Source organism: Haliotis cracherodii, unplaced genomic scaffold (genome assembly GCF_022045235.1).
Source record: "Haliotis cracherodii isolate W230 unplaced genomic scaffold, xgHalCrac1.p SCAF_16, whole genome shotgun sequence".
Classification (NCBI taxonomy): Eukaryota; Metazoa; Mollusca; class Gastropoda; order Lepetellida; family Haliotidae; genus Haliotis; species Haliotis cracherodii.
Window position 1 is genome coordinate 13,577,128 of NW_027266271.1, and position 288,358 is coordinate 13,865,485.

The following is a 288,358-nucleotide window of genomic DNA, read 5'->3' on the forward strand; positions in this document are numbered from 1 at the left end:
GTCATGTTGTCACAGCCATGCGGGGATCCTAGGTTAGAAATGTTACAGAGGTGTTTGTTGCGAGAATCGACCACAGAATGATCACATTGTGTGACTTGGCATATTGTGTGACGTCGCACTCCACGTCGATGCTTGTTGATCGTGCTATCAACCACTAGTTTACCTGGCCTAGATTCGACTTTTGTCATAGACGTTAAGACAGACTGCCGACAGCGACGAAAATCACTAAATCGTTTACTTCTGTAGGTGACGTGTCAGAAATATATGTAAAATGTAAGACAAACGTGTTTTATATGAATATCATCATCATCGTCGTCGTCGTCATCATCATCATTTTATTTCAGTACGTGTAGGCACAAGGACTTTGTGTACCGTCTCTACCTTGTACTGCACGCCTCAATCTATACACTGTATGTCTCTACCTGTCCTTAACGGCTCTGCCTTGTACTGCACGCCTCGATCTATACACTGTATGTCTCTACCTGTCCTCAACGTCTCTGCCTTGTACTGCACGTCTCGATCTTCAATGTTTCTACCTGTCCCCAACGTCTCTACCTTGTATTGCACGTCTCGATCTTCAATGTCTCTACCTGTCCTCAACGTCTCTACCATGTACTGCACGTCTCGATCTTCAATGTCTCTACATGTCCTCAACGTCTCTACCTTGTTGTACTGCACGCCTCAATCTATATACAGTATGTCTGTACCTTTCTTCAAGGTCTCTACCGTGTACTGCACGTCTCGACCTTCAATGTCTCTACCTGTCCTCAACATCTCTACCTTGTACTGCACGCCTCGATCTATATACTGTATGTATCTAGCTGTCCTCAACATCTCTACCTTGTACTGCACGCCTCAATCTATATACAGTATGTCTGTACCTTTCTTCAAGGTCTCTACCGTGTACTGCACGTCTCGATCTTCAATGTCTCTACCTGTCCTCAACGTCTCTACCTTGTACTGCACACCTCGATCTATACACTGTCTTCAACACGCCTCGTCTCTACCTGTCCTCAACATCTCTACCTTGTACACCACGCATCGATCTTTATAATGTTTGTCTCTACTGTGCACTGCACGCCTCGGTCTTCAATGTCTCTACCTGTCCTCAACGTCTCTACTTTGTACTGCACGCCTCGATCTATACACTGTCTTCAACACGCCTCGTCTCTACCTGTCCCCAACGTCTCTACCTTGTACACCACGCATCGATCTTTATAATGTTTGTCTCTACTGTGCACTGCACGCCTCGGTCTTCAATGTCTCTACCTGTCCTAAACGTCTCTACCTTGTACTGCACGCCTCGATCTATACACTGTATGTCTCTACTGTGAACTGAACGCCTCGGTTTTCAATGTCTCTACCTGTCCTTAACGTCTCTACTTTGTACAGCACGTCTCGATCTATACACTGTCCTCAACATTTCTACTGTATACACCACGCCTCAATTTATATACTGTATGTCTCTACTGTGTACTCCACGCTTCGATCTATACAGTGTATGTCTCTACCTGTCCTAAACGTCTCTACCTTGTGTTGCACGCCTCGATCTATATAGTGTGTATCTCTACCTGCCCTAAACGTCTCTACCTTGTGTTGCACGCCTCGATCTATATGATGCATGTCTCTACCTGCCCTAAACGTCTGTACCTTGTACTGCACGCCTCAATCTATATACAGTATGTCTCTACCTGCCCTAAACATCTCTACCTTGTACTGCACGCCTCGATCTATATACTGTATGTCCCTACCTGTCCTAAACGTCTCTAGCTTGTACTGCACGCCTCGATTTATATACAGTATGTCTCTACCTGTCCTAAACGTCTCTACCATGTACTGCATGCCTCGATCTATATACTGTATGTATCTACCTGTCCTAAACATCTCTACCTTGTACTGCACGCCTCAATCTATATACAGTATGTCTCTACCTGCCCTAAACATATCTACCTTGTACTGCACGCCTCGATCTATACACTGTATGTCCCTACCTGTCCTAAACGTATCTATCTTGTACTGCACGCCTCGATTTATATACAGTATGCCTCTACCTGTCCTCAACATCTCTACCTTGTACACCACGCCTCGATCTATATAATGTATGTCTCTACTGTGAACTGAACGCCTCGGTTTTCAATGTCTCTACCTGTCCTCAATATTTCTACCTTGTGTTGCACGCCTCGATCTATCCACTGTATGTCTCTACCTGTCCTAAACATCTCTACCTTGTGTTGCACGCCTCAATCTATATAATGTATGTCTCTACCTGCCCTAAACGTCTCTACCTTGTACTGCACGCCGCAATCTATATACAGTATGTCTGTACCTTTCTTCAAGGTCTCTACCGTGTACTGCACGTCTCGATCTTCAATGTCTCTGCCTGTCCTCAACATCTCTACCTTGTACTGCACGCCTCAATCTATATACTGTATGTATCTACCTGTCCTCAACATCTCTACCTTGTACTGCACGCCTCAATCTATATACTGTATGTCTCTGCCTGTCCTCAACATCTCTACCTTGTGTTGCACGCCTCGATCTATATAATGTATGTCTCTACCTGTCCTCAACGTCTGTACCTTGTACTGCACGCCTCGATCTATGTACTGTGTGTCTCTACCTCTCATCAACATCTCTACCTTATACCCCACGCCTCGATCTAATGTACTGTGTGTCTCTACCTCTCATCAACGTCTCTACCTTGTACTGCTCTATCTGTATTCCTCCTCTACCTTTTTGGTTTGTGGTTTTACCGCCCATCTTTCCGCACGCCCAAGCCAGTAGAACACCGTCAACCCTGTATCACTGGCGGTGTGGACCCTTCACTGAGTCATATGTTGTGTCTACGTTAATACAATTTATGTCGTCCTTTGTTTATTGAATCGGACGATGATACCACCCTACCAAGGCAATGCCATATATGAACGCACACTCAACACCTCTCCTCCTTCTCGTTAACCCTTAATACATGTCAAAGAAACGTGTGATTGTCTAGCGAGGTGGAGACACACGCTGTATTTCCTTCGGGATTACAATCATAACTATGTACATCTATATATAGTTCATAAGTTATAATTGGTAATGATCCATCACATGTTGCAATTTCAGATTGTAAATAATTAATTTCTTAATACATACTGTAATTTGCTCATAGGGAAAAGAATATCGGCACTATTGGAGATGAAGAATATCACATGACTGTAAGAAATACTCTCCGATCTGTCTTTAGATGACGTGTCTTTTTGCGGACACCTGGTGTCATCACTTATTTTCAGTAGTCGATTCATATACTTTTCTCAGGTATTTTTCCCTTTACGCCAAATGGAATCTGTTTCGATGGATAATCTAGACTGTCTATTCTCTTGCACTGACAATTGATAACATTTAAGATATTCTTTTCTTATCTGCCAGTAGAACACGTGACATTTATATACTAGTATACATTCTGATGTGGCAATAGATCATATGACATTTAAAATGACTTTCTGACCGTCAGTAACACTAAAATAGTGTTAATCTACGAGACTGACACTCATGTTATAATCTCAGTTAAACAACTCGCAACTTGGAATTACGGACTATTTGTCTTTGGTGAAGTCATGACAAAAATGGCCGGCACTGCATGGAACTCATAATATTCCACGTAGAATAGTCGGGCAAATGGATTCAAAATCTTAGCAGTTATTTCATTTCACGAGGAGGAATAATTTTGGTCTTGTATTAACGGCTTTGTTAACCTCACTGCATCAGATGTGGCATTGTAGGTCTGGGCCACGTTCTCTGCACGAACATTCTGCCATCTCCCCACCTGCTCTCCTTGAATTCTAAACGTTGGAAATAAATTAATGGTCTTGTGTGCACACGAGCCAAAGGGGAGACAATCGTGCAGTTGACCGTCACACCTGTACCGTCGGATGTTTACTTTGGTCACGTGACACGTCAATTCCCGTGATGAGGACACAGTACGTCATGAATAGTTGATGTAGTTGCGGTCTGCGGTGTAGGTGTGTCGTGCTGTGCCAGGCTCCGCCAATTACACTTATCCGGACAGGCGCGCTGTAATATGAGACGATATACATTAATTATTTCAAGTTTTTCATTTTCAATGTGACCCTTTGTCGACACAACTTTTATGTCTGGCCCGTGACATGGGGCATGTTTAGGTCGTCGAGGACTGATTGTATCAACACATACCCGTATCCATATCTAAAGCTCTTCAGGTGACAGTTGACATAGACCTTCAGTTCTGTGGATATATATTACGTGCCATTTGAAAAGTTTTTCTGAGTTCATAGCGCATTAGGAAACAGTAATATATCAGATTATCGTTAGAAAGACTTTCTGGTTCATCAATATATCAGGTGACAGTTTGTCAGAATTTATGACTTATCAATATATCAGGTCATCACTTTCTCATTCCTCAATATACCAGATGACAGTCTGATAGACTTTAAGAATCGTCAATATATCAGGTGACAGTCTGAGACACTGATTCGTAAAAAGAAATCAGGATACAGTTAGCCTTTCTCATTCCTCAATATATCAAGTGACAATTAGACTTTCTTGTGGTACTTTTTGATTTATCAATATTATCAGGTGAGAGTCAGATAGACTTTCTGATTAATTAATATTGCAGGTGACAGTTAGATAGACTTTCTGATTCGTCAATATACCAGGTAGCAGTCAGATAGATACTTTATATCAGGTGACAGACAGACTTTCTGATTCGTCTATATATCAGATGAGAGTCAGATAGACAGACTTTCTGATTCGTTAATGTACCAGGTAACAGTCAGATAGATACTTTATCTCAGATGACAGACAGACTTTCTGATTCGTCCATATATCGGGTATAGATCGGACAGACTTTCCGATTCATCAATGTATTAAGCAACAGTTAGATAGAATTTCTGGTGGCAGTCAGATGGACGTCATGATCTATAATTAAATTTAGACACTATAATCAAAACCTGACCAGAATGTGCCAAAAAGAGTCGTTATACCTGATCAATCTTATACTATGAATAATGAAGGTGATAACAATAAAACTTCGGGGACCTGGAACCCTGATTGACATTGATGCTTGTATGTACCTGTACATATATTGAAAACGCTATAATTCTTTTTAAACGATTTGGTTTTTTCTCCAAAAGAGTTATCTCAGCGGTTTTATTGGGAACTGACCAAAGAATAGTTTCATGAAATAATAGAGTGAGTGAGTATTGTTTTACACCGCTTTTCGGGAATCGAACCCAGGTCTTCGGCGTGACGAGCGAACGCTTTAGCCACTGGGCTACCCGACCGCCCCAGAAATAAGAGAACGAAACCATCATTGCAAACTACAAAGACGTATTTTACTGTTAAATATTTGCATCAATTATGAAAATGACATTAATATTAATATATAGCAAAAATGGAATAGCCCAATTATTAGTGCCTTACTATAAATTAAGGGATGAAAGGTGTGGAGTACGGGTGCAGGACGAAGGGCAGATAACCCATGGGCAGTGGTGAAAGTCGTTAGAGAGTATCATAACTTGGGTCCATCTGTATTCTCGGCAGTCCATTCTGTTTACAACTGATGATGTAAATATATACTGTCCCACCAGGGCATGGTGACATGTAATCAGACAGGCCATACGTTGTTAAATCAATGGCCATTGTATTTTTATTTATTTTTATTTCTTTAACGCCGCACTCAGCAATATTCCAACAATGTGACGGCGGTCTGTAAATAATCGAGTCTGGACCAGAAAATCTAGTAACTGACATCATGAACATCGATACACCCAATTGGGATCGATGACATGCATCAACCCAGTCAGAGAGAATGACCACCGATCCCGTTAGTCGCCTCTTACGACAAGCATGGTCGCCTTTTAGGGCAAGCATGGGTTGCTGAAGACCTATTCTAGCCCGGATCTTCAAGGGTGCCCATTTTAGTCTTATGACAAGCTAGAGTCCCTGGTATATGATGGTGAAAGTTGGATTCCCGTTAAACTTAAATAAAAGGACAAAAAACATTTCCATAAACACAAGTCCATTGTACGATCCCGACCAAATCATAAGCATGTGTTTATGGATCCCTTTCAAATAGAGATGACCCCAGGTGTTTGAGAAGAGGTCAGCGCATCCTGCTCTACACTGTTTTTATATAGTTAGCATGGTTTGACATGGCGTACGTCAATTGTATTTCTAAAACAAATTAAAACGTTTCCTTACTAACACTAATAAGGTTAGCGCAATACGATATTATTAAGGTAATGCTAAAGCTATGAATAAGTCATTACAAATCATTTTCACCTGGATTAATGGGGACTATCTTTACACGAAGTGAATTAAAGAGAATGGTTGCCTAATGACATATTTTGTTCAACTCCTTGCTCATGAAGGATCATTATTATTTTAAATTGAGAAACATGCATCTGTGATTTCTCAAGAATGAAGACCGATAAACAATCAGGACAATGCATTTATTTAATAATGATCACTACAAATGTTCAAATACCTTAATTACACATATTTTTTCTCTCGTTTTCGTTCAAAGCTAATTAGCGTGTAAAGCTTTGCAGAACTATTTCTTAGATAGCGTTAAGGAGCGGGCGGCTTAGTAATTATGTGGCGGTGAAGTGTGTAAATTATGGAATGTAATCCCGATAACCAATGTTTAATCGCAAATCTCAGGTGGGCTTCCGGCAAGGAGAGTTGGTTGCCAGGAAAATTGACTGTTATAAGAGCGTGGAATAGGATTTTGAAATCATACTTGAAAAGACAGGCTAAAAAATCGAACTTATTAGAACACAGAATGGGATTTGGGGATTGTTGTTGAGTTGTTTCCTCTCAGCGAGTGTCTCCTTGGTGCTGGTGGGGAAGGGCGCCACCTGGCGAGAGATGAAGGTGACAGGTGGGGAGACTATCGCTACTATTGTCCGACCAGGGCGGATTAGTCTTTGATGCGAGACGGAGGCATTGTTTTTGGTCATCTTTTCTCAAACAGGAATTGTTTTTGAGGATTTGTACTTCTTTTACCCTTAGTTGGGCTAATTTATATAAAAATGATTATTGTGATATTTTCAAGGGGTTCAGTGCCCGCGTCCAGACATCTGTGCCAGCATATCCGAGTACTTATAAAGGCGTGAACTTTCCTACAGAAAGGGAGTCATTATAATACAACTAAGTAACTGTTTTTGTCCAGGGCGATGATACTCACGTGATGAAGTAGGGGATAACACTTTGTTGCACTCATTTTAGTTTAGAATTGTTTAGAAAACGCAAAATTATCGTGAATTATCATGAAGAGCATCGTTTGCAAAAATATAATTTTTGGGGGTGGCGGGGTAACCTGGTGGTTAAATCGTTCACTCTTTACAAGGGTACACGGGTACAATGTGTGAAGCCTGTTTCGGCTGTTCCCTAGCCGTGGTACTGTTAGAATAAAATAAAAAATATCAATATAAACTGAGGGAGAAAAACTTAGTACACCGAGTTTGTACTTGAACATTTAAAGAACTGTTGTTAAATTTGATTATGTCTGTATAACCATCACTCATTCCTGCAACAATTTGTTAAAGGTAATTTGTGGCTGGGTAATTTTGCGTGATAAATTGGTTCGATGAAGACTGGTGTTGGAAGTGAATTTGCAACCTTCCATGTTGTAAATTTGTGCCGAAAAAAAAGCAAATTTATTTATTTTCAAATATAAGATGTGTCTAAGAAAACCCATTTTGTGGGGTTTTTTTAATTGGTTTTTTTTTAATCAAGTCATTTCTCAAGTACAGTTCATCTTTTTAAAATGATATCATTAATTTAAGATATTTTCAGTTGAAACATATCAAAATCAACTGAGAGGAGTTGATTTTTTGTTCCTCAGTTTAATTTTGTTTTGATACATCCGCGGCACAAACGACTGAATCAATAGTAAATCAAATACTTTATAACTGTTAAAACTAACAAAATTGATTGAATATACACTTTGCTGGTCGTAACACAAAGCTTGATACACAACTTCAGTTTCGAAATTGCCGCTCACTATTCTTAATCTTATTCGACAGCCATTGTAAAATGTGTGAAACATGATCAGTCACTTGACTAGTTTTGTTTACTGTTGTGTTTCGGGTGACTTTGAGATTCCGGGTTAGAATGCGAAATGGATCGAATGGTCAGATTCGGCGACTTGGTTGATTGCATGTCATCGTGCACCGATGGCGTGGATCACTGCTCATAACATCAATCATGGGATTGTCTGGCTCAGACTCGATTGTATATAGGCAACCGTCATACAGCTGGATTATTACTGGGTGTGGCGTTGAACAAAAAAGAAACAAAACATAGCTTCTCCAACAGCCATTGTACAATTTATGAAAAAGATTTAGTTATGTCAAATGTTCTGCTTCCTATTGTTTTTTGACAGTTGAGCCGAATACAAATCTATATGACCTTAAATTGTCATACAGAATATACACTATGACAAATCTCAATAGTGAGTGAGTATGGTTTTACGCCGCTTTTATCCATATTACAGCCATATCACGGCGGGGGACACCAGAAATGGGTTCCACACATTGTACCTATGTGGGGAATTGAACCCAGACCTTCGGCGTGACGAGCGAACGCTTTACCCACGAGGCTACCCAGCCCAAAACACAATAGAAAGAAAAAAAGTAATGAATAACGATGTAATTAGCGCGTTCCGCAAGCTGACGTTTCACTTCAAAAATGGAAGACTGGAAAGAAGAAAACAGCAAGAAGGAAATTATGTCTCAGCAGGCGGTGTCTAATTTCATGAGCAAAGTCCTCAACACAAATAATCCAAACATTATAGGACATTATCATGCTTCAAACAACCAATGAAAATTACAAATTAAGATTATTACATTTTGCGTGACACGATTATGGGAGACCTTGGCAACATTATTGTTCAAACAACTCTCCTGTTTTTTCATTGATAAACAAATAGAAAAGTTCACATTTAAGTTCCCCCTGACAGAGGTCTTTTGAGAAGGAACGTATTAGGTTTTACCGATAACCCCAAGGTAAAATTAACTTGAAGATTGAATTTCTTAAAAGAAAACTTTCCTTCTTTTACGTCGCACTTCTACGCTTGTAAGAGGAGCGACTCTCACATCCGCTTTCGGTCGTCTGCTCGTGTCCTTCCACGTGACCATGCACGTGCGGAGAACGATTCCTATTGGTCAGGTGCGCTGCCGGAAATTAAGTGAGTTGCCTTGTGACGTCATTGTTTAGACACCATGATTAGTTTTTCAAGATTTGCTAGAAGACATGTTTTATTGAAATTTGAGTCCAAACCCCTTTAGATATATAGGATGTATGCCATACAAATCATGAATACAAGAAGTTTAGAGAGTCCGGACGGTGCTTCGTTTGTGTTTTCACAGCTTGTTACTAAATCCACACTTGAGTAGACAGGGAACCCGTGTATTGTCTTGGGATACCCCACTAAATAAGAACTCCACGCAGTGTGACGTGAAATGGAGCACAGGAGGACATTGTACCGACGTACAACAAACGCCGTAGGCTTCGCTCAGACGGTTAAAGTGTAACTTGAGGTGCTAATGGGCAGCACATCCACGCCTGCTTAAGGCGTGGTTCTATCTTCTTCTCCCCAAACATCACAGAGGCATGATTCAGACGCCTCGCCGCGTTCATAACTGTATACATGTTTGTTACTGTTAGATAACAGGTTTTTATGAATGCTTTACTGTAGGTTACCGGATTATTTTGAACATATTTCTTCAAGGTGAGTGTCAAGTCACATCGGCAGTATTTCAGCCATATCGTGCCATGCACAAGTTCTACACTAACAATATAAACAATAACAACAACATTAACAACCGCCGACGATGGACAAAATGATAACTTGATTATCACCGATTGTATTTTAAACTAGTATTTGAGCATTAAAAGGTTCTGACTATTATTTGACAGTACCATCATATAGAAACCGGGCTGTGCATATCAGCAACCCAAGCAGGATCAGCCTAGTAAGTGTCACGGGGACTTGCGGTACCTCTGCTACATGCATTGTACCCATGTAGGATTTGCACCATACGCCTAGCTGCTGTCAATTGCAAGCAAATAATATAATGTTTTAAACAAATATTCTACGATTCTAAGATTATGAATGGAGTGGTCCTACAAACCCGTTTCTTCAAGGCCCTAGGAAGGCTTTCAAATGGTAGACACGTGAAGAGCATTTCCAAATAGTCACCAAAGTTTACGCCCGATACAATTCTTTTTTTTGACAAGTACCATATGTTCACGTGTTCCTTTTCAGGTGAACACATGACTTGCCTTTGCATGCGGTTATGTGTTTGGACGACCATTACTTTGTGCATGCTTACCTCTTTCTTTGGTTTCTTTGTCGTTTAACGCTGCATTCAGCAATATTCCAGCTATATGATGGCAGTCTGTAAATAATCGAGTCTGGACCAGACAATCCAGTGATGAATATCATGAGCATCGATACACGCAATTTTGTGCACCTTTCTTATTGTTGAATAATAAAGTGTTTTTTAATGTTTTTAACCATCATATATTATCTATTCTGTTTTTATGAACAAGCAATATTTCTCACTAAAATAAAATGCAATGATATAAAGAACAGGAAATATATATACAGTTACAGAATAAATATATTTTAATGCACTTTCAATTTCGAAAATATCTATCTATCTATATATCTATCTCTCTCTATATATATATATATGTATGTATGTATGTATGTATGTATAAAACGTCAATATCACAGCCTCAGCTAGTCCGTCATATAGGTTGTTCTGTTACAACTGACAAACTCAGTGAACTGTTTAAACAAAGTGTACTGATTTGTCATGCACGTGGACAAGTTTTGGCGTGGACAAGTTTTGGGAAATATCTTTCTTGCATGAGTTTTTCTGGCAGGGTTTTTAATCTACAAATCTTATCATCAAATGGCCGCCATGTATCTAAACTGCCGGGCTAAACAAAGTATAATCTAGAAAATCAGATTTGACCCAAACGTTTCCAGGCCGAAAATAGTCGCCAAAACACTGCAAAATTCAGGTTCAAAACACAACTGTGATACCGGTATCAAATACATCACCATCCAATAACCATTCCTTGTTTGTTTCATTTTTAACCACAATCAAGCATGGGTGTATACTTTCTTTTGCCCAGTAGTGTACTTGGATCGTTAATTACAACCTTGTAAGTTAAGTTTCTATAAAAGCTGGAACACATTGTATAGCCAAACATACCAAAACAAAGTGCGTTTTCCAGTGTGCGTTTATGCATTTATACAGGGAGTTTCCTAACATTAGGGGTGGTTGGGTAGCCTAGTAGTTAAAGCTTTCTCTCGTCTCCCAAAGATCCGGCTTTCGATTCCCCCTGTGTCATTGCTGGAATATTGCTGAAAGCGCCTGAAACCCCAACTCACTCACTCATTCTGTAATGTTCCTGTACATTTTGATTGTTTGTTTGTTTGTTGTTTAACGCCGCGCTCAGCAATATTCCAGCTATATGACGGCGGTCTGTAAATAATCGAGTCTGGACCAGACAATCCAGCGATTGCCTTCATGAGCATCGATCAACGCAGTTGGGATACGATGACTGCATCAACCAAGTCAGTGGGCTCGACCACCCGATCCCGTTAGTCGCCTCTTACGACAAGCATGGGTTGCTGACGACCTATTCTACCCCGGATCATCACGGGTCTGTACCAACGTTGTTTGGAAATATATTATTCTATTCATCTAGTGTACTAATTAATTACTCCCGACCTTCAGCAACCCATGCTTGTCGCAAGAGGAGACTTACGGGGTTTGGTGGTCAGGCTCGCCGACTTGGTTGATGCAGATCGATGTTCATGATGTCAACCAGTGGATTGTCTGGTCCAGACTCGATTATTTACAGACCGCCGTCACACAACTGGATTGTGAGTGAAGCGTTAAACAACAAACAAACAACTAAATAATGAAAGTACAGTAAACTACGTTTATAACGAACACGCTTATAAGGAACTGACAGATATAAGGAACTGTTTTTGGTCGCGTCTATTTGATGTATTTATGCTGTATATAAGCTGTATATAGGCTTAGTGGTCCCTTTGAAACCGTTACAACCGTAGTTTTCTGCCTATGTTTATTTATTTTACGTGACTATTCTCGCCGTGTACATTAGCAACTCTAGACATTCTACTCTATGTAATTTATCCAACCATTGACAAATGCATTATATTTACATGCAACTTCTTATTGATAAACTGTCTACCCACGGTATTTAAGTACAGTAAACTACGGTTATAACGAACTCAAAGGGACCACTAATTTTAGTTCGTTATAACCGTAGTTCGTTATAAGCACAGCATAAATACAGCAAATAGTCGGGACCAAAAAGTAAGTTCGTTATATCCGTCAGTTCGTTATAAGCGTGTTCGTTATAACCGTAGTTTACTGTACATGAATACTAATTAATAGCGAAGATTAATTCGTATGCTACTTATAAATAAATATAACTAATCAATATATACACACACTGTTAATTTCGGCATGGATCATTGTATGATGAATATATGTATTGAGTACACGAGCATTTTAATTAAAACACAGTGTTTATGTATTTTCAGCGATGAATTATCGTAACTGTTCAGAACTTAGGTTGTAATTTCATATTTACATGTATATTAAGTGTCCAAATAATAAAGATAATTTAGGTATAGTGTTATTATCATGCACAGTACCAGTATATTAATGTTTGTTTGTATGGGTGAGTGAATATGGTTTTACGCCGCTTTTAGCAATATTCCAGCAATATCACGACGGGGGATACCAGAAATGGGCTTCACACCTTGTACCCATGTCCGGAATCGAACCCGGGTCTTCGGCGTGACGAGCGAACGCAATAACCACTAGGCTACCCGACCGCCCCGTTTGTTTCTATGCCTGAGGGTTGACGTTGAACGTCATACACGATCATACCACATAACAGTAAATGATTTACGCGTTTAAGGAGGATTAACATGAACATGTTGTAATCTTTACATCGTCATATCATCACAATATCTATAGCAATCATTAAAGAGACATTGCTTTCAGCGATATATTGGTCGAGTTATTACTCACAATGGCGCGTGCGCATTAGAAAAGGGTGATTAACGCCATGCTATGATTTATATCCGAGTCATTACATGCAATCCGAGACCTCCCACCCGTCTCTATAGCCACGACTCTGAACGCTTTTCTGAACTACCTGTAGACTTTTTCAAAGAATTCAGATCCAACTGATGAGCATAGAGTCACACTACAATTAACGGTACATTATGGAAGTGGTTCTTTGCAGACTTCATCGCCGAAGAACAAGTTAATCTAACCATTACATTAACTCAACCAAGCATGCTTCGACTGACATTTCACACGCTAGTGGTCCACGCGTAGAGCGTGACGATTGCGCGCAACGATACGGCGATGCAACAATGGCGGCTTCTGTTCGGGCGCTTCCAGAGGGCTCAAGATAGCATCGCCTCCACGGGAGGGGCAATTTTCTGTTGGTGCTCTATATGGGAGATAGCTGTGATACGTGTTCCCTGATGGGTAGAGCGACAATACTGCCATCTGGCCAAACACGCGCTCTTGTATTATAAAGTCTGATTTCTAAACACAAACCTGGTTGTCACACGCGCACCAAATGATCGCGGTTTTACAACAACCTTAATTCAACAACGCCAACATCCACTTGCATTTTACTGCATTGGATCGGCGAGAGCATTTCTAAATTGGATCTTACATCCAAAGTAGTTTAACTTCGATTGCTTCCTGGATAGCTATCAATTGGTATTAAAATCCTGTCGTAACACATGTTACATCATATGGGCAAAGATTGGCGCTTTTATTCTGGGATAATTCGTAATACGCTACATCGGTTCATCAGTAGTAGAATTAAAATAGACTTTGGCAGTAAAACAGATGTATAGCAAGATTGTATTCATGATCAAATGATCAAGTCTAACACCAACATCCATAGTTCAGTACAGGTGAGGTGAGGTGAAATGGGGTTTAACGTCGCGTCCAAGATTATTGCACTTGCACGTGTGTGTGTGTGTCTGTGTGGCTGCTTGTACTAGTCAGGACTGATGCCGATTTATAGTGCTAGCTCACTGAGATACCATGCCGCAGTTTAACATGAATACCCCACTCAGACACAGTATACTGACTCCGAGCCGACCAGTCCTTGTTTTAGCCCCTTAATGCCGAGCGCCAGACAGGGTAACAACAAGTACCATCTTTTAACGTCTTTTGGTATGACGCGGCTGGGAATCGAACCTTCCGCTCTCCGGGCGGACGCTCTACCACAAGACCACGGAGGCGGTCTAGTTCAGTCCACATCCAGCAACTGTCTTTGTTTAACTCGCCCTTGGCAGAAATTTCTCATTGTTATAGAAAGGATTTTGCTGCTTTTCATCTACACAAACAGTCACGACATAGCTCTGGATATCCCAAATTCAACCATATTGAACGTTACTCTGATTACAGAAGGTCGATGTACGTACAATGCACGAGTTAGTGAGTGAGTATGGCTTTATGTCGCTTTTAGCAATATTCAGAAATATCACGGCGGGAACACCAGGAACGGGCTTCACATACTGTATCCATGTACCAATGTTTGGAAATGAACCCAGGTCTTCGGCGTGACGAGCGACCGCTTTAACCACTAGGCTACCCCACCGCTCCTTACAATGTAAGATGTGATATATATTGTCAATGTTGGTACATGTTGCAAATCACTCAGAGCTACGGCTGAGTTAGATTTTGCGGGACTAAGCACATATATTCCAGGCAGACGGTAAATATTGGATTAATCGAACACGAAAATAAGATAGAGAAACTAGTGGTGTTAAGCTGTGAAAGGAGTCGATTCCGTAAAGGTTCCGTGAAAGCAAAACTCTCTCAACTCTTTATATCTTTTGTGTATTGACATTGCGTAGGAAGGTGTAGCCTAGTAGTGTTCGCTCGTAACGCTGTAGGCCTGGGTTCGATTCCCCTCATGGGTGCAAAATAAGAAGCCGATTCTTATATCCTTTGTCATGAGGGGATACGGGTGGCCTAGTCGTCTAAGGCGCTGCAATTCGCTGTGCAGAGTTGCGTCCCTTGGGAACGCCGGAAACCTATGATTATGGGTTCGAATCCCGGTTCGCCCCGATTATGTTTCTAGGTTTGTCAGCACCATACCCGTGCTCGTGGGTTTCACCGAAGTGGTAAACGTTTGAGACCCGCATCACTTCGGGATTAAGCTGACACGCCGCGAGATAACTGGAATACTGTCAAAAGCGGTGTTGAGCCCAACTCACTCACTCCGCTTGTCGTGATATTGCTGTAACATTGTTTACTCGACTCAATGCATTGTTGAATATAATTGTAGCATATGCATAGAACTGACACCAGACATAAGGGTCAGCAGTACAGGCTATCATACACACCCTGTAACAAATATATCCAAAACACCCCATGCAAGTCTATAATAGTGGGCAAGTCTAGATCACTTCAGTATCTGAAAATGAGGAGAGTCTCTGGGCTCCTTTTTATAAAGATAATTTAACAACTGGTTTTATTTCTGTAAGATATGTTAATTTCAGAGGCTAGATGTTTGTCTGGGGTCGGCAGATATAGTTGTCCACCACTGCATGTGAACATGTGTTTGTCTGACACATCTACTAACCAATCGGACAATATCAAAAGTACAAATACGCAGGCAAGAAAGTTAATAAAAAATATTTGGCGATTTTTTCAGTTATTTTAGGTGATTACGAAAGCTGACTATTGGAGAGTCATCTAGTAGAAATGTCATTAGTTTCCTAAAGTTTCAGAACTCCTATCGATACCCTGGTTCAGACTATCTAAATGTTTTGGTAAGTTGCTCGGTTAAATTTGCACTATGAGAAAATCTCCCTAGGTCGCAATAGATGATGACATTAGACTATAAGCCTGGATACCAGAGGTGAGGTTCATGAATTCAAGTTAGCAGTTTCTATAATTTTTGCTTTGTCACAAATTCCCAGTTCTTAGAGGAATAAAAGTAATATCGTAACATCAAAGTTGAGTTGGGGGCTTGGATTTTGTGTCGAAATTGGATAATTATTCAGCTACATCTACCAGATATATTTTTATTTAAGACTATGAGCCAGAATTTTTAAAAAGAAAAACAAATAGTAATTCTTGTAGCAGGCAAATTTATTTTCAACAGTGTGAAGCATAAATCGTCTTCTTCTTTTTCTTTTTTCTTTTCTTTTCTTTTCTTTATTTATTATTATTATTATTTTATGGGGGGGGGGGGGGGGGATTTATTTTTTTCCATGAAATCCCAGCCCTCCTCCCCGACACGCCTATTGACTCCAATACAGATTGAACTATCAATCAAGTCAAATATATTTCTACAAAACATTTTTCCATCATTTCAGCTACTAAATATGACAATAAACTTGTATGTATTAGTGTCTAATGTGTTAACACGAATCTTCCATCATGTCCATAGAATATGTATAAAATGTTTAATAGCTTCGCAGCATCTTCAGAAGACATACAGAGTCAATGAGTGAGATGGGATTATTTCAGTTATGTAATGGTGTGTCGGCTTAACGAGAGTGATATTAGCGCAAAGCGATTTGGGCGAATCTCGGATGCAGGAAACAGAAGAAATATGAAGTAGTGTTACGAGGCTGTTATCAATCATTTTGCAACCATTCCTTAAAAAAGAAAGTGTATGAAGAAGGTGTAGGGATATCTCCTTGACGTACTCAGCGTCATAAGGGTGTTAGGAGAACTCCTTGACGTACTCCACCGTAATATGGGTGTGAAGATATCTTCTTGGCGTATATATCGTATTGGGACTTTAGACTGCAGTGTTTCGGCGTTAAATGTTTAATAACGTTTGTAAATGTTTGGTAAAATTCAAATTTCAAGTGTATGCTTTCTTTTGCCCTGCAGTTTATATGTTAACTACCAATTGTCCTCATGATAACTCAGTAAGTGACCACGATGAATAAGACTATATATCCCTTGTTCTCGAAATTTAAAACAAATATTTTATTGATTTGGTTAAAGGATATCCAAATTACTTTGTTGCCCATTGATCGGACGCAATGGCCATTTAATCCTATGAAACAAGAGATCCGTGTAAGAGTATTTCAGAAAGTCAAGCTCAATTAGTTCGTTGGGATAAAAATATTTTATCTATCAGGTATTTTAAGGTTAGTGATGTACTTAAAGGAATATCAAATCTGTATCCCGTTCTGTTCGAATCCCAGCTTCTCGGACCTCAAGAAACTAAATGACGTCAACGCCAGAGAATAATCAGTCTCGATTATCTGCCGAATGAAATTGGGATGAAAAGACAGAATAGAGGTGAAAAAAGTATATGAATGTATCACTGAAAATATGTGATGACACCAGGTTTTCGCAAACGGATAGACATGACCTGCTCTACCGGTAGCACCCGCCACTCAAACAATTTGCATAAAACAGCAAGTGTTTGTATAGTTGTCTGACGCCGCAGTGCAGTCCTCCTGTCATACTGCGGCAGCCTGTGCACAATAAAGTCTTGACCAGACAATCCAGCGACAGTGGACCAGTCGATAGTGGTCACAGCATAAGGACATCTAAACACTAATTATAAATGTTGTCAACCGTCGGCGATAAAAAGAGGTACTGTCTTCAATAATATAATGTATATCAATCCTGCCGTACGGCCAGTCAAAAGGTGGCCAACCTTAACGTTTCATGTTATTTAAACTGCCGCGTAAACTGAAGAATTCACTTGAAAATTATATTTGATCAAAACATCACAAACGTGTATAATCAACAAAACGTTACTAGGATGAAAGCAGTCGCCGAAACTCTGAAAACACTAGGTCCAAAACACAACTATGATACCCGTATCAAACACGTCACCATCGAATATACATTTCTTGTTAGTTTCATTTTCGCCACCATCAAACGTGTATACTTTTTTAGCCGGCAGTTTAAGCGGACTAAGTAGCGTTATACAGTACGGATGTGCGAGTGTAGTGTGTCTGTCTTTTAATGTTACACCTGAGTTAAATTTACAATTTACACCCCTGATTTAAATTTACAATTTACAAAGATAACACCATCTCCTTTACCTCCCGATGGCGCGGCATTAAACAATCCATAATTTGAATTTTTAGTTAAATAATCTCTTCTGTTTCAGTTTGCACAATGTATGGCGAAACTGTGAATTTATTAATGCAATGTTTTTCCACGTGTTGACTAAATTCGCTTGTTGAGCTCTAAGTGAAATTACCTCTAACGTTTCCCCCGTCTAGGCGGACGGCAAGCAACCCGATCAAAGTAAACAGGGAGGCAAGCTAGTACGTTTTCAGCTTTTCAAATTTATCTTCATTAAGTGAGACAGACAATGAGCGGGAGAGAAAGTTGATAATGGAAATATTTTCTGCTGTAATTAACATAATATTCCCAGATGATGCCTAACATTGAGCCTTTCTTTTAAATATTCTCATCAAAATTAGGAATAATTGATATGAGAGTCTAAAGCAATATGTTTTTGAAAGCCAAACACAAAATCCGTCGTTAGCATTGTTCTGGTTCGCGGTGCGTTTTAAAGCATGAAATCTCCTCGTTTTTCGAATATTACATTGGAAAATATTGCGCTGGGCAACAATGGGAGAATTAGTGACGATGTTAATTCCGCCGAAACTACTCCTTCTTTCTCTCTGCGCTTTAACATCCGTTCATTAGTCAGATATTGCCTTTAAATAATAGTTTGTTTTCGATATGTAACTGAAAATTAATCATGGATGAAATTAGTCGGTGTAAGAATGGCCTAGAACGAGGCCTTTTATGAGCCTGGCTGGGCAAACAGCAGACACCACGGAGATGCAAGCTTCAAATCCTGCCTTTGTTTTCTTTAGAAAATCTGTCAATTTATGAAATATAGCAGGCTTATGATGTTGAGGAACTTGTTACTATCAATCAGGGGGCATTATTCGGGAACTAAACTGGCTCGCGACTGCACAATCAACATTGGGAGCATCACTCGATAGAGCGAGCTCCTACTTTGTGTCAACGACCCGAGACAATTGCTCAGTCGCAAATCGGGCATTGATTTTCACTCCAGTGCCATTTGCACGCTTTTACAGTCTCTTTTTATAAGAAAAAATCTTCAATATCTAATCGCTTTAGTCACTCCTCTTCGGAAGCGCCCATTGTGATATTAGTTAAATTAACGGCGAAGTCTCCAGCAGGAACAATCGTCGTCTTGGCCAGGTGTCCGCTCTCGGGGTTGATGTGGTCATGTGACGCACCACGTGATCCAAATACCGCTAAGATGTCTTGGAGGGGTCAAGAAGGCGCATGACGTCATCACCATTGGTACCGGAGCTCGAATTGATGTATGGCCATATATTCTAGCGTATTTATACACCGGAAACTCTTTGTACCGTCTTCAGAATGTTTCTAATGATTAGCTTTTACCGTTATAGATATTTGTGTGATATGCGTGCAGTTGGAAACCACAACTATGACGTATATTTAAACTCACGAAAGGATGAAAGGTCATACAATTATATAATATGGTAATATTAATTATTTTTATAAACGCGAAAGCCTGAATTCGTTTGCTTCCTTGACTTATTTGAAATGACATGTAAACATTAAGAATCGTTATTGTTCGCGAATAAAATCTGTTACCCGGTAGGTTTGTGTAATAATCAGATAGGTGAAAGTATGAAAATATTAATTAATTAATATACTGATATACATAAAAAAATATTATTATTAACAAACGGACAAAACAATTACCGTTACTTAGATATTTTATAGCTTTATACAACTGTCAGTTACCGTTATACAGTAACATGGGAAAAAAGCAGCCAACATTTCTTGAGGCCAGATTTTGGGAAAATATATTATGTTAACACATTTTCTTAGTTTGTAGGATGTTATATTAGTTGTTTGTTAAAGAATATGTTCTTGGAGATAAAACATGATACATTCGTCAGGCTGAAATAAGAAGTTATTTTTAGGTAAAATAATAAAATGGGAATAATTGAACATTATTATATTAAGTGTTTGATCTAAAACAAATCAACATTGGAAATGGAACTGATAATAGAAATGCAAGTAGTTATTCGAGGCCATTATTTCTCTATGTTCATTTGAACGTTTTGGACTTGACGTGACCCAGCTGTAATAGAAACGGACATTTGATAAACTGCGCGAGTAAATCGGCTTACGATACGTCGACACCTGGGTTAAAAACCTTGCAATGAGGATTCCGAGGCCTGCTGTGAAGCTTTCCGATCGAGGTAATCATTTCACCTGAGTCAAACACATTAAACGGTCGAGCGCGTCGCGTGGCGGCGTCACACACCGTGGGTAATGTACAATAACACGCAGACTAGCGGTGTAGTGGGATCAGAGGGCGGCTATGGTCGCCTACAGCACCAGATGAGTAATGAAATGAGGGGACTGTCATTCTATGATGGACACATCACAACATTCTCAGTACAGCGTCAAGGGTGTGACGTTGCCATCTGGACGTTGTAACGGTTGTAGGACAAGACTAGAGACCTCGCTTCTGGATTTAAACAGATGGGGAGTTAATTCACAAATATTGCTGCGGCTACCATTGACAATAAAGACAGTTGTAGAGAGACATAAAACAAAGAATACGGCCCAATATAGAAATCGTTTGTGTGTAGTCGTAGACAGTTTGGTTGTTTAGTCACACTACGTAACCCTCTGATTGATGTAATTTTTCCATCTCTGAGAGCTTCATTGAAATTGAAGAGCCGCTAAATGTAACTACATTGTATGCATTGATCTAGGATTAATGTATGGCGCTGGAGTAGGGCAGTGGTTAAAGCCTTCGCTCGACGCTCGCTTCTCATGTTTGGGTTGGTGTAGTTGGATGCTTATAGTGTATCTTTGTAAGGGTTTGATAACGACGTAAGTTTGAATTATACTAAAAGTGACAAACCCTTTCCATTATCACAAGAAATCTCCACGTGTCCATTGTACCATTCCGACTATATCACAAGCATAATGTTAACGAATCACTTTCAAATAATGATGATGTCAGTTTTTTAGCGTATCCTGCCCCACCAGTAGCACCAGTCACGAATACATGCAGTAGTATAGAGAATGGAGGTTCTGGCTCACTGCCACCTAGACCAGATTCATACCCCAACAATGCTACTACAGAGGTCATTTTGCATGGAAATTATGCGATGCGATCCAATGATCGTCATGAATGAAGATGCATATCAAGTGAACAATTTATTCTTAAACTCCTACCAGTTCTTTGTTTTGGCACGGAATACTTGGCGCGCTTGTTGTCTCCCCTGTTCTATGAACTTTTTTTCTCGTCTACCCTAATACCCCTTGTCTTGGCCTCGAGAATTTGATCGAATCTCCTGCTTCATTGTGGTTGTACTTGGTGAGTTCTGACAACACTAAACGAAAGTCCTCCTCGAATATCTTGCAATCAGCCAGTGCAGTTGAAATCTTTACCTCAGACAATACGCTAATACTATGACGTTTTAATGGTTTCTTTTGCATCTTACGAGAAATACATTTAAGAGCTATTACTGCCAGTCCAGAGACTCCGGCTGCTTCGTCCATGCCAAGTACGATGGGCGTGGCGATTATAGTTGATAATAAACCAACACCGGCTACATTAAGTCCCATGCTAGCTGCTACAAGTGCAGTGTCAACTCCGTCTAGGGCATTCACATATCTGTGATACTTTTTTATATAATCCAAGCCTAGAATCACACTCCTTCTCTATTTGATGTTTTATTTCACTTATTTGATGTAATCGAAATCCAACAACAGTATCCATCTTTTCAGATCTTCGCTGGATATAAACCCATAATGAGAGTTTTTAAAAGAGTGTTTAATTGGTCAGTCGACAATGTCTTGAGAATATACATCAGCCTTATTAAGTGTATATCATATGGTATAAATATCCTAAGAAGCGAAAGGTGCGTCATATTAACCTTAACCCCCACAATGTAAATTGTTACCGGAAATGATAAATTGGCACCTGAGAGGGGCACATCTTTCTAAAATGACATAGATTTTAAAAAAAACAAATATCGAAATAGACTTACAGTCAATGATAAAACAAAATGAATCATATTGTTCCAAGAGTCGCTATATTGCTGATATGATGCCGATGCGACTACCTAACTATAATTCCAAGTGAAATTCTAGCTACCGTAGACGACACTAAAGCTACATGATGTTACATACCTAGTTACTCTAGATGACACTGGCGCTATATGATGCCACACCCCTAGTTACTGTAGATGACACTGGAGCTATATGATGCCACACCCCTAGTTACTGTAGATGACACTGGCGCTATATGATGCCACACCCCTAGTTACTGTAGATGACACTGGAGCTATATGATGCCACACCCCTAGTTACTGTAGATGACACTGGAGCTATATGATGCCACATCCCTAGTTACTGTAGATGACCCTGGAGCTATATGATGCCACATCCCTAGTTACTGTAGATGACACTGGAGCTATATGATGCCACATCCCTAGTCACTGTAGATGACACTGGAGCTATATGATGCCACATCCCTAGTTACTCTAGATGACACTGGAGCTATATGATGCCACACCCCTAGTTACTGTAGATGACACTGGAGCTATATGATGCCACACCCCTAGTTACTGTAGATGACACTGGAGCTATATGATGCCACATCCCTAGTTACTGTAGATGACCCTGGAGCTATATGATGCCACATCCCTAGTTACTGTAGATGACACTGGAGCTATATGATGCCACATCCCTAGTCACTGTAGATGACCCTGGAGCTATATGATGCCACATCCCTAATTACTGTAGATGACACTGGAGCTATATGATGTCACATCCCTAGTTACTGTAGATGACACTGGAGCTATATGATGCCACATCCCTAGTTACTGTAGATGACACTGGAGCTACATGATGTCACAACCCTAGTTACTGCAGAAGACACTAGAGCTACATGATGTCACATCCCTAGTTACTGTAGATGACACTGGAGCTACATGATGTCACAACCCTAGTTACTGCAGAAGACACTAGAGCTACATGATGTCACATCCCTAGTTACTGCAGAAGACACTAGAGCTACATGATGTCACATCCCTAGTTACTGTAGGTGACACTAGAGCTACATGATGTCACATCCCAAGTTACTGTAGGTGACACTAGAGCTACATGATGTCACATCCCTAGTTACTGTAGGTGACACTAGAGCTACATGATGTCACATCCCTAGTTACTGTAGGTGACACTAGAGCTACATGATGTCACATCCCTGGTTACTGTAGGTGACACTTGAGTTACATGATGTCACATCCCTTGTTACTGTAGGTGACACTGGAGTTACATGATGTCACATCCCTGGTTACTGTAGGTGACACTGGAGTTACATGATGTCACATCCCTAGTCACTGTGGATGACACTGGAGTTACATGATGTCACATCCCTAGTCACTGTGGATGACACTGGAGTTACATGATGTCACATCCCTAGTCACTGTGGATGACACTGGAGCTACATGATGTCACATCTCTAGTTACTGTAGGTGACACTTGAGCTACATGATGTCACATCCCTAGTTACTGTAGGTGACACTAGAGCTACATGATGTCACATCCCTAGTTACTGTAGGTGACACTTGAGCTACATGATGCCACACCCCTAGTCACTGTAGATGACCCTGGAGCTATATGATGCCACATCCCTAGTCACTGTAGATGACACTGGAGCTATATGATGTCACATCCCTAGTTACTGTAGATGACACTGGAGCTATATGATGCCACATCCCTAGTTACTGTAGATGACACTTGAGCTACATGATGTCACATCCCTAGTTACTGTAGGTGGCACTTGAGCTACATGATGTCACATCCCTAGTTACTGTAGATGACACTGGAGCTATATGATGTGACATCCCTATTTACTGTAGATGACTCTGGAGTTACATGATGTCACATCTCTAGTTACTGTAGATGACACTTGAGCTACATGATGTCACATCCCTAGTTACTGTAGGTGACACTGGAGCTACATGATGTCACATCCCTAGTTACTGTAGATGACACTGGAGCAACATGATGTCACATCTCTAGTTACTGTAGATGACACTTGAGCTACATGATGTCACATCCCTAGTTACTGTAGGTGACACTGGAGCTATATGATGTCACTTCCCTATTTACTGTAGATGACTCTGGAGTTACATGATCTCACATCTCTAGTTACTGTAGATGACACTTGAGCTACATGATGTCACATCCCAAGTTACTGTAGGTGACACTTGAGCAACGTGATGTCACATCCCTAGTTACTGTAGATGACACTGGAGTTACATGATCTCACATCTCTAGTTATTGTAGGTGACACAGGAGCTATATGATCCCACATCCCTGGTTACTGCAGGTGACACAGGAGCTTTATGGTGTCACATCCCTAGTTACTGTAGATGACACTGGAGCAACATGATGTCACATCCCTAGTTACTGTAGATGACACTTGAGCTACATGATGTCACCTCCCAAGTTACTGTAGGTGACACTGGAGCTACATGATGTCACATCCCTGGTTACTGTAGGTGACACTTGAGCTACATGATGTCACATCCCTGGTTACTGTAGGTGACACTTGAGCTACATGATGTCACATCCCTAGTTACTGTAGGTGACACTGGAGTTACATGATGTCACATCTCTAGTTACTGTAGGTGACACTTGAGCTACATGATGTCACATCCCTAGTTACTGTAGGTGACACTAGAGTTACATGATGTCACATCCCTAGTTACTGTAGATGACACTTGAGCTACATGATGTCACATCCCTGGTTACTGTAGGTGACACTTGAGCTACATGATGTCACATCCCTGGTTACTGTAGGTGACACTTGAGCTACATGATGTCACATCTCTAGTTACTGTAGATGACACTGGAGCTACATGATGTCACATCTCTAGTTACTGTAGATGACACTAGAGCTACATGATGTCACATCCCAAGTTACTGTAGGTGACACTTGAGCTACATGATGTCACATCCCTGGTTACTGTAGGTGACACTGGAGCTACATGATGTCACATCCCTAGTTACTGTAGGTGACACTGGAGCGACATGATGTCACATCCCTATTTACTGTAGATGTCTCTGGAGTTACATGATTTCACATCTCTAGTTACTGTAGGTGACACAGGAGCTATATGATCCCACATCTCTAGTTACTGTAGGTGACACAGGAGCTTTATGGTGTCACATCCCTAGTTACTGTAGGTGACACTGGAGCGACATGATGTCACATCCCTAGTTACTGTAGGTGACACTGGAGCGACATGATGTCACATCCATAGTTACTGTAGGTGACAATGGAGCTATACGAGCTTTAGTTGTGTGAAATTACAAATAGTTCCCTCTTACGATCAGCAATTGGGTACTGCGGACATATTTTAACCCGGGTCAACACGAGGCCTGTGCTACTAAAGCGATGTACATTTTAACATAGTGTCTATATTGGTATATAGACTGATAGAAGGCAGAGTCCATGGAGATCAAGGGCACACAAGCGTGCAGCACAGATGGTCGGAGTTGCTGTAGTTTGTCTCATAAGGGCCTCGGGACAACCACTTATGAGTATATTGAAACTGTGCTTAATGTAATTCAGAACTCTCAAGAGGTTAAATAGAAAGCAATAACAATCGGAAATCTAATAAAAATCTGCCACAGTATAATTTTTCGGATCCTGAATTGAAGTTGATTAAAAAGGACAGTATGGCAGATTTTTTCTCAAACAATTTGGTTTAAAATTGTGAACTTTACAATAATCAAGTCACGAACTCTGGTCACGTGTCTAAAGAACGCTGGTCAAGAGCACATGCACCTGGCCTTCACCTTGAATCATAGCAAGGCCCTCATTAAGACGCCCTCTCTGACACCTTTTTGTGTTATTTCATCTCTCTTTAATCAAAGTCAACTGACCAGGTTCCGATTGTAGGGGAATTTCGTGCTCACGAGAAATGTCGCGAGATGTTCGCGTGTCACCCGAGAAGAGTCAGTGACCTTGAGGTTAACTGTCACGTGGCTGTATTCATACTCGCTCCTTCGCGACTGTTTTCATTTGTTTTGAAATGACCGGGTAGATCTTGAAACCGACAAAATACAAATACGATCAGTCAGTTATAACCCTCCCCCTTCACGTCCGCCATGTCCACGCGTCTGCTGATGCGATACAGTTGCCTGCTGAAACCCCGGACTGAACTCTTCACCCTCTTCAGGATGGGCGTTCAGGAAATAAGAGCAAGTCAAACTCGGCATCGTAATGCTTTATGTTTATTCGAATGTCCTAATTAACATTTATTAGGATCGACCACTCTTCTTGGAATCATTTTTTCTTTCAATATAAACTGCCGGGGTAAAGACCGTACACACTTGAAAATTGGATTTGACCAAAAAAATTCAAACGTTATAAAAGCGTTACCAGGTTGAAACCAGTCCCCAAAGATTGCAAACTTAAGGTCCAAAATACAACTATCGAAGATACCCGTATCAAATACATCATCATCGAATACCCATTTAGTATTTAGCCACCATCAAACACTAGTGTACTTTCTTTGACCCGACATTTATTTCTGTTACCCTCTCTAAACATGCAGTTCATTGATACAACTTATAAATGAGTGGTGAGGGTCAACTTGAAACCATTTTCCCCAATGCTTTAAACTTAGTTAAAAAAAATTTCAGTAATTCATAAGATATTTCCGATCCATATTTAAAATATTTTATCTCGAAGTGGACGTTTTTGTAACAGTGTAGCGTACGCTAATCTGTGTACATCTTCGGACCAGAGGCCCTGGGTGTGTCATCACTTTGGTTAGAAGACCCAAGAGCATTGTTTCGCAAGGGAAGTGGTCATTAGCGTTAATCTCGTTGCATTTAGGAGATAACGAAATTTATTTCATGAACTTTAGCACTAGTCACAGACCCTGAAACAAAACTATCCGAAAACCATTCCAATCTAAAATACATCGGCAAGTCTGGATTTTTTCAGTTTCAAGGAAAATGAAGAGATTGTCCAGGCGCCTTAATATGTATAAAAAGACAATTTAAACAAAAGACTCTTTCAAAATATATTTTCATTTTAAGATATTTAATGTAAGTCTACTTAAGCACGCAAGGTTCCCTTATTCTATAGTACAAAAAAATGTTGACGACCACCCAATTCTTTCATATTACTATAGTTAATCTGTCATACTATACAACTCAAAACAATTAAGGACCACCTGTTCTTACATTTTACTGTGTTCAATCTGTCATACTATACAACTCAAAACAGTTAAGGACCACGCGATTCTTTCATCTTACCATTGGCACATTAACATTAGCAATATGAAAGAATCGGCGGGTCCTTAACTTTGTTTGAGTAGTATACCTTTAAGACATTGTGTGATATGAATGTGTGATGAGTGGTGTATTTACTACTGACGTCGCTTCCTCTGGACAATGCGGATGAAGTGATCGTGTCTGAAGCACGTGTCACGTTAGTGATGCTTTCAAGAACTGCGTCCTATACATTCCTACCGCAATACATTACCCAGTATGAAAACAAGTGATTTATTATACAGTATCCACACAACACGCTAGTATAATCAACACTCCACACAACAAATTGTCATTGTTACAAAACAAACTGGCTATATGTGTTTGTCCGGGAAGAGTACCCGGTAGCGGCACCCCACCCGCTACGGACCCACCCACACTGTCCACCGCCATCTGCCCCATCACGCTTCTCGACGTCAGCCGAAGCTATCACGTATCAACCTTCACACCTTCTCGCCAGATTTACAAGTCACGAGAAATAGCATTTGCGTGTAATATCGAAAAAAGGTATTACAAATATTTGTGAAGCCTAATGGATGAGCTAGATTGAATATCTGCTGCCTTTCCCACCTCCTTGTCTGTCTGTAGTGTACGTTAAGTGTGGACTGAGTACCTGATCGCACTCTTCACATTGTCATATCAGTTTGACAAACATCAAACACTTGAGATCCGTAATCTACAACCTACTTCTCTACCGTAATAGCAGAGTAAGGTAGCCGCACCCGCTTGCGACAAACCAGGGCTTCTTAAGCTGGTCGGGTGGCCTAATATATAGTTAGCATCTCGCGATAAGCAACATGAACTCGGTAATGGATATTTGTCGTTGAGTATGGCAATGTCGGTGAATGAAAGCCCTCATCCTTACTCCCGAGTGAGATGGTCACTTAGCCACCAAGTCATCTTGATTCTACCGGGTGTCACACTAAATGGATACAATCTACACAATATCTCATAAGAGCCATGATTGATACTAATGTGCCATTATCGCCTGTAGTTTTCATATCGGCTGGTCCCCTGTGGTAGCACCGCGGGCTCTTTAACACCTGGCCAGGTAAAATCGTCTGTAACGGGCAGGTAGGAGAATCAATACCCACCGTGTATCACCGCACAGTCGTCACATGCTCTATTACACACTTACGACCGCGTACAATTGCCGTTAAATACCTTATAAACTTCCTCGGTTTTTTCAGATTTTTTCTCTTTATGGCTTTCAAATACTTTACGGCGTGTCATCTTTGGCTGAAACTCAAATAAATATTATATGTGTATATGCAGCTATATTAATAGAATTCAGCAAATCATTTGATTCTTTACCATTAGAAATTGCGAGTGTAACGGTTGCTTTTTTTGTTGTTGCAATAAATTTGGAATGAAAGGCGGGCATGGTCTGGTCGTGGACAATGGCTAACACCTTTATCAACGTGACTGAATACGTATCAATAGAAATCAGATACGTCCTAACAGATGGTAATATTAAGAATTCAAGTACTATTTTACGCAGCGGAGGTGTAAAGTGTTTCGTCCGTATTATGCCTGATATCTGTTCAAGAAACACCACCCTTTATGAGATCTTTTTGACATCAGCAAATGTAGAGTCTGTCGATATTTTGCTGTTTGAAAGATTCGATGAACTGTCTGCTTTGTGAACATTCACGCTTATAATATTTTATGTTCATGTCAATCCTATTAATGCGAAACAGATTTACATTACTGCGACAAAGCGAAGATCTTGAATAAATGAATGAAAAATTAGGATCTTGACAAAGATTCAATATTTGTAATAAAAAACATATGACACATTTGTGTGTATTACATCTTTGGAAAATTGAATAGTGTGATCGTTCTTCCGTCGTCTAATACAGATGTTCAACGTCCTAGAAAGTGGTATGCGCCATAATAGAGAAAAGACAACGCTGACAGAGAAAGACACGGGCCGAGCACAGAGCCCTGGCACAGCCAAACTGAAGACGTCTACCAGAGTCATTGACATCGCCTCGCTACCATCATATTCCCCGTCAGATACATGAAGCCCAACATTATTTATATATCTCCCCTCCTCAACTCTCTTAGGAGTTTTGAATCCTATATCAAAGTTTTAAAATGGTGCAAACGTTCCTTATTGGAGATACTATTCAGTGGAAAATATATCGTATTATCTAACGTTGTAAAATAGCAACATGAAACGATTTGCTGAAACGGAAATATTGAAATTAGACACATAGTGACTTAAAGGTACCTTTAAAAAAAATAACGTTTTTGGTAAGTAACGGCAACACAAAGAAATGATAATATGTTTCATCAAGCCTTTATTATAGAAATGTCTAAGGATTCGGTGACATTATACGCGAGCATGCTGCTTCTAAGAGTTCCAGTTCCATGTCGTCTGGCGCTCGCTCTTGTAATCCAGCAGGCTCTTTAACCACACCGGTATCGCTGTCAGGTGCGTCGTGCTGCCAGGTAGCGGGCAGGTGAGATCGATACTCAGCAATCAGAGTTAACTCCGCGATACTTCGATCTGCTCTTCAGGTAATTACACCATTCCGGCGCACAATAGCCACATTACCTGTGTGCGAGCGGGAACGGTTAAAGATCATAAAGTGTCGAGTGGCGCCTCATCTTGCATTAGAGTATTTGATCTGCATGTAATTGTGTGAATAATAAAAGGACAATTTGTTGATATTTCTGTCAATTTTGTTATTTGCTGTTTGAGTCGTGTATTTGAGTATTGAGTGTTATCCTACAACTAATCATTATATGATGTTTGTATTGTGTTGTCCAGAAAGGCATGCTTGTCACGTGTGTCCCGGAAGTTAATATTCATCAACGAACATAGTTTTTATTATGTGTTTCCCCGTATAATGTACTGTGTGTGCTTGTAGTAATAGAGGGCGTAATGTATCGGATAGATAGCTAGCAGCGCTCCAGGAAAGATGTAGAATATGCAATGGTGAGGTCAGTCAACTGTTTCTGGAAGAGGTCTTCACTGTCTTCCTATTTGAGTATGTATGGTAACTGCAAGTTCTTCTGAGGCTAATATAACGACCTCGGTGAATACGAATTATCCCCTTATGCTAAAAATTTAAAAGAACGACCTTTTTGGTTTGGAAAAAAAGATATCCACATAACTTTGCTGCCACCAACAGATCGGACGCAATGGTCATCAAGTCCATTGAACCAAGAGGTCTCTGTATTATTGATACTCTTGTTCAAACGGTTCGTATGGATACAGAAAGATTGTACCTGTCAAGTAAAGGATTGAAAGAATAGTGATATACTCAAAGGGATACCAAATATGTGTCCCATTCTATTCTGCTCAGTTTAACACATATTGCTATTGCTGCTGGTGTGCTGGTACCATCAGTTTGTAACCTCAGTATAACTGTATTTGCCATTAGTTTGTATTTGGTAACCAACCTCAGTATAACTGTATTTGCCATAAGTTTGTATTGGTAACCAACCTCAGTATAACTGTATTTGACATACGTTTGTATTGGTAACCAACCTCAGTATAACTGTATTTGCCATTAGTTTGTATTGGTAACCAACCTCAGTATAACTGTATTTGCCCTACGTTTGTATTGGTAACCAACCTCAGTATGACTGTATTTGGCATACGTTTGTATTGGTAACAAACCTCAGTATAACTGTATTTGGCATCAGTTTGTATTGGTAACCAACCTCCGATAACTGTGTTTGCCATTAGTTTGTATTGGTAACCAACCTCAGTATAACTGTATTTGCCATTAGTTTGAAATGGTAACCAACCTCAGTATGACTGTATTTGCCATAAGTTTGTAATGGTAACCAACTTCAGTATAACTGTATTTGCCATAAGTTTGTATTGGTAACCAACCTCAGTATAACTGTATTTGCCATAAGTTTGTATTGGTAACCAACCTCAGTATAACTGTATTTGCCATAAGTTTGTATTGGTAACCAACCTCAGTATAACTGTATTTGCCATAAGTTTGTATTGGTAACCAACCTCAGTAGAACTGTATTTGCCATAAGTTTGTATTGGTAACCAACCTCAGTATAACTGTATCTGCCATACGTTTGTATTGGTAACCAACCTCAGTGTAACTGTATTTGCCATAAGTTTGTATTGGTAACCAACTTCAGTATAACTGTATTTGCCATAAGTTTATGTTTAAATGAAAAAGAATAAACTCCTCGCTTAGAGCAACGAAAATTTGCTGATGTACGACTTTTAAAGTCTTCAGTGTGACGAACAATGGCCTGGCTGTCAAATAAGACTGGATTCATATTGGCAACTGGGATAAAAGGATACAGCACTAGACATCAACAAGACACATAATTTCGGTGGAAAGACCGGATATGAACGAGGTGATTGAGTGAGGGAATGGAATGTAGTTTTACGCCGGTGTCAGCAACCACTCCGAGTTGACATCGTAGGCAGGTGAGAAGCAACGAAGTATCTCAAGAATATGTGAGAATATGTCAATGCACTGCAGTTGCCAGAGTGGACCTTGTGTACAACAAGGTTTATCAACAGTTATACATACAAATGAATAATGAAAGTCACAACACATCCAAACACCAGTGGAGAGCAAGAACATTTCTTGGTATTCCGTTATCAACTTGACGTCGACCCTCAGAACGATTAATAAAGACACGAAGTTATTAATGCAATGCTTTCAAGGACGTGCAATTATTAGTGCTGCATACATTTGCAATTAAATGTACCATGTTTAATGTTTAAATTTAAACAGATTTGCGAAGCCGTATCTTAGGTTACAAACCAAGAACATAATGCCATCGAAAGAAAATTAATTGCGTTATATTTGTAGTGGGCAATGATTTGATTTTTATCCACTAAAGAGAATCTAATGGCTTTTATGACCCACTCTTGGGGCCGCCCAGAGAAACGTATAAGACCTGAAGGCTCGTCATCATGATAAGGGGCGGTCGGGTAGCCTAGTGGTTAAAGCGTTCGCTCGTCACGCTGAAGACCCGGGTTCGATTCCCGACATGGGTACAATGTGTGAAGCCCTTTTCTGGTGTCCCCCGCCGTGATGTTGCTGGAATATTGCTAAAAGCGGCGTAAAACCATACTCACTCACTCACTCACTCATCTGAATAAGTCTCCAGAAGTCACACATCCCGACAGTTTATTTATACAACTACATTACACCATACATATTCATTGATTCACGGCAGTGATCAGATGTTCCTGTCCATGCACGTTTTATTTGTCAATACATTTAGTCCATTGCAGGCAGCCATGAAGCGGAGATGTGAGTGAGTGAGTGAGTGAGTGAGTGAGTGAGTGAGTGAGTATGGTATAACGCAGCTTTTAAAACTATCCCAGACCAGTATTGACCAATATGGCGAATAGAACCCTGGTCTTCGGCGTGGCGAGTAAAGCCCTATGTCAAGGTAGGTTGATATCTTTGGCCCAAGATAGAGGTCAATATTTTGCTGATTCTTCCATGTTAGCTTAGAGTGGTTTCAATGTGGATTGTTGATCATGTTGTCAACCGCTGGTCTGCATGGCGCAGATTCAATATATAGCGCATAATCGTGATGAAACTTGAATGTCGCTGTATGCTGCCGTGAAAAAAACATTCACCTACCACAAGGCATATACCGCATCTCAATACTGTTTGTATATGAATGAGTTCAAATGTAACGTCGTTATTGGTGAACAAGAAACTAAGCGACAGTTGAAATGTAAAAACTAATGATATAAATATTGTCTACCAGATAAAAACCTTCTTTTCTTGTTATCTCACCAACAAGTAAATAGTTCTACCAGTCGTACGGGGGGGCATGGGTGGCCCAGTCGTCAAAGGCGCCGCGATTCGCTGTGCAGAGTTGCGTCCCTTGGGCATGCCAGAACCCTATGATTGAGTGTTCGAATCCCGGTTCGCCCCGATTATGTTTCTAGGTCAGCACCATACCAGTGCTCGAGGGTTTCACCGAAGTGGTAAACGTCCGAGACGTGAATCACTTCGGGCTTTCCTCCCACATTAACTTGACACGCCGTGATATAACAGGAATACTGTTCAAGGCGGCGTAAAACACAACTCACTCACTCTACCTGTCGTACGATGTATCACGTGGTAAGGCATGAAACACGTGGGATATTGTGCACATGTATATTTCTACAATCATATATCGATATCATGCAACACATGTCAGTGCTCACAAATTGCACATGATCACTGATTCCAGTGACATCAGTCATAGGGGGTGGTGGTGGTGGTGGTTAGGGTATCGACGCTGCCACCACACCTGGAGCAGGTACGATGAATGCTTCACGTGCGCCAAGCAATATAAACCTAACGAAGAATAACCTGTCATTATGATTTTGTGATTATAACACATGGCACCTGTGGATTATCCCTGTGAAGTTACATGTAACTATTGTAAATCATAATGACCGATCTGGTGCTGGACCTCAGAGCAATGAAGTCATGAAACAGATGTATGCATCTGTCAAAAATCAATACTATGTCTGATTAAATATAATCTGTTTGAACTTAAAGTTCAGGCATTGAGATGAAAGAAAAATAACTTAAAAGGTCTCTGTGAAATTACTTTTGACTCAAGGTCATGTCTTTAAGACATTGTGGCGCCCAAGTGGCTGTGCCGAGTTCGTATGCCTGTGTCGTATGTCCAAGTTCCAGTGCCTTGTTCGTGTGCCCGTGTCGTGTATCCAGGTTCATGTGCTTTGTTCGTGTGCCCGTGTCGCATGTCCAAGTTCCAGTGCTTTGTTCGTGTGCCCGTGTCGTATGTCCAAGTTCCAGTGCCTTGTTCGTGTGCCCGTGTCGTGTATCCAGGTTCATGTGCCTGTGTCGTATATCCAATTCCCGTGCCTTGTTCGTTTGCCTGTGTCGTGTTTCCAAGTTCCTGTGCCTTGTTCGTTTGCCTCTGTCGTGTATCCAAGTTCCTGTGCCTTGTTCGTGTGCCTGTGTCGTGTATCCAAGTTCCCGTGTCGTGTGTTCAAGTTCCTGTGCCTTGTTCATGTGCCTGTGTCGTATATCCAATTCTCGTGCCTTGTTCGTTTGCCTGTGTCGTGTTTCCAAGTTCCTGTGCCTTGTTCGTGTGCCTGTGTCGTGTGTTCAAGTTCCTGTGCCTTGTTCGTGTGTCTGTGTCATGTGTTCAAGTTCCTGTGCCTTGTTCGTTTGTCTGTGTCATGTGTTCAAGTTCCTGTGCCTTGTTCGTGTGCCCGTGTCGTGTATCCAAGTTCCTATGCCTTGTTCGTGTGTCTGTGTCATGTGTTCAAGTTCCTGTGCCTTGTTCGTTTGTCTGTGTCATGTGTTCAAGTTCCTGTGCCTTGTTCGTGTGCCTGTGTCGTCTATCCAAGTTCCTGTGCCTTGTTCGTGTGCCTGTATCGTGTATCCGGGTTCCTGTGTCTTGTTCGTGTGCCTGTGTCGTGTATCCAGGTCCCTGTGTCTTGTTCGTGTGCCTGTGGCGTGTATCCAAGTTCCTGTGCCTTGTTCGTGTGCCTGTGTAGTGTGTCGTGTGTTCAGGTTCCTGTGCCATGCTCGTGTGCCTGTGGCGTGTATCCAAGTTTCTGTGCCTTGTTCGTGTGCCTGTGTCGTGTATCCAAGTTCCTGTGCCTTGTTCGTGTGCCTGTGTAGTGTGTCGTGTGTTCAAGTTCCTGTGCCTTGTTCGTGTGCCTGTATCGTGTATCCAAGTTCCTGTGCATTGTTTGTGTGCCTGCGTCATGTATCTGTGCATTGCTGTTCGTGTGTCAATCATGTTTCCATGTGCATATGCCCCCTGAAAGTCTGGTACGTCTTTTCCTGTACAGTGGCCATATCTCTGCGCCTTGTCCGGGTGCCTGTGCTGCGTCGGCGTCCATACGTCTGTGCCTTGTCCATATGCCTGTTCAGTGACCATGTGTCTATGCCTTGCCCATGTGCCTGTTCAGTGACCATATGTCTGTGCCTTGTCCATATGCCTGATCAGTGACCATATGTCTATGCCTTGCCCATGTGCCTGTCACTTACACTCGAGTTTACGTAACTGTATCATGTACATGAACACACCATCATCACAATATGCGATGATAAGCGTTTTCAGCTTGATACCTTATGCATATAGTTCCTTATAACTTTGACCGATGTGAGTGTGCAAAAAGGATGTCTCTCCAAAATGGCTTGTCACTTTTGGGAACCATCCCAAACTCCACGGATATCCCCAAGGCTATCCCACTGTCAAGTATTACATGCCAACCATACAGATATCAGTAACGTATTAACAGTGAAATAATTGCTTCAGTGCTCAAACTGCATCCGCACCCCACCCCAACTCCTTATAGTTACCAATACCTGACATCTGAATGTTCCGTCTGCACCAGCGCAGCGCCGCAAACAAGGAACATGGCGAATGCTATTTACCTGTTACAAACAACGCATGTATCGTTAAAATATTGAAAACAATAATGACAGAATTATTTGTGTACAATGTCGCACGCCGTCTGCGAGTAAGAATATGGATTTCAGGGTGTTATATTTCTGTAGTTATTACCGTAAGTAATTTGGTCTGCAGGTGCTACCTGTACAAGTATCAAGGTGTTGCCGTATTTACGTGATAGGTCTTTCACATGACTTCTACAGAGAATAACGTTTTCAATGACGCTTTGAAAATAAGTGTTAAGATCAATAGAAATCGACTGAAATCCCATCGTCTTAAAGATTTGCGCCCATATGGTACCTGTGAATTACCTGTGTGATATTGACATGGCACCAGGTGTCGACAGGTATCTCAGGTGAGAGAGAGCAGGCTGTACAGTCATCAAGCAGGTATGTTGTACACAACGCCTGATCTATTCAACTGACTGAATAGACCTCCTTGCGTTCGTCCCTCCACGCAGAATCAGTGCATTGGAAACTAAATGTCTATATGCTAGGTCTGAAATTGAGATAGACAGACAGATAGACAGGTAGATAGATAGAGTCCCACAGAGAGGGGGGGGGGGGGTGAGAGAGGGGAACGGTGCTCTTCCTGTTATATACAGACCAATGTCCTTCCTCTCAAATGAAACCAGTGTCCCACCCTACCAGGAGGTAGAGACCAATGTCTTTCCCTGCCGAGTAGTTGTCGATATAAGTATGGCTTAATTAATATATAACTCACGCACTCACTGTCAAGTGGAGACCGATGTTCTACCATGTCAAGTAGATCGTCGCTCTCTGGTTGAAATATTGTGGATGAGACATTACATTTAAACTCACTCACTCACTCACTCACTCACTCACTGTCAAGTAGAGACGAATGCCCTAAATGGCCAAGTGGATCGTCGGTCTATGGCTGATATATTGTCGATCAGACATTACATACAAACTCACTCACTGTCAAGTGAAGACCAATGTCCTACCAGGCCAAGTAGATCTTCGTATTCTGGCTGAAATATTGTCGAAGACACATGACATTTTAACACTCACGCACTGTCAAGTAGAGACCAATGTCCTACCATGCCAAAGAGACCGTCGCTCTATGGCTGAAATAGTGTCGAAGACACATGACATTTTAACACTCACGCACTGTCAAGTAGAGACCAATGTCCTACCAGGCCAAGTAGAAGTAATCGGTGACGGTGGTACCCTACACATTGGCTTAATCGTAAATCTTTACTCTGCTCATTGTAGATAAGAATGCAAAGTTTGATTAAAGATGGCGGTCCAGAAATGACACGCGTTGTACATAGGGGTTGGGGGAACTGACTGCGAGAAGAAAAGACAAGTCCTCCGTCCTATTAAGGGGGAGCAATGCTGAAAATTATCCCATGTATCGGCGGAAGACGGGGTAGAACACACCTGACGTATAAGTAGTAATTTCAACGTCAACTTTCAATGGACAGAAACTGTAGGGATTCTTGGCGCGTGAGATTCACGTGACACCCACATGCAAAAGTCAGAAGTATCAAATAAAATGAAACAAAGTTCACTCATTCATCAAATTAATTTCTTTCCCGTCCATAAACCCCGTTCATGTATTTATGGCAACGAGTAAATTGATGGAGACGTTTTGTGTTTTATTTCACTTTGATGTCTAACCACCGTTACCCGGGCAAGACAACGCCGAGCTGTCTCCATGGAGATTCATATTACACGCACGTCAGTTAAAGTATTGGTCTGAACCTGCAAACTAAAACTTGCTTCGCGTTTATTACAACTGTAAGGTAACATACCCGTCTATATATCAATAAAACTTACAACTGTGGTCAAGCTCAATAGATATGTAAATAGCGGTGTTAAATACAACATTTTAAATAATCGTGCTACTCGCAGGCAATAAAATTAGGTAATATTTAACTTTAACATCATTATAGACTAACATTTAGTCTCTGAAAATCTTATATTACACAATATCCTTCTTGACTCTAAAAATCTAAAAAAATCCCTATGCTGATTTCAGCTAGCTTTAGCTGGCTAGACTTGCTTTTGTATGAATTTCTAGATTTTGTTTTTTCATAAAATAAATATATTCCACGGTCATGGTGCAGGACTAACATCATTAATATTATTTTAAATATTAAAGCCACATTTTACTCATGCCCTAAATCGTTCAATCAAATATAAAAATATATACATAAATATAAGCCTTAATATTTATTTGACCCCTTATGGAAATTATCAGAAAACCTCATAAATAACGTCTTATTCTTGATATGCGATAGTGACTTGATATTTCAGGGTTTGCAGTGTCGGGGCAGGCGTTCAAAGACATATGAGTCAGTTGGAAAAAGGTCTAAAAATGATAAGGGGTGGTGACGGAATAGCTGACATTCCCATTCAACTGAATCTGTAACAATGAAACCCCTCAGGTAAGAGGGCGGGGACCTGCGCGTGCGCTCGGTCACGTGACTAGGTGAGAACAGGGGTTATTAAAACACATCTCGAGGACATGCGCACGCATCGCGTCACTGAGCTGACGGTGGCATGAGGGTTGGGAAACTGTCAACAATGGGCGAAAAATCTCAACTAAACTTCGCAGTGTTTTCATCATATCTGGGGGTAATTTCGCTGTTCAAAATAGTCCGAGTATTGTGATTCAAATCTATAGGCACGTTGATGTTTTGTTTGTGTTTGCGTTTCACGTGAATGCCTACAGAATTCTCACGGCAGTTGGACAAAGTTTGAAGGCAGGCATTTTTTTATATTTTCTGGGGATCATATTAAGACAAAACACAAAACTGTTTATATACGTAATTTCCCGATTTATAGAATAATTACCATCCATTTACCATCAATGATAAACGGTTTACAACTATAAAATTTTTGATATTATTAAATAGGCATCGAGCATTGATATATTTCAACACAATTTATTCCATTGAGATCAATTATGTGCACAATTCGTCAACTGATCGAACCCGTTCTGATTCATTAAGATATGTACTGGTATATGTTGTGAATCGTAATGCTTATATTGGAGGAAAGACCTCCACCGATCGTTTCGACCTTGATGTGTTTAAAGGCCTACAACGAAATCTTATAGGTTGTGTAAAATATATTGTTAAATAGATTCCTATAGCATTATGTTTGGCGATATAATAGCCTACAATAAAAGATATATTTTAAAAATAATTCATTGTCATTTAATGAAGTGTTGGGATAGAATATCCTAACGACGTCTCTGTAAACAAATGCATTTACCATGCTCGACAAATCAGATAATATATCATAATAATGAACATTTAATTATAGGGATGATTTGTTAACATTTATTCCTCGAATACTTTTTAAATCATATATTTGTTTTCTACCATTTCTAATGTATTTCAACACTATACTGTGTGTCGCACAGATGACCAGTGATCGAGGAAAGGCGACATGCGTGTCTTAGGTTGTCTAGGAGACGGGTCACTGTCCGGACCAGGTACTCACTATTTCCCGGGGATTCCCTAGAGATGCTGTCGAGGGTAATTATTTCTCTGCGATCTAACCAAGGAAATCATCCCGTCCCCTCCTCCCCTCCCCCACGGATTAGTCATATAGTATCAGGTCCACACACCTTGCTGAAAGTAGCGCGGACATGACGTCATAATGTATTCTCAGAGCTGGACCTCATCAAATGTATCCCTCCGCCATAGGTGCTCAACGAGGCCACATAGCGGTACACGCATTGCCTCCCTTGCTCCGTTGGCAGAAGAATGGTTCCTTTGTTGATTTTCGACACGTCTTGGAGATGCGTGCGTGATTCATCCAAGAACGCTCTCCTCCCACCGTCCCTCACTCCCTCCCTCCCTCCCTCCTCTCCGCTCTGCTGCACCTTGGTTAAACGATTACGGTGCCAGCGATTCCTGCAACAAAAGATTGGTATTGATTGTTTCTGACCCCGGCCACAGGCCATTGTTATAAATCGTGGTGGTCCTTGGGCAAAAGCAAGACGTCTTAGGACCTGATCTGATTCCTCGCTTGTCATAATAGTTATCTATTACTCACAATCTCTGTAATATTCAAAAGTGATATTGAGTTCAAGATTAAGTTTTGTTCAATTCAACCATGGATTGCATTGACAAAAAAGAGCATATTGTCAGCTGTACTTTTATTTCATAGCCAGATATATCAGTTTAATTTGGTAATTGGCTGCATAGCGTGATATCAATTTACAGTTATTTATTTCCCTGAAGTGTTCTGAATGATTTCTGTAACAGGGCTTCATGCTGTATATCTTCAATATTGGCTGCGCGGTATCTTAAATCTTATTTATCCAACTGTTTAAAAATGTTGAAAAATCTACACGAATATGACAAAAAAAATGTTACAAACGTAATTCTAAAATATTTTTGTTCCACGTTGTTCAAACTGTGAGCCTGTATCTGTTGATGTTAGATTGTCTAAAGAAGACTGTTCGGTAAAACTTATTGTTTTATGGGCTGTCTGGGGGTAGATACGTGGAGATGTAGATATAGTGTATGTGTGTTTGTTTCCACTGAGCCACGTCTTTGTTCGGTGACCCGACGGACAGAGGGCAGACGGCTCCAACGCTATCGACAACAACGACGTGGATGATTTATTGTGTATCAACGACTTGGGAGTAAAGGCCAGATGAGCGTATATCACAAAGTATACATAATGTGGAGCAGAAGAAGTGTAGTAGTAGTAGTCCAGCATTAGTATTATTAGTAGTAGTAATAGTCCAGCATCAGTAGTAGTAATAGTAGTTGCAGTAGCAGAAGTAACAACAGTAATTGTAGAAGTAGTAGTAGTAGTAGTAGTAGTAGTAGGATGAGGAGGAGTAGTAGTAGTAGTAGTAGCCGCAGCAGCAGTAGTAGTAGCAGCATCAGTAGCTGTAATAGTAGCAGCAGCAGCAGTAGTAGCAGCAGCAGCAGCGGCAGTAGTAGTAGTAGTAGAAGTAGTAGTAGAAGTAGTAACAGCAGTAGTAGCAGCAGCAGTAGTACTAGAATTGGTATAGTAGTAGTAGTAGTAGTAGTAGTAGCAGCTGTAGTAGCAGTAGCAGCAGCAGCAGTAGTAGTAGTAGTAGTAGCAGCAACAGCAGTAGTGGTAGTAGTAGTAGTAGTAGTAGTCGTAGTAATAGCAGTAGTTGTAATAATAATAGTAGTAGTAGAAGTTGCAGACGTAGTGTAGTGGTTGTAGTAGTAGTAATAGAAGCAGTTGTATAGTAGTAGTAATAGCAACAAATATAGTAGTAGTAGTAGTTATCGTCGTAGAAGTAATAATAGTAGTTGCAGTAGTAGTAGTAGTAGTAGTAGCAGCAGTAGCAGCAGCAGCAGTAGTAGTAGTAGTAGTAGCAGCAGCAGTAGTACTAGAAGGGGCAGTAGTAGTAGCAGCAGCAGTAGTGGTAGTAGTAGTAGTAGTAGTAGTAGTAGTAGTAGCAGCATTAGTAGCAGTAGCAGCAGCAGTAGTCGTAGTAGTAGTAGTCGTAGTAGTAGTTGTAATAATAATAGTAGTAGTAGAAGTTGCAGAAGTAGTGTAGTGGTTGTAGTAGTAGTAATAGAAGCAGTATATAGTAGTAGTAATAGCAACAAATATACTAGTAGTAGCTATCGTCATAGTAGTAATAATAGTAGTTGCACTAGTAACAGCAGTAATTGTAGAAGTAGTAGTAGTACTGCAGTAGAAGTAGTAGTAGTAGTAATAATAATAACAATTATAGTAGCAGTTGCAGTAGTAACTGTAGTAGTAGCTGCAGTAGCAGCAGTAGTAGTAGCAGCAGCAGTAGTAGTTGTAGTAGCAGTAGTAGTAGTTTTTGTAATAATAGTAGTAACAGCAGCAGTAGTAACAGCAGTAATTGTAGTAGTCCTGCAGTAGTAGTAATAGTAATAATAATGATTATAATAATAATCATAATAATAGTAGCAGCTGCAGTAGTCACAGTAGTGGTTGCTGCAGTAGCAGTAGCAGCAGCAACAGTAGTAGGAGCAGCAGTAGTAGGAGGAGGAGGGGGAGGAGGAGTAGCAGCAACAGCAGCAGCAGTAGTAGTAGTAGTAGTAGTAGTAGTAGTAGCAGTAGAGTAGCAGCAACAGCAGTAGTAGCAGCAACAGTAGTAGTAGCAGTAGTAGTAGCAGCAGCAACATTAATAGCATCAGCAGTAGTAGTAATAGTAGTAGCAGCAGCAGTAGTAATTGTAGTAGTAGTAGTAGTTGTTGTAATAATAGTAGTAGCAGTTGCAGTAGTGGTAATAGTAGTAGTTGCGGTAGTAATAGTAGTAGCAGCATTAATAGCAGCAGCAGTAGTAGTAGCAGCAGCAGTAGCAGTGAAGCAGTAGCAGTAGTAGTAGTAGTAGTAGTAGTAGTAGTAGTAGTAGTAGTAGCATTCTTATGAAATAGTTTCAATGTTTTGCTCATGGTATCTTCTTGTATCAACGACTTTATTTCAAAAACTATTTTGCGGCATTTATTGATTTTAATACGAGCATATATCAAACGTGACGCAATCGTTCATGATCGTTAGATACCAAAGGAGAGACACATATGTACATGAATCAAAAACACATGTAGGTAACATTTGTATACATTTGAACTGTCCGCTGTTTCATTCCGTAATCGTCTACACATGTTTAATCAGAATTGCATTGTTAAGCTTAACATTGCGTCACAATCGGTTTGACACCGACTGACTCTTTTTATCCGCCCAATCTCGTATCCCCCTCCCTAACCCGATGCCTTGTGTTTAAGGTAAGCCGGAAGCGGAAGTCAGCCAGCTGGAATGAGAGTTAAGGTGTTCAGAGGTCAGCCAATTGTTGTGTTATCTGATCATAACATCCCACCTAAGTCCCGACAACCCCCGTTGTCTCACCAAATTGTCGCTGGTGCTGTTAAACAATGGGTTCTACTTCATGTCACTGTGAAAAATGTCAGCAATATTTTGCTTTGTGTTCGCAATTTGTAATATTTTCTATGATTAAACGTCCTTAAATTGGATTATTTTGGAGTCAGACACAACACAAGTCTAATTTCTTTTGATTGTACAAAGAGGCCAATACATTCTCCGGGTTTATAAGGTCAAAAGGGGTTTATGTAACCGGCGTAAGGCTATTTGCTAAAAATATTTTATTTAAAACTATCAATAACGAAATTTAACTTTCAGGCAGATACTAGACTAACATTTAGTCTCTGAAATCTTATAATACACAATATCCTTCTTGACTCTAAAAAAAAATTCCCTATGCTGATTTCAGAGCTAGCTTGAGCTGGCTAGACTTGCTTTTGTATGCATTTCTAGATTATTATTTTTTCATAAAATAAATATATTCCACAGTCATGGTGCAGGACTAGGCAGATACGTGTATTGTAGTTTATGAGGTGTGGTGCACGTTTTTATCTGCGCGTCGTTTTGTTTTGATATCAGATATTATTTCGTACCGTGTCATAATATAATTTGTATATATAATTTTCATATTTTTTGCAAGATTAAAACCGAGAAGTATACCAAGATGATGACTTTTAAATGTTGGACTAATTTTCTCCCAAAACAACCTAGATTGGTCGGTCGATGGTTGTTTCTAATGAAAGCTTACATTGCTAATATAGTTACACTGACAATCGTGTTATTTGACACACACCAAAAATGATAGGAAGCAAAAGAAAATGGGATTAATTCTTCGAATTGTGTTCGTCAAATATTGTTTCAAATTGGGGAAAAAGACAATCATATTATATGTGTCTTACACTTAGATCTAACTCTTATTTCTTATCTTCGATACCATCCTGGCGCCTTCAAAGATTTGGCTACAGATAATTCTTCCATAACGTTGCTTTTTTATGGTCATCCCTGCCAAAACACCCCAAAAGTCCTCAAAGATTTTCCATTTTCAAATCAGACCTACAGACACACCTATTTCGAAAACACTACCACAAGGTATGACTTTCATTCTAAAACGCACCATGAGCATGCCGGTAGTCAAGGAATTTGGCGCTTTGAAAATACGTTATTAATATTAATATTAGTAGTATGGTTGTTGTTGTTGTTGTTGTTGTTGTTGTTGTTGTTGTTGTTGTTGTTGATGATCAGATGGTACGCGGTCAGGGCCCCGCCATGTTGAAGTTGTCATCCGGGCACCTAGCCGACGTCAAGCACTGCGTGACATTGTGGAGATGTCATGACACTGCTTCACTAAGACGACCAGGAAATAACCGTCATGTCAGGATTACTGAGATAATCCTCATCAGAGGGAAGATGGGGGATATCGTGGAAGCGCTTCACTTGATACAGGCCACGGTCGAGATGAGATTATCAGCTCTATCTTCAATGATTACAGCTTGTGTCGGGACGCGTGGACTAATCCGTGACCTTTGATGAATGGGTGGGTGTTGACAAACAGACAGACAGAGAGGCAGGCGGGCGGACGGACGGACAGAGAGGCGGGCGGACAGACAGACAGACAGACAGAGCTAAAACATTTCATACCACAATAAAAGATGTTTAACATCCAGCCTTATCTTGGCTTACGATACACTACTTATTTATTTCATTATGTCCGGTAAGAAACTATTCACAAAGAAACAATCGTTATAATATGATGTAGACCAATAAACAATGCATATATCTTATGAATAATTGTCGTCTAAAAACATATGTTATTTGTGGAAGAAGAATTGCATTTGATACGCTTAGGATTATTTTCAGATAACAATTTAATGAACAGATCTTTAGGATCACTAGAATTTTAAAAAGAAATAATATCGACCTAGGTCGGGAGGATTTCAGTAATTATTCTATCTCTAATCATCTTGAGTTATATTATATATTTATTACATTTGCTCTTGAACCACCAATGGTGAGAAATAAAAAAAAAGAATTTTATACTATTGTTTTACGCACATGCTTGGCGTGTGTTTTGCTCATCAAATCTTATAAGCCTCATAATTTTAAATTAATCTATTCTATCATTTAAATATTTAATAATAAACATGATATACTGGCTGCCACCTAATGCTAATACAACACTGTCAACATAGGACGCTCTTGTGGAAGGTGTGAGGCTGGGAGATGTGGCACTTTGCAGTAATTAAGATATTTCCATTTCCGATCGTAAATCTTCAACATAATCCTGTTTTTTTCTCGCGACGATGACAATATACCCTGATTTTCCTTTATGCTTCTGCCATATCCGTGGCCTACAAACAACAGTAAATAACCTTACCGCATTCTACCGCTATGCAAGCCTGCAGAGGTGTCTGCGTGGGGGCGGTCACCCATGAATAATTCTCATTCTGGCGTACACCCCTATGCAAATATCATGTTCATTACTATAGCCACCCGGATTTGGTGGTCATGTCGCTTCCCGGATGGTTGGTCAAGCGTGATAGATTCATCACGCGCCGGCGCGTGGCCCCTGACCACCAGGTAATAAAGTCCTACCTGTATAACACTCAGCGCGTGCCACGGGATTGCTGTCACGTGCGACTTTCTGCTCGAATACCCGTCACTCAAGAAAGTTTGTTGACGGTTTCCTCCAACCTTGATGATCTTTCAATAAAGCTGTTTACAATTTCCTCTCCTGTCAATGATAATCAAATAAGTTTGTTTACGGATTTGTCGAGTATCCATGATAAACAAACACCAGGTGGAGAGCACAGTTGCTGCAGTCGGAATTACTCGACAAGTTACGTTGCTGCAGCCTCCCTGGTCAATGTCATTCCATAACCAACGCGTGACATCGCAACCAGAACGTTGGGTATTGATGACAGGCAAATATACGCTGAATAGAACATTAATGAACAAGAAACGTGAATGCTACATGCTGTTTATGTCTATATTGACCCTCTTGAAGACACTTGTGTTAAGATAATTCGACCTTAAAATGTTGTGAATTACTTAATTTGCCAATCAGTTTCTCAAATATATAAGACAAAACAGAATGAAATAACATATTTTGATGATATTTATATTTAATATTTATTTCCTGTACAACAGGTCCATAGGGGACAATGTATGTAATTAACCGGAATTTATAATTAAAGGATTTTTTTAGTTATGAGTCATCAGAAGATGATACATAAATTCAATGAAAGTTTGCAGGTGTCGGTTTTGTCTGGTCATTTAAACTCTCTTCATGACAATGGAAACAGAAAGTATACACCCATGTGTTTGATACGGGTATCATAGTTGTGTATTCATAGTTGTGTTTTGGATCTTACGTTTGCAGTGTTTTGGTGACTGTCTTCAGCCTAGTAACGTTTTGACGTTTGTCATTTTTGGGCCAAATCCAATCTTTAAGTGTATACTTTCTTTTTGTCTCGGGAATCGGGAAGGGTGTATGATGAGTGACATGATAACGACGTTTCGTCGTGTTCCGTGAAATTATATTTTTGCTTTCATTTTTTTAAATCAATAGTAAAGATTTTAGAGTTCATTTCAAAGTTACCGAAAAAAGGATAAGTAAGGAAGAACACAAATCAACTTCTATAATATGGAGACAATATTTTTTCCACTGAACTATCATTTTTAAGCTACTTGTCAAATGTATTGGAAATGTCACAATGATGGTAAAGACTTTCAAAAATCCAACTTTCAGGTCATCAATACTGCTAAGCCATGATTTCCTGTAAATAGTCGAATGTTGACAACCCAGTGGTTGATAGACTGACATTGAGCCGCACGTCGGGTTCCCATGGACAACCATTAGCAAATCACTAAATGTTCTCACCCGGTCCTCCTGTCAAGTTGACTCTTGATAATGTGTATGTGTGTGTAAAAGTAAAGATCTGTAGAATGCTTCTAGAAATCGGCGTCATGTTTTTGTACCATACAATGTGCTGAAATAATTTGTTTTAGCATGTTTCTTGTAATTGACATCTTGCGATCTATACAGAATAAACATTTGTACTTTAATGTGTCTCGTTAGCCTTGTAAGCCTGAATGTACAAACCTTTCATGTATGATGCGGTAGTAACTCTCATATCTCATAACATAGATTTTCGGCGGGCGAAGATCTACGGTCGCTTTGAGGAACGGGTTCCCGAATATGTCCATGATAACACTGTTTAAACTTATCACAAAATCCTGCTGCTGGTATGATGATGATGATGATGATGATGATGATGATGATGATGAAGTGTATTTGTAACGCGCTAAATTCCATACATCAAATGTATGCCCCAAGCGCTACCTTACAGGGATGTCACTTACGTCATTTACAATATGTACATAGTAATATGAGGAATTATGTAAGCATTCAAACGTCGTCGGAAAAGGTGTGTTTTAATCCATTTCTTGAAATAGTCCAAGGATGGTGCCAGTTTAATTTCTAGGGGGAGTTCATTCCTGAGAATTCCTGCGCTAAAACTGAAAGATCTTTTGCCAAAAGAGTCCCGTTTCCTCCTGGGGAGAGTGAGTAGATGTTTGTCAGCAGATCGTAAGGCTCTTGCTGGAGGTGATTTCTTGTGAGTTCCGTGAGATAATCTGAACACATTTGGTGGTAACACTGATACTCAAGTTAAGATCTTCTGGACGCTGTATTCTGGACTTTTTGCAATTTGTTGAACAGTTGTTCTGTTATGCCATTATTTGTGCCATTGCAGTAACCTATTCTTGTTAACACTACCTTCCTTATCAAGTAACTTCTAAAATATTTTTTTTTCACAATACAGCATATTATGTAAGTATATACGAGTATATAATTTCACTTTAGATTGGGATATATTGATGGGAGAGTGTTCAGTTGGGGGAAGAATGTGACAGACAGCTTGGAGATGTTGTCATGCGAATATGATCTGATATGATTTAAACAATATTTATTTCCAAAAATGAATGGGATCGATGAACAGGCAAAGTCTATTTGAACACTTCTCCCTACAAGGTCGTTTAACAGTTAATAAGAGCCAGATGTACATAAAATAATAAATGTGGATAACTCTACTTACTGTTACAAATATCATGAATATACACTACACAAGACACATACATATACCGGCATATAACCAATCTGTCGCATCCATGCACATACATTCCGTTAGCCGCCTCTTGCGACAAGCACAGTCGCCTTTACGGCATGCATGGGTTGCTGAAGACCTACTCTGAGTGAAGACCTATTCAAATGTAGTTCTAGTATCCTATGTCTGGGTTCGACTCCCAGATTCGCCCTGAGTATATTGCTTTGTTTTTCTGCACCACGCCTAAACTTGAGGCTTTCCCCAAATGGTAAACGTCTACACCACTTCTGTCTTTTCTTTAAGGACAGATGATTGGTTCGTTAACTTTTGATTATCTAACCATGTAGTGTTAGTGTCTCTCAAAGACCCCGATACTGTGTAGACTAAAGTTCCTGAAATGCAAATATCTTAAGATTACATTGTTTAAATTGCATTTTAGTATATTGTAGGAAGGTCAGAATGTAGTCTGCCTAACAACAAATGCGAAACATTTGAAACTTTAAGTAGAAACATCCCCAATAAGTGCTATGCATGTCAAGCTGTTCGAAGTATGTAGTACTAATTATAGGTTGACAATGTGAAATATGTGCTATGTTAATCTGGACGAGTGGGTCAATGTATGCCATGAGCCATATATTTAAGCACTAGAATATCTCAAGACTCGAGTATTTCCGGTGCTTCCTACATATTGCATAATTATATGTCAACGTAACCGTTTGATATCAGGTCGTTCAAACGTCTCACCAGTATAAGACAACGCTGCCTTCGCTCACAGCTCAAAAGGTAGCATGTTCCATTTGTATCTTCTGATTGAAGAATTATTGTTCTGAGTGAAGAGTTTCTAATCAAAGGATATCCAATCATAAATTCATTAATTTAAGGCGGCACTCGCGACTGGAATCAGCCACTGGACGCTCTCCGATGCGAACTCCCAAACAGCCAACAGCTGCCACGGACGCTGAGTTTAAGTCTTAAAGCGCGTTAAATTCATCGCGCGATTCCTTGGCTCTTTGATCAGAGGTGTGAATGATAAACAATCGATTAACAAAGACCTTTTTCATAGTTAATTACAGGTAAGCGGTTACCTTCGCGCTGCAATTACCAGCCAGGTGAGAAACGCTATTAATTTCCAATCAGAGCTTTGAAGGGGCGGAGGTTACCGCCCCGCGACAAATAGGCCGCGTAGGAATACAAAAGAACAATGCGTGAAGCGATCTCGAGCAGGCATTGAACACTTTTGGCCTAGTTTGGTTTAAGGATAAAGGTGTATATTTATGACAGACGGGCAAATTGGACATTGTGTATGAATATCGTATTAATTTTCAAAACTAGGCACAACAAAGCAGAACGGGAATGGAATAGCCGTTCTGGAACCGAGAGTAGAATTACAGATCCTGGTTCATAATATACTCCATCTGGGGATATTGGGGACAATACCCTTCCATGTCGCGCTACACAATGAACAATACCTCGTACTCCAGCAATATTTGAACAGTCTTTCTTTCATCTTACCTGTGTATATAGAATTGATATGTTATTCAAAATAATGTTACATGTGTCTTTCCCCAGATTTAGAAATGAACAGAAAAGATTTTGGTTTTGTACTTTGATGTCCATTTGGTAGGACGACCATTGTTGTCACGAATATATACGATTAAAAAGAAGTTTAAGAACGCCTGATTCTTCATATTACTATAGTAAATCTGTCATTAGATTATTAAAAATAGTAATATGAAAGAATCAGAATGATTAACCATAGTAACATGAGAGAATCGGGTGTTCTTTTGTTTAGTATATAATCAGAAATCGATGATGGTGCTTAAACTGCGGGTGCATGAAATATATTATGATATTCATTATTTATTGCGAAAGATTATTAAAATATTATTAATCATGTCGCGCCAGGAACCCCCCAAAAGCAGCTTCATCTTCAAATTTGGTGTTATAAGTTCAAAACAGGCAAGTGTTGAAAGAGTACATCTCATTCTAATTAATCTTATGATTTTATTGACCGTCTCTAAATCTTTTGACCAAAAAGTGTTCTTATCATACCACGTGCTTTGTGTATGTGAATATCCTGAAACGAAATCAAATATAGTCCGTGAAAATTACAAATGATACTTTTGTTTGCGAGTTACAAATGTTTGGGTAGGTAGGAGCATCTCCAGGATTTCAGATGTTTGGAGTGAGTGAGTGACTTGGGTTTAACGCCGCTTTTAACAGTATTCCAGTTATATCGCGGCGTACGTGTCAGCTTAATGTGGGAGGAAAGCCCGAAGTGATGCAGGTCTCAGACGTTTACCACTTCGGTGAAACCCACGAGCACGGGTATGGTGCTGACAAACCTAGAAACATAATCGGGGCGAACCGGTATTCGAACCAACATTCATAGATTTCTGGCGTGCCCAAGGGACGCAACTCTGCACAGCGAATCGCGGCGCCTTAGACGACTGGGCCACCCGTGCCCCATCAGATGTTTGTAGCTGTTCCCAAACACTACCATGGTATATTGAACAAGCGCTATAGGTAAAGTGACGCTTGTTGGAAGAATAGATAACATCATAGACGCTGATGACACTATGCAGGGTACTTGTCAGTTGTCTTGTCTACCTTCTCCATAATGTGGGTTTGGTTAAACGCCGCTTTAAACAGTACCGTTATATACCTGTGTCACAGTACTTCGTAAGTAGATCCATGTCTATGTGCGTAATAATTTGTTATTATCAGAAATACGAACTTGAATCCTCTGCAAAACCTAGGGCGTTTTCATATATATTTCGTGTATGGGATTCACTTTACCTATTGAAATGCTTAGTTTAATGGCACGCTGTCAATACATTTTTATGTTTTATGTTGTCATTAGCAGTGTGAGAATGTCGACTCGGCTGTTTTACCTGACGGAGGATAATCTGAACAGTATTTGACGAATCGGACGCTTTACCCAACAGAGGATGATCCCAATAGCTGTGTGACGAATCAGTCGTTATACCCGACAGGGGATGATCTGGACAGCTCTGAGACGTATCAGTTGTTATACCAGACCGAGGATGATCTGGACAGCTCTGTGACGAATCAGTCGTTATACCAGACAGAGGATGATCTGAACAGCCCTGTGACGAATCAGTCGTCATACCCGACCGAGCATGATCTGGACAGCTCAGTGACGAATCAGTCGTTACATCCGACCGAGGATGATCTGAACAGCCATGTGACGAATCAGTCGTTATACCCGACCGAGGATGATCTGGACAGCCCTGGGACGAATCAGTCTTTATACGCAACAGAGGATGATCTGAACAGCCCTGTGACGAATCAGTCGTTATATCCGACCGAGGATGATATGGACAGCTCTTTGACGAATCAGTCGTTATACCCAACCGAGGATGATCTGAAAAGTAAAAAAATAACGGTGAAAATTATATGAGTGGATTGCTGAAAATGGGTGATGACACCAGTTCGAGAAAAGGATAGGTATATCCTGCCATAAGACTTGCATCACGCAGAAATATAACTGCATAAGGCACCCAGTTTTGTGCATTACTCCATAACATGTATATATACAGTCTAGGTGCTGAAGGAAATTCATATAGACTGTATGACCTTATATAGATATATGAATGTATATAATGTTATAATACAGGATCTCTCTCTCCCTCTCGCACTAAATATATACTATAACCTCCCCCCCCCCCCCCCCCCCGTATCTCTGTCTGTCTGTCTCTCTCTCTCTCTCTCTCTCTCTCTCTCTCTCTCTCTCTATATATATATATATATATATATATATATGTATAAAAAAGCACAGTAAAGTTCTAACTCTCAGGCACAATATAGTAATAATTAAATAAGTGGAGTAAGATTGAACACAGTTTTAATAGGCTAGCTATATATATATGTATGTGTGTGTGTGGGTGTGTGTGTGTGTGTGTTTTCACAATACGACATGAATTCTAGCTACATTGTCACACTTTACCTATGAACCATTGTTTCAACACAGTAGGAAGGAAGCTATCACTTCCAGAACAATAACTATTGAAGCGTTTGTTCTTTTGTGCACATAATCAGAATATCCTGGTCATAACCTGCCTGTCTCATGTGGGGTGGGGACGCAAGTCCAGGTGCAGTCTAGCCCTCACGGGGGGACATGTCATGGACTGTCCTGCCAATAGCATAAAAGTGTATAATTTTCCAAATGAGAAATTAGAAGGACTACCGCAACGAAACCCACCTTTCCTCTCTTATAAACTCATTTATGGATACAACCCCTGCGATGAAACACACGTTCGGTTATTATTTAGGAAATTATCATTGGATGATGTCAATTTCATAAATAACCGTGGTCGTCATTCATAGTGCGTGCGTGGCGGAGAGTTGAACGACGTGATCGTGAAGGTAGAGATTCGAATGGCTTGAAAAATAGTCCACTATAACCCTAATCAAATGCATTCATCCTAAAGGTAATTTATGTCGCAGAATTAATTCCATAAAACTGTTTCATCTCTGTTTGAAACAAAATTTGCACAATTCCAGGATAAACGAAAGTGTACATTAATTGCAAGAGTCTGTCTGGATTATCTGACTATACTGTCGTGGAAAAAAATGTATTGTTTCATCAGGGACCAGTATGTTAAGAGCGTGTACAAATATATGTTTAGATATAATTGTCAAATGTCCTGTGTGCGTACATATCAGGTCATTAGATGAACCATGGTCAATATTTTATATTTCACGTATGGACAGCTATACCACAGCCTTGGTGGAATTATGTTCATGTTAATATAAAGGGACATACAAAACTATTCCATTTTTACAATCAAACGACATATCGGTAAACATGCTTTCAGATCAATGTTAAGACACACACACAAAGTCCATTCATATAAATGTAAGGAAACATAAAATGTAAATGAAAATCAAAGGATATTTCTATAATGTTAACACCGATACTGCGTGCATGTACATACTGCGAGTTGTCTACCTTGGCATCTCTTACCCATACTCAAACAGTTTCAATATTCATTTAGCGTTTCAACGATTTCATAATTCATTACAAATATTTTAATATATTTGTTTCGTTTTTTCGAGATCTTGATTTTTTAATATGTTTTAGCGAGGACATTCACCTGAGCTAGAATTTGAAACAAATTCCACACCGACAGACCTTAATTCTCTTTGACTGCTCCGTCTTTCACGACTACACCCACTGTTCGGGCTTCTCCGTGAATAAACAGACACTTAACACTGGCATCAGTCATGGCAACAACAAATTCTTCTGAATAAAAAGTCCATTATCCCCAGCATTAATTTCAGTGTTATGTTCGTGCAATAGAGCACTGCATTTCAAATAGATTAATTCGCCAAACTTCTCCAAAAACTCCCTTCAAGAATCGCAACATGATCACATTCAGTTTTTACACGATTCTTTTGTGCGAGTCCCGTCTCCCGTCCTGGGTAGCCTTCGCCACCCCCGAGACAGAGAAAGGGGGGTGACAGAGCGGCAGATGGCCACACAGGCTCAGCTCCGCACACGGTTCGGGTATTTACCGGGGGTGAGCGGTCGGGGCAGGTTTGAAACTACGACTGTGCACGGTGCACGAACAAACCACACAAATAGCTGGAGCAATTACTTTGATCATGTTTAAAGGGAAGAAAATGGTTGAAACTCAAGCCCCACCTTGCAACACTTCAGGTGAATTTGCCGCCAGATGGGGTGGACAAACTCGCTATTGTATAGAGTCATTGGAGGCTAATAGTCGTATCGGGGTGCTCCGGCGCTGTCAAGATCATCTAGCTCGCCATCTCAGTCATGCCTCGTAATTACATTAGAATTGCAAATGTCCTCAATTCACTTCACATACTGCTACGATATGTTGTTTTTCTTCAATGAAATGTCATATATTTCTATACTTACAAAAACCGCACCAAATGTTAACCATTTTAGTTAAGTTAATTAAGTTACTGGGTTTTTATGCCATGTGGCCATTCTAAATCTCTGATACCTTTATAGAATTTTATTTAATATCCAGGTAACCAAATGAAGATAATTTAATTCAGACCCTCTTTTCATATCTTTTGAACAGTTGCTGTAATTTTTCACCAATTTTCAATCATGTAATTTATAATTTTCGCATGGCTAAGCATGACGGTACAATATAGAAACGATTTTCCCTTGGCGAGTGCAAAGTGTAAAAGTTAATTTCATAAAACCGCAACCGCCCCTACCGTTACAAAGCAAACACAATATTACGGTACTGTCAGACGCAGTAATTACATTTCTTAATAATTCCGTTATTATCCATAATGCACGTATGCGCACATGCAAAAATGTCTAATTCATATCCATGGTGCATCCGAGTGTGACCAAAAACTCAATGTTCCAGTCTGCGCAGGCATGGCTCGTGGTTTTGGCGGGTTTGACAGTCGTGCGCCGCTCGGAGGTACATGTATGCAGGCCAGTTTCACTATGTACAGTGCCGCAAACTCGCGAAGCTCCGATAACAAGTGCAGATTTCTCCGGCCATCTCATATGGACGGATATATAGACTGTAGCTGCCACAATAATCACTCAACGCATTTTGGCACAGGCGATCAAATTACACATCGCCTCGGTGTTTGCTGTGCCTAGCCTCCCTTCCCGACCTGACTCGTTGGCAAATCAGGCCACCTTATCACCAAAGGAGTCATAACGACCTCTCTATCCGCGGTTTTCGAAATAAAAATACAAAATGAAAAGCATTCTTGCTAATTTATGCAACCATGTACCATTCCCGACATAAATTTACCATCTTTGAACCAATGGTCAGAATTACACGACTCCAGGTGGAATTTCTTAGATCAAAGGTAGACCTGTCTTTTGCCATCAAAGATAGTCCCAAAGCGACCCAATGATATATGCGTCAAATTATGATGTCATTGCATTTTGATTTCAAAACGTTTGTAAAATGAATGATTTTTGGTTCGGTATGGTAAAGGTATCACAACAAGGTGTTTAACAAGGACCGAGCGATGGCGGATGCTGACACAAGCGGGAGTGAACAGCCCGGGCACCTGGCCATTCCGTGTGTGTCACTCGAGAAGCGCATCGCCACGCCAAATCGAAAACAAAACCTCTCGAGACCGACTCGGAAACCGACCATGGACTTTTTGTATGATGACACGGTCTGTTATAGTTAATCAGATTAAAGTTTCAGGAAACACGCGGTAAGAAGGAAATTTATATACGTGAAAGTGTCTACTCTGGCGACCGGAAGCTGTCGTTACGAATAACGGTACATGCGCATTTATCAAGGTCCTCCCAGCTCAGTTCGCTTTAAATGAAAACATGGCAGAGGTAGTCACCAGGTGGGGGAGAAGAAAACAGAAGAACCCAAGGCGAAAAAACGGTAGGTGAACATTTTGATAATATGATGGTGCTTGTATAAATATGTGGCAGTGTCTGCGTTAATTTATATCGCGGTTTCAGGGCGGTCTTTGGATAATTTCTTTAACGACTAACACCTTCCCGGCACCTGCGGTCCGTCATTGATCGAAGTGCCAGCCTCTCTTAGAACCAGATCTTCTTAAATTATGAAGAAAATGTAATTAAACAGAGTTTAGTGGGATATTCTTTCGAATTATGACAGATTTTAACACAAAGGACACTGATTATGAATCTAGGTAAGAAAAGGTGTGACGTTCTACATATGGCTTCGTTGGGCGTGTAGACTGTCTCTGATGGCGAATATGGGACCGACATCGGTCGTGGAAGATATGGCGGAGAAACATGGTCATGGTCGTAAGACCCACTAGTTATCATTTAGTATTTATTATATGCAGGTGTAAGGATTTCCAAACTAGCCCTCCAAGACAAATATATTTATGTCCGGGGGCGAGTGACGGATGGTGTGGTGTGGCGGTCGGGCGCTGAGCCATTTTCCTGTTGGCGACCTATATCCACATACATTCCGATACCTACGGTGGAGTTTATATTCATAATGAGGACATATTGTATGGTCTGTTTCCTAGGATGCCAGGCAAAAGAGATGCGTTTGATCTTTGTCTTGTCACTGCCTTGTATTTTTTCAATTTATCCATTCATGTCATTGGACTTGAAGAAAACCATATGCTGGCAAGTGGTTTCAAGTTACCGTCGCCCTGAATTTCTTTGTACCGGTGTAGTTGTTTGTTTACGTGCAAATATTTAAAATTATTTGACAAGTCACCTTTACTGTTTAAATGATTGTTTATAGTTTATTGTTTACTGTTTATTATGCTACACTGTGCTATAGTATATCTTCACTGGAATGAAAACATGAGACAGTATGGTGGCAAATTGAATTTTGTCTTAGGACGTGGCAGGTGCTCACAGTTTGAACTTGGTGCAACATTGTTGCTCTATTGACATTTTATTTCCAAACATTATTTTGTTAAATGTTTTCTTCCATTTTTCTTGAAATCAAAAATGAATTTTGAATGAAAGCAATTTATTAGCATGTCATTTGATTTACATCTGACATTTTAACATTTTCATTCATACCCAATGTTTCCTTTGAAGTCATCCCAACTTCTCTTTTAAAGTAAACTTTGATGGATGATTTGATATCATGATAATTCATCTCAGTATCTCAATTATCATTAATTACCTACTGTAGCAAGCACAGCATATTAAGTCAATTATCTACCTCAATATATTCCACTCCCACCAACAAGGATACAGTTCCCAGTTAACCTAGGCGCGTCACTTATGTCAAGCGGGGGAACACTTCTCTCTGTTAGGTCACCTCAATCTCAGGAGTATGCAAGCGTCCTGTGCTCTCATTGGTTATATTACAAACGTCCTGATCTCTGATTGGACACTTCTTGTTCTGTGAGACAGAGGAGTCACCAAATAGCTGATTTCTGTCAATTTTGCACTGTCTTGGAACTGCACAAAGCTTCTGGACCAGTAGCAATGAAATGGGGCCTAGTGTTTTAGATAAGGGAGTAGAATTGACGGAGATACACAAAGTGGGATAATGAGACTCATTGATCATTCTGGGAGATTACTGGGTTGGAGTTGGGAATGCCTCAGTGTAACAAATATTTGTTGTTCTGTAAGGAATTAGTCATAGGCCTTCACAAAGGTAATCATGCCAAAGGCTTTTGTGTCCCACTGTCCAAAAGAAGAGACAACCCTGTACACAATATTCACATCTTAAAACGAGGACACTCTAAATAACAACATTTACAAAGATTTAAAATATCATATCATATTTGACAAAAAATTAAGAAATTTCTATCCATTCTTTTCATTTACAATAAAATATTCTCAACTAAAGTTAATTCTGACAATCAATTAATATGTTAACATGTAGATTTTTTAACTCAATTCAAAGAGTTATTTCGTGTCACATAAGTGTCAAAAACATTAAATCACCGGAAACCTATTCAATGCAAGTATTCAGTTAATAAGAATTAAGATGTTACTTAAAGCTTTGTACTTTAATAACAGATACATTATAAGCCTTGTAAAATCTATTATACAATACTTGCTTCATATGGCTAACAGATATTAGACAGGAAGTGTCACTAGAAAAAGTGTTTGTAATCTTCTTAGTGTAAACACAGTTGATCTTCTTAATTAAGACATGATTATTGTCCAAACATCCCATCACTTTGCTGGACGGGTGTATTGTCCCCTTAACCTGTCAATTTCACACCTTGTAAACACCTTAATAGGCTTACAGTCAAGCACTGCACACACCTGTATGCGTAAGCTGATTGGCTCAGCTCACCTGGATTACCTGATTTGATTGGCTGTCTGGGGATGGTACTTTCTCCTGATTGGATCTCATGCTTCAGTGGTTGTATTGTTATATATTACCTATCTGCTGTCAACATAATGAGTATTGCAGTATTTAATTGTAAAGGGTTCTGATTGCTATCTTTGTTTTATTGTCACTCATTCTCAGGCAAGGAAAGACACCATGGGCAATGAATCAGGTATGTGATTGATGAATTTAGTGGTGTTTTTTGTATAACTGTTATTAATACTAATAGATGGCATATTAAGGTGAGATTGATTATACAGAATGGTGTCTACATAGACCTCATTTTAAGGCCATGGTCACATGAAATTAATTTCCTTTCCTTGTCAGAACATTTTGGTTAGACGTATGAAACCACTAATTCATAATTCGTTCCTGGAAAAAATAATTTTCAGAGCATCTGTCTAATTTTTGATAATTCTTTCAAATGAATTTTTAACTGTAGCTAATACTCTAATATAAGATGCAATGAAATTTACAGTGTTATCCCCAAGTTATTTTGAAGAAAAAGGTTCAGCAGATATTTTTTAGGAAAATCAAAGACGAGATCTTTGTTTGGTGTTTCTTCCTGGTGAAGAAAAACCGACAATAACAATGTTGGTCCACTGAGCAATGCCATCTCAATATTCAATTACATTTAGTCAAAATATTGGTGGTTGTATCTCAGAGATGCCCTGATACCAGTCATGATGCTTGGCCTTATTGATTCCCTGGCAAAAACACTTGCCTGACATTGTGCTTTGTTGTAATTTAAAATAACATGGGAAACACTTCAGATATTTGGACACTTGCCAACATGCATATTTATTCACTCTGATAGTGCATAATAATGGCGCTGTAGGTAGGAGATGGAATGGATTATTCCAAGTTGGTATGGCTGACATTAACATGAAATAGTTGCCAGTGATCAGGCTATTCCTTGCTTGGTATTTATTGATTGAGAGTAAACATGTCACATTGGAAGTAGCTGTGTGGATGCTTGTATCTAAATACCTTCGGAATACACTCTTCATTGGGTGCATAGATGACGCCATTGACAAAGTGTTACTGGAGCATGCTTAATGAAATCAAGCTTTTTCTTTTTATTATTATTTTTTATCGATACTTTACAGGGTATTAAATGGGTGGCCCATAGCCTTACTGATGAAAACCTGATGGACTAGTTGTTATTTCCCTAATGCTAGTTACATTGCATTAACTGGTACTGAAAACAAGCTTTTTTATTTATTATTATTTATAGGTATTTTACAGGGTGGCCACTAGTCTGAGCCTTGTGAAAATGATGAAGGACTAGTCTCCAAAAAGCTAGTTATGTTACATTAATGTTACAAAAGCTAGTTATGTTACATTAATGTTACAAAAGCTAGTTATGTTAAATTAATGTTACAAAAGCTAGTTATATTACATTATCCTGTCCAGCTTTGGATTGCTTGGATGTGCAACAATGGTGATGATAATTCCTGTTTTGGGTTTAGTTTTTGTGGAACTGTTTCCAACATTGTTTTATCACAAATGTCTCTAAAGAGAGAAAGAATGTCATGTAGGAGTATGTCAACTTGAAGATTAACTATAGACTATCAAGGAGAAATGACACAAACAAAGCTTCACTATTAAGAGCATGTGTTTCAGAACACTTAATTTCCTTGTGTTTGTTTAATCATAGATAAATGTGAAGGGACTTTTGTTAAATACTCATAAATATTAAAGCCAAAATTTAGTCACAATAATTTGCAGGGATTAGTCTCGATGCTCATTTGTGGAGTTTGATGGTGGAAATTATTAATTCATAAAGGTGGGACAGACCCGGCTGCTCGTCAATGGCGGTAATCACACCTTCGTGGTAAAACCATGGAAGCAAATATTAATTATTGAATTCAGAAAGAATTTACATCACTCCTCCCTCTTCCATCCCGAGCACACATTTGAAACAATTACCTTGGAATCAAAATAACTGGCTTTGGTATGAGGGATATGGGTGGTGAGCTGACAGTATTGCTATGATTGTTGGCGGAATTGCAGTGTTATAATTATAACTATTGAGACCCTTATCGCAGGTGGCATTAGACTCTCTACCAGACATGCCCTGAACAAAGCATGAAAAGCTTCATTGGTCGTCTTTGATCGGTCAGAATGCGAGGATTATTTCATCCTGAATGTGCTTTTCCTTCTCTGGTAATTCCAAAGTTAAATACTTTGTTCCCAGATTCAGAAGTTAAAGATTACAATACATGTATTGTTAATTCGGCCATTGTACTGAGGAAGACAGCGAGGCTCTTGTTGGAGCCGACTCTTCTTTGTTGGATCTCATCTAGGCTATGAAAAGATGAACTCCTGGTTGGAGATGAATACCCAGTTTTAATATGCTATCCCATACACTGATTTCGACTGTTGTACTGTTAGCTTGACCCTTGACCCTGCCCGTATAACCAACACTTAACAGTTAAAGCTAAAGCAGTAATCACAGGTCTGGTTGCTGCTGCTGCCTTCAACAGGGATGTAGATTGTTTGTTGCTCTGTTCTTGTCAGCTCTTGTTGACGCTCAACAAGGATGTTATGTGTTGTGAGGATATTTATTTTTGTTGTCATCTGATCGTACTGAACAAAATTGTGTTATATTTATTCATTTAATCATACATAATATTTTTTAACCTGTATGTCTTCATATTGTCCATTATTATTTAGTTTTTATACACTTGATCATGAAATATGATGCTGAGGTATGGTGTATATTTAGAACAGGTTTTATTTGTAAAATGTTGAAATTGTCTTGGAACACAATATTTATAAAATCTTAAAGGGGCATATGAGATGATAGGCCTGATTATGAATTGTGAAGCAAAATAAGGAATTATGCTAGACATAAATAATCTTTGGACATTTCCAGGATTTCATTTGATAGGATAATCTTTTTTATTAAAAAAACACAATATTTTACAATTTGGAAGACAATTTGTCAATGTCGTTACTTAATGTGGACAAATTTGTAACCCCATGTTAATTTTTTTTCTTTTTCTACAAAGAAAAGAGAAATTAATGATATTTTTTTACATATCAAGTCAATTAAGTTATGTTCTCCAAAAAATGTGGATGACTCGTTTGATATTGCAAACATTAACCCATCAAGGCTTGCGGTACATGATATCAATCCAGTGTCATAGAGTATCATATTTACTGTCTGGTAAAAGTCGTGATGATCAACTTGAGGCGATACCTTTCTTTCGCCATCCAATAATACTATCAATAACAAGAAATTGAAACAGCAATAATTACGTTGTCTTTCCTCGACTAGCCCGCATCTCCACATTGCCCCAGCCTTACTCAGATGATCCTGCTAGGTAATGAAAAACGAGGAATTGTCACCTTAAATGACGGACCACACGCCGGTGACAAAAGCCTCGTGGGTGAAGGAACAAAGAGGTGTTCTTTCTTGCTCAGCTCATCCTCCTGCCTCTGACAGCCCTTTGTGGAGCGATGAACACTTATGCAATAAATCTGGATGTTGATTAGCTTGGGCCTGTAGCTCTGTTACTTGAAGGGGGTGAGGGGCGGGCCCAATCAAGCGAGGTGCTCGCGACATCAATGCAATGTCCTCTTCTTTACAATAGACGGCAAACAGTATTCAGCAACTCTAACGGCAATACTAGAATGGGAAACCCAAGACACGCGCCCGGCACACGTTTGAGATGAATCTGAAGGTGCACCGACTCTAGCCTTACCTGACGGCCCACTATTACCCCAATTTTGTTGATGTCGTCCAAATTCGTGGGCCTCCATGGGGTGTCGGTAGGGGACGAGGCTATCATTTCTATTGCCGAACACGCTTGCTGGGTCCTTTCATTTTCTTCCCCTAACAGTTCAAACTGTCATTACAAAGTATTACTGTGTTAAACTGCTTTACCTGTGTCGCGAGCATGTTTGACACAGCTAACAATGACCTATGGGATCCTGTTTCACAGAGAAAACACTGGCTTCTGTTCATTCATGGTACATCTGCCAGGCCTCCTTCAATACGGTCGTTGGCCTAAACTTGGTGGAGGCTGAAGTTCAGGTGAGGAGACAACAAAAACACCTCGAGGTGTGAAATCACTGTCGCTGTTTTGCACTTTTTGAAACATAATCTGAAAGCCCCTCTAGGTTGATCATGGCAGTAGGGGGGCAATCCATTCTTGTACAGCTGTTGAAGGGATGCTGTCAAGGCATGAAGTCTTTATTTGTTGTAAGTGCTCAGCTTTAGGCAAATACTGTTAAATATTTGTGTGCATTTAGAGGTATTGTTCCCTTAGTCTGCAGGAAAGGGAAAGTTAAGTGATCAAACAGTTTGATAAAATAACTGCTCTTGGGTACCACTTTGAAAGGAAACTGCCGTATATTATATTTAAGGTGACACAATGTGTTCTGTGTTGTAGTGCTAATGGGATGATTGTGGATTTAGTTGGTCCTTAGATTTAAATTAAATAGCCAAAAATCCCAAAGGCCCCTGACCCATTAAATTCTTATAATGTATATGCATATAGGTAATCAGTCAGGTGTATCATGGAATAAAAGGCATTTCCAATCATGTTGAGTATCAAAGTCTAGGGCCCCGTTCCACAAAGCGATCGCAGCTCTAAGGTAACACAGACTTACGACTGTCGTAGCGTTACGATTGCTTTGTAGAACGTGTCCAGGACACATACCATGATAAGTAGATAAAACCAGTGAAACATTTAAATGATACTTTCTATCCAAATTTTGAAATTGAGTTTTGAGTAAATTATGATAATTATGGGAAGTGTATCATGAGGTGTGATCTCTTGTAATTTTATGATCTGATAATGACCGAGTACGTGGCTTGTTGGAGACACCTTAGAATTTAATTCCTGGTTGTCATGTGTGATGTGTACAGCCTGACTGTAAATATGAAGCACAAATGTCGAGGGGAGGATTTAGGTAGAATATTGGGAGATTTTAATAAGACCATAGCTTTAAGCATCAGGACTGGGCCAACTGATGGGCGAGATCATTAGAGAGAGAGATAGCTAGCGGCCCTCCACTGTCCCTTTGTGAGGGCGTGTGTGTTGGGAAAAGGATCACCTGAACGTACCTTAGGGCAAAAGCTGGTTTCTCCTCAGTTTGGAAGGAAAAGATTTGTCACCTACAAAACAATGGCAGAGGATCATGGCTTTGCTTGTCGTGTTGATTGAAAATTGATCTCCAGTTACTGTTGAGGTGCTTTGGTTTAGAGGCTTCTGATCATCTCTGAGAGTCGATGTGGGAGGGTGCCAACACCATGCAGATGGCGCTGATGGCCTTGGAAGGGTACCTATTATTCAGAGTCAATATCAAAATTTGCTTTCCACTTGTTATTAAGTGCCAGGATTATTGGAACCTGGTCCAGAGATGTACCCCTACTGAGGTGTGTGTGAACTCACGTTTATCAATTTAATCAATGGCTGCTCTTTAGACCTTAAAGATCAATCCAGTTCAATCAAACTCCCTCCTTCCCCAGGTTAACATCAGAAAGATTTGGAACACGAACATCTCCATAAATGTTTTGGATTATCCTTGGTGACACAACAGTTCGTCATTGGTCATTTGGCTGAAAGTGATCGATTATGATTTTTGAAGTGATTCCCAACACTGTCGTCAATCATGGGAAAATGATAATTTTTCTGAAAATGTCTCAATCCCATAGGCTGTATGTTGAACACTGACGAATGGTATAGTTGTTTAAATCAGACACAACTAGATACATGGTGGTTGGTACTCTCTACAGAGGAAATGTTGTATGTACCTTGTGAAAATGTGACCAGCAGAGCTCCAGACATCTGGCAGCGCCCGTTTTATCACACCAGGGTCTGATTATGCTGTTTGCCCTAATGATTTGGAATTATGAGGTGCTCGTCTAAGGTGAATGTAATCTCCAAGTTTTGTCTCATGTTGACAGAAATATTGGGTAGTCTCATCTGCTGAAATACGATCTTTGTCCTTCTGTCCATATTTACTTGTTTTAATGAACATGTTTCGGATGTGCAAAGAAAGAACTGCTGTTATTGTTTTCAGACAATATTTCAATTAATCTCAGCGCTTACTGGGGGCTGGGAATCTGTATTGAGTGGTCAGTCAGTCTCACAATTAAATTGGGGATATGGTCGTCCCCATTCTGTTGATGGGGCAAGCAGCGGAGGATAGAAGAAAGAAAGTTCAATTGATCAAGAAAAAATGCCTAGAACCATTAGTCAATTTATTACTATGACAGTTACGACTGTCAATGATGGCTCTATAGAGGTATTCCTGCTTTGTTCTTCTCCATCATAGTATTTTACTTTAAATATCAATAAAAATATGCTTATAAGGGTGACATTTAATAAAGAAAATGAAAAAAATGTAAGGAAATTATACTTTACTAGTATTTGTAGAGATATGGTTAAGAATTATGATAAGGCTTATGAACATACTTTGCAATATTTATGTTGCAGTGACTGGTATTTTTCATATATTATTTGTATTTTAAAATAATTTCTATTTTAACTTTTATTATTTTTTCAAAACATATATTTGAATCGTTTTATCAATAATGAAATTCATAATTAATACCACCTGTAAAGTTTCAATGAGAGTAGATTCCATGTCACTATGTTAATAATTATTTCATGAGATCAGTTTCAGTTTATTTTAGGGGAATTTTTAGTTCGCACAAAGTAAAACCTTAAATGAAAAAAATACTGCTTATTGACCCACATTTATGAAACCGTAACTGCGGCATATATTTTCGTAGTCTTGTGCTGGACGTTCAGCATTTGGATACAGATATCTTTTGGCGAAGTACACATCTTTCCTTTCTATATGTTTATTTGAGAATGAGGACAGACTGGGTGGGGGCCTAAAGCCAGACCGGAAAGTTGTATCCAGAATCTTGATTCTATTTCCCTTGGCATCAAGAAATATTAATCATTCTTTGCTTACATTCATGTTTGTGAATGAAATATGATTTGGTTGGGCATTCATATCCTGGCCATTAAGCAATGTTGTATTTATGCTGGTGCAATGATGACATACAATTTCATAGGCGGGATGTTGGCTGCCTTTCACGGAGATAAATGATCATAATGATGCGAGACAAGATTTAATCTGTGGCCGACTATACGAAAATCAATATGACATCAAATTGCTTATGTGAGGTCTCCCGCGTTCCTGATTGAGTAAACATGTTTGAGGAATATTGTACTTTCCTTAAGGATGGTTTTTACTTTGGAAAAAAATGTATAATTCATATAGTTGTTTACGTGACTTAAAGGGCATGCGTTAAATAGCTGTTAGTAAGGTGACTTTGTTGGGGGTCTGTATTGCACAGCTGTAGGAAATAAATATGCAAATGATGTTGAAAGTTCTCGGTCTGTTATTGTTCATTTCCTGAGTGAACAAACCACACCTTGTGTGTTGGGTAGGACTTGTAGGGATTTTTCTCACGTTATTTGTGTTTAAGTCTTATGTTTGCTTTTTTGTCTATCTCTTATAAGATTTGTCTATCTAGAATCTAGAGCTGTAGATAACATCAGTTACTGGATTGTGGAGATACTGTTGAATATGCTGCAGTTCTATTCATTGAATCATTAGCATAATTTATTTGATTTTTATTTGGTTTGATTATCGATAAACAAGATTAACTAAAAAATGTATTCACATTAAGTACAAAGCACACAGGTACATTCCACATACAAATAACTGAGGTACATTCAAACAATTTAATTTTAAAACAAATGTAATTTGGTAAGAATATAAAACTTGAGCAAATGGTAGAAGACTTTGGAAGATATGTCTTGAATTGAATCATAACATTTTTGCTTACATTTTGAAAAGACATTATCGGTTGTTACTTTTTCTTTCTGGTGTTGTTGTTTTTTATCTCACATTATAATATTATTCTTACTTTCATCATTTATTTGTATTATTTATTTTGTCTTATGGTTGATGTGAAACATTAAAAACAATTGAAAAACATTTTTCATCCCTGAAAACAAATCATTCACAGCCTTCACCTCAAAGAAATGACGATTATCATTTTGAATATGAAATATCAGTGAAAACTAAATGTGTTTCTATTTGACTAAACCTCCACCCAGATATAGATATTGTCAGACAAAGATGTATTGTCCCAAGTTGCTTCCTCCTTGGTGTTCTACATCTTTCACATGTGTGAGTACACAAGCATCTTATAACATGTCAGCCTCCAGACCATAAAAGTTATTTGTGTAGTTTAAATGGACAAGACAGCACTGACCACAGTTCATGCCAAATGTGAAGACAGAGGTCACTTCTGGACAAGGCCATTTAGAGATTGGTATCAAAGTAGGCTCAATTCTGTATCCAATTTATACATCAATATTGTGATGAGAACACACATCATAGGCAGTTGGTGTCATCTCCAGCACCACCCATCTTCCAGTGCTATCTACCCTCCTGATTCATTGGGCAGTGGCTCCCTGGCCGGTACCGACAATCTTCAACACACATCTGGAATGTCAGGGAATTCATAAATAATGACTCAAACTGAGGGTCTGGTGCTGATAGGGTTGTTCTGATGCTTTGGAGATGGTCGACCTTTGTTCAACTGAGGGTCAATTGCTCAGAGATTTGTTTTGGGAGAAACTTTTTAGACACCTGAAAATGTTCCCTCGGAGCTTGGTGGTTGTGGTGGGAGAGTCGCTTTAAAACACCTGTACTTATTCTCTTGGGGCTTGGTGTTTGTGTTGTGAGAATCTCTTTAAAACACCTGTTCAGATGCTCTGGGGGTCTGGTGGTTGAGTTGGGAGAATCTCTTTAATACACCTGTACTGATGCTCTGGGAGTGTGGTGGTTGTGGTGGGAGAATCTCTTTAAAACATCTGTACAGTTGCTCCGGAAGCTTGGTGGTTGTGTTGGGAGAATCTCCTTAAAACACCTGTACTGATGCTCCGGAAGCTTGGTGGATGTGTTGTGAGAATCTCTTTAAAACACCTGTACTGATGCTCTGGGAGTCTGGTGGTTGTGATGGGAGAATCTCTTTAAAACACGTGTACTGATGCTCTGGGAGCTTGGTGGTTTTGTTGGGAGAATCTCTTTAAAACACCTGAAGTAAGACTATGGGGGTCTGGTGGTTGTGTTGGGAGAATCTTTTTAAAACACCTGTACTGATGCTCTGGGAGCATGGTGGTTTTGTTGGGAGAATCTCTTTAAAACACCTGAAGTAATACTATGGGGGTCTGGTGGTTGTGTTGGGAGAATCTCTTTAATACACCTGTACTGATGCTCTGGGAGTGTGGTGGTTGTGGTGGGAGAATCTCTTTTAAACATCTGTACAGTTGCTCCGGAAGCTTGGTGGTTGTGTTGGGAGAATCTCCTTAAAACACCTGTACTGATGCTCCGGAAGCTTGGTGGATGTGTTGTGAGAATCTCTTTAAAACACCTGTACTGATGCTCTGGGAGTCTGGTGGTTGTGGTGGGAGAATCTCTTTAAAACACGTGTACTGATGCTCTGGGAGATTGGTGGTTGTGGTGGGAGAATATATTTACAACATATGTACTTATGTTCCTGGAGTTGAATGCTCCTTGAAAACAGTTTATCTTTTCATGTAAGGCACAGTAATTTGATCCCTGAGTGTGCTTCAGATTGATGGGGGTCCTAGGTGCCATATACTGACTGCTATAGCATATATATATATGACCCTCCGTTTGGAGTGAAATCGATCCTTGACCTCTATTCCTGAAAAAGAGCCATTGATTTCACAGGGAATGGGTCACCGCCAATACATACTCAAATCAGTCCATGCCTCTCCTTGGTTTTGAGCTTGTGCAAAGGCAAACTATTTATGAGTTATAATAATACATTCATCTAAACCTTCAAAATTATATTTTATGATGGTTTCTATGTATCATGGTCTTTCTGTATCTTCATGGGATATACCATATTCGACGTAATAAGCGCCCTGCTCTAATAAGCGCCCACAGCGATATTTGCTAATATATTGCCTGGTAAACAATCCCAATTAACACCCTTCCAATTGATCAATATACACAAGACATATCTTTTTGTGTATAATACACAATCATGTGTTATGTGCACCCTTAATAACAGGCAAATAAATTCTGGAAAAATATATCTGTCGTGTATAATACGCACAGACTTTTCTTTTGTATCATTTCAGGCTGTCAGCATAAATCACAAAATTTACGATCTTTCAACTCTTTCACCAAAATTATATTGTAATAAGAGCCCCTTATTTGTAATTTTGAGAGTGCCCCGGGCGCTTATTACGTCGAATACAGTAAGGACATTTTAGGAAGATGTGCACCAAATCATCTTCCAACTAGGTATATCAAAGTCCATGTTGAAGTATGGGATTGGCATTGCTAACAATAATTTGTTAAACTTATCTCAGCATAATATTGAAATTGAAGTAAGTGAAAGACTATTTATTACAAAATATACAAAATGACATGCCCTTTAAAATTATATTTGTTGTTTTGTTTATATCTGTCAGTATATTTACCAAACAGACTTTCAGGAGAGGGTGATAATTAGTCTGGTAGCAGGATGATTGGAAAAGGACACTGAACTACTCTTTGCAAGTATCCTGAACCGCTGCCATGATAAAGCAAAATATGTTTCACATATTATCTCTGACATGTTTATTAAAAGAACCTCTCGTGTAGACAACATCAAGATATGACCTTAAATCTTTACTTCAACTATTGTGTCTTATTATACAGTATCTACATTATTAAAGTGTACGCTGCCAGCCACCTCATGCTATATTTTAATGATTATACACTATGAGTGAAAATAATGTAATATCTCTATATATAATGTACATCTACCTCTCATGTCTATATTTATATTTATTCCCAAATGTAGATAGTTTGTACCCTGCCCTACGAGGGTGTTCTGTACAATGAACATTCTTGATTCTTCTTGATTCTTGACTACTCCGAATACTGGCAGCAGTGCCACTAGGATAGACATGATCACAAAGAGCAAAACAACAGATTTATTTTTCGAATGTAACTGTCCTATTAATAATTCCTTGCATCTTTAATCAATAACAAGAGCAAGCCTAGCAGAAATGTATATGATTTTGTCACAGGAGATTAGTAACAAATATCTCCTTGGTATTGAGGCTTGTATCATTAAGATTTCAAGGCGTATTTATCATGTCAATTAACACTGATAAGAGCACTTTCTGGAGGTCAGCACACAGGTCATTAGACGACCTGACACCTTGTGGCAGAGAGAGGAAGTGTGAGACTACGCTGGCGAGGCAAGGTTCAAGTACAGGAAGGATTTAGAACAAGGTCTTTGGTGTCACCCAGTTATATAATACATAGACAAGTACCTGATACACATTGTATATTTGATACATGAAACCAAGATACTTCTGTCATGTGCAATGGTTATCCTGACAGAAGATTGAGACAGTTAAAATTTAACGCCATCGTGTATCGGCAATATTTCTGCCATAAGGCAATAACAGCAAATTATTCTTTCATTAAAAACTGGCAACGAGGGACAGGTATATATATCATGTTCTATATAAAACAAACCATACACATCAAAAGTAAAACATATTTCTAGAACTATGTGTACTCCCCAAAGGCTTTATTATTTATACACAGTATTACACACATACACAATGTACATTGTGTGTGGGAAGCCTATTCCTTTGAAATAACTTAAACTATAAATGCCTATTGCAATGCTAAAACATCCATGGTTTGATAATCAGGAGTCATGATTGGGTGCAAAGTCCACAGTGAAACAAAATATTATAAGAAATATTTATGAAAAAGTCTTTTTGGCTTTTGGCGTTTGGTATTGCGGAATCAATTTCATTTCAACAGGGATGTCTGTACCTTGCCGTTACAGAACTGTCATGGTGTCAGCTACTGTTTTCTTTTGTTTCGATGGCTCAAGCATCAATAGAGGACACCTCGAGAACCGTCCCTGTCCTTGTCATGTTTCACCGCGTTTGCTGAGTTTTTACTGTTTTGATTACTTCTTTGTTGGCAGTACGTGAGGAAATCTATTGATCATTGTCATACACCCATCTGTACTGGATGCTTCAGGCCTACTGGCAACTGTACAGATTTAAATTTGATTGTTGTTGTTTGTTGTTTAACGCCACGCTCAGCGATATTCCAGCTATACGACGGCGGTCTGTAAATAATCGAGTTTGGACCAGACAATCCAGGGATTGACATCATGAACATCGATTCACGCAATGGGGGTCGATGACATGCATAAGCCAAGTCAGCGTGGGTTGCTGAGACCAATTCTACCCCATTTTAAATTTGAAGTTATACATGTGAATATAAAGCGACAGTGCAAGAGAATAACCAGTCCTGATTATCGCCCACATCAGATTCCAATTAGCGCAAAAGGCAGAATTGCAGTACGACATATATGGATGGATCACTGAAAAGTAGTGATGCAAGGGTACGCATGTCCTGCCCACCGGTAGCACCCGCCACTCTCGCAATTTGCATAAAAGTTAGTACTACGTGTGAACATACAACCAAAAATGTTACTTTTTCAAGTGACATTGCCCAGAAAATATGACTTTGGAATTTAAGTGTAATGGGTTTAGGGCAATGTGCTTTTTTACTATATATACATGTTCCCAACCAATTGTGGAACAAGGTTTTTCAGAATAGTGTGGTTTCACTGTGTTTTTTCCACATCAATTACCCCCACCCCTCCAGTGGGGATTCTGGGTTATAACTGATCCCCAGCAATATATTCTGGTCTTAAAAGGTGACCAAATGGTGGCATTACGTCTTGTGTCGATACAGAAAAAAATAAATCATGTATGGTATTGTTGCATGAAAACTCACAATGCACTGGTGCACTGATGTATCGTTTCATCCCTAGTTGATAGGGTACTAGAGGTGTACAAGTGCAGATTGTTGCAATACCGAGCATTAAACTCAACACTTGTCATGTTCCGTCATCAAAGGGACAAGGGAGAAGCAACTAAAACGTGTTTAGTACAGTTGCATTAATAAAACTAACATTTGGAAAGACACATTTTATGTCTGAGGAAATGTCTGTAAATACAGAACAAAGTGTCCCCTGTATGATGTTTCTGCTGAGCTGGTGGGGTGCACTGGAGAATTGTCATAGCGCTGTTGGTGCAGAAGATGGTGGGTTTGTTACGATCGGATGTTATTGGCGTAGAAGAGGGTGATGTCAGAGTTGGTTGTGTAGTTATGCTTTGACATTGTTGGTGTGGAAGTGGAAGATCGTTTGCTTGTTTGTTGTTTAACGTTGTACTCATTAATATTCCAGCTATATGATGGCAGTCTGTAAATAATCGAGTCTGGACCAGACAATTCAGTGATTGGCATCATGATCATTGATCCATGCAACATGATGACATACATAAATCAAGTCACCAAGCTTGATCTCTTGATCCTGGTAGTCGCCTCTTACGATAAGCATGGGTTGCTGGAGATCAATTCTAACATGGGTCTTCTCAGGTCTTGTGATGATATAGGTTGGGTGGGGAGGTACGGTCTGACATTGGTGTCGAAGATGGTGATGTTAGAGGGTGGGAAGGTACGGTCTGACATTGGTGTAGAAGATGGTGATGTTAGAGGGTGGGGAGGTACGATCTGACATTGGTGTAGGAGATGGTGATGTTAGAGGGTGGGGAGGTACGGTCTGACATTGGTGTAGAAGATGGTGATGTTAGAGGGTGGGGAGGTACGATCTGACATTGGTGTAGGAGATGGTGATGTTAGAGGGTGGGAAGGTACGGTGTGACATTGGTGTAGGAGATGGTGATGTTAGAGGGTGGGGAGGTACGGTCTGACATTGGTGTAGAAGATGGTGATGTTAGAGGGTGGGAAGGTACGGTCTGACATTGGTGTAGGAGATGGTGATGTTAGAGGGTGGGGAGGTACGGTCTGACATTGGTGTAGAAGATGGTGATGTTAGAGGGTGGGAAGGTACGGTCTGACATTGGTGTAGAAGATGGTGATGTTAGAGGGTGGGGAGGTACGGTCTGACATTGGTGTAGAAGATGGTGATGTTAGAGGGTGGGGAGGTACGGTCTGACATTGGTGTCGAAGATGGTGATGTTAGAGGGTGGGAAGGTACGATCTGACATTGGTGTAGAAGATGGTGATGTTAGAGGGTGGGGAGGTACGGTCTGACATTGGTGTCGAAGATGGTGATGTTAGAGGGTGGGAAGGTACGGTCTGACATTGGTGTAGGAGATAGTGATGTTAGAGGGTGGGGAGGTACGGTCTGGCATTGGTGTCGAAGATGGTGATGTTAGAGGGTGGGAAGGTACGGTCTGACATTGGTGTAGGAGATCGTGATGTTAGAGGGTGGGGAGGTACGGTCTGACATTGGTGTAGGAGATGGTGATGTTAGAGGGTGGGGAGGTACGGTCTGACATTGGTGTAGGAGATAGTGATGTTAGAGGGTGGGGAGGTACGGTCTGACATTGGTGTAGAAGATGGTGATGTTAGAGGGTGGGAAGGTACGGTCTGACATTGGTGTAGGAGATGGTGATGTTAGAGGGTGGGGAGGTACGGTCTGACATTGGTGTAGGAGATGGTGATGTTAGAGGGTGGGGAGGTACGGTCTGACATTGGTGAAGAAGATGGTGATGTCAGATTTTGGCATGGAAGGTGTTGGGGCCTTACAGTCAAATGTCGTCTGTGTAGCAGTAGGTGATATCAGAGGGTGGGGTTATTGCAGTCAGACGCCAGCATTGGTGTTGAGGATGGTGATGTTATAGGGTGGGGTCATTGCAGTCTGACGTCAGTGTCGGTGTTGGTGTAGAGAATGATGATGTCACATGGTGGGGTCTTTGCGGTCTGACGTCGGTATTGGTATTGAGGATGGTGATGTCAGAGTGTGGGGTCGTTGCGGTCTGATGTCGGTGTTGGTGTTGAGGATGGTGATGACACAGGGTGGGGTCATTGCGGTTTGAGGTCGGTGTTGGTGTTGGTGTGGGTGTTGAGCATGTTGATATCACAGAGTGGGGTCGTTGCGGTCTGAATTCAGTGTGGGTGTTAAGGATGTTGATATCACAGGGTGGGGTTGTTGCGGTCTTCCTCATTGGTACAGAAGGTGTTAAAGTAAGAGGGTGGTATGTCAGATACACACTGATAGTAAGATTTCACAGAACTGCATTTCCTTTTGCAGTTGTTTTGAAGTATGAAAATTGTGTCATATAGGCGGTTGTGGACACAGGTCAAGTATTATCTGGGTATTTCATCAAGATCCTGGTGTTTGTTGCATCTTATCTTTCTACAGGAAGCATGTTGATGGCAATTTATATTCCTTGCAAGCATTGTATTGTCTTAAAAGTCACATGCCAGACGCATTACTTTACATGCAGCTTGAAAATGCTGTGCAGAAGTTGCCTCTTTAAGTGATTTTATGGAGAGCATATAATTGATCTCAGCAACACAACATGACTGTGACTTCCTTGGCAAACTTGGAAATGTGGGCATGGTTTAATGATCAGTGAAATGTTGAATAAACACAGATAGCCTTGATGAATGAGATATTCTTCATGTGATTAAATAGCAAACACCATTTCAATTGATCCGAGAATCTCAATATTAGGCTTCATAGAAAATAGGTTGAAAAAATGCTGAGAAGCCTTGAGAATTCGGGATATATCAGGAAACTCCATTATGTTCTGGAACCATGGATGATGATAAACTTTTTAAAAACAGGTTTCGTTCTCACACAGCAAGTTGAGCCACTCCTTGTCGTGTGGTGTACATTGTACTTATGAAATGACTAGAAAAATATATTATTTAACCATCCCTTTAGTGTGCTGTACATTGTAGTGATCCCCAAATCAGAATTATCATCAATGGGAAGAAATATTAATGATTGTTAAAATGACAATAGTGTCATCGATAGTATAGTACATAAATTATTGTGATGAAATAAAGTTTAAATTTACCAAAACAGACTTATTATTGTCAATAATGTTACTTGCGGAAGATGGAATGTTACTGTTTTTGTTATATCCCAAATGTCCACAAAGTAATCCCTGCATAAATGTTCCACCACTCATAAGTGGAGTTGATTTCTTTTGGATTGTTTTGGCCTATTTGATCAAAGTTACTTCTCCGATATTTATCAATAATTAATTGATGTTAAGTTTACGATTATCAAGCTCTATGATCTGTATTGATAGCCAGCCTTTCTTTGAAGTGAATTGTCAACTAGTTGGATTTACCCTTTGTGTCTGCCCTAGTGTGTGTGTGTGTGTGTGTGTGTGTGTGGTGTCTGTTTGTGTCTGTGTGTGTGTGTGTCTGTGTGTGTCTGTGTGAGTCATCCCAAACAGTCACTAGAGTACTCTGTCTGCCCAACAGGATGTAGTGTTCATTTCTTTTTGCCAACCAGGCAAGTCGAGCTACCCCAAGGGCTGTAATGTGTATGTAGGTGTGGACACAATCATAGTAAAACAATAGGGCCATTATGGAAGTGGTGTGATGGAGGATGGAGAAGTTGAGTATGGGAACTCTGGTGGAGGTATATATGTGGTATTGATGTCCTCACGACCACACAATACCTTCAAAAATATGTTGTTTTCATCTTGTCCCTATTTGTCTGCGACTTTAGCCAATAGACTAGTACAATTCTGTTGCATCATGAGATCAGCTATTAAAATACAATCTGATAACATTAAAATGTACAAAAAATTTATGCTAAGAGACAAGACATTTTTTTTTAAAACATGTTTAATGTATTACATTTATGAAACATTTTTGCAGTCATCCTATTTTCAGGATTATTTCAAACACCCAGAATATATGATAAGTGGTTTTACGAAAACTCTTGTCAAGAGCCCCCCACCCTTGAAGTAGTATAATTATGTAACTGATGTGTGATATGCTATTTGTATGTTTGAGGAAATATTTATGATTTAATTGATATGATAGATTGTCATGTTTGTGGTTTGGTTTCAATATAGTTAAACAGTCCGGATGGATTTATATAATTACATGAATATCCTGAAAGCTTCCACTTTCAAACAGTAACCGAAACGGTTGGGACAAAAATATGCGACTGAACAGTGAGATTATTGATAAGTGCAGGCCTGGTGTCTAGACGTGGTTCCCCTTGTACGATTGATGTGTCAGTGATCAAACACGGCTTGTCACTAAACTGATGCAAATCCAACTGGTTCAGTAGCCACTGTGCTGATGGTGAAGGTATTCAAAATGGTGTAACACACAACTGCTGTATCATGGTTGGTGGTCGTGGCAGTAGCAGGTACAGCCATGACCTGGATGAAGAAACAGAAGTGTTGCTAAAAACCAAGTTATATATTCTCAAGAGCAAATGATGGAAGTTCTATTTGTTCAGATGAAATATGTCTCCTGACATAATTTGTCATTTCAAATTACTATTCTTCATTTTTAAAATTTTAATATTATGTTACTTTTATGATGAAGTATTCCAAAGTTTTAATGTAGTTAAAAAAGCTCCTGAAATATGGTATCTTTGTGATCAAAAATTATATATCATTTTCCAGTTTTTGATAAAATCCTGTCTATGGAGCACCAGTAAAAATCAACTTAACTGACAGTTTTTAGTGGCATTGTAATAAACTGGTGAAATTGATGTATTTTGTAACACGTTATGATGTAAAATGATGGTGACAGTTTTGTCTTGTTGAAGGGGAAGGTTAAACCATCCACTTAGCCATGGTGAAGAAGGAGGGGAATTGTGGCTGGTGGTGTTGAGAGTGAATCACGCTCCGTAACACTACCCATATTATATGAACACACGATAAACACAGGGAAATTTTAACAGCCTCACAGATCACATTGCAGCAAACAAAGAAGCAGAGATGTTTCCAGTAGCTGAAAGGCCAGTGAATGTCCCTCATTATACAATCAGAGCTGGGAGTGGTATAACACTTGTAACTCCCCATGTCTATATTATACCACATGGAGGGTGGGGCTATGTCTTGTATATCACCTCGAGTGGAAAAAGGCCATTTGTGTTTTAAGAAATGATAAATAAATATGAAATTGTTCGAAATTAAGCAGGAGACTCAAGAGGCCCTTGTCATTGCCTTAAGAAAGGATAAAGAAATATGAAATTGTTTGAAATTAAGCATGAGACTAAAGATATCCTTGTCATTGTCCAAATGCAAAAAGTTAAGGATGTACAACCTCAGGACTAGACTTGCACAAGTCTCAATGTACTGTCCACATATCTAGACTTGCCTATTAGGAAGATAGAATTACTCCACATCCACCGACTTTTCTTTCAGTACAGACTTTGAGCAAGGCTACCTCAGGACCTCCCTTAATTTTTCAAACATTAAATATCAAGGTTATATTATACTTTGTTTAAAATACTTGTAATTGAGGGGGAGACTGATTACTCCATCGATATCTACCTGTTTACAAGCAGCCATGAGTTATGCCAGGGGCAAATAGGACTGGGATATCTCTCTGTGTGTGCTATCATCTTAGTTGCAGATATTTTTAACACTGATAATTACACACAAATATGAGGTATGATAATATCATCTTGTTGGAATTTCGTTTTAGCTGGTTTTTGGTTTTAGCCTATGTAATCAAGGATAAGGTTCAAGTTATAAGAAACATGTCTCCTTTATGTGAGTTTGATTGGGCATTCCCGATGCCGAGTCCTGATTTCCCTTGGAAGAGAACATTTGCAATCTTCATAGACACCCAATAATGAATTCCTGATGCAGAACTAGAACTGTATGAATGATGAATGTTGAATGGAACATCAACAAAAACAATTATGTAGTTACTCTCGTGTTTGACGCAGAGGTAGTGATAAATATTATTTCACAGCATTCAAGTCTGAGTGTATTGGAAAAGCTTCCTTGTTGAGATGGGAATGATACATGAACAATACTAAGATGGAGAAACAAGGATTTTTGACCATGTTGATCAGATATAAGCATGTGCCTGCTAGTTCGTGATGTAGGGTGATTGAGGGAGATAAAATTTAATGTCGGATATGCATTCTATAAGCTATAAAGCGTTCTAATGCAGATGCAGCGTTAATTTAACTCACTCACTGTAGGGGAAACAGGTGATCCAGTTGTCTAAAATCAGTGATGGAGTGAGTGAGTGAGTGAGTGAGTGAGTATGGTTTTGTGCCGCTATTAGCAATATTCAAGCAATATCACGGCGGGGGACACCAGAAATGGCCTTCACATATTGTACCCATGTGCACTTAGCAATATTTAAGCTATATGACAGTGGTCTGTAAATAATTGAGTCCAGACCAGATAATCCAGTGATTGACGCCATGAGCATCAAACTACTCAATTGGGATACGATGACATGCATCAACCAAGTCAGTGAGCCTGACCACCTGATCCCGTTAGTCGCTTCTTGTAAACAAGCATTGTCGCCTTTTACGGCAAACATGGGTTGCTGAAGACCTATATAACTGGTGTTATCCTGTAACCATACAATGGTTAGTCAGAAGAGTCAACATTGGTTTGCAGAGGATAATTGTGAAATGATAACAACTTGAAACAAGTCGTTATCAATAATATGGAATATTTATGTGGATTGTTCAACCATTTATGAAATCTGTAAAAGCTGAATGAAAGACCATTAACATTAATAGGCAATGCATCAGCCATGTACCTTTATTGAAGATTGTGTTTTGATTAGATCAGGCACTCTGACAATGTAAATGTCTGAAGACTACACATAGTAACTAATTGTAATAGATGATTGATCAGCTGGGACAACTCATAATAAACAATGATTGATCATGACTTAATCGGATCACCAGATACCACTTTTTAGCTGGTGATGTTAATGCCTCATTGTGTATTTAGTGTTAAGGAGACTTTGTTGAGCAGAGAAGCAGTTGTGTAATTGTGGCCTCAGTTTCTGTCTATTGCTGTAGGACATTACTTAGAAATAGGTTCTTCTTGTACCAGGTAATCTAAAGTTATTATCGCGCATGCTCGTGAACATTTCTTGTTTGTTTGTTGTCAACGCTGCTCTCAGCAATATTCAAGCTATATGATGGCAATCTGTAAATAATCGAGTCTGCACCTTAAAATCAAGTGAGTGACATCATGAGCATTATTCCACATGAATAGTATACAGTGACATGCATTACACAAGTCAGCGATCCTGACCATCCGATCTCGTAAATCACCTCTTGCGACAAGTAATGTTACCTTTAATGGCAAGTATGGGTTGCTGAAGACCTATTCGAACCTGGATCTTCAGGGGTTCTATGCTAGCTGTCAAGTCTCTGCTGCTTTTTGTAATATTCCAGCAATATTCCAGCTCCATATTTATGTCAAAAGAGAAGACGAAAATGGATCAGGTGATTACAGTGTTTTTGACCTGGCTGATCGTGGTCATTGTCCCCTGACTTTTGGATGTTTGTATCAACAACTGATGCAGTATTGGTGGACTTTGCTTTCTTTCATGGCGGGGTGTAAATAATCAAGTCTGGACCAGACAATCCATGAGCATCAATCTACTCAATTGGGATACAATGACATGCATCAACCAAGTCAGCAAGTCTGACCACCCGATCCCGTTAGTAGCCTCTTACGACAAGAATGGTCACCTGTTACGCAAGTGTGTAAGACATTCTAACCTGGATCTTCACGGGTCTTACGCTTGCAGTCTCTTCTCTGCATAACTTCGGGCTGCTCAAAAGAAGCATATATTTCAAAAGACCTCTCTGCTTACCTATCTACCTACCTAGTACCTGTGTAACTGAATGTACAGAGATTCTGTGTGGTAGATAGGTCAGACAGGAAGTGGGTGACACTCACAGGAGGTGTCTGGTCCAACCTCTCCCGTATGTATCTACCTATCTACCTACCTAGTACCTGTGTAACTGAATGTACAGAGATTCTGTGTGGTAGATGAGTCAGACAGGAAGTGGGTGACACTCACAGGAGGTGTCTGGTCCAAACTCTCCCGTGTGTATCTACCTATCTACCTACCTAGTACCTGTGTAACTGAATGTACAGAGATTCTGTGTGGTAGATGAGTCAGACAGGAAGTGGGTGACACTCACAGGAGGTGTCTGGTCCAAACTCTCCCCTAAGTATCTACCTATCTACCTACCTAGTACCTGTGTAACTGAATGTACAGAGATTCTGTGTGGTAGATGAGTCAGACAGGAAGTGGGTGACACTCACCAGAGGCATCTGCCTCAACCTCTTCCCTATAAATCAGGCTCCTGTGTATACATCTCTGATAAGACTGATGAAATTCATAATTAAATATAAGGGTTAAAGTGAGACTATGTTGATGCATGTAGAAGTTGTATTCTTCCTGTAGACATTGTGTATGTGGTGAGATAGTGCCCTTACACCTTCAGCTACTTACCATTCTAACCCAGATTTACTTTTGAATTTGTTTTTCGGGATGCAGCTTGTCCGAATAAATTCCTTTTGCGGGTGCCAAGAGAACTTGTCTATTTTTTCAACTTTCTCCGATTTTGAGTCTTAAAATATTAATACTTCAAATGTTGTTTCCAAGTTACTAAGAGATATTGGCTATTAGATATATATAACACATATGGACAAAATCGACACATTTGTGTTTGAACCAATGGAAATGAAGTTTTGAATATTTAATCATTACTATTGAAAAAGGTGATCCGATATGCAATTTAATAAAATAGTGATTCATCCAAATTTTTAATGGTTCTTGAAATTGAGAAACTATATGTATGGTATCAGACAACTGCAAAAAAAAAGAGTTTGAATATAGATTAAAAAGAATCTAAAGCTTTGTTTTAAGTAGAATGTTGTAAATGTCAGCTAGACTTGATGTGTCCCAGCGAGGGGGAAGGCCGGTCTGTTTCACTGGGAGGCCTGAAGGTCATCTCACAGGGAATGTAAATTGCAGCAACACTACCTGCTATTAGTAATAATTGCAGAGTAATAACAGTTGCAGTGTTTATTTTGAGATAACAGCAATCATATACTGGTATTTAGTCGTTAATTCTCATTGTTCACTGACAGGTGAATTGAGCAGCAGTGTTTAAACAAGGAATTACCGTTTTGAAGCTATTTAAAGGCACTTGTGAAATTTATTATTTATGCCTGTCAAAATTTGTACATAAATACAATACTTCTAACTAATAAGAAGCCATCTTAACCGTGATGTTTCGAAATTGGAATTTTCCAAATTATTTTTGTCATTATTTGTAAGAAATTGTTATTCAATCATTTGGAAATTAAGAAATAAGGAAGGTAAATGAGGGGAAATGAATAATTTATGTCATAATTTCCTTCAGCAGATTTGAATGGTTTTTCTTATGAATGTAGTGGTTTATTTTATACCTAGAAATAACACAGTTGCGATGACACGGTCAGGGCTCCTGTTGTTACAATAAGCTCATTGCCAGCCAAACTAGTTCATTCATCACTGGTAACTACACTTTACCCAGCAATTGTTTTGGGGGTTGTGCCATTAAAATTCATTGGTTTCGGTACATGTTTTGAGTGTTTTGATGCCAAGCACGATCCCATTGGCGTACTCCGTTTGCAATATTTGTTTTGAGACAGAGGCATCCACTTCCAAGAACAGGAATGGTAGGAGAGGCTACATAGACAACATGGCCGCCATATCATCTGCCATCAATATTGATTCTCATCACTGGATATTAATTTGATTTTAAGCATAAGCATTCACAAGGTCAGGTTTCCTGGGTTCTATAGATCTTCTGTTATTTGTCAGTGTCCGAGTAGGCAAACACAGCCCTCCCTGCCAAGGGTTCCATCCATTCACATATTTGCTCTCCTCAGCCTGATGAGTCTGATCAGAGCGGACATTACCAGGTGAGCTAAAGGAATGCTCAGGAGGCATTATGGTAAAAAAAATTCAGAATAATTTTAGGATTCAATCACAATACTTAAAACATTGATAACTGATTTACGATCTATTCATTGCTTGCTAATGTTGATTATTTTACGGCATAATTGTAGAAACATTGATCCGGCCTGTATCCCTGTACAAACACATTTCTTTCATTTTGTCATTTTTGATATAATAATTCTTCGAAATAAGGGATGAATATATGGTATTATTATCAGCCCCACTTGTTTCAAAATAATTTGAACATTTATTGAATTCATTTTGAGATATTAACAATCAGATCAACATCAAACGAAGGACATTCATATTGACAATTCCTACTTGGATTTCATGGTGAAACTTTTGATGTTTTCATACAGATAGAAATGTTTTGAATAAATCTCAAATTTTGATAGCAGCAAGCGAGACAAAAGTGATGCTTCTGCACATTTCCAGTTTGTCCAAATTAGCATTAATCAAATACAATTAATAGTGAAACCTTGCATGAGTTGGCCTGGGTGAAAGACGCATCACCAGTCTGATGGTTGGCCAAGATTGATACGTCTTTTATGTTCTTCATGTTGACAGAATCTCGTAGCTGCTGATGCGTTTCTCCGATTTGAGTTTGGACAGGGGAAAGTTGGGACAATATTGACCTGGCACTCGCTGGTCATATCTCTCTGTGAATTGATATGACCTGGAGGAAATTAGTAGCACCTTGCATTAAACACACCAAATTACAACTGGCTGATTCGATGCAATTGTTCACCGTGTGTGACTCAGCGACCATATTTTGGCCGAAATTCTATCAGAGGCCTGCCGAAAAGGGGAAACATCTTATGTTTAACACAATAGAACACAACGCGATATTCCTCCATCACAAGCACTGGTGAGGAAAGGTGTACTCTGGCCCTCGAATAAGCGAAGAATTTGTCGATATCCATCCATCGTACGTGTATTGATTGGTGGTAGCAACTCCACTGAGGCTTGGAGGGCCCTGTTTGCAGGATATAGAGCACTCCTTAATGTATTTTGGCTATGATGCCGATTGCCCAAACTGTTATTCCTAATGGAATTGAATTTATGTTGCATCGTTTAATCTTTGGTGTGTCGCTGGCGCTGTTGTCGCTCGGACAGCTACTTCTCAATAAGAAGGGACAAACAATAGATGCAAAATGAGGCATCTTTGGAAGAGCTCTTAAGGCACCTTCTGCAGCTTCTATCAATCACAGATTTCTTATGCAGGTTTTTCCACTTTATCTGGGTAGAAATTTTTACAAGCTGCCAATAGTGTTATTCGGCTGTGCTGAATAAATCTCTTGTTAACATAAGACGTAAATCAAATAAAGGATATAGAAGCTAATTTAATCATTTGATATAAAGTTGATGCAGGTCTGCCACTATCTGGTGCGTGTGATTTCTTGAAGTGAACTGTGGAGGTAAGGTAAATATATCTCTAGAGAATACCACTTCAAAGAATAGTGTCTTTGAAAATATATTGATAAAAAAACAAATATGAGAAAGTAGAAATCTTACGCAGAGTGCAGACATGAATTGATAGCAGACAGCTCCAAAGATAACATTGTTCCATGATATTTGCCAGCAGTAGCAACCGAAAAAGCGTTTCAATAACTTTTTTTCTATGGTTAACATTTTCTTGAGTATCTTACGGTTTTGAGTATCTGATAAACACTTTGGCTTCAGTACACTTACACATTCTGCAACTTTAACCACAAGCCTGAAGTGTGTTTGGGGTATTAATTATATTGTTTGGCACTGCCCTTCTTTTGAAGCTGAAAATATAAAATATGATAAATGGTGAGTCGTTTATTAATGACCACTGATCCCTAGTCGAGCTGTCTATATGACTTTGTTTCACAGTTTGTTGCCCATTTTCAGTTTAGGCCCTAGTCTTGTCTCACAGTCCCTGAACCAGACAGTTTCACTGTGTAAATAGGTAATCAGCTCCTGACAGATTGACAAAATTTGAGCAACTAAAAGCAAACTAGGTGGGGCTGCCAATTTGCCTAAGCCTATTCCGCCTTTAATTTTGGTCCATGTGTTTATGGCAAGAGATAACGTGAATGACAAGCGCAGCATGCCCATGTTCCAAGAGTCACCTGCTTCGTACAGCAAGACCTTAAGTTTATCTAAATTTCACAAATCCCAAATCAGTTTTTATCTAACCCGAAACAACCGATCCTTTCATACTGTTTGATAAGGTTCTTTGCCTGCATGTGTCAGCAAGAGGAACAGGATTCACTAGCTGTACAACATTTGATCCTGTTTTTGCCAGGTCTGACATGTGATCAGAAGTGTGTGCTTGTTTGACGCATCATATGCACCGATATCTTGCAGCAGGTCTCGGGGCTTTCTGGGATGAAACATCAGATGGAAACAGTGTAAGCAAGGACTTCAGTTACAGGGACGGTGGGGCCTGGCATGGTCTTTGTGTTCAAGTCATCTGGCTCTCTCTATGACATTCCATGATATGTGAGGACACATTGCCTTTGGTGCGAGGAGTGAAATTTGAGATGCGTGTCCCAGAAAATCCAGATAATCATGGATAAGAAAATGAGTGTTTCAGCTTCCAGTGTTTGCCTTGGTTGGCCTACCTGCTGAGCAGTGGTGCTGAGGTTGGGGTGAGGCTCTTGAGGTGGGAATAGTGGTGCTGGGGTTGGTGTGAGGCTCTTGAGGTGGGAATAGTGGTTCTGAGGTTGGTGTGAGGCTCTTGAGGCGGGAATAGTGGTGCTGAGGTTGGTGTGAGGCTCTTGAGGTGGGAATAGTGGTGCTGGGGTTGGTGTGAGGCTCTTGAGGTGAGAAAAGTGGTGCTGAGGTTGGTGTGAGGCTCTTGAGGTGAGAATATTGGTGCTGGGGTTGGTGTGAGGCTCTTGAGGTGGGAATAGTGGTGCTGGGGTTGGTGTGAGGCTCTTGAGGCGGGAATAGTGGTGCTGAGGTTGGTGTGAGGCTCTTGAGGTGGGAATAGTGGTGCTGGGGTTGGTGTGAGGCTCTTGAGGTGGGAATAGTGGTGCTGAGGTTGGTGTGAGGCTCTTGAGGTGGGAATAGTGGTGCTGGGGTTGGGGTGAGGCTCTTGAGGTGGGAATAGTGGTGCTGGGGTTGGTGTGAGGCTCTTGAGGTGGGAATAGTGGTGCTGGGGTTGGTGTGAGGCTCTTGAGGCGGGAATAGTGGTGCTGGGGTTGGTGTGAGGCTCTTGAGGTGGGAATAGTGGTGCTGGGGTTGGTGTGAGGCTCTTGAGGCGGGAATAGTGGTGCTGGGGTTGGTGTGAGGCTCTTGAGGTGGGAATAGTGGTGCTGGGGTTGGTGTGAGGCTCTTGAGATGGGAATAGTGGTGCTGAGGTTGTGTGAGGCTCTTGAGGTGGGAATAGTGGTGGTGGGGTTGGTGTGAGGCTCTTGAGGTGAGAAAAGTGGTGCTGAGGTTGGTGTGAGGCTCTTGAGGTGAGAATAGTGGTGCTGGGGTTGGTGTGAGGCTCTTGAGGTGGGAATAGTGGTGCTGGGGTTGGTGTGATGCTCTTGAGGCGGGAATAGTGGTGCTGAGGTTGGTGTGAGGCTCTCGAGGTGGGAATAGTGGTGTTGAGGCTGGTGTGAGGCTCTTGAGGTGGGAATAGTGGTGCTGGGGTTGGTGTGAGGCTCTTGAGGTGAGGCTCTTGAGGTGGGAATAGTGGTGCTGAGGTTGGTTTGAGGCTCTTGAGGTGGGAATAGTAGTGTTGAGGTTGGTTTGAGGCTCTCAAGGTGAGGCTCTTGAGATGGGAATAGTAGTGCTGAGGTTGGTTTGAGGCTCTCAAGGTGAGGCTCTTGATGTGGGAATAGTGGTTTTGAGGTTGGTGTGAGGTTCTTGAGGTAGGAATAGTGGTGCTGAGGCTGGTGTGAGGCTCTCAAGGTGAGGCTCTTGAGGTGGGAATAGTGGTGCTGAGGTAGGTGATGAGGCTCTTGTTCAATTAGGGAATGGTGGTAGACAGGTTATGATGTGGGGATGGCTCTTGAGATGGGATGTGGTATTGATGTTATTGTGAAGTTCTTGAAGTGGGATGTAGTATTTAGGTCAATACAAGGTTCTTGAAGTGTGACGTGCCAGATGTAGTATTGAAGTTGACATGAGGCTCGGAAGCGAGATGGCAGCATTGACTAAATAGGTGGGTAACGAAAGGTTCTTTGTGTTGATAAGCTGTTGATGTGTGGATGTAGATAAGGGTTGGTGACAAATATTGTTGATGTTGGAGCAATGCTGCTGTCACAACTACTGAAAATACAAAGAAAAGGCGAAAAAAGTTCCTCGTTTCATGTTGTAGTCTCTCAGACTGTGCTGTAGGTGTGCCTGTCACTCTATCAATTCTCTGCAGTGTTTTTCAGAAGACTGACAACGGGAACAAACCATATAAAAGTCATTAATATTTCAGGAGGCCCTTGTGAGTGGAGACCGAGGGTAGCTGTCACACTAATGAATAGTGTCAATCGTTTCTAGCACCAGGGGTGGGGTGAAGACATTTGGGTAGGTGGATGGGTTATGACTGAAACAACTGAAGTTGAGAATTGATCTATAATGAGTGAGTTAGTGAGTGGTCTAACGCTGTTTGTATTCCAGTTATGTTGCAGTGTAACAGGTTTATGTTGGGCTTTCTTTGACCATTTACCCATTTGAGTGAAACCCATGAGCATGGGTATGGTGCTGACAAACCTAGAAACATTAACCAATGATCATAGGGTTCTGGCATGCCAAAGGGACACGACTCTGCACAGTGAATTGCAGTGCCTTAGTCAATTGAGCCACCTATGCACACTCTTATCAATGGAAAGAGAATGTTGAGCAGCAGATTCCTTATTGGTGCATAGAATATCAGTTTTGATGGCTCAATATTTAGTCTAAAAGGATGTAGGGTGTGGTGGTGGGTTGGAGGATGGAGCGTGGGTCTGTGTTTTGTGGGGCAGGGGGCGTTCAAGAATGTTGATGAAGTTAACGTGTAGAGGCAGAAAAGTTAAATTGTTCAAAACCTCAGATTGTTTATTGGTAGATGGAATTATTCCTTAAACTTTCTGTTGCAACAGTTTGTCCAATATGTCTTACAAAATATAATCAACTACCTCATTTAGTTCAAATGGCAGTTTAATGTTCAGTTGTGGTGCTATTTAACCTGAATGTGTATGCATGTGTGACATAATGTGAAATAGACAATGTAATGTTCTTTGTGTGCCAGCAGACCTCTGGGAGAGTCATCCTGATTGACTGATGGACTCAGCAGCTGTACCGGCTGTCTGTCCTATAGATCCCTGAAGGGGAGGGGAGGGGACGGGAGGGGGTAGGGTGTTTTGGTTGAGGGGGTTGGGATAGGGGGTGGGCTGGCGACTGGGGAGCTGATTGCAGGATTTGAAGGATTGACAGGAGAGTTGAGGGGTGGCATTTGTGGATGGTGATGATGTCTGATAATCTTGGGTTATGACAGATAATATTCTGTATTGGTATTTTGTCTTGACTTCGTATGTATATGTTTATGATGTTACTGTATATTTTCACTGATTCTGCACAGAATGTTTGCACAATAAATATTCGCTTGTTTCGGTAATTCAGAAGAATTTGTTGCAGCGGTAGAAACTAACATTTTAGTCCCATTAGTCCTTATAATGATAACATATTGCAAAAAATGGCAAATTTCTACTAGTCCTTATGATACCTGAACTATTGGACAGTTTGGCAAGGACAACGTGACAAGTTTCCAACACTGTTAGGTCACAGCTATTACCAGAGGAGGACAAGGGAAGTTGAATCAACAGTTTAATATGGTTTGAGTTACAATGAACAACTTCTTAGATTGATTAAAATTATAAATTAAATTACAAATTGATGTTGAGACCAGAAACGTGAGATCACAGAATCATACTGTGCGATGACAAGGATGGCACTTGTGTTGTTGAATAGTTTAGTATGTGTTTGAACTTAATTGCAAACATAAAGTTTACATCGTGATTCCAATTGACTTGGGCTGCAAGGATACTCCCATAGCTTGTAATTCCAAACCCACATGCATCTACATTTCTAACGTTTTCGCTGAAGTGGGTTATGTTCCTGAAAAAGTGTGCAGTATGTATTTATGCTGTGGAAGGCCCATGGGACACAAGATGGCTGACGTGATGACAGGAACAGCTGTTGGTAGACAGACACCCCCCAGGAATGTCCAGGACCCCTTGTTCCAGACTGTATCAGCACCCCGCCAGCCAGCCTCACTACACTCACAAGGAATGTGATACACCCTGATAAACACACATGTACATGCTCACAAGCACCTGTTCACAGAATTAATTTGTTCAGGCCGCTTTGTTGAAATTACTATTATTTTGACACATACAAATCTCCCAGCATTCCCTTTGGCCAATCTGATAAGATTAAGCCTGAGATGTTTGCGAGATGGGACTTTTGACATGATGAATATGGGACATGGAGTTGCATTCCTGAATTTGCTCCTCTGACATGCCATAGACCCGTGAAGATTCCGGGGTAGAATAGTCTTCAGCAACCCATGCTTGCCGTAAAAGGTGACTATGCTTGTCGTAAAAGGCGACTAACGGGATCGGGTGGTCAGGCACACTGACTTGTTTGATGCATGCCATCGATCCAATTGTGTGGATCGATGCTCATGATATCAATCACTGGATTGTCTGGTCCAGACTCGATTATTTACAGACCGCCGCCATATAGCTGGAATGTTGCTGAGTGCGGCCTTTAACAACCAACTGACATGGAACTGGACATGAGGCATTATATTTGCCTGATAACCAAGGTTACAAACACATATTGAAACATGCACAGGTGTACTGCTGCACCTTGTCTGTGACAGTACATGTTCTAGCAGTAAACAGACAGGAGAGTGGCGCACTAGTCAGCAGTGCACCGATGTTCAGCTGACAGTTAATAAAAACAATAGGGGTGAAGTGACAAGTCAGCCTGACCGGCGGCGCTGCTGGCACGGGGAAGGAGCAGCATTCAGGTATTGCCACCTGTACTCTACAGTGCTGCTGCCGTGATGGAATGTGTTAACCGCTCAAATAGTGCCTGGCACCAGTCTCCAGCGCCAACAGAGTACCTTCCCTTTCTCTGCACTATCTACCTACCTCCACCATCTTCAGACATCTCATAATTGTGTCAGAAGTTACTTTTGTGTGAGTTTATATTATATCAGCATCTTCTATACACCAATTTATTCAAAAAAATTTTTTTTATTAAACTTTACATTTATTTACTGCAAGTATCCAGGTAGTTGTATCTGCTCAAATGCGATTTTACAGAATTGTTTTTATATTTTTTAACTCTTCCATTTTTCATTATAAATATTCATGAGCAGTATAAACGTGTGGAATGCAATCAAGAACCTTCCACTTGGTCCCATGAGATACTTGTGTACTGATGAGTGTCTTGCACTGGATGTTTTGAGACATGGTTCTCTATATGGAGCTTCCTGCTTCTACCTGGGGCTTATCTCCCGCGACTTCCTGTACACCTATCTCTCGCCCTGCCACCCCGCAGGATGTGATAACACACTGGAGCGGGAGACGAGCGGATTCCGTCTTAACCTCAGTACAACTGTCAAGTCGTGATACCAGCATCCATTTAATGATGCCCCCTGTAATATATTGTCAATGCTGTAAGGTAAACTTTGACATCCATCAACCAATGTCTGTTAGTGCCAGAGAAGGGAATACTGGCCAGGAATGTTCCGTCTCTCAGACTCAGTAATTTGTCATTGCACGTTGGGGAAGAATTATATATCTTTAGTTCTTCTCAAATATGTATGTGTAATTCCTGCAATTTTCTTTACACATGTTGACATGAAGGTCCAAAATGGGCGGCAGTATATGAGGATACATTTGGGCAGGCTATCAAAGACAATAGTGAACTTAAAGACACCTTTGCTATGGTAATCAACATTCATCAATATCATGCCAGCAGCTACAATTCTAGTTTGGCTCCGCGCCTGTAGTGTCTTAGCTTTCATCCCAGCGATGATGGCTTAATTTGTTCTGCGACAAGGCCATGTTGGGATCCTCATCAACTTACCTACCTTCATTGCTGGGAGAAAGGTGAATGCCGGTCCCAATGGGACATGGGCACCTTGAAGCTCTACAACCCAATTTAGTAACCATTTATCGACTAAATATAGGCAGGTCTCCATTGGGACTGACCATACCAGCATAAACCTTAAACCATTGCCATGGAAACGGGAGGGGAGGGCTCATTCCCAATAAACATGATAAATGCTTCAAAGCTAACAGGTGAAACTGGGCGACCTAGAGTGTGACCCGTTGTCTTTGTGTCTATGTACAAGGTTTTCTATTATGGGACTGTAGTGTTTAAAACTGGTTATTGATTGATTGGAGCCAACTGACGAATAATAAGGAATTTAACAAATACAGACAAACTGATACAGCTGCTGTTTGTTATGAGTGTAGCGAAAAAGTGAGCACTGGAAACTTATTGATTTGTGAAAACTGTTTTTATGTCACATGTAAATTTTAGACCAAGTAAATAGGAATATTCTGGAAATATCACCAGCTAAATAAGGATATTTTAAAATTATTTTATCTTTAAGCATATTGATAGAAAATACATCTATAAATACATCGAATACAAATGAACTTGTGAACATGAGATGTTGTTCAGATGATAGTATCTTGTTAAATATGAGATGGTGTATGGATGATAGTATCTAGGCAGCAATTATGTTGAAAGGTGGGCCTGAAGCATGGCCGGCAGTTAAAGCACCTGACAGCAAGTAATTGTTTCTTTACAGTGAACGGCAAATTGATGTAGAGGTCCCAAGTCGAACCCTGACTAAATCGCCTGTAATAGAATCTCCCAGTGGGGAATTCAGCTTTGATGTCGGCTGAACACGACACAATTTTTATTTCTGGCAGGGCATGAATATGCATATACATGACAAATTTATTCATGAACTTCTGGCTAATTTCTAGGTTGGGGCAATTTTGCCTGACAGCATATCATCTGTCTTGTGAAGCATTATGGCATCAAGTGAAGATCATACACCACTGTCAGAACCGTTATTCCCTCACATGAAAAAAACCTGATAGCTATAGATAAGGTAATGTCGACCAGGAGTCAGGGGCTGGCTATTGTACATATTCATAGATGGATGAAGCAAGGTGGAACTGTGTCAACGTCACCAGGAGGCACCGACTCCTTGTGGCTGTTACTCTGTTTAAGGAGTATTTGGTGTCTGTATTTTGTAGAAGCATTGGTATTAAAAAAAAAACGCTTTCGACATTTTATATAAATTATTTCCCTGTTTGACTGCCTTTCCTGTGGGATGTGAATGTTTGTAATGAGAGTTTGATGAATTCGGATGAGGTCCTTCAGTTCAATTGTGTAAGGTAATGTTGATCTGGAAACATAAAAACCCTGTTTTGTATGTTGTACATTAAAAATTTCTAAAGCATGGTGTTTGCTCACAGCTGATTGAAAGTCTTTCCGTTTTGAAAGGAAAGTATTTCCACTTTGAATAAGGTTAACGAATCAAGCTGCATCGGAATTGAATCAATATTTTGTCAAGACACGTTCTGTGATATTGTTTGGAACTTGTAATATAGAATTCATGTGTAATAATAAGGCAGTGGGTCCAAGATTGATATAGATTGAAGGAATGATATCCATACTCTGTTATCAATGAGAATCCAAGGCATTTCTGCCAATATACAGATATTTGTATCACAATGTATCACAATTAGGTGCTATATATTACTAAGTCATTTCGCTGTGTGAATTCTACACTTAACTTCCCACAGTAAGATGAGATAACTTTATTCTGTATTGAGAAGTTTTTGCCATGCAGTTTTACTTCTGTTTAATAGATACTACCCAAGGGACGTTACAGATCATCTGATTTTTTTCATGACTGGTAACACCTTTTTACATATGACTATAGTTAATCTGTCATGTCATGACAAATAAAATATAGTCCTATGAAATAATCAGGTGTTCTTTATCTTCTCTTTAGTAGTATATGAGTAAAGAGGTAACTTCATAACCAATAACGAATCACATAACAAATTTAAAGAATCAAAATTCCTCTTCAGATACAACTTTAGCTTTTAAGGTTGTGATTTATCCTAATGAGAATAATTATGATATAAGAGAGTTCTTCATTCAAATATTTAAGGCAAACCTCAATGACCTTAGGACGCCGTGAGATATAGTTTTGGAATCACTAACATAAATTCTCTGTTAGTGAGAGTTCTACATTCAAATATTTAAGGCAAACCTCAATGACTGTCTGATGCCATGAGATATATTTTTCGAATTAACATCTATTCACTGTTTTGTGTGTAAGTATGCTTTTAGTTTAGATAGATGTAAGTCAGCTTTAAAAAGTGACCAGGCTGAGCAGGTCAGGCTGCCATGTTGGACTTTGCTTCACCTCTCCTCCAGCAGCAGGTAGAGTGTTGATGTAGGTCAACCCAGTCACCATAGCTTCCTAACATCAACCGCCTTTGCCCTCCCCCCTCGCCGCCTGCTCCCCTCTAGACATCAAGCAGGTAAATGTGTTTGTAGTTGTTCCCGCCCAGCCCCCCAGTGGCTGGTTGGCAGCAGGTCCCTGGCCAGGCCAGTCTGTAACCTTATCTCTGTGGCTTCCACAAGGTGTTCCCACACTGTCCTGGAACCAGCCACTTTTAATTGCCCATGTCAAATGTAGGTGGCTCCTGAAGATCTCTCACAGTAGAGGTAGGCCCAAGGTACAGAGAAGGAAGGAAGGAAGTCATGGTCATGGAAGGAGAAGGTAGGTTAGACTGACACCTGTGTGTGAAATATTCCAGGTATTCTTGGCTAATGTTTTTGTTATTCCTCCACCTTTGTTGGAGAGGAACATAGACCACTTGGTGCCAGTGGAGGGTTATTAAGTTGTGTGAGGTGGATGGATCTTTGTGAGTGCTAGGTTGATTTTCGTGAGTGCCAGGTTGACAAGCAACATCAGGTTTCTCAAGTTTTGTTTTGCCATACCTTGGTTGCTGCATGTGCTCTGAGAATGTGGCTATGATATTTATACATATGTTCTTAATCAAGGTGTTTCTGACAATGCCTCTCTCAGCACTGTTCCAGTCAGTCAGCCATTTTGACACCTTTCTCTGTGGTACATTGTCTGCCAATGTCAGCAGCACTTGCATTGCTATTGACAGTTGTATGGAACTACAAACGTAATTATGGAGCTGCATGTATTCTGATTGTCCACCATTGACTTGGAAACACTGACCTGTGGTCAGCAGACCTGGTGTTATGCAACTCAGGTAATGGTTCTTCAAGCTGGATGTTGAGATAAGATGGCCACTTGGTCAGTGAGATGCCTCAGATCTAATGTGGTACTGCTGGGGTTATGCAACTCAGGTAATCACATCTCCAGACTCCTGCAGATTAGTGAGGAAACAGGATGGAAGTAAAAGTGGAGATGTGATGCAATGACGTCTTATCAGATAATGCTAGATGAGGTTGACAGTTACCGTGACAGATGCATATGTGGATCATGCTGTGATAAGCAATTAAATCGTTCATGAAAACATAATTATCAAGTGTAATATTAAATAATTCATTTTATTCAAACTTATATACTTTCCTGGATTAAAAAGTAATAATACATATTCCATAGTGTGTTTTGTAGTGCACTGAACACAGCAGTAAATCTTGCAATATTGCTGCATGTTCCATTTTTTCATCTTTCTGTTAAATATAAGCTTTTGTTTTGATGATTTGTTGTTTCATGCATGCTTGAAGGTAACACGTATCATAATTTGATGGCACAGGTAGAACTGTCTGATCGTGTTGGTCTGGTGAAGGTGGCACTGGTTGCCCAGGTTAAGAGCTGTCTGACATGTTGGTCTGGTGAAGGTGGCACTGGTTGCCCAGGTAGAGCTGTCTGATAATGTTGGTCTGTTGAAGGTGGCACAGGTACCCAGGTAGAGCTGTCTGACCATGTTGGTCAGGTGAAGGTGGCACTGTTTGCCCAGGAAGAGATGTCTGATCATGTTGGTCTAGTGAAGGTGGCATAAGTACCCAGGTAGAGCTGTCTGACCATGTTGGTACGGTGAAGGTGGCACTGTTTGCCCAGGAAGAGATGTCTGATCATGTTGGTCCAGTGAAGGTGGCACCGGTACCCAGGAAGAGATGTCTTATCATGTTGGTCCGGTGAAGGTGGCACTGTTTGTCTAGGAAGAGATGTCTGATCATGTTGGTCCAGTGAAGGTGGCACCGGTACCCAGGAAGAGATGTCTGACCATGTTAGTCCGGTGAAGGCGGCACAGGTACCCAGGTAATGCTGTCTGACCATGTTGGTCCGGTGAAGGTGGCACTTCACCCAGCCTGACCAGAGTGTTGACAAGCACCTAGGTTCCCCCTCATTACGCTGATGTATATGGCCATGCTAATGAACATTCCTGCCACCTAATGGCCTCACAGATGGCAGCCATGGGAATGGCAGTTAATTACACTTCTGGGATAAGAGATGGAATGTAAGGTTTAAAGGAGTGTATTGGTACCATAATTTTATGACTTTCATTAAATGTTCTATCATTAACTGGTTTTTTTATTGAATGGTTATATTCACAACACAAACTAGAATTTATCTTCAATTGCCCATTCCTTACAAGTTGAAGGTATCTCTAAAGAAAAAAAGGGGTTGGGTCACTTAAAACCTCATGTATTATGCAGCATAGCTATGAGCAGGTGTGTAGACAACCTGTTATTCCTTTTAGTGCCGTTGTAAAAAGCTTTGCTATTGCAACAGGTAGTTAACGATGGTGTTGGGAACATAAACCATCTGGATGATACACATTGACCCTGGGAATCCTTTGATGTCCAAATGGGAGTCAAGGTTGCTGCTTCCCTTTGGACAAGCGTCCTTCCACTCATGCAGCTAATCTTGGAACTAGTGGATAAACACTTTTTTTCTCCCTAAACTATTGCTGTTTATTGCAGTTCCTGGAAAAGATGTTTGAAGTTTACTGTGTACAACAGATGATTTGTAGCAGATTACCAGACACTTTGACAAGTGTTGTTAGCTTGATGGTTTGATGTTTGTTCACAATCCTGGAGATGTGGGTTTGACTCTCAAGTTTTTGTATTAGTCAGCTCATTCTTGGTGTCAATGCCTGGACATAGCAATATTTCTAAGAATAGAATAATTTCTTGTTCAGTCTCAAATGGAATAGTTTCTTATTCATTATTAAATGGATTAGCTATCTGTTATCACCATGACAGACCACATTGTCACTGGAATGCTGTTTAAAGTTGCATTAAATCCAATTCACTCACCCACCAGGGCTCGATTTGGCTACAAAAAGCATGCACAACTGCACATTGTAAGGTAATATTTATGTCTATGAGCACAAGTGCATGTTAAAAATATTTTCTGTCTGACTAACCCTTACTTTTCAACACGGATACATCTGAGCTTTAGGTACCATACTATACACTAATCCCTGTGTTAGGTGTATATCATGATACAACAATATGACACAGTCATCAGAGATCTGAGATTTCTCTCATTTAGAATAGTTAATAAATCTTTGTTTCATTTTTGATAAATTTATGGGACGTGGGTGCAACCTGGATTTGTCTGCTGCAACTAGCATTTCATGTCAACATGCACGTTTCTAGTTAAAATCTTACATCAAGTCCTGCTTATACTCATGCTAGTGGATTAGATTCTTATTCATTCTCAAATGAAGAATTTTTCGAGGATCTGTTTCATTTGTGTGTTGATTGCCTGTCCCGCCAGTTGAGCCTCAGTGTTTCTTGTGCTGGTGTTGACTATAGTGAACCAGTGGCTGCTTGTCCCGTCTTTGTAAGCAGCTAGTGTTTCTGGCATGTTTGGACTGAAGTTGTTTCCCACCCCTGACTGGTTTCAAGGGGATGTTCAGATGGTCTCACAGGGATGTGGTGGAGATCTTTCACAGATAGCAGGATTTACTGTGATCCAGGGCTTTCAACGTTTCTGTATCTGTGTTGATGTTCTGTCACACTTGAGAGGCTGGAACAGAGTACATGCAGCTCATGTTCGGCCATTTCACTTCTTTTACAACTTGGGACAGGAAAGGGAGGTATTCTATCTGAACAAATTATTTTCTTTAGTCCGAGATTTTGGTCATGTTTTTCATGAAGACTAAAAAATAAATATACCTGGCACAGCCCTTGTTTGGAGTGATGACTTTTATAATTAAATCATGATGTTTGATGTTAAAATATGGTTCTCAGGATGTGTCGAATTTATCTCCTAGCAAATTTCCGCGACCCTTTGTTTCAGATTTAAATTCTTATTGGTTATATGACCCATGACCTCATACAACAATGGTACTATGGGCTCATTTTACTTAGAAATGAAAGGGTTAAGCATGTTAGTCAAGATACTGGTAAAAATCTTAAAAAAATAAAACTAATTAGGTGTTCATGCCTGTGTTTGGTCATCTTTGACCAGGGCCATCCGAAACACTACCTGTGCATTAATATACTGCTGAAAGAGTCCAAAGATGTCAGGGTTCCTGACCCAGGGATCCCGCTGGCTCGCCATCAGCCTCCCCAGGTGCCGCCAAGCGGTCATCCTACACCCATGTTGGAAGCTGGACCCACACTTACATAACAGTCATCAACAGCATGGAACCCAAGACAGCCTTTGTGCCGGTCATTACCGAAACACTGCCTCTGTAAACACAGGAATCACCAGCAGGGCCTTCACCAGCCAGGGATACCCTGCATGGTGGTGTGATGCAAGTATATACATCTTCAAACAGCAGTCCCAGGGTGTGACTGCACTTTGTGGGGCACCTGCTGTGAGGATTGTTGTTGCTCGCATCCAGTGTACAGTTTAGTGTCCATCCAGACTGATTGTCAAAGTAGTGTTTGTTGTTTGACACATAATGAGGTCATTGTATTCATGTGTGATCTGGACAGAAAGAGGATTGAATTTCACAAACTGATTAGCATATATAAACACTATAAGCATACCCCTTGATGGTCATTACTGATGTTGAGCCGATGTAGTGGTTGGTTTACTGTGGTGTTGGGTGAAATATGCCACTGTTTGTTGGTTCTTGCAGTTCATGTCTTTGACGACAGAGCAGCTGACATTTATGGTGGGATATACGCAGGGCTCGATTTAAGGAGCTTTATTTTACTAGAACCAGGTGCATGTTGACATGAACACCTCATTGCATCACACAAAATAAGGTTGCACTCTTGTCCAATAAATTTATCAAAGATGAAACAGATGCATATAGTGAATAAGTACATCTCAGATCTCTGATGATTGTCATGATTTTACTTAAATATTGCTGTAAAACATAATAGGATTTGTCATCCAAAACTGGCTCCCACAGAGGATATCGCTTGGATTAGATCAAGCGATGTTGCAATGAAATTACATCACAATGCTTTGCAGACCATTGCAGAACATTTGCAGACTCGTTGATAAAAGTGGCAAAAATCCTCGGCAAGCCTCGGAATTTTTCCACTTTTATCAACTCGTGTTGATATATTTGATATCAAAAGACACAAGGGTGAGATTCTCTATGTGTACCATGATTTGATGATGTCACTTCCTGCAAAGGATGACAAATTACACATACCCAGTGATAAATGATGTAGTATGGTCAATACAGCTTGGAGGTATACACTGGGTCCCAAGATGGTTGTTGTGTGGACAAGTAAGGGTTGGTCACACTCAAATTTGAGTTCCATTGACATGCACTGGGTGCATGTAGAAATGAATATTAGGTTGCACTTTTCAAAAATAGGTTGCCCTGGTGATGTATATAGTCAAGCACTGTAAGAGCGAATTTCCTCTTCACTTTTATTAGGAAATTATTTATGACTGAATATTTTTCACAAGGGCAGCTTGTGTGGGGAGGGATGCACGACATACAGACATCAGTCTAATGATGTGAACTCAAGTTGTTAGTGTTGTGCAGTCACCCATTGCTGTCCACTTGAGTATTACCTGTTTAAAGTATGGCCATTTGGCCTGCTCTTCAAGATCAAGGTTATTAGCATTTACATAATGGCTAATATGATTGAGTTATGTGTTGGGGACTATATTTAGCTGAAGACATTGTCCAGCAAGGGCCGCCACAGATGGCCCATCATGCCCCTAATGTCATGCAATGAGGAATTGTAGTCACTGTCCGCAATAATTATTGAAGAGGTCAGACATATTAAGATGTGAAGTCGGCATAGCCATTGTAAGATGACGTTTGGATGGGATAACGCCTGAATAGATGAAACAGAGATGTCAGTCTTACCTTGAATCAGGTGCAATTCTAGTAATAAGTGAGAAGCAATACATTTTTAACAGTTAATTTTGATGGTTATGTCAAATATGGCTTAACAAATTATATCAAATAAATTACTACTGATTGATATACTATCACCATGTTGCATGCCCTGTCTTCATGTAAGAACAGTTTCTGTCTAAAAATATTAATTTATGACTTTTATTAAAGTAGTCAGTAGTGTGATTTTTTTTAGTGTGATTTTTTAGACGATCCCAAAAACCTTTTGGGTCTTCAAGCCTAAACTTCTATTTTGGCATTAATTTCGGTAGAATTTAGTCTTCATATATGGAGTAGTATTAGCTGAAAATTGAGAATTGGATCCTAAATGTTCAAGGGTCAAGGTGGTTCTTGGATCCTCAAGGTCGACCCCCTTAATTTTTGACACTGATTATCATTATTGAAGAAAGAAAGGAAATTATTGAAAAATAAATTGTTCTTGCATCGTAGCTTTTATTGTTAGAAAATATACCAGACAAATAAAAGCTATCCATATATTTTTTTCCCATCTCCCACCCTAAATTTTCATTCCGACGTGAAATAAAATAAAAACTTTTGATGTTTCAATTTTCATTGCCACTGTCAAGAATTATACCCCAGTGTAATAAAAAAATACTACTACAATTGCACACTCATAAAAAACCCAGGTCAGCTTGATCTTTGTTTAGATATGTTTATTAAAAAATTGTTTCCGAAGCAGAGCGACTCCATCTACGTCAATTGGTACTTAGTGTTTACATAATTAGTGAAAAACCTTTTATTTTATTTTTGCCCACCCGCACTCTAGCTGGTTGAGCTTTTAGATGAGAAACACATAAAAAAATACTGATGGCCTAACAGAGGTTGGATATATTTATAAAAAACCAACATACTATTCATTGTGACTGGGAAGAACTTGTTTGTTAGAAATGTATCTTATTAAAAGTTATATGTATGTGTTAATTCATGCTGGATGCTGGATGAAGAATGTTGTATGATATCAGATAAATTGCATGGGATTGGTGTGTTAAAATATTTATTAGTGCTGTGGGTGGCAAATGTCACAGGTTATTCTAGACAGAAAGTAATAATTCTATGGAGTATTGGGCCACGTGTTCAAGTATATCACTTGTATTAAGTGTAGCATTATAAACAATGCCCATTTTTTTTGTCACACTTTATACATCAAAATTGCTAATTGTGATATTTGCAAATTTGTTGCGGACAAATGGAATGAAATCAACGTGTTGTCAAATTTCAGTTGTCCTACTGTTCGCAGGTAAAAACAAAATGCCAGACCCTGGCATTTGGCTGGGTGACATTTCCAATGTATGGATTAATTTTCCACCAATTTTCCAAGCAGCGACTCTGACAATTAGTGCGGCTGTGTGCGTGACAACCACTCTCCTGCCTTAAAGTTCACTAATTATCTTCATTACGGTGTAGCCTGATGATTCATGCACAATCTGAAGCAGGCACAAAGGTAAGTTCCTAAGCAAAGCTGAGTGTCAAGGTTTCCTGCATCAGTTGGGGAGATGTTGGAAACATGGCCATGAAGTACAGGGTCTCTGCACTGAAAAAAAGTTACGTTTTTTTAGGTTCAAATTTCTTGTGACAAGGAATTTCTGTGTTGTTGAGGGACTCTGTCAATGACAGCGTTCCAAAAGTAAAAAGACTGATTGAAGAGTTATACATTGTAAATATGAATTTAAAAAAAAAATTTGTTAAGAAATGTTATGAAGGATGGATTTTCAAAAGTTTCCCATCTTCAGAATTTGTTGTAAGTTTGCTAGGAATTATATTTTTTTACCCTTTTCTTTCTCGTTTCACAAATTGGCATTCTAAGTAATGAAACTGAATCCATTGAATCAGAAATATATCTAAGCCTCTGAAAGGCAGTACATCAAAGGTGAAGTAGCAGGAACAAATTTCTTCCGATCTGATTAAAGATCACAGGATGCTCAACTCCAAGCCATTTTTGACTACCATGGCCTCTCTGAGAAACAGCATCAAGCTGCATCATCACAGGAATGAGCTGAGTGACCTATTGTAGCTGGAAACCATAGCAAGTGAATTTTAAGATGGACCTGTCTAATCCTGACCAATTTCATTACCTGCTTCCTACAAGGCACAATGCATCATGGGCAGAAGGTGTGGAAAATTAAGCAGATCTCAGCTTAGAGGCCATACCAGTCTGAGCAGCTTGGAGATGGACATGAGTAGGGGCTATCGCCCTGCAACTGTCAGGCGGATGGATGCAAGTTGGGGCCATTTTGGTGCTGGATAGAAATGACAAATTCAGTACAGTGCTTGTCACCTCCATAAGTCCACGTCTTTAACCACTAGTCTGATGCTAGTGTAGCAGGGCGTGGAGTCATCCCACAGATGACATCCTTACCTTGTCAGGTGCTGACGGGGTTGACCTCTTTGGTCATGTGGACAAGGCGTCCGACCTCTGATCAGAAAGCCTGTGGTTCGAATCCCATCACGGGACTCAGAAATTTTATGGCCGCTACACTAGCGTCAAGTAAATTTCTGTTCGATCTGGTAAGCTCAGCTAATAATAAACCATGTAACTATAATCTCTACTGAAAATGATGCAAAGAGCAACTTCTGGCTAGAAGACTCAATAGTTTTTGGTACAAACTGATTTGGTCGTTTGAGTATTATCTAAGGATGCATCACCACTTTCGTCATCTGCATAGATTATTTACCCAATGAGTAGATTAGTATTATGAGCTTTGTGTTGAAATGAATGTTTGAAGCAATCAGTATCAAGTTCGGTAACGTAGGTATGAGCTCCTTTTCTGTAAACCGATTGGGTAGTGACAGCAAGATGATGCTCATTGCTGCATATGTATGTCAAATCCATGTTTCCAGGTGTCAAATGTTTGAGAATGTTTCAATCTCACCGCTATAAACACTGCGATGCACATCAAACTAATGATGAGAATCCTTATCAGATGGCGGCCTTTGCCCACGGTGTTTTTCTCGACATTAAAATCTCTGTTGTGAGCTGGCATGGTCTAACACCCCTTGTTTGCTAAAGCATGGCACACTCCACCTTTGTAAAGTACTGATTTGCCACACGCCTTCTAGCTTCTTGACAAATCTTCTATTCAAGTTGCGATGGCGGTCTTTGTACTGTGGCAGCCCTGGTGGCCGTAATGACGGAGAGAGATGCAGATGTGATTGTCACTGGCTGTCCCTCGAGGACCCTGGACCCTACCTGGGGCTGAAGCTGTCAGTGTGAAACCCTACATTCAAAACTAGCCAGGTGGTAAATTAGCCAAAACTCCTCTATTTAGTCGTACAATATGCCCAAAGGTGTCTGCTGGGCACGTGGCGAAGATTACCTGTAAACGGTAGACTTGTGTTCATTACGGTCCTGGCGTGGAAGTGACGTGCTGTTGGAATTATCTGTTTTAGGCCAGGTCCTTATGGGAACTTGAAGAGTAATAGGATGATTAGCATTGTTATATCGAATGACAGTTAGAAGTGATGCCCTAATGATGGACTGCCGTCCACTTCACATGCGTATACTTCTTAATTGGACAAGCAGCAAATTGGATGATTGAAAAACCTGAGAACCATGACACACAAGGAATATTTTTTGTCCTTCTCTTTGAAGAATCAACCTTTGACATTTTGTTACAATATTTGTGTGTATGGCCCCACCTGTCACAGTTTCAGTAATTTGGTTGTTCAGTGATACCGCAGTGGGAGAGATGTGTCTCCGACACTGTAATACCTGGCTCAGGTGTCGAGATATATGGATCAGGTGTCGCAGTCGCTGATCCGCTTCAAGTCCGACATGTGTCTGGTTTGATCCTCGCTGGGTATTGGTTTCTCAACAAATACAGCACTTGGGAAACTCGGCAACATCACACCTGGGCAATCAAGCCATGCAGGCACCCTACGTATCCTGCGTCCTGATTTATACATGATCCGGTGTCATGTTTCATTACTCTTTAGCTCATCTCTCTCAATACAACAATTTTACACTCAGACGTAATTACTGCTTCTTGAGAAGGATTACATTTAATCTGCCTTCCCTTACTTTCGACAAGGATTTTACAAGATGCATTTTAATCTAGATTTAGGCTATCATTTTTCATGACAGGTTACTTTCAGGAATAGTTTGTACCTTTCGAGTTCAGTTTGGTGTTAGATATTGGTCATGTGAAAAATAAATTCATTTATTTTATAATAAATATTTATAAATTCTTTTTATTTATTATTCTGTTGTTGAAAGTTAAATATTCTAAGATTAATATATTCTCAATAGTGTATGTGTAGCTAGGAATTTGCGAGAGAAAATTTAGCATCATCAAAGAAAATTGTGGAAATGTTCCTGCGGCCATGAAGCAAATCAGGCTAAGATTGCAACCACTTTCAGGCAGATGAGTGATGTAAATAGTATATTTACTTTGATGTGACGTTGACAGAATGTCTGTGTGTCTGTCCACCTGTCTGGAAGGCTGTACGTCTGCATAGCTTCTGAAGTGAGGCCCCCAGACATCAGACTCCTAACAGCTTCACCCCTCCAGCTTCCAATTACAATCCTCATCCGCAGCAGAATCCACAATTTGTAATCACCTGGACAACATTTTCGGCTAATGACTATGAGGAGTGACAGGATAAGTCAAATCCTTTGTTTAATGGGCTTTATTCCTCTGCGTGCACGTCTCTACGATAGATGACACTTTTCTTGCCTTTCGTGTAATTGGTAATGATTCAAGGATTTCCCCAGATCTTTTGTTTTCTCCAATTCTGCTGATACAGATTATCTGAAATGTGAGACATTAAGGGGTTAAATCCTTTCTTTTTTGCGAAAAAGTAAACTCATTTTGGATCCCGGTGTCATTAAAATCCATGACATGACACACCTTCATCTGTTTGTATGTCAATTATTAATTTTTTTTATTGTAATATTTTGCTTGATGAATTTTTGACTGATCACTTTCTGTGCGGATAATCAGCGAATTATTTCAAGCAACTCTATGAACTTTGAATCTGAAATATGACATTTAAAGAGTCGACCTAGTGATTGATTAATTTGAGAGAAAATATGTAAGACATTAGCTATCGCCCTGACTAATTATGAAACCAATTCAGTCAGAACAAAAACTCTATTTTTTAGCCCTTAGTACATCAACACCCCGTGAAGAAAAAGTGCATTGCTACCAGAAATAGATTCCACTTCTTTATGAAGCAAAGCTGGAGCAACCAGATCCCGAGTCATTGATCAATTAAACAATGTCACAAATCATAGGGGAATCTTTTGTATTGAAAGAAGATTAATCGTGAAAAGGTATGATGATCGGCAGAGCTGTTGTCTGAGGTGGTGAGGGTTCCAGGGATAGCCGAGTCAGCTACAATAGACCCATTATCACCTTAATGTCTGTCATTAGAGACGGATTTAATTTAATTATATGTGAGAGCTTGTTTGTAGCAAGTGCACTTCAGTACAGCGCCAAATGGCTATCTTTTCATACAAATTTAGTACTAAATTAAATGGAAAATCAAAACTGAAATAGCTTAACCAAGTCTCAGTGTGTGGAGATGTTAGCACGTTAAGTTAACTTGTATCAATAAAGCTGGGATCTGAGATCACGGAGGGGATATGGCACAGTAAGGACTGTAGGGGTAAATATGAATATTTCTTTCAAGTATTCAACTATTGATTAATTCTATTACATAATTACGCATAAATACTTTAATCCATTATAGGTGACCACAGCAGTAGAAATTAACATGTTTGCTCCACTAGTCCTTATAATGGTAACATAAAGCAAATCCCCTTAAAATGGCAAATTTCTGCTAGTCCTTATGATACTTAACTTTTGGACAGTTTGGCAAGATCTATAGCACTAGTGCCAATTTCTTACTCTGTGACCACAGATATTTGAATTTAAGGACTATGGTTAAAAAAATCAATAATGTGGATACTTTGACACTGCTATTGGGATGTACAACATCTTTGTAACAAATTATGAATGATGATTGATTGGATGACACTGATTATTGCCAATGATAAATGATAAAATCCCAATAGATTCCTGTCATTTGTGAGAACTCTCTTACTTCTAAGAGTATCACTACACCTAACGTAGAGTACAGCATTGTTGTTTCAACATACACAGAAGCAGGAAATGATATGTGTTGTTGTTTGTTGTTTAACGCTGCACTCAGCAAAATTCCAGCTATATGATGGCAGTCTTGAAATAATCAAGTCTGGACCAGACAATCCAGTGATTGATTGACATCATGAGCATCGATCCATGCAGTTGGGATCGGTGACATGCATCAACCAAGTCAGCGAGCCTGACCACCCGATCCCGTTAGTCGTCTCTTACGACAAGCATAGTCGCCTTTTACGGCAATCATGGGTTGCTGTAGATCTATTCTACCCCGGATCTTCACGGGTCAGGGAATGATGAATACTCCAGGACTCCAATATCGTGTCAAGCTGGGAGTCAAATAACTGTCAGTGCAATCATGCAGATGCATCTCAGTGCTTGTGTCCTAGAAATATACAGTATAATCACATAATATAGTTTTGCCATGGGAATATTATCGATGGCTGTACAATTGTTATCCCTAATTGATTGTTGAGAGTGAAGAAAACAAGTGCTAGAGTGGTACAATGGAAGTGAGTATTTTTTTACGCCGTATTTGGCAATATTTCAGCAATATCATGACAGGGGAGGTATGATTGGAACTAATCTTGATACAGATATATGTCTTCAATATGGCATATATTGATCACAATGGAAAACAACCCATGACATGCCAAAACATTTCCATAATTTTATTAATTGTTATATCATACTCCTCTTGTCAAGATATAACTTTAAATACTTCAAGGCATTTTGGTAAACAATCCGTCATTGGCTTATGATATCAACCAAAGCATACACTTAGATAATGGAGTAATATTGGCAGAATCGTGCAACAATATTTCCTTGAGATAACTGTACTATTACTTGTGTTAGATTTTGAGTACTGCAAGTACTTAAGAATTTCACATCATTGCTTTCTGGAGGGAAAGATCAAAGGCGCTTGATTATAAACAATGACAGAAGTTGCTTTGTACAATTAATGCACATTATTGGCCGAGCTTAAATATAACAGTTGTTCAGGGTTGATGGTTAAATGATCAAGGTTACCGATGTGACTAAATTGGCGAAGACTGACCACGGTAATCAATCAGGAGGTGGATCGCCGTTCTGTCCAACACCTGTCCACGTTTGAGCAGCCATTTGTCCAAGGTCTCATGCATTGTCTCCACCCTCATATCATCCTGGCTCCGGTTGACCTTTCACCTCAGTCGGGACTCCTAATGTGGTCCAGAGAGGGAAAGAAGATATAGTAGGCAGTAGGCACGTCCCAAGAAAATGGTGATTAATAGCAATCTGGTCATACAGTATCAAATCAGTTTAAGAGGGAGTTGAAACCATGCATTGATTTGCAATGTTGTGACTCAAGTAATGCACCTACTTTTGTAAAGAAGATGGTACATAAAGGGTTAAATGTCAGTGCTGAACCTGTCCCTCTAAAGTGTCAACTGTTTGACTAATAGATCACCATTGCATTAGTTCCTTACAATATGTTCCTGTGTTTTTAAGGTGAATAATTGACGTGCCTTTGCATGTGTTTGTGACTAGTGGGACAGGATACACTCACCTTTTCGAGGACACTTGATATTGTCATTATTTGATAGTGATTCATAAACATGATGGCTATGATATGGTCGGAATCATACATTGGACTGCTTTCAGTAGAGATTTCTTATGATTATGGAAATGGTTTTATCACTTTAATTATTCAAAATTTCTGTATTTGAGGTAATAAGCGCCCCGCTCTAATAAGCGCCCACGGTGACATTTCCTAATATATTGTCTAGGGAACAATCCCACTTAGCACCCCTTCTGATTGATCAATGTACAAAAGACTTATTTTTTCGCGTAAAATACGGACATGTGTGTTATATGCACCCTTAATTATGGGCAATTAAATTCTGGAAAAATATATCTGTCGTATATATACATTTCTGGCTGTCAGCATAAACCACAAAATTTATCTTAACTCTCTTTTTTTTCTCACAAAATTAATATTCTAATAAGAGCCCCATGTTTCTAATTTTGAGAGCGCCCTGGGCGCTTATTACGTTGAATACGGTACTAGTTCTAAGGCAGGTAGAAAAGTATTCTTGCTCAGTGATAGTTACTGACTTATGACATTTCCTTTCAATAGTCCTATCAATCACTTGAGTCAGTGATTTGTTTTGTCAAATGCCTATTTATGACATAGGTGAAAAAGATTTGCCGTCATCATTGAACTTCAATAAATGTTTAATAGCATAGTATGAAATTTGATATATGTTTTCATAATGTCAGACAGCATGTCTTGTGTATGTACCATTATGTCTCATACTTAATTGACTTGAACAACATCGTGTCTCCTCAACATGTCAGTGAAGTCAGACTTACTGATGTTTCCATCAGTGGTGTAACGTTACAGCATTACAAGGCCCACAATACAATACATCGATTTACAACCCCTGTTTCTCAAAACGTACAATACATTACATGTATACAGATTATATTGGTGTAAAAACATGTGACTAATAACATATTAGTTCTTGTCAGTTCGTTATTGAACAATAAATCAGTGATGGGCTTTGGTGATGTCCTCGCCATCTTTGTAATTTGATGTTTCTTTTTGTTTGTCACGTCAGTAGTCTTGATTCAGGGTTGTGATTCAATGCTAAAAAAAAAACCAAAACCAAAGTAACATTGTCCTAAAGGTAAGTTTTCAGTTTTCTAAACCATTGTTAAATATTTTTAAACTATCAAATAATACAACTTGAAATTGGCCCCTTGCTGTGGTAGTGGTCATAAATTAGTCATGTGTCAATCCTGCATGTTTCTCATCCTACGACTGACATTTAAAGTGGACACATGCATGCGGGCAGTTCCTCAGCAGTTAAACAGCATGTCAATGACAATTTATATTCAAATGGAATTATGAGACAAGAGAAAATTATTTTCGTCCACCTTAATCACTTCCCTTAATGATAGCACCCATTACAAGGCCTTTCAGACATGATGGTTCTTTATCAAGTAAGGACCCCTTGTGATGAAACCAGGCTTGTCTTCCACTCACACCTTGTGGCTGTACCCCTCTCAGTCTTGTTGGCATCTCAAGTGGACATTGGTGACACAACCCCTGACCACAGACCGGGCTTGTTTAAATGCACGGCACGTGTCTGATCTGTTTCATGACCACAGTTAACACCTGTATACAGGCAGATGAACTTCCTGTGTCCAGCAACGGTCATGTCAACCATTTTGATGATGCTAATTTCTCATCTATGCAGGCACCTTTGCCATAGGAAGACAATTGTCCTGACCAGCTTCCCTTCCTCGGATGACCCCTGTCATCCCTTTCCCCTCCTGAAGGGGGTCCTTTCTGATCCACCATGATGTCCTAAACAAACTCCAGTCATGGCTCGTTGAACTTATCCTAAAGAAGACATCTTGACCATTGATTATGTTGGCCTTTGACTTACCTATTGTCTGCCATGTGTGCTACACATCACGGAACAATAGGAGGCCTTCTGTTGAGGTCTTCTCTCAATATGACTGATAAGATCTTCAACAAATTGTTCTATTCATGGAACACTGGGCACATTAAAGGATGACACCCTTGCTGTTGAATTGCCGCTGTTGTCTCCAAAGGAGAAAGTGATACCTTCTGTTATGGTTTAATCCTTTTTCTTATTCAACCAAAGGCTACACCTTCCTTACTTCAAAATTTCAAAGTAATTTATCCTGAAGCTGCAATGATGCCTGAAGCCACACATTTAATGATTTAGACCAATCTTTACTAATGCATTTATCAATTTGTATTAATCAAGATTGGTTGAACATTTTGATGAAGTATTTACGTTTGATTTTAGAGATATTGACATAAGTTTGGCGCTTGGTTTGGAAGTGTGTCTCTGTAATAATGATGTTTTATTCCATGATGGAGTTCTTCAGAAGAGGCCGAATTTATGACAAGTCAATAAACCCGAGAGATTCATTTTTTTCACCTATGTCATGTTGCACATCTTTAGACTACTATGTCCATTAGGAGTGTGGTTGGAATGCATGAATGCTCAGTCTGCAGGTGTGAATATTCTTTGACTCATCCCCCCAACCTGGCTTATATATACATGGACATTATGTGAGCTTGTTTTTGTCCAAGCCTCCACCCAAACCATGAATATCGCCTCACTTGGCCTGTGCCCTCGTCAGTCTGATTGATGGTGGATGAGAATTGGCAGCAAATGTAAATACAACCGCACCATTAATGGTATTACACCTAGAAGGCAGCCGGTGGTGCTCTCTATGTCCATGGATGTCGGTGGGAGCTTTCACCCAGTGCATTATGATATTCCCCTATGACATGGGGAGACTTGCTTTTTTGGGACATCTGGCACAACTGCTTTCATCAAAGCAGAAGACTCGACTCTTGGTAAATACCAAGTTAACATGCTTGTGATATATATGGAACGTTACATGGGTGTGACAAGATTATTCTACTTTTTTGCATTTCCTATATCATGAACAAGTACCCTGTATGATGGGTATGTTGATCTGGACATGAAGACTTGTATGTTATGCATTTGCTGATCTGCACTTGAAGAACGTTGCCTCCCAGATGAGTTGTTTGCCTTGTTTCCTGTCAATGGTGGACATTCAGTGACTGGTCAACAGAATGCCAGTACATTACCAAACACGACTACGTGATTGATGCAAGTTTCATATGCATCACCGCGGCATCACCATGGCGGCACACTCTGCAGTGTTTCATCCTCACTAGCCATAATGGCGATTTGCTGTTAGGGGCATTATCTTTGAGAGAGGGGGGAGGCACGTATCAATATGAATTTCCCTCTCAGGATTTTCTTCCTATCTTGTTCTGTCTCTACCTGAGATGGCCAAAGTTTATTGAAAACCAAGTTAGTCATGTCAGGGGCTGCCATTTTGTGTTTGGGCCCCAGGTGCAGTGGTGGAGATTAAGTGCAGTGGCACATAGCGGTACACGTAAATTCAATATCATCCCAGCGATTATTGATGGACACCCAATTCGGCCAGTTGTATCCCCATGACAAATAATGGCTGCCCAATTTTCAATTACATGCATTAAAAGATATTACTGCAACTTCGTTGTAACCGTGTGTTGTTTTAGGGGATTGTCAATTTGTTTTTCAATAGCCAATCACATATTTGGAGGCAGAATTTGTTTTAGTCAGTGCTTCCGCTGGCCTGTTCTCCATATTTTATGTTGAAATGTGTTTCTTGACTTGGTGGCGCACTTTTATTGCCTTAGAATTATTTTTGTGATGGGACAGATATCTCAGGCTTTTGCTTTGAACTGATTGTTATTATAACTAAATGCTCACGTTAAAGTATTGGGGTGTTCTGTCTGGACCCAAGTTAAATAGCTGTAGGAATCTTGTCAGTTTAACAGTCACATTATGATGTAACCAGTCGAACGTAACTAAGATGAAATATCATATTCTTCTTTAAAAGGCACCATTGCACCTTTGTATAGTTCTATTCACTTAAAATAAAAAAAATCAATATTGTGATTCATCCCAATTTTAGAGTCCCAGAAAGAGCATGGAATAGTAATGATTTAGAACCTTGCATCTAAAGATGGACAGATGCAGCATCACATAGCAGGGTACAGTGGACGACACATCCACGGCCACGCGGGTAATTTAATTACATGTTCATCTGAATATTGAGCTTTATGTTCCCATAACAATGTGAGGTAGCCGTTTAGGTCTCTCCCTACACCTAGGGCCAGGTGTCCACAAATTTAATTTTGTGTTCTGGGTTTTGTCAATTAAACAAATGACTGATGATGAAGTCAGACCAGTTTCAATGTCCCATCCTGGGAATCGGCCCCAACTAGCGGATGACAAGGCCCATAGATTGGATAACAGAATGTGTACAAGTGTGTTGGAAGTTAGTGAAGCAGTACAATATGGCTTGTTAGAATATGAATCACAGTCAACTTCATACATAACGGCTCCCATGGAGTTTAAAGAACAGTATTCTATGTCCCAAATTCCACATTAAAAATGATAAAAATAGTAATGTTTGCCGAGGCGTCGAACTCTTCTTGTTTGTTTATTGCCTTAATCTTTTTTAATCTGAATCAGTAATATCTGAGGTGATTATTGTCATTACTGAAACTGTTCATGATAGTTTTGTTAAAATTGGTATAATCTATGTATTACGCATTTTACCATTCAACTCAAAAGTAATAGGAAATATTGATTTTATGAACATGAGGTTAATACCTTAATGTTTCAGCATCTGTCTTAGTTGTGTGTGAAGTGACAAATGTCATTGCTGAAAGTTGTGTTTGTTAAAACTGGTATCCTCTTTAAGTCTTAGGCAATTTACTATTTAACTCAAAAGCAGTTGGAATTGACATATTGATTAAAAAAATATGAGGTGAAGAACTTAAAAAGGAAAGTGATCAGTTTAAGAAATAAAGAGTTTACAATCTGCAAGCATGAAGCTTGTCTATGCTAACTGATATAAATATTAATTATGTCCCATTTTCGATGTAGAATGTTACCCAATAAATATCCATTGTCATCTAATTACACAGAGGGAGTGTGGGTTGCTATTGAAGCCCTTCAATAATTACCCTGATGAATTACCAACAGAAACTTCAGCAGTGACCAATGGACATTCTAAATCTTCATTAAGTGTCTTTGTTGCTTCCATCACCTAGGGAAAGAAATATTATGTTCAGGTGAAGAGTGGCAAAGACATCCACGCTCCATCAATCTTACCACTGCAGCCACATGTGACACTAGCTTATTTGGTAATGGTGGAACCTATAATAAACAGTGTTGAACATTGTGTAACATGGCCCTGGCCAGGAGACTGATTGGTCACACAAAGCATGTTCTGCCCATGTGTCCCTCTGTCTGACATGGACTGTAATTGTGGTTGTTACATTGACAAATTGCTTACCTGCAATTGAGGCCATGCGCCAGCACCAATTCCTTAAACACTAATCATATTCACATCTGCCTGCCCCTCATTACAGAAACCTGCCTTGCAGATTCAGATTAATGGCGTTCACTTATGTACATTAACTTAAGCATGTAAGGTTAAGAAAATGAGGTTGATTTTATTTTGATATCTTTAACACATATATCAATACTGTTGATACTTTGCTTAATGAGAAAAAAATATATCAGAAAATTATAAGGGAATGGTTGTAAGCTTCTCATTCAAGCTTCTTGAAATATATTGAAAGGAGATTAAAAGTGATTAGGAAATTAACAACATCAATTAAAGACATATATAAAAATAAAAATAAATTTTGAAATATTAAAAAAAGTTGGAAATGGCATAATAAAAATTAACACATTATGTCAGCGAAAAAGGTTGTTTGTGAAATAGCTGTTGTTCACTGCCCTTAACTATGTATCAGAGATGCATTTATAAAAAACATTTTTTTTTTAACCACAATGATACTGTAATTGTTTGGACAGAAAACAATGGGAGCAAGATTTGTAATACAGACCTGAGCTCAAATTCAGTCCCTTCACACAGGCTATTATCAAATAAAGAAATGATTTAACGCAACAGATTTTGGGTCAAGAACTGAAGACTAATATTAAAATACACTCAAATACTATATCTAATAAAGATGTTCAGGATGAAAATGGGTTGTCTGGCAACAGCATCATTATGATAGGCAGTGTTACGAAACATGAAAGCCAAACTTTTCATCCGTAATACCGTATTCGACGTAATAAGCACCTCGCTCTTATAAGCACCCAGGGCGATATTTGTAATATATTGGCTAGTGAACAATCCCAATTAGCTGATTGATCAATGTACACAAGACTTATTTATTCGCGTATAATACAAACTCGTGTGTTATATGCAGCCTTAATTATGGGCAATTAAATTCTGAAAAAATATATCTCGCATATATAAATATTTCACGAAATTTATCTTTCAACTCTGTTTTTTTTTCACCAAAATAATATTCCAATAAGATCCCACTATTTCTAATTTTGAGAGCGCTGGGCGCTTATTACGTCGAATACGGTAGTCTGGTTTGTTCGGACGCTACACCAGCATAGGAGATATTGTTTTGACATTTTCTCTAATATTTGGTTGAAGATGCTGCTGCTGAGTTCAGCTTCAGTACTGGGGCTTGGTCTGCACCCTTCTTGATTCATTGATTATCTATTAGCAAACATTTTATCCTGTGTTGATCAACAGCATTGTAATATGCCATAATTTGGTTTTATTAACTTGAACACGGAGCACCATTTATGTAATAATATTTGACATTTGGAATGTTTCAAGGAGATGTCCTCAATCAATACTAGGATGAACAAGAACACACAAATATAGAGAATATCAAATTATTTGCTAAATATCAGATTATTTCCGCATGAGGGATTCAGGATGTTCATGGGTACAGGAGCTGCACACAAAGCGCCTTTGAGTACGCACAACCAATTTTTGTTTCCGGTCTTGCTTTTTCGAATCCTCATTCTACGAGCGAGTCTGTTTGATTCTGAGTCGGACCTGGCAATTTAGTAAGAACACGGAGAATTCGGTTCTGATTGGTTGGTCAAGCGTAGCAGACGGGTCTGAATCATGGCAAGCTTATTGTGCTAATCGGAGATGGCCGTACGAGATGGTCGCAATAGAAATTGCATATTAAAAAATGTTGAGTGATATGTTTGTCAAGGAAAGTGATTGTCAATGCGTAATCCGTATTAGAGCTACAGTCAGTCGCAACTTGGAAAGCATTTTTCCTCTCAATAGATGAAATCGCCAATTCTTAGCAGGATGAAATATGCCATTGTGAGTGAAGAGTGGTCGACTCAATGGTTCATTATAACGGATTCATACGGACCAATTCACGGTGATCAAAATTATGTGAAATTGTGTTACAGTCGCAAATTTGATACCTTTAATATTTTCCATTTTCTACATGACTGCTTTCATCTTTCTTGAGAAAAACATCAAATGGTCGGGCGTGAATGTTTCTTTTGTTATTGCTGGCGGGATTTTATTGCGGGGATGTAAATGTTTTGGGACTTTGCGTAGGGGAATAAAAGGATGACCGTAGGAGCATCTTGTCAGGACTAACTGGGTACAAACTCCCCTGAATGGCCCGATCTTAATCACGCTCGCTATGAAGAATCAATTCTTCCACTTGTTACAACCTTTTCTTGTTGCTAGCCAGTAAAGAGAGCAGCCTACTCCCTGCAATTGAAATGCCATTTAAGGAACGACATTGACGAAAGATCTTATCCGATTAATGAGTTTGATTCATTATATTTTTCGTCTTTTTGAGACTTCAGGGCATAGTATTCTTTTACACACATTTGAGGACATTAGATTTGCAAATACGTTTCCCGTGTACTGCAAAGTGGGGATTGTATAGGGTTTTATGTGATTCATCAACGAGCTTGATGCTTAGTACCTCCATGGTAATGGTTGTACGATTCTTTTGATTTTTTGCACAAATTATTTTTACTTTTATGAAATCTTCATTGCGGTATGCGATTCATTAATCAAAATATTATGACTGATTGTGTCACTAGCTCTTCATTCCTATGCCTTGACAAAAGGGGAGAAATTAGTATTGAGTGGGGTCAGTTATGTTAGCACTTTTTGTTTACTCTGAAGTAAAGGATTGCTCCAACTGAATCATTGCTAAATATACAGGCCAAAATAGAATGTTTATGTAATTGAATTTTATCATTTGCTCAAGAATTATTCTTGAATTTATGATTTTATCATTTGTAGACATTTTCACGAAAAAAAAGTGATTTGTTTATATATTTATTTTATTATGATTTATTTCTGTATTAAGTGTTAATAGGCATTACTGTTTCTTTGGAAAATTACATGTGCCACGCCCTTATTTCCCGGTGTCTATTTGACATTGTTATGGCAGGTACCTATTTTCCTGATGTCAGGAGTACTTGTGCTTTGTTCTCATGTAAAATTGATCACACCTTAATTGCTATGTTAAATACCATTGATCAAGTTGAGATATGAGTTTATGTTAGGACATTGTTTTCCGAGCGTATCAGTCTTTACTGCCATTTGAAAGTGCATTGATTGAGAGGGCAAGATTTTCACTGGGGCAAGTGGCGTTTACACCTTAATCATTGTTTTAAGTCTCATTGATCCCCTGTGCTGAGAGTTTGATGTTTTTGTGTTGAGGCTGTCACAAGATTATAGGTGCTGTCATGTGTTTCTTTTTCCACACATGATTTCGCGATCAATTGCTTCAGCTTCGAGGCCTTTCTCGGACGCAAAAGATTGACTACAATGAAGAGGCAAGAACAAAGAGAAGGACACTTAAACATGTAGATTTACCATCCGTCTGTCTAATTAGTGCAGCCTGCACTACGTCCTGTTATGGGGCATTGTTAGGCTTTGTGGCTGGCTTGTGTTCATGTTAGTGGTGTATGTTGAGCCTTTTGTCAATGGAGGAGACTATGTTTAAGATTTATAATGCTATGCTAATAGATGTCAAGCGGAGATTGGAAGAAATATCTTGTTAAAGGGAAAGTGATTTCAATACACCATTTAATGATTATCCAAAGTCCTTCATCAGAGCTAGGTGAACCTGTCTTGTTGCTAAGCATTCTCCGCCCTCCAACTGTCATATATGTCTATGTTTGAATTGAGTTATAATTAACATCAGGAATAGACACCGTTGGTCATATCCAACATTGTTACAGTGAACTCAGGAATGGACACCATTGGTCATATCCAACTAGTCCACAGCTAATTTTGACGAGTTTTTTTATGAAAAATAACTAGATTTGGAGAAACAGATTTGGGGCTGTGTCTTTCTATTCAGAGATAGAAATTACCGCTAGCCCGTAACCCTGGACTAGTTTTGCTGATGCTAAAGGTACCCTAAGAGCTAGTATAATTTCAAACATTTTTTTTGTATCGCAATATGTTTTCACTGTTCAGACCTTCTTGGTTAATTTCTGCCCTAAATGTAATGTGATATTGTACAGATTAGAAACAGCGACCGGATATGAAATGAGGATACACAATTCTTGTGACTAATGACTTTGATGATTAATATACACGCTTATGACAGTTTGCAGTGATCATGATTCCGTTCTATGTTTCCTGATCTTGGACACGACTGAAAGCAACATATACGAAACATTGACGTGTCGTGAACAATTGTCTGCTGACTTATTTGACAACAGGTCAAGTAGATGGGGTGTATGATGCTGCTTCAAACAATAGGTGAACTGCACAAAGTATTGACAAGTAGACCGGAACTACACTCTTGAGACTTTCTCTTGCTGTACAGGGTACAGATAGACAGGCAGTTACTGTGGGTGTTGGTTGAACATGGGGTTGTGCAATGTGTTTATTATGAAGCAGTTATGAAGGAAGGACTGTTGGTAGGCATTATAAATGTGTGTTATGACAATATGATACGCTTTTTGTATCTGATAACATTATAGTGATAGTTGACCTACATTTGGGTGTCTTGGGGCTAGGGGCTAGTCTGTCTCCTACACCCAAAATTTAATTAGGAATCCAACTCAAGTCTAGAATGATTTGGCAAGTCTAGGAATAAAGGATTCTTCTGGGCTCCATTTGGATTTTATTATTTTTATTTTTAGATATATATTTTCAAATAAGATTGCTTTATTTCTGGGACTAATGTCAGTCTGATTAGGGACTTCACATTCTTCTTATCTGGCTGAAGTGGCGGTCATTTAGGCTAGTGGTTAAAGCGTTCGCTCGTCACGCCAAAGACCCGCGTTTGATTCCCGACATGGGTACAATGTGTGAAGCCAATTTCTGGTGACCCCTGCCGTGATATAGCTGGAATATTGTTATAAGTGGTGTAAAACCAAACTCACTCACTCACCAGCACTGCATATGATACCTATGGAAGATCCACCATACAGTGTGCTATATTATTATTGTTATTGTTGTTGTTATTATTATAACCTAATAGAAGCATAGAGGTTTCACTTTAGGATCAAACCTATACCGTATGTTTTAGACAGCAAAAATGGTGTTTCTTTAAAATTGTTTCACCAAAAACTCACATTTTCATAGAAATATAGATGCGATTTCGCCGATGCCAGGCAGCAAGCACAGGGGGGAAACACCTGGCCTATAATATAACCAGTGCTCACACAAGCAGTGGGAGTCAGCCATTACTGACACTACCTTATCTCTCGTCTCAAAACCGCCATATTACCCATTTCCTGTCAGACTTGTAACTTGTACCGCCATGAGCTGATTTGAACAACTGTAAACATGGCGTGGTGGGGCACCTGTATGAATCAGCACTGTTAGATACTCAGCTGTTTTGGGCGCTGGGAACAGCCCAGGGCTTATACATGGGTTCCCTTTTGCCACCTGTGTAAACTGGAGCAGGTACACCAATTAACCATTGCTCTGCTTGCCAGAGTGATAGGCGAGGACTTGTGTTTAGTCGCTTTGTAATATGTTGTGGTTTTTAACTTTTTGAAGTAGGTAAATTACATATTGTTTTTTGTGTGGAATGTATTCAGGAATGTCTCAATTACAAGTTGTTGTTTTTCTTTAACCATATTGTTGAAGATTTTGTTGTTTTATTAACTGTATAGATACATAAATATACATAATGTCCTCAGTCTCTCTTGATGTCTCATCTTTCTCTATTCATGTAGTCCTAATCCTCAATAGACCTGTGAAGATTTGGGTAGAGATTAGGTCTTCAGTAGTGAGTGAGTGAGTATGGTTTTACGCCGCTTTAAGCAATATTCCAGCAATATCATGGCGGGGGACACCAGAAATGGGCTTCACACATTGTACCCATGTCAGGAACCGAACCTGTGTCTTCGGCGTGAGGAGCGAACGCTTTAACCACTAGCCTACCCGACCGCCCCAGGTCTTCAGTAACCCATGCTTGCTGTAAGAGGAGATGTTGCTTGTTGCAAGAGGCGACTAACAGGACTTGGTTGATGCATGTCATCGTATCCAAGTTGCCTACAGTGCCAGTATCTTCAGAACACAAAGGTACAATTCACAATCATCAATTCATGTGTTGTACAGATATACGTGCATCAAACATGTAGACTCATTTTCTGCAAAGTCCTGTTTTTAGACTTAAAATAATAACTGTTATAATAATTTAAATAATGACTGACTAATCGAAAGTAGCTGAAATTTTTTCAAATAACATTTTTATTACATTGCGAACTAATAAGAGAAAAGTAAGATATGTTTTTACAATCTGCTTACATGGCGATTTTTATGGAGGTAAGCTGACGTCAAATGTCTTTTGTTATGATGTCACAGCACTGTTGTTGTCTGGCAACGATAAGGTCCATTAAAATATGCATAGTTGTAGAGAAAGGAATAACATTAAAATGTTACGAAGGATGCTAGCTATTCTGGTAAGTTGGGAAATATGAAGACTAAATGAATGAAGCTTGATAAAAATAACAAGGTTTCAATAAAAACAGGATTTCTAGAAATATTCAAATTTGTTTACTTTTGTTTAAGTATTTCAAAGGGTAAGAAAGGTTTTCTTGTAAAACACTGCTTAAGTCATAAACGTGCAAGATACAAGCAGAGCTGATTCTTCACTCTGATCACGGCAACTATTGGGCTGAATTATTAATGCCAACACAAATATCACTGATCAATACAGATGATATGAACCAATCACAGGTGCCTAAGTAGAGGTGAGCGATACCTGTGTGTGAAGCGATTGTGCTCGTGTCGCGAGTCAATGCATACCTCAGGTAACACAGCTCGTGGCAAACATACAAATGGGAAATAGATTACTTCAAGCAAGCGAAAAATTGTTATAGTCTCAACTGGGAGTTATATTTCTAATTGTATCTGTGTAATGAGCTTCCTCCCGTGGAAATTTATTGTCTTGTCAAAGTGAGTAAAAGTAATCCGATTATTGAGTTTGCCTTGGCCACTTTGTGTATTTACAAATTGTCAATACTACTGCCGCAGTCCTAAAAAGGCAAAATATGGATTTTTAGCTGTTTTTATTGGTCGGTTGAGAGCACATTTTGAGATGTAAGAGAGATAATATTGGGGCTCTGGGATTGAGGGGGATCCTTATCTTAATAGCAGGCCAATAGCCAGGACTTGTCATTTATGATACAGAATATATCACAAGACAAAATGGTATTATTTGATAATATGAATAAATTTGAATAGAAATGATGATAATAAACCCCATGAGGAATAATGTGTGTTTCGACTAATGTAAGAAAAATGTGATGGTAGGAAAATAATTTAAAGTTAAATATATCTTTATACATTTATAAAAAAAATGTCAGTATGATTATAGATGATGGATAAATTGTATTTTTTAAATTTATATTTAATGTGCACATTTTGTATCATATTTTACAAAGTGGTAAGAAGTTATAGGTTAGTCATTTTAGATAGATAACTTACTAATACAAATGGTTTCTGAAAGTGGATTATTACTTTGGATGAAGATGCTGATTTCACAGGACATTTAACAATGATTAACAAGTATTGAATATGCGTCTTGACAAATATTGTAATGATAGTCAGTGGGATGGAATACAGCATGGAAACTAGTGACATTGTCCTGATGACTAGCCAGAGATGCAATCGTTAATTCTGGATTGGGTATTGCAAGTGTCTGCACCCAGTGGAGGCGAGGGATCAATGTATCAGCTAGTGCCTATCTTCCTAACATCGCGGTTTGGATTGGTTAGTCGCATCTCGAATCAACAATCCTTTGTTCCTTGTCGGAGAGGCCAGGGAGTACGCAAGCAGTTACCAACTGATTTCATTTCATATACATCACTGGGTTTAAGTGTGCCTGTAGTTTTGGAATATACTGCCAAGTAATATCTAAATCAAATTATCCTGCGGCTGACAGTTATTAGATGATTAGCATGTCATGGTTGACAAATGTGTGGATATAGCTGTGTAATACTCAGCTCGGTGGTGAATCCATTATATACAATGCCATGGTGAAGACAAAACGTAATATGTTTTTCAATTGTTTGTCTTAGGTGTGTTTTGGAGGAGGGTTTTTAAAATCATTAAGGGATATTATTGATGTATATGATTTAAATTCAATAAAACATTTTTAAAAATCTAATCTTTGATGACTTGATGTTTTTGAAAATGAATGATGCATTATACTAAAGAATCAAAATTCATGTTTTACTTGATTTACTTTTTTTAATAACTGTTTGCTTTGCTTTTGGATGAATGATGAGATAACTTGTTATCTATGGCACAAATATGTATATCATGGGATTTCTAGTGCTTGATAAAAGTTAAGAAAATAGTGCAGTGATTATGCTCAATTTCCATTCAGCATGCTCCAAAAATTAAAGAATGGAGCAACTTCTTGGTATCCATGGTAACTTGTATGACTGATGAATCAGAGCGAAGTTAGGTCGTCCAGTGTAAACCTGGGGAGTTATGTTGTCACAGGTTTTGGTGCCAATAGCATCAGTGCAGGCAGGCAACACGGACGGGCGGGCAGGCACGAGGGGGCGGGGCGGGATACTGAGACGGATACCAAGACCATCGGCCTAGGCTGGTGCATCATGGGACATGCACCTGCGTGGCGCCGCTTCTGTCATTGCACACAGGCACAGTCGGACCACTTTGAAAGTTTAATAGGGACGTGCACTCCACTCGAACTTCTTCTCCTTGAGTATTGTTCCTGAGAATACTTGGCTTTTGATGCTGGGTTGTTATGAAACTGTATATGGTTTAATGAATATATTGTATGGCGATGGCAACTCGGTGTTGCCGATGCCAGGTATTGATCCTGGGCTGTCAGATCATCTCCCCGAAGTAATAGATTGTCTTTGTATTGCTGCTCCTTGAGGAAGCATACAGCAGTAACTGCCGCACATCTCTGACGCTATCCGTGTCTCTATGTTCCGAGCTCATTGTATTATCAAAAACAGTATGCAGTCCTGTTTTGTAAAGAAGTGTTCCAATCCAAATAATTCTACAATTACTTTTGCTTGATTTTCTATCTGGAGATTCCAGTTTATGAATTTCCAAGATTTTATCAGAACAGAATCTTGCAGTCGTATGAGTCATTACAAAAAGCGCAACCCTAAGTTGCAGGATGGGGGAAAAAGTATAGTGTTTGTTTGTTTGGTAAGATTAATGTTTGTGAAATTCAATATTCAACTTTAGTGTAAAATCATCCCTAACTCTGTTGACACGAACAACCTGGACGAAGAGACCTGGTGGGAAATGTGTTCACGGTGTACAGATGCAGTAGAGATTCTTTGATGAAACACTTAGATTTAATTAAGTTTTTATCAGAGCCCAGTTGTTGTTGCTGTCTACTTTAACATACTTAGAGCAGCTCTTTACTTCTAATTTACACTTGCCTGATGCCTTACGATAAGGAGGCTCACTTGTTTCAGCTCAGGTTTAATGATAGTGTATGATATCACTCTCATTAACTCTCTCTGAGACTCTTTGAGGGGCATGTGGTGGCACAGCGGAGTACCATGGCCAGTTGGAGTGAGTGTAAGTTCAGATGACTGTTTCACTGTTGATAATCTTAGTCTTGGTGTTCTTTGAGATCCTGTCTGATGGGGAACTTGGGGCAGAATAGCTTGGTCCTTTTACCCCTTGCTTGTAAGATATACAGTATGAACTAATATTTGTCTGTCCGGCTGGTTATGTACCAGCCATGTAATGGGACATATTAGTAGTAGAGTCTAGTAAGTTTTCAGGGTCTTGTTGTAGTTATTTACCAGTGTAGTCACTGTTTTTAACAGTTATTTACCAATCTTGTGACAGTATTTACCAGTCTTGTCACTGTTATTTACCAGTCTATTCACAGTTATTTACCAGTCTTATTACTGTTATTTACCAGTCTTGTCACTGTTATTTACCAGCCTTTTTACAGTTATTTACCAGTCTATTCACAGTTATTTATCAGTCTTGTCACTGTTATTTACCTGTCTATTCACAGTTATTTACCAGTCTTATCACTGTTATTTACCAGTCTTGTCACTGTTATTTACCAGCCTTGTTACAATTATTTACCAGTCTATTCACAGTTATTCACCAGTCTAGTCACGGTCATTTACCAGTCACTCAGTCACAGCTCAACGTATCAGAATGTCTGGTGTATGTGTTTATCATGATGAAGTTATTAAACACAATTAACTTAATGGCATATTTTCTTCCCAAGTTACGCGAAGAAAAAATAACATGCAGTTTGAAATGAAGCCTAAAGCACCTGTCTTCTGTTAATTAGTTTGACCTGATGAAAGTGGTTTACTCAGTAATATTGGATTTGTAAAGGATATATTTTGCTATGGGTGTGAACATTTTCCCAAGTAGTGCACGCATGTGACTCCATGAATGCCTGTACTCTGCACTTTTTGAAATATTTCTCAATAAAAATTGAAAATGACATGAATGGTTACTAAATCCACAAACATATGTGCACTTGGTGAGAAAGAGGTGCTGAAAGTCTGCTGCTCTTGAATACACTTAATCCCAGTGAGGGAGAGGCGATATTGTCCCAGGCAGCCTGTACAGCTATGGTGTTCAGGGAAATATCTGAAGAAAGTAGTGATAAACTGTGAGGCTGATTGTTGAAAAGCTGTCACTAGGTGAAAGATTGGTGCTTTGTTTTGATAGAATGGACAAGGATGGAGATCATCCACTTGTTCATAACCCAAACCACCTTCAAACAAATCACTTTCTTCCTACTGTGAGGACAGGCCCCTACCCCACCTACCCCACTCCAACTTGCCCCACCCGACTGCACACTCCATTGTGAGCACACTCATCTTCCATTCCAACTCACCCACTCACCCACACTCCCCGCTATAAAAGCACGCCCGGAACACACATCACCCACTCCAACTTGCCCACCTACATTATTCCACTGTGTGACACAGCCATGTCCCACTCCAACTTACCCCACCTACACACATCCGAGCTGTGTGGACCCAGCCATGTCCCACTCCAACTTACCCCACCTACTCACATCCGAGCTGTGTGGACCCAGCCATGTCCCACTCCAACTTACCCCACCTACATTATTCCACTGTGTGACACAGCCATGTCCCACTCCAACTTACCCCACCTACATTATTCCACTGTGTGACACAGCCATGTCCCACTCTAACTTACCCCACCTACTCACATCCCAGCTGTGTGACACAGCCATGTCCCACTCCAACTTACCCCATCTACTCACATCCCCACTGTGTGGACACAGCCATGTCCCACTCTAACTTACCCCACCTACTCACATCCCCACTGTGTGGACACAGCCATGTCCCACTCTAACTTACCCCACCTACTCACATCCCCACTGTGTGGACACAGCCATGTCCCACTCCAACTTACCCCACCTACACACATCCCAGCTGTGTGGACACAGCCATGTCCCACTCCAACCTGCCCCACAGCCCACTGTGAGAAGAACAACTCACCCAACTTTGTGTGGACATTCTTACTCCACTCTAACTTGGCACCTATCCGCCTACCCCACTGTGTGGACACACCCATATCCCACTCCAACTTGCCCCACAGCCGACTGTGAGAACAACTCACCCCACGTTGTGTGGACATTCTTTACCCATTCCATATTCCCCCACCTCACATCCCACTGTGAGAAGGACACACCCACCCCACCCGCCCCACTGTGAGAAGAACATTCCCATCAATCCTCTGTGAGTTCAGTCCCTATATTACTATCAGGCAGGAGACAGAGATATTTATGTGTTAGTGTGACTGTCAAAGTTATCTGAGGTGGAGGACATTCCGAGGTGTGCAGTACCGAGACAAGGTGAGGGATGGCGCCTGGGAGTCTGTGATAACAGGCCACAGAAACATGATCCTTCCAGGAAGCAGGGACCGTGAAGCGGAGAGGAGGCACTGTGTCCCCACCTTGACTGCAATAACAGACGGGCTTGAGAAGTTGTCCTTAGCTGAGATATCACCACCAAATGTCCTCATAGCTCTGCATGTCTTGCACTCGCTGTGGTGAAGGAGTCCAGTTGTTCTGAGTCTGATGTTGGACATCTGTGGTGCAGGTTGCTGTCTTACTGCTGCGAAGTCATATCAATCTGTGGGTTGCACTTATTCCAATACCTCATAGTCTCTTCACCACACTGGAATGGCCGGTTCCTTGTCAGTTCTCCTACTCCATGGTAAATGAATCATGCTGATGTTGTTTGTGAAATGGAATCACCAGTTGAGACCTGGGTATCGCAAGATGGACTGAGTGAGAGAACACGATGACTATTGGCGTTCCCAAGGAGCATACTCTTGCGAAGAAACAATATTTTCCCACCCATCTTTTTCAGATGGTGTTTTAAAAAATATTTGAACTTAAAACAAGTTTTGAAAGATAAAACTGTGACAGAATCTCAAAACATGTTTGCAGAGCTCACAATACTCATTTTGCATAGGTCTGAGATGTGATGCAGGTCATTTTGTACAAAACATGCATCATATCCACATGGATCATATGAAACATCAAATTTGGTAGTTTTCCAACACTGATGTCTTCAATTCTCCAATCATGATAATTCCTGAAAGCAAAATTGTGTTTCCTGAAATTTTAGTTCGAAATACTTCTCATTGAAATCACAAATCAATGAAGAACCTTCCAAGTCATTGATGAAGTGTCAGCTTTATTGTGATGTAGTCGTGTGAGATCTCTGGCATGAAAGTGCAAACTACAATATACACTGTTTGCTGGGAAAACGTTTTTCTTCTTCTGTTTCTGAGACTGATCTCAAGTGAGCCCGATAGAGTCTGAAGTATACTAAAACAAGTGTTACAGTACTGTACACCATATTCAAAGTATTCAACCCTTACATATTTTTTTTGTTGGTTTACGGATCCGCTGACCTTAAAAATAGAAAATTGAGAAAAAAGAATCAGAATGACATGGTTATTTTTATATCGCCGATGGTTAAGACTGATTTGGGCAAAACAAAAAAGCCAATGAGATGCTGGTGTCAGATATTAGATTTATAATATTTATAATGACTGAAACCAGATCAAGATTTCTTCTCTTCTTTTCATCACCAACTGATCATAATCAAACTTGAAGATGATTCAAGAAATGTTTTTCAAATTACCTATCAAATTTTTCACAATTGTAATCTGTAAACCAAAAACCAAAAAATAATGTCTGGCCCTAATGCCCAATGTTTCTTTCCACAGAGCAATCTTACGACTGTCGTAAGTCCATGTTAGAGCATGGGAGTTACGACAGGTGTAGCATTAAGAATCATTGGCGAGAAAAGGCCCAGAGTGTTTACATGCATAAAGGAATATTTAGATTTAGATTATTAAATCCAAACTTTGCTATTCATATGACCAATAATGTTAATTGCTGCTACATGGGATTATGACATGGTAACGTCAGTGATTGACATCATTAGCACTCCAGGCGTTTCACCACGTCAAAGAGGCCAAATAGGGTGCTTATTGCGGTACCATCAAGGAATGGCGCCATTAATAGGACATAATAATAATACACTATTTGCAGCATTTATTCTGGTCTGGTAAACAAATGTTACGAAACTCAAGTACCTGTATGTCATTTTTCCTTATGTAGGCATTGATGTCGTTAGCTTTCTACTGTTCAGTATTCGGACAAGGTTAAAATAGAATGCTTATATTATAGTATTCTGGCAAAGGAAATGATCATTAGTGAAGAACTGCTTATTATTTTGATTACAGCAGTCAGTATTATTTTCTACCTTTTCACATCCAGATCCTACCCTCATTTTCTCATTTGAATACATAAATGATGTCATAATGATCGGATGCTGTGTTCCGAGTTTTGACAAGAATAGGTGATTCTCATTATGTTTTACACTGTACATATGTACCACTCAACTTTTAATAAAGATAATCACTTATGACAGATTATTTAAATATACATTTGACATGATAATCAGTTTTGTGTATCATGGAAAGATAGAAAATATCTATATAAGAAGTGGAGTAGTACATGTATATGGAATCCCCGTGTAGTAGGAGGTCTTCAGCAACCCATGCTTGCCGTGAGAGGCGACTATGCTTGTTTCAAGTGATCGCTGACTTGATTGATGCATGTTATTGTATCCCAGTTGTGTGGATCGATGCTCGTGATGTTAATCACTGGATTGTCGGTCTCTCTCTATTTAATACTGTAAATATTAAATCCCTGCTGCTAGAGATTTGTTCATTTATTTTGCTCTATATGTAACAATTACTGCTGTAGGAAGAGAATTTTGTTACGTACTGTATATATGTCACATGTCTAAAACAGTAGCACACAGGACAGTTAGAGTTGAAGACCACAGCACCTTGCAACTTATTACCAAATACTCTATATTTTGTTATCAATAATATTATCAATAATTTTTCTATTGTGGGATATTATTTAAAAATGCAGTAAAAATCGTAGCCAAAAATCAGTATTGGTTTACAATAAATATTTACTGACTGCAATAATGTTACTTGGCTTTGAGTTTGTGACTAGTTATAAAAGATACACCATAATATTTTAAGTGTAGCAACAACAAAAATCAAGTTTTCACAATGGGCTGTGACATTTTGTGATCTTTTCAATTTAATTGGTTGCTTTGACAAATTGTTAATATTCAGCCAGCCTTGTTGTTACTCATAATTTTTCAATCTATTTAATGGCAAATGATCATTACTAAAATATTGCAATTTCTTAATTTATGAATATAGATTAATTGCCACCTCAATCAAATGCGTTTGTTACATAATGCTGAACGTGTGAAAGCGCACCGTTATATCTTTGACAAGAAATCTTCACGTCAAACAATATAAGAGATGGTTTAAGAAGAGTCAAATGTCTGCTAAGACCTAATTTATGATGGACGATAAGAGAGCGAGGAGAAAGCTTTAATCAAGAAAGGTGGGAGGGATAAAAGTGATACTCCGCGACAGAATGGGCCGTGCATTACGCTGGTGAATCATCCCTCAAAGGACGATGTTAAGGGACTACTTCCCTATGACGGGAGGGGGACGTATTAAGGGCTACATTCATATCGCGAAAGGGGTCCATATTAAGGAGCTACATTCATATCGCAAAAGGGTAGCGCATTAAAGGTTCCCATTCAGCTGACTGAGTCAGACTCGGGGATTGAATAAAGGGCTGGTATCCCTAGAATAAAGGACTGTTGGGCCCTGTGTGGAGTCTTGGTTCCTCTGCCATTGATAGGATCACATGCCCAGCCCTTCGAGCTCCTCACACAATGCTATATTGTCTCAAATGTTTGCCTTTCATCACAGGCGAGAGACACACTGAATAACATAGTTATTCCTGATTCTCTATCTTTCTCATTTCTCTCTGCTCACAAGTTTTAAGCAATTTTGGAAATTTTTCGGTTAATTGTTCATATTTCATCAGGGAGCAATCAGTTTTAGTTGATTGTTGGGCAGGTTAATTTGAAGGTAATTCAAAACTTGTTACTTTTGACAGTTCAATATCAGAAATCCAAACAGATGTGAAAATGAGCTGAAAAATGGTTAGTTTTCCAGTTGTTGAGGCATTAGAGACAAATTGTTTAGATGTTTGATATTGCTAATTAAGTTTTAATGTATATTACATCGTAAAATCAAAATGAAAAAAAATTAACCTTTTTTTAAATAAAGTAAGTGGGCATTCATGATGAAAGTATAGACAACCTATCAGTGATTTAAGGGTAGAGTTGACAATTCAATTATCGGAGAATTTGATAAGGGTTTCAGTTTGTTTAATCTGATACTCCATCTTAAAGAAATGTTTTGTCTTAGGAGTGTAGATAATGGTGATATGTCACAGTTTTTTTTCACTGTGAAATAATAATAATTCCAGACATGTGATAAGGGATGTCAGGGGCGTCAAAGGACAGCCACCTCACCCCAAATACAAGTGTGGCATACAGTCAGTTGACCTTGTTGAAAGTCGCTATTTATCACTCAATGACCATGGCCTGATAGCTAGGTGTTCTGTTTCACCCGGTGTTGTAAAACACTATCCCAGATGGGCAACATTTGTAACTAATTAAGACTATCAGTTGATAAGAGGTAAAGCATTTACACAGACAAGAACAATGGTGTCTCTGTGGGTGTACAAGTGGAGATTTGTGTCCATATGTTTTCTCATTTCAGTGGATGTTGTAATTAATTCCTGTTGTGTTGTCTTGGGAGTGACAGTTGTTTTCAGATCCTTGTGAGATGCACTGTATCTGACCTCTAGATCTGCCTGATTCGTTCTCCGATTCTAATTTATAAGGCTCACCAATAAAATGGTGTAGATGAATATGGTCTCAGCTGATAAGTGTTTTTTGGAGAAGTATGGTTTTACAACACTCAGTTCAACTCTTTTTACAATTTTTCCATCTTTAGTATTGACACTTTTGAAATGCAATAATTCTCCGATACTGTCGCACTGATCCCATCATAATCATAACGAGGAGCATCACCCAAAACTGCTGTAAATTTTTATGGGTTTTCTTTAATTAATTACAAGGCCCGTGTTTGTTTTCTTGATGAAATATGTGGCCAAGAACACGTCTTGGTAACCTCACTTTAAGCTTTAATTCAGGCACGAGATTTTGAGGATATAAAATGGCATTCCCTCTGACAAGCAGGAGAGCATTGCGTGTTAAGTCAAACAACGATGTAGCCAATATGGCTTATTATGCAGTCTGTAGCGAACCCACATAGCCACTGCAGCAAATCCACTGCTGCGTTATTTTCAATATTGCCTAGTCTCAAGAATACAAATTGTACATTAGTGCCCTAACATAGGCCCCAGATTCGTATTGTTTACAGTGTTTATGACTTTATAACCAGGGCCAATGGTGTTGCTGAATCACACGACTTTATGAAACTGGGATTGTACGTTCTGCTTGATCCAAGTTTACATTCATTTGCTTGTTCCTTACATGAAAAATTTCATTAATATCGTCCATCTTAACTTCCGCAAGATAACTCATTCCTCATAGTCCTGTTTCGTTCATAAATCTAAGTTGAGCGTCAGCCCTTTAATTTCATTACCCGCGTTTATTTTGTGTGCAGTCATAACGGTAGAGATCTCGGGTCACATCAGAGATCCCTTGTTGATTGATCGGGAAGGAGACGAATGTCGATTGGGAACATTTCCCCTCGCGTGATTGGGGGAAGACGTAGGGCTAGCAATCTTCAATTGTCAGTCGTAATATTTGCAATCATGCTACGATTGTCTTTCTATAACTTCATTACATCGCTTTCAATCCTGCACTCAAGGACATGGCTAACATCACGCTAGAAGAGTAGTCAAGAAGTTTTTTGGGTTTAATCAAACCCCCCAAAATTTATTTTTAGAAGCAGCTTGTTCAGTGTCATATTTGCAAAAATTACTGCGATAACGTTTCATGAATAAATTCGTGCGATATCAGTATTGTTGAAAACCATTCAGCCATGACTATTTCAACATCACACTGCCTTTAAACATGCACATTTTTCTGCCTGATTTGAACCCCAAATTTTGTTTAAGGTAATTGTGTTTAATACATAGGTTTATTTTGTCTAATTTAATATTACCTGATACGAAATACTGCCTACTGTTAGAGATAATTGAAAATAAGAATCGGCAGTGAACATTAATTGTATCATTAGATTATCCCAGTAGTTATGTCCCTTGTCATCATATAATTAACTTATATTTACTGCATAATGGCTCGCAATCGGACGATCTATGTTGTATGGAGATTGCTACTTTGTTTAGGTTGGTTCCGGACTCTATTGTGTGTGATGGCTGTAATTGTTTTTGCGAGGTTAAATTGGGTTGTGGAGCGGAAAGATGGCGCGTGTCTGAGTGAGGGGGGGACAGGTAGCATAGAGGTACACAAGCCTACAACCAGAAATATGAAAATAATAATACATGTGACAAGTGATGACTTTAAAGGCAATCAAGCCCACCTGCCTGCCTGCGTGTGATGTTCACTTGGGTCTGGATCTCACACAACATGTAATTAAGGCACTTTAGTTCCTGTCTCCGCCACACTGAGGTCTGTTATGATTCATATTGACCTCTCTCTTATACTCCCTGATGTCCCGGTGAAAATCAATACCCATCTATTGGTGTACACAGCATAAACGGTCAAGCTCCCAGCTCACGGCATAATTTCATGCAAATGGGATTTCCATAATTACTGGATCAGCCTGTTATCTGATTCCCGTGAGCTGGAGCGGTGTAGCGTAGCCAGTGCCAGCCCAGCCTTAGAGGGCTGTGACAGGCTCAGCAGGGTGTGATACGCTCCTATAACTCCCGTCTCTGACTGGCTCGCTCCTCGGGGCCAGCTGGCAAATCACAAACCTGGGCTTGATGAGGCTGTCGGTGTACACACAGGAGTTGTCTACCTTGAGGCTGGCAAGGTGCTCGGTACTAGGAGTATTTGTATGAAGGTAAAGGTGTATGCATGCAACTTGAGCCGTGTGACTCGTTCGGAGTAGGAGCTGACTCCTCATGTGCTGTGGCCATAGGACTGCCTGAAGACATGTTTGAGGAACTTAAACTTTTTCCCTTTGGTGAGTTTTTCATTCATCTTTGTTAACCTTCATGTATTATTAAATGAATATTACTTAGGGCCTTTAAGTGATGACTGACATTGCCTCTAACTGTCAGTGTTGATGTGTCACACCGGTTTGTTTATGTTTTTGAATGGTAGTTCCGAGTTTATTTTGTTTGTGTAACAAATGGTTTAGACAAAGTTGTCATTACACACATGTTGAGATAATCAGAAATCAACAGTTGATGACTAAACAGTTGTTATTTTTCAAAATATTTTATTTTGTTGATGCTATTTTGGCACAATCATATCTGTCATATCAGAGTTAATTATTTAAATTTTAAGATATTTCCACCTTGTCGCTGATCCCAAGTTGAGCAACATGTACTAGCGTCCTAGTCAGATTACGATGTTTCTGTTACCTGATTAGTTCAAAACGACAGGAAATACAAAGTTGATATTATTATTCAGTTTTTTGTTTCCTTGTTTTTTAAAACTAAACTCCTAAAAATAGTCGACCGTGTCACCTGTCAGGTATTATGGGTAACAGCTACCTTCTTCCAGTGTTTCGTATCATCTGCCATGGAAGCGGGTAAGTCATGTTTCCTTGCATTTACTGGAACACCACCTCATATAGTAACATTTCTGATCTCACATTGTCTTCATAACCAGCTCAATAGATCACTTAGTCCTTTTAAAATAGAAATTTTGAAAATTGACAAAAAATCTTCCTGGAAATAACAAGTTTGATTGAAAGTGTTGTGGATGGTTTACACAGAGGTGTGAATCTGTCTGATCACCTGTGTTCCCGGCTGGGTGTCACCTGGTTCCGTTCAGACAGTTGTTTGTCTGTGACCTCCCCCCCAGATGGTCTCCATCACGCCCCACTGCACACATGGAGCCTGGGATAGACCTCCTCCCTGGCCCTCCCAGTCTAAGGGAGGTAATTCCTCCAGCTTCATCGCTGTCTTTCATGATGAACACTGATAAGATCGATTTGATTTTATTACTTTTTTTTATTTCTATGATATAGTTACGTTGTTTTTTTTTGTTGAAAATATTTGTGGTAGAAGTGAATGTGTTTCAAGTATGGATGTTGTTGCCATTTTGTATGGTGGTGAAGCCATTTACCATGTGTCTATGACTAATACCTGATAATTAGCCATGTTTAGCTTCCATCATATTTAGTGAATTTGGAATGACACTTCTCTTCTATCATAACTGAAAATGTTTGGCGATGATTGCCATTATATTAGGAGTTGTTGATGAGGAGGGAGCCCCGCTTGTTGCCTAATGCGTACATAAAACAGTGGTGAATCATGGGAGGCACAGCATCTATGTAGTATATGACTGTATCGCCCGACTTGTGAATCACTTGCGGCTCGTTGCTTAGTGGCATTGCTTATAGGAGGGACAGGAAGTGCAAGGTGTGTTCTCATTGGTTAACGTGACCTAGGAAATCACCACTTGGATCACACACTACAAAACTAATTGTTTTCATATCAGACAATAGATATATGGAGATTTCTTGTTCCCCTATTTTGTCTGCCTATATTTGGCAGGTGACCGATACAAGGCATTTTTCAATCTGTCTTTATCACACAGGTTCAATTTCCTGTTTTCTCATTCCTTTGTTTTTTTTGTATGAAATCATAGTTTTAATTAGTTGCAAGATTGCTGACGCACTATTAAGCAATGAATACTCATCATTTCACATTAGTAAGTAAAAGGATATGTACAATTTTACAGGTAAAATTAACATTACCCTTTCAACAATCTAAGTAAAAATTAAGCATTTAAGTTTTACTGGTAAAATTTACTTCCTTACACTTTAAACTGAAAAACTAATTGGGATTGTAGTATTTAGCCGGAGCTGATTTATGTTTTCAAGGTGAAACTGTACAGGTGAAAGTAATTATCAGGAGGTGGCTACAGGTGTTTTATCAAGGTGTGTTATTTTACAGGTGTGTTATATCATAGGCTGTTGACCTGCCAAGCGCACCACAGACCTTGATAAGTAGTTAGTGCCAACATCCATATTTCCTAATTAGATCCATCTTCAAAACCCTTTGTCTCATCAGGAAGGACACATACTCTTGAAACACAATCTGGTTTCAGTGCATGAAATTCTTTGTATAATTATTGTAGCTGAGATGAGATAACAACTGGAGATGGCTGGATCGTGAGGTCTCCTCTACTTCGCCCCATCTGGGAGGTTTACAAGGACAAGAAACTATAATTGCCTACACTATATCGCCTTTTATCCTCTTCACTCTCGAGAATCATAAAAATTGATTACTTTATAAAACTGACTGAAAAGGCTATAGAGTGCCAACAGTCGCTGACTTGATAGAGTATTGTTTTTTGCTTAAGAATATGAAAACTTATTGATTGAAATACCACTTGAAATTTTAACAATTAGCGTTGATTGCACAATTAAGATGTCATTGAGATGACCCCCCATAGCTTTACTATGTAATGATTGGTAGTTGTTGTCTCAACGGAAGGCGAGATGTCGTAGTTCTCTGGTACACTGTATGCAAATTGATGCATGAGTGACGCTGAATGACGTCCCAAGGTTTCTTTCCCGATGGCTTGTTAAGATCGGACAGGTGAAAAGAGCTGTATTGTCAGCAGGAAATGGGCCTTTGCTGAGACTCATTCATCAACCTTTCTGTCTCCTTGATACAAGATCTTTACCGTTTTAATTAAGCATTGAATTCTAGCATATCGACAAGAACATTTTGCAGCTATTTGGCCCTGAAGTAGGAGTATACGACACCGTAACGGCAGTGTAAAAGCAAATAATGTGAGTCTTTTACCAGAGACAGTGAACAACGCAGGTATTGACGCATGAAAGAACGATAATGATTGGCCCTTACAAATTTGACAGGCGTCTGTCATTGGGCGATAGAAAACTACAGATTATAGTGTTTTGTGTCAATCACTTGAATTGTTCCTGATTACTTTGTGCAAGCGCCTTATCTACAGAGTCAGAAGGCTGAGATTTTCGGATGTGAGTGTTTATGCACACTGTTAGCACAGTTTCCAATTTGTCACATCATTGAATAGTCTACGTTTGTGGAGGGTGCTTCTCTTCACTAGTTTGTGCTCATTAGAAATTGTCAACAGAAAGGCTACAATTACAAGCCTGTTAATTATTCCTCATACAAAAGAGTCACTTCCTACAGTGGAGCGACGTTCCTACAACAAGGAGGCGTAATTAATATTTTAATCGAACATTTTTCAAAACATTTGAGTGCACCTACTCCATGTCAAGAGGTTATGTAGTATTTTTCCAGGTGTTCTATGACAGATAAATCATAGCAGCTCCAATTATTATTTATCCTGAAATTCGAATGAGCTTCTGAGAGGTAGCCTCCAAATATATGAGATGGCAGTTTGCACTTCAAATTTGATCCTTTTGTGCCCTGCTGAGATTTGTTCAAACATCACTTCTAGCTTAGGTCCTTCTACTTTTGTCATGTGTGTGCTCATGACTTTGCTTAACTCTGTTACTTTATTCTGCCTCAGGCTTGTAACTCTCATCAAGTGTTGTCAGTAGTTGTTGGGAAATAGTTTTGTTCATTTCTTTGCCCTGGCTGTGAATCATTTCATCCTGTATTTATGAACAGATTATTCAAGGACCTGACAGCCAATGAATACGAGACCTATTCAGATGGTGGTAGAATGTGGATAATATTCCCCTTCCACTGTTTAAATATTTCCTGGTGAAAAATACATTCGTATTAATAGATATTATTTAAGATGTTATGATGATGTTTTCAGGATTATAATGTCCCTGTTTAGGTGATAGAATTTCGTCATCAAGTTATGTGGAGGTCGAAATGATCTCCTTGCAGCTGTGAAGGGTGACATGTTCTGAGAAGTCCAATAGACATTTCTGATGCAAGTCTAACATTCCATCCTCTGATTTTGCCCATTTGAAGGAGAAAACTGACAACACATGTTTGTTCAGTGTGGAGTTTAATTGGAATGCACTCTGTTATCAGAAGATAACATTTTATGGGCTGGGGGGACAGTGCAGCTGCAAGCAATTGGCAGTTTACAGTTTACCGCACGTTCAATAATGTTTTGGTGCTCACACAATTTTTTTAATTTGAATTTTAAGAGAATGTTAAAATTAAATGTAGATAAAATGTAGTATACCAGTTTTTATGATTTATCATCCATAACTTTAAGTTCACATGGTTGTCAGTTAGTGTATGGTTGATGAAGTGGCCGCTGAGTTATGAAATTCTGACTTTTGATCAATGTATTAGTTATTGATTCGCAAGAGCTAATTTCCCGTGCCGAATATCACCAACTAGCCTGCTATTCTGGTAATCAATACTGCTGATTTATCCAAGGAAAGGCAGAGTTTTTTCTCCAGTCATGCAAGTCTGATGATCTGGTGGAGCATGTAATCTAGGATTTGTTTACATCAGTTGCTCATCCGTTATCTCAGTATTAATCACAGAGGCAAATCACGAGACTGTTCTTCTAAGCTTGGCCATAGAATATTGGATTTCTTCAGATGGGTAAATTAAGCATCGCTTACTTACTGACAAATTTTGCAGGATTCGGGATATGCTTTTACCAGCGATTGATCAGAGCACATATATAATCAGCCAAGTAGAAAACGCTTGACTGTTTGATGGATGTCAAGAAATCAGTGAGTGGCCATCACCTAATTTCCTCTCTTATTTGCAGTGGAAAATGAAGATCATATCGATGACTCTCTCGCTACGGCAGTGGAGGAAAAGATGGACACCCCCTCCACGGGAGTAGCAAATGGTAACCATGACAACGCAGTCAAGGAGAGCCAGTGCGAGGTGACAGGTGTGGAGAATGAGACATCGCCAGAACCAGAGACTCGGAAGGAGGAGGCAGCAGACACTCACCCCACACAGAATGGTAGGCCCAGCCACACTGTTCACAACAATAACGCAGCCACAGTAATCATTTCATGCTATATCATCAGTTCTGGTCCGACATTTTGTGAACTTTTGAAATGATGACACATGGTAATTGGTATTACAGTTTTGTTTGGGAATTTAAGAATGGGTTGGGGTCATTGTGTAACTTGTTGAATCTATAAGTGAAAACAATTACATAGTGCGAATTCTCTGTGAATGGATGTTTATTTTTGAAATTTATTGAAGGTACAACTGAAGAAGCTGAAGAAAAACTTGATATCAGCGACAAAAAGCCTGTGGCCCCTCAAACCAATAATTCAACATCAAACGAGGCAGACACAATCAAGGAGTTCCTGGGTCGCAGTGACACAGTTGTCATATTCCCCGAGCCAGTGAGCGATTTGGAAGAGGAACACGCAACAAGCATTGGTAGGATTTCCTTTTGGATATTGTTGAAATTTATCCCAATCTCTTAATGTAAGCATTGTTAGGATTTCCTTATGTACATTGTTCAAATTTACTGTGAGAACATTTATTCGTTAATTAACAAACTCTTTATTGTTGGTTTGTGTTTTAGATGCTGTGAATGCAGTGGAGGAAGAGTACACCCTCAAGTGTGTCCACTGCAGTGAGAACTACCAGCGTGTCACCCTGCTTCGTGATCACATGAAGACACAGCACCCTGACAAGGAGATCAAGTATCAGTGTCCCAAGTGTGATGAGGTCTTCCTGCTCAAGACACAGCTCGACAAACATATCGCACTCCACTCACCAACATCCCAGAACTGCAAGGTCTGCAACAAGACATTCGCCAATGTTTACCGGCTCCAGCGTCACATGATCAGCCATGACGAGAGCACTGACCTCCGCAAGTTCAAATGTCCAGAATGTGGCAAGGCCTTCAAATTCAAGCACCATCTCAAGGAACACATTCGCATCCACAGTGGAGAGAAACCCTTTGAATGCCCGAACTGTGGCAAACGCTTCAGTCATTCCGGATCCTACAGCAGTCACATGACATCTAAGAAATGCTGGGTGATGAATATGAAGGGGCGACGCGTAGATCGTAACGGCAACAATGAGGGTGTCATGTACTACCGCAGCCCGGGACAGACGTTCAACGACTCCCTCCAGTCCCCTCCCCCCGGGAGCTACCCACAGCAGTTCCTCAAGTATGATCCACGTAATGCAGGACTCCCCAGCTACTTTTCCCCAAACCTAACCAGCTCTCCTGTGCGTCCTCTGGGTATGGTTGCCTACAGTCTCTACCCCGACGGCAAGCCTTCAGGCCATGTTTTACCTCCTCCCAAGCTCAGCCCTCCCACCATTGAGTGCCCAAAGCCCCCACCATGCAGCACTTCTCCTGTGTCCCGGGCTCCTCAGATCTCACCGGATGTCAACTCCAATACCCAGCTGCTCAATCTGGCTGCTTCCGAGAAGAAGGTTGAGGGACCAGAGACAATTAAAGTGAAACAAGAGCCGGATGAAGCCAATAAAGGATCTCGAGCAAACTCACCTCATGAGTCAGCCAAGTGTGAGACTACTGGAGAGTTCGAACACAAGACTAACAGCATTGGGGAGATGATGTGTCGGTTTTGCAGCACTGGTTTCAAGAGTCCCGTTGAGCTGCACCAACATGAGAGGTACCTATGCAAGCTGAACAAAGATATTGTCCTACGGATGGCCCACCTAGAAACCTCTCGCAGCTCTCCCAACAGTACTGTGTCCGATGCAAGCCGCCATCCCACTCCGAACGGGAGTGTTGGGGATGCAGGGACGGACGAGGAGGAGGCTGAGGATGGGAAGGAGGAGACTAACCAGGGAGACAAGAAGTACAGAATGAGGTCACTCATCAGCGATCAGCAGCTTCAGTTTCTTCGCGCACATTACCAAATTAATCCTCGACCAGGCAAACAAGAACTCATCAAGATTGCCAATGAAATTGGTTTCTCCAAGCGAGTTGTTCAAGTCTGGTTCCAGAACATGCGAGCTCGTGACAGAAGAAAGGGTAAAGATGTTCCCTACTTCCCCAACATGGCTCGCTTCAAGGCTGCTGATGAACTCCCTGTAACCACAACAGCCTCTGCCTACATACCAGTTGTTCCACAGCCGTTTGCAAGTGCCCTTTCAGCCAGTCAGTCCTCAACACCCTCCCCGAAACTCAATGGGCAGCTGACTTCGCATTCCCTCCCACCGACTATCAACAAACCTCAGACATCTCTATCCAACCAGGACCAGCCTCTTGACCTCACTGTCAAGCGTCAGCCTCCCAAAGCTCACTGCAACTCTACTCCTTCCCCAACACCTTCATACAGTGAGGACCAAGCTCTCAACCTCAGTTGCAAGTCTACCATTAAAGAAGAACCTTCCAAAGACTGTAAACCACCCACATCGTCACCCCCATCATCCACCCGGCTGGAAGGAAGTTTCCACCAGTCTGCCATCTTCAAATACATGCAACAAGAAGGTCTCTTCCGGAGCAGTCTGTTACCCGAGATTCCTAAAACAACCAGCTCAGTTATAACAAACCTGTCTGGCTGGTCTGTACCAACCATTCCGTCGAAGTCCTCTTCCCCGACCGCATCTCGTCCCTCCCCAGCATTGAGGGAATTCAGCGAGGGAGAACAAAGGAAGAGCCCATTGCAAGAGGACCAGGATTGCTGTAGTTCCGATTCCTCTTCAGACAGTTCCGACAGTCAGGAAGAATCAGATGTAGCTGACAATGGCCGACTTGTGATAGACGAAGCAGATGAGAGGGGACTTGACAGGAGTTGTCTCCCTTCTAAGAATGATGCACTTTTCCACCACAACTTGAGAACCCTGGCAGATGTGTCTTTGGCTCGAATGGAAGGAGAACTGACTGTTGCGGATCACCTTGGAAAATCCAAAAGACTAAGGAAAAAATCCTGGAGACAGGTGAGCCTTTTCAAGGTATATGCTGCTATTAACTTATTTTGAGGAAGTTGATTTTTAGTAAATTATCCAATTATCCGACGAAACCATGATAATAGGTCCTCAAAATCTCTTCTAAGAATTAGCATTATGATGTAGCAGCTTTGCAAATTTACAAATTTGCATGATATTACGAAAATATCAAATACATTCAACATGAATCTGTTATGAATAGTTTTATAGAATGAAATCATCAATATTTTCCTAAATGGTCCTTGCAACTGTGAGTACAGGCATGCTTGATGGGTGTCGTGTACAACACTTACTTCTGATTGGTCATGTCATTCACGCTAACATCAGTGCTAGTTTTTCAAGTGATTGTTGAAGTTTTGTGCATTCAGTGACCAAATGTTCATCATAACTCATCACTTAATACAGCATAATTTGTGTCATATCGTTTCACGGCAGTTTTAGCTCAGCAGTTTGAGTGCAGTGTCTATTGTGCTGTGTTTGCCGTGTTTATGTGCTACATCGAACATCTAATAGCTTCACTGTTCAGCCACATTGTGCATTGCTAGTTGTTTGTTTTGTTGATGAAGTTTGTTATTGAAACTGTCCTTAATAAAAAACAGGGTGACAAGCAAATGTAACTGGAACTTAAATTTTACTTGTTAAAAAAAAAATGAGAACGCATTATATTTAAAGATATTTGTGAAAATACAATTTTGATTTCCAAAACTGTCGCCCTGTTAAACTGGCACAAATGTTGATTTAAATATATCCTCAAATGCTCAATGACCATCATTCCCCAGGTTTTTGGTGCCCATCCCTACAATTCTATTGTTGCAAAAAAAATTTAATATAATATATTACTGTGTTGTTTATATAAAAGCTGGAGGTATCCAGTATTTCAAACTAAATGTCTTGCCCACTACCAAGTTAATGAGAATCACTGCATGTTTTTTTTAACAAAAATGACATTGAAAATAGTCCAACATTGTTGAGTGCAATTTGTGCCAGTTTCTCGTCTTGTTTGTTTGACTGTGTTTGACTTCCCATGTTGTGTTGATTGCTGTGTGTCGCTCCCTTAACACTCTGTTTCTGTTTTCCAACATGTGCAAGCAGCCATGTTTCTTATGGCAGGTGGAAGCAGAGGAAGCTAACCTTGACCTTGACGATTCTCTCAATGGCGATGACGAACCGTTGCGCAAGAAACGCAAGTCGTGGAAGAACCACAAGATGGATGTGGACATCGGGATGTATGCATGTGACCAGTGCGACAAGATGTTCAGCAAGCAGAGCTCTCTCGCCAGACACAAGTACGAACACTCAGGTAAGCATTCTCATCATATAGGTACAGTGTTATGACACAAATACAAACTCTCAGGTACCCACTCTCGTAATATAACAGATTGTGAACATTTTACAAGAGTGATGGCACAAATATGAACACTCAGGTACCCGATCCGATAATATAACAGGCTGTGAACACGTAACGAGAGTTATGGCACAAATATGAACTCTCGGGTAACCATTCCGGTAATATGACAGGCTGTGAACAGGTAACGAGAGTTATGGCACAAATATGAACTCTCGGGTAACCATTCCGGTAATATGACAGGCTGTGAACAGGTAACGAGAGTTATGGCACAAATATGAACTCTCAGGTACCCACTCCGATAATATGACAGTCTGTGAACACGTAACGAGAGTTATGGCACAAATATGAACTCTCAGGTACCCACTCCGATAATATGACAGTCTGTGAACACGTAACGAGAGTTATGGCACAAATATGAACTCTCGGGTAACTATTCCGGTAATATATCACACAGAACAGGTACAGAGTGTTATGATCTTTTACAAATCTTAACATCTTCAGGACCCGTGAAGATTCGGGGTAGAATAGGTCTTCAGCAACCTATACTTGCCGTAAAAGCCTCCTATGCTTGCCGTAAGAGGCGACTAATGGGATCGGGTGGTCAGGCTCGCTGACTTGGTTGATGCATTTCATGGAATATTGCTGAGTGCAGCGTTAAACAACAAACAAACAAACATCAAACTGGCCTTGATCCAAGAGTTTACTTCACCCATAGGTATTCACATCAATTTTTCGAAAATATTCTTTGACAGTAGTAAATGATAAACTTCAGACTTTTGCTGATGCGCTCTGAAGGACGAATGCTGTTCGAGATCTCATTCTAAACATGTTTCTCCCATTGCCAACAGGTGCCCGCCCCTTCTGCTGCGAGGTTTGTGGCAAAGCGTTCAAGCACAAGCATCACCTGACTGAGCACAAGCGTCTCCACAGTGGCGAGAAGCCGTTCCAGTGCAAGAAATGTGGCAAGCGTTTCAGTCATTCGGGCTCATTCAGTCAACATATGAATCACCGATACAAGTACTGCAAGCCCAACGATGGGGAGGAGGACTAGGGGAGACAACTCAGTAGAGACAGTCTTCATGCAACTGTCTGCTGAAGCTAGCTTTCAAGTGTTCTTGCTGCCACACATGCGATATGGCAACTATTAGGCAATATGAGCAGAATCTGAAAGGGAGGTAACTCCAGACGAGGACACGCATTTGGAAACTGTCCATTCCATGGTCATTGAGCCATAGATGATAGTTGCTAGTTTTCATCTATTTTGTCAAAAGATATTGGCAGAGAATATTTGCAATTATTTTTTACAAGGGGAGGTAACTGCGTAATGGCATAATCAGGGGAGGCAACTATGAAACTGCTGCAGTGGATTGAGAGCATTATAGCAATGTCAGTGATATGCAATCGGACATTTCCTTTGTTGTTACAGTATTACAGTTTCATGTATTGTTTGGTATTTAACCAAACGTCTATGAAGTGCTCATTGATGTTACAGTAAGTAATGATGATGTACCTGTTATTCTACAAGCCACGATCAAGTGCTTTACATGCAACCAATACATAATTCCATATGGGACCAGATTTCTTACACGTTTTTTTTTTTTCATCCAATGTGGTTTTGATATTGTGGTGTGTTTACGTGTTAGTCGTATGTGTGTTGAAGTCTCGTGTGTAATAGTCCGTGGTCTCTCCAGGACATTAGGACCAAACATAACCAGGGATATCATTTGTTGGTGCCTAGTTTTGTAAGACATCTTGCTGTTGAAGCTGAATCGCTGTGTTGTTAATGTTGTATGTGACACTTATTACTTGATGGACATACACCAGTTGAACGTTTTTTTCCTAATGTCCTAGAGAAAAGCGCCACATCTGCGCGACTACTTAACAATGTGTTCAGTATTCTAAAGGCTGCCTTGACATCAGTTATGTCATCAACTCTTGTCAACAGCCTTGTCTAAGCTTCCCATTTCTCACAAAGCCAATTTGCCATATTTTAAAGCCAGCTATTGCTGACATAGATTTATTTCTATTTAAGAGATTAGAAAAGATGTTATTTATGGGTTAGAGGTGTATCTTAAAGAGCTTCCATGACTTACTAGTTAGGATGACCGATCAGAAATGCTTGTGCCAATTCTTTATTGTCTTGCCAGTGCCAACTGTTTTTACCCTTTGTATGCGTCACAAGATGTATTGTGCCAAATTGTCCTAGTCTTAAAGTTATTTACAGTATGCGCTGTGGTCAAGGGGAGATAACTCATGAAAATATTTATTTACATATAAGCTTTTGTTATTTATTAGATAGTTGTTGGTAATTTAGGGATCTAATATCCTTTGTTTTATGAGTTATGTAGTTTTATTGCCAAGATATTCACCTTATTTGCATAATACTATGAAGTTGTCTCAGTAGCATAATATTTCAAGTGCTGGTTAGTTGTCAGTCATCAGTGTGATCTGCTTGACCATGGTGCATGTAGGTGATGTTATACCATGTACAGGGTAAAGCCTGAAACGATGTCTTTACCGGACAGTATTATTCCGAAGCTTGGCCAACAAAAGGTGTCTAATCGACATCATGTGCCAACCTTCTATTGTCTTCCAAATGAACGTGTGACTGCCTGTTCACTTTTCATGTGAGGCTGTGTGTATGTGCGTGTGCGTGTGCATGCGTGGGCGCGTGTGTGTGTGTGCGTGTGTGTGTGCGTGTTTGAGTGGATTGCTTATGTGTGTCTGCTTAAGTGTGTGTGCTTAAGTGTGTATTATGTTTGAGTGTGTGTGTATGAGTGTGTGTGTGTGTGTGTGTTTGTGTGTATATGATTGGTGTGTATGTGTGTCACTGTATGTTACACGAGTGCCAGAATGAGAACTTTGTTGATTGCTACACAATTTTGCATACTTATTTTACAAGATTTTGTTTCAATAACAAATCCCCATTTACTCTTAAACAACAATTTTCTTTGTTAATTTAAAAAAATTTTTTTTGATATACTGACATTCTGAGCGGTAAATAAAAATTACCTCACGTATGCTTTAATCAAACTGCTTATGAATGATGTTCTCAATGCCTGAATGACCGCAAGTCGAATGCCTGTCTATGTATTTGTTGTATATATAAACATGTACCCATTGCCAATAGTTACATGAAGAACATGTACAAAAATCAAAAAGATGTCAGTTCTATCATAGCATAATTACATGATTACTGCAATAGAGTATTTATAGCAATTTAGTTTAGTGAGCGCCACCTTGTACTTAATCCTGTGGAGAAATACTTAATATCCAACCGTGCAATAGGTCAGAAATAAGTTTTGACTGCTTTAGAGAAGTATTATTTCTTTTAAACAGTGTCATGTTTTTTAAGTAGTCTCATTTGTCTTGTGTATTATCCATGTGCCAAAATAAGCAATACTCTACTGTGCGATCAGTATGCTACAAATGTTTTGTTTCTGTAGTGCAATATTGGAGGTGATGTCTCAATCACATGACAAAAAGTATATATATAATATACAGCTATATATGATGCATAATAATGAAAATAATTTTTTTCTATATGTCTACACATCCATTATCAGTATTAATGATGTCTTCCCTGTATTTATGAAAAGATTACACCATCATATTGGCTAATATCAGTGCTAACAAGTGCCAACAGTATTAATCTTCCTTAATCTTCCACATAACAATTAAATCCACTGTCAGTTTTCGGTCTTCCATTTTGCCAGATTCTGCCAAACTCATCATGAATCACAAGATTCTTCAAAGTATTGTAAGTGTTGTGTTATGTATTGTATCAATGTGACTGTTTCTTTGAATATTTTAGGCTACAAAAGCTGTTTGGTTAGGAATCAACAAATTGACAAGATTTCAAAATATCAAACTTCAAAGTAGATATGTAATCAAATTTAACATTTGTTCGACTAACATTAAAAAAACACATGTTTAAGGCTAAAAAATTCATAGTTTTTGGTTCTCAGGTACCACCCATATCATCATGAAGTCTGCCGCATGTTCCGTTTTTGTTTCCATTTTCAAATATAAATTAAAAAAAATCTTTAAATATTCCGCATCTCGAGCACATGACTCCGGAAGTTAAACGCTACAATACTTAAGAGCAACATGATTTCCCTAAAATTATTGTAAACAAAATTTGGTTACATACTTCTTGAACAACAACAAAAACACCACCCACCCGCCTGCCCACGCAATAATTTCAAAAGCCATTCCCTGAGAACCACATTCTATTATTTTTTTAAGCCTAAACATTAAATCTAACAATAACAAGAAAATTGAATTTATTTTGTTTATAGCCGAGAAAGTTCAAATAACCCAATACTCCAAAGGCAGATAACAGTCATTGTGTATTTTGTAACTGCTTATGATAAGAAGCAAATGAACAACAGAAGAGTGTAGTTAGTAAATGTATATTTATTAAACAGACAAACAATATATCCAATAATAACAATTTCACAAAGTCGTTATGATAATGTGCCGTTATTGGTAATAAAGTTTGAGAATTGATGTTTTGTTGAGATGAGGATCTAGTCAGCAGCTGAATGAGCCAGATTGTATCACAGGATGCCAAATTTTTGTACAAAGAAAGTAGAATTAGTCTGTGTGATGTGTGTGTGTGTGTGTGTAGCTGGTCCCCATGCACTTGTTGCTGTAGCGGGGGACTGGATGCTGTATAATACTCATCCCCTTAGTGTTCTTCCACATTTTCTGATCGGTCATCCACTGTAGAGATTAACTACTTGTATGTGCAATCCTCTATGGAAAGCCAAGAGGGACTGAACGATTTACTTTCCAACATTTGGTAATTAATTCCCTATGAGAATTTCGTTCAAAGAATGAAAACTCAGGAAATGGAATTTTCGTTCATTCTATTTGCAGCCATAGGATTGTTACATTCTCATTGAAGTATATATACTAGATGCTAGATATCCTTGAGATATTCATGAGAAGTCCATGAGATATAAGAGATATTCAACTCGTCTACAGTATTGAATCCTATATCTTCCAGATTTCAGCCGGAGGTTGAATCTATGTACCAAAAATACTCATGTTGTTGTTCTGTTGATACTTGTGTTTAAGTTGTGTTATTGTGTTGTTTATAGTTTAGGCCACTGCCTAATATTATTTGTGTTAGTGTTTCTGTAAATATATCAGTGTGTGTATTGTCCTGGTAGTGCCTGTTGCTATGGGTCTACTGTCAAGTTACATGATGTGCCTAGCTTCTCTAGTCAATTGTCAGAAAGCAAATGGCAACGTCAAATTAAAAACCTTCATGTAGCATTCTAACGAAGGAAGAGTGTAGTCTTTATATTCATGACCTTTCATTATGTTCAGTATTAGAAAATCATGAACAAGGGAAATTACAAAACGAGATTTTGGGCAGACTATGAAAATGTTATTCCCCCATACCAAGCCATCATATCTCAGCTTTGACGTGATGTGTCGTTCCGTGTTATACTATAGCAAACATTTTGAACCTTTTTGGTTCCCGTCTTGTGTCAGTCAGTGAAGTATAAAGTCACTCGTTACAAATAACACCATTTTGATGTTTGCTACTCTTTGTTGAAGAGTTAAATCTTCATGTGATAAACTTTTTCTTGTCACGTGTGGAGTGTTGGGATGTGTGTGCATTCCGACCAGCGTTGTCAGGTTTTCGTCTGACAGGGAGTCCGTAGAACCTTGTCCAGTTCTTGTGCTGGGGTTGCTCATAACACGCTGGACAGAGCACAACTAATCTGGGTGTAACGATACGACAACACTGTCACCGGCCATTCTGGTAACTGTGGAAGGTGTAGAGCGATGTAGGGAGCAATACTGGAGTTATATTATTTTGTTTCAAATTTGTTGAAACGAGACAAGAATAACCGAAAGTTTGAAACAAGAATTAACCGAAATTTTGAGACAATTAACCAAATTTTTGAAAATATTTTTTCTAAAAACTAAGTGCATTTTGCCTTGTAGAAAATAATAAGATCATGACATCAAAAGTTAATTTTTGAAGAATTTGATCGTATCACACCTCTTGTATTGCAATATGTATCGTATCACACCTCAGTTTGTCGTTCATCACACTCTTCATCAGTAACCTGCTCCACAGATGTAATCTTCCTCAACACCCTCAAACATTAAACCATAGAAAAAACAAAATGGGAGTCTTTCTATTTGATAATCGTAGCTAGGTTATTCAAAATACCCGTTTATTTTTCAGTTGACCCTTCCAATTTGTTCAGACCAATTTGTTATGAGCTGTTTCTACCCCTGTAGAAAGTGAGGAGTCATGTGTTCAGTGTCTTGTACAGTAACGTGTATAGATCTACATGTTCTTATGTGTAAATTGTGCATTATTTTACACTAGGTATTCAAATCCAATTTCTTCATATCTTTTTATGTAAATTATATATCATTTAATGCTAGGTCATGAAACCAGGCAGCCAAGAGTTGTACATTTTTGTCTTCAATCAAACTATTGTTTCATGCTGTTATTTTAGCATGCTTGCTATTCCATTTTAAACATTTTTAACTGTGACGTTTTATGTTGATATGCAGAACAAGATGCTTCGTTATTATACAAACTGAAACGTTGACTTGAAAAAAAATCCTATTGTAGATGTGTCTGGGAACAGTGCACATTATTTTCTTTAAAGATCACAAATATCACTATTCTGAGGAAACAAGTGAAATGATGAATTTGATACCACGAAGCATCTTGTTCTGTGCATGCTCCAGCCAGTAACTCCGGTTCCCTTGGAGACGTTGCTTGGACAGCTCGAGGAGGCTGGAGCACTGTAATGCTCACATATTGTATATTTTAGTTGCTGATGAACTAGACTTGAACTGTACATAAATGCCAGGTGTTACTGTCCTAGTCTGTCTCTATCCTGTCTCGACATCCTAGACGTCTACCTGTGCAATAACCATTTGTGAACAAAACACATGAACTACATCTGACGAAATAAAATTTCATTCCAATTTATAAAAAATAATGTTGTTTGTTTGAAACTTTTTGATTGTTTTCACAGATTGTCATGTTTTTATGATTTTAGCAAATGAATTTGTTACTTATGAAAGTTTTAATATTTTAGTTTTAATGTTTAGGATAAAAAACGAGATTTGACAACAAAAAGCAGTCCAGAAGATTATCAGTGTTTTAAGGAAATGTTTTTTTTATATCTTTAATTGTCAAGCAGGATAGTCGTATTTATTTGTGACAATATTAGTCCATGATAAACGCTATTCTCAGTATATATACATGGTTGATGAGCCTATCTAGTCATTGAGTCTCATTTATAATGTTATGTCATGCTGTACATAGGATTCCATTTTTCATTGCATTTTCAACTCCATGATCAGTCTCATCATAGTTGACGTAAACATCGCTGTTATTCATCTCATTTATCTCCGCTCATTTCTCATGTTACCTGTTATAAAACGTTTCCAAAATCTTGAGTGGATAGGTTGTCTCCCCTTAATTGGTAAGCTCCTGAAAGACTGTGCACCATAAGAAAACGAGTAAATATTCATTAATTTAACAGATTTTAACTGATTACTGAAAATAAAAAGATTTAGTTCTATTTTTGAAGATGAGTAAAGAATTATTTGGCAAAAATTGATTTTATAGTTAGATTTGATCAGAAGGAACAAACACATGATTTGTTGACGGAAGCCATTAAGGGGAGACTACCCATCTAATGTCTTGAGGGACATTCCATGTTTTATCTTGAAAATTATGATTTGAAATAGAAAAAGTCCCTATTTTTGAAGGAAATTGTTAAGTTGATGTAAAGTCAGTAAATACATATTGATGTGTGTAGAATTGTATTGTTCCCAGTATTTAGCCTGAAACTTCTAATTGTTAGTCCAGTCTTGATAGACACATCTTACAGTTTAAGTTGTTGAATCCTATCCTAGTCCTCAGTGGCACAATGAACAATCCCATATTGTCATAATTATGTGACTTTTGAAGAAAGATAAAGTTCTCTGATAATCCTAGTCATCAAGATACAGACCTTGGCATATGCCATGTCACCATGAGATATGTGTATTGTCACGGATATATGTGGTATGTATATATGGGAGCCATGTTATATATGGTATATACCATACACACATATATGCGACATATATATATATATATATATTATGATGGTGTATATATAGTACTCAAAAGAAGTAAAGAATATGATTCTTTCATGTTTTGTAGTTACTCTGTCATGACATGACAGATAAACTATAGTATTTTGAAAGAATCGTGCGTCCTTTAACTTCTTTTGAGTAGTATATATATCTGGCATACATATATTGTCACCATTGTGGTATACATATGTATATTACCACTATCGTGTAGATGGAATACATATATGTATATATACAGTGTGTCATTGCCTAGGGTCTGTATGTTAGTGACAGTATATCGTATGCTTATGTGTGTGTTTAGGCTTGTATTAGTAGTTAGAATGTATTGTTAATAGTTTAAGTTAAATCAATGTGGTGTTTCTGTAGGTAGATGGAATATTTAAGGCAGTGCCTTAGCTTGCCAGAGGAAGCGTAATTGTAGAACATGTATCTTAGATCATATGGGTAACATTTCAAGTTTATCCGCAAAGGAAACCTCTTTGGGCCATTGTTTAATGCTAACATTGAAATCAGAATGGAAAATTTAAGAAATGTTACTGCTTACAAATCAGTATCAGGAAGTGAAAGAGTTGCCACATGTATATGCATGCTTGTATATATTGATCTCAATAGCAATATGATTTAGCAACATTCATAATGTTGTATGAATGATTCTGGCCTAAAACCAGAGTCTGGCTTCTGATTTTAATTTGTGTATATCGATGAAGCGGAGGATTATGTCTGATGATGTATAGTCACATAATTATGACAGGTGTTAGGTGTAGCCCTCTCCTCTGTGCCCTCTAGGCCCAGCTTCCTTCTGTCTCCTGTGCAATAACTGCCCATAGCCACATCATGTGTTTTCTTGATCAAAATAAACATTTTTAAGGAAACAGCTGTTGTGTATGTATTGTTTTTGAAAGCTGGTGCAAGAAGAACAAGAAAGGTTACCATTTTGCTGAGGATTTCGTCTGAGATACAAATATGTACATGATAATACATTATATGATACAACCAGTCTCATTAAAATCAGACCGCCTCTGTAGTCTAATGGCAGAGCAGAAGGTCTGGGGTTCGACCAAAAGATGTTCTAAGATGGTACTTGTTGTTACCCTGCCTGGTGCTCGGCATTAAGGGGCTAAAACAAAGACTGGTCGGCTTGGTGGCTGTATACTGTGTCTGAGTGGGGTATTCATGTTACACTGCGGCATGGTATCTCAGTGAGCTAGCACTATAAATCGGACTAGTCCGGACTGGTACAAGCAGCCAGACACACACGTGCATGCATGTCGCTATATAAGTGCAATAATCTTGTACACGATGTTAAACCCATTTTACCTTACCTCACCTCATAAAAATCGGATCTTAACCTGTAAAATGACATTTCTGTGTGAAGATCGGAGGACATCTCCATAGAATGTCACGTCAGGTGACCCTGGTCTACTTTGACCATCCAATCAAAATAAAGGATGCATGGTTTCTTGAGCCAATATCAGCTGTTGAGATGATTGGGTTTGTTTCTTTATCACCTCGATACGGTGTAGATGCTCAGAAATGGCAGGATTTATTAAATATCCACAATAAAATAGCATGGCTTTACTTTTTTCTTTCAACTCCCTGATTAGATAGGTTATGAGATGCAGAAATCAGAAGTGTCTTCATGAATGATAACCTTGCTTGTACTGACAATTTAGAAGCCTTGATGCTAATTGGCTGATAGTTCACATGAAGTGACCTATTGAGGTCTGTTCAGATCTTCACATACATTTAGTGAGTTGGGTTTAACGCCGCTTTTAACATAATTCCAGTTATATCACGGCGTGTCAGCTTAATGTGGGAAGAAAAGGCCGAAGTGATGCAGGTCTCAGACATTTACCCATGAGCACAGGTATGGTGCTGACAAACCCAGAAACATAATTGGGGCGAACTGGGCTTCGAACCCACACTCATACGTTTCTGGCGTGTTCAAGTGACGCAACTCTGCACAGCGAATTGCGGCGCCTTAGCCGACTGTGCCGCTTGTGCCCCTCTTCACATACAGAGGTATACAGAGTTAAAGATCTGATTTTAATAAGACTGCTCTAAGCTGTTTTTCAGTAGGTGCAAAGGGCCTGTGAAACGGAAGATAAAAAATGTGAGGCCTAAAAATGATATGAAATTTCTCAGTATTCCAAACCACACTGATAACCATATACGGCTAAATGACCTCTGTGCAGGTGCAGGTTGTGTCGTCACACCAGGAAAGGGAAGTAACTTCTGCGAAGCAGGAAATTGAAAGCTAGGTATTTAACTGAGGTGTTTATGGTAGGACTTTAGTTTCGTAAACCTAAAGAAATTCATATTTGTTTTGACCTAGACTTTGTGGTGTACACATTACACATTATTATGACATGTTTGAGCATTTTAGTTCACTCGCACTACTGTCAGGGACTATATGGTCTCTGATTTATGATAGGCTTGGGTGGGTCCCAGGGAATCAGGGGATGGTCACTAAAACATATGATAGTCTCTAAAATGATACACATAATCAGGGAGGGTTATAAAAAGCGGACAGTGTATAATAAAATACAATTTTTTTGTGTGTTTGGACATTTCAGGGAGGGTCATGAAAACAATGTACATTGTCAGGGTCATCCAAAATATGGCAAGGAGGAGGGGAGGGTCATTAATTTGTGTACATTACTGTAAGTGCATCAAAAACCTCTGACCCACTGGCTGTACTTAATGACTGGTCCTTGTTAGGTGTGGTTATTGTATTTTGATGGAACTGTGTTCGATTTGAAAACCCTGGACGACAAGGTGAACTCTGTTGACCAAGGTTTAACCCAGGTTAACCTTAAATGACTAATGTAAGACATCATATTTTGGTTGCCCAAGGTTGCCCATACATTCTGCACCCTTGGGGTGCAGTTCTCTGGCTAGCAGCCCCTACGTGACATCCATGATTTTTTTTAGTTTAATCTATCGATTCAATCATTAATAAAATGATTGTAATTAATATAATTAATTAGGTATCAAGTTGATTGTATGTGTGTATTCTGAAATGCGTCAAGGAAGTTTAATTTGCGATTGTTGACATAAATAGTTTCGAATTAATAATGCAACTTTGATGATGATTTTGCATGTCGTTTGATGTTCTATGTGCTATTGTGAACTTTCCTGTAGTTTTGCATGTATTTAATTGATAAGATCCAATGACAGCTTTGTCAAGAAATGAAACAGTTGTCAAATTCTCATAGTTGTGTGTTGAAGCACATGGTTGTTGTGTTTCTCCGTCTCCTGGCAGCCATTACAAAATCTAAGGTTGCATTTTATTCTTTCTATTTTGGATACTGCCCTCAGTTATCCTTGATTAACACTGGTTATCTCAGGTTGGTTCTAGTCAACTCTGGTTTGCTAGAAATATGGTTACTTCGGTTGACTCTGCATGGCCACTCAAATATTCATAGTCGAACGAACTTTTGTGTTATTATAAAAGTTATAACACAGACGCACGTACGCACGCACACACACACACACCAGGGAACGCGTTTTAACTTGTTCAATCAAATTCTTGTTGCAAAGCAATCCTTAAAGCTAACAACATAATACATTGACGTTCGTGAGTTTCTCTTTTCGTCGTACTTACATAAATGGGAGTCGCGAGGTTTGTGATCAAAGGGACACAACCCATGTCAGACACTAATGGATCGATACCAACTGACAGTCTTCGTTAGTAAATTCGTCAAGCCGAAGACCAGTGTTCGATTCTCAACATTGATACAATATGTTAAACAACTTTGTGTTTTCCCTGTTGAGATAATGCTGCTATCTGTCAATATCCCCCGTAAACACTCACCAATGCAGCGGCTATTTGCTCATTCTATTTATTACCCAGAGGGTTAGAAACAACCGAATTCACAACAACCCTTATGTGTATAGTGCAAGTATCACTTCATGCGCACCGCTGTATTGTTTCCGTCGTCCGGGCGGCATTGTTGACGTCATTCGAATTTTATTGTGACGAAAGTTCGAAATGACGTCACACTAGAAGCTGAAGATTATTGATGCCATTCGACAATTGTAGTTTTCTAAGACGGTGGTCGTGATCTGTGCATTTCTTCTGAAGGGGAGTTCAAAAGGATTAAGAAATAATGGGTAACAAAGAAATTATTCAACTCACATGTGTCGAACTGACTGTACAACTGACTTGTGTAAAAATTCATGTATTACCTTCACTTTCGCTCTTAAAATATTATAACATAGCTGGAAATAATATAATTCTGGCACTAGATTCGTAAAATCAATATGGCATACATGCTCGTATAATAAACTCTCTACACTCTACTAATGCAGGGTGTGCATTTTACCCACTCATTAATGCGCGGGAGGTTCAGCAATTGTGAAAACAATATATATTCCTGGCCAACATGCTCCTCTATTAGATCAGGTCACTGCTAGGTAAATGAATTAAAAGAAACCATAGCAAGTCTGACAGTGTAAGATCTCTTTGTGCTTATGTATATGCATTCATATTAATACAGGCATGTAAAGGTCTTGTTACTTTAGAAAGCAATAACCTTTTTATATTTTGTATTCTCATAAGCATGCTAATACCCAACCGTTTCTGAATTCAGTGGCACAAAGCATTGCAATGTACTTGTACACTTGAAGCACACGTAAAATAACCACATTGAGTCTTGATATTGACTTGAGGGTCTATCTGATGCTTCCCAATATTTTCTGACGGCCAACTAGCGACCTTGTGGCATGCCAACAGATGCAGATGTTAAATTGTTACGAAACGAAAAAAATGTCTCGACGTAGGCACGCACACGTTCTTACTGGAAATGTTAGAACAGTTAACTACGATAAATCATTTTATCCGATACAGTGTTAATGAGGAATGATTTACCGGAGTCCACACAACAAAAGTGTCACCACAACTGAAGATCCTAAACTACTGTATTTGGCTTTAAATTAGACCAAGGTACCGGTTTCTGTCAAATTATTCACTCCCGCCCGAGGTGAGGGTGTAGTGATTTATATGCACACACACATCACAGACATATTAGAGAAAAGGTCGTCAGAAACCCATGCCTGACGTAAGAGGCAACTAAATGCTTGTCGTAAGAGGCGACTAACGGAATCGGGTGACTTCATTGATGCATGGCATCGTATCACAATTGCGTAGAACGATGCTCATGATGTCAATCACTGGACTGTTTGGTCTAAACTCGATTATATACAGACCACCAGAATATTGCTGAGTGCTGTATTAAACAGCAAACAAACAAGCCATCAAACACATTTATGATTCGACAACCTGCGTTTGTGGATACGATTTTGAGAGTCGTACACATTACTTCACGTCCTAACAATTGCAGTCTTCGTGATAATATGTGCTACTGTATTACAGCACAAGACTTGGATTCAGTATTATATGGAAATGCTAGAACGTCTACTGATATTTGACCTTGCTATTATACAACCTGCTCACGTATTTATTGTAAAATCTAAAAGATTGAAAATTTAAATGTGCGGTTTTTAAAAAAAACATTACATCAATTTAATAGTTGGTTGTATGTGTGATATGCTGGTATGTAGTGGTATGTGTGTACAAGCGTATATTTGTATATGTATATGTGCATGGATGCTATGCACCGGTATATGTAAGTGTGTGACTTGTATATTTGCATCATGATTTTTGCAATAGTAGGTACAGTTAATCTAAACCTAATACTATTTTAGGTACAGTTTAAATACCATTGTAGGGAGAAGTGTTCAAATAGGCATTGCCTGTTCACCAATCCCATTCCTCTTTGGAAAAAATAGTGTTTAAATCTCATGTTCCTAAACCTGTTAGCCACTGTGATTTTATTTTAAACCAGCTTGACAGGAGTCGTACAATATGCTGTACGTGTAGCAGGAATTTACACACGTTTGGCAGATAGCATGTGGGAAATGTAGTCCAATGAGAATTAATTCAACCGGCATTTTTGTGGATTGTTTAAGGCCTGCGTCAAACATATAGACTAAAGTGCTCACGGAAATGAAAAAAACACTGTTTTTTCGACCTCAGATCTTAAATAAATGAAGTTAACATACAAATTATGTAAATATTCAAACAATAAATTAGTACTAATTGGGCCGTGGCACAAATACAGCGTATCAAATGCTTTTATGCCTTTTACACATAAAAGTGTGTTAAATTGTGAATAAAACAGACTATTGTGAAACTGGGCATAACCAGGTGTAAGTACTAGTAGATCAAGGTGACCTATGACAAACCTTGACGACAGGTGAGAACAGGTGCATAATGCCTATAGTCTGTTTCTGCTATGTCAATTTGGACTTATATTTGGTTTCATTTTAACTGGTTTTATTTTTAAATGTTGAAAGTGCCGACAAATTACCTCCTGTAAAGTACAATTTGTATTGTTCACTGAGATCAAACTAGCAAATCCAGACTAGTACTTTTCGAGTTGTTATTTCGTATTTACAGCTACGTAACACTTTGTGTCGATTTTTAAAATGAGAAAAAACAGGTTTTTTTCATTTCCGTGAGTACTTTAGTCATGTTTTCTACCCTTCGGGCACCCCACAAGCTCCCCACAGCGATATCCCGTTCGCGGAGCTCAGCTCTCTATACCGAGAGGGTTACGAAGGTGTCACGCGCTGGAAAGGAGCTTGGTGCACACTTACGCAGGGGAGACAACTCGGGTAGTCAAACGTGGTTGTTCGTATTTAATTTCAATTTCAGGAAATGAAAATTAAACCGAGTCCTTTTTATTGAAGCATATATGTTACATTAAGAAACAGGGCGATGAGACAACGCGTTAATTACTGTAAATGCGAATCAAGTAAAGTATTATTACAATTTAGGGAAGGGTGTTCTACTGGATATAAGAAAATGTACTTAACATGGTATGATTATTGTTGGAAAGTTGCAAAATATTGAATCCTGACAACATTGACAACATGTCATACACTTGGTGCCTAACAAGGAAATACATGCCCGACCTCACTGACGATACTGTGCTTAATGGTATACGAACTGTGTATTCCTGGGGATTGATAATTTATTAGGAGGGGGTGGGGAGCGGATGAGAGGGGTGTGTCTAGGGGGTCATAAGATCGAATAGATACATTCGGTGCCAAACTTATTCCCAAAGGTGCATGAAAAACTGACAGTTATAATTTCTATTTTTCAATTAAAAACATATAATTCGGGAACTGGTAGTTTATTATAGGGAGGTTTGGATGGGTGTTAGGGTGGGTAGGTGGGGGTGGTGGTCATGAAAAGTGTAACATAGCCCTCAAGGTCGTGATGCCAGGGCTACATTAATTGGCCGGAGGTAGATCCTCAGTCTCCAGTGAGTTGTTGTCTACGGCATTATTAATTAGATAACAAAATAGAAAACCATATTCTTCACATAAAATTGTAATTTCCATGATAAATTATATACTGCTCAACATATATATGGATTGAGATACAGTTAATACTTTGCGAAACTCATGGAAAGTCATGATATTTTATATTTCAAATGATCCACCATAACAATATCGGTAACTATTTGTTTGTCAACAGTGCCAATCATCGCAACACCCACAGTCGTAAACCTCACATCCAGGAGGCCGATGAAAGAAGAAGGTGAGGTGAAATGGTGTTTAACGTCGTAACCAAGATTATTGCACTTATATAGCGACGTGCATGCACGTGTGTATGTGGTTGTGGCTGCTTGTACTAGTCCGGGCTAATGCCGATTTTATAGTGCTAGCCCACTGAGATACCATGCCAGAGTTATAATGACTACCCCACTTAGACACAGTATACTGTCCCCGAGCCGACCAGTCCTTGTTTATCCCTTAATACCGAGCGCCAGGCTGGGTAACAACGAGAACCATCTTTTAACGTCTTTTGGTGTGATGCGGCCGGGTCGAACCCCGGACCTTCCGCTCTACCACTGGGCCACGTAGGCGGTCGATGAAAACAGAAACAATTATTTCGGGATGTTCGCAGACTATTATCAAACATTTTGGGGAAAGCCGTGGTACAAAATCTCCAATAAGTTCGAGAAGGTTATACAAAGTTAAAGAACGACATCGTCAGTATACGTGAGTGGGTTTATTGTAAGAAAATGAAGGTCAAAGACAGAACAGGTTTGACAAACAGGAATACTCTACACATTTTTTTACGAAGGTCTGATCTGCACACATTGGTGCCTTCTGGGAAGGTGTATGTTTTTCAGAACCTTGACCAACGTCGACTGATGTCATGAAAAAAGCCTTTATTCATGCCTCAGTCGCATTATTTTATGAATACAAAGTTAATGCATTTTATGCAAATGTAAATTTCGTGTCTTTAAATCGTTTTTGTTTTTAAACCACTGGCGATATTTTCCCTGGTTTAGTTCACGGTTTTGTTTTTGTTCCTGGCCATGAGCATGCGCAGTCCAAATATGAAGCAGACGACAAGGAGCACGCAGATAATGGCGGCCAGAGCTATGAGTCCGATCATCACGCTGCTTGACATGGTACATTCCTTGTCTTCTCGATCTGCAACAACGGGTAAAGAGGTGTGAGATGACAATGTTGTTGGTGATGATGCGAGTAATGTATGCGATGGTATTCTACTCCAATACACCAGGGTATTAATTTACAGATTAAAATAAAAAATGCAGCAAAGAGGGTTTGGGTGATTCTGGCACAGTCAGGCTGGTTAGGCTCATCATCAGCTCAGAGCCCTTGCCCCTTTAACACGCAGCCCAGACAGCGAATGGGACTTCTCCCCGGAAGCGCTTCCTAGTCAAATCCACGCATAACGTTTCGGAGAATATGAAGACTCCCCAACATTGCAACCTTCTGCATTACCCAGATTGTCAGAAGGACTGTTTCACGTAGGTAAACTGGAGATTTCATATAGGTCACCTAGTTCGTCTCGAGTAGGCCAACTTGTTGTCTGACGGAGGTCAAACAGGTTGAGCTACATCAGACCATCTATGAAACCATCTACTGTAAACTACGTTTAAAACGAACTCAAAGGGACCACCAATTTTAGTTCCTTCTTACAGTAGTTCGTTATAAGCTTATATACAGCATATTCACAGCAAATGGACGGGACAAAAAAACAGTTCGTAAAAGCCGCCAGTTCGTTATAAGCCTGTTCGTTATAAACGTAGTATGGGGTATGGACGATTCGTATGAGGCACGTCAGACACTGATGTCTTGTGTCCTTGATCAGGGCAACATGACTCTAATAGCAGTCCGCGAACACCGCTCGTACCTGTGAATCCGCTTTGTTCGTATGGCGTGTTGATGTAGATGGTCTGGTTGATAACGCCGTCATTCTCTTTTGCCGCTTCAGCAGTATCTCTCCTCTTTCTTCCACTAGCGGGGCAAGTCTAGGGGCGCAATAAATACAACCTTAAATCTCTTTGTGACAGCATCATTTCACTTACAAATATATGTTTGTGCTTACCCCTGAAACATCCATCTCCACCTTCTTTGTACACGCCTTGCATAAAGATATTAAACGTTCATGTATAGCGGAACATCTGGTAACACTTTACTACAAGAATAGAACTAATATTGAAAGATGACGAGTCACCAAGGGTATTATGGTTCTAGACGCTTGAACCAGTAGTTAGAATGCTTGGGATCTTATTGCAATGTACCCCCATGAAAACATGATGGGTTACTTTCACTGATTTTAGCACTACCCCAATATCGTTGATTCAACAAAGTCGGAACGCCTAAGACCGGAATCAATTCGGGCTTCCCTCTCACATAAATATAATTCTGGTGATACATCAATGTCAAATGTTCCCTGTATAATACGTACATATATGTCTGTATACGTTCGTCCTCTATCTCTCCAGGGCTAGCATTTCGGTAAACCTACTCTAACCCCTATATCAAATCCCGTGGTTCTTGCGATCGCAAATTACCCGACCTTGATTTTCGTTAACATTTTGCCGACCAATCAAACGTCGACATAAGGGATTTCAAGGAAAAGGGTAAGGGAGGTAACTCGTATTACCTATAAACCAAATCCACCGCCATTTTTAATGGCCTTGAAGACATCCTTTCCATCAAAAGGATATTTGAGGGCTTTCTTTTGCCTGTCAAAACTCGATTCTAATCAATGGAACTGGTCAATCCAACATTGAGGCAGCTTTGTAACTCGTACTCTCATTGGTCCGTTAGACTTAGTAGCATAGCCAATCAAACTGGCAAATGGAAATCAAGGTCGGGTAATTTGAGATTGCAAGAACCACATGAATGGATCCAGGGGTTAGTGCAGGTTAACCGTAATGCTAGCCCTGGAGATATAAAGGATGTTATAATTCTTTGTAGGCGTATCCGCGAAGGCTAGATTTCAAAACATACTGGTAGTGAGCACTGGGTGCGGTCGGTACTGCTGCGGTAGAAGATGGCGAGTCGGAGGGCATTGCTGTTGTCGAAGAGGAAGGCATACAGGCTGATTGTCCACTGAGACAGGTCAGAGTTGTAGATCGGGTCAGGCTTGACCACCGACTTGCCGAGAGCTGTCACGCATCTGCCGATGAGACACATTCAGTCAGAGAAAGTAGCGTCCACCCTGACATATTGTATGTTCTGTGCACTGTTGTGTATGAATACCAGAATGAATAGAAATGACTCTCGGTCTTAGGGCTTTTGTGATATTCGCAAATCGAAAACGCGTGTATGCATTTTGGAAAAGCCAAATTGTGTCAGACCAAGAGTGTATGAGCTTTGTTGCCAGGTGTACGATCCGTGTTGCTAGGTGTACGACCCATGTTGTTAGATGTATTACTCGTGTTGCTAGGTATCATCGGACATCACAGGTTTTCGGACATCATAGGTTTTCGGACAGCCATGTTTATCGCGCTATTACATGGGGTATAGCGTTACACAGATATTTTAAATACTCAGATGGTGGCTTGGTTTAAAGAGAAATTTACGAATGCTTCTTAAGTGTTCGAAAACCCCTAACACTGGAATATATGATTTGTGTTACTTGGTGTATGGCCCGTGTTGCTAGGTATATGACCTGTGTTGCTAAGTGAATGACCTGTGTTGCCAGGCGAATGACCTGTATTGGTAGGTGTGTGACCGGTGTTGCCAGGTGAATGACCTGTGTTGCTAGGTGAATGACCTATGATACTAGGGACACCAACTGACCCACTATCTAAGAGCACAGCCTCTTCAGCTGTGGAGGGGTTGGTGGCCACCAGTCTGTCGAACACAGCGCAGTAACCTGGACACAGGAAACAAAACGGTTAAAGAAACTAAAGGGGTGACATATATATCTCACGAAACAAGGCAACTGTCCTAAGAAAAGAACTATACAATACAAATGATCTTGAAAGTTAGCTAACTCCAGAAGAGACCAAACATAGCCACACACGCCAGCCCAGCCCCCAACAGTCTGCTTTGTCGCACATTGTGACCATCCAATACACATAAGTCAACTCTTACAACAAATGGGATGCCATGGACCTATTTACCCCGGACTCCTAATTCACGGATATGTAAAGCAGACAAAAGACGAATCACATGTGATATCTTAATGTATAGGGCATATACTAATGGTCATGACCTTGACCCGAAACATCTGCATATTGTTATTTGGATAGGACCTTGACATCTGCTATTGACCCGAAACATCTGCATATTGTTATTGGACAGGACCTCTGCTATTGTGATAGGTTACATCGTTACATCACTGACCTCCATCTGTGATGAAGGTGAGCACGACTTCATCTCCGATCTTGAGCGCTGAGGCTGAGGTGATGGCTTGACCCACGTTGTTGGTCATGGTGTAGGTGATGGGTGAGATGTAGTTGGTGGTGTTTTGGAAGATTAGGTTTCCCCTGGGAATGTAACGTCATCACGTTAACACGACACGTCATGAAAAACTAGACACACTGGCATTGTATTTCTATTACGTGAATAATTCAATGCTGATAAGTCTTTCGAAGAGGCTAAATCGATTATAAGTTTCCTGTTTGGATGAGCGAGTTGGGTTTAACGTCGTTTTGAATTGTATTCCAGTTCTATCACGGTGTGTCAGCCTAATGTGGGAGGAAAGCCCGAAGTGATGCAGGTCTCAGACGTTTACCACTCTGGTGAAACCCACGAGCACGGGTATGGTGCTCACAAACCTAGAAATATAATCGGGGCGAACCGGGATTCGAACTTGTTTGGAAGGACATGGCAATCACCGTGTAGAGAACATGGGGTTTGAATTGGGTTTAACACGTTAACTTGTAAACCTCTGATGACGTCACAGTTACAGAAGGTTCTTCTAAATTTTTGTAAACTTTCAAGGCAGGCAATATCATCAATCCCGGGTCGTTTAAGTGGAATGCCAGGGACTTGATGAATACATTTCAATTGTAATATCGATGTTTTACAATTTATGATTTATAAAATTGCCTCTTGATGAGAACGCACTTGTGTTTGATGATTGGTTAAAAATCACAATTTTTTTAACATAAAAATTCAGTGACGTGAAACGAACATGCAACTTCACATATCGTGTTAATTTTTGTAACCCACCGTTTGCCCACTGAGCTGACGGGGCAGGTGATGAGAAGTTCATCATGTCATGAGTCCAGCTAGTCCATGTTGCACGTGGTTTTGCTCTCGCACGCTTTGAGCGAATTCCTTTTATACCGCAATACACTGTAATGTTTCACTATAAGATTTGTCGATTTTTTCTGGTATTTCTGGCATTTAGACAGTTCATAATTTGGATAGAACACGCCTCCTCGGTTTTTATTAAAAAATGTAAAACCTTGACGTCGGCTTTTCCCTCGCTCGCGATATAACATTTTCATCCTAAACCTCGGAGGAGTGTTTTATCTTATACATCTTGTATGAACTGAGTGAGTGTGCTTTCAGGGGCATTACCGCAATATCACCACGGGGGACACCAGATATGGACTTCCCTCATGTGCTCCAATGGTGGAATGAAACCCTAGCTTTCGGCGTGAAGTGCGAACGCTTTAACCACTAGGTTACCCAATCCTCCATTATCTGTGCGGATCGGATACAAGGATGTTCTGTGCAGGATTATTATCAACGCAGTAAACGGGTACATCTGGATATTATGTAACATAACTGTATATTTAAATGATATTTCATAAACCAGGACACTCATCAAACCATGAACGTACAAGTCATTTGGGTTGATGTTTCCAAAGCTGGCGTAGAGGACGTTGTTACTGGGGTCGAAGATGCAGTTGCACTGGAAGCGGATGTCGGTGCCGGTGCGGATGATTCTGCTGTAGCGGTAGATGAAGTAGCGGGTATACGCATAGCCCGACTGCAACAGGGAACGTGAATTTAAGGAATTCGTCGTCTTCCACCACAGCACGTGTTACCACACAGGTGCATACACATTCACTGACCTTTCAGGGTGAGTTGCCTTATGCATTACCTTGATTTTCCGATATTCGGATTAACCCCAAAACATCCTACTGCAGTCGAACAGAATCCGTGTTTGTAGATATATCCTGCGTAGAATGTGTTCCGTTCCGTGTGTGTGTGTCTGTCAGTCTGTGTATGTGTGTGCGTGTGTGTGTGTGTGCGCGTGTGCGTGTGTGTGTGTGTCTGTGTGTGTATGAGTGCGTGTGTGTGTGTTTGTGTCACTGTCTGTGTGTCACTGCCTGTGTCTCTCTCTCTCTCTCTCTCTCTCTCTCTCTCTCTGTGTGGAAGTGATTGGTCGCGTGTGTGGGTGTGGGTGTCACTGTCTGTGTGGGTGTCACTGTCTGTGTGTGTGTGTGTGTGTGTGATTGTCTGTGAGTGTGTGTTTGTCTGTGTATTTGTTTGTGTCTGTGTGTGTTTGCGTGTCAGCAGGACTGTGTGTGTGTGAGAGAGATTGTGGGTTTGCGCGTGTGTGTGAGACTGTGTGCAAGACTCTGTGTGTGTTTGTGTGTTCCTTGCATTTATTATTCTTTTAGGCACGTCATGGCCACGGTGCCTTTATAGTCCATTTTCTGCACAACAACAAAAATATGCCAGATATTGACCACGCAAAACGTGCGAAGAAACAAGAAATGTCCCTTAAAAATATAGTCCTAAAATATAGTTCCCAATGCATGACAGAAACATAAACACTGTACAAAATTAATCAGCGAAGAAAAACTTTTTTTCACGCAAATAATAGATTTAATAACTTCAAACTGCGTTTTTGAACTGCTTCATTATATGCCGATGAGGTTTGTTTACCGTTAGATCTCTCCTGGTGACTGAGCCGCACCTGCTGGTGAAGTAGTTGAGGGTGATGTCGTGGGTGTTGCCTCTGCCGGTGGGCACCGTGTTACATTCGGATTGTGCACTATGTAGAGATTACAAAATGTGGGAATGTTAAATCAAGGTGAAATATATTTGTTCAAGGCAGTTTATTACAAGACACAGTAACGTGAAATATTGTTCCGCAATAAGGTTCACCTCATTGGTCAGCACCGACATTCTCTCACACACACCTATATCTTAACCACGTGTGAATCGAATCGGAGTCTAAACGAATATCCCTTAACGATAGCTCCATCGTAAATTCAAGCGCGGATACAACTTATTGGAAGGGGTTGTGCGCAGGTTTTTTAAAGAAAGGTGTACTTAAAACCTTAAAATAATTAAAAAAATATCACAACAATCTGGAAAAATATATTATTTTCGCTAGCCAAAATTAGTCATGGAATTGCTTTTTTTGTTGAGCAAGTCATCAAGTGAATTACTTTTATGGCTTTTCCCACGCCAACTTATTAGTATGCTTCTTGTGTAAATATTGACTTTAAGCTGAATCAACAATATTGCGACTGATTATGCTTCAAGATGGGTCGGGATGATGCGTACCCTGCACATCTCTTCTGGATCCGTGTATGAAATTTATAATGGAGCTGATTCATAAGACAACGGGATGCCGAATATGTCACACGTCATTGGAAACGAACATAGCATAATTCTTCAGGCGTTGTTTCTCCTAGTTTACCACGAGTTAATATTTAATTACCCCTTATTGGACATATGTTCTTTTGATTGTGTGAATTGAAACGATAGATATCAGAGCTAAATGATAAAATAGAATTGAAAGTTTTTTCCCGTGAAGGGGGTCACTCTTTTTCGGTGACCTGGAATCTAAGGTTACAGTGTGACTCTTTGTGTAAGATGACTTAGGTTTAACTCAAGGTGAAGTGTCTTGTCTGCTTCCCTGACTCACCCGAAGTTCTCAACGTAACCCTCGCCGTTAGAAAAGTCCCCAGGGGGCGTCATGGAAACGATCATTCTATCTGAGAGACACTGGCAATTCACTGGAATAACATCATAATTGTCAATGTATCATCATCATCATCATCATCATCATCATCATCACCACCACATTGTTATGTGTTATTACAATTATCATTTTGTTTGAACTTTTCCCCCTGTACCTGCATGACGTAATTATTTAAAAACAGTTATGGCAGCCAAAACACAATTACAAAATGAATTTAGGATTAACCCAATTACATAGGATTTTCTTTTGCTCTTAGTTGTTTAAAGCCGCACTTAGCAAAATTCCACCTATATGACGGCGGTCTATAAATAGTCGAGTCTGGGCCAGACAATCTAGTGAAGGACATCACCAGTATCGTTCTATCCCGCAAATGGGATACGATGACATGCATCAATCAAGTCAGCGACCCTGAACACCCGATCCCGTTAGTCGCCGCAAGTATGGGTTGCTGAAGACCTATTCTAACCTGGACCTTCACGGGTATCATACGGTAGTAACCCAGCTTTACAATTTGAAATTAAACTTGAAGTATGGACGCATATGTTTGATGAAGCTTTTGTTTTCGGCACGTGTCTGATGCCCATCTACTTACTGGGCGCGTTCTCACAGGCACCCCCCGAGTAGCCAGCGTTACACACACACTGGTCCAACCCAGACCGTCTCTCGCACACGCCATTGACTCCACAGTTGAGGCTTGTGCACTTGTTGGCTACAAAACAGAGAAATACACACAGATGATTGTCATCAAGAGCTTACATACTTTTTTTCAGTTGTTGAAAAGGTAGGTGTAAACTTATATAAATCCCCTAATAGGATGTTAAGTTTAGGCTGTATTGCATCTGGCAGGGTAGGACAGAGGGCTAATAGTAAAGATGGGTTACAGTCTGTGACGATGTAGGCCACTCCCCTATTATATACCTCTAAAGACATCTCTCCATATTGTATACATCTTTAGAAGCCGTGCCCTCTCAGCTGCCTATATAAACACTTATACATTTCTCAACGGTAGATGTTCTATGACACACCCTGAGTAAACCGTTCTCAATTGTTAATTATTATCATCTTGAATATTTTTTAACTATTGGAAGATAAAGAAATCTAATAAGCTATTTTAGGAAACGGTTTATTTAGTCAATATGGTTTTCTATGCCTGACGTGAAGAACGTTATATGAGTGAATGAAACAGCTGCTTCGCCTTTGACGACGTGTATGGGGAATGCATCGAAAACGGCAATAGTCAATAACGGCAACAACGTTTACCGTAGATTACAAACAGTCATACCAAAGAAGGTTTTACATTTTTATAAACCCTTCTTGTTGTTAATAAATTATATCTTCTGCATGCCAATACTGCTATCTGTGGCACAGTAACGACTGCTACCGCCAAATACATATGGTGCTGCAGCATACACAACGGTCCGAAAGGTTTTCATGTTTAACAGTAATAATAATTCTTCTAATGTGCCAACGACCACGCAACAAAGCACGCTCAAAGCGCAGACAAAACATACATAATTATGTAAACAAAAGTTAAATATAGTTATCAAACAAAAATGTTTTAAGCCCTGACTTGAAAATATAAAGTGATGGGTTTGTTTTGAGGGCAATTGGAAGAGCATTCCATTTTTTGGCAGCAGTTACTTAAAAGGTTCTGGCACCAAAGGATTTCAGTTTCCAGTTTCAGTTCCTGGAAGGCTGGTACACATGGACAAGGTCTGTGTGAGTGTCCGGCTGAAGTTTGTCACCAGACCGTAAGTTCCTAGATGGCTGGCACACGTGGACAAGGTCTGTGTGAGTGTCCGGCTGAAGTTTGTCACCAGACCGTAAGTTCCTAGATGGCTGGCACACGTGGACAAGGTCTGTGTGAGTGTCCGGCTGAAGTTTGTCACCAGACCGTAAGTTCCTAGATGGCTGGCACACGTGGACAAGGTCTGGGTGAGTGACCAGCTGAAGTTTGTCACCAGACCGCAATTTCCTAGATGGCTGGCACACGTGGACAAGGTCGTTGAGATAAGATGGAGCTGTTCCATTTACGTATGCAACAGGCAATAAAGGCATCGTGACACTGGGGATATGTGTGTTCTCACACGTGACTTTTCACTTGTAGTCGGAAACGTGTGAGTTAACAGTAAATGGCTATCGTTTCTTTCCTTTCCGTGGCACATGCGAGTTCCAACCGAAACATTGTATCATCAACAATATTCTTTTGTTTAGATTAAGATTTTCGCTAACATGTTTTACTCATAAACGATAAACACATAATTAGCAAAATACCATTTACTATGCATCTATTAATAAATAGTGGACGCTTGTGTTAAACATTTGTCGTTTTCTTGAAAGCGGGATTCCGTTATTATTGAAGAAGTAGAAAAATATTGCCGTTTTTGACTTGCTGTATCCGTGCATAAACGTTCAGTAATTAGCATTAAAACTGTAACATATCTAAGCCCCATTTTACGTAACATGTTTTGGCCTAAATGCCCCCCCCCCCCGCACCCCCATCCACCTCACCCTCTCTATGTTCCCTTCTCTCGGATAATAAAACTGAAGATTATGTCAGTCAGTCATAAAACCAAATTGAATATTATTTACCAAAACATAACAAAAAGTTAAGTTACGTTAACCCAGGAACACCCAAGGATCAATACATCATCAGTTACGTATGGAAATGCAGCAGTTATCTTGATTATATAATTCTAAATTAATTATAAAAATGAAACTTGTGAAAACATGAAATGTTGTAGAATGTATGTTTGTGGAAGAGCGTTACCTGAAGTTATGTGGCAGCTCTCTCCCTCGAAGCCAGTAATACACTGGCAAATACCGTTGGTGTAGTCGCACACTCCTCCGTTAATACAGTCGTTACCGGGGTTCTTGCAGTTGAAGACGCTGCCTGTGCAAAAACATGAAATCATAATGTATAGTGGTATGGACCATAGTATCTGTACAATATAGGTAAAACTGACTGCGTTATATCTCGAGGTAGGGGTCACGGGAGGCCCTGTCCACTCAGGCTCCTCAATTCGCTGTGCGGAGTTGCGTCCCTTAGGCACACCAGAAACCTGTGACTGTGTGTTCGAATCCCAGTTGACCTCGGTTAACTTCTGAACTGTTTGTAAGTGTGTAAAATCAGTCCATGTTTAAAATGAATGATCTTTTTCGGTTTGGCAATTTACAAACCCCTAATATAGCAGTCATTATACAAATTGATTGAAGAGTTGGTACAGTTATTTTATTTTGATAACGAATTCCGACTATTGTTATGTTGCACTTCATCACCCAGTGACTGAAAATGATAGGATTAAAAAAACCGGAAGTCAAAGTATATATTTTGGCTTCTAATCCTAGCATAATAGTTTATTGTTATGCTTTAAGCCCGTTAATAATCTTAATAATTTTTAGAAAATCTGTCAAATAATTGGACAGAGGTTTCAATCAATTTGAAATATTTAGCAATTAGTAAATTGTGCAGGTGAATCATATACGTAACATATACGTACATATACACGTAGAGTATTTAATATATAAGTCTCTCATAACTCCAAATTGTTTAGCCATGTTTTTATATTTGTATGTTTTTAGGAACCTGTTTTATAATTTATTGTATATCGATTTAGCCGAGACTACAATATAATATCTGTTTGTGATGAGGCCTGGAAATGAACCGCCGTCCGCTATGCGACAAGAGCACTCACTATCACCTTCACACACTTCTTCAATTATACGCGTGTATTAATTTGTGCTCATTGATCTATAACAGCCGTTGCTGTTGGCGACAGCTGCCTCCCATGTTTGGTGACACACTACAGATATGTTTTCTATACATTGTATCAACATCTGACTTTCGGGTAGATAGAACTTACATGATGATGCTTGTTGCTATGACGAATTGATTTATTGTTTAAAACTATTGTCCTGTGAATGACACGTCGAAGATGACACACTAAAACATATTTATTTTGCATGTAAAATGTACATACGTTGCATGCTTCAACTGAAACAAGTCTTTTTATTGTACTGTTTGCCAACTGGGTGTGACGCCAACACAGGAAGGCGTATGTTTCAGTCACAGAACTGCGCTATACTGTAGTTCATCACATAAATGTCATATGTGTCACTGAGCTACTTAAGACAAAGTGTCTATATGATATTTTGTGCCGGACATATGTAATGTTGGGGTTTTGTGGCAGACAATTTCTGTTTTTTTCTCTGAAGCTCAATCACATATTTACATATTTATTTTTTCTGGGACAGGTGATTTTTTGTCGATCCCCCCCCTCCTTATATTGTTGTCAAATCATAAAAAGTTGAACGTTCAAGAATATCCTTTATAATTTGAAACCATACCTACATATAACTGGCACCTATGCTCATGATAAAATCACGATGTGTTTGATAAGGACCATTTGTAGCAAACTACATGTACACAATTCAAGATTTAAAAACAACGTTCTAGAATTTTATTTATAAAAATGCTAACAGTTTTATTCATATGAATAAGAATAAGACCGTTGTGTTCCAAGTGTTGGATCTGTACAGGTAAGGCTAGACTGTGTCTACTGTAGGCTTCTATCGTAAGTGGTTTTCAAATATATGAACATAGGCAAACCTTTGAGTTGATATTCTGAGGAGATTTTGTCCCAGGCTTGCTTACAGTTAAATGTTCTTTTGAAGTTGGAACAATTGGCATTTGTATTTAATTTAAACTTGATTTTGTACTCTAGTATGTTAGAAACTTAATTGGTAAAACGAACAAATGCTTCTTGTAAGCCAGATGGACATGTGTGATAATTGTCGCCCCAAAATATATTTGAAAGCCATTTTTAGGTGACCAAATATGGACCTTGTCATCACACATTCTCTGACGGTGCCGAATGGACGAGACACGTCTTAGCATTCAACAGAAGGTTTATCGCCATTGTAATGCAAGACGGCAATGGTTTAGTAACCATGAGTGTCGCCGTTGCAATTTTGCTCAGCAGCAGGGGCAGATATATATTCTAAATATAATTTTACGTTTGTATTTTAAGAATGGCATTACCACGAGCGAGAAGTACCTTACCTGTCTGTGCTCTGCAGACTTCCAGACATGTTGCCACTAGCAGTGCTATAAAGAGGGACGACTTCATATTTAAGACTCCGAAATCTGAAACAAATATTCTCTGAATTAAACATGATAAACAGAAGCAATGAATTATTGTAGTCCTATGCCAAATATGTGCGGAAACAATTCAAGAACGTGTACACAGATATGTGTTTTTTAGTTAGTTTGTTTGTTGTTAACGTCTCACAATTAATATTGAAGTCATACCTTGGCGGCCTGTAAACAATCGAGCGAGACAATCAAGTGACCGAGCAACGATCCACGTCATCGGGGTGCGATGCAACTCGCCGATTCGGACCACTCAATCCCATGAGTCGCCACTAAGACATGCATAGGCTGCTGGGGGCCCATTCTAACCCGGAATCCGCACACGAATAGATTTGTAATTTTCTACGACGACGGTCGATCTGTAGTGTAGTGAGTTGGATCTAACGCCGTTTTTAACAGTAGTCCAGTTATATCACGGCTTAATGTGATGAGTGAGTTAGTGAGTTAAGATTTAACGTCACATTGGCAGTATTTCAGCCATATCGTGACTTAATGTGATGAAATGATGAAGTGATACAGGTATCGGACGTTTACCACTTCGGTGAAACCCACGAGCACGGGACGATCTGTACCTGGACAATGGGATTTGTATGTCAGAGAACGTGTTATTGCAAGTATACAGAACATTACTATTACAATATTATTGTTCGAAGGATAAAAATACAGGAAATAAGCCGAGAGACATGTGCGGTAGTCAGTTCAAGAAATAAGTTATCGTGATTCAGTTCTAATACTCTTGATATTCTTGCCTACTGGTAATTGATGTCGTAACATACGATCAATGAAGCTACAGTACATTTTCCTTTGGCAAAACGGCGTTGTTCTACTTTGTGTAGGGCGGCAGGGTACCCTTGTGGTTCAAGCGTTCTCTCGTCACGCCGAAGGCCCGGGTTCGATTCCCAAATGAGTTCAATGTGTGAAGCCCATTTCTGATGTCCCCCGCCGTGATATTGCTGAAATATTGCTAAAGAGTAAAACCAGACTCACTCACCCCTGTCTGTTTATAATTAAAATGCATTATGACACAAAGGGGTTATATCTGACACCCGTCCCCACCCTTTTTAATTATTCACGAAGTGAAATATCTTAAACCATCTCCTCGAAATTTCACTTTACATTTGACCATTGCCTGTGATCGAAACTGTAATAAAAATCAGTTCGAAATACGAATGCTTGATTTTAAAGATGTATTTCATAACGGAGACCGAAATTGACATTGCTTGATTTTAAAGATGTATTTCATAACGGAGACCGAAATTGACATTGCTTGATTTTAAAGATGCATTTCATAACGGAGACCGAAATTGACATTGCTTGATTTTAAAGATGTATTTCATAACGGAGACCGAAATTGACATTGCTTGATTTTAAAGATGTATTTCATAACAGGAGACCGAAATTGACATTGCTTGATTTTAAAGATGTATTTCATAACGGAGACCGAAATTGACATTGCTTGATTTTAAAGATGTATTTCATAACGGAGACCGAAATTGACATTGCTTGATTTTAAAGATGTATTTCATAACGGAGACCGAGATTGACATTGCTTGATTTTAAAGATGTATTTCATAACGGAGACCGAAATTGACATTGCTTGATTTTAAAGATGTATTTCATAACGGAGACCGAAATTGACATTGTTTGATTTTAAAGATGTATTTCATAACGGAGACCGAAATTGACATTGCTTGATTTTAAAGATGTATTTCATAACGGAGACCGAAATTGACATTGCTTGATTTTAAAGATGTATTTCATAACGGAGACCGAAATTGACATTGCTTGATTTTAAAGATGTATTTCATAACGGAGACCGAAATTGACATTGCTTGATTTTAAAGATGTATTTCACAACAGGAGACCGAAATTGACATTGCTTGATTCTAAAGATGTATTTCATAACAGGAGATCGAAATTGACATTACTTGATTTTAAAGATGTATTTCATAACAGGAGATCGAAATTGACATTACTTGATTTTAAAGATGTATTTCATAACAGGAGACCGAAATTGACATTGCTTGATTTTAAAGATGTATTTCATAACGGAGACCGAAATTGACATTGTTTGATTTTAAAGATGTATTTCATAACAGGAGACCGAAATTGACATTGTTTGATTTTAAAGATGTATTTCATAACGGGAGACCGAAATTGACATTGCTTGATTCTAAAGATGTATTTCATAACAGGAGATCGAAATTGACATTACTTGATTTTAAAGATGTATTTCATAACAGGAGATCGAAATTGACATTACTTGATTTTAAAGATGTATTTCATAACAGGAGACCGAAATTGACATTGCTTGATTTTAAAGATGTATTTCATAACAGGAGACCGAAATTGACATTGTTTGATTTTAAAGATGTATTTCATAACAGGAGACCGCAATTGACATTGCTTGATTTTAAAGATGTTTATCATAACAGGAGATCGAAATTGACATTACTTGATTTTAAAGATGTATTTCATAACAGGAGATCGAAATTGACATTACTTGATTTTAAAGATGTATTTCATAACAGGAGACCGAAATTGACATTGCTTGATTTTAAAGATGTATTTCATAACAGGAGACCGAAATTGACATTGTTTGATTTTAAAGATGTATTTCATAACAGGAGACCGCAATTGACATTGCTTGATTTTAAAGATGTTTATCATAACAGGAGACCGAATTTGACATTACTTGATTTTAAAGATGTATATCATAACAGGAGACCGCAATTGCCATTACTTGATTTTAAAGATGCATTTCATAACAGGAGAACGAAATTGACATTGCTTGATTCTAAAGATGTATTTCTTAACAGGAGACCGAAATTGACATTACTTGAATTTAAAGATGTATTTCATAACCAGAGACCGAAATTGACATGCTAAATAATAAATCACCTTTTTAATTGAAGATTCAGGTTTAGGGCCCTGGAAGTCGCCCCAATCGATGACAATCGCTTTTTTATATTATTATACGTGTATTAACCGTTGTCAGGGTTACTGGCATTCGCGTATATTTTAAGGATAAAATACAGAGAGAGTTACTAACATGGGATGTGATAAATAATTTGACACAAACAAGAACATATGCTCTACTGATCTTGCTCTTAACACAATGGGGGGGGGGGGGGGGGGGGGGGGGGGGGGGGGGCACGGGTGGCCCAGTCGTCTAGGCGCCGCGATTCGCTGTGCAGAGTTGCGTCCCTTGGACACGCCAGAAACCTATGATTGTGGGTTCGAATCCCGGTTCGCCCCGATTATGTTTCTAGGTTTGTCAGCACCATACCCGTGCTTGTGGGTTTCACCGAAGTGGTAAACGTCTGAGACCTGCATCACTTCGGGCTTTCCTCCCACATTAAGCTGACACGCCGCGATATAACTGGAATATTGTTAAAAGCGGCGTTAAACAAAACTCACTCACTCACTCACTCACTCTTAACACTATGGAGTCAAACTCTGAGTTGTTCTGACATAAAGAGGTCTTACACAAGAGTGAAATTACACCACATTTTCCTCAACTGAAATAATAGTCGTCGTTTGTTTCGATAAATATATAGTATTTCGTTAATATATACATGATAAGAACTACACCGTGACAAATGTGTTTAGAGTGTAAACACGTGTAATACATTTTTAGGAATGTGTTTAAATCGGAATACCCACTTGGTCTAAACAGCACGTTTAGTGTCGAAACATATGATTTAAGCCGTCGTCCCACAGCCTAAACACCACCTCAACACAACATCCCCATAATCTATACATGTTTAGAATTTGAACATGTTGACGACAAAATGCATATCATTGTGGATTGTCCTAATAGTCTATGTATGTTTAGAATTTAAACATGTTGAAATAAAGAGCACATCATCGGGCATTAAATCAAATATTGATAACATGTACTGTATACGCTAAAACAACCATAGAAAACGGCCTTTTTATATTACCTACAATTAATTTCAAGCGGGGAATTGGTGAGTGTGTTGGGTCGGGTGGGATGGTCTGATGTGTGACCCAAAACACAACCCTGAATCATGAGTCAAACCCCGTGTTTAGGATCATTTTAAGGGTTTATTTTACAGTTATCGTACATTAGTCTGGGAAGAGAATGTTTGCTATGGCGAAATATTTCGATCGTACTTTCGAAACAGGCATTTAATTGTGGTTCTCACCCATGAGTGAGTGAATACTGTTTTACGCCGCTTTTAGCAATATTCCAGCAATATCACGGCGTGGGACACCAGAAATGAGCTTCACACATTGTACCCATGTCGGGAATCGAACCCGGGTCTTAGGCGTGATAAGCGAACGCTTTAACCACTAGGCTACCCGACCGCCCCGGTTCTCACCTATAGGACAAAAGTATTTTTTTTTCCCTGTTGGATGACTTATCTCACAAGGACTTGACCCTGAACACAAGACAACACTTAATACAGGAGATACGAACCAATCCATACACGAGACTATCTCTTTGTCCCAACGAGAAAACAGAACCCTAATAATTAAAAAGACAAATTGTATAAATTGCGGAAGCCGGAACAAATTGATGAAATAATCAATAAAATTTAAAATATCAAATTCCAAGCCATTATATCAATGTTAAGACAGTTGTGTAGTCTTACCTCTCTCTCAACCTCGGTCTTCGCACACACTGTTACAGGGCTGCCAGCAGCCGCTCAGTACTGTCAATATGACGCGTTTGTTCAGGGTGTATTATTTATATTTCATAGACTTGTGTTCCCATGCGTTATCGCGCTATATTCCACAGCATCCGTGAGACCCCGTCATAGGCAGGTCTCTGCACCGCACCCCGTATTCAGCTCGTCTTTGCGGCTGCCTTCACTTACTCAAGCGTGTTTGGATAACCTGAATTTATCAATTGCTATCCATTTGGATTATTGTATTAGGCAAATATTGATACTGTGACGATTAATCACGTGGCACGATCTTTACTTTGAAATGACGTGGACTGTAGACGATTATGTGATGCACTTTGTGTGGCTGCTGTAATTTGGGATGTGATAGGGGTAGGGGTGGGGAGATCAGAGACAATTCGGTGAGCTATGAATCATTGGATTGCATCTGGGATGCTGGGCATCCATCGGCTCGTCGTTTCGCGCCTCGTGTTAGAGTTATTGGTTTTCGTACAATGGTCGGTAAATATAGGTGTGAGGTCTTTGGCTTTTGTTCGTGAAAGAAGTACATAGACATCACGATAATCCTTGAATAACGTTGACCTGGTAAGTGATGGGTCAAGGAGTTGATGAGGGAGGTGGATGAAGAGGGGGGGGGGGGGGGGGATGCACGGGATGTACGGGTGGGAACGTATCGAGGGTGGAGAGTAGACAGAGGGGTGGGGATGGACGGGTAGGGATGGGCGGTGGATGGAGAGTGGTCAGAGGGGTGGTAATAGACGGATGAGGATGGACTGGTGGGGACGGGCGGGTGGGAATGGACGGAGGTTGGAGAATGGGCAGAGGGGTATGGACGGAGGGTGGAGTGTGGACGGAGGGGTATGGAAGGAGAATGAGGATGGAAGGGGAAGGAGTGTGGACAGAGGGTATGGAAGGAGAGTGAGGATGGGCGGTGGGTGGAGAGTGGACAGAAGGTATGGAAGGAGGGTGAGGATGGGCGGTGGGTGGAGAGTGGACAGAAGGTATGGAAGGAGGGTGAGGATGGGCGGTGGGTGGAGAGTGGACAGAAGGTATGGAAGGAGGGTGAGGATGGGCGGTGGGTGGAGAGTGGACAGAAGGTATGGAAGGAGGGTGAGGATGTGCGATGGGTGGAGAGTGGACAGACGGTATTGAAGGAGGTTGAGGATAGACGGAGGGTGGAGTGTGGACAGATGGTATGGAAGGAGAGTGAGAATGGGCGGTGGGTGGAGGGGTACAGAGAAAGGTTGGGAATGAGCGGATCAGTGAGGATAGACGGAGGGGTAGACATGGACGGATGGTCCGATGGGTGGGTAGGTGGTTATGAATAGGTGCTAATGGACAGACGGGTGGGATGGACGGGTGGAGTTAGACGATGTGGTGATTGACGGAAGGGTAGGATAGGCGGTGTGGATGAACGGAGGCTGGTGATTGATGGTAGGAAGTTGGGATGGAGGGAGGGGTTGGGGTGTGTTGGGGGCGGGGGGAGCGGGGATAGGCGAAGGCTGGTGATTGGCAGAGGGATAGAAAGAGGGCCGTATGGAAGGAGGTTTTGATGGATGGAAAGGGAGGCATGGGCGGGGAATGGAAGGAGGTTTGCATGGACTGAAGGGTGTGATGGACGGAGGGATGGGGAAGGGTAGAGGCTGCTGACTGACGGAGGGATAGGATGGGTGTGTATGGAAGGAAGTTTGGATGGATGAAAAGGGAAAGGGGCTGATGGACGGGGGGGTGGGGGGGGGAGAGAGGTTTTGATGGAAGGAAGTATGGGGTGGACGGAGGGTGGGATAGGCAGAGGCTGGTGATTGACGGAGGGATCGAAGTAGAGTGAGATGGACGGGTGTGTTGGACGAGCAGATGGGTCGTAATAATGTATGAAGGGTTGGGGATGGTCAGTATGGACAGAGGGGTTGGAGATGGTCAGTATGGACAGAGGGGTTGGAGATGGTCAGTATGGACAGAGGGGTTGGAGATGGTCAGTATGGACAGAGGGGCTGGAGATGGTCAGTATGGACAGAGGGGTTTGGAATGGTCAGTATGGACAGAGGGGTTGGGGATGGTCAGTATGGACAGAGGGGTTGGAGATGGTCAGTATGGACAGAGGGGTTGGAAATGGTCAGTACGGACAGAGGGGTTGGAGATGGTCAGTATGGACAGAGGGGTTGGAGATGGTCAGTATGGACAGAGGGGTTTGGGATGGTCAGTATGGACAGAGGGGTTGGGGATGATCAGTATGGACAGAGGGGTTTGGGATGGTCAGTATGGACAGAGGGGTTGAAGATGGTAAGTATGGACAGAGGGGTTGGGGATGGTCAGTATGGACAGAGGGGTTGGAGATGGTCAGTATGGACAGAGGGGTTGGGGATGGTCAGTATGGACAGAGGGGTTGGCGAAAGAAGGAGGGTTGGAACATGAAGGGTGGAGTATGTACAGAGGGGTATGAAAGGAGGGTGAGGATTGACGGAAGGTGGAGGGTGGACAGAGGGGTATGAAAGGAGGGTGAGGATTGACGGAAGGTGGAGGGTGGACAGAGGGGTATGAAAGGAGGGTGAGGATTGACGGAAGGTGGAGGGTGGATAAAGGTGTATGAAAGGAGGGTGAGGATTGACGGAAGGTGGAGGGTGGATAGAGGTGTATGAAAGGAGGGTGAGGATTGACGGAAGGTGGAGGGTGGACAGAGGGGTATGAAAGGAGGGTGAGGATTGACGGAAGGTGGAGGGTGGATAGAGGTGTATGAAAGGAGGGTGAGGATTGACGGAAGGTGGAGGGTGGACAGAGGGGTATAGAAACAGGATAGGAATGAGCGTATCAGTGATTGGACGGAGAGGGGTGGACAGAAGGTTGGAAGGATGGGAGGATGAGTGGCGATGGGCTTGAGGTGGGAATAGCCGGAGGCTGGTCATTGACGGAGGGATGGAAGTAGGGTGGGGTGGGCGGATGTATTGGACGAGCGATTAGGTCGTTATAATGGATGAATGGTTGGGGATGGTCACTATGGACAGAGGGGTTGGGGACGATAGAGCCAGAAGGGACGGAGGCCAGAGATGGACGCAGAGATGTGATAGGCGGAGGCATTTGAATGGGTAGGCCTCAGCGAAGGAATGAGGATTGAAGGATGGGCGGTTGCGGATGGAGGGGTTGTAGGGGACTGCCTGATTCGGGAGACCATTGTGGCTGACAGAGAACAGGTTGATCGTGGGAAACCCAATAACACCATGTACCCACTCGAGCTTGATCTGTCATTGAAGAGTCATGTTCTGTCGGCACCTCATCAATGAACACTTATAGAAGCGATGCTCCTTTGAGCGATGTGCAAACATATATGCAATACTATTTGAACCTTGCTTTCGACCCGAGTAAATTACTTTGAGAAATACCAGCAAACATAGGTTTCCCTTTTGAATTGCAATACACAGTTTTGATGCAATTTTTAAAACTATTTAAGTTTCAGGCTTGCTAAAAAGATAAGCGAAACATTACATGGGAATGCCCTAAGGCTTTATTGCTTGAACAGAATCAGATGTGTTGCGGTGACCAAACGTTCTTATCATATACTTCAGTGGGAAAGACTAAGTTTTCTGAAGTTGAGAAAAGTGACATTTTCATTGCAGTGAACATAACACTTGATATTTCACTGCGGTGAACATAACACTTTGAGGGAACTAGTGTCATACAAGAAATTAAATTAGCTCCCTTTATCTCTCTTTTTAGTCTCAAGCCCGTACAGAAATTGTAGACGTCCTTTTTACGTTAATTCCACATTGACAACGCAAAATAATGACAGATGGTAATTTATGGAGTTAATATCACTTCTTTCCGTTTGTTATTCTCTCAAAAATGTTTCGTTATAAACAGTTTTTTATTAATTCTTATTTAACTCTCCAATCGAGACTGTTCGTTTCGCAAAGCGTCATTTTTGTTACTTGACCAGCGTGTATGCTTACGCTTCCAACCGCGGTCTCCTAGTTTTCAAGAATATTTGTTTTGTTAAAGTTGATTTGACCAAGAAATTTTAATTATTGACCCTAAATATTTTTTGATCTTTGTTGTTTAAGATATTGCAAACACGTAACTGGTTTTAAGTCGCCAATACAAGGGGTGGTGAACCGTCCCTATGTGGTAGGGCGAGTAAGTGAGTGAGCTGGGTTTAACGCCGCTTTTATGGCAATAAATTAAGTACATATAGTTTGTTTAAAGACACACTTACTGTTGAATAATGTTTCTCGGTAGATCTCAGCGTAGTATTGTGAGTATGTTTCGTTGTTGCACTCTGCCATCAGAAATAGAACTACCAGAGTAAGATTTACTCGCCCAAAGACTCCACCTTAAGACAGAATATGTAGATTTTGTAATAGTAAGTCCATTTTCTAGCTGATTGTAGTTTTTACTCAGACCTGAGGTACAAACTATGGAAATGGAACATCCCATTATAACCTACAGTTTAGCAGTTGTCCCCTGTTGACACGGTCATACTTTAATGCTAAATGGTATTTATATTCGCATTATTATCCCAATAATCCCACCTTATCGTGTAATCACAATTGTTAACTGTAGGAATCTATTATTGTATCTGTATATATAACGTGTTTGTTAATGTATATTTGTATATATGCTGTGTTATGTGTCTGATAGGCCATATGGCCGGAGATTGTGTACTGAGTATGAATATTTTCATTGTCATACTTGCATTTTACCATGTATGACATTTTAATAAAATCTTCTTTTTTTTCTTCTTCCTCTTCTCTTTCTTCTTCTACTCCCGTGATATTGCGGGAATATTGCTAAAAGCGGCGTAAATGCCATACTCACTCACTCACTCACTCTTTATTTTCTTCTGCCTTCATCATTTTCTGCCTTCATCTTCTTTTTCATCTTCTTCTTCTTCTGCCATCATCTCATTCATCTTCTGTCTTCATCTTCTTCTGCTTTCATCTTCTTCATCTTCTTCTGCCTTCACCTTCTTCCTCATCTCCCTCTGGACGCGACGTTAAACCCAATTCCACCTCACATCATTTCCCTCTTCATGTTCTGCCATCATCTCTTTCATCTTCATCTGCTTCTGCTTTCATCTTCTACTGACATGATTTTCTTCATCTTATTCTGCCTTCATCTTTTTCTTTCTTCCTCTTCTTCTGCCTTCCTCTTTTTCTTCCTCTTCTTCTGCCTTCCTCTTCTTCCTCATCTTCTTTTGTAATCATCTTCTTATCTTCAACTTTCATCCTCTTCTTCATTTTCTTCTGCCTTCATCTTCTTCTGTCATCATCATGTTCTTCTTCTGCCATGATCTCTTTCTTTATCTTCTCCTCCTTCACCTTCTGCCATCATCTTCTTCTGCCTTCGTCTTCTTCTTCATCTTCTTCTGCCGTCATCTTCTGCTTCATCGTCTTCTGCCACCATCCTATTCTTCATCTTCTTCTGCCTTCATCTCCTTTTTCTCTTTTTCTTCTGCCTTCATCTTCTTCTTCTGTCATCATCATGTTCTTCTTCTGCCATGATCTCTTTCTTTATCTTCTCCTCCTTCACCTTCTGCCATCATCTTCTTCTGCCTTCGTCTTCTTCTTCATCTTCTTCTGCCGTCATCTTCTGCTTCATCGTCTTCTGCCACCATCCTCTTCTTCATCTTCTTCTGCCTTCATCTCCTTTTTCTCTTTTTCTTCTGCCTTCATCTTCTTTCTTCATCTTCTTCATCTTCTTCTGCCTTCGTCTTCTTCTTCATCTTCTTTCTTCATCTTCTTCATCTTCTTTTGCCTTCCTCTTCTTCTTCCTCTTCTTCTGTCTTAATCTTCTTCATCATCTTCTTCTGCCTTCGTCTTCTTCTTTCTTCATCTTCGTCTGCCTTCATCTTCTTCACCTCCTTCTTAGGAGGTTGGAATATTTTGCTTTGCTTTTACAATACGATTTCAGGATGGAAATAAACATAAGTCTTTGTTCTGTTGAAAAAAATTGATTTATAATAATGAAATAATGAAGTTATTGGAATATGATAAAGAAGGATGTTGTTGAATACTATCCTTCGGGTATAAATGTGGACATTGTGTTGTTTCTGAGGAATAAACGTAAATGGTACTCTGACATGAACATATGTTTAATGTGGTGATCTTGGTTAACTTTCGGACATGACAAAGACTTTTACGTGTGGTTTATTAGATATGACAGTGGTGTTGTTGGTGTTAGCTCCCTTGAGTTGTGTCTCCAACGACAACATAGGCTGGGCTGAAGATAGAGAAAAAAGTACATGACAGAACATATCGGTTTTGTTCACTTTCTCGCTATATAACTCGTCGGAGAGAAATAATGTACGACTCGTATTGGATATATTTCAGTTCCTGAGACTTTTTCATCGATTAGCTAATCTCGGGAGTATATACCTCGTCCTCGTATGTTGACACGGAGGAGTGCACTATATCAACGAGCAAACACAGGGCATTGCTGATATTTTCCTATGTCGCAGCTGAAACGGATTTACCCAGAAATCAGGCGTTCATTTTATAAGTAATAAGGGATCTATAATGCATTACAGTGGAAGAATAGGTGTATGTTGTAAGCGATATTCATCTTCCTGAGGCAGTCAACTGACTGTAATAGTCCAGTTTCCACCCTGGCCGAACTGGGCTTGAATGTCTGGGCTCGATCGTAGCGCCACCAGTGGATATTACGAGTTACATCCCTTCTATGTCCCTCCTATTGACTAATCAGATTCCGCTTCTTATATCGCCTGCATTTGCTTCAAACAAAATGGCGACTTCCGGTCAAGATCTGATCGATACTTTGATTCGGAACATATCTGTTGACTCCGAGTTGCGGTACACCTGCTTTGCAAATCTTGCAATCGACGGAAATCTGCGCGGCAGTTTACGAACTGGATGTGGATTTCGTTACGGGATTTTGATTGACTATGTATTGCATCGATAGTCCAGCCAAAATATAACTGCATGATTCCAGGATAGTTCGGCAAGAGCGGAAACTGATCTTTTATAGCCAGTTAACTCCCTTGTCTTGGGAAGATGATCAATATTCCCATTCAATTTCTGTTATTAAAGAGCACTTTGTTGCCAATAATCAGTTAAACGTCACAGTGAACAAAATGTAAGTAGTCTTATGACGGTCTGTAAATAATTTAATTGCAAGTGATTCTATAGTATTTGGCTAACCAGCAATGTTTTATGTTTGTTTCCATAAACCTAAAAAAAACCCAGGTCATGCCCACTGCCAGACTTCCTTTTGCTGATTGGCTGATGATAAAATGGGCGGGGCATCTGTTGCATTATATATCGCTGTATGATGTCAGTGATTTCGTTTCGTTTTTTACAATTTTTGTGTTAATGATTAAATGAACAGTTTTTGATGTTATCATTGTCAACGTATTCTTTCATAATTGGTCTCAATATATTTTGCGTTTATGGAGGTATAAACGTGGAAAAGTGTGCACACATCGTGTAAATCCCTTACATTGTCAATAATCGTGTTGTTGATAGCATGAGCAATAATGTGCATCCTCGGAGCATGATGATACACAATAACCTGATCACACATTATCATGACCTCATCATTATTCTACAAACGTTGGATAGATGTGGTGCGGTTTGTTTGATTGTCTTTTTTAACGCTGCACGCAGCAATATTCTAGCGGTCTGTAAATAATCGAGTATGAACCAGACAATCCAGTGATTGACATCATCAGCATAGATCCACGCAATTGAGATACGATGATAGCATCAACCAAATCAATGAGTCTGACCATCCGATCCCGCTTTTCGCCTCTTACGACAAGCATGGGTTGCTGAAGATCTCCACGGGAAGTGATGCGGTGATGATGTGTCCAAGTAAACATGACGTGGCAGATTAACATCATTAGCAGTTTGGGAGATGGTCAGTTCAACCGTAGTACTATTAACGTAATCAAACAAAACTGATCGTTGTACATGTACATCTTTCTGAACGCATCACTGAGACTTTGACCCAAACAGATGGTGTACTCTTTAGATGGAAAAATTGTTTGGTTCGATTGGCGATTTTACGAACGCTTCCAGTGATTTCATAAGAATATTTTTCACTAAAGACCATTCCCACCTTTAGACGAATAAAGTAAAATTAGCGTGTATATCAGAAATCACACATGGGTTAAACTGGATTGCAAGTTGCGCCGCCTAGTCGCGTCAGGATCCGCTAGTCATCCAAATTTCGGCCGGATTATAGGCAATGGTCTGTCAACATCAACCTGTGCTCATGGATTTCACCAAGGCGGTAAACGTCTCATTGCTGCGTCACTATGGACATCCTTCTAACATGAAGCTGAAAATACAGACCTACGGCTTTACCACACAGCTGAACAACTCACCGCGCTGGCATATCTCCACTTACAAGCCAATATTAGCACGTTTACATTTTGTTTTTTCTCCCTCATCAGCCACCGATCTTAAACTAACATTCTGCTTAACAAGAAATTACATCCATCCATTCGGCCCAAAGAATAGTTTTTGTCCCCCTCTAGAAAAATGTGACGAATATCCGATTTCAAAGATATTAGAGGAAGAGAAGATACGTTGTCCTTTAGTTTTGTCTCCATCGCTCAGTAGCGACCCTCTAGCGCCTCACGGGCAGCTTAGGTTGTATACTCCCCAGGGAGCTGAGAATGAAAATCGAGCTGAGAATGCTCACTGATCCATTGACCGGGGTAATAATAGTGTAGCGCTATGAGCATCCACTTGGTGAATGGAATCTGACGCATTTTACATGCATGATGATGATGATGATTATTATTATTAACATTATTAGTATTATTATTTCATGATGGTGAAACAGATGGTGACATGCACTAAACTCTTGAGGCCATGTCTACAACCAGTTGTATTCTCAACAAAGGCAGGTTTCTATTATTTTTCATTTTTTAAAGTTTCTTTCGCCTGTCCATCCCTTTTGATTAAGATGGGAAAAACACAACATGTGTTCTTACAGTCTTTATATGGTTACTCATTAAAATTGATGGTGATAGTCACACGACTGCTTCCTCCATCTGAAGCGATGCTATCTTGTGCCTCTACTACTTTTACCAGAAGATGCAGGCGTGGAGATATGTTCAAGATTACTGCACTTATATAGCGATGTGCATGCGCGCGCGAGTGTGTGCGTGTGCGTGTGCGTGTGCGTATGCGTGTGTGTGTGTGTCCGGTGTAATGCCTGTTTTATAGTGCTAGCCTCTTGGGATACCATGCCGCAGATAGCATGGATACTCCACACAGACACAGTATTCTCAACCCACCAGTCCTTGTTTTATACCCTTATTGCCGAGCGCCAGGAGGTAACTTTATATCTTAGTATGACGAGGCCTGGGATTACAACACCAACCAGCCAGACGCTCTAGTAGCTGGTCGACGGAAGCAGTTAGTATACAGCTACCGACTAGCGTGGAACAGTATGTCCGGGCTATACAAACAATACTATATTAATTTTGAAGTGTCTTCATTGTTGCTATGTAGGGCCTTGTGACCACATGACAATTAAAATAGTGGTATAACAGCTTCAGTCCAGCGCCACACTACTCTAAAAAACTAATGGGAAATTCAACAATGATGCTGTATGAAAGTTACTACTTTTCCGAAGAAAAACCCGTGCTATAAAACAGCTTACTATGACAGAGCAGTCTGTGTGATGCTGTGGTACTTGTATCGCGTGTCGTTGTAGCCGGGGCAGGATGCTAGTTGACAAGGAAGCAGGTGTAGCGTTGTTTCGTCGTGGCGTGTGTTCTGAAGCACTTGTAGGAGGCGGATTAGATGTCTAGGGATGGGGTTGGGGCATGCCTCTAACTTTTATTTATTAATAATTACTCATTTCAAATCTTATATTTCAAGAGGCCGTAACAGTTGTTGGCTGTAATGGGAAATGACCATTAAGTAGCATATACTCTTACTTGGAAAAAAAAATACAAACATATATATAAATATAAATAGTTTAATGAAAAAACCTAAGGTGACGAGCAAAAGAAACATTAACAATCAACATTGTTTGTTTCTAAAAAGAGAACAGGAAGATTCTATTGTGGTCAAAAGTCATGAATTAACAACATCATTACAAGTTGCGCCATGAATCAAGTAGGCCTAAATGTACCCAACTGTAGTTTGAGATGCATCAGTTGTGAGGGTGAAGGGTTTGTTTTGGTCGGGGTATGCAAGGATGAGGCTGTTGTGGGGGCTTGCTTTAGATTTTCGTATGCCTGTTGGCAACTGTTGGAGCATTCGGAAGACGTGTCTTTTTTCAGAAGGTTATATAGAGATGAAGCGATGTCAGAAGAGTTTGCTTCAAATTTGTGGTAATAAAATCTAAGAAATGGCACACGTCATGGAATCTTTAGAGGGTGGGAACTGTGTGACTGAATCTGTGTTTTAAGGATCGACATGGAAGCCATCTTTGCTGAAGATATGCCCTCAGTTGGTGACTTGTTTTGTTCCAAAAACGATTCCATCAAAAAAATACCATCGGGTGTAATGAAGGCCGACTTGTGTTTTGTATCTGCATGGAGTGGCATTTGCCAAAAGCCACTAGAACAATCAAGCACACTAAAAATAATGGAATGGATGTTGCCCGCAGCATCAACTGTATCTTCAAACGTGGTACAGTGGAAAATATAGGCTTTGTAACTGCATTGAGGTGTATATAATCTACGACAAAGCGGTAAGAGCTATCACGTTTTTTAACCATGACCATGGAAGAGTGCCATTAAGAGCTGGACTGATATTGGCTTCTAACCCTTGCAGAACTAGGCTGGAATTTCTGGGCTTGATCGTAGCACCACCAGTGGCTATTATGAGTTAGGTCCCTCCTACGTCCCTGCTATTGACCAACCAGATTCCATCTCTCATATCACTGTTATTTGCTCCAAGCAAAATGGCGGCGCCCATCAATTATCAAGATATATATTGTAATAAAATGGGTCTTACCCGTGAAGTGTATAAAATCACTTGAGCACCTAGATTTAAAACATGAAAGGATTTGCAAAATAACCGTCGACTCCTAATTGACACTACACATGCTTTGCAAATCCTACAGTCGACCGAAATCTGCACGTTGAAATCCATGTTGTTTACGAACCGGATGTTCGTTATGCGGTTTTGGTTGAACTATGCATTAGTTAGTGCAGTCCAAATATAACTCCGGAATTCAAGCCTAGTTCCGCAAGGGTGGAAACTGGACTTTTATAGTCAGTTCCTATTTCGTGATGATTTAAGTGAGTGTGTCCTAGTTCTGACAAATCTGAAGCAAAAAAGCTCCGTGACGTTAAGGGGTATTGTCATGGTGCATGGCTAGTCGTGGCGTCGGCCAGGGCCATCGCCTCACCAATAACGTTGACGAAGAAGTAGTCACAGTAATGGAAAAGAAGATGTGAGTACAAATATGTCAAGTTGACTGGGTTTTGCTGCATATGGTGTTGTAGAAAATGGTCTTTTATTATATAAAATTCTTTATTATACAGCTATTTTCATTGTTCTGTTTCAAAATCACCTACATCTATACAGTTATTATATTTTAGTGAACAGTAAGAACATCTTCACATTCTTTTCATAGATTGAATTTGAAATGAGCCCCTTTTCTCTTTGGATGGCTAGCTTACACCAGTGAGTTTTACTTACCAATTATAACAAATAGACTACCCTCCCCACCTCCACCCCATATAAAAATACTAGTATATATTCACTTTTGTCTTCATATGATATGATCCGATTTACCTGTATTTGTATGCTTTATTGATTGATTCCTACTAGACAATGAAGTACAACCGCCCCACACGTGTCTTTCTGTACACAGATTACAGAAGAGGTGTCCACATCTTTGTCATTGTTGGACCAGTTATTGTGATACTCCTCACAGTAACTATACACAGATATAGCGTTGCCCCACTGTGTATGTATTGTGCGCATATATATCCATGTAACGTGGTGCTTACTTTGACTGCAACCTTGTGGGAACGACGCCAGCGGATGACCTAGAACTTTTGCCCGGTCTGATAACACCGCCATGACATCTACTGTCAGTCGTGTTCGAAAACTCGTGTGTGCTGGGCACAGCACATCCGCCCGACAGGGCAGTATATGGTTACACAACGCTTGTCCGTTACCCCATGACCAGAAACGTTTCGGGCTGACTTGTGCATAGGCTGTTTCTAAATTCCAGGTTTATTTCATAAATAAATAATTCACTTTCACTGTGATTGAGTTCACTTAAGTGAGGGCTGAGTGAGGACCAAGTACAAGACGTCAAAATGGCCGACGTGACGGAGGAGTGTTTCGAAATTGTCAAAAAACGTCATTTGCCATCACTCGCCCCTTTCCGTAACCTACAAGAAGACTCGTCCCCTATCGATGAATGTTATGTGCGAAATTACGACACACCAGTCAGAATGCGCGTATGATTTCAAGTTCTTCGTCAAAGAATCCCTCAGTAATAATTTTTGATTTTACATATGTCTTCTATCTAAACATATATACCCAATATACACAGTTAAATGTGTTCAATCATACTGTATAGTCCCGCATGTCCAGATGTGCTTTAAATAGCATCTGAAGTAAATACAATAAATTTGGGAAATATAATGTGAACAATGAGTTGACAATTGTTTCAGGTATGCCCGTTTGCGCTAAGACGGAACCCGGTCGCAAAAATGGCCATGAGAGGGGCACGAGTCGCTTTTCGGCTTGTCCGGAATAACACGAGTTGGTCACGAATGAATAAACGTGTGTCGATGAGGTGAGAGTCATAACTGACGGACTATTTCAATGTGTGGAATAGGTGCTGAATTAAGTAAATTTATAGATCGCTTCAGAATACTTTTGACTGTCACTCTGTTGGGGAACAGAATCAATAGTTTTAATGTGCCTGTCTCCGTTTTGATCACTAGGATGGAACTAGGATTCCGTCACGGGAATGCAGTCAAACACTCCGACCTTTTCCAGTATTGCAAGAACCCGGAGTTCAAGATTAAGTCCTCTTAATCAGAAACAAAGGTTGTGTATTTATTCATGCTGTCGAATTCCCAGGGGTTTCCCCATGAATGCCAAAGTAATCCGTTAGAGTTTACGTCATTTCAAAAATGCCATCTCGGGAGAAACGATAATGTTGTTCTTACGCTTATGAACCTCAGGTTCGCGGTCATGCGATCGGCATCTTCTCCAGTGGGAAATCTGTAAATCGTGTAAACATCACAATAAAAAGACAATATTTAAAGAAAATGGAAGAAATTTATGAAAACAAATTTTATAGTTATTCCAGTTATGACATCGTCCCTTGTATGTTTTACTGGTGTTGGTCTGTGGTTACCTTTGTAATGCAATTAAATAGCTATTAATCAGCTTGAGCAATGAGCGAGTTAAAATTTAACGTCGCATCGGCTTCATTTCAACCTTATAGCAACGAGTTTGGGTAATGTTTTTATTCAACACACTGTACATAAATAAGTCAGATGTGGCCATGTGGTCGAATATGTATTGTTGCAATTACGACACATGTAACGGATATGCTAAAATTATTGTTTAGGCGGTTAGATGGTTTGAGTTGAAACAATGCAAATGCCCAAAAATTGTTTTTGCAGTAAGAATTGGATCGGCCGCGGTATCAAATGAATTCATGTTATGGACAGTTGTGATGTTTATGCATCGAGGGATTGCCTGAGAGAGTGCGTGATATTTGTTTACGTCGCTTTGGCAATATTCCAGCAATATCAGGACGGGAGACGCCAATAATGGGCTTTGCACATCGTATTCGTGAACCGACGAGAATTCTTGAACCAATATGTTCACAGATTCCTTATAACTTGCACCACCCTCGATGACTCACTCACTCACTCACTCACCCACACACTCACTCACGTAACGTGTGCGGTAATGACACTGCTACGGTAACAAATGAATCATTGAGATTATATATCAACAATTATTCTGATAATAGCTGGTTTAATGAAGGGGGTTGACACACATTGAATGAATTGCTAAATCGTGAAATCTTTTCTTGCGGACAAAATCACACAAGTCAGTAAAATAAGCATCTTCCCGAGGCAAGGCAGTGAACTGACTTTAAAAGTCCAGTTTCCACCCTTGCCGAACTAGGCTGGAATTCCTGGGCTCCATCGTAGCGCCACCAATGGCTATTACGAGTTATGTCCCTTCTAAGCCTCTCCTATAGACCAATCAGATTCCACCTCTCGTATCACTTGCATTTGCTTCAAACAAAACAGTGGCTCCCAGTCAATACCATCTGATCGATAATCAAGGTCTATATTGTGATAAAACGGGTCTTACATCGCGAAATGTATTAAATCACGTGAGCACCTTGATTGAAAACATGAAACGATTTGGAAAATATCTGTTGACAACGAGTTTGCGGTGCACATGCTTTGGAAATCCTGCAATCGACCAAAATCTGCACGACAGTTTATCAACCGGATTTCGATTTCGTTGCGCGATTTTGATTGGACTAAACTCGTTAGTCCAGCCAGAATGTTACTCCATGATACCAGCCTAGTTCGGCAAGGGTGGAAACTTGACTATTATAGTCAGTTAACTCTCGCGCCTCGGGAAGATGTAAAATAAGCAGAGGTCTGCGACCTTTGGAAAATGAACGAACTTCAGGAACGTGCAGTGATTAAGTACTTGCAGAAAAATTGCTTGACACTAAAAGCCATCCATGAACATATATGAGCGCAACACTAGGGACGGATGCCCTATGCCATCAACAGATCGAGAATCTATTTGATCGACTTGCGAACCACTGAGTGTCATATTGTTAGTTCAGTAGGCATTTCTCAGGGGAGAGTACATTCAGTTATCACAGAAACTTTGGCAATGAAGAAATTATCAGCTCGTTTGGTTCCAAAGCTTCTGACATTTGATCAAAAACGCACCAGGCACAACATGTCTCGTGATAATCCAGCACTATTTGATGCTGATCCAGAAAGGTTCTTGCAACGACTTATGGCTATAGATGAAACCTTGGTTCAAGATTTGAATCCAAACAGCAATAAAAACAGTGGCAGCATTTGACATCATCACGACGACCAAAGAAGCAAAGATCATCAGCTGGAAGGGTTATGACATCCTTGTCGTAAAATTCATTTCTGGGATGCCAAGGATGTCATCATGGTGGACTATCTTGCAACAGCGGAGGATATTATGCTGAACGCCTGAGGCAAATACGGAATTGAACTGACATGGGAAGCTGAGAACAGGACAATCAGGACAAAGCGGCGAGGCACAAATCAGTCATTACCATGGCTACAGCCCACCAGTGTGGCATTGAGCTACTTCAGGGCCAGGGTTGGTCGGGTAGCCTAGTGGTTAAAGCGTTCGCTCGTCACGCCGAAGACCCGGGTTCGATACCATCCATCCATCCATCCATCCATCCATCCATCCATATCTATCTATCTATCTATTTATCTATCTATCTATCTATTTATCTATCTATCTCTCTATCTATCTATCTATCGATAATGACAACGGGACATACCATGTCATCGTATCCCAATTGCCTAGATTGATACCTATGATTTCAATCACGGGATTGTCTGGTCCAGACTCGTCTATTTACAGACCGCCGTCATATAGCTGAAATATTGCTGTGAGCGGCGTTAAACAACAAACGAACCAATTATAACATGACCTTTCAGACACACTCAGGCCCTTATATCACGTTTGTTTATAACATACTTCACTGGGATACAGGCAGGCAAGATAGTTTGTTTGAGTCTCACCTCATTTTTACATTATGATATAAAACATTATATCATAAAATGATTCATCCTTGGAGGTACATGTATGAGACGAAAAGAAGGTACACAACGTATTTTAAAACCCAATCATAACACCATATACACACCTGTGACAGATATACAATATATCATGCCTGCTCAGACCATGCATGAACACTCTCCCCCAAAACGGGGAAATTCCCCAATGCAGTAACGGTTAACTATTTTAAACTCGGGCCTGTAATAACATACCTCTGACATTATTTGCGCATCAGTTTGCAAGTTAAACAGTCTGCAGACGCATTAATATTGATTAAAGTCTGATACGTGGTATTTTGGGTTTGATATATGTGCGTATTGTCAATGATGGCTCCGATTTATATACATTATATTAAAGTTTCAAATCTGGAGTCCATCACAGAGCATACAAGTTTCACTCTGATGGGGGACACTTATAATTTAGTTCACTTTTATTAACAGTTAATTCTACTTAGTCACGTCATGGACAAACGAATTAAACTTTTTCTTCGACGGTTAGGAGGTTACATATTTCATCAACGACAACTGGATTTCCTTTGTGAAAATAATTTCTAAATAATGTTAAGTCTTATACGCGACCAACAAGTTGCAATAAACAGACAATAAAAGTTCAGTGCTGTAGCCGATCCGACCTTGGCATCTGCACAAAGCTAGATTTATCTGAGTTTAAAATCTTCACAAAAGACCTGGCACAAACGCAATTACAAACTCAGGAATAAAAGCGACAAACCCACGCTACATTAATATATCTCTGCTAAAAGCAGAGTCTATTGTGCTACTCCGACGATATCATGAGTACGTGTTTATGGATCAAAATCGAATAGTGATGATACCATATGTTCGCGAAAAGGTGAGTGTATCCTGCCTCACCGGTGACACATGCGAAGGCAAGTCATTTGTTCACCTGAAAAAACAACAACGCGGGAATATATAGTACAAGTCAAAAAAGGAAATTGCAAGGGACATAGTTGTTATAACCGATGAACATTTTCTGAGAAACTGAAATAAACCGTAATAACTGAGAAATAATCGCCGATGAAGATGCAATTAACTTTTGTGGCCTCACCCGGACGCCGAGGAACAGTCTAATAGTTTATATAAGAGGGACATCTATAGCCGAGTAGAAACTACCCAATCAGTGTTGTGCTGTCCTTGTGTGGTTTAATTAACGAAATGTCTTATTGTTTCTCTTGTATGAAAGAAGCTTGTATTCTGGCGCGAGCCATTTTTCCTCTCATATCACCGTGAACAGCCTTGATCGTGAAAATAGAGCCTGGTTTCATTAGATTTATGAAATGAGATAGCCCAATTAACAACAGCTATATGCGTGGAGTGACAGTAAATTTTAACCAGGGTAGCAAATTACGACTCTCTGAAATAGAAACAATTTTATCTGAAGAGAAAATGACTGAAAACCTATTTGATTAAAAAGGATTGAAAGATTGAAGTGAGATGAGAGGATGGTATTTTATAATTTTGTTTTGATCCTCGCGTCATTCAAAACTAAAAAAGACCAAAGCTGCATCTGAATCTTTATTGCTGATGTTCAACTGCCAGGTAATTAACCATCTCACAGGACAGCTTCCTCACTTCAAAACACGAGAGAGCAATTTAATTTCTTTGCGAAACAGAATGGCCCAGTATTGTTGTAAACTTAAATCAGTAGGACATCATCCTTGTAGATACAGCCATACATAATGTAAACCTGAGGACATACAGTATGACCATATGCTGAGGACATACTGTATGACCATATCCTGAGTACATTCATTACGACCGTATCCTGAGGACATACAGTATGACCTTATCCTGAGGACATACAGTATGACCATATCCTGAGGACATACAGTATGACCATATCCTGAGGACATACAGTATGACCATATCCTGATGACATACAGTATGACCATATCCTGATGACATACAGTATGACCATATCCTGAGGATATTCATTACGACCGTATCCTGGGGACATACACTATGACCTTATCCTGAGGACATACAGTATGACCATATCCTGAGGACATACAGTATGACCATATCCTGATGACATACAGTATGACCATATCCTGAGGACATACAGTATGACCATATCCTGAGGACATACTGTATGACCATATCCTGAGGACATACAGTATGACCATATCCTGATGACATACAGTATGACCATATCCTGAGGACATTCATTATGACCGTATCCTGATGACATACAGTATGACCATATCCTGAGGACATACAGTATGACCATATCCTGAAGACATACAACATGACCATATCCTGAGGACATACAGTATGACCGTATCCTGAGGGCATACAGTAGTACCGTTGCTGTAAAAGGATGAAAAACAAGCGTTGAAATTTAATCTGGTGAAAATATAAAACTGACGTTCTTCATGACGCAGATGCTAAATACAACAGCATATTGGGATCTGTAGTGTGAACATATACCCACGTAGTTATGACTACACTGCTCATTTGACAAAAAAAGCACCTGCTGCACAACCCACGTTTACTCTCGATGAAAATATGATGTATGGATTTGTGCCACAAACATCAGTCATCCCCGATATATCTATACTACTTGGATTACAAGCTTGACGCACAGTGAATGACACCGTTCGTTTGATCCCTTATGATTGAGAAATAATAATAGAAGTCATATATATATATATAAGTCACTGTGGTAATTACATGCGTTCGACCACATGTATTAGGGCAAATATAAACGGCGATATGGGTGGTTCCGCTGTAACCACACGCCAGCATTTATAATAATGATAATAATAAAACAATAATAATATAAAGTTAAGGCCACAAATACTTACCTCCCGCCCCCCTTTCATATTCTTTTGGTGTTGTTGATTGGACGAAACAAGAAATTCAGGATATTGACACCCTCACATGAAGAATCATGTCAGACAATAGATCCCATCACCCTCGTTTTTCCCTCAATCCTAATGGGTTTGATTAACGTGGAGGCGCTCCATGATAGAAATCAATTGTTTTGAGCACTTTTGCATACACTTATTTGTCTGATGATCCTCTTGTGAAGCATGTCAAGATGAAAACAAGGCCAACGCGATAACGACGACGATTATGACAATAATGACAATAATTCCGTCAAAAATTACCCCGTTGAACAGATGAATGAACTTGCAATTGATATTCATAACTGCGGATTATAGGTGAATTCATTCCCACCACCAGTGGCCTGAAGCTAAATGCTAACGATTATACATTTAGTGGCACTGATACCACCCGACACCTTACATTAATATTGTAGTGTCATTGCTTGTACCCAAACAAATATTAACAATGGTATAGGTGATTTTAGACCTACCATCCGTCGCCTTGAAACAAATATTGGTGGCACATGCTATTTTACAGTCAACACCAGGCGCCTTAAGGCTACATTAACAGTGGTATTGGCGTTTTTACTGTTAATGCGCTTCGCCATAAGGCAGACATCAACGGTGCTATTGGTGGTAGCTATTGCGCAACCTATTTATATCATGGTCAGATAATACTGCTTTTAAATGGCTTACATGTACTCTCAGATATCCCATCGCCAATCTCGGGATCATTCTGAAGGTTTTGTTTGATACACAGTTTGTTGATTGAAGACCTTATCAAAATGTCTCTCAGTGCATGGATAGGGCCTATTGTATAGCGCTCAGTGGTGATTACAGAGAGATCGAAGATTGGAAATCTATGACCAAAATGAAAACTAGTTTATTCAGTGGCGCAGAATCAGCCGGCTCCAGCTAATGAAGGTGTTAGCCCCGTTCACATGCAGCCCTCGTCATGTACACGCTCATGATGTGAATCGTGTCTACAGTAGAATGAAGCTGAAAACCTTTGATCATCATATTTGAAATGCTCGAGATTAATTATTGATACCTCACGAAACAGTGCTAAGATATAGACTCTTTACGAAGGCATCTCCGTGCACAAGCACGCCAATCTGTTTGGTGCATGTATTCATTTCAATAGTAAAGATTGAGTTTTACATATGATTTTACGCTCAGGTTCGAATGTTAATATGGAATTTTGCGTTGTTTGGAAAAAGCAATTTGTGGTATTGGATTCCGAGGCTAAAGGATCTCTGTACCATATATTTGAATGGATAGACTATACTGAGAATCAGATGGTCTCACTGGCAAGCGTACCAACTAACAAACAAAAGATCATCTTCAGAACGAATCTGAGATAATCCCTAAGCTGATGATATACTAGTATTTGATGTCTTGGAAGAATGAGTTTACGCTTATGGAGTCTCTGATATGGTGTAAGAATGTTGTTCCCAATATATAGGAAAAATGCTTTGCACTAATGGTGTCACCGATATACACGAAGAGTGCCTTTAAAGTGATATTGTTACTGATATACAGAAATAATTCTTTTGGTTTGATGGTATCAGCTATGAAAAAGAAGAGGGTCTTTGCACTGGTGGTGTCACTGATATACAGGAAGAGTTTCTTGTAACTGATTGTGTCACTACTACACAGGAAGACAGCCTTGTAACTGACGGAGTCCCCGATATACAGAAAGTGTGCCTATGCACTGATAATATCTCCGATTTACAAGAAGAGTGCCTTTTAACTGATGGTGTCAGCGGTCAGCGATATATAGAAAGTGTGCCTCGATCTGCACTGATAGTGTCACCGATTTACAAGACGGGTGCCTTTTAACTGATGGTGTCTCCGATTTACAAGAAGAGCGTCTATGCACTGATGGTATCACTTATATAGAGGAAGAGCGCCTTTTAACTGATGGTGACACCGATTTACAGGAAGAGTGCCTTTATACCGATAGCGTCACAGATATACAAGAAGACTGGCTCCACTTATGGTGTGACTGATATACAGGAAGAGCGTCTTTGCACTGATGGTGTGACTGATATACAGGAAGAGCGCCTTTTAACTGATGGTGTCACCGATTTACAGGAAGAGTGCCTATATACTGATAGCATCACCGATATACAAGAAGGGTGGCCCCACTTATGGTGTGACTGATATACAGGAAGAGCGTCTTTGCAGTGATGGTGTCTCCGATTTACAGGAAGAATGCCTATATACCGATAGCATCACCGATATACAAGAAGAGTGGCTCCACTGATGGTGCGACTGATATACAGGAAGAGCGTCATTGCAGTGATGGTGTCACCGATTTACAGGAAGAGTGCCTATATACCGATAGCATCACCGATATACAAGAAGAGTGGCTCCACTGATGGTGTGACTGATATACAGGAAGAGCGTCTTTGACAGTGATGGTGTCACCGATTCACAGGAAGAGTGCCTATATACCGATAGCATCACCGATATACAAGAAGAGTGGCTCCACTGATGGTGTGACTGATATACAGGAAGAGCGTCTTTGCAGTGATGGTGTCACCGATTTACAGGAAGAGTGCCTTTTTACTGATGGTGTCACCGATGTACATGAAGAATGCCTTTTAACTGATGGTCTCACCGATATACAGGAAAAGTACCCTTTAACTGATGGTGTCACCGATATACAGAAAGAGGTCATCTGCACTGATATTGTAACCGATTTACAGGAAGTGTGCCTTTTTAACTCACGGTGTCACCGATTTACGGGAAGAGTGTCTTTGCACTGATAGTGCCACTGATATACAAGAAGAGCGTCTTGGCACTGATAGTCCACCGATTTACAGAACGAGTGCCTTTAAACTGATGGCGTTACCGATTTATAAAAAGAGTGCCTTTAAACTGATGGTGTCACCCATTTACAGGAAGCGTTCCTTTGCACTGATGGTGTCACTGGTATACAGGAAAATCACCTTTGCAGGGACGGTGTCACTTATATACAGTGGGAAAAGGTTTAGAAAAAAATACATTTACGTGTCCTTGATATAAAGGAAGATTATCTAAGCTTTGGTTGTTCAAATGTTGGAGTAGGAAGTTTGTCTTCCAACACCGATGTCCTAGGCTGTTTCAAGCCATTGTACATCATGGCTGATGTCCAGGTTCCTGTCATGAAACCCATGATGTCCTTCATCACGGCGAGTGCATGTGGCCATTGATCGGTCTGGTATATCGACTCAAACGTGTAATCATATTTCATGCCCACCGAACGCTGTCGCAGATATTCAATAAACATACTATATTTTCCAGCAGTCAATAGCAACGGACCACAAGTGAGCACGGCTGTTATTAAGGGAAGTTGATCATAACTTTTTAAAACAAAATCAAAGTTGTACCGAAATCAATATAAAGTATGAGGACTTAACAAGAAGCTATTTACCACTCGTACTATTAAGTCATCTAAACAGGTGAAAGTGCGAGCCAATTTTAGCGACAAGACTTATTATTAAAACATCTACTAAAGTAGAGGAGCATGTCATTGTCCCCACCGAGTCATATTATTACCGCATCTATAATGATTAGAGTGCGAGGCCTTTTTATTTGCAACTCCTATTATTAAAACATCAATATAAAAGCGCGTTAATGATAGTAATGACAGACCTTGTGATATTGCACCCATCAAGCGATATGGAAAAATCAACAGATGAAAGAACATAGCGCTAAATAATTACTACACCTCATCATGATGATGTGATGAAGGCACCATGCATATAACATATCATAATGTATTAAGGCATGTTAGAACACATGGTATTCTTGACCGAATTCTCTAACAGATAAATCTGGTGTTTTTTTCTCATTTTTAATTCGATATTGTAAGGCTAGTGTTTTATATAATTCCCTAGCTAGGTTCAATGGATATATTGAGCTATAGCGCTCGGTCAAGGCTTTTTACGTGTGAGCATGTACGTAACACACAGTTTCAACCTATGCCCTTTGAATATTACATCTCGTAACATAATCATACCAGACGTAGCAATGTTCTATTACGTCCAGAAATATGCACACGTGTTGTGTTAATTAATCCCGCCTATTAAACCGTATGAATGAAGCCCTGCGTTTCATGTGACAACCCTGGCCGCCAGAAGGCCCATATCAAAGCGAGAGAGATGCCAGTGCATATGTCCCTGCGATATCTCCAGCCCACAGGTTGATTCTCTACTTAGACTGGGATATCAGCAGAGGTCAGGCTTCGCGTGTTGGATCCTTGACGATATGTCTGCCTAAAGGTTCAAAACGCTCTTCAAAAGACTGCATGAGATTCGTCAAAAGGGGCGACGTCAGCTTTCCAATAGTCAACGTTCCCTTTATGTCGAGCAATATTCCAGCTTCATCAGACTTTTCTGTCTACATTTCACAAATTTGTGATACAACTGAGCATGTTCTTTTTACAAAGATTTCAAATTAAAGAGTGTCCCACGACTCTTGCTCAAAAGTTGTTTCATCAAGGTTACAATATGCAAGGCCTTAGCAAAGCTTTCAAAAGGTTTTATGATGTGACACATCAGTGACAAAAAATATGCCCGATGCAATTCCCTATTTTGACTATGTCCATGTGCAAAAGGCGTAACTACTATACATTAAACATTTCGGACCAGTATATCCATCTTCTTATTCATTCAAACATATTTTGGACCACTAAACAGGTGCAAGGCGTATGTCAGTCCATCCTTGACGCTAACTCCCATAAATACTTGTGTCCACGAAATTTAATCAGGCTGCCGTTGAACAAAGCAAACTTAAGGCTAAGTTAATCCCATACCTACACATAGACTTACGACAGTCGTTGCATTGAGGTTGTTTTGCTTAAAGACACCCTGGTGAAGAAAACTGGCAATGATTCGACTGTAAAAGTGAGTTATTGAAAAAGCTCTGTGTGCTAGACTAAATAACTTCAGGAGACACAAAGATGAAGAGTCTCTATCATCTTTTATGAAAACCAGAGATACATTGAAATATGTTTGTAGAAAGAGAAAACAACGATTTCTGGATAAAAATGAAGACATTCTAAAAACGTATTTCATCTTCAAAGGAATTTTGCTCAGCCCCCCAAAACACGATACAAATGAACATGATACAGTTTTAGATATAAATAAATAGTTTCAATGTTAAAAACGATGTTCGTAGTGGTGTTGAATAAAGGAAAAACTTTCAGTGGAATTGAAAAGAAGATGAGAGTACTCTTGCCACAGAAATACTGGATTTACCATAAGAAGAAATATCATCTGCTATTTTATATTTTTCACTTTTGTTCTCTTGCCATCTTTTTTATTTTCGATGTTTTCTAAAAAACATCACAATTTTCAAAAGAATGGACATATGGGATAATTACTCCTACACACACAAAAAGTATGTGAATGTTTACATGTACAAAGATGATGTGAATGTTTATATGTACCAAGGTATTATACTCTCTAGCATTTTCAGTACAAAACGTATATTTCAATCAAAGATAAAAAGATGTTATTTGATTTGGGCATGTTTTCAGAATGTAAAAAAGATACTTATTACTTTGACCACACATGGTAAGTACCAAAATAATAAAAATGTTATGTAATATCTATCAAGATCTAAAATCTTGTTTTGGAAATAATGGTATACATTCACAGATTTTTATTTGAATCTGATGTGCGACAGGGCTGTATGTTTAGCCTTTCTCTCTTCTCATTCTTTATGTATGAATTTACCGCACAGATAAAATGTAATTATGAAGGGCGTATTCAAATACACCCAGATACCATGAAAATATTTATGTCAATCTTTGTGATGATATCATTACGTCCTCAAGTACTCCAGTTCTCAAGTAAAAGACCCACGAAGGTGAATAACTGAATTAGAAATATATCGCAATGATTAGAAGCTCAATGTTAATATAGGTAAGATCAGTAAAGGTAGACAACTTGCAAAACATAACTATTTCAAAGGCAAAACAGAAGGAACTGTTCCGACTAGTCCCTACTTCACAACATGTATTCTAGGTACGAAACAATGTACTTCAAATGTAATGGTGTGTGAAGAGTGTGGACTATTACCATTATATGTTTAACAACATGTTTATGCTATAAGTTGCTTGTTCAGAATACTTAATATGTCATGCTACCGTTTACCACTAAACTGTTCAAATGTGATGTGTGTTGTATTAAAATGATTGATCCAAGGCTGGGCTTTGATGAATTTACTCCGACAATGAGTTTACGCTTATGTATTGAACAATCAATGTTACCCAAAAGTATATATGCTTTGACATTAAGTTTAAAAAAGAACACCTTTTCGCTTTGCCTATATCACTATCAATATTACGCAGATCACCTGCTGGGGAATATTTGTGTGAAAATATAAATTTAAAAGGGGGATAATTTTTGTAATTATTGTGTAGGTCCTTGTGGTATGCTTTGATTGATGCTCTAGGTATCCATATTCAAATGCCAAATTGTGATGTTTCATATAATTAATATTAATGCTTACACCTCGCACTAAATAGGTCTAGATACTGCAAAGATTTGACTTGACTTGAATTTGTTACACTGAATGGTTCAGGAGGTCCTATATGCAACAACCACAATGAATAATAACCAGTGTAATAATAATAAAATTATCATTCTATCTCTTCAACAGCAATCCATGTTTAACCCGTGTTGTTGACAGTGTCAATATTGATCTGAACATAGACATCAGTTTATCAATAACATATTGATGAATTAAAAGTTTGATGATTTATTTGTGTCTTGGTTATCATGGTTATGTCATGGACATGTTTTTAAAAGTATGACTTGTAAAATGGTTTTGCAAATCAAATAATCATTATAAGCTTTCAAAAGCTGGCCAAGCTTTAAAGAACACACTGAGTGTGAGGAAAAACAAGAAAGTCAATCATATCACCTAAATATATATTGTATCAATCGTTGAATTAATATTCAATACCAGAGGTGAAGCAATTAAATTACAACGAGGATACATTTTTTTTGTCTTATCTTAAAAGTGAAATCATGGCACATGATTGTGTTACCTGTGAGGCCATTGTGGTGGGAATCGTACCTTGTAATATGCGAAAGTTTTCGTTCCATTTGACGATCAACATCAATCCTCAAATGGACAATTTTCATGGTTTCATTCAGCGCATGCTGAGTCAGTTGTTGCTATTTAGTATTTAAACATGGGGATAATGAAATCAATACCTCTGGGCGTAGTTACATCAGAGATGAAACTACTTTATCTTCCATACTAGCATCACCTTGCTCACACAGTTCAGTGAGACCACTAAGTCTGGTGATTAGTTTGATACTATTACATTACGATTCTGAAGAGAATGTTACACCAACAGCTGGACTTATCCAATCAGTGCTTTGAATGTCATATGTTATGTAGTCACTGTATAAGTGACTGTAGCTGAGTGATCTATGTGCCTCTGTCCATATCTCAGTGCAGTCTAAAAGCACTCTCGTGGGAGAATACTTGCTCCTAAATTAATCTGGCATAGTTGCATTTACGTATTCCCTAACATAGCCAATGCACAGAAAAAATGAGAGTTGAACATAAACATAGTTAATCACTATACGCAGAGTTTGTTGCATGTTGCATGTGAAATTCTAAATCGGAAGATTCATCAACCTGCCACATAGTATGTGAATATTGGTTTTGTCAACTAAAATACCAACATGAGTTGATGAGTCGTCTGTTTGAGTGCTTGCATTACAATCAATAATTTCATTTCACAGTTCGAGCTGATGTAACTGGCTCTCAAAACGTTTGAGTACATTCAGTAACAGAGAAACTTGTCAACGTTTGAGAACCACAAAAGTCATGATGATTGAGGGAACTTTCAGGTCTTGATGCAATTATTGCAGGTATATGTGAATCTTCTGCTGAAACATCACACCTCCTTGTAGCCTCCATGTGCGAAGCAATCTCACCAGCATTATCAATAGATATGCCAACACCTTATCGAAAACAAGTCTCACAAGTGGTAACAGGCACAAGATCGGACACATTATGTCGAAAAAGATAAAATAATCAAACATCAGTTGTGATGGTTTTTAGAAATGTATGCACTTATTCAGAAGAGAAGTTATCTAATTTTCAAAGATTAACAGAATAATAACAATAACATGAAATGAAGGAAAGAAAAACCTTTTGCCACGCTAATGGATGGAGGATTCATAAGAAATAATGATAGAAATAAGGCTGCCATACTTCCCAAAATGTATTTATAACAACAGTAATGATGCAAACAATATCTAACATCTGGGTATAAATTTTATTTATTGCTCTGACAAACTTACCGAAAGTTTGAATGTCTTGTTTGTAATAAAAACCCAAAACATTTGGCAACGGATGAAGATTCATCGGTCTCTTCCGAGCATGATCTGGTGCTGTCATTTCAGTCGAAAATCTGCAGGGAACCTGTGCATAGTGATGTTGCGGACAATAGCAAATTTCTTCCAGTGATTGCCGTAAATACAACAGTATAGCTGTTTTGACGGCATCTTGGCGTATGATGAAGTCTATGGCACGATTCACGTCGATGGGCATATGCGTATACTATTTCTTTATAGCGGTCGCCAAGGTCAGATAACTCACGTTTTGGGAGAAGGCATGCGCAATCGTGTGCCTAGATGCAATAGGGTACTATAGTATAGTAATTATGGTGTGTCTTGATGTGGTAGGCTACTATTCTTTTGATAAATGTCATAGTGTAACCCTAGAAGTAGCTGGCTACTACTGTGAAGTTATTATAGTGCCCCTAAATGTTGTAGGCTACCATTGTTCAGTTATAAAAGGGCCCCTAGATGTAATAACTACCAGTGTTTAGTTACTATAGTGTCCCCTTGGAGCCGGAAGATGTAATAGGCTACCAGTGTTTTGTTACTATAGTGTCCCCTTGAACCCCTAGATGTAATAGGCTACCAGTGTTTAGTTTCTATAGTGTCCCCTTTGGGCCCCCAGATGTGACAGGCTACCAGTGATTAGTTATTACAGTGTCCCCTTGGAGCCGGAAGATGTAATAGGTTACCAGTGTTTAGTTATCACAGTGTTCCCTTGGATCCCCCAGATGTAATAGGCTACCAGTAATTAGTTATCATAGTGTCTCCTTGGATCCCCCAGATGTAATAGGGTACCAGTGTTTAGTTATTAAAGTGCCCCTAAAAGTTATAGGCTACTATTGTTATAAGGGTCCTTAGATGTATATATATTTTCTATGTTTACCACATATTCTGCATGCATTTGAACATCCCTCTTGTGTCGCTGTGAAATTAAGTAACACACAAGCAACGAAGGCATAGAAATAGCATATCGACATTTTATGTTCACCAAACTGATTCCCTATCCGGAGTATAATGTGTTGGAATGCCCAACACATAAATCCTCTTGTTAATTTACGAACCGAAATACTGTATTGGACAAATTTGGAAAAATATATTTGTTTTCTTTAAGAAGTGTTTTCGCCCTGACTGGTTCTGTTTGAGTCTGTTATGAACAAACATTTCTGTGCAAAGCTGGTAATTTAGACAATGAAATCAATAACAAAATGTCTTTTTTTTCCACAAAATGAGTACTTATGTTAAAGAAATTTCCTTACGGCTTCTCTCATTGAAGGCTTCTCATGTGAAGAATTTCCACATATAGGCGAAAATTGATTAAATATTTCACGATGCTTAGGACACAAAGTCCCCGGGGGAAGGGAGGGGGAGGTTATGGAGGACGATTTAACGGTAATCAATTTAAACCAGGAATATTCCAATAGCTCTAGATGAAAGCTGAGAGCTAGGTGAAATTTGAAATGTAATTAGGTGCGAGAAGAACATACGACTGACAGCTAATATGTTCCATAAAATTGGAAATGCCTGATATTTGTACCATACCGTCATTTCCAAGGTGGGAGATTTGTCCCGGGGGAACGGTAACATCCATGCCACTGCAATGCAGATAATATGGCTGGTGGGAAATTAAAGTTTTTCTTTCCAGTACTCGTAAATAATACAACTAATACTTCAGGCTGGGACAGACATCAATATTTATAGTGCATATATTGCGTGAGTAATACTTGCATTTAGTTCTGGGACACAAGTGGAGAGGCTGTTTGGAAATATGACATTATGACCACTGTTTCTTCCATCGATCGACACAATTGTTTCAGCAAGGTACATGTTGTGATCTCGGCGTCTCTGTTATTGTCACATCACAGTGACTCATTTCAAACTGATATGTTTGGTAATAGACGACTGGCTGGTGACATTTACAGCATTATTATCCATATCGCACGTGTCGGAATCGACGTGCAAAATTATGACATTGTCAGCTATTGATGTGATTATATTAAATAAACTTAATGCCTGTGATTCACCTGTTATTAGTTGTATTGTGCATTGCTTTCAGTATTCGTGTTAATGTATTTAGGGTGGTTGCCTCATTGCTCCACCTGATGTCATATGCAAATGGTCTCATGATAGCCTCATTGCTTCAGCTGGTATTATATACACTGGTCTCATGATAGCCTCATTGCTTCAGCTGGTATTATATACACTGGTATCATGGTTGTCGCATTGCTCCACCTGATGTCATATGCAAATGGTCTCATGATAGCCTCATTGCTACAGCTGGTATTATATACACTGGTCTCATGATAGCCACATTGCTTCAGCTGGTATTATATACACTGGTATCATGGTTGTCGCATTGCTCCACCTGATGTCATATGCAAATGGTCTCATGATAGCCTCATTGCTTCAGCTGGTATTATATACACTGGTATCATGGTTGTCGCATTGCTCCACCTGATGTCATATGCAAATGGTCTCATGATAGCCTCATTGCTTCAGCTGGTATTATATACACTGGTATCATGGTTGTCGCATTGCTCCACCTGATGTTTATACAGTGGTATAAAGGTAGTGTCATTACTACAGCTGGTATTAAATACAGTGGTATAAAGGTAGTAGTCTCCTTGCTACAGCTGTATAATATACAGTGAAATATGGTTGTCGCATTCTGTACAGTGGTATCATGGGTGGTTCTCTCATTTCTACAGGTGGTATTACATGCAGTGGTATCACTATTGTCTCATTGCTGCAGGTGGTATTATATGCAGTGGTATCATGGTTCTCTCATTGCTGCAGGTGTTATTATGTACAGTGGTATCACGATTGTCTCATTGCTGCAGGTGGTATTATATGCAGTGGTATCATGGTTCTCTCATTGCTGCAGGTGGTATTATGCACAGTGGTATCACGGTTGTCTCATTGCAACAGGTGGTATTATGTACAGTGGTATCACGATTGTCTCATAGCTGCAGGTGGTATTATGTACAGTGGTATCATGGTTTTCTCATTGCTGCAGTAGGTATTATATGCAGTGGCATCACAGTTGTCTCATTGCTGCAGTAGGTTTTTATATGCAGTGGTATCATGGGTCTCTCATTGCTACATGTTGTATTATATATACAGTGGTATCATGGTTGTCCCATTGCTACAGCTGGTATTATATACAGTGGCATCATGGTTGTCTCATTGCTCCGCCAGATGTCCTATACAATGGTTACAGTGTTGACTCATTGCTCCACCGGACGGTCCATATGTAAAGGTGACAACACGGCTGCCTGTGAAAAAAATCTAGACATCATATAGAGCCATAGCATTACAGTACGGGCTGGGCAAAAGGGAAATTATTGTGGTTCAAGGACTATGAGACAGACTACACCTGGTGTTTAATACGTCTGTAAAAGTTCAAATATGTGCAACCCGTCACTTCACCTGGTGTTTGATTCTGCTGTGTAACTCTGTTCCGGGATTGTACATACATTTCGAGGCTTGAAATGTTGTCCGGGTTGTCATGGTGAAACGTACATGGTACAGTGCCAAATGTGGCACCATGTACGTTTCACCATGACAAACCGCACAATGAACTATTCACACAGCTTAACTAACTTTGAATTCACTTTGAATTCACTTTGAATTCACTTTGAATTCACTTTTTAAACGTTTGATATATGAAAGATAAAGCTTTCCATTGCACGAGTTGTTGTCGACCATACGGCTCCAACAAGGTTTTGCTCTCAAGGTTTTTGTGGCGGTGATGAGATGCTTACAGTGATGATGATGGTTATAGTTATGGTGATGATAATGGATGTAGTGATTGAGCGGTGATACTGGTGATGGAGATTGAGATTGTGATAATGGTGCTTGTGCTTGTGCTTGTGCTTGTGTCGATGCCGGTGCCGGTGTTGGTGCAGGTGCTTGTGTTTGTGCTTGTGCTGGTGCTTGTGCTGGTGCTGGTGCTGGTGCTGGTGCTGGTGCCGATGCCGGTGCTGGTGCTGGTGCAGGTGCTGGTGCAGGTGCTGGTGCTGGTGCTGGTGCCGATGCTTGTGTTGGTGCTGGTGCTGGTGCTGGTGCTGCTGCTGGTGCTGCTGGTGGTGCTGGTGCTGGTGCAGGTGCTGGTGCTGGTGCTGGTGCTGGTGCTGGTGCCGATGCTTGTGTTGGTGCTGGTGCTGGTGCTGGTGCTGGTGCTGGTGCTGGTGCTGGTGCTGGTGCCGATGCTGGTGCTGGTGCTGGTGCTGGTGCTGGTGCCGATGCTTGTGTTGGTGCTGGTGCTGGTGCTGGTGATGGCGATAGTGATGCTGGTAGTAGTAGTAGTAGTAGTAGTAGTAGTAGTAGTAGTAGTAGTAGTAGTAGTAGTAGTAGTAGTAGTAGTGGTGGTGGTGGTGGTGGTGGTGGTGGTAGTGATGGTGGTGGTGGTGGTGGTAGTAGTAGTAGTAGTAGTAGTGATGGTGGTGGTGACGGTGGTGGTAGTAGTAGTAGTAGTAGTAGTAGTAGTAGTAGTAGTAGTATTGGTATTGGCAGTAGTAGTAGTGGTTGTAGTGATAATCTTTGTTGTTTCCTTTTGGATTTGGATATGTATGGGAAACTCTAAATGTTACACTAAAAGAATCGTTCATTTCAGAATTTGTTTTTAGACTTAAATGTGTTTTTGAAAAGTACTGGCATTTCTCATTGTCAAACAATTCTAAAATACAAATTGTTTATTCCGCCTTAAAACCATTTCTCAGTGCTGAATCATATTTGAAAGAAATTACCATTGCAAATGTAGAATAGCTTTGTCCCAGTTTCGTTGATTTCCCATAATCTCGGCATAGAAACGGGACGGTATCATGATAATCCAAGACATGAAAGGATTTGCCTGTCCTGCAATACTAATGTTGTGGAGGATAAAAAACATTTTATATTGATTTGTTCAAAACACAACACGTTACGTGATAGATATAAGCCAAACAAATTCGTTATTCATCCAACACTGTTTACATTTAATTCGTGTATGTCTACGTGTAAAGATAGTTTAAAAAACTAACTACATTTATCATGTCAGTAATCTAAGGGCATAGCCAAAGTATGTGCTATATTTTTTCAATTTGTTCTGTACATCATGTTTTTACTGTGCACAGTTGGACCAATTCTATGCTGTGAATTTGGTCTGATCGCCTACATTCTTACGAATTTACAAATACAACAACGTGGTGGTAGTGATGGTTGTCATTGTGGTGGTGGTGGTAGTAGTGATAGTTGTGATTGTAGTACTGGATTGTGGTGATTGCAGTGGTGGTAGTAGTGATAGTTGTGATTGTAGTACTGGATTGTGGTGATTGCAGTGGTGGTAGTGGTGATAGTTGTGATTGTGGTGCTGGTAGTGGTGATAGTTGTGATTGTGGTGCTGGTAGTGGTGATAGTTGTTATTGTGGTGCTAGAAGTGGTGATAGTTGTTATTGTTGTGCTAGAAGTGGTGATTGCAGTTGTGGTAGTGGTGAAAGTTGTGATTGTGGTGCTGGTGCTTGTGCTTGTGCTTGTGCTTGTGCTTGTGCTGGTGCTGGTGCTGGTGCCGGAGCTGGTGCTGGTGCTGGTGCTGGCGATATTGATGCTGGTACTAGCAGTAGTAGTAGTAGTAGTAGTAGTAGTAGCAGTAGTAGTAGTAGTAGTAGTAGTGGTGATAGTTGTGATTGTGGTGCTGGTAGTGGTGATAGTTGTGATTGTGGTGCTGGTAGTGGTGATAGTTGTGATTGTGGTGCTGGTAGTGGTGATTGCAGTGGTTGTGGTAGTGGTGATAGCTGTGTTTGCAGTGATGGTAGTGATGGTTGTCATTGTGGTGATTGTAGTGGTGGAAGTTATAGTTGTCGTTGTGGTGATTGTAGTGATGGTAGTGTTGGTAGTGATAGTTGTCGTTGTGGTGATTGCAGTGGTGATATTGATAGTGATAGTTGTGATTGTGGTGCTGGTAGTGGGGATTGCAGTGATGATAGTAGTGGTAGTGATAGTTGTCGTTGTAGTGATTGCAGTGATGATAGTGGTGATAGTGATAGTTGTCGCTGTGGTGATTGCAGTGATGAAAATGGTGGTAGTGATAGTTGTCGCTGTGGTGCTGGTAGTGGTGATGGAAAGGGTGTGGAAGTGGTTAGGGTGGCATGGGTGGTGGTAAGTGTGTTGGTGGTAGTAGTAGATTTAATTGAGTGGAGGTGTTGAGGGCAGTGGATTTGGTAATGATTGAAAACAGAGGGAATAACATGGATGATTCTCCCTGCTTCACGACAACAGCCGACCGGGATGGTCTATCCCGACTTGGTGCCGTGCATGGAGAGGGAATAGAGGCGCCTTTGATGTAAGAGTAGTCAGTTGAGCGAGAATCTTAGGGAAATTGCATTACATCATTCTGACTGCATCTGCTCCACGAACTCGTTAGAGTCACGCTCAAGCTTTTCATGAGCGTGCTTCTCCTGAAACCATTCGTTTTGCTATCATGTATTGTGGAAACATAACGCCAGTGTATAAAGAAGCGCGGTTTAAATGGTATCGAGTGGGTTTGCAAAGATTCTGTCTGCCGCCTGAAACAAATTGATGTTATTTAGGTACAGGTAGGTTTTACGCTGAGACGCTTGTGATAAAAGTAGTGATGGTGGTGATTCTTGTGGAAGAAGTGGAGTGGTAATAGAGGTGATGGCGATATCAGGTGGTGCAACTTGCCGATGGTTTACATGTGTAAGCTCAATGGTAATTCCGTGTTAGGTCTTGTCCCCAGCAACCGATGCTGGTAGTAAGAGGCGTCCTGTCGGATCGGGTGGTCAGGCTCTGTTACTTAGTTGATAGCGTGTCATCGTATCCGATGGCTTAGATCGTTTCTTACAGTATCGGTAATGATTGTCTGGTCCAGACTCGATTATTTACAGGCTGCTATCATGTAGCCGAAATATTGCTGTGTACGACGTTGAACAACAAACAATTTACATACAGAAAACAGGCACCGGGCTATATTTTATATTTCTACAAAAATACGTTTATGTGGTAGTACGAGTCTTGCTTAATGTCGCTTTCAAGACTATTTCAGTTGTATGATGGCGTAAGCCCGTGTCACCCTCTTGTTGGAGAAAAGTCAATGGAGACGCAAGACGTAGACGGCTACCCATCATGCGAAATCAAGGAACAAGGCTTGGTGTTTGCAGTACATTACTGATGCGAATCTGAGATTTGAAGGAGCAATCAGTGGATTCCGGCAGCTACAGGATGAGTACAGCAAGTTCTGGCACCGTAGGCCATAGGGTAGCCACCGCCCATGTACCATCTACCATGTACAGTAGATTGGTACCTTCAGCCTCGTTCGACAAAACAGTGTTATGAGGTGTTTTCTTGTGTGTTCTATGTACCATCTTCCCGAGGCAAGGGAGTTAACTGACGATGAAAGTCCAATTTTCATCCTTGCTGAAATAGGTTGGAATTATGGAGTTACAATGTGGCTGGACTTACGAGTCTATTCATAGTCCAAACTTAGCGTCAGGAAACATTTTCCAAATCGTTTAATGTTTTTAAACAAGGTGCTCAAGTCATTTGATGCACTTCGCGAAATAAGACCTGTTTTATTATAATATAGATCTTGATTATCGACCAGGAGTTTTCACTGGACGCCGCCATTTTGTTTGGAGCACATGCAGTGATATAAGAGGTTGAATCTGATTGTTCAATAGGGGTGTGTGTGTGGGGGGGGGGGGGGGGGGGAGGGGAGAGAGAGCATAACATGGAAATAACTCGTAATAGCCCCTGGTGGCGCTACGATCGAGCATATATCATCATCATCCATTAACTTCATTTTCAATCATTCATTTTAGCTCTATTTACGGATCTGTACTTGAAATTTATCAGTTTAATCTCACTGGTATACATTTGACAGTTAGTGAAAACATTATTCCATAATACGCTTTGATTAAGTTCCGGTTCCCATTTATCACACATCAGAGGTAAGTTGTTGCAGCTATGCGTTAAATACCCTGGATGCTTATCAACAAGTCTCTCAAAAAATTATTTATGTATAAATCAGCCCTTATACAAGATCTGTCATTTATTACCTTTTCCATGATTTAGGGATATTTAGCATTATTCTGTTGTAATCAAGTAATGTACATTTAATTCGAAATTTGTCTTGCAATTTCTCAAATGTTAAAAATCTGTTGCTGCTACATGAGTCTTTTAAACTATAAATACCCTCATCAAACAACAACTACTACCACCACCACTACTGCTACTTCTGCCCCTGCTCCTACTCTATACCTACTACTACTACTACTACTACTACTACTACTATTACTACTACTACTACTACTACTACTACTACTCATACTTCTACCATTTCGACGATGACTGCTACGACTCATACTACCGGCACTACTACCATTTCAACACCATCTACTACGACTACTACTACAACTACTACTACTATTACAACTATATCTGCACCCACCACATCTATATCTACTATTACTACTACTACTACTACTACTACAACTACTATTACAACTGTATCTGTCCCTACGACATCTACAAATGCAAACAGAACGTGTCCTTTTATACTGCCAACATTTCCAATGTTAGTTAGGGGCAACCAAAGACTTAAATCTACTGATTCTACTGCCACCACTATAGAACCGCTATTGTATACTAGCCACATTAAGAAACTGTGCACGGAGAAAATATAGATATAAGGGCACACCGTCCATATATGAAATAAAGGTTTGAACACAGCAATTATTGGAGACATTCAAACACTCATGCACGTGCCATGCGATAAGACGTCATTGATGGGGGCCTATGGACGTGCAATGTGTTACTGCACGTGTATCCTGTGCAGCTGTACACAGCATGTGCAACTCAGAATTCGCTGTCACTTTGGAAAGCATGATCTGTGGTCATTCAAAAATTCAAAACTTCTCAGGCGCAGACACAAGCATATCACAAGCAAATCATGCCAAGATTGACAGCTGCACAGCGTCATGAAGCCATTGGAATGATCCGAGCGGGAATGAGGCAACAACAGGTGGCAACACATTTCCAATGCCATCGTAACACGATATCGGCATTGGTGAGGCGTTATCAGAACACAAATGACGTTGCCGACCACCCACGTTCAGGACGTCCCCGAGTAACGACGCCAAGACAGGACAGATGGATTCGAGTTACAGGTTCCAAACGGCAGTAACGACGTCCCAGACAATTCCTGGACTGCGCCGTATCCATCCCAACACTGTCAGGAATCGTTTACGTCAGTACGGGATTCGACCACGACGCCCTGCCATACGTCCCATCCTGACACAACGTCATCGAGTCAACCGTCTAAGATGGTGTCGAAATCATGTTCGCCAACCTCGAATGTGGTGGAGAAATGTTGTCTTTACAGATGAATCGAGGTTCAACATTTCCCACAGTGACGGGCGCCAACGTGTCTACCGGCGTTTGGGAGAACGTTATGCACGCAACTGTGGAGAGGAATTGTTTTGGAGGTGGCTCTGTGATGATTTGGGGTGGGATAACGGCACGGCACCGAACCCCTTTGCTGGTTGTTCAGGGCAATCTAACCGGTGTTGGCTACAGAGATCAGATTCTGAGGCCTGTGGTCATTCCTTTCCTGCAACGTCATGGCCCGGGATTGACATTTCAACAGGACAACGCTCGTCCTCACACGGCTAGGGTCGCAATGGATTTCCTTCACCATAACAATGTCATGTTATTGCCATGGCCTGCTATTTATCCAGATCTCTCCCCAATAGAGCATGTGTTGGATGAAATGGAGCGCCGTCTGCGTCGTCTTCCACATCCTCCAGATAACGTCCGTGACTTGGCACAGGATTTGAGGAGGATATGGCAGGCCATTCGCCAGGCCTTCCATGCCCATTTGGTGGACTCCATGCCTCGCCGATGCACTGCTGTGATTCACGCACAGGGTGGTCATACCCGTTATTGACTTTGTGACTTTGTCGTATGCCCCCCACTCCATTTTGATCTTCTGACGTCATCATAACAGATGTTCTTCAGGTCCCGTTGACATTTTCTTATGGTCGGATCATTCAGCTGCTACAGCGTCTGCATCATTTTGTTCTTGCTGTGTTGTATTTCAATCCAGAATATATTTTCTCCGTGCACAGTTTCTTTATGTGGCTAGTATACTACCACTTCGACTACTTTCGCTGCTGCTCACAACGACTGCAACGACATCTTCATCTGCTTTTCTGCTTCTACTTAAAGAACTGCTACTCTCACCACCACTAATCGGGCTGAGGGTAAATAAAAGTGACAGAACCCTTTCCATATTCATAAGAAACCTCGAGTCGATTGTACTATTCCGATTATATCATGAGCATGTATTTATGAATCAATATCAAATAGTGATGATATCAGGTGTTCGCGAAATGGTGAGCGTATCCTGCCCAGCATTTCAGAATTTGCTTTCAGTTTTGACAAATTGCCCTCCACTTATATGTAACTGTATCTACGGTCACCACGTTTCGTAACAAAAGCCCCATGGATCAATGAAGGAAGTTTTGCCTTATGTTTGTCACGTGGGATAGTGGTGTGCCAAGTTGAAAAATAATGTTTTGACAGAATTGAACTTGGTGTATTTCGAAGACCGCTTAAGTCAAGCAAATCCTTTGAGGTTTTGAGAATCCTTGTGGGTACAATTTGAGAAGACAGTTTCTGGAGTTTCCCGTCGCGATATTGCTGGGTGACTGCTAAAAGCGTTGTACCTCCACACTCACTTATCCACTACTCCAGCCAGCCATCTGCTACGATAAAAGAATCCATCCACTGGCAGTACAATTACAGGATAAGGTTAAACTTCTCACACCATATTGAAATTACAGTCTATCAATCAGTTTAGATTCAATGATTTTTCGAGCTCCTGGAAATCCGATTAACACCGCGCCATTTCATCATGTCATTCGTGGGCAAAGGAAACTGGAAAGGAAAGTTTCCCCGAATTCCCATGAGCGCATGTTGGCGCCATTCACTGATGCAGTATTGTAGAACTAATTGGGATGAATGTGGCAACCACTGCATTCCTTTATTGTGACAGAAATATTGTATTTTTATGTTTTATTGGAAAACTGTGCAATATGAGTGAAAATATCGCGCCAGGATACTTCAAGGCCTATTACTGAATCCAAGGGTGTTTTGAAGATTTTTCTGTTGTGATATACGTGAATGGATGATCCATAATAGGCAGAAGAGTTGGAATAGATACTACAGGCTTACTGATTTCAAACACTATTGCTGTCAGTGCTACTACAACCACTACTATTACTTCTACTGCTACTACAACCACCACTACCGCTACTATTGCTGTCTTTGCTACTACAACCACTACTGCCGCTACTGCTTCTGTTACTACAGCCACTACTACCACTGCTATTGCTGCTACTGCTATTACAACGACTACTAGTCATCCCATGCTACTACAACCGCTACTGCTACAACTACTACTACCGCTTCTGCTGCAAACACTACTGCCGCTACTGTTATAACCACTGCAACTGCTGCTACCTTAAAAGTTTGCTGCCACTACTACTACAAATGCTACTAGTAGTTTGTTGTTTAACGCCGCACTCAGCAATATTCCAGCTTTACGATCCACACGACTCGGATACGATGACATGCATCAACAAAGTCAGCGAGCCGGACCACCCGATCCCGTTAGTCGCCTCTTACACTCTTACATCAAGCACAGTCGCCTCTTACCGAAAACTTGGATCTTCACAAATCGATATTACTACTACTACTACTACTACTACTACTACTACTACTACTACTACTACTACTACTACTACTACTACTGCTGCTGCTGCTGCTGCTACTACTACTACTACAGTAACTACTTTTTACTACCACTACCACAAATAAAAACTTTTTCGCCTCTTACCACAAGCTTGGAACTTCACAAATCGATACTACTACTACTACTACTACTACTACTACTACTACTACTACTGCTACTACTATTACTACTACTACTACTACTTCTACTACCACGTTTTACTACCACTACCACAAATATAACTTTTTCGCCTCTAACAACAAGCATGGATCTTCACAAATCGATGCTACTACTACTACTACTACTATTACTACTACTACTACTACTACTTTTTACTACCACTACCATAAATATAACTTTTTCTGATACCACTCTTATAGCTCAAAAGGGGAGGTGGGAAAGCCTCGTAATTAAAGCTCATGCTCGTCACGCTGAAGACCCGGGTTCGATTCCCAACTCGGGTATAATGTGTGAATCCTATTTCTGGTGTTCCTCGCCGTGATATTGCCGGAGTATAGCTAAACGTGGCGTTAAACCATATTCACTCACTCATTTTAGCTCGAACAGTTACAAAAAACAACAACAACTTCTATTATAACCACACATGCCTGAACATAAATTAAATCGGATAAAAACCAAAACATCTCGTATGTGGAAATAAAACTTAACAGACCGACATCGCTGTTATAACCAGAAAACGTTTTAGAGGACTGCGGAAATTTCCAGACTTCTGTAATGGCCCTTCTTAAATTGAAGTACTAAGGAAATACCAATCTTTCAATAAATATTCTATCACAGTAAGGCTAGCGGCGAACAGTTCGACTGACCTCCACGAAGCAATAGACAGTAAATGTATTTTTATGATCAGCTGATTTTCAAACTGACTGCCGCTTCCAAGTAACGGTTCAATCGTCTGGGTGAATGATTGCTTTTAAGACATACGTTTCCAACTTCTTGAGTACCGGTCAGCTGAAGGTTGTTTGCATCATCAGATACGAGGGTACTTACCTGGCGTCCTTGGTCGACTGCAGCAGCCTACACGGAACCGCCTCGGTAAGATTCGAACAACTCTCCAAGGGAACTTTTGGAACTAAAACGGGGGATTGGGAAGGGGTTGAAGAAGGAGTGAGGGGTTAGGGGCGGCTGGAGGAGAGTGATTATTTGCTGGTAAGAGGATAAAGCTTACTCTTTCAATATATTTTCTTTTCGCTATTTAGATGAATTATTTTTTAAGATTCCTAGAAAGAAAGTATCCTGGGGGATGTTACAAAATGAGTATCGGTTATAAATTAAATTTCCAAACATTACACAACCCAGTCACAACAGGTAGTACATTTTTCGTATCGCCATCAAACAACGCTGACTCCCTATCCCGTCTATTGGTAAAGCGTCCGTCCGGGGATCAATGGTTGCCAACAGCCGTGGCTATGATGTAGGCTGCTACTGTGATTACCATTACGTATATAACGCCAGCCGTGCAGCTTTCAATTTCCTGCCTGCTTTAATCTCAATCTCTTGCTGTTTTCGGGTTATCGGAAACAACCGAAAGTTCTTGTAAACGTGTTATAACCGTCTCTCTCGCTGCTAGAGTTTTTACAAATAAAATGCCACCCTATTTGTGATGTTGGCGAGGGACGGTAATAGGTTGTGACTTAGACACAGCCAGAGCCTAAGCCAACAAGGAGTTGAAAGTCAAATCACGAAGGGTCATCAAGGCAAATCGACGTGACAGAAGGTTAAACCGTCATGTATTATAGATTCTTCTATTCTGGGTATAAGATCCATTTTAAAATGACTGCACATAAGAAAGAGAAAATAATTACTTTTTACCTAATTCTGATTTATCGGATTTCGAATTCCATTTGAAACGAACTTTATTCATACCCCTGCGTACCACACGAATAAGCAATCATATTTGAATCGTATGTGGCCTAAGTAGCAAGTTACGTTCAGTCGAATATATTTGACATACTGTTCAATGTGGCGGTAAAACCAAAAGCATTCAATTACCCTATTCTGACAGCTTCACTATGGGACTGCTATAACAAATCTTTATAGGTGAGTGATATTAAATTAACACCATTACTGAAGCAAACTAGGAGGAACAAAGGCCAATAATGGAAGAACAAAACGCAACATTGGAGGAACTACAGGCAACAATAGTGGAACTTTAGGCAACATTAAGAAAAGCCAACATCGGAACATCAAAAGACAACTTAAGAGGAACAAAAGCCAACACTGGTGAAACAAAAGGCAACATAAGAGGAACAAAAGCCAACATTGTAGGAACAAAACGCAACAGTGGTCGATCCACAGACAACATTTGAGGAACAAAACGCAACACGGGAGAAACAAAAGCCAACATTGGAGGAACAAAACGCAACATAAGAGGAACAAAAACCAACATTGTAGGAACAAAACGCAACAGTGGTCGATCCACAGACAACATTGGAGGAACAAAAGGAACCATTGTAGGAACAAAAGCCAACAGTGGTCGATCCACAGACAACATTGGAGGAACAAAAGGCAACATAAGAGGAACAAAAACCAACATTGTTGGAACAAAACGCAACAGTGGACCTACAGGCAACATCAGTGGGACAAAAGGTAAATCTTGTTTATCGTGAACTGATCTTTTGTTTCAGATGCGTTACTAGCCAGATGAAGTTATCATTCATGAATTTGTTATGATAGTAACAGTCTTATTGTCACCACATAAGAGAAACGTGACTGTAAAACTAATAGAATCACGATTCACTCCCATTCTGACACGACATCAACCCTGCGAAACAAATGCCTATTTTCTTTTCTAATTGCTCCGTGATAGCCTCAGGTTTTCTCTGTTAGGCCATGATACAGTGAAACGTCGTCCTGTTCGTTGAATGCTTCCTCGATACCATACCGCGTTCTATCACCAGGGTTTGTTTATCTTGTGTCCAACCATAACATATACAACCACTCGCCATGACTTTATCAATAAACATGTAATACATGGCTACTTGTTCCCGTTTTCTTCTAATGAGCCATTTGTTTAAAACAAATACATGTGTTTTCTGTTGCTACAGTTATCGTTATCGTCAAATGAACCATTTGTCGTGAAAGTGGTCTATACTGTGGTCACCTTGTCTATACACTGCTCTCCAGATATAGGCATAAGCAAAAAAGGGCAGTTGAACTAGAGCTTATAGCAATAGACATGCCACTTGTATGTCTTCAGATGGGTTACTTAGCTTCGATTCCTGGTTGCTGTTATTTGACAGTGAGATTAAGGTTAGTGGGACACCAGCTTGTGGAATCAGCTTAATATAGACATGGATGGAACTGGGGCACTTTAGATAATTATGTGGTTTCGCTTAAAGGGCAGATCTATTATGGTTCATTTGCTTCTGTGCTTCTAAAGTACTCTCTGTTTTGCAAGACTTTGATCCATTACAAATTAGAAGTTAGTTTAGGACATCAACTTTATTACAGTTCTTGTGTCTCGCATTTTTAGATTCATGCAATGTTCAAGTACATTTCCACACAATGGTACAATATATCTTCACAAGATGTTACATTAAATATTCACACGTGACATTTAATCTTCACACAATGCTACTTTAAAATCTTCACACAATGTTACAATACATTGTCACTCAATGTCACCATACATCTTTATACAATGTTACAAGCCATCTACACCCACTGTAGCAATACATCTTCTCACAATGCTGCAATGCATCTTCACACTGTGTTATAATTTGTCTCCAGAAATGTTTAAGCCATCTCACAAACCAATGTCACAATACATCAATACAGCTTCACACTGTGTAAGAATGCATTTTCACTCAGTGTTTCAATACATCTTCACTGAATGCCACAATACATCTACGGAATGTCACATATGTACGTCTTCACATCTGTTGCAATCCATCTGTACAGAATGCTAAAAAACATCTTCATACATCTTCCTGGGGCAAGGGCGTTTACTGACTATAAAAGTGCCGAACGAGGCTGGAATGTCTGGGCTCGATCGTAGCGTCATCAGAGTTATGTCCCTTCTATGTCCCTCCTATTGACCAACTAGATTCCACCTCTCACATCACTTGCATTTGCTTCAAGCAAAATGACAGCTCCCAGTCAAGACGAACTGATCGATGATCAAGATCTATATGACACGGGTCTTGATCTACGGGTCTTACCTCACGAAGTGTATCGAATCACGTGAAAACCTTGATTAAAACATCAAAAGATATGGAAAATATCTGTCGACGCCCAGTTAACAGTACACGTCCTTTGCAAATCCTACAGTCGACCGAAATCTGTACGCTGAAATCCATGTTGTTTACGAACCGCAAGTCGATTCTGTTACGCGATTTTGATTGTTAGTCCAGCCAAAATATAACTCCATAAATCCAGCTTAGTTTGGCAATGATGGAAGCTGGACTTTCACAGACAGTTAACTCCTTTGCCTCGGGAAGATGATCTTCATACAAAGTCAAATATTCATCTTCACACAATATTACGGTGTATCATCACACAGTGTAACTCTATTTAATTTAATCGTTACACAATGTCGTAATGTTGTAGATCTTGAACAATTACCTTTTCTAATAGGAACTGAAATGCATAGCAAACCATTAGCAAAGCTTTCAATGTCTAATGCAGATTTATTGGCATTAAAAAATAAATCAAATATTTACCAATGGTTTGATCAAACTAATCTTAATACGGTTTTTCATCCTTCGAAAACATCGAATTTCCAATATTGTGACAAACGTTTTAACTTTGTCTTGATTACAAAACAATTTACAAAACAATGATATCTCAATTCAACACCTTCAATGAGACACTCGATAATTGATCCAATTTCACTGCCTCAATTCAGAGCAAAGATCCATTTAAAAAAGAACCCCTTGATGACGCTGCTCTTAAAAATAATCTGAACAAGACTGCATATAACGGTTGTCGTGCGTACAAAGAAAACATTACTTGAAATCAATGAGGAGAGGACGTGCATCAAATCAAATGGTTATAGTACAATGGAAAGAATTGATAATGCATCGAATCCAGCATGCTTTATGGGTATACGATATGTGAAGATTATTGAGCCTGGTTGAAGTCAGTTCCGCGTAAGCCCACGTACTTCCAACATGAGTAACTGGAGAAAAGTGTTGTTAAAATCCAGTTTGCTGTGGAAAATAAACTTAGACAAATTTGACGAGTGTACGCGTTGTGACTCATCATGATTTCCACATTCAACCTGTCGGAAAACACTTGATGGTGTTGCCATTTCATTCAACGTCATATTACGGAAAGGGTGAAAATGTCGGACTGAGCAGAGTACTTCATTTGGTGACGTTAAAGATAATGGTTGTCACGACGTGTTACCGGCTTTGCAAGATTTCCAGATAAAAATAATAGTCCCAGATTTTTTTCTCGAGTATTATAAATATATAAGGAGTTATTTTAAAAATTGACCGATTCTTTCGTTATTGGAATGTGACCGTCACCATGATCTAGTGGTGGAGTGAAAGGTCGGGGGCTAGACGCGTCATACCAAAAGACGTTGAAAGATGGTACTTGTTGTTACCCTGCCTGACGCTCGGCATTAAGGGGCTAAAACAAAGACAGGTCAGCTTGGAATCAGTATGCTGTCTCTGAGTGGGTTATTCATATTAAACTGCGGCAAGGTATATCAGTGGGCATGCCCTATAACCTCGGCATTACTCCGGACTAGTGCAAGTAGACACAAAAACACACACACACGCACACGCACACGCACACACAAGCACGCACGAACGCAGCACGCGCGATTTCACGTCACTATATAAGTGCAATAATCTTTAACGCGACGTTAAAACCCATTTCACCCCACCACCTCATTTGAATGTAGACTTGTGTATCTTAAACAGTGTTTGACGTCATGTTATGCTAATAAATGTATCGATGTCGTGCTATCATCGTGACGTCAGAGTGTAACATAGCATTGGCTGACAACCATCCGTAATCTGAACTTCATGATTCTCATGATCCCCACACCATTCAAAATTACATAATACTTTCATGTGTGTCATATTGATTTTACGAAACGTCAGTCCAACTATGATGCTCACATCGATGTAATTATCGGTGGTTCAATCCCATGGCGTCACGAGGCGACAAAATGTATCATATGGTCAGCCGCTGTGACTTGGTTAATTTGCGAGTCATCGAACCCAGACGACCAATCACTGGTTAATGTTGTCCAAACCTGATTATTTACGGTCCCTCGTCTTACAGCTGGAGTATTGCTGAACACAAAGCAAAACAATAAAACATCTTCCACATTGAAATAAACTAAAAATCTAGATCTGTTGTCAGGGAAATAAAAATTGCAGTACTAAGTATAGTAGTTTTGTAAGAAGCACTAATATACTTGAAACACATTGATAAAGTTTCGAATACTAGTAATTAATTACATGCTCCATGCAAACTTAAGGTCCAAAACACAACTATGCCACCCTTAATCAAATACATCATTTGTAGCCACCATCAAGCATTGCTGTGTATTTTCTTTTGCCCTGCAGTTTACATAAATATGTTGTAGTTATTTGACAACCAGTACATGCATACTTCTTTTTCGAAATAATATATTCAACATGTATTATTCTTTTCACCCACTGCTGGTGGGTGGCACTTTTGTAAACACTGAGATCGACTAGGGGATTTATGAGCCAGGTGGTGCTTGGATGTGCTTCTGCACGACGTATTAGCAATGGACACAATCTGATACAATCCTCGAAATTCCTGTGCTACGAAGAGACAACTCCACCTCACCTCTCACTTCTCTGTACTACCACCACTCAACTCCACAACCACCACTCAACTCCACCTCATCCCCACCGACCTGTAGTACCACCACTCAACTCAACCTCATCCCCACCGACCTGGACTACCACCACTCAACTCAACCTCATCCCCACCGACCTGTACTACCACCACTCAACTCCACCTCATCCCCACCGACCTGTACAACCACCACTCAACTCAACCTCATCCCCACCGACCTGTACTACCACCACTCAACTCAACCTCACCTCCCACCTACCTGTACAACCACCACTCAACTCCACCTCATCCCCACCGACCTCTACCACCACTACTCAACTCCACCTCACCTCCCACCTACCTGTACCACCACCACTCAACTCCACCTCATCCCCACCGACCTGTACTACCACCACTCAACTCAACCTCACCTCCCACCTACCTGTACAACCACCACTCAACTCCACCTCATCCCCACCGACCTCTACCACCACCACTCAACTCCACCTCACCTCCCACCTACCTGTACAACCACCACTCAACTCCACCTCATCCCCACCGACCTGTACAACCACCACTCAACTCCACCTCATCCCCACCGACCTGTACAACCACCACTCAACTCCACCTCATCCCCACCGACCTGTACTACCACCACTTAACTCCACCTCATCTCCCACCGACTTCTACCACCACCACTCAACTCCACCTCATCTCCCACCTATCTGTACCACCACCACTCAACTCCACCTCATCCCCACCGACCTGTACAACCACCACTCAACTCAACCTCATCCCCACCGACCTGTACCACCACCACTCAACTCCACCTCACCTCCCACCTACCTGTACAACCACCACTCAACTCCACCTCATCCCCACCGACCTGTACTACCACCACTCAACTCAACCTCACCTCCCACCTACCTGTACAACCACCACTCAACTCCACCTCATCCCCACCGACCTCTACCACCACCACTCAACTCCACCTCACCTCCCACCTACCTGTACAACCACCACTCAACTCCACCTCATCCCCACCGACCTGTACAACCACCACTCAACTCCACCTCATCCCCACCGACCTCTACCACCACCACTCAACTCCACCTCACCTCCCACCTACCTGTACCACCACCACTCAACTCCACCTCATCCCCACCGACCTGTACTACCACCACTCAACTCAACCTCACCTCCCACCTACCTGTACAACCACCACTCAACTCCACCTCATCCCCACCGACCTCTACCACCACCACTCAACTCCACCTCACCTCCCACCTACCTGTACAACCACCACTCAACTCCACCTCATCCCCACTTACCTGTACAACCACCACTCAACTCCACCTCATCCCCACCGACCTGTACAACCACCACTTAACTCCACCTCATCCCCACCGACCTGTACAACCACCACTTAACTCCACCTCATCCCCACCGACCTCTACCACCACCACTCAACTCCACCTCATCTCCCACCTATCTGTACCACCACCACTCAACTCCACCTCATCCCCACCGACCTCTACCACCACCACTCAACTCCACCTCATCCCCACCGACCTGTACTACCACCACTTAACTCAACCTCATCCCCACCGACCTCTACCACCACTCAACTCCACCTCATCTCCCACCTACCTGAACTACCACCATTCAACGTCACCTCATCTCCCACCTATCTGTACAACCACCACTTAACTCCACCTCATCCCCACCGACCTGTACTACCACCACTTAACTCCACCTCATCCCCACCGACCTCTACCACCACTCAACTCCACCTCATCTCCCACCTACCTGAACTACCACCATTCAACGTCACCTCATCTCCCACCTACCTGTACAACCACCACCCAGCTACCATATCATCTCCCACCAACTGTACCTCCAATATTCGTTTTCACATTATTCTATATAACCAGCACTTTCAACAGTATAGACTTGTGTCTCATGTCAGAGAAAAAAAGAACAGTGTAATTATTTACTGATAAAAAAGTATACATAAAACATATTGCCTTTTCATATAAAACCTACATCTTGGAAAGCCCTAAGATAGTTGGAGACCGTGCCCCTGGTGATTCGCAGCAGTCTGAGTAATCAGTGGTGTTTAGTATTTCAGACATCGCAAATAGTCTCCTAATGGATCAGAATATGTTTTGCATTGAGCGCATATCGTGTGTATGATCATCAGCGGAATACTATTTCGAATGATTAATTTAGAAATGTGCGTTTTTGTGAATTTTCGAAATGTTATTACATCAAAATACTAATTTGTTATTTGTCAACGCACAGTGCCGTCTTAGATCATGGTCGAGGTTGTGTATCAAGCTAATTGCATTCTTGAAACGAAACACTGCTCGTCATGTCAATCATTAATGGGTATCCTTGGGCAAGAGGTGATGGAAAGGTCTGATTAAGTCTGGAAGAAGGATACTTTCTGTTTGCACACCAATAATAACGTTTCCTGGCGAACTCGAAAGAAAGACTTGGTGTGACCATTCAAAGAGCAAATGATCGCCTTGCCTTATTGGGAATCGCGACGAAAAGTAGAACCCCTCAATTGTCTGCTTCAATCTTCAGTTATTGATGAAGCGTTTATGACTAACGTTTTAGTGTTTACCCATTCTGCTCTTTGGTAATATGAAAGTCTCGTTTTTCTTTTGCCCATAGCGTCCTGGATCAGCTCTATTTGTACCTCATGATGAAGTGTCATGTCCATCCTTCTGGTGGCATGGGGATAGCCAGCTAGACGCAACTGCTTACAACCTCCGTGTGGCGTTCCAAATTGTCATTACATTAATTGCATATTAGAAAGAGACTTTTTTATAGCTTGAAATATCATCGGATTCCGCGTTTAACTTGGATAGTTGTTTTGGCGTTAACACGAAGGCGATTGCAATGTCTGTACGACATTGAAATATTCCACTTCAGCAAAAAGAATTCGGTTTTGTTTCGCAATCACCGTTGCATGTATGGCATACTAAGTATACATTAGCAAAACTGTGGAACTCTGAAGATATTACAATACAATGAAAGCGACAAAACCCTTTTTATATTCATAAGAAATCCCTGCTGAAAGCAGTGTCGATGATAAATTTAGATCATATCATGAGTAGGTGTTTGTGAATCATTATCAAATAGTGATGATACCAGGTGTTCTCGAAAGGTAAGCGTAACCTGTCCTACCAGTGGTACCCGTCACAAACACGTGCAAAGGAAAGTTAATTGTTCGTCTGAAAAAACAAACACAGAAACATTATGGTATAAGTCAAAATAAGGAATTACAAAACAAATGAATGTACTATTTTGTTGATATTGGTTACCTGCAACATAAATAACTGGATGATGTACATCACATCACAGATTAATAGATTGACGTGTGTAGTTATACATGATGATGACTGGAAAGTATAAGTGAGTATCTAGAGAGGACTAAGAATAAGGCAACCTTGTACTTTCGGGTTTTTCTTTTCAAGATCAGAACTAACGTTCCTCCTCATTTAGCAAACAGGGAAGTCAAACCGTAACTTTCAAATCGGCATTTACTTGTCATGTGGTCGAACGTGACCCTCGGGGAGAATGAATGTTTCAGCAAATTAAGGCTTGTACGTCGAGTCAGGATCAAACAAGTGTTTGCTAGCATGGACATCTATCCCCGATGATGTCACGGGTTCCAACCACGAGATCGCCAGTTCAGTCGGCTCTACGACTGTCCTTTCTACTCCTTAGGCAGCTTCCCAAGTGCAGCTTGTGTATGTACATATATATGTGTGAATATATGTGTTTGTGTAATTGTTGTGTTTGCGTGCGTGTGCGTGCGTGCGTGCGTGCGTGTGCGTGCGTGCGTGCGCGCGCCCTGGTTTTACTTGAGATGTAGACACGTGTGTGTATGTGTGTGTGTATATGTGTTTGTATGTGTATTGATTTGTGCGTATTTGTGTGTACTTGTGTGAAAAACACAGAAAAATAGTGTTCAATAATAATTCTGTTTTCTCTTATTTATTTCAGGTTGTTAAGTTACAGTTACTAGGATAAAACCTTATTACAAGATATGTGATCGGTTGGATTTAGTTGGAATCAGTGGAACTCAACGTAATACATCATCCAATCAAACACTTCTCTATTGATTGCACAAACATATTGGGCTGGAAATGTTGATTCTCGATTCTACCGTTTGAAACTTCATACGCATGACATAATGTTCGAAAACGATATCCAGTTTCGGTGAATCCGCTTCTTTATGTAGTCGTTGTAAGTAGTTTTACAAGTGACCAGGTCCTAATTATATTTCCTATGCGCGTGTCCTGCGTGTCACTCACCAAATGAGCTGTTGCTTCAGTGACCGATATAAGTTCTGTTTCACTGAATGTTCTGATTTCCCATGAGTTTTCATCATTCTCGTATAATTACCAATAGCTAAATTAGTGACCAATGACTAAAAGCTAATGTACTGATCAGTGACCTAAACTTGACTTAGTGGCTGATGAAGCTAGCAATGAGAGGTAATTTTGTCTAAGAATGGACTACACTTTTATAAGGCATGTAGTTTAATTGCATAGAATTCCGTCATAAATTATATACTTAGTATAATAAAACGATTTCATTCAATGTGTAGCGTCATGTAGTGTAATAAAATCAATTCGTAAGAAACCTGTATTTAAGTTCCCTTTTTTCTGCCATGAATAGTCTAATTTATTGGACTGTAAATATTCAGCCTGTTGTGTGGCATTTTGTTACTGTGGGCAATTATTCGACGCTGTACTCTTCCACAGTGTTGGGATCCTTACAGCGTCCGGCGACTCAAACACGAGTTGACAGATTCATTATTAATTGTACACGTGAAAAAAAAGAAGCGAAAAAAAAATCAATTTAAATAAATGGAAATGAAGGCCAACGTGCCAGGCATGCCTGGGACAAGTATGGCATGTATGAAGAAAGAGCAAGTTTATTTTTTTATTATGAAACAATCTGAAATCTGTATTAATTTCAACACAGAGCACGTCAAACTGGTTTTATTGATTTCGTGTCTACGTTTTCTCATAAGAAAATTCATCATCGGATTATAGCAAATCAGAAAAAGGTGATCACACAGGGATCACAGCGACAAGAAAATAAACGTTTGAGCGGACAAATGCGGTCTAGAGGGACAATGTACTAAGAACAATATGAGCTTCATGACAAAATAAGTCCCTGTACTGTCTTAGATGTCTGTCACATCATTGAAACATTTCAGGGAGATGCCATTGCATTCATCATGCACTCTCCAACAAGACTGATTAAACTGAATTAGAATTTGAAAAAGAGGACATGATGCTGCCCAAGGGATTTAATCATTACTTTAACAGGAAAGAAGTGGTTTGCATGTTTTTATACATGTGAAGGGCATAGCTATCGGCGGTCAATTTAATAACCATGTGTTCACTTAATTGTTGGAGATTACAATATATTGAGTATGGAAACTCAGCATCTGAGCCTGGATGATTGGACTATTCTGGAAACAGCTTAAAAGTACATATTGGAAAATGGAATTCCTATAGCAGACCTGGACGTGTGGTGACGCAGGTGCAGTAACGTGTCTCATCGAGTGGACACAACCCCCCAAAGAAGTCTCAGTCAACCGATCTGTTTCCTGTAGGGTGGTCAGGCGAGTACAGAATAAGCACCGCGTGTGTTCCAGGAACATGGTACAGCGTCAGGATTTGAAAACTGTTTTTTTTCCTATCCATACAAAGGGGCATATGTTTTGCAAGCATGATTAATCATAAGTAATGATAAACACGCGAACTAATTATGTGAGGTAGGGTGAAAAGGAGTTTAACGTCGCGTTCATATATATAAACTTATAAACTTATATAGTGACTTACATACATTTGTGTGTGTGTGTGTGTGTGTGTGTGTGTGTGTGTGTGTGTGTGTGTGTGTGTGTGTGTGTGTGTGTTTCGGTACTAGTCCGGGACTAATGCCGGTTTAGTTGTGCTAGTCAATTGAGATACCTTGCCGCAGTTTAACATGAATACCAACTCAGCGATGTATACTGATTCCAGGCCGCCAGTCCTTGTTTTAGCCCCTCAATGCTGGGCGCTAGGCAGGGTAACAACAAGTATTATCTATCATGATAGATGGGGATCCAAAGAACGATCGTCCGCTCTCTTGGCAGACTCTACCCACTATATGTACACCAAGGAGGCAGCGGAAATGAGTATGGGAAAATGTTCTGTTACCATTTTCACCGATTTTTTAATCCATTTTGACATTATAGTTTATAACGAAGTGGTATTATGACTAAACAAGTGAAGGAGAACGATGAGTTAACATAGCGGATAAAACCATAGTTCGTCACGCCCAGGTTCGATTCTCCACATGGGTACAATGTTTTAAGTCCATTTCTTGTACCTATCGTGATGTTGCTAGAATGTTGCTGCAAGAGACCTAAAGCTAATTCATTCACTCACTCACTCTACAAACTGGATGGGTTGGCCGTGACTGCAAGGATCGTCGATCATGCAATCAGTCATTGGCTTGCCTGTTCCAGACATTTAGACCTTCTTTTATTTCCTCGTGGAATATTGCTTGAATACAGCTATCTGTGCCGTTAAATAAGATCCACCCGCTCACCCACTCACCACTAAGTGGTTTAATGACTCTTCCCCTATACAGATTTAGTCCGAAACTCCAAGCGTGGCTTGTACACAGTCACAAGGAGGATGTTTGTGGCAGCTCATTATAAGTTGCCAATAGAGCTGATCTCTAACGCCCTGGGCAAGAGGGAAACGTCACTTTCATATTACGGAAGAGCAGAATGGGCATAAAAACGATATTCATAACCGGTTCACCAATAACTCAAGATTGAATCTGACATTTGAGGGACGACCTACTTTCCGTAGGATCCCCCATAAAGCAGAAGATCATTACGCTCTTCGTCGAATCGTAACTCCAACAGTTTTCTTTGAAGTCGACAGCAAACGGCATCCTTTTGGTCTGCAGCCACCAGAGATGCCATTTACAGACTTAATCAGGCTTTTCCCTTCAAGAAATACTCAAAGAGACCCACTACCACTGAGACGGCCAATCCAAAACGCTGTTTTAGCTGGACGTATCTACAACACGCCTGGAAAGGCTACAGTAACACAATTACACACACACTACAGTTCAAATCAAGGAACAATTGCTAGATAATTGTAATAAAGCGACACTCAATGATAACGATTGTGTCTGTGAGATAAAGCATGTTGGTGTGTATAAAGTGCAGGCATTGTCACATATTGACTGTAGTGGTTACCAACCATGGTGGCAGCATGCATACACGCTCCATATGGTCGAGTAATTCCCAATAGTTTCTAATGACTCGGCGTTGTGAACAACCTTGCACCTCACCTAGCTGGCTCTTGGAGGCCAACACGCCACTGGCTACCAATGGAGTCAATACAGGTCGAAGATTTCAATATCCAGTTGCTATAAAGCGTGTTAGATTCGATATTATATAAATACTGTCTATTGTATCCACCAATTCGATTTTATATACACCCTCGCTTCACTGATTCCAGGTAGGTGTTTATAAGATATTCCTTTGTGGGAACGTCAGCCATCACCCTTAAACTCATCCAGGTTGTGCCGTGACAGCATCCAAGGGCTCCTCTGAACTGACATTTCCTTTGAAATCAGGGAAGTGAAATTTGATCAATTATCGAGTCCCTCGTTGGAGCGACTGAATTGAGATATCATTGCTTTGTAAATTACTTAGTAATCAATACACACTTTCTTTAAGGTGAATGGCTCGTTCAAACATTGTCGTAACGATGATTTTATAATGAAGAATGATCACAATTAAACTAGCCTAATAAATGCGTGGGTAAATATTAGATTTATATTTTAAATGTCAATGGTCTTGTGGTAGACCCAACGAGTATTCTGATTCAACTTATTATGTATAACACACTTGATGGAGTTGCTTTGTGTTAGGCTGTATTGTTGAACGTTCAGGGGTTTCTTACAAAGGGGAATGAAGATGAAAAACACTTTATAGTTCATTACTTTCATACAGATTCGTCTTCAGATACTTGTAAATGTATTTACGCCATTGGGCGAATTCTCTATTCTTGTCACAGTTTTATTCTTTGACAAAGATCAAACACCAACGTTATTTATCCAGAACCATTTAAAAATCTTTACATGCTCTTCAAGATAGGATACGCATAAACACACATGCATATAAGAACACTTGACAAGTGATGACATATTGTAAACAGGACAACGTCGGACAGATTTTCAACATCAAGATATTGCAGGGGAAATGATAAAGATGAAGGCCATGAGAACTAAGTATCTTCATATATATGATGTGTCCACCGTTAGCTTCAGATATTACCTGGCCCCTCCTGCCCATGGACGTAATGAGTGTAATCCCTCTCGTTGTTGTTCCTAAGATTGCTAACGCCCACCTCATTACGTTGCCAACCCCAAATCTGTCAATCCCCCGAGTACTTTTTGGTGGCATTAGGACGTCGGTGTGCCATGCCCAAGCTCAAAGAGATTACGTTTTGTTTGTTTGTTGTTTAACGCCGCATATAGAAATATACCTAGGACGGAGGTCTGCAAATAATCGAGTCCCGTTGGACGCGCCTCTTATCACATGCGTGGGTTGCTGAAGACCAATTCTAACCCAGGTCTTCAGGGTGAGAGATTGAAAGATGCGTGTTGGCAACACGGGGCTTATTTGTATTTCGTATTAGAAACTGCTGCATGGACTGAAACTAAAAGGTAATGATAAATCAGTCACACAAATACTTTTGACAAACGTTTTAAAAAAGATTAATGTTATTGATGTCTGAATATATCCAATGTGACAACCTGTGATATTGACACTTCATGATTAGTAGGGTTCGTGAGTGCGAGTTCCTTTTGTGCTGACTTGAAACGTTTTTGATCAAGGGCACTACATTGTAGGATTCGATAAAGCCTCCCACTCTAAGATAATTCACATACATGACATGGCTGACATGAGTATGATGAGCGGATTCCATACCTAACTCCTTGTCTTCTAGGTCGTCCACTGGTCCGCATTAAGAGTATTAAACTTTAATTGTGTTTAATCTAAATGTCCAAATCAAAACGAAGAGAGTCAGTATGCATTTCATTGCCGCACCAAATTCACAATTCACATGGTGTTCACAGTTTCACATTTAAGAATTATAAATATTATTGAACTTTTAACAATATTTCAAACACGTGGAAAAGAGTTTATCTGTATGAAAATCATAACATCAACATGTTAGTGTGCGACTTCTTTCGCAAATCGATTTAAACGTGCAGCGATATCACATTGATGACGGTAACAAGGCGGTTGGGTAGCCTTGTGGATGATGGGTTCGCTCATGAAGCCGAAGGCCTGGGATCAATTCCCCACATGGGTATAATTTGTGAAGCCCATTTCTGGTGTACCCCGACCTAGTATTGCCTGAATATTACTAAAGACGGCATAAAATCACACTCAATCACACACACTCACTGATTGGTAACGCCATGTCTTTGACGATGTCATTTTTAGTCTTGGATTCTCGGCGTCCAAGCTTTATATCGTCGAAACATCTACTGAGATTATATCGTTAGAAGACGCCCATTCACAACAGTACGAGTTGCAAAACAGTTACAAAATCAGGCCAGCAGAGATCCTCAATGTGGCGAAATGTTTTGATATCTCTCCCGTTGCACTGTTTTAGCCATCACTCCCGGATGTTTCCTTCATTGAATGGGCACGTGAAGTGATTACCAACCTCTCTTGACATTTGCAGTGATCCTAAATCCTTATTGGCATTCACTTGCATTGCTGTGAACTCCTTCCTGTGTACCTGCAGTGTGCCACACTCTACGGCAAATGTTCATGTATGACGGCCTAGAATTATACATACCGATCCTGCTTTGCGACTTTCTGCTTGTTTTCATCATAATTGTACTCAAGAAAAAGCTGTTTCTAGTGAGTGAGTGAGTGAGTAAGGTTTTACGCCGCTTTTAGCAATATTTCCGGCAATATCACCGCGGGGAATACCAGGAATGGGCTTCACATACTGTACCCATGGGGTAATCGACCCTGGGTCTTCAGCGTGACGAGCGAACGCTTTAACCACTCGGCTACCCCACCGCCCCTGTTTCCTAGTGCCATCGTTGTAACCGTGTAGTAATTTATCCCTGAAGATACTTGTGCTTCTGTGTTTTCCATTGTGTTTGATGCATCATCTTTATTACTGCATGTGCATTTGAAAATATTTATGAAAAAAGGCATTTGCAAGCTTTTGTAGTATTGTTTCACTCAAGGATAATAGGATCCGTTTGTGGACAATGTTTAAGTTCGAGCTCCGCTGGCGACGGATGTTTTCCGAAAAAAATTTAAACCATTCAAGTCGTTAAAATGAAACAAAAGTTCCGTTAATTCTTAGTGAAAGTTCAGGATAATACATGTAGGCATGAATACTTGACAAATATTTGTCAATTCGTGAACATTTAATGGATCGTGTAGATCCATAGAGTGATGTCACAGTAGTGTGTGAAGATTTGCCATCCCCGCACTCTGTCACCTGTGACTTTGAGCCAAATCCCTCTAGTGTATCTGGCAAGATGTATCATCGATACGACTGAATCCCTATTCAGATTAATTAAGTGATCACACTTAAGACTGCCTGTCACAGCCGTCAACGGTACTCAGTGCGGACAATGATCTCGTTTCCTGTCACCGCAAAATAACCTTTCTTAATGCCTGGTCACGTTGTTGTACTTCAGTGGTCTTGGACGTGACCAACCGGCCGCTACAAGTCTTCTTTGTCGTAAACACAGGTATGGTAAGTGCCAAGATCACATGGGGTTTGCGGTTAATCAAGAGCATGCCTAGACGCTCTCACGGAACAAAATATGGGACATGTTCCAAATGGTCTAAGGATATGTCTAGAAGTCGAAAACAAATCAGTGGACAGTGACATGTTCAGGGGTGCACGCCTTGGAAGTATGGATAATATAAGAACAGTATTCGAAATATACATCGGCCCGTAAGCTCGAGGCTTACAGATTTGTTCCCGGGCTGATAGTTTATTATTAAGTATTATTTAAGTTCATATTTATACACAGTAAGGTTAGACCTTTCAAATGGTGTATGACATATAGTCGCAAAGATGTTGTGCAAGTTAATAATCTCCCAAAAAATGTAGACTTCATTCATCACCACCGATGCTCTGGGAACTCGTTGTGATGGCCCTAAAAGCCTCTGGTTGACTGCTTGTGTTTTGTACTTTATATTGCAAGAGTTTGTCTCCCTGCTTCAGCTAAAATGTTTGGGCCTACAGTTTTTTTTCCACTGGGTCTATATTTTTTTACATGACCTTAAGGTTCCGTTTACTCTGTAAGAATGCGTTTTGGTATTGTATAAATATTAGTAAATGCTTTGGCAGTGACATGTAAAATGCATGTTATTGTAGTAATATATGTTTTATGCTTTAGTTTGGCAATAATATAAATTTAAAGTAATGCTTTGGCAATAATTTTAAAAAAGAGGACAGTATTGAAAATAAGACCACACGTTTTGGCAGTTAAGAGCATGTTTTTGCAGTGATATCAAAATAAGGACATGATTTGGCAGTCGTAAAATCAAAAGGGCATATTTTGGACAAACCATATTCTACAAATTAGACCTGCATATTTAATGGATTTATTAATAAAATGTCTGATTTTTAACCATAGCGATACAGGTATCATTCATATAATCATTATGTAAATCGGTTGTCCAAACGTATCGTCATAGTTACAATCGCCGAAACACACGCCAAATGCAGGTTACAAACGTACACAATTGCCCAAACACATCCACGTGCATTACTTGGAAACATGCAAATGCAGCTGGCCTCAGACTACAGCTACCCCTTCAACGTTTTTCCATAACAAGAATAGGAGAATATAGTGCCTTGTTAAAATAGGCTTTTTCGTCTGTGCCATATCTTTTCTGGTGACTTGTCACAGCTTCAATTAACGATTGGACATTGTATTTTGTTGTAATTTTTTTAACCACAATTTGTACGGGATATTGACGTTAGCTTCTCCAAATTTGACCCCACGTTCAAGGCCGAAGTCTTTCGGCTCGAAGCGTGCTGTGACTATTATTGACAGTGTTTACTGCAAAATCAAGATGGTGGATCCCGGCTGATATTTTGCCTTTGAAGTGACAATTGGCAGGTTTGTCAGCATGCAAAAGGAGAACAGCCTATGACAGATATTGACTGTGTCATTCAGTGACTAGTCAAGTTTTCTGCTGCGTGGGCTGGTGTGGGCTGAACTTTGGCACAATGGCAGAACCAATCGCACAACGGCGCCGAGATAAAAGTCTGCAGCCACTCGTCACTCCCATTATACGGAACGCCATCAACGTATTCTAGCACGTTAAAACCAGATACACACAGCACGACACACAGCAGCATACCTTCACAACAGCAACAACAACAACGCCAAGGTCCTGCCTTGGCCCTTACGATCACCAATGTATATATTTATTATGCCTCAAAGTGATATTGACCAATAAGAGAGCAGAACTACCAACTCCATACCGTATACTGTCAGTAAAAATCCAAGATGGTTGTTACTGACCTAAGATGAGACCGTCTACCGTCAGTAACAGCCATTTTGGATTTTCCAACACCCGCTTCACATATTTCACATGAGAATGCTGGTACAATATAATTAATTGTGATGTGCAAAGACATTATTTATTGAAGAAACCACGTTAGTGACTTTTTAATAAAAAATTATGGAGAAAAAACCTCAAAGCATAGAACATAATACAGGATGACGTCACAAACAAGAAACGAGCGGCTAATGACGTCACATAGCAATAGAATAGATAGCAGCCCGTCGTTAGGGAAAAGCGGATTGCTATCAAGTTACAGTAGCTCGCAGATTCTGAAAACGCGCGGGCATGTTTATGATATTTCGATCCATTTCATCTGTATTACTTGTTTCAACATTAGCATTTAGTACATTACATATTCCATTGTTAACACTTGTGTTAAAATCAAAACGTTGTATCGCAAACAGATGTACTGGTCCTGTCGTTTATACCGGTTATATTTTGATATCACATGTGCGACAAAGATACAAAAATAGTGAAAACTTACTGCATAATAAATTCGTTATGGTATCTTTAGTTGCCGTATACGGCGTCACATGAGGTTAGCAGATATATAATATATATATCCCAATTCAACTCACATCTATCTGTAGTATGAATATATTGTGACATGTTTGTCAGTCATAATATAAAGGACATGATTTGGTAGCAAATTGGTTAAGGGCTGTTGACCCTAAACTATCTGTACTGATGACTATTTGGTCAGGAAGTCATTCGTTCAGGAGGTCGATTGTTTGGGTCACAGCATTCTCTTCTTCACTCTTCACAAGTCATGGATCAGGACAAGTGTTTGAGCACTGTCTACTAGTCCAGCCAAGTGCACTTTCACCACCTTGTCATTTGGACGCAAGTGATCGTACGCATTCTCCCATTTAAGGAGACATCTTGAGTTTGGCGGACGGCAAATAGGAAGCAACTTTCCTCCTTCGCGTCTTTAATTGATATTTTGAATGTCTGAACAGTAAAAAGACTGATAATGTTGCCTCCTCTTTGTTAGGACTTGTTAGGGATGAGATCTTCAGAACTAACATCGTCTATGGCTTCAACTAGAACAGAAAGGAAGATTTCATTTGATTAATAAATATTTTCTTCTTGTCACCTACAGATATATACGACGAAAATGCGTTAAAATCGATTTAAACCCTAGAATATAAAAAAATAAAGCAATCTGTTACCAGGGTTAACCCTTTTACCAACTGTCTGCATTAACCCTCATCTCAGCTTAGATAAAGGATTTGTTTGGTATTAGGTGTGATTTTGTTTAAAACTTAAACAGGTTAGTTGTCGGTCATATGAACACTTATATAAATATCCAATTTCTAAAACGCTTCCTATAGTTTCAATGTTCGTAATAATGCATTCCAGTGGAGTTTATCTCACGTCATCCTATATTGGTACTGCGCAGTGTAACGTAGTTAAGCAATGTATGTCTGATTCTATTCGATAAGTGAAACCAAAATGACAAAGTTTACCAGATGCTCCTTTCTTTCTTTGACTAATTTAACACAGGGATTCGATTATTGCATTGACCCACATACATCTTTGTGACGTCACCACAACATTTACAAATCGGTGACGTATAGCTAAACTCATTTCCACAGAGCCTGGGGAGATCCACCACCTCGTTTCATCCTTGTGGGAATGACACGAGACAGTGTGTAGATGCAGCTTACTGTTACGCTAAATTGCTATAATAGACGAACCACAAACCTAATTCAGAATACGGTTGTTGGCCTGATGAATACCCTTGACATCGACGCCATCGTATATACAACACATTTCTCAAACATATTTGTCTCAAGAATTGTCAAGTGTCTTTTGAACTCCAAGAGGCCTTAAAATATACCACGTAGGGATTCCGGGTGATATAATGTACGCAGCGAGCAATGCAGGTCGTACGCGGCGACTTGATGGATCCAGTGATCAGGTCCTGACGGCGTGGATCGTTGCTCATAATATAAATCACTGGGTTTTGGGGCCGATGCATGTCTTACGGGCGAAACTATCGACCCAAATTGTGAAAACGAACCTGTGTGAACTATAAAAATACATGCCATAAAATCATTATTAGTATCTATGTACTTCCCCGTGCACTGACAGTGATGGCTCTATTGATATCGGAAACTCATAATTATCACACCCTGCTTATACGTTTGAAGACCATAATCCATGAATCACTCTTTTTTCAGCTAATATGATACCGTACAGCTCATCCCCGATGGTTGTGGAACTCTGCTATCGGGCTACTTTTATCAGTTTATGATTCCAAATTACTCTTCCACTAAGCCGAATTTACCGCCCTGTTAATCACAAATGTGATTACATCTTCTGTGCAAATCCCACTACTATTTGTGGCTGAACTGTAATGCAGTAATAAGTATCTAATGCCATCTGGATTCCCCCTAAAACGTTCACAGTGGACAATTATGCTATTAGTTAAATGTCATTGTCTGTTGTCATTGATTGCCGTTGAAACGAAGCAAATACACTCCGAATTCGTACGGTCTGGCCAATAGCCAAGCATGGACAGAGGTCATCGTCTAGACTGGCTGTCTCTGATTCGAGTCGCGCCATCCACCATCACCAGGGGCATTTCGGCCACAACAACGTCGACTACTCCCGTTCATGGCTATTTAGATGCACACGCGAGACATACCTTGGTGTGATTACCTCACTTGATAGCTCCGTGATTAAATACGGGCAAATGCATGGCGATCAGGTAAATCATATGCTGTGTTGGTTGGGTAAGTGTGTGTGTGTTCGGAAAGGGGAATGGGCAGTGATTCGAATTGACTAAACCTCTGGGGTATTAAATGACGAGGTGAGTGTATTGACAGTGAACGGAGGTGATACGGGGTCTTGAAGGTGCATTGGGTATACCAGATCGGAAAGAATATAGGAGTAGGATGAGGGAGTATGATTGTACGCCGTGTTTGGCAATATCCCTGCAGTTTCACAGCTGGGGACACCAGAAATGGGCTTCGCTTCACGCATTGTACCCATGTAGGGAAACATCGACATGACGAGGAAACGCTTTAACCACTACGCTACCCCACCGTCCCAACCTGAGTCGACACACATGTTAACAAATTTAATGACACTAATGATGGGAACCGATTTAGACCCGTTAATCCGACAGTCTCTCACTCCGACTCCGTCATACAGTCCGTAACAGTTGTTTTGTGTTATGATTTAGAGGTTGCATGTTTGTTCACATATTCCGCTAACAATGTAACATGACAGTATGAATATTTCACTTTTCATTTTTTCATTGCGTGTTTGTATCAATTTCTTTTTCTGTCGTGTAGTTGTCCGATTTTTGAACACGAACGTTGATACTACTTAATTTTGTTTATCCGACATCCACGTTAATCCGACATAATCACATGCAACCACACATGTCGGATTGCGGATTGACTGTATATGCAAATATATATATATATATATATATATATATATATATATATATATATATATATGTGTGTGTGTGTGTGTGTGTGTGTGCGTGCGTGCGTGCGTGTGTGCGTGCGTGCGTGCGTGCGTGCGTGTGTGTGTGTGTGTGTGTGTGTGCCATCTTGCTGTCTGTAACACCTGTATGAAGTCAGTAGCTTACGCCACTGTATATCAAATCTTCCTTATCCCCTTATAGGCGCTGACCGCCTCCATGGTCAAATGAGAGTGTCTGGCTGAAGAGGAGGGAGTTCGCACGGCATTAAGGGGATAAAAAAGGACTTGTCGATTCGGAGTCAGTATACTGTGTCTGAGTGGGGACAAGCACACACACACACACACACACACACACACACACACACACACACACACACACACACACACACACACACACACACACACACACACACGCACGGAGGCACGCATGTCCCTATATACGTGCAAAAATCGTGAACGTGAGGTCAAATCCCATGTTACCTGATACCACCTGATAGGCCCTGATTGACATCAGTATATTCTAGGTATCAATTTGAAAACTCTATATTTTCCCCCAATATTATGCAAGCAATGGTTTACCGATACTAAATGTGTCCATTAACTGTGTTCAGTTCTTCTAAGCCTAAACAATGTAGATTATGTAGATTTCAATTATCGGAGAATGACCACTCTCTCAATGTCCTCATTTTACCGCTGCCTGAGTTTCAAGTAATCCCGTAAGGGTGAGAAATTGCGTGTTTTCCCTGGGGACTGAGTGATAGCCCGGAGCCTTCCATCACCTCGCAAACTCAATTCCCCTCACATTGAGATGCACCGTCGGTAAGTAGCTGTGTCACCCACGTGGCACGCGCGGGGAGAGATCGGACGACAGCAGACGACACCGGCAGACATATTGAAAAACGAGGTAGTTACGCAGTTATATTGTTTTGACACTCCAATGCCTTTTACGCCAGATGAAAAGGCGGTTTGTGAGAGGTCTCAATTGGTAATACCTTTCCCATTGGCCGCCTAGCACAAACGTCTCGAGAGGAGTTCCTTCTGTTCACACTGATTGGCATTTACCAAGCGCATAAAAGATTTCTCGTACCATACACAAGTATTCATGATATTTGCAATCTTACTGGTCAGGGAGTAATTCGTGTTTAAAGCATTGACATGGTCTGACTTTCCCATCAGATACGACTCGTGCTTTCCTCACTAACATGCCCAGTTACAGGATTTATCGCTGTTCAGAGTTGCACCCCTTGGCCACGCCAGAAACCTATGATTGTTTGTTCGAATCCCGGTCCGCCCTGATTACGTTACTAAGTTAGTCATCCTCCTACCCGTGGTCGTGGGTTTCACCAAAGTGAAAAGTGAAACCTGCATCACTAAGGGATTTTCAGACACGCCATGATATAACTGTAATGATGGTGACAGCGGCGTTAAACCCAACTCACTTGTTTATCACGTCATTCAGTGAAGAAGGGGCGGTCGGGTAGTCTAGTGGTTAAAGCGTTCGCACGCTACACCGAAGACCATGGTTCGATTCCCGACATGGGTACAATGTGTGAAGCCCATTTCTGGTGTCCACCGCCGTGATATTGCTGGAATATTGCTAAAAGCGGCGTAAAACCATGCTCACTCACTCATTCAGTGAAGAAAAATACTACAAACATTCATCAACAGACGAAACAATATGCTTTCAGACTGGGACTTGGACCTTGAAAGAAATGAGACAGTTAATAAGGTTGCATGTTTCACAGATATCATGGTGCTTGTCGTTACCCTGTCTGGGGTTCGACATAAAAGGGCAAAACCGGTCGGCTCCGCGTTACCAAAATGTATCATTTGCCATATAGTATTTATGTCTTTTCTATTAATTTACTAATCATATGACATGCTTTTCACCCGTCAATGTTCATACTTCCATGGGTGATGCAGGGAAAATATCAACATTTTAAGACAAGAAAAATAAATCGGTAGGATTCTTTATGTAATTTATCGTCTTAACTGAAACCTATTTACTCAATGAGACCAGCTCCAGCACTCAAGCGAAATATCTATTCTTAGTGTTCAGAAAAAAACACGGTATTTCATCACAATATATCAGTGCCAAATAGTAATAAGATATTATTCGACAACCATTTCCCACCGTAGCGACTACAACAACATGTTCTGATTGATAGTATTCATTTGCTATAAAATTGATGAGCATTTATTTTCATGATATTATGCCAATACTAAAAAACAGTTTTCGATGACTTGAAACCAGGAATAGAGATCACCAGACGAGTGATTGTCAGATACCATTTATCTTAAGACGATTTCGTTCCAAAACGTATCTAACGAACGAAAGCGATTTAAGCGATTTGGTTTAAGACAGGCACGAGTGCAGAAATCTTTTTCTTACACAAGGTAGAATCGCTTGATTTTATCATGGAATCGATACATATTTTGTCTATTCTCATTGTTGCTGTGGCGCATTAATACATAAAAAAACGGTTGTGAGCGATGTCATCCGGTTTACTGCTTATTACTCATATCTAGTGTGACTCCCCACACAAAAGTTTCCGCTATATCTATGGATCATCAAGGCGATACTGCAAACTAGATAAGATAACATTCATAGTTACGAAACACTTTAAAACCATAATGTATCGACATATACCTAGGTAAATTGACCTGAACCACGAGGAACGTAGTCCGTCATACTCTGACCTTGGTCATCACTTTGGAGTAGCCAATCACAGACCTGGAATAATTCGATCACACAGAAACGTTTGATACCAAATCAATGGGTAACAGGGGTGTAAGAATTATAGAAACAGCATGTTTTTGTTTAACGCCGCTCTCAGCAGTATTCCAACTTTATGACGTCAATCTGCAATTAATCCAGTCTGGACCAGACAATCCAATAATTAACACTAAGAGCATCGATCGAGACTGACCAACCGATCCTGTGATCCTTTTACGACAAGCATGGGTTGCTGAAGAACGATTCTAACCCGGAATCTCCACGGCTCAGAAACAGTATTTACACAGAAACCAAACCTTGAGAAATTAAACTGTAAAAAAAACCCAAAGTAATTTACATTACACTCGTTGCTGGTTAAGTGTTGTATCAATAGTCAATATAATTATTCACAAGATTCACATTTTGTTGCACTTTGGCAATTCTAATATGATCCATAGTTTGCAATTATCTATATCCGTCTTCTGTTCTAATGTGCGATAATGGGCAGTTAGTGATTATAAACTTGCCTGATTAAGTCCCAATGCCAGATTAAACACTACTGTTTCCTTTTGATCAGACAAAAGGACAATAAACTCAAATGTTAATGGTGTGATTATGACGTGTAGGTTATATGACAAGTAAATCACTTTGACAGGTATAAAAGCCTGTGCTTGAGGATATGTTTGCTGCTACACTATTGCGGGGCCAATGTCCATGTATTAAACAGAGTAGTCATGTATTAGACAAGTAGTCAGAGAGAAGTATATGTTGCGACAGCATCCTCTGAGTCTGTTCTCAGGGCCATGCCCTCCCTCAACGGGCACAGTCTTGGAATGTCCATCGTGTTGTATTAGGGCCGACCAATTGATATTTTGGGTTTGGGTTTCTACAGCAATGAAAAAGGCTTGTAAATTCTTGAAAACAATAATTCTGCTTCATTTTGTTGAAAATGTTTCTGTCTGCCACAAGAAATATATTGTCGCAATGCCTTTTTCAGAAAAAAATATTTTGGTTTACGGTTATTATCAAATAAAACTATCTCATTTTGCAGCTGTATCTGTCTCAATAAATATAATTTAAAAAAAATATCTGGTCTCAAGTTCAAATCCAAAGTACATGGGACCTTTATTTCACCCCTGAATCGCAACGGGATTACAAACATAGAGAAAAGGTGGATCTCAGGTCTGAGTCAGACTCTGCTGGGAATTCGTTGAATCAAATGGTGTTCTTGACGTACACCGAGATGCTTATGCGGATTTTACAGATATGTTCCGCTTTGGAATATTGGCAACTTTGACATTTTGCATCTGCAAACGTAGGTTTTTAATCAATAGGTCGTCTACTGTGTTTTCGTCTTTGCTTAGCGCCAGCTTATGTTTTGGGAAGGGATTGTAGAAGTTCAGCTGTCTGACGAAAGGGTGGCTCCTATAGGAGCAAGGGATACAGTAATGTATAACTAACTACCTAGACAAGCCAGGATCTCACAGCGATGGGCAGCTACCTAAACAAGCCAGGGCACATAGGAATCTCATAGTATTGGCCAGCAACGTCTGCAAGTTAGGAGCTCACTCTAATGCCAATACAAACTAGGATCTTGGACACTATAATAATTTGTATAAAGATATCCTCTCAGTTGAAGACTATTTATTGTATTTACCTAATAATTTACGCATTTGATTTACTAAATCCTCCAACCACCCACTCCCAATTGAAACTGGTAGATGGTATAGCCTCGACAGGGAAGATAGGCTTCGCTCTCGCTGTTAAATCAAAATTGGTGATGAATTTCATTTTATACTAGAATGCCATGAATTGGACCATTTACGAAATACATATTTCCCATTATATTATTTGAAAATATCCAAATACTGTTCTTATAAACCACTTCGCTTACGACTAGCCCATGATGTATGCTCCACTAACTATTGTCTCATTTCTTTGTATGCATGTCTCGCTTGTCAACTTTTTAATGTCAACACGGTGGTTCATGAGAAATAAACATCTTCTTCTTCTGCTTTCTCTTCACAGCAACCGGCAGCTACATACACAAGTCAAGGAACACACAAATGGGTAGCTACTAGCACAAGCCTGGATCTCACACGAACGGACTGTCAACTACACAAGCCAGGATCTCACACTAACGGACTGTCAACTACACAAGCCAGGATCTCACACTAAGGGACTGTCAACTACACAAGCCAGGATCTCACACTGACGGACTGTCAACTATACAAGCCAGGATCTCACACGAACGGACTGTCAACTAGACAAGCCAGGATCTCACACTAACAGATTGTCAACTACACAAGCCAGGACCTCACACTAAGGGACTGTCAACTACACAAGCCAGGATCTCACACTAACGGACTGTCAACTACACAAGCCAGGATCTCACACTAACAGATTGTCAACTACATAAGCCAGGATCTCACACTAACGGACTGTCAACTACACAAGCCAGCATCTCACACTAACGGACTGTCAACTACACAAGCCAGGATCTCACACTAACGGACTGTCAACTACACAAGCCAGGATCTCACACTAACAGATTGTCAACTACATAAGCCAGGATCTCACACTAACGGACTGTCAACTACACAAGCCAGCATCTCACACTAACGGACTGTCAACTACACAAGCCAGGATCTCACACTTACGGACTGTCAACTACACAAGCCAGCATCTCACACTAACGGACTGTCAACTACACAAGCCAGGATCTCACACTAACGGACTGTCAACTACACAAGCTAGGATCTCACAGTACTGGACAGACAACCAGACAATTCTAAGGTTGTTTCAGTCAAATCAAGGCGTATTCAATCGTTGATTGATTCCAGCTAGCCGCAAATAACAGTGCTTATAGCAGACAGCTCCAATTTGACACGTTACAGCTCCTGACAGCGCTTCTCTTACAAAAATCCATGTCACTCCAAACATGGATGAAAATAACATGTTCACGTCAACTATATTAAGTTTCTGCAATTTATATCTAGCGGCATTCTAGACATAATCCAATCGTTAGGGGATTACAAGCTCTCATCAGGGTCCAGCTATAATGCCATCGACCATAGAGCTAAAATGACACAAAATCGAAAGTTGTCGCCCAAACTCCTCACCCTGGCAGGTCGCACATATCTGACTACTCGTTGCCCGAGATACCGACCAGGTCTAACTCCTTCCTATTTGCAAAACCACATGTCATTTTCAAACAAAAACGTTTCCCTTTGCTAATGGGGTGCATTTATATGTGAACTGTAATTAACTGCGTTGCTGGTTTGTCATTCCACGTCGTGGCCTTCTGGCAAAATCTACAATGAACTATTATTCAAGTCAATAAGTGCACGTTTACATGGGATTTTACCGAAAAAAAGTTATCACAGAAAATGCTCGAAAAATATTTTAATGCTTCACTCTATTGACAAAAAACCTAACCTACCCCAAATATTATTATTGCAGAAGGTTTAAAAAAAATGTTTTGGGCGCATAGTTAATTAGCTTACAATTAAAGCAATATATGTTTTAAAGCTGTAACTGAAACAATATCTAGTTTCCATACAAAATCCCAGGCTGCCACCCTGGAATATTTCATATGGTCACTTGTCTTTGCATAAAGATTCCATAAACCTAAATTATCCCCGATTCGGACACAAACAACACTGTTATACTCTACATGAATCGTAGCCCCATGAACACTGCAATACGATTCCCTTCCTAAAACGCATGACTTCCAATGTGTGTACTTATATTTTCGATCATACAACTTTCTATGTTCCCTCACGGGTTAGAATCATGGAGAGGGTACGCCAGTTTTGTATAAAAATAGTAACCGCTACGGTTTCTAACTCGATAACTACATACATTGCTTGACGATCTAAAATATAAGTTCTGGTATTTGTAGACAAGTGTCATGTTGCATTTGTCGTTTGATGACGACACATGCACTTTAAATGTAAAGTGCGATGCAGATATGGATCGGAGATTTATTAGGAATACACCATACGGAATCCCGAATTACAAGTCAATATCAAAATCGTTAAGAGAGAGCAGCACATAAATACGGTTACCACAGCTATATAAGCAAGGACCAAAACGCGAATGACAAGAGTGGAACAGAACAGACGAACTACTTTTCGTCCAGAAATCATAGGGAAGTCAACTTGAGGGCTTGAGGGCTAGGTTAGAGAGCACTGTTGAGAATTATTAGGCTGGGAAAATGTCCTCAACTTCAGAATGAAACACGTGCCTTATCCACGCCGATATTAACCCTTGATTACTTCACCGCCCAGAGGCCCATTCTACAGGTTCTACTACACCAAATCAGAACCAGTTTGGATAGAGCGGTTTTCGTAGCCTTCATTGCAGATCGAGAGATATCTGCAGTCTGTGATTGGAGGATATTCTGTAAGATTTTTATGTCTTTCAAATGTACATCCATCCAGTTATTAAAACTGACCATGTTTTTCTATATTTAGTACTGTCTTTTTCAACATGATGACTTATGCTGAATGTGACCACAGCTATTTTCAAGTAGGTGACTTTTGGTGCGAAACTGGGGGTGGTGTGTTTAGCTTCCTGTACTCGGAAAAGGAGCTGGCTAAGCTGGTCATTTTTATTTTTTTATTGCTGCTCTAAGGCCAAACTGTGCACACGCGTACAGGTTATAGCTGTTGCATGCTTAGTTATTTTAAAAAAAAATATAACGTTACTATAGAAGTTTGTGGGGAAACATTTGGTTGTGTGTAACCTACAGGTTCTCCTATTTCCCATTGACTCACAATGACAGTCCGTAGCATCCAGGGAGATAACCACTCATAGGAGTTGGTGAATGACTTTGCCAAACGATGATCTTCAAATACACACACCATCAATTGTTCCCATAAATGTCAGTGAAAGGAACAGCTATAATAATCAGAGTCTGGAGACAGAAATAGTAATATGACTATTTTATATATTTGTGGTGTAGGTAACTTGATATGCAGTATAACGAGATATCGGGTTGAGGTGTCGAGAAACGACAGTTTAGTTCTTGGGGAAGATGGTCTGATTGGACAAACGTCATATCAGGATAAGAACCTTGACTGAAACAGTTGGTTCTACTTCACATCCGGAGATTGTGACAAGGCAAAAAGGTTTACCAAAAGCGAGAAGGGGCAGAGTAAATACCAAATCGAAATGCGCCTTTCCCAGTACAAATCTGCCAATATTTCTGTTACATAAGCTCAAACGTCATAACGCTATTGACGTGAAACTTCGAATGTATCATCAACTTACCGATAGCTATCGGGATCACTACCAATACCTATGGTTAGGTTGCCTAGTGACTAAAATGTCTGCTCGTCACGTAACAGAGCTGGGTTCCAAACATTCGGTGAAGCCCTTTCTTTCCCATCGTGATATTCCTGGAATATTTCTAAAAACGGCGTTAAGCCAAACACACTCCATCATTTATCCATGTCAAAACTGTATACGTATGCCATTTGAATGGCTTTCGTCCTCGGAGTTTAATTCGCTGTGTGTGGGTGATAGAGGAGGCAGTTCACCAGCTGGTGTTCCTTGCCACTACAGGTACTGCGTTGCGTGAGATTTCTTTTCTATTTCTAAGCAGGCTAGTTATCTGATAATATGTAACATATATTCAGAGTTTTTAATCGGCAAAAAGAGGCTCAGCAAGAAAGACAGATTTCCGCTTCATTGTCTCATTGAATTATGAACAAGGTGCAGAGAGGTAAAGGAATATTGATTTGAGACAAAAAAAATATGCAAATAGGCAGCCAGCCATCAGCTGATTGAGGGGGTATCTGCTTTACTTTATAGACTTATGCTAACTACGTTACCGAGATATACATGTTTGTTTTAATGTTTGATTAAAAGCCCAAACGCGTGCGTTAAATAGGTAGATTTCACACTTGCTGTCAGTAGAAACTTTATATATAAGGACTAAAATTAGCAATCGTAGGATTGGACGAGCAGATGCACTTTGCAGTGGTGCATCGTTACAGTCAATTGAAATCCTAATTTACATCCCTGGGGACCCTGGTTATTACACATAGCTACCCTCGTCGGCTCAATCCCATAAATCACTTTATTCGAGTATGATCCACATGTTAACATATACTACTAAACTTTTGATAAGGATTCTACTTCATGTAAATACACACTTGACACATTGTGAGAATCAGTTTTGTGTATCATGAAAAGATAAAAAATAATCATATCAAAATCATTTAATGACACATCTGATTACTTACACATCATCAGAGAAGGTAAAATCTTATTTATTTAACTTATCAAGGAAACCGTGAGAGCGATATTGTTTGCCGTGCAACACTACGACCAACGTGAATTCATGATAAGGAATCGGAAAGCCATGAAGGCTTTAAGACATCCAACTCGCGTTTTTTGTGTGTTTGTTGTTTGTTTGTTTAACGCTGCACTCAGCAGTATTTCAGCTATATGACGGCGGTTTGTAAATAATCGAGTCTGGACCAGACAAACCAGTAATTGACATCATGAGCATTGATCCACGAAATTGGGATACGATGACAACCAAGTCAGTGAGCCTGACCACCAGATCCTGCTAGTCGTCTCCGACGTCTTCTTTGTGACGAGGGAACATACCAACACGATGGTACACGATGTTATTGTACTAATGTTTAACACTTATTTGATGACATGACGTTCATCGTGTCTGCTTTCGGGAAGGTTACTTTACAGAGAGAGGTAAAATGTCAAAATGGAAGAGATCTTGTGTCCAACGGACATGCAGCTGATTCTGTTGAACAATGTTCGAGCAGATTTGATCAGTTGTCAACATATATACACGGACATATCTTTTGTCGATATTAGGTTTGTCAGCTGCCTGTTCCCGATGATCAGTTGGTCAGATGGTCATGATGACTCGGTCACCCAAGGGTCTGGCTGTCATCGTACATTGTGCATACACTGCTGACCACCGCTTTACATCGTCAGTTATCTCATTAGGTTGTTGTGGATCCCGCAAAGACACTGAGTGTAAGATTTTAAACAAAAATGTACCCTCCCACCACTGAAATCAACAATTTCCACCACACCACACTCCTGCCACTGAAGTTAAGAATTCTAAATTTTGGCACCTTTAATAAATCCTGGAAAAGGCTCTGTTACCTGACCTGACAGTTTCAGTAGAAACGTTGTGTCTGTTTTGTTGTTCAACGCCGCACGAAGCAATATTCCAACTATATGACGGCGGTCTGTAAATAATCCAGTCTGGACCAGACACCAAGTGATGACTTCATGCGCATCGATCTACACAACTCGCATACGATGACATGCATTAATCAGGTCAGCGAACCTGACCACCCGACCCAGTTAGTCACCTCTTACGACAAGCATGGCTTGCTGAAGACCAATTCTAACCAGGAATCTTCACGGGACCCTGGTATTGCTGTTATATGATGTTGTTCTATTGAAATGTTGACTTCAATGACATGAAACCCCAAAACATCTTTTTGTTATTGAAAATATACATTGTACACCATTGTATAATGTGGACCCCTTCCGCCCCTCCAATGAATGTTGAGATAAGAAAAACATTACCCGACCTCCACTGAAATCAAAAATTCAAATTTGACTCAATATTCAATCATAAAGGACATTATACTTGGAAACTGATATACAGTCGTACATGCCGTCTATACCATCAGCCGAATATGTTGACAAAAATCCAAGGATAACAATGTCCCAGTGTTTGGTGACCGAATAATGACAGGTTTCCCAACATAATAATACATGTCATGCGTCTATTTTAACCCCTGTGACTCTTTGAATGTAGGAGTGAGTGAGTTGGGTTTAACGCCGCTTTTAACAGTATTCCAGTCATATCACGGCGTGTCAGCTTAATGTGGGAGGAAAGCCTGAAGTGATGCAGGTCTCAGACGTTTACCACTTCGGTGAAACCCACGAGCAGGGGTATGGTGCTGACATACCTAGAAACATAATCGGGGCGAACCGGGATTCGAACCCACAATCATAGGTTTCTGGCGTGCCCAAGGGACGCAACTCTGCACAGCGAATCGCGGCACCTTAGACGACTGGGCCACCCGTTCCCCCTTTGAATGTAGGAATACATGTGAGTTCAAAAACATCACCAGACGAGGAAAGTCGGAAAGTTGTAATGTTTTAGACTATAATCTCGTCAGATGGTCACACCAGGGCCGACAGAATAATCCCTTATCAATAGCTCTACTTACTTTGTCTCCCCTGGACATTTTCGTGCATCGCTGCATTAAGTTTTCTTTCAAGCTCTGGCTAAATCTAACACAATAACGATAATGTCAAATATGTATCCTGCATCACCGGTGGCAACCATCAGAAATACAGACACGTGCAAAGACAAGTCAAATGTTTACCTGAACAAACACTGTAACACCGAGGATGATAAATAAATTCTGCACACTGACCATAACACATGTCGATAGAAGCCGGTAGACAACCTGATAATTCCAGAAGAAAATCATCTGCATGATGTGAAGCAAATGAGGTGTTGGATTTAAACATGGGACCTTTGGACGTTCTTGTCTAGTGCGCCACAACGAAAGTATCGGAACTATATTATGTGATGTAACACGGATTTTCCCAGCAGTCTTTCGCACCCAAATGGCAGCAAGAGTCAATCACACTTTCAAAGTGGCTTTCCATCGGGGGAAAAGTTGATTCAAACTTACATGAACAAGGTATCCGTTTTTCCAAACGGGTGAGAAGTATTTAAAGCCACCGACTTTCACCTCAGGGTGCCTGTGCTGAGAGACAATTATCACATGGAAGAGATCCCATTACCACCACGAGGCGAACTAGCTGCTAGCATGACGGAAGCCCCTACCAACGCACTAGGAAGTGACAGCCTTTAGAAAACTGCCGCAATGCCTTTCTGCAATTTTTGTCAGTAACCTCTTCCACGATCTTTACGCTAATGGCTCATCTCCAGACCATCGCAACTTTGTCATTTTCTGTGTCATAATGACCGGCTTTTTAGCACTGCTTGGGACTGTGGTGACCTCCTCTGTAGATTGTCCCAAACTGTACCGCGTCCTTTGAGCAGTATGAGTTCCATCCGGTCATGGCTGTCTCAAATTACCTCAGAGGATCTGTGTGTAGTGTTGATAAAGGACCTTTGATAATTCGCGTCCCCACTGTAATGATGTATTTCAGGAAACTAAGCACATGTTAAGACAACATTACACCCTAATCGAGTTACAGAATCTACATTATTGACTTTTCACAACCAAAAAATGCCACAGCTGAATCGTTTACCACCATTCCAGCATGTTCTGAGGGAAGTTGGTCCGATAAACCAAACGTCATATCAGGAAAAGAACCTTGATTGAAACAGTTGGTCTTACTTTTCAACCCGGTAATGATGAAGAGGCAAAGGGCTTACCAAAAGGCGAGAAGGGGTTTGCGAGCAGTGTGAATACCTTACTGAAATGCGTCTTCCCGAGTACAATTCATGTAAAAGTCCCCTCAAGGGATCAGTGAGGGTCCCTGATCAATACATGCACCAGCTAGAGAAAGTTCTCTCTTCTCGCGAGGCCTCTTGGTAATACATTTGGACATTGCATCGCCACACACGGGAGGGGCGGCGAAGATTGTTAAATCAAGTGGGAATCAATGCAGGCACTGCTGGTAATCACCGTGTGTTTTCTGTGTCAATGACATGTTACATAACTTGTGAGGCTTCACGGAAATACCCTGCAATGCCCTTTCATTGGAATCGCGAGTGACTTTGGATCATTCTGACATGACCATATGCGAATTTTGTCACACAAGTATATTTGGTTAGTTACTGAATGAAGTTGAGATTCCAGCCAGCAGGCTGTCATTGACATCAGGAACTATTGCAGTCATAGCCAAGGTCGAATCTAGCTGCTGGAAGTGTTACCTTCACTGTCATGAACGTAACATGAAATCAGAGCATGACATATTTAAAGAGATTATATGTCTTAAAAACTTGAAGATAATATTTATGGCCCTATTTTACGTCGGCAAGATTGTTTAAATTGAATATGAAGTGCTTTGCCAACTAGGAGAAATCAGGACATGTAGGTTAGACATCCATTTTTCAATATTAGGTTCAGGTTTAACCAAATCAATTGCTTAAGATCAAAAGTTGTTACGATTCAGTTATATCAAAACATATCTTTCACATGCTGAATATATTTGGGAAATTGTACATAATCTGAATACATTCCGAAATAAGGTATTCTACGTCTATTAAAGTATCGAGGTAGCTGCTCGACCTGCTACACTGATTTTAAAGTACGCAGTATTTCAGAAACATTTGCAACATGGCGAAGAAAGATTGCACAATCAAATGGCCCGGCTGCCTTATCACTTGAAAGTAAATTGACTTTTTACATTTCAAATTTCACGCTAGGATGGCAAAGGCTTGATCGAAGGGCAAAGAATGACGAAGTGATTACAGACTATGATAAATCTAATCAAAGCACTTGCATATGAATTAATCATGTTCATGGATTACACTGTAATGCTATATAATCCTGGCCTAGAAGCAATGAATTAAGACAAAACCTTACGTTTACAACCGACTCACTCAGTTTTGTGACAGTGTTCTAAAACTTATAATTACAAACTACTTTTTAGGGCGAGCGTTAAATTCCCTAAAGGACATAATTTTGCTGTCCACAACAGTGATGATGACGGTAATAGTGATCCTTATGTTGACTGGAATCAATGAACAGGAAAGATCTCCTTCATTTAACTTTATTTAACTCAACAAGATTATCATTCTTGCGTTGCCAAGGTTATGAGAAAAATATTTTATTCCAACATCGATGACTTTTTATCTCATTATATGCAGGAATAGAATATCCATCACAAGACGGATTCCAGTGTAATGATTCCCTTCCGCCCTTCTGGCTGTCACTTCACCTTCAGGACGCAGTTCTGGAGCCACCTTTTGGCTGGGCGCCGTTCTGGAGCCAACTGTTGGTAGGACGCCGTTCTGCAACAAATAACTTCAATAATGATGTTCCCCGAGTTGATATACACATTGAGGGGTCTCGGGGTGAAGAGCCGGAGCTTTAAGCTATACAGGGTACCCATTACCCGCAACAATCCCAGTAAACGTTGGAAAACAGAAAAGACATACCAAATGGAGCTCAAGCTCAACTTCATTGTGCACCTGGAAAACCGCTACAATTTATCAATGTGTTTCAATGCAGTGATTCCCTTCTCACCATACCCCCATTGAACGTTCGAAAACAGAATATATAAACGAGACTGAATGCAAGACAGCAGCACAGCTTCATTGTGTACCTGAAAAACTGCTTCAATTTATCAGTTTGGTGTCACCTTGTCAGTTCTTACTGTTTTAATGGGGTTATGTGTAAATGGAGAAAATATTCAGCCTAGTATACCTCATAGTTCAATTGTGGCAATTGCTTATGAATAGCAGATACAATTTACACAGATGAAGATGATGTGTGTACTTCGACAATAATGTCAATTTAGACAGGAGGAGAAAAAGTGTATAACGTGACAATTCTATCAATTTGAACAGCTGAACAATTATGTGAATTTAGACAGACGACAATAAAGTTTATACTGCGACAGTAAGGTCAATGAAGACAGTGTATTGTTGCACTCAGGTGAATGAAGGGGATCGTGGTGATTGATGAAAGGAATAGAAAGATAAATTGTTAAAAAATGTCTATTTAGACATCCACGGCTTAAGTACATATTCTGACAGGGGCTTACAACTCACATGACATGATCTATTCGTTGATAACGTCATAGCAAGCGTGAACACAACACTTAGAATGATCAACAGACTCATACATATTAAGTGCTTAGTATAGTACATGAGTCCAAGAACATCAGTACCGACTGTCCACTTGACCTACCGAACACAAGAAGAGACAGTTTCCGGAAGGATGGCTGCCACTGTAGGTTGGATAAGTCAGTTTCTCTCTATAGGGCAATTTATTTCTGAAGGGTAAACTCCAGACAGTACAAACACGTTGTGGCTTTTTCTTTCTGAGTACACTCATTTATCTTAACTTCGTAATGTACGGAATATTGAAGGAGCACTATCAGGAGACATTATTGAAGAAGGGTTTGTTGATGCTTTTGTTTTGAATTTAAATAATATGTTCCAGAAAATACTAAATGAATATTACCCCAGGTTTCAGACAGACACATCCCTCCCGCAACGCCCGCCTTGAACCATGATATGTTGATATGGCATTCAGAAAGGTTACCTACAGAGGTAAAATGTCAAACTTTTTGCAATCTGTTTCATAGCAGATGATCAATTATAAGAATTCTCGGTGGTCAATTGGTCAGATGGTAACTATGTCCTAGAGACTTGGTCACTCTGAGGTCTGGCTGTCATTGTACATTGATGGTGTGCATACACTGCTGAACACTGCTTCCCGTCGTCAGTTATCTCATTAGGTTGTTGTGGCATTGCTATTATATGGTGTTGTTCTTTGAAATATTGAGCTCAATGACTTCAAACCCCAAAACATCTTCGTGTTGTTGAAATATACGCGTACATCTTTGTTTCATGTGGATCCCGCAACGACATGAGTGAAAGATTTTAAATAAAAATGTACCCACGACACTCCTGTAACTGAAGTTAAGAATTCTAAATTTTGGCACCTATAATAAATCCTGGAAAAGACTCTGTTACCTGACCTGACAGTTTCAGTAGAAAAGTCCTGTCGTGAAACGAACACAGGAGTGGACGAACTAATCTGGGAAATGTATCAATATATTATATTATACGAGGGGTGTTCATTAAAGATTTTCCCTAAACCACTTAGGGTTATCATATTTGGTTGAAATTTCACATGTGTAATGATACATGTATCTATGGGTTATGTCTGAATTTGCAGAACCGAACTATTAATCTTACCGCTTTTACAGGTGTTATGATCGAGTAGGGTGTGACAATGGAGTCAGTAAAATACCGAGCAGTGTTTAGGTTTTTATATTTGAAAGGTTGCACATCAAAAGAAACTTTCGATGAAATGAAAGCAACTTATGGGGAAGATGCCACATCATATGACGTAGTTAAACACTAGCATCGCCAGTTCAAGTGTGGTCGGACATCTGTGGAATCAGCTGCCATTCCTGGTCGCCCCCATTCAGCCATTGATGAGGACACTATCCATCAAGTGGAGACCGCCATTTTGGCAGACCGACGTATAACTGTTCGCCAGTTAGCACACGATGTCAAGATCAGTGTAGGGTCTGTGGACAATCTGAACATGCATAAGGTGTCTGCACGATGGATTCCCAGGCTGCTCACACCTTTCCAAAAGCAGGAACGAGTCAATTGCTCAAAGGATCTTTTGGACATGTGCCAAAAAAAACAGGCAAACTTTTTTGACAGACTTATCACACAGGATGAAACATGGGTCCATCACTATGATCCTGAGACTAAAGTTCAGTCGATGCAATGGAAGCATGTGGAGTCACCACTTCCAAAGAAGGCACGTGTCCAACCCTCTGCAGGCAAGGTCATGCTTACGGTGTTTGGGGACCAGCACGGAGTAGTGATGACGGATTTCTTGGCAAAGGGTACCACAATTAAACTAGCTTATTATGCTTCACTGCTGTGGAAATTGCGGGACGCTATCAAGCTTAAGAGGCGTGGCATGCTGACCAATGGTGTCCGTCTCCTGCAATACAATGCTCCAGTACACAACTCTCATGTTGTCCAGACAGAAGCGCGGTCCTGTGGCTATGAAATCCTTCCACATACTCTCCCGACCTTGCACCATCTGACTTCCACCTCTTTCCAACCATGAAGTCATTTTTGAAGGGAAAACGTTTTACAGATGATGAAACACTGATTTCTGAAGTCAAGATCTGGTTTGAGACGCAAGATGAGGGCTTTTACAAGCGAGGTCTCCATAGTTGCATAAAACGATGGGAGAAGTGTGTAACTCTTGGTGGTTCCTATGTGAAGAAAGACTAATACCTATGCCAAGTTTCATTCCACTAGGTCCATCGGAAGTGGGTCAGGAGAAATCTTTAATTAACACCCCTCGTATATGATAAGTGTGTCACTGAATTTACGGTCAAGAATATTTCATACACAACATGTATATACTTTAATTCTGAGACGGAAACACGCCCGGACAATGTTCGACAGCTTGTACCAGTGTCACAAAATACTACAACTATTTCTTCAACCATGAAGATAGTTATACCTTGGAAGCTGGTTGAAGGGTATTCGATATAAACTACACTTTAACAGCCATCTAGCCATCAATAGAATATGTTAATCCTTGATAACAATCTAAATGTGCCAGTGTTTGGTGACGGAACGCAATGTCAGGTTTCACAACCTAGTCAAATAAAGTATGCGCCTACTTAATCCCCAGTTCCTATTTGAATGTAGGAATACATCCGAGTTCAAACATATCACCAGACGGAAAAAGACCTGAAGATGTTGTCGTGGTTTCGACTGAAATCTTGTCAGATGATCACACCAGGGACGATAGCGTACCCTTATATCGACAACTCTACTAACTAATTCTGTTCAGATCCACTGGATATTTTCGTGGATCACTGTATTAAGTTCTTTCAAGCAGCCTCTCTAACAACCTGAACCTAAAACAACATTAACGATAATGTCATTCACATATGTCAGCAAAAGACAAGGGCGACACAACGAGAACGTCCGTCAAATTGAGCTACTTGCTAAAGGATTGAGATTGTGAATGAGTTGGGTTTATCGGTGCTTTGAATTTTATTTCCCAAAGTGACACATGTATACATTTACATTTTTAGAGACAACAAAACAAACACAACCCTTTCCATAATCATAAGAAATCTCTGCTATCACACTCCATTGTACGATTCCCAATCATACGCCTGTTTTTATTATGAATGACCACCAATCAGTGATGATGTCAGGTGTTAGCGAAAAATGTGAACGTGTCCTACGCCATCAGTGGTACCCATAGGAAACACTTGCAATTACCAGTACCTGAACAAACATGGTACGGTGCTGTCAAAACGAGGATAATAAAAATTAGTCTGCACACTGACCAAGACATATGTCGATACATACCGGTTGGCCGCCTGAAAATTTCTGAAGAAAATCATATGCATCATAAGCTGTAGGATTCGAAAAAGGGACTTTTAGACATTCTTGTCCAATGCGTCATTTATGACGTACGACAGATGGGCAATGCACAAAAGTTAACTTTGAACAAACGGCAATAGACATAACAGTGAGTGTTTCAGATTACAATATTGCGGATCGGAAGAACCAACTCAGGCACAACTGTAACGTATTCCTACCACAGTGCTACAGTAACCAGAGAGTAGAATGATGATCAAACGCAATGATTGCTTTTTACTTACTATTCGCCTACAAAGGGAGATGATGAAAGAGTTACGACAACGAATTTACCTATTTAGACGTTGAAACAATTTCTAGCAGCAATATTGACTGACCCGCCTGATCTGACAACCAGAAAGTATGAGAACTATATATATTAGGTGATGTTACATGGATTTTCCCAGTAGAGTTTTGTTACATCCAAATGGCAGCAAGAGTCGCTCACTCTTTCAAAGTGGCTTTTTATCGGGGAAAACAGTTGATTCAAACTTGCAAGAACAAGATCCCCGTGTTTCCAAACGGGATGAAAAGGTTAACGAGTTTGATCGTTATGTTGCAGTCATCGAGAGACAATTATCGCATGGAAAAGATCCCATTACCATGACGAGGCGAACTAGCTACCAGCCTGCAGGTAGCCCCAAACAACACAATGTAACAGGATGTGACGTTACAGCCCTCATAATACTCTCAAAATGCCTTTCTGCATTTTTGTCCGTAACGTCTTCCACGATCTTTACGATTACGGCTCTTCTCCAGATCTATCCAACACAATTTTGTCCTTTTCTGTTTGATAATGATTGGACCGGCCCCGTTAGAAAATCCAGTCTATAAGCACTGCTTGGGACTGTGGTGAGCTCGTCTGTGGATTGTCCCAAACTGCACAGCGTCCTTTCAGCAGTGTGAGTTCCATCCGGTCGTAACTGTCTCAAATTACCTCAGAGGATTTGTATGTGGTGTTGATAAAGGACCTTTGATAATTCGCGTCTCTACTGTAATGATGTATTTCAGGAAACTAAGCACATGTTAACACAACATTACACTCTAATCGAGTTACGGAATCTAAATTATTGACTTTCTCAAGCAAAAAATGCCACAGTGGAATCGTTTACCAGAATCAGACCACAATTCCGACAGGTACTTGGGGAAGATGGTCCGATGACGATTGAATCAGTTGGTCCTACTTTTCATCCCGATGATAATGGCAAGGCAAAAGGATTTATCAAAAGGCGAGAAGGGGGTTTACTAGCTGCGTGTACCTCACTGAAATTTGTCTTTGCCAGTACAATTCATCTGAAGGCCCCCTCAAGGGATCAGTGAGGTTCCCTGATCAATACGTGCTCCGCGAGAGAACGTTCTCTCATCTCATCAGGCCACTTGATAGTACATTTGGACATTGCATGTATGTTCGCTTGTCACACACGGGAGGCGCGTCGAGGATTGTTAAATCAAGTGGTAATCAATGCAGGCACTGCTGGTAATCACCGTGTGTTTTCGGTGTCGATGACATGTTACATAACTTGTGCGGCTTCACGGTAATACCAAGCATGTGCCCTTCCGTTTGAATCGAGAGTCACTTGGGATCATTCTGACATATCTAAATTCATTTTGTTACACTATTATATATGGGTAAAAATGATTCCTTCTAAGTTACTCTATGAAATTGAGTTTCCAGCCAGAAGGCGCCTGTCTCTGATACCAGCAACTATTGCAGTCATAGCCAAGTTCGACTATGGACGCCGAGCAAATCAGTAAGTGTTACTTTCACTGTCATGCACTGAAATTAGGGCATTACTTTTAAAAGAAATGGTATCCCTTAACACCAAAATAATATTTACTGCAATGTTTGACTTTGACAAGACTTGTGTCAGCAATCAATTAACATGCAGTTATTTCCTATAAAAGATTCAGTTTTACCCACATCAGATGACTGAAATATGTATTAATATCTACCATATCCTTTACACACTGAATATACTCTGGAAATTTACATACCCTGGAATTGTCACAAAATACGTGTTTCTTTCAATCTGGATACATATGAAATACATTCGGAATTAAGGTATTCTACGTCTATTAAAGTTAGATTCTCGACCCGCTGCACTGATTTTAAAGTGCGTAGTATTTCAGTCACATTTCCAACATGGCGATGAAAGATTGCAAAATCAAATGGCTCGGCTGTCATTATCACGTAAAAGTAAATTGACTTTTTGCATTTCAAATTTCACGCTAAGAATGCAAACGATTGATCGGAGGGCAAAGAATGACGTGGTGATTACTGAGCATGATAAATCTAGTCAAAGCACTTGCATATGAATTAATCATGTTCACGGATTACACTGCAAGGCTATTTAATCTGCCCTAGAAGCAATGAATTAAGATAAAACCTTACGTTTACAACAGATTCACGAAGTTTGGTAAAAGGGTTCTGAATGTTACAAAATGCAATTTTAGAACCAGCGATACATTCCCTAACGCAGATACAATACCAACAATTTGCTGTCCACAACAGCGGTGATGAAGGTAATTGTGATCCTTCTGTTGACTGGAATCAATGGACAGGAAAGACCTCGCTCCCTCATTTCACTTCATTAAACTAAACAAGATTATTATTCTTGTGTTGCCAGATTTATGAGAAAAATACGAATCGAATATTTCATTCCAATATCGATGACTTTATTTTTCACTCTAATGCAGGAACGAAATATACATCACAAGACGGATTCCAATGCAATCATTCCCTTCTTCTCACCCTACCCCCACTGAACGTTCAAAATCAGAAAATATATACCAGATTGAATGCAAGACAGCACCTCAGCTTCATTGTGTACCCGGAAAACTGCTTCAATTCATCAATATGGTTCAATGTCTCACCTTGTCAGTTATTACTGTTTTACTGGGGATATGTATAAATAGAGAGGCTATTCAGCCAAATATATCTCATAGTTCATCTGTGACGGTTCTTTATGAATAGCAGATGGAATTTAATCAGATGAACATGAAGTGTGTACTGCGGAAATAATGTCAATTGAGATAGGAACAGAAAAGTGTATACTGTGACAATACTATCTATTTAGACAGCTGAACAATTATGTGAGTTTAGACTGACGACAATAAAGTTTATACTGCGACAATAATGTGGGTGTAGACAGTGTACCGTTGCACACAACTACATGAAGGTAATGATAGATATTTATGAAAGGAAACCAAAGACGATGACGTGTGAACTGATCAAACGACATAAATTTAGCCAGCTTTAACTTCAGAACATTTTGCGACTGATGGAATTTAATGGGTCTACAAGTAGCTGGACAATTGATATATTCGTTGATAACGTCATAGCAAATGTAATTCATTAATCCATTAATGGGAGCATGAAAACAATAGCCTGACACACATACTGCGATTGTTCATTTGACGAGCCGGACACTAGAATCGACATTTTTCGGAAGGATGGCTGTCTCAGTAGGACGGATGAGTCAGTTTCAGGAGGTACTCTTTACTAATTTATGTCCGAAGGGTAAATGCTAGATTATATTAATTCCCAGTTTTTTCCTTACTGAGCACAAAATGCTGTCGCACTCATTTATCTAACGTTGTATACATTGTAAAGGGGCACTCCAAGTAGTCGACAACTTGATATTATTGGAGCCGGTTCCTGGGATGTTTTGGATTTGAATGATGTGTTTCAGAAAATACTTAACAAATATCAACACAGGTGGCACAATGTACAACAACATCTTCAAACATTCAGCGAGATTATACATGGATTTTAGTTGATGGATATTCGATATGAACCATCCTTTAATAGACACGTCATCTATACCGTTCTAACCATCAGACGAATATATTAACCCATCATACAATTGTCACGATAACAATGTTCCAGTGTTTGGTTACGGAACAGTGACAGGTGACAACATAATGAATCATATCATGCACCTACTTTATCCCCAGTGCCTATTTGAATGTAGGAATACATCCGAATTCAAACATATCATCTGACGGAAAAATCGGTTAAGTAGTTGTAGTGTTTTGGACTGAAACGTTGCAGATTGTCACACAAGGGAGATAGCGTAACCCTATGTCGATGGCGCCACTAACTAGTTCTCTGAGTCCCCTGGACATTTTCGTGTTTCACTGCATTAAGTTTCCATCAAGCAGTCTCTCTCTCTAAACCTAACACAATAACGATAATGTCATACGTGTATGACAGTCAAAGACAATTTGACTATTTGCTCAAACACTGAGACAGCGAGTGAGAAGGGTTTAACGGTGTTTCGAATGGTATTTCCTCAAAGTGACACATGTCGCAGCCATTTACAAGTTTAGAGAATACGAAGGCAACACAGTCGTTTCCGTAATCATAAAAAATCTCTGCTAAAAGCAGAGTCCATTGTACGATCCCCACTATATCATACGCATGTGTTTATGAATCACCATCAAACAGTGATGATGCGTGGTGTTCGCGAAAAATCTGAACGTATCATACCCCACGGGTAGCAAATATCACAAACACATGCATAGACAAATCAATGTTTACTTGAACAAACACGGTCCGGTGATGTCACAGAGGATAATATTAACTTATGCATAGTGACATAGCACTTGTCGATACATGCGGTATAGATAGCCAGACAATTTCAGAAGTAAAACACGTGACTGATGAGGACATGCGCTGTAGGGTTCGAAAATGGGACCTTTGGTCATTCTTGTTCAGTTCATCACTTATGACCTCAGACAGATAGAGTATGTAAACACAGTGATTTTTAAGATTGCAATTTGACATGTGAAGGAAGTACCAGCTCGCGCACACCTGATGAATCCCAAGCACAGTGCAACATCATATAGGCAGTAGCATGTTGATCGACGACACGTTTGTTTCTAAACTGGCTACCTTCAAGGGGAAATAATGAAAGAGTTACGGTTGCGAGTCCACGCAATTACAAACTGAAGCTATTATTACTCTGTGAACACAGAAAAAATCATATAAATGACATTTTATGCAGAATTTGTTTTTAAGAAATGTAATTATTGAGCCCATGAGACTCACTTCCAGATCTATTGGATCTATTGGATCCAATCATTGTCAGTGAAGATGTTGATGTAAATTAAATCGACTTTAAATGTACAGTTTTCGATCACCGGGGTATATATGTGGAAATTGATACACACCTATACAACAGAACGCTTTAATGTTACTGTGAGTGAGTGAGTACGCCGCTCTTAGAAATATTCCAGCACTATCACGGCGGAAATAAGCTCACACATTATACCCATGTGGGGAATCGAACCCGGGCCTTTGGCGTGACTTTAATCACAAGGCTACCCCACCGCCCCATTTCCTGTTATAAACAAGAAGTAATTACATTGAATGAACTCATACACTTTCCAAATTGGTCTGTTTTATTGAATGCACACATGTTGGTAATATATTGATATCTCCTACGTAGGAGATACTAAGTCCTACGTATTAATACATACTACTACGTATATCAAAATTTCCTACGTAGGAGATACTAAGTCCTACGTATTAATACGTAGAACTACGTATATTAATACCTCCTACGTAGGACTTAGTATCTCCTACGTAGGAGGTATTAATATACGTAGTTCTACGTATTAATACGTAGGACTTAGTATCTCCTACGTAGGAGATATTAATAGTGTGATCATTCGGGTGCCTACGTTGACTTTATATCTCCTACGTAGGACTTAGTATCTCCTACGTAGGAGATATTAATAGTGTGATCATTCGGGTGCCTACGTCGACTTTATATCTCCTACGTAGGACTTAGTATCTCCTACGTAGGAGATATAAAGTCGACGTAGGCACCCGAATGATCACACTATTAATATCTCCTACGTAGGAGATAGTTATTCTAGTCCATACTTAGTCCTGCGTAGGAGATAGTAATTCTAGGCCATTCTAAGTCCTACGTAGGAGATGATAAGTCCTACGTAGGAGATAGTAAGTCCTACATAGGTGATAGTAAGTCCTATGTAGGAGATACCAAGTCCTACGTAAGAGACACTTATACAAAAAAAATCACCGTGGCCCTATTCCGTACTCATCCAGAGCAACACATCTTTGTACTTTTTTTCTTACAATATGATAGTTCCGCTCTATTAATTAGGCCAGCCGTGAAACACTGCTTGGGACTGTGGTGAGCTCCTCTGTGAACTGTCCCAACATACATTGCGTCTTTTCAGAAGTGTGAGTTCCACCCGGTCGTGGCTGTCTCAAATTACCTCAGAGGATTTGTATGTGGTGTTGATAAAATATCTTTTATAGTTCGCGTCCCTGCTGTAATGATGTATTTCATGAAACTAAGCACATGTTAACACAACATTTCAGCTAAATTATTGGATTTTCCAACCAAAACATATCACAGAGGAATCGTTTACCACAATTCCGGCACGTTCTTGGGGAAGATGGTCCGATAAAACAATGGCCATATCAGGAAAAGAACATTGATTGACAGAGATGGTCCTACGTTTCATAACGGTGTTGATGACAAGGCAAAAAAACTTTCCAAAAGGGGAGAAGGGGGTTTACTTGCGATATGTTTACGTATTGAAATGCATCTTTGCCAGTACAATTCATGTGAAGGTCCCCTATAAGGGATCAGTGAGGTTTCCTGATCAATACTTGCACCAACTAGGGAACATTCTCTCATCTCGTCAGGCCACTTGATAATACATCTGGACATTGCATGTATTTTCTCTCGCCACACACGGAAGGCGCGTCGAAGATTGTTAAATCATGTGGGAATCAGTGCAGACATTGCTGGTTGTCACCGTGTGTTATCTGTGTCGTTGACATGTTACGAGGGCTGGCTGAAAGTTCTAAGCCTAAGTGGGCTTGAAACAAACTTTTGCCACCAACAAGTACAATCATTTAATGAATCATAGACATAAGAACTGCATCTGTAGTGTTATTATTGTCTTTGTACCAGACCATCTTGTGAACCTACCCATTGAAATCCCCAGAAATGGACAAAACATAGGGAAGTCATCAAGTACCTGCAACTGAAAGGGCTAACTATAACACAGACACATGCTGACATGGTCTCTCACTTTAGGGGATGATGCCCCTTCCTTTTCCACTGTAAAGAAGTGGGCTTCGGAATTCAAGCGTAGCAGAGAGAGCCTTGACGATGACCCGCGTCCAGGAAGGCCTTCAACAGCAACCATTTCGGAAAAAAACATTACCTGGGTGCATGACATGGTGATGGCTGATCGACGATTGGCCCCTCGACATATTGCCAGCGTTGTGGGCATCTCTCATGAGAGGGTTGAGCACATTATCACCAACGAATTGGGAATGACAAAAGTTTCTGCAAGTTCTACCAAAGCTCTTGACAGCGGATCAGAAACCGGTTCAGATTCCTGACGTCCCGTGACAATTTATGCCGTTTTGAAGCAGATCCCGATGATTTTTTGGCCCGATTTGTAACCATGGATGAGACCTGGATTCATCACTTTCAACCAGAAACCAAAATTCAGTCTAAACAATGGAAGCATCCGGAATCACCAACCCCCCAAAAAGCCAAGTCGGTTCCTTCTGCTGGAAAGGTGATGGCTTCAGTCTTTTGGGATTCCAAGGGTATTATGCTGATTGACTATCTTAAAAAGGCCGGACTATCAATGGAAGATATTATGCTGACCTACTCAGACAGTTACGTGAAGCTATCAAAGCTAAGCGACTGGGAATGCTCACTAAAGGAGTCCTGTTCCACCAAGACAATGCTCCTGTTCACAAATCGGTGGTTGCCATGTCAGCGAAACATGAATGTGGCTTCGAACTCATTGACCACCCCCCTTATTCACCCGATTGGGCCCGTCAGACTTCCACCTGTTTCCCAAAATAAAAAAGGAACTAGCCGGTCGCCATTTTCCAAGTAGTGATGACGTCATTTCCGCTGTGAATGACTTTTTTAGGGTGGCTGAAGAAAATTTCTTCTTGACCGGCATCCAGGCCTTGCAGCATCGCTGGCAAAAGTGTGTAAACCTGGAAGGGGACTATGTGGTGAAATAAATGAAAACCATCGACTTGGTACGGGTCTTTCACAGTTAGGCTTAGAACTTTTCAGCCAGCCCTCGTACATAACTTGTGCGGCTTGATGGAAATACTTCACAGTGCCCTTTTGTTTGAATCGCGAATGACTTGGAATCATTCTTAGATTACTATACTAAAATTTTCACACTATAAGATCTGGGTAATTCCAGCCAGCAGGCGTCTTGACACCAGCAACTATTGCAGTCATAGCCAAGGTCGCATCTAGACGTCGAACACATTAGGAAGTGAAACTTTCTCTGTAATGCATGTATCCTGAAATCAGGGCATGACTTTTGAAAGAGAACGTATATCATATAACTAAATACTATAATAATATTTACGGCACTATTTGACGTTGACGAGATTTGAATATAAATACTTTGCCAAATTTCAGAAGAAATCAAGAAATGTCGATATCCAATTTTATGTATCAACTTTTGATTAAAATCAGTACTTATAACGAATTAATACAATGCATATTCTGTACACACTGAATATACAGTGTAGTTTGGAAATTGTACACACTCTGAAATTATCCCAAATACGTGCTTTTCACAACCCACAACCCAAGTACTTCTATAAACTCAGTAATAATGTTCGAATGATATACACATTAAGGGGAATCGCAACCAGGTTTAACCAACCAGCGTTTAAGTCACTCCGGTGTACCCCCCCCCCCCCCCCCCCCCCCCATAGGAAGATAAAATGGATACTGTGAAAATACTGTCAATACCGCGACAATGTCTTTGAAGACAGTGTTGACATTAGACAATGTATTGTTGCAATCAGAAGTAACGTGACAATTGTTGTATATGATAACGTTACAGTAACTATAATCCACCAATGGCAGGGTGAACCACAACACTTGGACGGATGGGTAAACGCTGGGTTATACAAATTCTTCATGGCTCTTTCTTCCTGAGCACATGGCGCTGGCGTACTCATTTATCTAACTTAGTGTACGTAATGTGAAGGTGCACTTTAAAGAGCTGACCATTTGATATTCTCTTGACATTTGACACGTCATCAATACGTTGTAACCATCAGTCAAATATGTTAATCAATCGTAATAATCCCACGACAACAATGTCCAAGAGTTTGGCGACAGAACAATGACATGTTTCACAACAAAATAATACCTATTATGCACCTCTTTTATCCCGAGTGCGTCTTTGATTGGAGCAAAACAACCAGTGGTAAAATGTCACCAGTCTGAAAAAAACCCTCAAGTTGTTTAGACGTAATGATTTGGACTGAAAGCTGTTCAGATCGTCACACCAGGGACGATAGCGTAACCCTATATTGATACCTCTACTAACTAATTCTGTCCGAGTTTTTTTCAAGCAGTCTCTCTCTCGAAACCTAACGCCATAACGACACGAGAGCGACACGACAGCGTCGTCAAATTGTGCTATTAGCGTAACGGGTAATTTGAATAATATTTCCTAAAATGACACATGTCGTATACATTTGCAATTTTAGCAAAAGCAACACAACCCTTTGCATAATCGTATGAAGTCTCTGCAATTGGCAGAGTCCATTGTACGATTCCCACTATGTAATACACATGTGTTTATGAATCAACATCAAACAGGGATGATGCTAGGTGTTCGCTAAATATGTGAACGTACCGTACTCCTCCGGTGGTACCCATCGAAAACACATGCTAATACAAGTAAAATGTTCACCTGAACTAAAGCTGTGACACCGAAGATAATAATGAACACTTCAAAATGATAACGACATGTGTCGATACATGCCAGTAACTTCAGAAGTAAAGCATCTGGCTGATTAGATGCGAAGGAGACATTAAGAATTGCTTGTTCAATGCATCACTTATGACGTCAGACAGGAAGGTAATGTACATAAGTTATCATTGCGCAAATGGTAATAGATGTAACAATGAAGGGCGTTAGTTTACAAATTTACGGAAGTACAAACTCTGGTCATGTATCCCCACCACGGATCAAACAGACAATAGAATGTTGATCAACCAAACCGATTGCTTTTAAACTACTAACATGATGAAAGGGTTGCGACAACGAGACCACGTAGTAATAAGGTGAATCAATTTCTGGCGGCAATATTGACTGACCTGCCTCATCTGACAACCCGAAAGTCTGGGAACTGTATTAGGTGAATTAACATGGATTTTTCCACCAGAGTCTTGTTGTACCCAAATGGCAACAAGAGTCGCACACACTTTCAGTGTGTCTCTTTATCCGGAAAAAAAAGTTGATTCACACTTGCCTAAGCAAGTAAGCCGTTTTTGCAAACGTGATGAGAAGCATGTTCTCTGTCTCTGTATTTAAAGGTCAACGAGATTGATCATTAGGCAGCCTACGTCGAGAGACAATTATCATATGGAAGATATCCCATTACCACCACGAAGTTGCTGCTGACATACAGGTAGCATCAAACAACACAACGTAACAGGAAGTGGCGTTACGACCATCCCACAATGTCTATCTCCCATTTTTGTCCGTAGCTTCTAACACGATTTTTATGCTAATGGCTCTTCCCCTGAGCAACAGAACTTTGTCCTATTTTATTTGAAATGATGGGACCGGTTCCTTTAGTAAGGCCAGCCCATAAGCACTGCTTGTCGCTGTTGTGACCTCTGTAGATTGTCCCATCCTTCATCACGTCTTTTCAGAAGTGTGAGTTCCATCAGACCGTGGCTGTCTCAAATTACCTCAGAGGATTTGTGGGTGGTGTTATAAAGACCTTATATAATTCGCTGTAATGATGTAGTTCAGGAAACTAAGCTCATGTTAACACAACATAACACTCCGATGGAGTTACAGAATTTGAAATAATGGGCTTTCCAACCAAAAAATACCACTTTGTAATCGTTGTCCACAATTACGGCATGTTCTTTGGGAAGATGGTCTGATGGGACAAACGTCAGATCAGGAAAAAAACCCTGATTTTTGATAGTTGGTCATACATTTCATCCGGGTGATGATGACGAGGCCAAAAGGTTAATCAAAAGGCGAGAAGGGTGTTTGCCAGCAGTGTGTATACCTCACTGAAATACGTATTGGCCTGTACAATTCAAGTGAAAGTCCTCTCAAGGGATCAGTGAAGGTCCCTGATCAATACGAGCACCAGCTAGAGAACGTTTTCTCTTCTCGTCGGGCCACTTCGTAATAAATTTGGACATTACATCGCCAGACGCGGGAGGCGCTTGGAAGACTTTTAAATCAAGTGGGAATCAATGCAGGCACTGCTGGTAATCATCGTGTGTTTTCTGTGTCGGTGACATGTTACATAACTTGTGCGGCTTGATGGAAATACTTTACAGTGCCCTATTGAATCGCGAATGACTTGGAAAAATCTTACATGACTATATTAATATTTTTACACTATTACGACTCCAGTATAGCAACTGAAGGAATTCGAGATTCAAGCTAGCAGGCGTCTGCTTTTGACACCAGCAACTCTTGCAGTCATAGCCGTCGAGCACATCAGGAAGTGGAACTTTCTCTGTAATGCACGTATCCTGAAATCAGGGCATGACTTTTGAAAGAGATCGTTTATCGTATACCTAAATACTATAAGTTGTGCGGGTTTAGGTAAATTCGTCACAGTGTCCTTTCGTGTGTATAGCGAGTTACTTGGGATCATTCTGACATGACTATGTTCATTTTGTGACACAATTATATCCGTATAATAACGATTTCTTCTCAGTTACTCAATGAAGTTGAGATTCATGCAAGTGGCGCCTGCCTTTGACACCAGCAACTATTGCAATCATAGAGAAGGTTGACTCAAGCTGCCAAGCAAATCAGGAAGTGTTTTTTTCACCGTAGAGAACGTTATATGAAATCAGGGCATACTATCTGAAAGAGATCACGTTTCTAAACATGAGAAGATAATATTTACGGCACTATTTGACGTTGACTAAAGATTAAAGCTAGATTCTCGACCTGCTACACTGATCTTAAAGTACGCAGTACGCATTTCCAACATGCCGAGGAAAGACTGCAAAATCAAATGCCATTGTCACCTGAAAGTACATTGACCTTTTGGATTTCATGCAAAGATGGCAAACGACTGAACTTAGGGTAAAGAATGGCGTGTGATTACTGAGCAGGATAAATCTCATCAAAGCACTTGCATATGAATTAATCATGTTCACCGATTACACTGTAACGCTATTAAACCTTGCCTTGAAGCAATGAATTAAGATTAAAACCTTATGTTTACAACTGACTCACTCAGTTTGGTAACACTGTTATGAAACTTAAAAAATGCGTTCCCTAAAGCAGATGCAATACTTTCTATCACAACTACTGAGTATCAAGGGAATAGCGATCCTTCTGTCAACTGGAATCAATGGACAGAAAGACCTCGCTACGTCATTTCCCTTTAGTAAATTATGCAAGATTACTATTTTTGTTTTGGTAGATTTATGAGAAAAATACGAATGGAATATTTAATTCCAACATCGATGACAGTGCATTCAGAATAGTAAAGGAATATATGCAGGAACAGAATATCCATCTCCAGACGGATTCCAAATCTTAGATTCACTTCCGCTCTTCTGGCTGTCACTTCACCTTCAGGACGCAGTCCTGGAGCCACTTCGACTTATAATGGAAAGTAAAAGAGCAGCTCAGCTTCAGTGCACCTGGAAAATGGCTTTATTAAAGCAAAACACTTTCCAGAGTCGTTTCTACGATTGATCATTATGAGTGAGTGAGTAAATATTGCGTTAAGCCGCATAAGTAGTATTGTGGCCATTGGCGACTATAAATTAGTTTTCTATAAAAAATAACACAGAATAAAAGTGATTACAAATATCACAAAAACCTCAGTCCAATATCACAGTAAACACTAAAAACTGTCGTTCAAATGTCTAAATCTACATCTCATGATACAGTTTAATTTCCTTCAAATATCCTAAAATTAAGGGGTTGGAAACGGTATTGAAAAATTCAGAGATAGTTTAAACAGAATCAAAACGTTGACGAACCAGTGCAAAGTGCACACATTCCAACAAAAGGTGCTTAAGAACCGTCATCCTTTGAAAGATACGAATGAGTAAAATATGAATTCTAAATACGTCGTCTGTAAAAACGACTTCATCTCTACGACAAGAAAAAACATAATTGCATTTATTTCCAACTACTGGTTGAATGGTGTGGAGTTTATTTCCTGTCATTAGATTGCATCTACTTTGCCACTGAGTAACTAGACTTTGGTTAATAGTAGACCTAACATCAGAGGATAGATTGCAATCCTGAAATTGTATGATCAAGCGTAGCCTTGGCTGCAGCACCAACTCTGGTGTTACCAAGAATACCTACATAACCTGGCTACCAGCAAAATACAATATCGTGAAATAAAAGGATGATAAAATTGCTTGTGACTATCACAGCGCATTATGGCTTTTTTACTATTTGAGTTGTCAATATAGTTTAATGCCAAGAGAATGGGCTTTGCATCAGCACTAAATATTGAACTATTATTGGGAGTCGAACAGAACATATATGCCATCCTGTTGCTGCAGCAGCTGCAACTCTGTTACAGTCCTTACTGAACCATCAGTATATATACACAGATATGAGAGGTATTTGCGGATTTAATTTCACTGTATGCTTGGTTAAATACCAACCCCTTTATATGCCGTCTTAACTCCAGAACTTCGGTGTTTCATGTACTCACAGAGCCTTGTTAGAAACTTTCTTTTTCTAAAATAATTTTGTACAGGTTGCACATAGTTACATTTTACATTGCAGTCGCAAAGATAGTATAGATCTTTAACATGACGTTAGATAATATATAGGTTATGACACAATGACCAGAATTTATAGAAGTTGTCAATTCTGGAACTTACGATGGCTGAACATTTTGAAAGGACATTGTATTTATAGAACCGAAAAGTTGGTATACACTAAGTGGATTTATACTTAAATATGATAGATTTGAAAGGAATTAAAATTACATTTATTGGATCGTTATTTTTGTGACAGGTACCAAGAAGAATTTGTTGCATGGAGGAGTTAATTCTTTATTCGATTTTATCTTGAGGCCAACATTGAAGTTCTTGCCTTATAGGTAATACCTTGCTACAATCTGAAAATAGATATGACGCAGTTTCTTTAGAAGCTGAACAATCACTACAAGTGTAATCCAGTATTCCATGTTAAACATGGTTTGTAAAATATGGTGTAGTATTTTATATAAAAACATTGAAGATAAGTGTCTCTTGAAAAGAGAAATGGTATGTGGTAATGTTGTTGTCATGTTTGTATTCGTATATCATTTTTAAGTACATGTTGCCATTTTCTGAAGTGTTGATTCCTACAAGTGTATTTATTAATTAAATATCTATAGTAAAACTGGCTACCCTTTGACACTTCAAGGTGTGATTGGATGAAATTTTCCTGTATTTTTAGGTTTTCTAATTTAGCATTATTTGCGAAACACATTTTTTTGATTGTGCTTATTATCCCTCTATATTCTAAGTATTTGCGTTACTCTTACTTTTAAATTTATCGTATGATACAAATGGTCTTGTGCCTGGAGCAGGTCATTCACATAACGTACACCTTTCGCATTCCAAATTGGGTAGTATATTACTTTTCTATCAATTAAAAAATGTTTTTGTTGTACCAGATGTTTTGCGAAGTTATATAGATATTTTCACTTTTGCCATTCTCCAATCTAGAAGTAAAGTCTCACCACATAGAAGGAAGGGCGCACTAGAACTTATTGCTTTTAGGTTTTCACAGTTATATTCGACTATATTTGAAGATTCTATTTTTGGTAGATTGTTAGAAAATAGTTCATGTCCTTGCATATAATCTTCTTATCATTGAAACTTGATATGTACAAACAAAAATTGGGGTTGATATCAACATCTCGGAGTTGTGACTTCATCCGTATTCCAAGTGGAGGGATGGTTGTTTTGTTTGTTTCAAGTGGATCAAATCACTCTCAAATCACAGTTTGAACCATGTTCAGTTATATACTGCAAGGCAAATTTAGTTAGTCTGTCAAAGAGAGATGGTTCATTGGCTTACACATACAACTTTTCAACAGGTGACGGTCTGAAGGCCCCAAGACACAGGCGTAGTTCTTGATTATGTATTGTATCAATGTTCTTTAAGTCGGACTGTCGAGCAGAACCATCGATTATGCACCCATAGTCTAGTTTTGATCTAATTAAGGATCTGTGTAGATAAAGAAGGGCACTACAATCAGCATCTAGTAATTAGTCATATCTAATGCTTTCAAGCATTTGTTCGGAGTGCCTTTATATTTGATATAAAGATAGTTTACTATCAAATATAATTCCCCCAAATTTAGTCTCTTTTACCACACTTATAGGAGTTCCATCTAAATGTAAGTCGGGACGACATTATGCAAATTCCACATCTTACAAAATGCAGACATTGTGTCTTGGATTTGGAAAATCTAAACCCATTATCCAATAACTACTTATGAATTTTGTTGAGGCACAGTCGGAATTTCCTTTAAATATTATTCATGTGCTTTGCACGAAAACATATACATAATTCGACAAAATACAATGAGTCGTCTATGTCATCTTTTGAAACATGAACAATCCTATTTATTTCACTAAACAAAGTGACTGATAAAATCCTGCCTTGTGGAACTCCTATTTCCTGCTAAAAAAATTCGGATAAAATAGATCCAACCCTTACATTGAACTGTCTATCTTTTGAAAAAAATAAAATAAATTCAGTCATTCGAACACATAATACTATATCATGAAGATCTTCCATAAGACCATGTTTCCATGTTGTGTTGTATACCTTTTTAAGATCGTAGAATACTGCATCAACATGATGTTTATTGATTATAGCATTTCTAATAAAAGTTTCAAAATGAACTAAATGGTCAACGGTGCTTCTTTGGTGCCTGAAACACTGAACACCAGTGATCGTGCTGTTTGAGTCTTATCCTGGATTTTCTAGCTTTTTGGCATTTATTGTTTAAACCATGGCTTATGTAATATTGAACATTTTTGGGGGTACTGTGGTATTCTAATTTTAGTTTGTCTCTGCAATGAAATATCAAATCTATTCCGAAATTCCAGTCAGCGATTGGAATGACACTAACTATAACTGTTGGAGAGTTATCACCTCCATAAAGGCCATCATGAACTGATAAAGACAATGCTTTGAAAGTGGTCATTCAGACTACCGATCCTGGTTATGGATGATGCCTTTGAGGTTGAGGGATCTATGAGCATACCTTTGATCTGGATATCTGCCTTTTTAGTTGATTCAAGAAGGGTAGCAGCTTCTTTAGTTTTGCATTCCACCAGAATAGCTCCAAACTGCATCCTCTGTTTTACGTTTTATTGCTTTTGCCAGTAGAAAGGGTGGTGTTCCTACGGGAACAAATGACACCAGTCAAAACCGGGAATCATCATTTGTAAAAATGATGCGTCAAATTTGGAAATATTCTCCACACTCATAATAATAATACATATTATGCACCTACGTTATCCCTAGTGCCTATTTCACTGTAGGAATACAATCGAGTTCAAACATATCACCAGACGGAAAGGGCCGTTAAATGGTTGTATGGTTTTAGACAAAAAGCGTATAAGATACTAGTAGTCAGACCAGGGACGATAGCATAACCCTATGTCGATAGCACTTATAATTAATTCTTTCTGAGTCCCCTGGACATTTTCGTGTTTCACTGCATTAAGTTTCTTTCAAGCAATCACTCTCTCTAAACAAAACGCTATAACGATTATGTGATACATGTATGACATTAAACCATAAGGATGACACAATGAGGACGTCCGTCAAGTTGTGCTAGATTAAGACATTGAGTTTTTGGGGTTTAAAGCTGCTTTAAATGGTATTTGCAGATGTCAAATGCCGCAGACGTAAAGGCATTTACTGAAAATACAAGCGACACGACCCTTTCCACGTCATAAGTAATCTCTGCTAAAAGCAGGGTTCATTGTACGATTTCCATTTTTCAACACGCATGTGTTTATGAATCACCATGAAACAGTGATGATGCAAGGTGTTCGCGAGAAACGTGAACGTATCCTACCCCACCAGTAGCAAATGTAACAAACACATGCAAAGACAAGTTAAATGTTTACCCGCATAAACACGATCGGTGCTGTCACACCTCAGCATAAAAATAAACTCTGCACATCTATTGTAAAACATGTCGATACATGCCGGCGGACAACCTAACTGATGAGAAGCACATTAGCTGTAGGGTTCGGGCATGGGACCTTTAGACATCCTTGTTCAATTCATCACTTATGACGAAAGACAGATAGCGTATGTAATTTACAAAACATTGCATTGCATTGCAATTTAATGTTGCATCACTGGTAATTGCATAACTGTTAATAGACATTACAATGAAGGTTTTAGATTACAATTTGGCACATGATGGAAGTACCAACTCTCCCACAACTGTGATGCATCCCCATCACATTACTTCATCAACCAGACAATAGCATGTTGATGAAAGGCAACGTTTGCTTTTAAACTACTAATCACCTACTATGACATGATGAAAGGGTTGCGTATTTATACGGTGAATCAATGTCTAGCGGCAATATCGACTGACCTGCCTGATCTGACAACCCGTAAGTCTGGGAACTATATTAGGTGATGCAACATGCATTTTCAAACATGGAAGATATTAAATACCACCACGAGGAGAACTAGCTGCTAGCATGACGGTAACTCCTAAACAACACAACGTAACAGGAAGTGACGTTAAGCCACCTCACAATGCCATTCTGCAATTTTTGGCCACGAACTTTACGCTAGTGGCTTGTCGCCAGATATCTCAAATAAAACTTTGTCCTCCTCTGTTTGATAATGATTGAACCGGCTCCGTTAGTAAAGCCGATCCAAACCAACTGCTTGGGACTGTGGCGAAATCCTCTGTAGATTGTTTCAACATGCACCGCGTCCTCTCAGCAGTGTGAGTTCCATCGGGGGATTGCTGTCTCAAATTACCTCAGAGGATTTGTGTGTGGTGCTGATAAAAGACCTTTGATCATTCGCTTCCCTGCTGTAATGATGGACTTCAGGAAACTAAGCACATGTTAACACAACATTACACTTCAGTCGAGTTACGGAATCTAAATTATTGGATTTTTTTCAACCAAACAATACCACAGCGGAATCGTTTACCACAATTCCGGCATGTTCTTGGGGAAAATGGACCGATAAACCAAACGTCATATCAGGAAAAGAACCTTGATTGAGACAGTTGGTCCACCTGTTCATCCCGGTGGTGGCAAAGCAAAAGGTGACAAGAGGGTTTATTGGCAGTGTGGAAACCTGATTGAAATTCGTCTTTGCCCTTACAATTCATGTTAAAGTCCCCTCAAGGGATCAGTGAAGGTTCCTGATTATCCATGCAGGAGCTAGAGAAGGTTCTCTCTTCTCGTCAGGCCACTTGGTAATACATTTGGAAATTGCATCACCAGACATGGGAGGGCCGGGGCTTCAAAGACTTTTAAATCAAGTAGGAATCAATGCAGTCACTGCTGGTAATCATCGTTTTGATCATGTTTCATAACGTAAGCGGCTTTTCGGAAACACCCCACAGTGCTCTTTCGTTTGTATGGCGACTGACTCCGGATCCTACTGACATGACACACAGTTTTGTATAGGTTATAACGATTTTTGTTTAATTACTGAATGGAGTTGAGATTCCAGCCAGCAGGTGCCTGTCATTGACATCAGGAACTATTGCAGTCGTAGCCAAGGTCGACGCTAGCTGCCGGGCAAATGAGGAAGTGTTACTTTCGCTGTCATGAACGTAACCTAAAATTAGGCCATGCCATTTGAATGCGATCGTATACACTAACATATTATTTACGGGCTCATTTGACGTTGTGAAGACTTGTCTAATTATGTAGGAAGACTCAAGACATAATGGTTAAATATCCAGTTATTTGCTATGATATATTACGTTTTACCCAAACCAGGTGACTAAAATCAAAACTGATTCCGAACTAATAGCTAAACGTATCTTTAAGACAGTGAATATTTGTTTCTTCCAGCCTTGGTATATATGAAATACATTCCGAAATAAGGTACTTCTATCAAAGTGTCGATTCAGATGCTCGACCTGCTACACTGGTATTAAAGTGCCCAATGTTCAGTCACATTTCCAACTAGTGACGAAAGATTGCAAAATTAAATGGCCTTGATGCCATTATCACGTCAAAGTAAATTGACTTTTTGCACTTCAAATTTCACGCTAAGATGGCAAAGGATTAATCCTTCGGCAAAGAATGACTTGGAGATTATGGAGCATGATAAATCTAATCAAAGCATTAATCGTGTTCACGGGTTACAATGTGGCGCTATTTAATCCCGCCCAGAAAGCAATGACTTAAGATAAAACCTTATGTTTACGACTGACTCACTCAGTTTGGTAACAGCGCTCTAGAAGTTACAACTGATTCTTTAGGGCGAGTGTTAAATTCCCCAACGCAGGCACAATGCCATCAATTTTGCTGTTTACAACAGCGATGACGGTAATAGTGATCTTTCTGTTGACAGGAATCAATGGACAGGAAAAACCTCGCTCCCTCATCTAACTTTATTAAACTAAACAAGATTATTATATTTGTGTTGCGAGATTTATGAGAAAAATACCAATGGTATATTTCATTCCAACATCAATAACGTTTTATCTCATTATATGCAGGAATAGATTAACCATCACAAGATGGATTCCAACACAGTGAATACCTTCGGCTCTTCTGGTTGTCACTTCACCCCCAAGAGGCAGTTCTGGAAACATTTGTTGGCTTGACGCCTTAGAGTTAAGGAACAAATTATTTCCATGAGTTCTGTTATGATGTTTCCCGAGTTTTACTGAGATAAACATTGCGTGGAATCGCAACCGGGTCTCGAGGTGACGAACCAGCGTTTCACCCACTATATGGTAATTCCCATCTACCCCAAATATCATTGGTTAACCTTGGAAAGTAGAGGATTTATTACCCATGGCATGCAATAGAGCAGTTGAGCTTAACTGTGTAGCAGGAAAACTACTTCAATATATAAATGTGATTCAAAGTCTCATCTCGTCAGTCTTACTGTTTTAATGGAAAATTGAATGTTGAGAAAATTTGTAGCCAAATAAACCTCACAGTGCAACTGTGAGGATGAAGATGAAGTGTTACTGCGAGAATACTGTCAATTGAAACAGGAGAAGATAAAGTGTATAATTTGACAATTGTCAATTTAATGTAGATAGCGGACGATATACAGTGTACAGTGCGTCAATAGTGAGTAAGTATGGTTTTACGCCACTTTTAGCAATATTCCAGTAATATCACAGCGGGGGACACAGTGTACAACTTAAACAGTGTAGTCTTGCAAAGAGGTGGATGAAGGGATAATGGAGATTTATTAAAGAAAAACGAAAGCTAAGTTGTGAAAATAGTGTCTATTTAGGTAGTACATATTGCGGCAGGGGTCTACAAGTTGCATTGCAATTGATATATTCGTTGATAACGTCATAGTAACTGGAATCTACCGATTGAACAGTGAACCATGCACTCGGGAGGATAAATACACTTACCTTTTAAGGTGCTTAGTATTGTAAATGAGTTCAAGAACATCAATACCGACTGTCAATTTGACCCTCCCTACACAAGAAGCGACAGTTTCCAGAAGGATGACAGGCACTGTAGGTTGGATTAGTCAGTCTCTCTCTCTATAGTCCTCTCTATAGGAAATTTATGTCTGAAGGGTAAACACTAGATTATACAAAATCGTAATGGTTGTTCCTTTCTTAGCACATGGTGCTGGCGTACTCATTTATCTAACGTAATGTTCGTAATCTGAAGGAGCACTCTACGGATCTGTTAGTTTACTCCGTTAGTAAAGCCAGTCAGTAAACACCGCTTGAGACTGTGGTGAACCTTTTCTGTAGATTGTCCTAAAATGCACCGCATTCTTTTAGCAGTGTGAGTTCTATCTGTCTCAATTTTTTTGTGTCTGGTGTTAACAAAAGACCTTAATGTAATACTGTGCAGAAATATTTAAATATTGCCTCTGGATTTACATTCACATCACATTCACATCATGACCACATCCGCCTACCACACCTTTGGACCTTCAGTCTAACAGACATGTTGATATGACATTCATCGTGTCTGTTTTCGGAACGGTTTCTTCTCATGGGTAAAATGTCAAAATGGAGGCGAACTGTTTCCTGGCTGTTGATTAATTGTCAACGCATATACAGAGCATGTTCCCTAAGTCAACACATGTTTTTTACCGATTTTATATTATCAGCTGCGCGTTTTCGATGGTCAGTTAGTCAGATGGTCACAATGTACCCTCCCCTCAACTGAAATCAACTATTCAAATTTGAAAATGATCTCCACTCCACTTACCCTAAAACACTCCAACCCCAGCCCCATCCCTTGTCACTGAAGTTAAGATTTGAATTGCACCTTTAATAAATCCTTGATCCCACTCTGTTAACTGACCTGACAGTTTCAGTAGAAAAACTGTTGCGAAACGCACACAGGAGCGAATGCACTAATCTGTTAAAATGTATCAATGTGGTACATTTTATATGATGAGCGTGTCGCTGAATAGGATGCCAAGAATATATAATCTTATAAACAACATTCAGATGTCTTCATTTCAAGAACGACATATTGTACTACTGGCACAACTCACTACAACTATTTCTTCAATAGTAAAGGGAAATTATTCGTTGGAAATTGGTTGAAGGATATTCGATATAAACCATCCTTTAACAGACACGTCCTCTAATCCTTGACAACAATGCCAGGATAACAATGTATCAGTGTTCGGTGACAGAATAATGACAGGTTTCACAACATAATAATACAAAAGTATGCACCTTCTTTATCCCCAGTGCGTATTTGAATGTACGAATACATCCGAGTCCAAACATATCACCAGACGGAAAAAGTCCGTTAAGTTGTTGTAGTATTTTCGACTGAAAGCTTGTCAGATAGTCACACAAGGAAGATAGTGTGATCTCGTCTCGTTAGCACTACTAACTAATTCCCTCTGAGTCCCCTGGACATTTTCATGTTTCACTGCATTAAGTTTCTTTCAAGCAGTCTCTCGCTCTAAACCTAACACAATAACGATAATGTGATACATGTGTGACAGGAAACCACAAAGGAGACCCAATGAGAGCGCCCGAAAAATTGTTCTATTCCCTTAAAGACTGAGACAGTTACTGAGTGGGGTTTAACTCTGCTTTAAATGGTATTTTGCACATGTCAAATGTGATAGATGTTTACAAATTTACTGAAAATACAAGCGACACAAACTTTCAATAGTCTAAAAAATAGTCCTAAAAGTAGTGTTTATTGTAGGATATCCACTATTCCATACGCATGTGTTTATGATAATGCCAGTTGTTCGCGAGAAATATGACCGTTTCTAACGCCATCAGTAGCAAATATAACAAACACATGCAAAGGCAAATCCAATGTTTACCTGAACAAACACGGTGAAGTGCTCTCAAACACATGATGATAATAAACTCTGCCCATCGATCATAACACGTCAATACATGCCAGCAGACAATCTGACTGATGAGAAGCACATGAGCTGTAGGGGCCGGGCATGGGACCTTTAGACGGGACCACTGATGACAGAAGACAGCTGGTGTATGTAATTTACAAAACTTAACATAACACAACTGTTAATAGACATTACAATGAAGGTTTTAGATTACAATTTGACATGTGCCGGAAGTATCAACTCTCACACAACTGATGCATTCCCATCACAGTACTTCATCAACCAGAAAGTAGCATGTTGATCAAAGCATGTTGTTTTTAAACTACTAATCACCTACAGATGACGTGATGAAAGGGTTGCGGCAATGAGACTACGTATTTATAAGGTGAATCAATTTCTAGCAGCAATATCGACTGACCTGTCTGATTTGACAACCCTTTAGTCTGGGAACTATATTAGCATTTTCCAACATGGAAGATATCCCAATACCATCACGAGGAGAACTAGCTGCTATCATGACGGTAACATCTCAACAACACAACGTAACAGGAAGTGACGTTAAGCCATCCCACAATGCCATTCTGCAATTTTTGACCATGAACTTTACGCTAATGGCTTGTCGCCAGATATATCAAATACGACTTTGTCCTTTTCTGTTTCATAATGATTGGACCAGCTCAGCTAGTAAAGCCAATCCATACCCACTGCTTGGTACTGTGGCGAAATCCTCTGTAGATTGTCTCAACATGCACTGCGTCATTTCAGCAGTGTGAGTTCCATACAGGGGTGGTTGTTTCAAATTACCTCAGAGGATTTGTGTGTGGTGCTGATAAAAGACCTTTGATAATTCGCGTCCCTGCTGTAATGATGGAATTCAGGAAAGTTGAATCAATTTCTGGAGGCGATATTGACTGACCTGCCTGGTCTGACAACCCGAAAGTCTGGGAACTGTATTAGGTGATTTAACATGGATTTTCCCAGCAGAGTTTTGTTGCAACCAAATTGCAGCAGGAGTCCATAACCCTTTTAAAGTGGCTTTTTAGGGGGAAAAGTTGATTCCAAACGTGATTAGAAATATGTTCACTGAACTGAGTATTTAATGGTTAAGGAGTTTGATCCTCAGGGTGCCTTCGTCGAGGGACAATTTGTGTATGGAAGAGATCCGAACATCACCTCGAGGAGAACCAGCTGCTAGCATGACGGAAACCCCAAACAACAAAACGTAACAGGAAGTGACGTTACAGCCACCAGAATACTCCCACAATGTCATTCTGCATTTTTTGTCCTAAACGTCTTCCACGATCTTTACGCTAATGGCTCGTCACCAGATCTCTTGTCCTCCTCTGTTTGATAATGATTGAACCGGCTCCGTTAGTAAAGCCAGTCCGTAACAACTGCTTGGGACTGTGGCGAAATCCTCTGTTGATCGTCTCAACTTGCACCGCGTCCTCTCAGCAGTGTGAGTTCCATCGGGGGATTGCTGTCTCAAATTACCTCAGAGGATTTGTGTGTGGTGCTGATAAAAGACCTTTGATCATTCGCGTCCCTGCTGTAATGATGGACTTCAGGAAACTAAGCACATGTTAACACAACATTACACTTCAGTCGAGTTACGGAATCTAAATTATTGGATTTTCAAACAAAAAAGTACCACAGTGGAATCGTTTACCACAATTCCGGCATGTTCCTGGAGAAGATGGATTGATAACCAAAGCGTCATATCAGGAAAAGAACCTTGATTGAAGAGTTGGTCCTACTTTTCATCCCGGTGATGATAACAAGGCGAAAAGGTTTACCAAAAGGCGAGAAGGGGGGTTTGGCTGTACAATTCATGAGAAAGTCCCCTCAAGGGATCAGCGAGGGTCCCTGATCAATACGTGCACCAGCTAGGGAACGTTCTCTCATCTCGTCAGGCCACTTGATGATGCATTTTGACATTGCATGTTTTCTCTCTCGGCACACACGGGAGGCGAGTCGAATGTTAAATCAAGTGGGAATCAATGCAGACATTGCTGGTTATCAGCCTATGTTTTCTGTGTCGGTGATATGTTACATAACTTGTGAGGTTTGACGGAAATATCACACAGAGTCGTTTGCTTTGAATCGCGAGTGACGTTGGATCATTCTGACATTGACGATATTCATTTTGTCACATAATTGTACCTGAGAAATGACGATTCTAGCATAGTTACTGAACGAAGTTGAGAGTCCAGCCAGCAGGCGCCTGTCATTGATATCAGCAATCATTTCAGTCATAGCCAAGATCGACTCAAGCTGCCGTTCAAATCAGGAAGTATTACTTTCACTGTAATGCACATGACCTGAAATCATGACTTTTGAAAGAGAACATATGCCTTAACATATGTTGATATGTTTAGCTGCAGTAAGGGAGTTCGTCAAGGATGTGTCCTTAGTCCCATTTTGTTTGCCTTGTTCATAAATGATCTTGCCATAGATATTGAATCCAGTTGCGCGCATGGTATCCAATTTCATCCAGATGTAGTTCAATTGTTTTTATTAATTTTCGCAGATGATGTCATTCTCATAGCAGATACTGTTTATGGTCTCCAGAAAAGAATCAATGTGTTAGAATGTTATTGTAAAGATTATTCATTAACAGTCAATATTGATAAAACTAAAGTAGTAGTTTTTAAAAATGGGAGTGTTCTTTCAAAATATGAAAAATGGGTTTACGATGGAAAATTGTTGGAATGTGTAACTACATATAAATACCTTGGTGTATTATTTTTTCGAAATCTATCTTGGAGTGCACATATATCTAATGTTGTTAATCAAGCTAAAAAGGTTTTGTTTAAGCTTTTGAAGTCCCTACAGCTAATTAAACCTACTCCTATGAATATTTTCTTTAAAATTTTTGATGCTAAAGTTGTGCCAGTACTTCTTTACGGTGCAGAAGTTTGGGGTTTATCTTTATCGTTTTGCGAGGAGATTGAAGTTGTTCATACACTTGCTTGTAAACGTATTTTAGGAGTTAAGTCAGCAACTTCCAATCATGTTGTGCGTGGAGAGTGTGGGAGATACCCTTTGTATATCTATGCTTTCAAAAGATGCTTGAATTATTGGTGTAAGATTTTAAAGATGCCCGATTCGCGTTATCCACGAAAAAGTTACAATATGCTTGTGCAGCAGGCCATAGCAGGTAAGACTAATTGGGCCTCTAGAGTTAAATTACTTTTGTACGCCTATGGCTTTGGCTACGTATGGGAAAATCAGCATCTTGTTATTTCTATTTCATTTATTGATGAGTTCATACAAAGATTAAAATGCTCTTATGAACAAGATTGGCATTTTGCTTTGACCAATAGCCCCAAGTATTCATCATATCTTTGTTATAAATTTAGGTTTAGCAGGGAATTTTATTTATCGGCAATTACAATCAATAAGTTTCGCGTTGCACTGGCACGTTTTAGAGCTAGCTCCCACTCGCTCCACATAGAAACCGGGAGATATTTTGGTATCCCAAGACAGCGAAGGTTATGTATGGTTTGTAAAACAGGCTATGTTGAGTCTAAATACCATTTTGTATTGGTTTGTGAAAAATATTATGCTCTCCGAGTGACATATATTCCTCAAAAATATTATGTAAATCCATCAATAGAACAATTTTACATACTTATGTCGTCTCTGCATCAGTCAACAATTAGAAGTCTGGCTTGTTATATTTACCACGCTTTTAAGTTAAGGAATTCATTTTTGCAGAAGTAATATTCTTTATCTATGAATGCCTTGCTGTTGTGTATTTAGGTGTACACAGTTGTATTTTTATACATGTCTGGTGAACCGAATTGTACTGTGGGCCGCTGGCCCACTCATGTACTGAATAAACAGATTAGAACACCAGAATATTATATTCACAGCACTATTTGACAAGATTTAGTGAAACTGAATATGAAATACTTTACCAAACTGAATAAATCAAGACATGTATGTTTAATACATACTTTTCTGTAATAGATTCAACTGAATAAAATCAAAACTTGTTACAAATTGATATCCAAACGCATCCTTCGCATACTGATTATGGTTTGCACATATCCTGGGATCGTCACCAAATATATCCATTTTGCAATCTATATACATATGGCATACCTTCCGAATTAACGTATTCTACGTCTATAAAAGTATCGAGTTAGACGCCAGTCCTGCTGCACTGACTCTATTGTACGCATTGGCGAAGGAAGATTGCAAAATAAAATGGCCCGATTGTCATTATCACTTTAAAGTATACTGATTTTTTTACATGTTATGCAAAGATGGCAAACGATTGAACTTAGGGCAAAGAATGACGTTTGATTACTCATCGCGATCAATCTCATCAGAGCATATGCATATGAAGTAATCATGTTCACGGATTACGGTGTAACGCTGTTTAACCCTGGCCCAGAAGCAATGGATTAAGATAAAACCTTGTGTTTACAACTGACTCACTCTCTTTAGGAACTTTTCTCTGAAACACATAAAATGCTTTGTCGGGAGAGCGTTCCCTAAATCAGATACAATACCATCAATTTGCTGTTCACAACAGCGGGGATGAACGTAATAGTGACCCTTCTGTTTACTGGAATAATAGACAGGAAAGACCTCGCTCACTCATTTCACTTTAGTAAACTAAACAAGATTACTGTTTTTGTTTTGCCAGATTGATGAGAAAATCACGAAAGGAATGTTTCATTCTAAAATCGATGAGATTTCATCATGTTATATGTCGGAATAGAATGTTCATCACAGGACGGACACCAATCCCATGATTTTCTTCCTCTCTTCTGGCTGTCACTTCAACTTTAGGACGCAGTTCTTGAGCCACTTCGACTGTAAAAAACACACGTGTGTGCTTGTGCTCGATACCGATGTATAGAGCTAGCCCACTGAGATACTGTGCCGCTGTTTAATATGAATATCCGACTTGGACACAGTATACTGACTCCGAGCCGACTGCTTCTTGTTTTTGCCCCTTAATGCCGAGCGCCAGACAGGGTAACAACATGTACCCTCTTCTAACGTTTTTTGGTATAAAGCGACCTTTCCCTCTACGGGCGGACGCTCTACCACCAGACTCCGGGGGCGGTCATGGAAAATAAGAGAGCAGCTCAGCCTCAGTGTACCAGGAAAACTCTTTATTAAAGCAACAACACCTATTCCATATTCACAAGAATCGAATGTACGATGCTGACTATATCATGAGCATATGTTTTTGAATCACTATGACACCGTGATGATGCCAGGTGTTCGTGAAAAGGTGAGCGTAAAATTTCCTCACTTGTAGCACCCAACACACGAAAAGACAAATCAACATATGATACAAGTCACAATAGGGAATTGCATAGGACAGCATTCTTTGAACTGATGCGTCAAATTTGGAAATATCCTCCACACTGTAACTGTAATCTACCGCTGGAAGTGTGAACATTACACTTTGAAGGTTCAACAGACACACACATATTACATGCTTAGTATTTTAAATGAGTTCAAGGGCATTAGAACGACTGTTCATTTGACCAACCGGACACGAGAGGCGACAGTTTCCGGAAGGATGGCTGTCACATTAGTTCGGGTGAGACAGTTTTCCGTTCGGTGGTCCTCTCAAAAGGAAATTTATGTCTGAAGGGTAAACGCTAGATAATACTATTCGTCACTGCTCTTCCTTTCTGAGCACATGGTGCTGGCGAACTCATTTCTCTAACGTAATGTTCGTAAGGTGCAGACGCACTCTAAGAATTCGAACATTTGATATTCTTGAAGAGGGGGTTGTAAATATTTTGTTCTAGAAAATACTAACCAAATATTTCCTCAGGATTTACATTCACAACCCTCTCCCCATCCCACCTTTGGGCGTTCAGTCTAAACGACATATGTTGGCGTTCATGGTGTCTTCATATGGGTAAAATGTCAAATTGGGAGCAATCTGTTTCGTGGCGGTTTCAACACACACATAAGGAAGTCAACACATGTTTTCTACCTATTTTATGTTGTCAGTTGCGCATTCTCGATGGTTATTTGGTCAGATGGTCGCTGTGACCTCAAGTTCAGTCACTGTTGACCAGTCGCAGTCAGAAAAATATCTCATTTTAGGTAGCCGTGGTATTGCTGTTTTATGCTCTGTGTTTCTTTGGTATCAACGACAAAACCCCCAAAACATGTTCGTGTTATTGAAATATACGTGTTCATATTTGATTAATGTGGAAAAACCCACACCTAAGTGTTAAATGTTAGAAAAAACACACTCTCCCTTCCGCTGAAATCAACCATTGAAATTTGAATAATTACGATCTTCACTCCACCCAACCCAAAAACACTCCAACCCTAACACACCCTTGTCACCGAGGTAAAGAATTCGAAAATTTGAATTGCGCCGTTAAGCAAATCCTGAATCTGACTGTCCTCAAAGCCTGTGACAAAACGTACACAGTAGCGAATGCACAGGAGCGAATGAACTAATTCTGTGAAAATGTATCAATGTTGTATATTTTATGTAATGAATATGTCGCTGAATTGGGTGACAGGAATATATTTCATACACTACACGCATATGTTAGTTTTAAGAACGAAACACGTGTTCGATATATTGTACCAGTAGCACAAATCACTACAACTATTTCTTCAATAATAAAGTGAAATTATACGTCATACGTTTCGTGAAACATAACACAATAACTAAAATGTGATATCCGTATAACAGCAAATGACATGGGTGATACAACGAGAGCATCCGTCAAACTGTGCTATTTCATTAAAGATTAAGACAGTGAGTGAGTGAGGCTTAACGCTGCTTTGAAAGGTAATTCGCAGCTGTCAAATGTCGTAGACGTTTACAACTTAAGTGAAAATACAAGCGAGAAACACCTTTCCATAATCATAAGAAATATCTGCTATTAGCATTGTCCATTATACGATTCTCACCTGATGCCACGCATGTTTTTTATCATCAAACAGTGATGATACCAGGTGTTCGCGAAAAAGGTGAACGTGTCCTCCTGACGGTAGCATCCACCAGAAACAGACAAGTGGAAAGGCAAGTCAAATGTTTACCTGAACAAAACCGAGGATAACAATAAACCCTGCACATTAACCATACATGACGGTATCCAGCTTGACAATTCTAGAAGTAAAGCGTATGCCTGGTGAGAAGCAAATGATTATGCAATGTACAAAAAATAGCTTTGCACAACTGTTAAAAGACCGAACAATGAAGGTTTTAGATTACAATTAGACATGTGACGGAGGTGCCAACTCGGGCACAACATTGATAAAACGCAACAAATGCTTTTATACTACTAATCATCCACAGAAGAATTAATTATTAATCGCTGTTGTTTACTGACAAGAACACAGAAATAAATCATATAAATGAAATTTTACACAGAAATTTCTTTTCAAGGAATGTAATTGTTGAGTCCCCCGGAGTCAAATTCCACTTTGGGGCCCAATCATTGTCAGTGAAGATGTTGATGTAAAGGACAGTGGCGTGATCGACTTTGATTGAACAATATTTGATCACCGGGTACCAATATAGAAATTGATACACACATATTCATCTTGCTAATAAATGCAAGGATGTATTTTAATACGAAAGAGACTTAGTTAAATTGAATGAATTGGTTTGTATTATAAATGAATGTGCACATGCTGATGGTATGTGCAAAGTTGTGTGTGAAAGATAGAATGATTTTGTAACACAATGTGCACATAATCCAATTAGCATATAAAACAGCATGAACAGTTATGTTGGAGAACAATTTTATCGGAAGTTTAGATAGTAAATAAACAATGTTATTTGAAATAGTTAAAGTGTGTTGTCAAGAACTGTGGCATATCGTCGAGCAAGAAAGGACATCATTCAGTTGTGTCTAATTGAAGAACAATGTAATAATTTCTACTGGTAGTGTGTTCGAGAGAGTGTATTTATGCATCTCTATAACTATATTACAATAACTTGTTACATAATTGTCAGTCAGGCTTTCAGAAATACCATTCCACTGAGCTAGTGTGTCAGATAATAGAGACAAATATTGCATTTTTAGTGATGTCTCAAAAGCACTTGATGGTCTTTCAGATAGAGGGCTTATGTACAAGTTAAAAAGGTATGTCATAAAAGGAAATTTGTTAGTAACACAAGCAATCGTACCCAATCAGTGTTTGTAATAGGTTGGGTTCTATCCAAGCCAAGGATTTTTTAGGCTGACGTTCCACGTGGGTCGATATTACTCCCCTTTCTATTCATTGTATTTGTTAACGACATTGCGGAATTTTAATTTTAATTAATGAACTAGATTGCATAACAAGAACCTATGCTGACGATAGAGCACCCGGCTTTTCTTCAAAAAAATAATTAACCAGTTGAATCAAATCTATATTTATATCTAAGAAAGCTATATAATTGGGCAAACGTCGGTTAGTTTAATACAGCCCTGACAATGCAGAAGCAGTTATATTTTCATTAAAAGATGAATATAACCTCACTACCTTGTACTTTGATGAATGTAAAGCTGAGAATGTTCAAACGGAAAATGGCTGTCACGTAGATAATATAATTAAATCATCATCAAAAATGATAAATTCAGTGTAAAAGTTAATATTCATATCGAGCAGAAAGAGATTAAATAAAACATATACATTTTTCATTTGACCCAATTTCGAATATGCGTGTGAAGCGTGGGATGGGTTTAATGTAGAATTATCAGCTCAGTTAGAAAATCTCCAGCTAGAAGCTGCAAAAATATTCGCAGGGCTGACAAAATATACTTCCCACAGACATCCATACTATGAAACAGGACGGGAAACTTAAATGAAACAGAGGTAATCTGTGTACGTCCTACAAAATACAAAATAGTATTGACACATTTGATCTTTAAGACCTTTTACCAACTACAGTAGGTTCAAATGTCTCATATAATTTAAGAAATTCAGACGACAATGTTGTGGTTCTGTCGTCTAGATTAAAACACTCAACGTGTATTTTTTTATTCCATCAACTCTAAGGTCATGGAACACTATTCTTTCTTGCAGCAGGTAGAAATTGTACATGTATATCCAAGTTCAAGTCATACATACAGAAAGAGCAAGGCGTTTCATATTTTTGTTATGGGGTTAGAAAGAAGAATATTTATCATACTCGCTTTAGATACATGAAAAGCCAGCTGAATTATGATTTGTACAGTGAAAACGTATATAATTATATGTTAGGGTGTCCAGTGTACGTCAACCAAAGAAAATCTATGTTAAAAATAATTCGGGACATTTTACAGAACGCCGCGAACAATAATATAAAATTCCAGGTTAGTTTAATGTTAAACGGAAATGAACCCTTGTTCATTTTTCGAAAATCAACATATCTTTAAAGCAGTGCACACTGAGAGATTTGGGTAACCCGTTAATGTAAATATGCAAGTATTTATACATTCCTTGTAAAATCTATACAATTATCTTATTTTCTGTTTTCAGTTTTGATTTTATATGGTTGACTTTACAAGGTTTAGAACATTACATGTGTACATTCCTTTTATATCTATACAATTATCTTATTTTCTGTTTTCATTTTATATGGTTGACTTTACACGTTTTAGTAAATACCATGAATGAATGAATGAATATTATGATCTTTATTTCCTCCATTAATTTCGGAGAGCGATATACATTTCGAATCATGTTAACACAGCATATTTACAAGAACATTATGTTGAGAAATTGGCAATTCTGAATATTTACATGTCGTGGTCCTGGTATGAGATATACTGTCTATAGATAGAGCATTGATTGCAGGTTCCAGGAGCTTATATCACGTGATACAGAAGATATACATTCAGCCAAGGTATCAAGGTTCATATCCTCTACAATACGGGTTATACCACCTAGCAATGTCACAAGTTTGACTTCGTTATCCGCACAACATTACATTACATTACAAGTTTTAGTAAATACCATGTGTACATTTCTTATATATCTATACAATTATCTTCTTTTCTTTTTTCATTTTATATGGTTCACTTTACAAGTTTTAGTAAATACCATGGATAAGAAGTCCAAGTTGGGTAATGTGTTTCCAATCCATTTCCATCTGTATAAAACATGTTTATACAAAATATGAATTTTCTCAGTGTGGAGACTTCTTGCACCCAAATGGCAGTAAGAGTCCATAACTTTCCTTTTCCTTTTTTAACACTTTCCTTTTAGCTTGTTATTGGTGAAAACAGTTAATTAACTGTTTTCACCAATAACAAGCTAAAAGGAAAGTGTTATACTTCCACAATCAACATCCCCGTTTGTCAAAGCTTGGACGAGAAGCTTGTTCTCTGATGTGAGTATTTAAAGTTCCATCAGTTTGATCTTTTAGGAGCTGACCATTTGATATTCTTGGAGAAAGGGGTCCCTGGTTTGTTTTATATTTGTGTATCTCTTTCAAAGAAATTATTCGCGAAAAAACTGGAATGCTATTACCTAATGTTTCACCCAACACACACCCTATCGCACATCACCCCACACGTCCCCTCAAGAAAGAAAAAAAAAGACTTGATCGCTCGAAAAGAATTCGTGAACCAAGGGTGTTGTGAAAGAATAAATCAGTGTTCGGTTCCTAATTACATACAAAAGAAACTCAATGTCTTGAACCAGTCCATATTAAAATATGAGGCATGTCATCTTGTTATGACGTATTGTGCTGCAATATTTCATTTTGTTCTGACGTATTGTGCGGATATATTTTATCTTGTTCTGACGTATTATGCTGCAAAATTTCATGTTGCTCCCAAGTATTATTCTACTTTATCTCATCTTCTTCTGGCGTATTATACTGCTATATTTCATCTTGTTCTAACATATTGTGCTGATATATGTCTTCTTCTTCTGGCGTATTTTACTGCTATATTTCATCTTGTTCTAACGTATTGTGCTGATATATGTCTTCTTCTTCTGGCGTATTATACTGCTATATTTCATCTTGTTCTAACATATTGTGCTGATATATGTCTTCTTCTTCTGGCGTATTATACTGCTATATTTAATCTTGTTCTAACATATTGTGCTGATATATGTCTTCTTCCTCTGGCGTATTATACTGCTATATTTCATCTTGTTCTAACGTATTGTGCTGACATATGTCTTCTTCTTCTGGCGTATTATACTGCTATATTTCATCTTGTTCTAACGTATTGTGCTGATATATGTCTTCTTCTTCTGGCGTATTATACTGCTATATTTCATTTTGGTCTAACGTATTGTGCTGATATATGTCTTCTTCTTCTGACGTATTAGGATGCTGTATATTTCAACTTGTGCTAACGAATTATACTGCTACATTTCATCTTGTTGTAACCGATTGTGCTAATACATGTCTTCTTGTTCTGAGGTATTGCGCTGATACATGTCTTCTTGTTCTGAGGTATTGTGCTTACACATATCTTCTTGTTCTGAGGTATTGTGCTGACATATGTCTTCTTTTTCTGACGTATTGTGCTGACATATGTCTTCTTGTTCTGACGTATTGTGCTGACATATGTCTTCTTGTTCTGACGTATTGTGCTGATATTGTGCTGATATCTTGTATTCATGTCTTGTTTTGGCATGCTCTGTCATGTTGGTATGAATTCAGTCGTGTATTTGTATCGATCTTCATGAGATAACGCTGATACTACGTAATGAGAGCAAACGATTTAGGCAAAACTGTAAGAAGGTTTATCAAAATACGTTTTCGAAATGGAATTGCGAATCAGCACGGTATCTGGGAAACTGGTTTCCCTCGGCACAGGACAGTGCTATTCTATTGATTGTCGATAGAATATTGCTTTGCTGGATCTTTGTCTGTAGAGGGTATTACAAAGGCGTCTCGGACTCGTGTATAGAAAATAAGTTAATGTAGTAGGTATTTGAGAACAACATATTTCGTTATATTATTCTATGTGCATGTACAAATACAAGATTGAAAAAAACAAGCGAACATGAGTCAGTTTAAAATCTAGCATGATCTAGTTAACGTTTATATACAGAGTATATCGTTACAGAATAGTAGAATGTAACATGTATCATAAATTCTATAGTCTGCCGATTCCGACGTTTTCGCAGATGACATTGCGCTTGCGAATAAAAGCGACAACATCCTTTCCATAATCGTTAATTAAACGTCACCGCCCGAGAATAACCAGTCTCGTTTATCTGATGAAACAGATTGCATTAGGCGCAAAACTGTAGTGAAAAGTAACTGAACGGATCACTAAAAATCAGTGATAACACCAGGCGATCGCCGAAAGGGTCACCATGTCCTGTACTATCGGGATTACCCGCCACTCATAAGAAATCTCTGTTAAAAGAGTCCATTGTACGATGAGCGTTTCCTATTCTCCGGTGGCTCCTGTCACAAACATATTCAAAAGCAAGTCAATTGTTTACCTGAAAAAACAATACGGGAACAGATGGTACAAGTCAAAATAGGTAATGCATCAGACATCATTTGTGTCACTGATGCGTAAGCGTAGTTTTAAAGGGGCAATGATCTAAAACAATTCCCCGGGGCTGGTTGTTGCCTTTGTTATTTTCCCCCGTGAGTACCCGGATGATATATCAGAAATCTAGTCTAGTTCGCGGCCTGTGCTGCGCAATTCGTAAGCGCATTTGTCACTTTTATTGATAGTATAAGGCCGTATGGTCACATTGATCAACAAAATGAAAGACAGCTTTGGAAATGATAAGGAAATGTAGGTATCTATGTCGGTAGCATCGGTAATGGTGACGAAGTTTTGATAAGTCACATGCTTAGTAATTGTGCAATTTTCGTTTACACTATTTTGACTTTCAACACAAACTAAATATTTCATCCGAGCATTGCTTATTTTATCATGTTTATATTTTTGCAGTCAAAGTGTGCAAAATTTTCACTTAGGAAATGTATTAAATGCCAAAATATTCAGTTATTTTACAAATTGACTGAAAATACGTCCATCTGTATTATTATGAAAACGAATTCCAAACATTTTTTAATGTTAAATTTCATCACCAAGTGACCAAGGCTTAAAAGTACATTTGTATATTGTTTGGCTTCTAATCCTAGCATAATTAATCTGTGATGTTTTTGACCGTCTTTATAACTTTAAGTCAATCTGTTAAATAAATGGACATATTTTTTAGTCAGTTTGTAAAAGTGAATCACATTTTACACATTGACTGTAACATACACACGCTTACAAAGGAAAAGACTTGTGAAAACAACGTCTATCGCGCATGGAAGAACTTCCCAACCAAGAAGTAGAGGAACAAGAATAATTCTGTCCAATGCTACAGCAGATGAATGAAAACAAAATGCAAATATCATAACTACAACCTACCAAAGTTATATGTATTTCTTTAGGTAGCTTCCTTATTCAACGAATGTATCCGTGAATATCTACATGTACAGCTGTGCAACTTATTCGATGTCACGTGTCTCTGTAACAATCAAATATTTTAAAATATCGTTTCGGGATAAAATAACCCGTGTTCGTTTCTCAACTGATCACTTAATTTGTTTCAGTTGTTTCACATCTGTTTCATGTCTCAAAAGTCAGTCGAGAAAGCCCACGTGACAACTACTTTCATAATGTCCACGGTTCTTAAAACAAATCCATTGAGTAAGATAACAATGAGTAATCAATCAACGTATTATCTGTTTACCCTTTGAACAAAGTATGTTGGTTTTACATCAGCACATCACGCCATGATGAGTGTATTCCGTTTGTTTTAGTAAACCTACACATGTAAACACTTACTTTTTACATATCCACTGTGCAAGATAACAGTGATAAATCAATCAATGTATTTTCTTTTGATCCTTTGCAATTGATGGCTAGGAATGATCCGTTGATTTACAAAAAGAAGTCTCATCTCGTGCATATTAATATATAACACACATTTCACCTCACTTCAAACCTGGATTTAGATTGAATAATTACCCCAGACACAAGAAATGCCGAATGGGAACCTTTATCAGGTAATCTGAGTGGTGTTACCACTAATATCACTGTAATAAATTCATTAAACTGAGCATCAAGTGAATGACGACAAATACACAAGTATAGGGTTATACCAGAAAACATGGATGACAACAAGGGAGTAGTAATCGTATTATCCAAGAAATCCGAATAATCCGAAAATGCTTTCGCTGCAGGGAAACTTTATTAATTATCAAACTATAACCATCAGGGGTATTTCCAAATAACGACATCCGATGAGCTTCCGCCGTTCTTTTTGTCTGTTTGTTTAGGCTGAAGAAATTAATTAACATGCGCCCTTTGTCGAAATCTTCATAGATCGCGGGTAACCAATCAGTGTTCCAAAATGCGTAAAACTAAATATTGCCTCCAAGTATATTTAGCTGTCCTTGCAGACGGTAGCCAAGTCTCTTGTCACGCGCAGTTGCGTAAGCGAGCAAATCGACTCACGGCAGCTATTGAGCCCTAGCGGCCAGTGTCAGACAGCCGAGAAAAAGCCAGAGATTAGTGCCCCTTTAAAAAGGTCATTTTTTAGCCCAATCAAACCTATTTATGAGGACGACACCTTCAGCTGACCATGAGAACAACATTAAAAGACCGATCAATGCATAAAGGACATAACGCATTCTTAAAGACTTTTCAATTGCAACTTGTTTACTTTGAGGCGTACACTCACGAGAATCTGGTCTTGAAGGCACACTCGTATGTTGTTTGAAGCACTACTAGATAAGGCAAGATTGAATGGCCTGAATGCCTACAAGTCATGCATATAGCTGAGTAGAATGATTCGGATCATGACCTCATATTAATCTTATTCACATGCGTGGCCATCCTGATCTGAATGAACATGCCTCATTCTGAAGCATATGGCGTAATTTCTTATCGAATATTGCTATGATTTCTGACGTTACTTGTTTTGCAACCACTGAAGCCGACATGGACATATGTTTACCCTCAGTAAATCATCTTGAAGATGTTTCCCGTGACTAATGAGGTGAACACATTTCCAAGATAAAGAGTTATCGCAAGACAAAAGTTAATGAACTCTACGTACAAACATTGAGTTAAACGTTGTAACACTCTGTCGTGCCTTGCGGTCTTATTCATTATGCAGTGATGTACACTTTTGCTGATCGTGGGTTCGAATTCAAGATTCGCTCATAACGTGAAGCCTTCACAATGAAACATAATGGATAGGACAGTGGCAATGCTGATGTTTTAAATCAGTTTGCAATATCGATCAACTAGCTTTTTCTATTTCTAGGACTTGCAATTCGATCATTTTTCAACATCGTTTGACGCGATATACTGTCAAGAGACGCATATAAGACGCATTTAATACCCTGGTCCCTCGTGCATCGATCATTCGGTGAATAAACAGTGTATATCTGGAAAAAATATGTATACGCTCAGAGATCTAAAACATGTTACATTTGGAGCATGTAAATCAATAACATGTCACCCTTACATCTTCACCAGCATACGTTTTATATCCGCCATCTTCACCCACACATATATCTTTTAAATGCGATATGTTTGTAGACAAAACTTATTTCAATGCACATTGCACT

The 288,358-nt window shown here is 39.9% G+C and overlaps 5 protein-coding genes across 11 annotated transcripts; 4 read left to right on the top strand and 1 right to left on the bottom strand.

Moving 5' to 3' along the window:
- Positions 1–34,087: 34,087 nt before the first annotated feature.
- LOC139464180 (keratin-associated protein 16-1-like) lies at positions 34,088–35,059 on the top strand. The gene has a single exon (XM_071245707.1). The coding sequence runs from the start codon at positions 34,088–34,090 to the stop codon at positions 35,057–35,059; it is 972 nt and encodes a 323-aa protein (XP_071101808.1).
- A 19,742-nt stretch (positions 35,060–54,801) lies between these two features.
- LOC139463848 (zinc finger E-box-binding homeobox protein zag-1-like) lies at positions 54,802–141,554 on the top strand. Of its 7 annotated transcripts, none has more exons than XM_071245226.1 (6): positions 54,802–55,145; positions 133,041–133,244; positions 133,493–133,675; positions 133,824–136,177; positions 137,264–137,471; positions 138,368–141,554. In XM_071245226.1, exons 1-6 carry the CDS (start codon positions 55,085–55,087, stop codon positions 138,568–138,570), a joined length of 3,213 nt encoding a protein of 1,070 aa, XP_071101327.1. In that variant the 5' UTR covers positions 54,802–55,084; the 3' UTR covers positions 138,571–141,554. The 7 variants fall into 7 exon arrangements, with proteins under 7 accessions (XP_071101327.1, XP_071101322.1, XP_071101325.1 ...); XM_071245221.1 differs by lacking the exon at positions 54,802–55,145 and adding an exon at positions 128,046–128,346; XM_071245224.1 differs by lacking the exon at positions 54,802–55,145 and adding an exon at positions 128,046–128,346 and having other exon boundaries at positions 137,282–137,471.
- A 12,171-nt stretch (positions 141,555–153,725) lies between these two features.
- Positions 153,726–170,854, bottom strand: LOC139463849 (EGF-like domain-containing protein 2). The gene is made up of 12 exons (XM_071245228.1): positions 170,680–170,854; positions 165,968–166,051; positions 163,676–163,798; positions 161,498–161,614; positions 160,849–160,939; positions 159,858–159,966; positions 158,804–158,952; positions 157,353–157,495; positions 156,804–156,879; positions 156,009–156,177; positions 154,903–155,020; positions 153,726–154,175 (listed from the first exon to the last, which is right to left on the bottom strand). The coding sequence occupies exons 2-12, from the start codon at positions 166,032–166,034 to the stop codon at positions 154,027–154,029; spliced, it is 1,311 nt and encodes a 436-aa protein (XP_071101329.1). The 5' UTR covers positions 166,035–166,051; positions 170,680–170,854; the 3' UTR covers positions 153,726–154,026.
- A 45,314-nt stretch (positions 170,855–216,168) lies between these two features.
- LOC139464182 (mucin-2-like) lies at positions 216,169–217,977 on the top strand. The gene has a single exon (XM_071245708.1). It carries the CDS (start codon positions 216,169–216,171, stop codon positions 217,975–217,977), a length of 1,809 nt encoding a protein of 602 aa, XP_071101809.1.
- A 55,310-nt stretch (positions 217,978–273,287) lies between these two features.
- Positions 273,288–276,616, top strand: LOC139464183 (uncharacterized). Its single transcript, XM_071245709.1, has 2 exons — positions 273,288–273,338; positions 275,161–276,616. The coding sequence occupies exons 1-2, from the start codon at positions 273,288–273,290 to the stop codon at positions 276,541–276,543; spliced, it is 1,434 nt and encodes a 477-aa protein (XP_071101810.1). The 3' UTR covers positions 276,544–276,616.
- Positions 276,617–288,358: the final 11,742 nt, after the last annotated feature.

What these genes read in the sequence shown, in the direction of transcription:
- LOC139464182 (XM_071245708.1), top strand. Translation starts at nt 216,169, where the DNA reads ATGAGCCAGGTGGTGCTTGGATGTGCTTCTGCACGACGTATTAGCAAT.
- LOC139463849 (XM_071245228.1), bottom strand. Translation starts at nt 166,034, where the DNA reads ATGAAGTCGTCCCTCTTTATAGCACTGCTAGTGGCAACATGTCTGGAA. An exon ending in GAGCTGCCACATAACTTCAG is followed by an intron (nt 161,615 to 163,675) that starts GTAACGCTCTTC and finishes TCTGTTTTGTAG; the next exon opens with CCAACAAGTGCACAAGCCTC. An exon ending in AACATCAACCCAAATGACTT is followed by an intron (nt 157,496 to 158,803) that starts GTACGTTCATGG and finishes TTACATTCCCAG; the next exon opens with GGGAAACCTAATCTTCCAAA.
- LOC139464180 (XM_071245707.1), top strand. Translation starts at nt 34,088, where the DNA reads ATGTCCAAGTTCCAGTGCCTTGTTCGTGTGCCCGTGTCGTGTATCCAG.
- LOC139463848 (XM_071245221.1), top strand. Translation starts at nt 128,238, where the DNA reads ATGCAACTTGAGCCGTGTGACTCGTTCGGAGTAGGAGCTGACTCCTCA. An exon ending in CACTCACCCCACACAGAATG is followed by an intron (nt 133,245 to 133,492) that starts GTAGGCCCAGCC and finishes AATTTATTGAAG; the next exon opens with GTACAACTGAAGAAGCTGAA. An exon ending in GGAACACGCAACAAGCATTG is followed by an intron (nt 133,676 to 133,823) that starts GTAGGATTTCCT and finishes TTTGTGTTTTAG; the next exon opens with ATGCTGTGAATGCAGTGGAG.
- LOC139464183 (XM_071245709.1), top strand. Translation starts at nt 273,288, where the DNA reads ATGGAAGATATCCCAATACCATCACGAGGAGAACTAGCTGCTATCATG. An exon ending in AACTAGCTGCTATCATGACG is followed by an intron (nt 273,339 to 275,160) that starts GTAACATCTCAA and finishes GACTTTTGAAAG; the next exon opens with AGAACATATGCCTTAACATA.